The sequence below is a fragment of the Geotrypetes seraphini genome, chromosome 7 (assembly GCF_902459505.1).
Source record: "Geotrypetes seraphini chromosome 7, aGeoSer1.1, whole genome shotgun sequence".
Lineage (NCBI taxonomy): Eukaryota > Metazoa > Chordata > Amphibia > Gymnophiona > Dermophiidae > Geotrypetes > Geotrypetes seraphini.
Genome location: NC_047090.1, coordinates 185,641,176 through 185,843,091, shown reverse-complemented (window position 1 = coordinate 185,843,091; position 201,916 = coordinate 185,641,176). Strand labels below are relative to the sequence as shown.

The window sequence follows — 201,916 nt, the reverse complement described above, 5'->3', positions numbered from 1 at the left end:
GTGGTTATCATGCACAAATGGCAAAATCTAACCAGTACACTTTAGCATATCCCACTGGCAATTTTTCTGTGTTAAATGCTGGTGACCCTCATACAACTTAGTAAAAGAGTCCTAAAAAGCATAATGTGTCTGTGTATTAATTCAGTCAACTTGCCTTGTGTCCAAAAACGCATTCCCTCCCCACCTCTTTCCCTCCCTTCTTCCATTCTCTCTCCCATGTTCATGCCTTGTGTCCAAAAACACACTCCCTCCCCTCTTTTGTGTTCCGCGTTTGCCGCCCAGCCCTCATCTGCCAGCAAATTACCATCCAAATGTAGCTCGAGCCGCGAGGCTCGTCTTCTATTTCCTGCCTGCACTGCCGCAGCACATAGCCTACCGGAAGTCAGCGCTGACATCGGGAAAGACTTCAGTTCGGCTATGTGTGCTGCGGCAGGGTAGGTAAGAAAAGAAGATGAGCCTCGCGGCTCGAGATGCATCGAATCCCGCAGGATCCAAGTGACCCTATGGGGCGTCCCCACGGAATCCCCGCGACCCTAGGGGCATTCCCACGGGATCCCCGTGACCCGAAGGGGGAACCTGCGGGATCCCCGTCGTCCCCATTCCCCCATGCAGCTCTCTAGTGCTGACTCCTTAGGTGGACCCTAACATAAGGTAACTATGATTTGGATGATTCTTCCCGATGTGCATCACTTTGCATTTGTCTACATTAAATTTCATCTGCCATTTAAATGCCCAGTCTTCCAATTTCCTAAGGTCTTCCTACAATTTTTCACAGTCCTCATGTGTTTTAACAACCTTGAATAGTTTTGTGTCATCTGTAAATTTTAATCACCTTGCTTGTCATTCCAATTTCTAGATTATTTATAAATGTGTTAAATACAGATCCCTGTGACACTTCATTATTTACCTTCCTCCGTTGAGAAAAATGGCCATTTAACCCTACCCGCATGACTCATTTTCTTAGGAGTCTCTCACGAGGAACTTTGTCAAAAGTTTTCTGAAAATCTAGATACACTACATCAACTGGCTCATCTTTATCCACATGTTTATTCACACTTGTCCCATTAAACCTTGTTTGTCAACATCAGGGGTGTCCAACCTTTTGGCTTCCCTGGGCCGCATTGGACAAAAAAAAAAATTTCTGGGGCCGCACAAACACTAACACTAGCTGATGAGCAAAAAAAAGGTTGAGCAAGTCCCAAATTTGCACTCACTAACATAGAAGATGCACATATCTAATAATAAACCTTCATAAAAAGCAGTAATACTTAACCTGACTGACTGATCCTCCATGTGCACTGCTAACAGTGGGAGCAGCCACAGGCTTCCGCATCCCCCCTCTGATGAGCAGGGATGTGCGCTCCTGGTTCTCCCATTCACTTCTATTACAGCTAAGATGAGCCTCTTCAGAGGTGAGCCTCATCAGAGCGGGGATGCTAAATCAGCTGTCAGCAGCGCATGTGAAGGATCGTTTAATCAGGGTAAATATTACTGCTTTTTGGCCTTCCACTTTGAGCTTAGGCTCCCTCAAAATGAACATCTCCCCTGGTTGTAGCTAGTAGGGATCCCCAAGCCTTACCAACTGACGGCCACCTCCTCCCCCTCCAACTTCCCAAGTTCTGCAGCTGGCAGCAATATTGCAGAGCTGCTGCCTTCCCTCACCCCCCCCCCCCTTGGCTTTCATGCATTCATGAAAGCAGGGGTAGCTTGAGGATATTGCCATTGGCTACAAAGCTTGGAGATTTTGAGTTACCAGACAGGAGGAAGATGTCTTCAGTTGGCAGGGCTTGGGAATCCCCACTAGCTCAAGTATTTATAAATTGCACTCAGGCAGGGAGAAACTTTGGTGCCCATCCACTAATTTGGGGCTCCAGTCCCTCCCCAAAATCAGCTGTATATGACTATGCTACTGAATACAAAAATAATTGTGATGTACATATTAGAGAATGACACGGGGAGCGATCCCCGCAGCGAACCGCTGCGTGGCTGCGGTTTGGCTGCGGGTTATGGTGACCTCATTAGCAAATCGCCGCAGACGCGGGGACAAATCCTTTCACCGCCCGCAAAAACGGTGAATAGATTTGTCCCCGCGGGCCAATGTCCCCCCTTCTAGGAACCGCTATTTACCTGTGTTTCACCTGCACGTTGCCGCATTGACTCCGCCCCCCAATATACTGGCTCCTCATTTGTCAGATCAACCCTTCCTGCCAATAGAACCCGCCCCCCCCCCCGACGATCGCCGGCAGGAAGGTGCTCAGCCCTTCATGCCGACAGAACTAGCCCTCCCCAACGATCGCGGCAGGAGGGTACCCATCCCCTCCTGCCTACCCCACCCCCCCCCCCAACGGCCCTCCCGACGATCGCAGCAGGAGGATATCCAACCCCTCCTGCCAGCTCCCCAACAGCCCCCCTATGATCACTGGTAGGAGGGTGCCCAACCCCTCCTGCCGGCCCCCCCAACGGCCCCCTATATCGCCAATAGGAGGGTGCCCAACCCCTCCTGCCGGACCCTCCCCCAACAAACCCCGCCATCCCGAAACACCACCCTTAGTCTTACTTTCCAAGTTGGACCGGACAGCTCCTCGCTCGTCTGGCCAGCAGGCCTGCCTCCGTCCAAATGAGGCGGGCCCGCCCCTCCCCTCCCCTGCCTAACCCACAGGATCCTAGGGCCTGATTGGCCCAAGCACCTAAGGCCCTCCTATAGCGGGAGTGGCTTTAGGTGCCTAGACCAATCAGGCCCTAGGATCCTGTGGGTTGGGCAGGGTAGGGGCGGGCCCGCCTCATTTGGACGGAGGCAAGCCTGCTGGCCATACGTGTGAGGAGCCGTCCGGTCCAACTTGGAAAGTAAGACTAAGGGGGTTCCGGGGTGGGAGGGTTCGTTGGGGGGGGTCCAGCAGGAGGGGTTGGGTACCCTCCTGCCGGCGATCTTAGGGGAGGCCATTGGGAGGACCGGCAGGAGGGGTTGGGTACCCTTCTGCTGCGATTGTCGGGAGGGCCGTTGGGGGGGGTCTACAAGAGGGGTTGGGTGCCCTCCTGCCATGATCGCTGGGGGGAGGGGAGACTTGCAGCCGTAGCCGCGGTCACTATGCTAATCACGATTAGCATAGTGACCGCGATTAGGTACACGATTTGGTACACGATTAGGTACACGATTTGCCGCGATTAGGTACAGCGGCCGCGTCTACTTACCATGTAGGCTAACATTGTAAGCATTAAAAGTACATGTCGTGTTTGTTTTTGTATAGTTATTAACTAATATTTAACTAAGTTTTAAAGTTTTAAAGAATGTTTCCTTTATACGTAAATAAAGAAAAGTATTTAAAATCGTACCCGTTTGAGGCTTTTATATATGCAGTGGTGACGGTGACGGGGCGGTGAATGGGGTTGCAGTGGCGGTGACGGGGCGGTGAATGGGGTGGCAGTGGCGGTGACGGGGCGGTGAAGGGAATGGCGGTGACGGGGCGGTGCAGAGGATGGTGAGACGGGGACGGGGCGGTGACGGGGACCAATTTTTTCACCGTGTCATTCTCTAGTACATATCCCAAAGCTAACATATTCCAGTTAATAAATTCAAAATAAAACAATTTTTTCTACCTTGTTGTCTGGATGTTTTGTTTTTCCATCATGGTCCCAGTTTCTCTTTCTGCCTTTTCTCTATCTTCAACTAATTCTTTTTCCAGTGTCTGCTGTCCATTTTTTTTCTCCTCTTCTCTCATTCCATTTCCTTCTTATGCCTGTCCAACGTATTGATTTTTCCTTTTCAGCTTTCTTAATTTTTTCTTTTCTTTTTTGCCTCTGTCCACTCAAATCTTGCCTTTTTTCTCACCCTTCTTCTTTTAAAATGTTGAGCTACCTCTCAATTTTCCATCTTCTCTCAGTCCCTAGCTCTCCCATTTTCCATCTCACTCCTTTCACAGCCTCCTATTCCCTTCTATCTACTCTCCAGTACTACATTTCTACCACTGTACTCACTGCTCTCTCACTCATCTTGTCATCTCCCTTTTGACCTCATCCACATGGCTCAACACTTTAAAAATCCCCCTCTCTCTCTCCTCTGGTCAGGCTATAACTCCCTGTCCCTTTCTTTCCATCTCCTAGCATCTTCTTATCCCAGCTCTCTTCCCTCCTAACCTCCCATGGATCCATCTCTACTCATCTGTCCCCATGATCCAACATTTTGCTCCCTCTCTTTTCTGTTTTTCTTCTTCCCTCCTCCTTTGTTGCTAAACAATGAAATGGAGGGACAAAAAGAGATGCTGCATCTCTCTGTCTTGCATCCACAGGCCTAACATTTCTCCCTCCCTCCCTTCCATCCCCAGATCCAACTTCTCTCCCTTTCTCTTCCCAACTGCCCCATCCCATCTCTCCCCCTGCCTGCCTGCCTCCTTTCCCCAGGTCCACCATTTCTCCCTTTCTCTTCCCAACAGTTCTCCCTTCAAGTATCTCTTTTCCTCTTCCTCTACACCACCCCAGGTCCAACTTATCAGACCATTGCCCACGATCTCTCTCTGTACTCTGTTTCTGGCCCCATAAGCTCTCCCCCACGCCCAATCTAGCACTTATTTTAATACAAGTCCAGGAAGCTTCCTCTGCCCAGTATGTTCTCCCCCTTCTTTCCACGCCCATGCATCTCTAACTCACTCTTCTCCCACCATCATGTCCAATAATCCTCTCTCTCTCTCCCTCCTCTCTCTGCCCAATACTTCTCCTCTTTTTTTCATCTCCCCATGTGCACCATCTCTTTCCCTAGACAGACACCCAATTCTCCCTTTCTATTCTCTCCCTCACCTCAGCATCTCTTTCCCTTACTCCCTCCATTCTTCCATCCTATGGCTCATGCTCCCCTCCCTCCTTCCCTTCTAAGTTAAAAAAAATACCACTTAACTTGTAGAAGTTCCATATTTGTGGATATTGAATGAAACAGAGTCACAATAAGATTTTTCTTCCATCTCCTTCTCTCCCGAGTTTATGGTGAGAGATGTCCTCCTCTCCCCATATTACTAGCCAAATTTGCTTGGTTTCTATTTAAGTTTGCAGCAGTTTCAGGTTTTTGTTTTTTGCCTTTGTGGTAAATATAAAGAATAGTATTGTAACCTAAATAAACCTACCCTAGTGGAGTATATAGTCCAATAATATTTTAGAAAAATTTCCACTATTACTTATTCAGAGAAGTGCACTCATTTTTTAACTTTTAATTTAAATTACAACGGGAAAAGGCCTCAGATATGGAGCCTACGCACAGTCATTGGCTGAATTGATCAGCGTGGTTGTCACGCTCCGTGCTCCAGTCATCGGCCAGCTAAAACCCGTCTTTTTAACTTAATTTCAAAAAAGCTTAAATCTTATTTTTTCATAATAAATTATTAACGTTAATGTTCATTAAAACTTAGCTTATATTCTAAATCAATTTTATGGATTTTTTTCTTTTTTATAGATTTTCATGCACAACTCTATATTCACTGAAAACAGTACTGTAATGGTAACTTAGCTTCACAGTGGTATGAATGCCTCCCACATATGCCAACGCGGCCAGCGTTTCGCAAATCTGTCAAAAAATCGCTGCATCAGGGCCGGATTCAGGGCATTCCAACAAATGTTTATTACACTGTGTTAACGCGGCCAGCGTTTCGCGAATCTGTCAAAAAATCGCTGCGTCAGGGCTGGATTCAGGGCATTCCAACAAATGTTTATCTAAAAGAACAAGCATATTTAATTATTCCTCTTGTCCAAAATTCAAAACCAAGTAAAGATAGAAAATTTTCAATACTTACTACACTGTGTTATTCCTATTAGCTATTTTCAGAAAGAGCTCTCTCTCTGAATAAGTAATAGTGGTATTTTTTTTCTAACATATTATTGGTAAATATAAAGAGCCATCCATGATTGTGGAAAATCTTTGTTCATGGCACGTTGTCATTCTTGGTATCATAAGAACCTTCCTGTTGGTGGTTGTCTTGGCAGGTCCAGTATTGGGCTCCCTTGCTGCAGTTCTCCGCGTGCGGCGTTGTCTCCTTGCGAGCGATTCACAACTGTTTTGAAAGCCTTCTCGCATTCCCTTCCTTCTTTGCTTCCGGCAAGTTTTTATTTTATGGTCGGCTCCCTTGCTGCAATCCTCCGTGTGCGGCGTCAGCTCCTATGCGCGATTCACGGCTGCTTCAAAAGCATTCTCTCTGACGTCATGACGTCAGAGGGAACGCTTCTGACACAGCTGCAGATCGCACAGGAGGAGCCAAAACCGCACGTGGAGGATTGCAGCAAGGGAGCCGACCATAAAATAAACATTCGCCAGGAGGCAAAGAAGGAAGGGAATGCGAGAAGGCTTTTGAAGCAGCCGTGAATCGCTCACGAGGAGCTGTCTAGAAAACTAAATACCTACTGGAGAGAGTCACAGAAGGAAGGGAGGGAGAAGCTTGGGCCGCACGGAACTCCTTGCTGGGCCGCATGCGGGCCACGGGTTGGATACCCCTGGTCTACATGTTCTGTAATTATATTTGAAATAATAGTTTCCACTATTCACCTAACACTGAAGTCAGGCTTACTGTTCTGTAATTTCCCGGACCATTCCAGGAACCCTTTTAAAAAATCAGCATAACATTGGCCATCCTTCAGGTACTACAGATGATTTTAGCAATAGGCCACAGATTACTAACAGCAGATCAGCAATTTCATGTTTGAGTTCTTTTAGTACTCTGGGTTGTATACTGTCTGGTCCAGGTGATTTGTCACTCTTTAACTTGTTGAGTTTACTTAAATTCTCTTCTGCTATAAAATCAGTTTTTATTCTTTTTGATATGTGAAACATACAACTTACGCATTTTGGAAGAAATAAACATACTTGTTTATTGAGGTTTTTCCACAGTGACAGAGTGCAACCTTGTTTTCAAAAGAAACAAAACATCAATCACAATAGTGCAACAGGGTTCAGTGTATAATAAGCAAGAGAGGAGGGGGGGGGAATGGTTGTTATCCCTTTAAAATTCGCAGTCCAATAAATGAAAAGAAAAAGCAACAAAATATTCACTACATTTCTCTTTTGCCAAATTACAGGACAGTAAAAAGGGCTTTCGGCTGGGTTGTAGGGGCAGTAAGTTTTGACAGAATTCCATTCGCAACCCAGTTATCCCACCTCCGAAAGTGACCAACAGCAAGTTCTTGGAGGAAGGGTGTTAAGAAACAGGGTCGGTGCACAGTTGGCTATTTGCTGTCATCCTACTTTCATGTTTACAAGACTAAGGAAGATATTGGGCCTCCACTGGTACATTTTGGTGAGCAGCACCTCAGCCCACTGGTATCCTAAAGTGGCCCAAGTTTGAAATCAGTGCAAGTAGAAAATAAGAGGCCATTTGGTATGTGCTCATATTTCCTGAAGTGCATTAAAGTGATTCTGTAGCCATGAAATATAACACACTTTTCATATACACCGATATAGCCAGAAGATGCTAATTCAGCGTCCTTAGCTACATCTTTGACCTATGCGCTCGTCAGTAGACTTATACTGTCGACTGCTGTCCAAGATACCAGAGGTGCTAGCTGTTGGTAACAAACAAGTGAAAAATGAGATGGCCATAACTTCATGTCCATAAAAATGTTAGGCTTGTGTTTTTGGAGAATGGTAGCTCTGCTTTGGCCTATGTTCCTGGTGCAATGGGGCCAAAGGAAACAGGGGGTCCAACCTTGTCTGCAGTGAAAAAACAACCAGGAGCAAACAAACCAAAACTGCAGACGTGTACAAGATGCAGGCAAAATTTATTGTGACAAATAAATTATATCTAAAAACCTTTTTACCAAACGAGGGACCCAACACGGTCCGTGTTTCGGACAACCTTCATCAGGGGTCCATGGATGGTCCATGCTTGCGACTCTTGGCAAAACATATATTCTGTTATTTCTCCAGTTTTTTTGTGACATACTTTTCTTTCCCTTTTTTGCCATGGACCCCTGATGAAGGTTGTCCGAAACACGGACCGTGTTGGGTCCCTCGTTTGGTAAAAAGGTTTTTAGATATAATTTATTTGTCACAATAAATTTTGCCTGCATCTTGTACACGTCTGCAGTTTTGGTTTGTTTGCTCCTGGTGCAATGGGATCAGCCGCTGTGCAAATGCAGTACTCAAGCATTAGGGGCTATGCCTCAATCAATGTAGGTGGGAATTTGGTGCTCTGCATTCACTCTCCTGTGCCTCGCGGGTCTTCTGCATGAGATGTACCCGACTGCCAATGTCTCTAGCACCACAGAGAGTAAGAGTGGCTCCTGCAGCATCACTCAGTCTCTCAAATACAGAGTAATAATCTCAAAAGATTTGTGGAAGGCCCCTGCGATAGTGTAGAATTCTTGGCCCAGCTGAGAAAAGTTAGCACATGGCCTACCTAATCTTGACAGAAGCTCTTACACAGCTGAAAGAAATCAGATGAAGTAATTCTTTCATTAAACATATAGTCCTTAAGGTTTCCTGATGTGGACAGAGGGATCCCATGGTACATAACAGGAGTGAATCTGGCATAATAAACACAGCTGTGCACCAAATAGCAACAATAAAAGGTACGGCATCTGTAAAGTTAGGTTATCCGTAAACATCTGGCAGACTGTTAGCTACAAAGCGTTTCTTGACTTGGCAGCCCTGGAAATGAAAGCAAAAACTAGGCACCTTACAACCAGAAATGCGATAGAAAGCCAACCCACCACTTTTATGTGGTCTTCAGTCAAGACGCACAGCCACAAATTCTGAGCCCCAGGTGCTGTGGTAAATACAAACTTTCTGTTGTCAGTGGCCTCCAATCTGCGGTCCCTGAGTATTGGCGGTGGAAGAAGACCTGGAAATATTTAGCTTGCACGGTTTGATCTCGGACTCCACAGAACCTATTCTGGCCTTCTCCTGGGATTCTTCAGCTCGGGTCTCCTGCTGCAAAGACCCGGAACACGTTGGAATCATGCTTCAGCATATCTATCCCCTGACTTTTCATGCTACCAGTGAGATATGGTAATAGAGGTTTACACTCAACAAAGGATCTCGGGGGGGTGAGGAGTCTATTAACAAGGCAGTGTCTGCGGTACACTCAGAACATCTGCATGGGCTGGTTTTAGAAACCTACAGTATAAACAGCTGCCATCACGTCAGCTTTGTACTCATTGCATGTAAACGTTAATTTCAAGGTTCAGACTTGTATCAGCATGCATTAGCAATCTCTGCACATAAAAAAATACCCTTCTCTGCTATTTTAGCGACTAGTGCAGTACAGTGTGACATTTCATTACAAAAAGCAACAATAGAACAAGTATAGGCCTCCATTTCCAGTTCTTGATTTTAATAAATAATCTAATTTTTTTGAAAAACATTTTTCCTTTAATTAAGAAAAAATGACACCTGCAGAATGTCCGACATATAAAATCCACGAAGGCAGCAAAAGGTTCGGGTGAATCATGTGAAAATCTTTGCGAATCATCCAGAAAATGGCACTCGGAACTCAGCACAAGCAAAGTCTTTAAACTTTTAAAATTTGAAAGATCAGTGAAACAGTGCTGACAGACCTCGGTGTGCCATGCACTCACAAAGCAAGAAGACAGCTGAAACGATGGCTGCCCTCCCAGCCAACAAGCATCAATGCTCAGGCCAAAGAGTGTGCCCAGGTCATCTCAGCAAGGGGTCTGAGGAGGGGGGTGATCAAAGTTGGAGGGCAATAAGCAAAGAAAAGGACCAAAGAAAGGGTCCCATCGTTCATTGCAGATTGTTAACTACAGAGCTTTGGAAATCACAGAGATCAGGAGACAAGATGGGTTGCATAACCCTTTTACCTATAAACATACAATGGGAGAAAACACTTGGCATCATTGGCTAATTCATTCTCATTCAGCAAGTGATATTAAAACGACCAGGAGCTGCTTTCTAGCAAACACAATCCTGTACAAAGTTAAGAAGTACTGGGATGCTGCAAAAGATTCCTCTGTGCTGTTTTGCTCATGACACTAATGGCTTTTTCTGTCTGTCCTGAAATATAAACCAGCGTCACCTGGTTTATGTTCTGGTCTTGCTATGGAAATTTTGTTTTGCCTCTGATTCAGTGCATCAACCGGTTAATTGCCTTTTCAATTTGGGGATTCACCCGGGCCAATTCTACAACTGGGCGCCTCCATTTAGGTACCCCCAAGAGCAGACAGTCAGTGGCAAAGTCTGCGGACCACCCTGGGCGCCATCTTTGTGGGAGGAGCCAGCGCCTCGTCTCCTCTCCGTCCCCTCACGTACCTCTTTAAATGTTCACCTGCATGAACAGCATCTTCTTCATGCTGCTCGGCCAGCTTAAGCTCCCTTCTAATGTCACTTCCTGGTTGTGGAACCAGGACGTGACATCAGAAGGGAGCCGAGGCTGGCGCGAGCAGTGGGTGGAACATGCTGCTTGCGCCAGAGAACATTTCAGGAAAAACGTGGGGGGTAGAATGGGGGTGCACAGTGTGGTGGTGCCGGATACCACCACCCATGGCGCTAACCTCCTTCACTTCGCCACTGCCTCCCACGAGCAAAATGCCTGATGTACAAGATAGTTGCGAAGGCGGCATGTGCAGGTATTTTAAATATTTACACGTATAAATCTAGATTCAGTAAAAGGCACCCAAAAATAGCCACATGGAGCTCTATTCTATAAAGGGTGCGCCAAGTTAGAGCCAATTCCACGCCAAACTTTGGGCATAAGGATGTACACCAACTTAAATCTGAAGTAAATTCTAGCATGAAAGTTAGGCGCGGATTCTCCCGCCCATGCCCCCTTTTGTGCACTAAAAAATTTGCACAAGGATCTTTATAGGAGATGCTCATGTAAATCCCAATGGTTGCCAATTAACACTAGTAATTATTGGCATTAGCCAATGTGTGCACACATCTCAGAAATTTGTGTGCACAAATTTGCACACCATTTATAACAGGGGTGTCCAACCTCAGCCCTTGCCAGGTCGGGTTTTCAGGATGTCCTCAATGAATATGCATGAGATCTATCTGCATACAATGGAAACGGTGCATGCAAACAGATCTCATGCAAATTCATTGAGGAAATCATGAAAACTTGACCGGGTTGTTGCCCAACAGCCCTGATTTAGAGAATCTGGGGAATAACATTTGTAATTGCGAGTGCCTAGTTTAGGGAGTTACCCTTTTAAGTTCCCTGCATCTGTTTAGTCTAGAATTTGTGTTTGCTAGAAAGGGAATGGGACTTGAATACCGCCTTTTTGTGGTTACACGTTCAAAGCAGTGGGCTGTAGAGGATTAAGTGACTTGCCCTGGGTTACAAGGAGCAGTGCTGGGATTCAGTCCCACAACCTCTGGGAGTAGAGGCAGAAGCTCTATCACTAGGCCAGGAGCTAAATCCATGTGGCCGAACCAATTTATGGAGATCACTTTCTCTCACCCTCTTAAATTTTGGAGATGTTCACGCCTCTATATTTTTAAAAGAGAACGAAACTTCAACCAATTTCGATAGATCTTTCAAAAGTTCTGGATGTAATACTATTACATGGTGTAATATTTTGGCATATTTACAGGCAGTCTGGTATTCCACCATTGCACTCCCAAGTACTTACAATATGGTTGATATTTCCACACAGTTTGTTCTTGATAACCAGGATTTTAAAACTTTACATATTCTTCTCTGGCACGAGCCTGTTTTTTAACTTGGCCAAATGGCAGCTTTAGGTGCAGCAGGGTTAGGGGTCAACAAACTACCCTCTCATTAGTCAACGTTGAGATGTCATTCATGTGTAAGAAAGTCTCGGCAAAAAATAGTACGCTGGTCACCTGAGCTCTCCTAGTCAATCAGCTTTATAGATTTGTTTTTAATAATTATAGAAAGTATGTAATTCCCACCTCCAACCCTGGAAAAAATGATCTGCTTTTTTGAAATGTAACTCATATCAACTTTGACATCTTGAAAGAAAAGAGATAAAAAATAATACAGTAGCTGAGAATGAGTCATTATAAGAAGTCCCCTCCCTACCCAGTAGACCCAGATCCTCAAATATAGCTCATGCTCCTGGTTTAGGGGCACCATCTACATTCTGAAATTACACAGCAGCTGAATTTTTCCTTGCTGGAAAAAACGAATCCTAATTAAGACAACTCCTCTTTTTTTCTCTGGCATTCCCAAGACAATAAAAAAGGTTTTAAAAACTGATCATTCTATCCCCTCAACCTTTACTGCAAAAATAAAAGACCCAAAAGGTAACCACAGAAAGACTTTTCTCATGTAAAGGGGGGGGGGATACATTTAACTCACTTAAGTTATGGGGTGAAAACTGTTATTGAACTGGGTGTTAAAAATACTCAGAGAATTAATAACTGGAATCTGTTTTACTGCCCAAAACGACTGGGTTGGCACTGAGGCATTATAAAAAGCACAAAGCTCTGTAAAGTGAAATGATTTTGGAGCAGATAGGGAATATAAAGCAGGTTTCAAGTCTAACAGATGGGGAGAGAGAGAAGCTCCTAAATAGTTTTGTGCTGTCTTAAAAGAAAAAACCTAGCACTAACATTGTAAAGCTTCGCCATCCCCAGACAAAATGTGCAGATCCCCCCCAAACAGAGAAAGTGGCCGTGACAATGATTCCCATCTGGAGCAGGCAAATGAGTGTAATCCAGCTGTGTCATTGTCCTATAGTCTGTCTTTCTGTCATCAGCATCTTCCATCACTGTGCAGCACACTCTCTGGGACTGTCTGACTCCTCTCCCTCCAGCTCCAAATTTAGGCTCTTCTTCTGTTCTATCTCCACCTGCCAATCAAAGAAACAAATAATGGAAATTGATTATGATAATCAGAAAGTGAAAAAGCTCAGAACTCAAGACCCTATGAACAGAGCACTTTGTAGCAATGGCAGAGCCATGGGGGAGGGGGTCTTGGGATTTAGGGCACCCCTGAATTGAGACGCAGTCTGCTGCTTTGGCTGGCAGGGGTCCCCAAACACCACCAGCAGAAGGCCTTCACTTCACAAAACCAGGAAGTTAACAGCACTTTCCTGGGCTGTCGCTACAGTGGCCAACCCTCTCCCACATGCATAGTTTTTTGTGAACCAGTATGCATAAAGGAGGCCCACCCCCTGTACTTGCTCAGTTTTTGCATATGCATAGGTGGGCGGATGTCCTCTCTCATGCATGTTAAGTTTTGCAAAAAAAACAAAAACCCCCATGCATGTGCATGATGAGGATGGGGGGGAAGGGAAACAGTGTTTTGCCAGTGCCGTGGCGGCAGCCCAATAAGAGTGCCGCTAATTGCCTAGCTTCGTGAGGAGCAGGGCTTGAGGAACCCCTCCTTCTCAGGGATGAAGATGTGGATGTGGGTATAGGTGCTTCCCTCTGTAGAGTCATGAAATGGTTAATTGTTTGAAATACTGCTCTGGCCTACATAGCTGGAAACAGTGTACAATCTGCTGACATCATCTGCTTGAAATGTATGTCCTTGCCTTACCACATTGTAAGTTAAATAGATAAGAGTTTGAGCCATGATGTACCCTGCCCTCCTGAACATGTAACAGTTAGAACTGCAAGGTTTAGATAAGCAGGTAAATGAACTAGCTTCCTACAGGACTATAAGTTGTACCTCTGAACCTATCGTAAGTGTTGGCTTAGGACCAATAATAATTGTAGAAAAGTTATAGAAGTAACAAATGAGAAGTTGTAGATTTTGCATATATTAGTTTGTGAAAAGGGCATAAAAGTCTGTGCATTTCCTGTTTCTGGCACTCTTGTAAGCAGGCTGCTCACTGCACAAGAGTCCGGCAAGCTGTAAATAAAACTCTTGTACTTTCTTCACGCCTCTGACTTTGTGTGTCCAAGTGACCTTTCACCTCCAGCCTTGTGCTCAAGACCCCCCAAATCTGAGGTATGGCTTTGCACCTACTTTGTAATGTTAAATTGTTCTTCATTGATATTGCCCTCTACTGGCTGTGGTGGGGAAAGACAACAAGGCTCTTTGGCAACCCATTCTTGCACTACCATACATGATACATAAACCGTAACCTTCCACCCAGAATAAGAAGATCACTGACACCATTCTCATACCCACCACTCAACGGCACTCATCGCAAAAAGCTTTATGATAACCTCATAGCAACACATGCAGCAAAACTCGAACCCTCCATAACCAGATTGTTAACCTCAACATCTGACTTCAAAGCATTCCGTAAAGAAATCAAAACGCTACTTTTCAAAAAGCATATTCAAAACACCTAATCTCACTCTCCTCTTCCACGTACACCGACCAGGTTTACCCACTCCCTGGCACCATACCCTCAACCGACAAAAAAAAAAAAAAAAATTAAAAATTAAACCCAATTCCTCCTACCGAATCATATTACCTACCAACGCCTGGAAAAGATTTGATATGTAATGTAATATAACTGCTTTCATCCAATGTTACTAAGACTATACTCATTCTGTTACTATGTCTTACCCTAAATGTCATGTACCCTCCTGGAAATGTCCAGCTTCTTCTTATGTAATCCGCTTTGAACCGCAAGGTACAAGCGGAATAGAAATCACTAATGTAATGTAATGTAATGTAATACCTTTGTATAAGACTTAATATACATGTGGCAAGCTTTTAAAAGTTATTTTCCATCCAGGGAGGAGGGAGGCGAGGTAGCTATGGGTGATGAGACTAACTTTACAATTAAAAGTGTCTACAGAAAATGATGAGAGACCAAAATATTTGTTTAGTTTCTTGTGTCATTTACAAAATTGTTTTTGTTTAATTTGTGTCTGTGTGTATGTGTGTGTGTGTGTGTGTGTGTGGGGGGGGGGTTATAAGGTTTAATTTCTAGGGCGAAATCATGAAGCATGTACTGTATATGCCCTATCACACAATATTGTACTGATATTCTTTGGCACTGACAAATTAAGTGAATATAAATGGATAGGCAGATACAACTGGAACAAGCTTCCAGTGCAGGTGGTCGAGGTATGCAGCATCCCAGACTTCAAGAACAAATGGGATACCCATGTGGGATCCCTACGAGGTCATGCCAAGGGATAGGGTCACTAGGACTTGAATGAGCGGGTCAGTAGAGTGACAGTATAATTACAATTATACTTAAGGGGTCAGAAGACTTAAGAGGGTGGGTAAATAGTGTGGGCAGACTTGATGGGCTATATAGCCCTTGTCTGCCGTCGTCTTTCTATGTTTCTTTCTATGTTTCTAACTGATTTCACCAGTCATAGGAATATGATGGCAGCATCCACTATCTCCTCCTCTCCCTAAGAGATCCCACATGCCTGTTCCATACTTTCTTGAATTCAGACATAGTCTGTCTCCACCACCTCTGCCGGGAGCCTATTCCACACATCTACAACCCTTTCAGTAAAAAAAAGTATTTCCTCTGATTACTCCGGAGCCCATCACCTCTTAACTTCATCCTATGCCCTCTCATTCCAGAGCTTCCTTTCAATTGAAAGAGAATCGACTCATGCGTATTTATGCCATGTAGATATTCAAACATCTCTGTCATATCTCCCCTCTCCCATCTTTCCTCCAAAGTATGCAGATTGAGATTTAGTAGCCTTCCTCTGGACTGACTCAAAAAGGATGGTTTATATCTTTCTTAAGGTGCAATCTCCAGAATTGTTCACAATATTCTAAGTGAGGTCTCACTAGAGTCTTATACAGGGCCATCAATACCTCCTTTTCTACTGGCCATACCTCTCTCTGTGCACCCTAGCATCCTCCTAGCTTTCACAATTGCCTTTTCAACCTGTTTGGCCACCTTAAGAGCATTACATACTATCACACCCAAGTCCCACTCCTCTGTTGTGCGTACAAGCATTTCATCTCCTAAACTGTATCATTCCCTCTGTTTTATGCAGGCCAAATGCATGACTTTGCATCTCTTAGCATTAAATTAGAGAATGACTTGGAGACAAATTTTTCCCCCATCTCCATAGGAACTCATTTTCCCGTCCCAGCGAGTTCTTTTCCTGTCCCTGCCCCATTCCTGCAAGCTCTGCCCTCATCTGCACCAGCCTCAAACACTTTAAAATCCTAAGTAAGTGTTAAAGGCTTGTGCGGTTAAGGTAGAGCTTACAGGAATGAGGCAGGGACAGCAACAAAACCCGTGGGGATGGGACAGGACTGGGAAATTGAGTTCCTGCGGGAACGGGGACAAATTCTCTACATTATATCTTAACTGCCAATTTTCAGGCCATTCTTCAAGCTTCCTTATGTTATTCACTCTATTGCAGATTTTGGTGTCATCTGCAAAGAGGCAAATCTTACCTGATAGTCCTTCAGCAATGTTGCTTACAAAAATACTAAAATCTAGAAAGGAAACTCAAATCAAGTAGACTGCAAAGTAGAATGCATTTCCTACTGTACTTTGTAAAATGCAAAAATAGAAAAAGTACAAAATTCCCCACGCTGGGGTTTTTTATTCTCTCTCTCTCTCTTTCTTTTCCACTGTCCTTGGTCTACGTTCTTCTCTTTCCTCCTAGCTTTCCTTAAGAACATAAGAATTCCCATACTCAATCAGACTGAAGGTCCATCAAGTCAAGTATCCTGTTTCCATCAGTGGGCAATTCAGGTTCAAATCCCTTTTTTTCTCTTCATGTCTGTGACATTGATCTTCTCTATTTTTTTTTTTTTTACTTTTTTAAAAATATCTCTCTCTGCTACCTCTCTATTTGCTCATATCTAGATTGCATCCCTCATTATTCCCAGTCTCCCCTTTTTTACCTCTCACCTACGGGCATCCACCTAGGACCGTAGAATTTGGGGACAGTGATGCGGCTTTGGAATGCTTAACAGCCCTTGTCCTGCTGAAGCAGCTGCTGCCACTCCGTTTGTCCTCCTGCATCAATGCTGAGCTTAAAGAAGAGTGAGCATTGAGCAGGCCTTATACGCAGAGGCCGGTGCTCAAGTGCTCTTTTGTCCTGCCCCCCTCCCCCTTTTAAGAAAGGAGGTGGGTCAAGGCAGCATTTCAGCTGTGTTGCAGTGCTCAATCTTTTTAAATCTTGGGGCCAACACAGAAGAGGTAGGGGAAAATTGGTAGTGGCTCAGGAGAGGGGAGATGATAGAAGTGATGGGGGCATAGGGAAGGTGAGAGGATTAGAAGAGAGGGGGAGATGCTGGTTACCTTGGAGCTGGTTACGAAGGATCAGAAGGAAAGGGGAGATGTTGGCTGGGGTAGGGAGAATATAGAGAGGGGAAGGGAAGATATTGGCCTCGGAGGAGGGCAGAGGTATAGAGAAGAAGGGAAGACGCTGGCAACCTAGGAGTTATGGGAAGGAGAAGGGGAGATGCTTAACTTTGGTAGAGGGTTACAGCCCTGAGCTGCCCCTAGGAGGTGCATGGTTGAAGGTTTGCCTAGGGCATCCATTATGACTGGGCTGGCAGTGCCTAACAGCTTTCCATCTTCTACTGTCACCCCCCCCCCCCCCCCACCCAGGACTCCCATTATCCCGTCTTTCTCCTCCTATGGACTCCTATATGTTCCTACCTTTCACCCACTCCATACTCCCCTGTTTCTATCTTCTGTATTCAGGCCCTTAACCTTCATCTACCATTTTCTGTCTCCCTCACTAGCTCCAGCTACTTTCATCTGAGCTTTATGCTCAGATATTCAATACAGGCCACCAGCACTGAATATGACATTTTGTGTGGCTGTCTGTCCCTTATAAAGTTAAGTACAATATTCAGCTGTCCTAAAGTCACCCGGTTAGCTATATAGGTGCTGGTATTGAATACTGCAGACACCCAAATAATTGCCAGCTGTTCCCCAACTCTGTCCCCATACCACCCCAGACTTGCCCACTTTGGACTTAGCTGGTCAAAGCTGATATTCAGTGGCACTGCCTGGTTAAGGACCACTGAATATCTGTGGTTGGGTGGCTCCAAGTGATTTAAACAGGCAGAAACCTCTTTTGCCTTATATCACTTTGAATATTGGGTGGATAAAGGTATTGTAATGAAAGCCTGGAAAAACCTGAAAAAATGAACTTTTTTGTGTAATTTCATGTTTCCATTAAAGTTTATCCTGAAGAAATCTGCAAAAATTGGATATGTTCCCCAAAGGCTAGAAACAGAAGGTTTTATCTTCACTGTAACAATGGCAATTTTGAGAAAGCAGCGAGGCTGTAATACTGATCGTCAGACACAAGAGGAAGCCATAGGACTGTGAGCAGTCAGTAATCAGAAGTTGTAATCCCGTTTTAAAAGTTTGTTCTCTCATAGTAGAAGAAATCAAAGGTTCTCTGCCTTGTGGCTGACTATGAAGTAGGTTTCTTAGATACAAAAATAAAGGAACACTTATAGTAAGATGGACTAAAATCTAGGCTTAGCTCATGTTACTTCAGGAATTTCCTGTGTGCTAAGCCCAGATTTACCATGGTTTATACTTTTTTTTATTCAAAAGCTGTGTGCTGATATTCACATTAGCACGTGGTACCTGCAAAAAAATTTGTATTTAAAACCCAAGAAAACCATCTTGAACAGAAAAGCCATTATAATGGAAACCATAGCACACTCTGTGGGTTTGGATTAGAGAGTTGCACGGGGACAGAAATCCCACCCATCCCCGCCTGTCCCCACCAGGATCCCACGCGTCCCCGTCAGGATCCTCTCCGTCCCCACCCGTCCCCGTCAGGATCCTCTCCGTCCCCGCCAGGATCCTCTCTGTCCCCGTCAGGATCCTCTCCGTCCCCACCCGTCCCCGTCAGGATCCTCTCCGTCCCCGCCAGGATCCTCTCTGTCCCCGTCAGGATCCTCTCCGTCCCCACCTGTCCCCGTCAGGATCCTCTCCGTCCACGCCAGGATCCTCTCCGTCCCCGCCAGGATCCTCTCTGTCCCCGTCAGGATCCTCTCCATCCCCACCCATCCCCGCAAGGAATTACCTCCATCCCTGCCCGTCCCCATAAAAAGCAGCAATTACTTCTGACTGGATCATCAATTCCAGTTTTTTTTGTGTTTGCGCTGCTGTTTTCCTTGTGGAATCTCTTTGGTGGAATCCTTTTTTTGTTTTCTGTTCAGGTAATTAACTTATAAACCCCCTCTTTTACTAAGGCTGACGTGTCCATTATATTATATGGACGAACCCTGCTTCCAAAGCCTTCCATCCCCGTGGGAGTCCCGTTGGCTAGAGGGGGGTCCCCACTGGACCCCCGCGGGACGGCGGGATTCCCGCGATCCCCCTTCCCAGACCTCTAGTTTGGATTCACTACCCACTTAATCCAGAATGACATACCTATTGACTAGAAAAGCAAATTGTTTTAGGCTCCATTCCACGAAATCAGTGTATCTCAAACTGTGTGCCTCCTGAGATTTCAGGTGTGCCGCAACACACTGGCGAGGAGGAGAGTCGCCCACGCCGGCTGACTGCCTACAGGATGTGCCTCTCATAGTGAGAAGCACGATCTGTAGGAAGTCAAACGGCATAGATGACTCTCCTCCTGGCCGGCATCTCTCCTCCTCTCCCCGCACCTCCCGAATCCCTCCACCAAAGCGGGTCACGGCAGATGGGCCTTTTCGCACTTCTAGGTGCCTTCCGGCTGGGGCACTGGATTTAGTGTGCCGCCGGCTGGAAAGTTTGGAGACACTGCACTAAATAAAGATTCCAATACATAAAGGAGAAAAAAACCAAGAAAATTATTAGAAGGAGAAACAAAACTGCCCCTCCTTTCCAGAAGAAAACACACATGCTGACATTCAGCCAGAGGTAGTCGGCATTTTTTTAAAAGCTGACTTGTCGGCTAAATTACTCCTTGATATTCAATGCCAGACCACGTTTGGGCCCCAGCATTGAATATCTGAAGCTCATCGGCCATGAGTTTGCTGCCTGGATTTATGCAGGTCCTGGCTGAATATTGGCTGAGATTCGCATTATCGTATGTACTCGAATGTAAACCGAGGTACCATTTTTGCCCCCTTCTGGGAGCCTTGCGAGACTGCTGCGGGAAGTCCCAGCGGCCATTTTCATTGCAAAAGAAGAATGGACAGGAGTGAGTGGGAATTGCTTCTGCCTCTACGTGCCACTAGACCACCAGGAGATCGCGGTAGGCCTGGGGGGATGTCAGTCTCGCTTGCTAGGGAGGGAAAGAGCACTAGCTGATGTTCCAGTGGTGCGCAGATTGGGGTGCAGGTGTTTCTCTGGCTCGGGAGGGAGCAGTAGCTGATGTTCTGGTGGGGGTTGGGGCCTGGGCGGGGGTGTGAGTGTTACTCTTGCTTGGGAGCACTAGCTGACATTCCAGTGGGGGCGTGGGCTGGGGTGCGGGAATGTGCTGATTGCGGCAGCGGTGGAGGGGGAAGACAATAATATAAACTGAGACCCCCATTTTTGGACCATTTTTTTGGAGTATATACTGTAAGTGATCAATCTTTTTCTTGGCCTCCCTCCCTCTCTCGGGATCCCGACAACATAGTACAAAATTCATCTCTCCCCCCACTCCCATACAAAACCTCCCTGATACTGTCTCTGGACTCCTTTCCCCCCCCCCCCCCCCCCGTGTGTCAGTAGCATACCTCCCCCCAGCCCACCTTTATTCCCCTGGTGGTCGAGTGGGCCTTTTGGGTAGGAGCAGATTTTACTCACTTCTGTCCCTAGAAGCTGTAACTTTAAAATGGCACCCCTGAATCTAGAGTAGTGGCTCCCAAACCTGTCCTGGAGGACCCCCAGGCCAGTCGGGGGTTCAAGATAGCCCTAATGAATATGCATGACAGAGATTTGCATATAATGGAGATGCCAGGAATGCAGATTTGCTCTATGCATATTCATTAGGGCTATCTTGAAAACCTCCAGGACAGGTTTGGAAGCCAGTGCTCTAGAGGTAGTCTGACAGTATTATAACTAGAGGTCAGCTGTCCATATGTGGAAGATAGGATTGGGTCCTATTCATGTAGTCATCTTAGCCACTTAAGAGATGAATGTTGTACTTAAGCCAACTAAGCACTGACTCTGTCCCTGGAATACCCTCAAAGTAGCTGGTTTAAGCTTAGGTGCTAGCCAGATATTTTCAGCAGCAGCATCCACTTAAGTCCCACCTAACATACCCACTTAGCCCTAGCCAGGTGATTTAAATGGCAAGGAACTGTTTCTGGCTGTTCATATCACTTTGAATATCGACCACGTGTCAACCTATAATCCAGGAAGAGCCACCTATTTCTTTTCTACTGCTCAAGTCCTGTCCTCTTTTGCTTTCTCGCTGACCTTACCTTGCAGCTGTAGTGTGCTGAGTAGTTGACCCACTTCCTGACATCTGCCTTGTCTTCCACAGAAATGGACCGGACAGCGGCTTTGGATGCTGACGTGGCTGGCATGTCAAATTCCATGTCCACATAGCGGACAAAGCTAGAAGGCACTTCTCGGTCTGAGCCCAGCTCCAAATGGCAGAAGAAGCAATGAGGTTGCCCCGAAGCTACAGCAGGGGAAGAAGAATGGATCACAAATCAGTAGGGATGCTTTTGATCACGTCTAATGTGTTTATAGTCTAATCAATACATCCTTCAAGAACGCTATAAATAATCAATTTCATAGTAGCGGATACAGTCTACATAATATTTTATTCATTTATCCCAAGGATCATCAGATCGCCATATGAGTAATATAACTCAACTATGGCTGCAATCTTCGTCAATCCTTTTAAATTTTCTTTTGCATTCTCAATATACTTATTTAACACTTTTTTTTCCCTTTTATTCTTTATATAGCATTTGACTTAGCTTTTTTGCAGCAACAGCACCCCTCGCCGATGCGTTTCAATCTCTTCTTCATGGTCGCCAATGCGCTTCAATCTCTTCTTCAGGAAGGTAGGCAATAGACGGTTCATAGTGCAACATCAGATGAATTCTGTTCTCTGGGTGTATTACGGCTTTAACAAAGCTACCCGTGATAAATTCTGACAGGAATGACGTTTGGGGGTTGCTCTTTTAAAAACACTGCAGCCATTTTGAATTTAATGGCGGCAGCTTTTGTGAAGTGGAAAGGTTTAAAACTGTCAGGTGAGAAATTAAGAGGTTATATACAGAATAAATGGAGGGGTATAAAGTTCTAGCGATAAGTGGGAGGGTAACTTTGACTTTTTGTTGAAGCTTAAATAAATACACACATCCCTGACCCTGAAGAAGAGATTGAAACTTGTCAGCGAGGGGTGTTATTGCCGGCACTTGTATGTGTCTGGCTTGGCTTAGGGGAAGCAGGAAGAACAGAACGCAAAGGCAACGCAAGTCTATTGCGGCTCTGCGATCGACTCGTGTTGCCTTTGTGATCTACTGGTCAATCGCGATCGACCTTTTGGGCACTCCTGCTTTAGGTAGTATTGCTTCAAGGTTAATGAAGAAGTCACCAAGTCACATATTACTTACTTATTATTAAAAAAAACCAACAATTTTTATTTCAAGCCCTTAATTAGTACTTTAACCCTTTCAGGACCATAAGGATCGTAGGCCAATTTTTGTGGTTTTGACGACATTTTTATGGTAAAAAGGGCTTGCAGATGCCAAAAAATTGATTTTTTTTGTGAAATATCATTATTTTTATTTAAAAAAATCACACTTCTGGCTTATGGACAGTGTGGCAAGTGAATCTTCTCGTCAATCTAGCAACGACGCTAATGAATGAATGTCGGAACCAGTTTGTTTACATAAAGGTAGTATCATATGGAATCCGTACATATCAAATTTAGAACTGTAGACTATCCCAATCAAAATTGATAGGATATTAAAGTTATGGGACAAATATGTCCCTTGGTCCTGAAAGGGTTAACCTCTTCAATTAAAACTACTAAGCAAGCACAACTCTACACACCAGAGATACAAATACATTCCTAAACCTGAAAGGATAAGCTAAATCACTGTATAATAGGTGGGGAAGTACATTGAATTGAACTAAACCTACAAAGGGAATTTGTACAGGTTCTTCAAACTCACAGAACAAGTACAAGAAAACCAGGGTTGCAACCTTGATAGGCACTTCTCTTTCTACCCATAGGTTCAAAAAGCTCTTCTAGTTACAGTATGGCTAATAAACACTACCTCCAAAGCATCTACATTAGTGCAGACTGAATGCTTGATCCAAGGTGAGGAACTACATAAGAACATAAAAACATAAGAAATGCCTCTGCTGGGTCAGACCCGAGGTCCATCGTGCCCAGCAGTCCGCTCACGCGGCGGCCCAACAGGTCCAGGACCTGTGCAGTAATCTTCTATCTATACCCCTCTATCCCTATTTCCAGTAGGAATTTGTCCAATCCTTTCTTGAACCCCAGTACCGTACTCTGCCTTATAACGTCTTCTGGAAGCGCATTCCAGGTGTCCACCACACGTTGGGTAAAGAAGAACTTCCTAGCATTTGTTTTGAATCTGTCCCCTTTCAACTTTTCCGAATGCCCTCTTGTTCTCTTATTTTTCGAAAGTTCAAAGAATCTGTCCCTCTCTACTCTCTCTATGCCCTTCATGATCTTGTAAGTCTCTATCATATCCCCTCTAAGTCTCCTCTTCTCCAGGGAAAAGAGACCCAGCTTCTCCAATCTCTCAGAGTATGACAGGTTTTCCATACCTATTATCAGACGTGTTGCTCTCCTTTGAACCCTCTCGACTAATGCCATATCCTTCTTAAGATACGGCGACCAATATTGGACGCAGTACTCCAAATGCGGGCGCACCATCGCCCGATACAATGGCAGGATAACTTCTTTCGTTCTGGCTGTAATACCCTTTTTGATTATACCAAGCATTCTATTCGCTCTCTTAGCAGCCGCTGCACACTGTGCCGACGGCTTCATTGTCATGTCCACCATTACCCCCAAGTCCCTTTCCTGGGTACTCTTATTCAATAACATCCCTCCCATTGTATAGTTGTACCTCGAGTTTCTGCTCCCCACATGTAATACTTTACATTTTTCAATGTTGAACTTCATCTGCCATTTCGCCGCCCATTCTTCTAATTTGTTCAAGTCCCTTTGCAACTTTTCGCAGTCCTCTGTAGTCCGAGCTCCATTAAATAGTTTGGCGTCGTCCGCAAATTTTATTATCTCGCACTTCGTTCCTGTTTCTAGATAATTTATGAAGATATTAAATAGCAGCGGCCCGAGCACCGAGCCCTGCGGGACACCACTCGTGACCCTCCTCCAGTCGGAGTAGTGACCCTTCACTCCTACCCTTTGTTTTCTACCCTCCAACCAGTTTCTGATCCATCTATGTACGTCTCCTTCCACCCCATGGTTCTTCAGTTTCCGGAGTAGACGTTCATGGGGCACCTTGTCAAAGGCTTTTTGGAAATCTAGATATATGATGTCTATGGGGTCTCCTTTGTCCATCCGTTTGTTGATCCCTTCAAAGAAGTGCAATAAGTTCGTTAGGCACGATCTTCCCTTGCAGAAACCATGCTGGCTGGTTATCAGAAGTTCATTTTTTTCAAAATGTTGATCGATGTTTTCTTTTATCAGTGCTTCTGCCATTTTCCCCGGAACCGAAGTCAGGCTCACCGGCCTGTAGTTTCCCGGGTCACCTCTTGATCCCTTTTTAAAGATGGGCGTAACGTTGGCTATCTTCCAATCTTCCGGGATCTCGCCTGTTTTCAGGGATAAGTTGCAAATTTGCTGCAGTAGTTCCGCTATCTCCTCCTTTAATTCCTTCAGAATCCTTGGATGTATGCCATCCGGACCCGGGGATTTGTCAGTTTTTAGTTTTTCTATCTGCCTACGAACGTCCTCAAGGCTCACTTCTATGGATGTTAATTTTTCTGCCTGACTTCCATTGAAGAATTGCTCAGGTTCCGGTATGTTGGATGTGTTTTCGTTTGTAAATACAGACGAGAAGAACATGTTAAGCCTTTCTGCCACTACCTTCTCCTCCTTCACCACTCCCTTCCTGTCTCCGTCGTCCAGCGGTCCCACTTCCTCTCTAGCCGGCTGCTTCCCTTTAACATATCTGAAGAATGGTTTGAAATTTCTTGCTTCCCTGGCTAGCCTCTCTTCATACTCTCTTTTGGCTTTCCGAACCTCACGGTGACATTCTTTTTGATGCTTCTTGTGCTCTTTCCAGTTCCCCTCAGTTTTGTCCTTTTTCCATTTCTTGAATGATTTTTTCTTATTGCCTATCGCTTCCTTCACTGTTTTGGTTATCCACGCCGGGTCTTTTGTTCGATTCTTTTTACACCCCTTCCTGAATCTGGGGATATACAGATTTTGCGCCTCGCTCACCATGTCCCTGAAGAAGGACCAGGCATGATTTACCGTTAGCCATGTTTTGGAAGTGTTCCTAAGTTTCTTCCTTACCAATTCCCTCATTGCTTCGTAGTTTCATATACAAGTTGCATGCGTATTGAATCCCTCATGAAAGAAGTACAAGAACTAAGACGACATGGCAATACAAAGAGACATCTGTAAAAATCTGAAATCCATCCCAGAAATGCTTTTTGATGCATTGGGCATCTCCAGCAAAGGGGATGGAGTCATTGTGCTGAAAGAGGATGCACCAGACCCTGCAAAGTGAACCTCACTACTCCATCTTCTGTTGAACTGAAGAATAAGGAGCCCGAGAGCTTGTCTCGAAGGGCGTATGGTAACACGGGGCTGGGAGGCCTCGTGTTGCCAGAAAGGCAAGGTGGGGGGGGGGGGGGAATTGGCCGTTAGTTAGGGAAACTTAGTTAAAGGAATTGGGGAGGGGTTACCGCCAAAAGGCAGGGCTAGGATAGGGTGAAGCGAGTTCGAGGGGTGGGGCAGAGGGAACGAGTAGACCGGGACCCTGGAGGACTCGGTTCTTTCAGGTCCTCCAGGGCGGTTTTTCTCCCTCCCACCCTCCCGCGGTGGTGGCCTTGGTAGCTCGGGTAGGCGGGTCTCCCGAGCTACTGGGTGCTGGGGCTCATCAGGCGATGAGCGGGGGGCCGGCTGGGAGCCGCGCCTTGGGGTCAGGTGACCCGGGTTAAAGGGGCATGAGGTCATGCCACCCCTCGGACGCTTGCTGTTTGTGGCGGGGTCGGGGGCAAAGGTTAATGATTACATAGGGGTAGCTCGGGAGGAGCTTGCTGATGTGGTTTGTTAATAGAGGGTTAATATGTTTATGAGGTTATGTTATTTATGTTATTCATGTTAATTTATTGTTATGGTGGATTTAATAAAGAGCTGCGGCTATATATTCCATAATGAAGTGTGCTGGTCTCATTTGGGGGTGGGTTATGGGAAAAGGGAGTTGATGGGTAGCAATAGAGACTATCCAGATCCCGCTGTTACCAATTTGCAGCCCTAGAGGCAGAAGATATAAAAATATCTCAAGAAGAAACATTAAGAAGTGAAAGGTAAGTTTTTAAAAATGAATAAAGAATATTAAAAAAAGAAGTGAAAGGTAATGGTGGTTGGCGATTCCCTTCTGAGAGGTACAGAGGCACTTATCTGCCATCTGGATATGTTGTCAAGGGAGGTGTGCAAAGATTCGAGATGTAACGGAACATTTGCCAAGACTCATCAAACCTATGCTGCTCAACCATGTTGTCACAAATGATAGTGAACATCATAAGTGACTTCATGGCACTGGGACAGAGGGTGAAGCAGTTAGGTGCACAGGCAGTGTTTTCATCACTCCTTCCTGTCTTAGGTAAAGGACAAATGAGAAAAATTCACATACTTGCATGGATGGTGTCAACATGAGCGCTTTGGTTTCTTAGAAGGGACAAAGTGTCTTTAGTAACAGATTGGCTAATGTGCTGAAGAGAGCTTTAAACTAAATTTACTGGGGATGGGTGTAAAATACCCCAAGGTAATTAATAACTCCCAGGAATACCATTATTGAAATAAGACAAAAGGGTGATAGCTGCAAAGCTTTGTACACCAATGCCCGTAGTATGGGAAACAAAATTCCAGATCTAGAGGCTCGAATGGTAGAAGCTGAATTGGATTTAGTGGTAGTCATAGAGATGTAGTTCATAGAGAACCATGATTGGGAATTAGTTATACCTGGCTATAATCTATTTAGGAGGGATAGGGTAGGTTCTGGTGGTTCCGTTGTCTCATCTTTTCAATGCTTCCTTAGAGTCTGTCTTGGTTCCAGAGGACTGGAGAAGGGCGGATATGGTCCCTTTGCATAATAGCGGAAGTAAGAAGGGGGTTGGGAATTACAGGCCGGTTATTCTGACCTTGGTAGTGAGAAAACTAATCGAAACGCTTCTCAAGTGGAGGATATTGAGTTTTCTAGAATCAAATGGACTGCAGGACCCAAGGCAACATGGTTTTACAAGAGGCAGATCTTGTCAGATGAACCTGATTGATTTCTTTAACTGGGTGACTAAACAGTTGGATATGGGAGGGGCGCTAGATGTAGTATAAGCTTTTGACATGGCGCCACATAGGCAATTGACAAACTAACTGTATGCATTCGGTATGGTCCTTAAAGTGACAAACTGGATTAAAAGCTGGTTAAGTGGAAGGAAACAAAGGATCGTGGTAATGGAGTTTGCTTGTAGGAAAAGGATGTTGTTAGTGAAGTGCTGTAGGGATCTGTCCATGGGCCGACTCTATTTAACATCTTTGTGGGTGATATTGCAGAAGAACTGTCTGGAAAACACTGTCTTTTTGTGGATGATACCATGCTCTGTAATAGGGTCGACACCCTGGAGTGTGTGGATAACATGAGGTGGGATCTGGCAATTAAGATTTAATGCTAAAAAATGCAAGGTTATGCACTTGGGCTGCAGACATCCAGGAGAATGGTATAGTATAGGAAGCGAAGTACTTCTGTGTACAAAAGAAGAGCGGGTCTTGGGGTGATTGTGTCTGATGATCTCAGGATGGCAAAATAGGTAGAAAAGGCAACAATCAAAATCAGGAAGATGCTTGGGTGCATAAGGATACGAATGGCCAGTAGGAAAAGGGAGGTGATAATGTCATTGTATAAGTCTCTGGTGAGGCCCCATTTGGAAAACTGTGCATAATTTTGGAGAACGCACCTTTAAAAAGATATAAATAGGTTGGAGTCGGTCCAGAAGGCTGAAACAAAATTAGTGAGTGGTTTTTGTCGTAAATTGTATGGGGACGGACTTAGAGACCTTAATATGTATACTCGGGAAAAAAGATGGGAGAGAGGGGATATGATAGAGAGTGTGGCACATGGTTAAAGCTACAGCCTCAAGTCAGCAACAAAGAAACACCAACAAGTACCACAGGAAACCAGGGCAAATCCAAGAACAAAAAAACCGTGGTATATTAATGTGGTAACATTACAACAACCCTTGACATCAAGTGCATCGTATCCACAGTTTTTTGATTCTTAAAGCTACAACCTCAGTACTCTGAGGTACCCTGAGGTTGTGGGTTCAAACCCATGCTGCTCCTTATGATCCTGGGCAAGTCACTTAATCCCCCCATTGCTCCAGGTACATTAGAAAGATTGTGAGCCCCCCAAGACAGACAAAGGAAAATGCTTGAATACCTGAATAAATCCATATAAACTGTTCTGAGTTCCCTTGGAAGAACAGTATAGAAAATTAAATAAATAAATAAAATTTCTCTGTAGTGTTAATTTACAGGAGGTGAATAAAAACTCCAGAAGGAGAGGGCATAGGATGAAGTTAAGAGGTGATAGGCTCAAGAGTAATCTAAGGAAATACTTCTTTATAGAAAGAGTGGTAGATGCATGGAATAGTCTCCCAATAGCAGTGGTGGAGACAAAGACTGTATCTGAATTTAAGATAACACGGAACAAGCATGTGAGAACTCTTAGGGAAAGGAGAAGATAGTTGATGTTGTGGATGAGCAGACTGGATGGGCCTTCTGTCCTTTATCTGCCATCATGTTTCTATGTTACTAAAGTTCTGTGACATCACAATGCAGGTGTAAAGAGCCTTAGCCTATAGGAAGAGGAGATGCAAATGTTAAGAGCCTTAGCCAATAGGGAGAGGAGGAGATAGTGGATGCTGCAGATGGACAGACTGGATGGGCCTTTTGGCTTTTATTTGCCATCATGTTTCTATGTTACTAAAGATCTATGACCTCACAATGCAGGTGTAAAGAGCCTTAGCCTATAGGAAGAGGAGATGCAAATGTTAAGAGCCTTAACCAATAGAGAGAGGAGGAGATAGTGGATGCTGCAGATGGACAGACTGGATGGGCCATTTGGCCTTTATCTGCCATCTTGTTTCTATGTTACTAAAGTTCTATGACATCACAATGCAGGTGTAAAGAACCTTAGCCTATAGGAAAAAGAGATGCAAATGTTAAGAGCCTTAGCCAATAGGGAGATATCCACTCTTCATATCTGCCATCATGTTTCTATGTTTCTATAACCATAAAGCTCTATGACCTCATAATGCAGGTGTAAAGAGCCTTAGCCTATAGGAAGAGGAGATGCAAATATTAAGAGCCTTAGCAAATAGGGAGAGGAGGAGATAGGGGATGCTGCGGATGGGCCGACTGGATGGGCCATTGGCCTTTATCTGCCAACATGTTTCTCTTTTCCTCTTACTGTTTAGAATACAAGTCCAGAAGAGGCAGTTGGTTTGGGCAAGCAATTCTGCAGAATCTATTCTCTACCTAAAGCCAATTTTCCCTCTGGTCATGTTGGAGTTTGCCAAACTCCCACTTATTCAATGTTTAACCTGGATAACCCAGATCACAAGTACCTGGCAAGATCTCATAGAAACATAATGGCAGATAAAGGCCAAATGGCCCATCTGCAGCATCCACTGTCTGTTCCTTTCCCTAAGAAATCCCGTATGCCTGTCCCACAGGATTAAGATGGATGTTCAACCATGGCATATTAGTGGTTTTCAGTAGAACATGCTAGATAAGTTTTAAAAAGCCCTGATTTTTCATTGTGTCGGTCACAAACTGAATTTTGTTGTGTATTTAAACCATGTACCAGAAATCCGAAACAGAATTGCCACAGTAAAGGATATGATAAACTTTTTTCATGAATCTGTTGTGCAAAGACAGTATGTACTCAACATTCCAGAAGTACAAAAGTATTGGCATAGTCAAATAATATTTTGTAATTATCATTCAAGGGTTGGAAAAGCTATCAAAAGAAGGTAACGCTGCTACTAGAAAAATTGCGACAAAATCTGAATTCATCATGTGCGTGGAGTTAATTGCAAAGTATTCAGCTCTGCTAGAAATAGTGGCAAATACTTTACAATCAAAAGATCTGAATATGTTACAACGTGTAGACCACATAAACCGAAATTTAATGGTCGTGAAAGGACATCGTGAAGCAGCAGATGCTTTATGCCAGGATATTTTGACGACTATCAATATTGTACGTAGCTCAAAACATTGGCATTGATCTTAGTCTCTCATGTTAAGATCGGGGCAACAATGCTGTCTGTAGCTGGCGCCAAGCTCTGGAATGCGCTGCCTGGTATTCTGCGATTTTGGGATGGGAGATTGAACTTTAAGAAAATGTTGAAAACACAATTATTTTTCAATGCCTTCCTGTGCCAGTGCTATTCTCTGTTAATGCTTTCCTGTAAATGATTTTATGGGATCTTGTGTTTCCATCTTGCGGGAAAAATTTAAAAGAAGATTTTAATAATGATACCGTTAGTTAATTGTCTCTTATTTTTGTCTAGTTGAAACATGTTTAGCATTTCTTCAATATGTATGCATGCAATTTTGGAAACCGCATAGTTATTATGCGGTATATAAATTTTTAAATAAATCTGCAGATACTGAGGGGCGCTAACCGATTTCACGTACGGTAAAGATTAGCATGCGCTAAATCGGTTAGCGCCCCTTTGTGAAAGGACCCCTTATACCCTCCTTTACTAAGGTGCGTTAATCGAATTAGTGCACGCTAAATGCTAATGCGTCCATAGACTAACATGCATGCATGGTTCCCAACCCTGTCCTGGAGGAACACCAGGCCAATCGGGTTTTCAGGCTAGCCCTAATGAATATGCATGAAGCAAATTTGCATGCCTATCACTTCCATCATATGCAAATCTCTCTCATGCATATTCATTAAGGCAGTGGTTCCCAACCCTGTCCTGGAGGAACACCAGGCCAATCGGGTTTTCAGGCTAGCCCTAATGAATATGCATGAAGCAAATTTGCATGCCTATCACTTCCATCATATGCAAATCTCTCTCATGCATATTCATTAGGGCAGTAGTTCCCAACCCTGTCCTGGAGGAACACCAGGCCAATCGGGTTTTCAGGCTAGCCCTAATGAATATGCATGAAGCAAATTTGCATGCCTATCACTTCCATCATATGCAAATCTCTCTCATGCATATTCATTAGGGCAGTGGTTCCCAACCCTGTCCTGGAGGAACACCAGGCCAATCGGGTTTTCAGGCTAGCCCTAATGAATATGCATGAAGCAAATTTGCATGCCTATCACTTCCATCCTATGCAAATCTCTCTCATGCATATTCATTAGGGCTAGCCTGAAAACCCGATGGGCCTGGTGTTCCTCCAGGACAGGGTTGGGAATCACTGGTTTAGCATATGCTAAATTAGTTAGCACACCTTAGTATAAGAGGGCCTTAGTCTTCAAGTCTCAGGTTTCGTTGAGATTTGATAAAATCGCTTTTTCGTAGATTACAAAAGCGATAAACAATAAAAAATATAAATGGGGACAGACAAATTTTGGAGAATCACAGACATACTTTCGATTAGAGGGAAAGGAGGGAGGAAGTACAAATTGATATAGGAAAGAGATCAGAAGGGCAATTATTAGATCAGTGAAGCCTGAAGCCCCACTCAGGAAAGCTAAGAGAGCTCTATGTGGGGAAGGGGTAAAACGCGGACCTCGCGGATCTAAAACCGCACATCCTTAAAAATCTGAGGTCCGTGCCACTTGTAGTTAGTTTCTGGCTCTGACAGACCTCGATGACATTTTAGCGCTGACGGATCCGTCTCAGCATAAGGAGGGAAAAGTATTAGGATCCGTCAGTGCTAAAATGTCATCGAGGTCGGTCAGAGCCAGAGACTAGTGCTGGAGCAGCTCTAAAACCAATCCTTTAAACCGGTTTCCTGCAGCCCCAGTAAATTAAAAAATCTGAGGTCCGCGGCTCTGACAGACCTCGATGACATTTTAGTGCTAATACTTTTCCCTCCCTATGCTGAGACGGATCCGTCAGCGCTAAATTGTCATCGAGGTCTGTCAGAGCCAGAAACTAACTACAAGTGGCACGGACCTCAGATTTTTAAGGACGTGCGGTTTGAGGTCCATGAGGTCGGCGTTTTACCCCTTCCCTTCTATGTGTGTGTTCATTCCTGGACAGGAACTGGTAATGTCTATTGGTTATAGAGCATAAGGAAGGCTGGAAGCTGTGCAAACAAATGCTATAGCTTGGATGGAGTGTGAGAATATGGATGCGTGTTTGTGTGTGGGCGTCCTGACCGTGCATGTGTGCGTGCCTTTCCACCTGCCTGACTTCTGCAAGAGCCCAGCTTCTCTTCATCTGTAGGACGGTGTTGTGCTGTTTCTCCTCAACTGGGTTTTGATTTTTTTTTTTTTTTTAAACCCTCAAAAAACAGACATTTTATTTTTGACAATTGAGCTGTTTGGTTTTGCAGGCTACTTTCCCAAGAAACCTTCCAGTGGGTTCAAGTGTTGTTTAGTCACGGGACCAGGATGTGATGTCAGAAGGAAGCCAAGGCCAGCGCGAGCAGCAGGTAGAAGAGGCTGCTCACGCCAGCGAACATTTCAAGAGGTAAACGGGGGAGGGGGGCACTCAAGTGACAGGGAAAAATGAGGGTGCTTAAGCGACAGGTAAGGCAATGCTAGGCGCCACCCTCCCTCGATATGCCACTGATGGTATTCCCAAAACAAAACCATTTGGAGACATTCTTCCGAGAGAAACCAATTGTCTGTTACTATTATCAGTGATTGAGCTCACCAAAACCAACTCGAGAAAACGAAGAGTGAGGTCATCGATTACGTGATCATTTGTTCTATTCTGACAATGCAGAAGGATTGGTTTTCACATGAATGTGGTCTTAGTTTTAGTTTTGTTTTGCATTTGGGGGGGGTCTTAAGTAATCGGAAACGTGTTCATATTCCTTTAGCATGCTGCCGCCATTGCAGGATTTTACATAGCAGCCACTGGGCAGATATCATTTGTTTAAGAACATAAGAACATAAGCAGTGCCTCTGCCGGGTCAGACCAGAGGTCCATCCCGCCCAGCAGTCCGCCCCCGCGGCGGCCCAACAGGTCATGACCTGCCTTAATCACCAGAAGGGGCCCCCTTGCCCCCTAGGTTTCTCATCGAAGTCCTATCTTCCCATCAATGTCCTAACCCTCCGGCCTTGCACCTGCACGACCTGGTGAGCTGTCTATACTTATGCAACACCCCAGCACCTCCCTCAGTACCCCACGATCCCCTTTTCCCTCAGGAATCCGTCCAATCCCTGTTTGAATCCCTGTACTGTACTCTGCCGGATCACTTCCTCCGGGAGCGCATTCCATTTGTTCACGACCCTTTGGGTGAAGAAAAACTTCCTTGCATTTGATTTGAACCTATCTCCCTTCAGTTTCTCTGTGATAAAGTTAGATAGATGCAGTGAATAACGCCATGCTAATAGATGTATGAATATCATACAGTAAACTATTTTCTCGATCCTATATCAATTGTTTCTTAACAAAACATGGCATGTTGAGGAAAATGCAATGAAATAACAGTAACAGAATTCAAGAAAGATTGGGATAAGCACCAAGGATCACTATTAGCAAAGAAGGGATGGGAAAGCCAAAGATTAACTGGGATCTAGGGCATTGCGCCAGGAAGGAATTGGGCAGATTAGATGAGCTTTTCATCCTTTTCTGCAGTCCAGTTTCATGCTTTTGTGCATGCAGGGGAAAACTCAACATTGTAGGGAAATTCCTCAACCCCTTGGAGAAAGTCTGATTGTAGGATCTTGGCAGAAAGTTGAGTGCAGATAATAGTTGTCAGCTCTGCCCCCCCAATACAACCTTCATTGAGTTATAAGATAAACAAATATAGTATAGTAAAACCTTGGTTGCGAGCATAATTCGTTCCAAAAACATGCTTGTAATCCAAAACACTCATACATCAAAGTGAATTTCCCCATAAGAAATAATAGAAACTTCACAGCCTAAAACTTTAATACAAAATACTGTATGGACTCGTATTGCAAGACCTTGCTTGTTTAGAACAGTCACTACACTCCCGCAGCATTAGCGAGAGAAGAACCAACGGTTAAGTTGTGATGATGTGCCGCGTGTATACTGTATGGACTCGTATTGCAAGACCTCGCTCGTTTAGAACAGTCACTACACTCCTGCAGTGTCAGAGAAAGATGAACCATCGGCTCAGTTGTGATGTGTGTATACTGTATGTACTTGTATTGCAAGACCTTGCTTGTATATCAAGTTAAAATTTAATCAAATGTTTTGCAAAACACTTGCATATTAAATTACTTGCAATCCAAGGTTTTACTGTATTTGTCTTGAGATGTGACATAATGAGAATCATGATTTAATACTGTAGGATTCACAGTGTAGAGTTCCCATAGTTATACCGCTCCTAGAGAAAACTGGATTCTTTGTAGGCTGTGAAATTTGTTTTATTGGATCAACTTTATAGTTACCTAAAAATGCTCTTATGAGACTTATGTAATCTCAAGAGCTGACATACAACCTCATCTTTGGCTATTCATGTTATTTGATAAGAGGTATCAAAACCTGTAATTAATCTAATGGAATTATAGAGTGATATCCTTTGACAAGGTTACGAGTACAATGTTATAACTTTTCAAAGTGAGAAAACAAGAAGGCAGCCAGTCTACTAGATCTACCCATAACTTTTCAAAGCACTAGGAAAGAAAGTTCTTACCTGCATTCTTATCAGGCAACCTGCCTATCCTCCATACAATGGCATTGTATGCGTGTTCATATTTAGCAGTACCCAAAGTTACCCTCATTGCTGGTTCAGGGCCAGACATGCTGGTTGAGCCTAAGCTGGCCCCTCTGTTCACCTTTGCTTTCAAAGATTTCTCCCCTAGAACACTTTCCCTCCGAAAGTTTTTAACCCATTCATTTGGTATTGGATACCGAACCGTCACATTCTCACAAGGCATCTGAGTGAGGGGGTCACGGTTGCTGGAGAAGCCAGCTGACATCACCACCCAACTCTGAAACTCAACCTCGGCACCTTTGACACATGCTGCTGTCCTCAAGGTGAATGGCAAAGTCTTCTCTGCAAATACTGTCCTAAAACGCATGAGCTCAAACCTACAGGCATCCAGAGGGTTGAACGTAATCATTCTGGAACTATGAAACAGCTCTTCATCAACAGATGAATGAAATTGGCAGTCACACAGTTTAATCCACTTTGTGGTTGTGGTGGGCATGATATCATGCCTTGACACAATTTCATTCCCTTTGATAAGCACGTCATTCAAACCCAATTGGCAATCGGCAAGCCCAGAGAGAAAACTCAGGACATAGATGTGTGTCACCACTGAGTGCTGAAGAATTTTATTCTCTCTTCTGGACAGAATGCCATAGAACTCATCTCTCAAGTCAACTGTAATTTCTTCTTTGGTGTAATTTAAGCCTACTTTGCTTAGATCCACTGTGGCTGGGAGGTTCATTAGAACATTCTGAACAGCAGCAATGAAGCTAGCAAAGTCTTCATAATTGGTTGTGCCCAGTTTGATCACTTGTTCCCGTTCTGCTGTGTGGGTGACAGACAATTTTGCTTGGTACTTTTTTTTCTCTGTGTAGGTTACGTAGTCTATTCTAACAGTATGTATCCTCCCATTCTCATCATAGGTTTGGAGTTTGGGCTCTGAAACCTCATGGTTGTTTTCCAGTTTGAATTCCCTGAAAGGTTTTTCTAGTCCCTTTTCATAAAAAAGCTGCACAAATCCAACTTCTGTCAGCTTCACATAGATGGGTCCCCAGTGTCTGGATGACATGATGTTCTTTTTCTCAGGTATCCTCATCATCATTGACCAACCATCTTTAGGCTGAGGCTGAACAAAAGTCAAAGAAGGGCCAAGATGCTCATCAGATTTTACCGGGTCATCATCAGGTAATGTAGGGCTTTCTAGATGATCAGGCTCCTCGAACTGAAGTTGTTTCAACTGCTGAAGGACATCAGCCTGGGAAAGCCTCTTTCTGTATTCCTCAAATTTGATGGCATCAAGTTCTTGAGAGATAAGAGTGAGGGAGTCTGACTGGTCTATGCTTTGAGTGCTGGAGAGAGAAGTGGTGCGGGAACGCTTCTCTCTTTCCTCAAAAAATGAACTAAAAGGGTTGATGGGAGATGGCTGAACATCCTTCAGTGATTCATCTAGAAAAGGATTGGTGGTCCTGAAGGGTGATCCAGTAAATGACCGAGGCTTACGTAATGACAAAACATCAATCTTCTGAACTTTATGTAAGTCCACCAATGTACTCTTGGGACGTTCCCGCTTTCTGAATGACTCGGACACATTACAGCTTGTAGTCGATTTCACTGCAGCTGGGGATATGTCTGGTTTCCATGTAGGCTCTTTCTGGGATGGGGAGGAAGGGGAGGAAATATCTTCATCTTCTTCAAATGTGACCCAACTTGGAAAACGTGCTGTTGTAGTAGTGGTGGCGTGTCCATTCATAGAGACACCATGACTCTGCCTGTTGATTGTCTCCATATCTATCTCATCTTCTTCATGAACTGATGCGTTGTCTGAAATAAAAGCAGTAAAGATCGTGAATTCAAGGCTTGTCTCGTGCATGGAACAAAAATTAGTTCATTAGAAAATTCAAATAACTGCTTTACAGATTGGGAACCAGGTCTGAAAACGATCCCGAGTGATGTAAATTCAGTGACCATTTTATTTTTCTGTTTATCATCCATGCTAACAAATTTGTGCTTCCTTCTGCTTCCATTACTCGTTTGACGTTTACTCGTACAATACTGTTTAGCATACTTTCTCATTTAAGTGGAATTTTTTGCCATTGGCCTTCAGGAATGAGAGTGATTATTTTAAATTTAGGAAATTGCTGAAAATTTGTTTATTCAAGAAATACTGTAATTGGTTATTGTTACTGGAACTTTATCAATGTGATTGTTTTACTCCTACTGAATTGGTATTTTTGTGTATTTGTAGACTGTACAGAGCTCATGGTTTCAATGGTTACATGAGTTCTGTTTAAATTAAATCCTGTCCTGATCCTCTTCTACCAGGTTCTTTCCAAAAAGATCATTAAGATCAGAAACAGCAGTGCAATTGTTGGTGGACTCAATACGTCATATGTCAACAAGTCAGGCATCTTTCTCAATATAGGGCCAGATGGTGGAATTTATTGCCAGGTCAAATATGTTAATGTAAGAATGTTGAACAATTTAGGCAACTGCTCAAGACTCATTTGTTTCTGAAGGAGTTTTGTTGCTGAGCTAGATCATTTATATTTTTGTAAAAATATGGAGCATTTTAGACAACTGCTTAAGACTTATCTTTTTGGGAAAGATGTTCTGTTGCCCAGCTCACTATAAAAGAAAACTATAATAATTTTATAAGATCTGGAGGCCATTGGAACGATATTGTAGTGAGTAAACATCATTTTCCTTGGATGAATATATCTACACATAAGGGGGGTGGGGGGAGTTTTTCTGGAAATTTCACTAAATTATATGTTTATATTATATTTATGATATAATTGATTATAATATTTGAAAGAAGGTGGGTGGGAAGGGATATAATTTTTATGTTTTTAGAATTATATGAGAATTACAAGTGTTATTGTTATTACTAATGATATATTCCTGTACGCTTGCTGTAAGTTTTCAAAATGAATAAAGAATTTAAAAAAAACAAAAAACAAACAAAAAAATAGATATTATGGAGTTCACTTTCAAAAAACATAGATGTCCAAAAGACAGCATAAACCAGTGGCCATTCTCAAAACAGACTTTCTAGACATCTTTCTGGTAACTTTCTCTCCAGTGCATCTAAATCTTAAAGGGGCTTATTAGAGGTGTGTTTTGGGCGGGCTTAGGACTTGGCCGCTCCGCAGAGAAACATCTGGGGTTCCATTTAGACGTCTGGGGCTAGATCTGTTTTAAAAATGAATATGGATCAAAAAAGTACCCAAACTTACCAAATGACCACTGGAGGAATGTATAACCCCCCCTTTACTCCCCCAGTGGTTACCCACCCCCTCCCACCACCCAAATATGTGAAAAAAACAGTACTTTCCAGCCTGTCTTACAGAGTCACATTGTTAATTTACATCTCCGCAGTAGAGCAGAGGAGCACTCTAAGGGTTACTGCAGTGATGTCACATTAAAAGTCCCAGGTCAGATATCACTATAACTTGCATGGTGAGCCCTCCAAAATCTACTGTACCTACAAAAAAAATTACACCTGCAGGCATAAGGGCTATTGTTGTGATTAGTCTATTAGTCCATGGACGCGTTAGCATTTAGCGCACGCTAATTCGATTAGCACGCACTAATTGGTTAGCGCACCTCAGTAAAAGAGGGCCTAAGTTTTGGGTGGGCTTTGAAGGGCTCACTATCAATTCTGGAAGAGATCAAACCGCCTATGCCACTCAAAGCCCAAATGATGAAGTTCCGACTGACTTATTTTGGTCATTTTCAGTAGTTGGAATGGTCGCTGGATAAGCAGAGCTGTTGAGCTCAAAATGAAGGTTGTTGCACTAGCCCTGTCCTGAAGAAGAATCGAAACGCCTTGGTGCAACAACATCTAAGCTAAGTTTAATCATGAAATTAATGAATTGACAAGTGGACAATGAAAAATGAATTCTAAACTATGAGCTTCAAAATATTGAAAGATAAATGAATTAGAAGTAAAAGATGAAATGCACCAGATGATTATGGAATAGATAAGAAGAAATAAGAAAATCAATTCAAACTATACTGTCTATTACTCAAAGCTATAAATGGCACTGCTCCCATTTACCTAAACAACCGCCTAAATCAAAATCTTACAACTAGGCAAAGAAGAACTCAAACCCCATTTACTTACCCCCCTTTCAAAGGTACTCGGTACAAGAAAATGTATGACAACCTACTAGCGACACAGGCAGCGAAACTTGACCACCCCATCTCCAACTTACTGACAACAACGAGCGACTTCAAATCATTTCGAAAAGGAATCAAAACTCTGCTATTCAAAAAATTTATCCAGTTATCTTAACTCTTCCCCTTGTCCTTCTCTTCCCTTGTAATAGTCTCACCCCCTCTTGTAATTTTTTCTCTCCCAAGTATCAACCATGTATTCCACGACCTAACTTGCAAATCTTCTGAAAATGTCCAGTTAGCTTCTTTATAATCAGCCTAGAACTGCAAGGTACGAGCGGAATAGAAGTCACTAATGTAATGTAATATTTATTTAAACTATTTAATATAAAACAAATATTTGCAAAAGTTACGATATACACAGGGTAGATCGGTGAGGAGTGCTGCTATGCTGATATAATATCATCAGGGTAATGTTCTGAGAATCCCCAGTGTTCAAATATCTTTGACTATTTGTTTGCAAACTTGATTTTATATGGCAAGAGATATTCATTGGAATTGTATTTGATTACTTGCCAGACAGCCTGCTGATTAGTTGAATAGTAGAGAGAGAGAGATCATTGGAGAAGGACATCGTGTTTGGGAAGATTGAAGAAACCAGGCGAAGAGGGCGACCTGCAATCAGATGCTAATATTCAGTGGCTTGCCAGCTAAATCTGAACTGCCCAAACTATACCACCCTTTTAGGCGGTTGTCTCTGGATGCCGAACTTAGCTGTTGAGCCACTGAATATTGGCCATATTATGCAACATAGCTGGTCACTGGCCAATCCGGAGACCAGGATATTCAGCGTGAGATAACTGGCTATCCCCTTGCTGATTATTGGCTATGTGCTATTTAGTGACTTTTATTCCGCTTGTACCTTGCAGTTCTAGGCGGATTACAAAAGATCTAACTGGACATTTCCAGGATAGTTACAATTTTTGGGGGTTACAAGTGAGATAAGAAAGCTAGATATTTCCAGGAGAAATTGCGAATTAGATAACAAATAAGATAATTGGACATTTCTAGGCAATATTACAAATAGGATAACAATTAGGAAAGCTGGACATTTCCAGGAGCTTTACATTTTAGGGAACTGTATTCTTGGTTGATATTTAGAAGAGGAAAAGATTACCAGAGAAGTGGAGGCTTTGAGAGGGGATTTTACCAGGGAGGAGAGGGATGAGGGTGATATATTTCTTAAATAGCAGGGCCTTGATCACTGATTTCACATTGTTGCTTTTCGTATTTGTTATGTTAAAGCTTAAATGCCCCTTATTTATATTTGGTATTCATTAAATGGTAAAATTTAAAAAAATATCTCAAAAAGAAACAGAGACAAACTGCAGTGCCAAAAGGCTGAACCTGAGACTCCTTGGAAAAGAGGCAACCGAGGGGAGATATGAGAAAGCTCTACAAAATCCGGAGTGGTGTAGAACAGGGAAAAGTGAAACAATTTCTTATTCCATCAAAAAGTACAGCCTTTTACTAAGCCACGTTAGCGTTTTTAGCGCACCCAGCATTTTAGCGCGCGCTACGCAGCTAGAACTAAGGCCACCTCAATGCTGGCGTTAAGGTCTAGCGCGGGCGGCAATTTAGCGCGCCCTATTTCGTGTGTTAAAGCCCTAACGTGGCTTAGTAAAAGGAGCCCTAGGTGACACTCATGAAGTTACATAGCAATACTTTTGAAATAAACGGGAGGAAATATTTTTTTTCACACAACAAGCAGTTAAGCTTTGGAACTCATTGCCAGAAGTTGTGGTTTCAGTGATTAGCATATTTGTGTTTTAAAAAAACGGTTTGCACAAGTTCCTGGAGAAAAAGTCCATAGTCTGCTATTGAGATAGACACGGGGGAAGCCACTGCTTGCCCTGGGATCAGCAGCATGAAATTTTGCTGCTATTTAGAATTCTGACAGGTACTTGTGACTTTCGGAAACAGGATACTGGACTAGATGGACCTTTGGTCTGACCCAGTATGGTTCTTATGAAGAGGTTCAGATATAACTACCAGCAAGAAATGACTCTGTAGTCTCCAGGCACTGATGTTCAGCCCCATCATCATACCCAGGTCATCATGAGGGGCCGCAGGCCTGTGCAAGGGTATTAGGCATTTGGGGCAAAACTTTAACCCTGTGCCCCCCCCCCTCCACCCCCCACCCCCGCCTTTAACTTTCAGGTATGTAGTCCAATCATTCTGAGATTTTATTAATTCAGCTCAACCCTTTCATCTCTCCTGCCCCCGTCACAAAATAATCCAGTGTGCGACAGCCTCAAAGAAAGCGAACAGAATGCTGGGCATCATCAAAAAGGGTATCACAACCAGGACGAAGGAAGTCATCATGCCGTTGTATCGCGCAATGGTGCGCCCGCACCTGGAGTACTGTGTCCAGTACTGGTCGCTGTACCTCAAGAAGGACATGGCGGTACTCGAGGGAGTCCAGAGAAGAGCAACTAAACTGATAAGAGGTATGGAAAATTTTGCATACGCTGACAGGTTAAAAATGCTGGGGCTGTTCTCCCTGGAAAAGAGGAGACTTAGAGGGGACATGATAGAAACCTAAGGACAGATTCTTCAAACTGTGGGGACCCACAACCACTAGGGGTCACTCGGAGACATTGAAAGGGGACAGGTTTAGAACAAATGCTAGGAAGTTCTTTTTTACCCAGAGGGTGGTGGACACATGGAACGCACTCCCACAGGATATGATAGGCCAGAGCACTTTACAGGGGTTTAAGGAAGGTTTGGATAGGTTCCTGGAGGATAAGGGGATTGAGGGGTACAGATAGAACTAGAGGCAGGTTATAGAAGTGGTCAGAAACCACTTCACAGGTCACAGACCTGATGGGCCGCCGCGGGAGCGGACCGCTGGGCGAGATGGACCTCTGGTCTGACCCAGTGGAGGCAACTTCTTATGTTCTAATGTTCTAAATCTAGGGAGGACAATTTTAAAAGTAAATGCTAATATATCAAGGGGAAAATGGCTGTCCAATCTGAAAGAGCCTATAAGAATGCAAGCTTCAACGTAAAACAGTACTCATTTTCCCTCTGAGAATTGATGCAACAAGTGAAAACTGCTCTCATAATAAAAAAAATAAAATAAAACATAGTTTTGTCTCTGCGTGAGATATATCAGGCTTTACATACTCTTCCTAGCAGGAAAACAGAGTAGCCTGGTGGCCAGGGCAATGGGTGAGACCCAGGGAAACCACTACTTTCACCGACAATCCTCGTGATCTGGAGTGAGTCACTTTCTCTCTGCTTGACTTTCAGGAAAGTACTTATTGTACCTGAATTCTTCAGCATGATTTGGAAAGGAAGGCTGGAACCCCTGACCAGATAGGTGAGTTATAAATTTAAATCATAAACACCTACCAGCTGATATTCAGACGCCGGTTAGAATAGCCCCCAGTAATAATAATAATAATAATTTTATTCTTATATACTGCCAAAGCCATAGTAGTTTGAGGCGGTTTACAATAAGAAGAGCTGGACAATCAGCAAAATAATTACAATAAAAGTTGTCGAATACATGTAGGTAGGTTATAGAGGTCATCAGAGAAAGGGAGAAAGTCAGAATAATAGGCACAACGTATTCAGTGCTGGACCAAATTCTGGCACTGCCACTGATATTGGGGGTTTTATGTGGGCAGGCTGGCTGCCTATGAGGGTCCTGGACGACATTTAGCTGGGGCCCGCATAGGAGAGGCTCCTGCCCACTTAAATCAATTTGAAAATCACCAGATAGATTTTTATTAGCGATACACCTTCTAGCGTGAAAACAAAACAAGCAGGACGTCGCACAAGTAAACCTCAGCTGAATACTTATGTTGGCCATGCATCCTGCGCCCAGAAAACCTATTACCAAATGCAAAATAAGTGACTACAAATTCTGAATAGAAATATACAGATAAAACCAAAACTCTTGCCCATGCTAGCCTTCCTTCTTCCCCTCTTGTTCCCTTTGAGCAGTGAAGTAGGGGGAAATAACAGGAGGGGAGGGCTAATTAGGAAGCAGAGTATCTTTTGCTTGTTGAGTTCTGTGTTTTCTCCTCCTGTTGGCTGCCTGGAAGGGGAAAGAGAGGCTGAAGAACAAAGTCAAGTGTTGTTCTTTGTTGCCTAAGATTGGAGACAGTGGCCAAAAGTCACCATGCAGACTGCAGAGCCTTATGTGCTCTTCCATAGCATAGCACTAGTGTTACCCTCAGAACTGCTGCACTGCTAGCACAGTGTTCTTCAATCTTTTTCACCTATGGACTGGCAGAAATAAAATAATTATTTTGTGGCAAGGCATCAGTCCACGGATCGGCGGTTGAAGAACACTGGGCTAAGTCGTGGGCCAGACTCCACCCAATCTCCACCCCAGACCCCACCTCCATAATAGTATTAATTGTAACACTATTTTTTCCATTCATTTTTCATAGATACACACAATATAATCTTATTAACAACACATAATGGTTAACCACAAAATTTAAACTACACAAAGCACACTGATAGCAGATGTAAATTCTCAAAATGGACATAATTCAATCACCAAATTCAAAAATAAAATCAATCCCCCCTACCTTTGTTGTCTCCCTCCCTCCATGCTATGCCTTACCTTCTGGCCTGCTCCTACCTGGCCATTTTATGTAGCCCCCCGGTGTTATCTTCAGGCCGGCTCCCTCTTCCTCACTGATGTAGTACACAAAGCTGTGGGCAGTGGCTCCTTGCGCGTCCCGAGCCTTATCTGGAAGCCAAGGCTTCCGGTCCAGGTGCAGGATGCGCGTAGGTGCCACTGCCCGTGGCTTTGTGCACCGAATCAGTGAGGAAGAGGGAGCTGGCTCGAAGGTAACGCCACATTGATCACACCGTGGACCGGCGGTTTAAGAATACTGTTTTGGGCCTGATGTGCGTGCCGACCCTGTGGACCGGCACTGGTTGAAGGACACTGGCCTAGCACGCCTAATGATAGAGCCACCCTAGGTGCCCATGGACGGTTGCTGGATTGTTCTTTTATTTATAAAGACCCTAACTGTTGATACTCACTCAGCACATGCCGTCAACCTTCCAAACTGGGAGGGTTTCCTCTAACCCAGAATTCGCAGTTCCCTGCAGGAACTAAAACAGTGCTCTTGTGCCTCCACGCTGTCCATCTGCTTCTGAAAGGCAGTGCTCCGAAGACGCATGGCAGAATAATTCCTATTCAGAGTCCCAGGGCAGCAGCGCTGGTTTGCAAAGACAAGTAGTCTTGGGACGCAGAAGAAATAGACCCAATTCCTATGAAAACAGCTTCTTTGCTGCTGGAAGTTCTGTCGTCTGACGGAACAGAAAGATTGGGAAGCAGATAGATCTATTTTCAAAGCAGACTTGTTGATCCCCTTCTCAGTTGACAAACATCTCCTCCCCACCTTCCCCAGAGCTTTAAATAACAGCAGCATGTTCCTGCGTCCCTAACCAAGTTATTCCTCTGGCCTCAAATTTAACCCTAATTGCTACTCAGCCCAGGCAAACTGCAACCTTTACTGCAAATCTACACATACAAAGTCTAATAATTAGAACTCATAGAACACTTTTTATGTTAATAGGATCCAAAATCTCAAAGAGCTACTTCCTTCAAACACCCACACTGAAAACAGCCAGGCAATCATTTACCTAGACTTGGCAAGGACCTGTCAGTAAAGTGTCCAGTTGAGGCTCCTAAAAATTGTACTGTACAGTAAAAAACAAGAGTGTGCAATTTTATTATTTAAAAGATTTACTTGACCAAAATCTGATATCTCGACCTGATTAATCTGACTAGCCAAGATAGGCCATATGGTCTGTACTAGGATTACCAGATGCCCTCTTTTTAAGGACTCTGTCGGGAGTCCGGGTGGCTTTTCAATTTAACAACTTTTGTTCGGGGAAATGAAACATCTAGTAACCGTACAGCAGTTCAACCTATCCCGAGTCCTCCTCCTCCCCCTCCCCATGCACATCTATCCAAAGTTCTGTTGCCTCTCCCCCCCCCCCATCACCCACCATCCCGCGCACTTATCTGGACTCCTGTTGCCTCTCCAGCTGCGCCTCCCCCCCCCCCCCCGCCATGCACCTATACAGGGCCTCCTCCCTCTCCGGCCCCCCCCTCCCCACACACGTATCCAGAGTCCTCCTTCCCCCCCCCCCACATGGTGGGATCCTGTGCTTGCTCACCCAGCACTTTTGTAACTCTTCGGCCATCACCAGCATTAGTGAACTAAACACACTGCCTTCGATGACCCAGAAGCTTTCTCTCTGTAGAGAAAAAGCTTTTGAATCTCCGAAGGCAGCGTGTTTAGTTCATTGACGCTGACAATGGCCGAAGAGTTACAGAAGCACCGGGTGAGCATGCACAGGATCAGGGGTGGGGGCAATAAGAAAGATGCTGGACTTCGGGGATGGGGATGAAAGAGGCCTTAGATCTCCAGGGGAAGAAAGGGAAGGGGCAGACAGAGATACCAGACCACGGGAGGAGGGGAAGGGAAGGCAAGAAATGTCAGAAAGGGAAGGGGAAGGGGATGGGGGAAGAAGAGAGAGATGTTAGATCAAGTAAAGGAAGGAGGAGGGAGGGGAAAAGCAGAGAAATGTCAGACCACAATCATTGTAGTTCTCCCCTTTTTTCCACTCGTACCCATTTGTCTAATCGTGTATGTCATTGGTTTATCTAATCTTGTATGTTTATTTTGTTAAAGTTATGTTTAATTGTATTATCTTTTTTTACTCTATTTTAAAATGTATAACCACCTTGAAATAAATGATAAGGTGGTAGATCAAATTTTTAATAAATTTGAAACTTAAACTTGAAACTTGAGAAGGGAAAGGAAGGATGGGAGAGAGATGCCAGACTTTGGGAAGTAGAGGATAAAGATCCCAGACCATAGGAGAGGGAAAGAGAGGGAGGAGATGGTACATAAGGATGGAGGGGAAGAGGAGAGAGGCGGACATGGTGCCCAGGGATGTGAGGAGTGGGAAGGAGAAGGGAGAACGAGGGAGGAGATGGTGTATAGGGATGAGAGGAGTGGGGAGAGGAAGAAAATGGAAGACATGCTGTTTATAGATAGATAGGAATAGGGGAGAAGATGGCAAAAATGGTACCAGGGTTTATGCGAAAAGACATATGAGAAGATATTACTTTAATGTTTTTATGTATATATATCGTAAACTGCCTATATACTAATTGGGTTAGACGGTGTATCAAATTTTAAATAAGCTGTAAACGTACTTGAATACCTGAATATATATTCCCTTAAAAAATGAAGTGATATAATACAGATGTTTAAATACTTAAAAGATATTACACATCCCCCTCTCCATTTGCAGTTTCAGTAATCACGATTTCACATATTCGCGATTTTTTGGGGAGGGGGAAAAAGAAAAAAAACATCCTTAAGTCTTCCCCCCCGGCATCCCGGCCTTACCTGATGGTCTAGCAGGCTTTCGGGGCAGGAGCGATCTTCCTACACTCCTGCCCCGTGCAGATCGCCATTAGGAAATAGCTGTAGGGAGTTCCCATCGTAGTCTCGAGAGACTACGGGAACTCACATCAGCCATTTCCTAATGGCGATCTGCACGGGGCAGGAGCGTAGGAAGATCGCTCCTGCCCCGAAAGCCCGCTAGACCACCAGGTAAGGCCGGGAAGGCGGGAGGGAGGCAGGGGTGGGTCAGAGCCGGATCTTCGCAGTTTTTTGCCATTCGTGGTCCGGCTCTGCCCCTATCCCCCGCGAATCCGGAGGGAGAAGTGTAATATAAAAACATATCTTTTTCAATGACTGGGACGTGATAGAGGACATACATTGAGGTTCCAAATATTTCTGTTCTGTGTTCACAGCTGAAGCACCGGGAGTGGAACCACATAAGACAAATGCAAATAGGAATGGAGATGTGGTAGACCCTGATCGATTTTCAGAGGATTATGTTTGTGAGGAGCTAGCTAAACTAAAAGTGGACAAGGTGATGGGGGCCAGATGGTGTACATCCGAGGGCTGAAGGAACTTAGGAAAATTCTGGTGGCTCCACTAACTGACCTTTTCAATGCTTCTCTAGAGTCGGGAGTGGTAGTGGAGGGTTGGAGAAGGGTGGATATGGTCCTTATCCATAAAAGTGTAAGTAGGAAAGAGGTAGGGAGCTAGAGGCCGGTAAGTTTGACTTCTGTGGTAAATAAATTAATGCTTTTAAAACAGAGAATAGTGACATTTCTGGAATCCAGTAGATTACAGGACCCAAGGCAACCTGGATTAACTAGAGGTAGGTCTTGTCAGACAAATATGATCAATTTCTTTGACTAGGTGACCAGAAAATTGGATAGAGGGAGTACACTAGATGTGGTGTATTTAGATTGTAGCAAAGCCTTTGACAGTGTTCCACACAGACGTCTAATAAATAACTGAGTGCCCTTGGTAGGGGCCTCAAAGTGATGGACTGGGTCAGGAATTGGTTGAGTGGAAGGCGACAGAGTAGTGGTCAATGGAGATCGTTCTGAGGAAAGGGATGTTACTAGTGGTGTGCCTCAAGATTTGGTTCTTGGGCCTGCTGAAGGGCAGACAGGTAAGATTTGCCTCTTTGCAGATGATACCAAAATCTGCAATACAGTAGACACCCCTGAAGGTGTGAATAACATGAGGAAGGACCTCGCAAAACTTGAAGAATGGTCTGACGTCTGGCAGCTAAGATAAGGAAAGCAAGGTCATACATTTGGGCTGCAAAAACCCGAGGGAACGGTTCAAATTTGCATGGAGAGAGGCACTGAGTGAAAGGTGATTAAAAATCAAGAGAAATTGTCAGCACAGATGGGATGTTTCTGTTTCTAAAAATAAGTCCTTTCTTTGCTCATTTCTGGATGAGATTCTGGGAGTTGCCTTGACTCTAACTCCTTGTTCAGAAAGCAACTTTTGGAACCTTTCCCTGACATGGGAGCCTCTGCACCCTAAATCAACTGTTTTGTTTTGCCTCTTTTTTTGTGTCTGCTAATGCAGCCTTGTGAAAATACAAATTTGATTTACCGCCAAAATAAAACTAAGATTAAATGGTTTACAATGTAATGAAATATAAAAATGGGGGGGAGAGGGGAGGAAACAAACACAAACATCAGGAACGATTATAACAAAATCTAGGGTATAGGAAAGAGGGAAAAGGAAAAAACCATAGAAGATGTTAGGGTAAAACTGTTCTGTTCAATTGTAAGCTCATTCTTTGAAGCTATGAACGAAGTACACTTCTCCCTCTGTATTCGCGGTTTCAGCAATCGCGGTTTTGATTATTCACGTTTTTTAGCCTGCTGGCTCCTCCCCCCAAATTACATCAGCTTGCATAGAGAAATCGCTGATTCCAAGCGTTTACAGAGAAAATCGCTGATTCCCAGCACTTTCTTCACCGTGTTTTGCCTCTCCTTCAGGGACAGGCCAGGTCTCCCACCATGTTATTCGCGGTTTCACCCTATTCACGATGGTTTTTAATAAAAAAACAGTGAATAACATATGAAAAAGTTATTTGCGGTTCTTCTGTATTTGCGGTTCTATTAATCCCCTATCACAGCGAATACAAAGGGAGAAGTGAAGTATGCCTTTAATTGAGCCTTGAATGTCAGAAATGAGCTTTCTGTATGGAGACGGAAAGGTAGAGCATTCCAGAGAGAAGGAACCAAGACTGGAAAAGAGGAATAATTGCCCAAATGAAGGAACAGTCAACAACTGTTGATCTGAGGGTACTCTGTGGGGAATTCTGAATTAAAAAGCTGAATAAAAAAGAAGGAAGACCACTTGATAAGAAGGAATATTACATTTAAAAGGAATTTGATAAGAAAGAGGAAGAACATGCTGTGCTTTTAAAAGAGGTCTTAGATTGGTTTTCAAAATTCTTACGTTCCCGCTCCTACTTCGTTAACATGAATGGCTCCTCATCCCTCCCGTGGAAACCGATCTGTGGAGTTCCTCAGGGGTCACCTCTATCCCCGATTCTCTTTAATGTTTATATGTTCTCCCTGAAACTCCTCCAATTGTCCCCCTTGGAAACACTTTACACTTATGCCAATGACATCCTTGTCCTCCTCGAGACCGACTCTAACTTCACCAATCTCTCTGAGAACATCTCCTCATGTATATCGAACCTCCAATCCTGGGCCCTCACCGTACAAATGAAATTAAACGAGACCAAAACAAAACTACTTTGGCTCGGCCCAAAATTAGATAAGCTACCCACCCTCATCCCTCTGTCCTCTTGCACCACATTGCTTATCTTGAATTCTTATGCAAAGTACTAGGCATCACCATCGATTCCACACTGTCCTTCAATGACCATCTTAATTCCTTAGTAAAAAAATGCTTTTTCAATCTTCACACGTTAAGGAAAGTGAGATCCTGCTTCCATCATCATCACTTTGCTGTCCTCATACAATCCATCATTCTTTCCAGACTGGATTACTGTAACTCTATCTACTTAAGCCTAACAAAGAAAAGCCTTCACAGACTCCAGCGGATCCAGAACACTGCGGCTTAACTAAGCAAAAAGCAAATTTGACCACGTCTCTCCGCTTCTGTCTAAGCTTCACTGGCTCCCAGTAATCCTTAGGGTTCACTACAAATGCGCCTGCCTAACCTTCAAGTCTCTACACGGTATCCTGCCTCCCCTTTTTCCACTATCTTGGAACTCCTCGAATCCCAACACCACCAGATCCACTCAAAAATTCAAACTAGCCTTCCCCTCTTTAAAAGGCATATCCCATGCAGGAAAACTAGGGACTTCCCTCTCCTTCAGGATCGCCGAACTCTGGAACAGTTTTACCACCCCGCTTTGGTGACTGTCCTCCCTCCAACTCTTCTGAAAACATCTGAAAACTTGGCTCTTCTCCAAAATGCAATGACCTCTCCCTCATCGATCTGCTAATTCCCTCTAAACCTCTCTTTATAAACCCTTCTACTTTTCAAGTTTCAAGTTTAATATTTTTCTTGATTGATCGCTTAATCAAATTCTAAGCGATGAATATATTAAAATATAATCAGATAGAGACAAAACATTACAAACTTTAAATAATAACATTAGGTAGATACATTATACATTATACTCATAACATAAGGTAAGATATGGGTTTGAAATACAATTAATAAAGAAAGCAAAACAAAGGGAAAATACAATAGGGAAATAAGTAACCACAAAGCATAGTATAATATAATAAAATCGCTGGTTTAAGAACTGTTTAATTAAATATTAAAAGCATCTTTAAAAAGAAAAGTTTTTAGATTACTTTTAAAATTTCCCAGGTCCTGCTCATTCCTTAAGTAGATTGGGAGAGCGTTCCAGGTTTGAGGAGCCGTTACAGAAAAAATAAACTGACGTCTAGTATTAATAACCTTTTCATTGTAGTTCCTTTCTATACCAATTCCTGTAAACCGTGCTGAGCTCTACTTCTGTGGAGATGATGCGGTAGACAAACTTAAGGTTTAGTTTAGGTGTAACAAGGTCAGATTTGGAGTGATGGCAAGGATGATTTAGCCAAAGCAAAGCCCTTTCTCGTCCTTTCCGTTCTGAATTCCTGGGAATTGGTCTCAATCGGTCAATCCCTCTGCTTTCTTTTCAAGCGTTACCTCCTGCTGTGTTTTCAGGATTTGCTGCAGCAATACTAGGCGTGTTTCGCAGATTTCTGTAAATAACATACTGGAACAGACCGAACATCACAAATAGATCCATGTTATCTATCTTAGGGGGGCTGAAAGTGCTGAGTACCTAACACAGGGGTGTCAAAGTCCCTCCTCGAAGGCCGCAATCCAGTCGGGTTTTCAGGATTTCCCCAACTAATATGCATGAGCTCTATTTGCACGCACTGCTTTCATTGTATGCTAATAGATCTCATGCATATTCATTGGGGGAATCCTGAAAACCCGACTGGATTGCGGTCCTCGAGGAGGGACTTTGACACCCCTGACCCAAGAGGTCAATGTTTCAAACAGCTGAACCCCAACAGGATATCATGAATCTTTTAATGGCACGGTGCCAAACTAAACAGCAGAAGGCCAAGCCAGCCATCAAGAATTAGAAGAAAGCCGGGCTCGCATAGCTGGCATTTGCACGCCTCATCTCTAGTACAGTTATTTGGGGAACTACTGGATAGTGCCAGCTGGAAGGCAGAACTGAGCATGAGAGTGCAAGCTCATATCCCTACAGCAACCTCCTCCCTTGCTAAACAGGAAACCTGGAGAAATAGAGAACAGAACGGTTTGGGGGGGGCTGTGTGCATTGCAGGCTCACACTCCTGAACATAGTACAGCCTGAGTTGTAGAACGGATGCAAATGGATCGATTTTATACTTCATCAAGATTTACAAAGACTAGGGGACCCTCGATGAAGTTACACAGTAATACTTTTAAAACCAATAGGAGGAAATATTTTTTCACTCAGAGAATGGTTAAGCTCTGGAATGCGTTGCCAAAGGATGTGGTAAGAGCGGTTAATGTGGCTGGTTTTTAAAAAAAAAGTTTTGGACAAGTTCCTGGAGGAAAAGTCCTCTGTAATGGAATATAGGCACCCATGGTGCCTATATCTAAGCATCCTTTTGTAGAAATGCCCCCTTTGTTTTTCAAGAGTACCTACCACTCACTGAGCTTATCTGGTAGCTCAGTGGAGGGCTCAGCCTAAGGACTCGATTTTCAGGTCGGCACTTTCATTCTTTGGGCCACCTGAAGTTCAGGATGCCACAGATACAGCCATTCCTCAATGGCGACACCCAGTAATAATAATAATAATAATAATAATATTTTATTTTGTATACCGCCATACCCAGGGAGTTCAAGGCGGTTCACAACAGGTAGATGAATTACATACAGTGCGATTCGAAAAAAGAAGAACATAACAAGGCAATCGTGGGGACGAACTCGTTTACATAAACGATTTAGGAGGGGGAAGGGCTAAATACGGGATGCATACAGTGTGCTGCAGTAGGATACAATACGGGATACATACAGAGTGCTGCAGTAGGATACAATAGAGTTTAAGAGAGGAAATTAGATAAGAGCATATTAGATGGAAACAGGGGGGGGGCAACCAACTTGGAGGGGGGGTGGGAAAGTAAGGGGGGGAGAGGGGAGAGGAGGGTTTAGATGGGGGGAGGGGGGGCTAAGGGATAGGTCTGTTGCAAAGGAGGGGTTTCATCAGTTTTCTAAGGTGGAGAGGGGGTAACGTTACGGCGGAAGAGGGGAGCGTTAGGGATTTGGTCCGTTAAAAAGTAGAGTTTTGAGCTTTTTTCTGAAGGGGAGGTATGAATAGCTGTCAAGTATGATTTGGGCGAGCCATGAGTTTAGTTTGGCCGCTTGGAAAGAGAAGGTTCGTTCGAGGAATCTTTTAAGGTGACACGATTTCAGTGAGGGAAAAGCGAATAGAGTTGTTCTGCGGGGGCTCTTCTTATTATAGTTCAGGTTGAAGTGGGGGTAAAGATAGGCTGGTGACATACCAGAAACGGTTTTGTAGCAGATGCAAGAGAACTTAAATAGGACTCTGGATTCGAATGGCAGCCAGTGCAGCTTGTGGTAGAAAGGGGATATGTGATCCCATTTCTTCAGGCCAAAGATAAGGCGGATGGCGGTATTTTGGACCAGTCTCAGCTTTCTGGTGATTTTCTTGAAGGCGCCTAGATAAATGATGTTACAGTAGTCCAGGACACTAAGAATGGAAGATTGGACCAGCAGACGAAAGGAGGCGTCATCAAAGTATTTTTTAATGGTGCGGAGTTTCCAGAGCACCGAGATGCTTTTCTTAAATACTAGGTCGGTGTGTTTCTCCAGTGTGAGATGCTTGTCTAAAGTGACACCTAGTATTTTTAGTGATTGCTCAATAGAATAGTCAAGACCATTGATGTGTATCGTGGTTTCCTTAATTTTGTCATTTGGGGATGCTAAGAAGAGTTTGGTTTTTTCTGGGTTTAGCTTTAGTCTAAACGCTGACATCCAAAGTTCGATCTGATTTAGGGTGAAAGATAGCGAATTTAGAAACTCTGAGGTAAAGTAAGAGAGCGGAATGATTATTGTGATGTCGTCTGCGTAGATGAAAAATTTGAGCTTTAAGCTTTGTAGGAGATTTCCTAGGGAGACAAGGTAGATGTTAAATAGGGTGGGGGATAGGGGGGAGCCTTGTGGGACTCCACAGGGGTTGTCCCAGCTGTAGGAGGTAGTATCGTCTTTGAACACCTTGTAGGTTCTTGTTGAAAGAAATCCATGGAACCAATTGAGAACGTGACCTGAGATTCCAATAGAAGTCAGACAGTCTAGTAGAGTGGCGTGGTCAACCAAGTCAAATGCGCTACTTAGATCGAGTTGCAGTATTAGAGCACAAGAGCCTTGGCTGAATAGTTGATGAAGGTAATCGAGCAGGGAAGCTAAAATTGTTTCAGTACTGTGGCCTGACCGAAAGCCGGATTGGTTGTCGTGCAAGATGTTGTGTTTTTCTAAGTATGTGGTGAGTTCGGTGTTTACTATCCCTTCTGCTATTTTGGTAACCAGGGGGATGTTGGCGATAGGTCTAAAGTTGGAGGCCGTGTTGGAAGGCTCTTTAGTATTTTTCTTAATTGGTGTAATCAAAATGTGCCCTTGTTCTACTGGGAACTTCCCCGAGGATAGTAGGGAGTTGATCCAAGTCAGCATTTTGGCCTTAAAATTGACTGGGGCCGATTTCATGATATTAGGGGGGCAGGTGTCCAGTCTACAGTAGGAGTTGGCATACTTATTGTAGTGTTTACTAAAAGTTTGCCAGTCTATGGGTAAGAATGTGTTCCAGAACAGGTCGGCTCTGGATTCGCCTGAGTCTGGTAGAATGGGGTAACACCAGTGGGGCTTGGTTGGGTTGGTAAGAGAGGATCTTAGTTGTAGTATTTTGGAGTTGAAGAAATCCGCCAGGCTGTTTGCTGTTAGAGTGGTCTCTTCGGGTGAGTTGATAAAAGTTTCTATATTGTATAGATCATTTACCAGCTTAAATAGGTTGCTGCTGTTAGTTGAGATGTCGCCGATTTTGAGGGCATAGAAGTAGCTGGATTTAAGGTCCACGTTAGCTGGGGTCCTGTATTGTGGAAGAAGCTATGGCTTGTGGGCTGCAACCCGCTGCCACTTAATGGGATACATTTTTCCATCTTTATTGATTTCTGTTGTGGAACGTAGGATCGTAATAATCAATTGACTGATCCATATTCCATCAGTTGAGCTCTCACTAGCTCTGGTGGGCTGGACACCTGTTGCAGTCAGCGGGGATCTCAACCCATTTATTAGAGTTGTTTTTCTTCTTCTTCAGTCAGTCGGTACAATTTTTAGAGATTTTAGTGGCAAAGTAGGAGAGGTCACCCCAAATGGTTTCCATTATCTAGGCAACCATTTGTTCGAGCACTGTGGGGAGAGTGTAGCCATAGGTGAACATTATGCATTATGTTCACCACGACTGCTAGTATGGTGAAAACGTTTGCAGAGCTCCATGTATCAACAATGTGGGTGCAGTCCCTAAACTCTAGGGCTGCCTGTGGTAAAGGATGTCAGAGTATTACAGAAATGTCATCAGTGACAGTGGTTTAAAGTTATCGCTGCTGTCTCCAGTCGCAGGCATTGGGACTGCAATGATCTGTGACAGTTAGGTTTTGGAAAGTCTGCACCTGGAGAAGGGAGAAGTTGTTATGGGAACAGGCTTGGATCTGAAGACTTCATGACTCCTGTGAAACCGCCGGGCTCCCTATTCAAATGAGGGGAACTGAAAGTTTGTGGGAAGCTCAGTTACAGTTAGACCAAGGCAGCTTTTGGACTCCTTGGAGGGTGGTCTTGAAGAATGACTTCATACTAGAGGAGACTTAAGCTCTGACCTTAGGCGAGAGTTTTGTCTTTTTGGGAGATCTCCTTTCCTGACGGACCAGGATCCATCCAACAAGAGGGATCTTTCGGGTATTTGAAACATCTGAGGTGCCAGCGTAAAGGAGAGGCAGTAAATAGTTGGAATTTCAAAGACTAGGGGACACTCAGAAGTTACAGGGAAATTTTAAAACTAATAGGAGGAAATATTTTTTCACTCAGAGAATAGTTAAGAGCTGGAACGCATTGCTAGAGGATGTGATAAAAGCAGTTAATGTTTTAAGAAAAAAAAGGTTTGGACAAGTTTCAGGAGGAAAAAAAGTCCATAGTCTGCTATTGACACAGACATGGGGAAAGCTACTGTTCGTTCTAGATCAGGGGTAGGGCACTCCGGTCCTCAAGAGCCGTATTCCAGTCGGGTTTTCAGGATTACCCAATGAATATGCATTGAAAGCAGTGCATGCAAATAGATCTCATGCATATTCATTGGGGAAATCCTGAAAACCCGACTGGAATACGGCTCTCGAGGACCGGAGTTCCCTACCCCTGCATTTGACTAAATAGTGGGGTTCCCCGGGGGTCTGTGCTGGGACCTTGTTAACATATTTATCAATGATCTTGAGATGGGAATAACTAGTGAGATAATTAAATTTGTTGATGACACAAAGTTGTTCAAAGTTGTTAAATCACAAGAGGATTATGAAAAATTGCAAGAGGACCTTGTGAGACTGGAAAACTGGACGTCAAAATGGCAGATGAGCAAGTGCAATGTACAAATGCAAAGTGCAATGTGAGCAAGTGCAAAGTGATGCATGTGGGAAAGAGGAAGTCTTTCCCACATGAGGATGGCTTCTATGTTAGGAGTCACTGCCCGGGAAAAGGATCTAGGTGTCATCGTTGAGGATATGTTGAAACCTTCAGCTCAATGTGTGGCGGTGGCTAAGAAAGCAAACAGAATGTTAGGAGTTATCAGAAAAAGAATGGAAAACAAAGAGGAAAATGTTATAATGCCTTTGTATACTGTGTGCAATTCTGGTCAACGTATCTCAAAAAAGATATAGTGGAATTAGAAAAGGTACAAAGAAGAGCAAGGAAAATGATAAAACAGATGGGATGACATCCCTATGAGGAGATGCTAAAGAAGCTAGGGCAGACATGGGCAACTCTGGTCCTCGAGGGCCAGAATCCAATCGGGTTTCCAGGATTTCCCCAATTAATATGTATTGAAAGGAGTGCGTGCAAATAGATCTCATCCATATTCATTGAGGAAATCCGATTGGATTCTGGCCCTCGAGGACCGGAGTTGCCCATAAATGGGCTAGGGCTCTTCAGTTTGGAGAAGAGATGGTTCAGGGATGATATGATAAAGCAGTGGTTCCCAACTCTGTCCTGGAGGACCCCCAGGCCAGTCGGGTTTTCAGGATAGCCCTAATGAATATGCATGAAGATTTGCATGCCTGGCACCTCCATTATATGCAGATCTCTCTCATGCATATTCATTAGGGCTATCCTGAAAACCCGACTGGCCTGGTGGTCCTCCAGGAGAGGGTTGGGAACCACTGTGATAGAGGTCTATAAAATACCGAGTGGAGTGGAAAGGTTAGACGTGAATTAACATAGAAACATGACGGCAGATAAAGGTCAAATGGCCCGTCTAGTCTGCCCATCCACAGTAACCATTATCTCTTTCTCTCTCAGAGATCCCAATGAATGTCCCAGGCCCTCTTGAATTCAGACACAGTCTCTGTTTCCACCACCTTTTCCGGGAGACTGTTCCACACTTCTACCACCCTTTCTGTAAAAAAGTATTTCCTTAGATTACTCCTGAGTCTATCCCCTCTTAACTTCATCCTATGTGTTCTCATTGCAGAGTTTTCTTTCAAATGAAAGAGACTCGACTTATGCACATGTATACTATGTAGATATTTAAACGACTCTATCATATCTCCCCTCTTCCGCCTTTCCTCCGAAGTATACAGATTGAGATCTTTAACTCGGCCCCCAAACACCTTATGATGAAGACCACACACCGTTTTAGTAGCCTTCCTCTGGACCGACTCCATCCTTTTTATATCTTTTTGAAGGTGTACCAGAGTCTTATACAGGGGCATCAATACCTCCTTTTTCCTACTAGCCATACCTCTCCCTATGGAACCTTGCATCCTTCTAGCTTTCGGCATCACCTTGTCAACCTTTTTGGCCACCTTAAGATCATCACATACAATCACACCCAAGTCCCGCTCTTCCGTCGTGCACATAAGTTCTTCACCCCCTAAACTGTACTGTTCCCTCTGGTTTTTGCAGCCCAAATGCATGAGCTTGCATTTCTTAGCATTAAATCTTAGCTGCCAAATTTCAGACCATTCTTCAAGCTTCGCCAGGTCTTTCTTCATGTTATTCACACCATCCTGAGTGTCTACTCTATTGGAAATTTTGGTTTCATCTGCAAAGAGGAAATCTTACCTGACAACCCTTCAGCAATATCATTTATAAAAATGTTAAAAAGAACAGGCCCAAGAACTGAACCTTGAGGCACACCACTGGTAGCATCCCTTTCCTCAGAGCGATCTCCATTGATCACTACCCTCCGTTGCCTTCCACTCAACCAGTTCCTGACCTGTCACTGTGGGACCCATAGACGTCTATGTGGAACACTGTCAAAGACTTTGCTAAAATCTAAATGCATCATATCCTCTGTCCAATTGCTTCTTTACTCTTTCCAAAAATATATGGGAAACACTGCCTTAGACCATGAGGGGTCAGTGAAATGCTGTGTAAATTGGCCTGAGAAACCCCACCCCTATCTCACAGTGTGCTTGTAGGCTGTTATTATATATGTATCTAAATGGGCTAATGCAACAAGTGTACTACTAGCCTTTTCTAAAGCTTTCCTGCACTCCCCCATGTGCAGCCCCTGAAAGAATGAGCCCGGCCGTCCCAGGGACAAAGAAGCTGCCAGGAGCACAGGAATGAAGAATTTCAACCTGTCACTATAGCAACACAGCCTTCCCCCCCTTACCTCCCTCCCCACCCTCAAGGTTCAGCCCACACCCTGTAGGCTCCAACCATGCGGGCATCTTTTAACCCTTTGCTGTGCTATGCACTGCAAGCCCAAAGCTAAATACTTGCAAGGATACGACTCACTTCCAGCTATTAGTGAAAAGATGTGAGCTAAATCCCAAACCCTGTAGAGCTGTGCTCAGAATACCAAAGATCATCCAGGAGCCCTCTCCTAATCCAGCTTTTCCCTCATTCCTTCTGAAAACATTCATTGTTTACTGTTTTCAGTATTGGGTGGATTAAAAAAAAAAATAGCATTTACTCCTACATATGGAAAAACTCAAGCAAAGAATTTTAAGCTGGTCCCTCCCAGGTCTTTGGTAGCATAGCTCACCCTGGAGGACAAGGTTTTGGCAGGCCGTGTGCAGCATAGCAAGGCTGACGTTAGACACACTGGAGTCTAGGGAGAAACTAAGGATTGAACCCAACCAGTGCCATCATCCATCTTTGCTAACATGGCCCCAAGCAATAATGCACCCTCTCCCCTCTGCCCCCTAAAGCCAGCAAAGCTTTTAACCATTATGTAATCTAGGCATACGCCTATGGCAGTAGCTTCTGAGAGGTGGCAAAAAGCAGCTGCATTCGAGGCAAAATAAATAATCATTAAAAATAAAGGTCCTAGCAGCCACACAAGCACAAAGAACCATCAGTATGAAGTTTTACCCACAGCAAGGGTGGGCAGTTTTCAAATAACTCATTTACCTGCATAAGTAACTACATACCCAACTAAGGGACATTTTTACTAAAATATGAGCCATGTTAAGGGACTTGGTGGTATTTTTGCTGTTAACATGTAGTAAACTGGAGTTCAAGTGCTCTTTGTGCCAGGGGGTGTGGCATGGGCGTTCAGAGTACGGAAGGCGTTTGGCTGTTTAAGCAGAAAGTGTTTAGCAGTTAAAGGGCTTTACTTACCATGTAGCTAACTGCCTAATAATGCATAAGAAACATAAGAATTGCCGCTGCTGGGTCAAACCAGTGGTCCATCGTGCCCATCAGTCCGCTCCCACGGCAGCCCTTAGGTCAAAGACCAGCGCCCTAACTGAGATGAGCCCTACCTGCGTGTGTTCCAGTTCAGCAGGAACTTGTCAAACTTTGTCTTGAATCCCTGGAGGGTGTTTTCCCCTATAACAGCCTCCGGAAGAGCGTTCCAGTTTTCCACCACTCTCTGGGTGAAGAAGAACTTCCTTACGTTTGTACGGAATCTATCCCCTTTTAACTTTAGAGAGTGCCCTCTCGTTCTCCCTACCTTGGAGAGGGTGAACAATCTGTTTTTATCTGCCCCTGAAGGGTGTTTTCCCCTATAACAGACTCCAGAAGAGCGTTCCAGTTTTCCACCACTCTCTGGGTGAAGAAGAACTTCCTTACGTTTGTACGGAATTTGTCCCCTTTCAACTTTAGAGAGTGCCCTCTCGTTCTCCCTACCTTGGAGAGGGTGAACAATCTGTCTTTATCTGCCCCTGAAGGGTGTTTTCCCCTATAACAGCCTCCGGAAGAACGTTCCAGTTTTCCACCACTCTCTGGGTGAAGAAGAACTTCCTTACGTTTGTATGGAATCTATCCCCTTTCAACTTTAGAGAATGCCCTCTCGTTCTCCCTACCTTGGAGAGGGTGAACAACCTGTCCTTATCTACTAAGTCTATTCCCTTCATTACCCTGAATGTTTCAATCATGTCCCCTCTCAATCTCCTCTGTTCGAGGGAGAAGAGGTCCAGTTTCTCTAATCTCTCGCTGTATGGCAACTCCTCCAGTCCTTTAACCATTTTAGTCGCTCTTCTTTGGACCCTTTTGAGTAGTACCGTGTCCTTCTTCATGTATGGCGACCAGTGCTGGACGCAGTACTCCAGGTGAGGGTGCACCATGACTCGTTACAGCAGCATGATAACCTTCTCCGATCTGTTTGTGATCCCCTTCTTAGTCATTCCTGCGTTCTATTCGCCCTTTTCGCTGCTGCCGCGCATTGCGTGGACGGCTTCATTGACTTGTCGACCAGTACTCCCAAGTCTCTTGTGAGACTGCTTATCACCTCCTAAATAGGAGGTACTAATGTTATCACCAAAGTCGGTTTACACTCAGCAACTTTAAAGTCTGTCACCTGATTAATTTTGGGCTGCTAACCTGGAGAGAGAATTGCCCCCAAATTAGAAGAATTTTTCAGATTCCTACTTTTATGGTGGGATAAATTTAAATGAATTATTCTAACTCGGTGTTTCTCAACTCGGTCCTGAAGTACTCCCTTGCCTGTCAGGTTTTCAGGATATCCAAAATGAATATGCATGAAAGAAATTTGCATATAATGGAGGCAGTGTATGCAAATCAATTTTATGCATATTCAATGTGACTATCTAGAAAACCTGACTGGCAAGGATGTACTCAAGGTCCGAGTTAAGAAACACTGTTCTTCTAACTTATAAATCTATTTGGGGCAATTCTATATTTTGGCAGATCAAGTTAGGTGTTCCAATGCTAAGCTTTGAGCACCAATGCCATACGAGCATCTTGGTGCCAAGATTCTGTTATAGAACACTAGTGCAAAGCAGCATCGATGTGAATACATTTAGGTCTGACCACTTAAGCCTGGTCTATGGCTGGCATAAATTCCTGTACTAAATGTGCCTTGCAATGGGTATAACTTATAGTATGCAATAAGTTGCATGTGTAAGATGGTATGCTCATTGCAGTGGAGATTTTTGATGTCGCTGATACTTTGCTGCTACTCTACAATTTTTTGTGACTTTTTTTGTTATCCCCCTTTTTTTACCATGGACCCCTGACGAAGGTTTGTCCGAAACACGGACCGTGTCGGGTCCCTTGATTGGTAAAAGGGTTTGCATATAATTATTTTGTCACAATAAATTTTGCCTGCGTCTTGTACAGATCTGCAGTTTTGCTTTGTTTGCTCTTGGTTGTTTTTTTTACTGCAGTTGAGGTTTTCTCTTTGTTTTGTTGCTAGATGGTATGCTCTGCCCATGTGAATAGATGGGTGATAGCTGTATAAATAAACATATATAATTTTGTGTGTGTGTGATTGTGTTGTTTTGTGCGGGGGGGCTGTTTTGTAAGCATGACGGCAGATAAAGGCCAAATGGCCCATCCAGTCTGCCCATCCGCAGTAACCATCATATAGAAGCATGGTCAGTCTTCAATGAAGGCACTTGACAAAGTATTCAAAGGCAAGGATGTAACACTGCAATTGAAGATCAGACTTGTCCACACCCTCATTTTCTCAGTAGTCAGGTAAGGATGCAAGACCAAAAGAAGATTGACTCATTTGAGCTTTGGTGCTGAAGAAGGATTTTAGGCATACCGTGGACTGCCAGAAGAACTAACAAATCAATTCTGGAAGAGATCAAACCACCTATATCACTTGAAGCCCAAATGATGAAGTTACAACTGTCTTATTTTGGTCACACCACTACTACTGAAGGAGTCTGGGACTAAGTTTTCTCTTTAATAAAATGCTGAATTATGTTTCATTGCAGACCTAACTTGTCTCATGTTCTAGCTTGCCTGCATTGGGTGTTAGCTTGGACATAACTTCTTATGGCTATCTCAGCATAAACAACATGTAACAGAAAGACTGCAGGGCTTAGATAAGTGACCTGCTAGTGTGAGCTTAGGACCAATGATTGTTAAGAAAAGTAACACGTGAAAAGTTTTTTCTAGAATTCAGTTGTATAGCCAGAAGAATATATCTCTGAAACATCCTGGTTTCGGGACTTCTGAAGCCAGCTTGGGGCTCAGGGGTCCGCATATGCTGAATAAAACATCTGTGCTTTCTTCAAGTCTCTAAGTTTTGTGGCTGCCCAAAATGACCTTTCACTACTATTTATTATTTCTAAAGCGCTAAAAGGTATACACAGCGCTGTACATTTTAACATACAATAGACATACCCTGCTCAGAAGAGCTTACAATCTAATTTAGACAGGTTAGGGAGATTATGGTAGAGGAAATGATACAGCGGGTCTAGGTATCTGACGACAGTGAGTGGGAGTTAAGAGCTGAAAACAGATTCAAAAAAAGTGGGCTTTTAGCTTGGATTTGAACGCTGATAGGGATGGAGCACGACGTATTGATTCAGGAAGCCTGTTCCAGGCATACGTCGCCACAAGAAAGAAGGGACGGAGTCTGGAGTTGGCAGTTACAAGAGAGAGATCACTGGAGAAGGGCATCATGTCTGAGAAGATCGAAGGAGCCTGCAGGCAGATGGCTGGACACATTGAAAACAACCATGGGGGCTAGCATAAAACCAATTTATTTTATATTATTTATTTATATACTACTACTTAAATCCTAAGTGGTTTTATATTCAGGTACTTTATCATATTTTCCTATCTGTCCTGGTGGGCTCAAACTCTATCTAGTGTACTTGGGACAATGGGGGGATTAAGTGACTTGCCCAGGGTCACAAAGAGCAGTGAGAGATTTGAACCCACAACCTCAGGTTGCTGAGGCTGAACCTCTTTTTTTTTTTGAGGCTGTAGCTCTAACTCCTGTGCTTTTTAGATCCACAATTCATCAAGTCGCTAAGACTTGAGCGCAAGTCGATGACACCTAACAACACACACGAGGGCGAATCAAAAATTAAAAGCAATTGTTAAATTACATGATAACTGGAATACGAGCTATCAAAATGCAACATATGTGCTCGTACATTGCTTGTTGAATAGTTTATCCACGCACAGTGCAGTGCGCGACCTTTAGTCATGTGACAGCCACAAGGCCAGAAACATGGATACTCCATTGCAAAATTACACCATTGATGAACAACAGAGGGAGAGGGAGTGAAACCTGCGGAAATTCAATGGACACAGCACCATGAATCAGCAAAAGGTTTATGAGTGGATAAAAAGATTTAAAGTGGGAAGAAGAGGTGTAACCGATGAAGGCCATTCTGGTCACCCATCAAAACTGCGCACACAAGAGCACATTGACAGGGCAGATGCCTTGATTAGAGAAGACTGATGGATAACGGTGTCTCAATTGGCTTCAAATCGGGGTATCAGCTACAGATCTGCATTTGCCATAATGCATGATGACTTGGGATACAGGAAAGTCTGCGCACGATGGGTTCCCAAAGAGCTTATTGATCTGCGCAAGCAACAGCGTGTGGAGGTTGGGCCCCAGTTCTTGAGATGGTACGAAGAAGATCCGAGTATTCTGGAGAGAATTGTCACCAGCGACAAGACATGGATGCATCATTGCGACCCAGAGAGCAAAGGACAAAGCAGGATGAAGTAAGTTTATTAATTTCAAGTTTCAAGTTTATTAATTTTTAATATCCCGATCATAAAACAAATATCTGACCGGTTAACAATAAAAAAATTTAAAATAGGAGAGTAAGAAGTAGTTAGTGTATTAGAAAAATTAGAGAAAACATATTAGACATATACTGACAAACATGACCGTGAGGATAAGTGGGAAGGAAGGAAAAAGTTACATGATATTAGAAGAAATGAGATAGAGGGAAGGGATAGAACATGGAGGATAAGGGTGCATGGTATAAAAGATATGCGCTGAAATAAAGGAGAGCTTTTAGGAAAAAGATAAGTAAATGAATAGATAAAGAAAAGATTAAGATTTGTCAAAGGCATCCTGAAATAAGAACGTTTTAAGATTAGTTTTAAATTTTGGTAAATGAATTTCATCCCGGAGAAATTGAGGGAGAGAATTCCATAATGTGGGGGCTGTTATAGCAAAATTAGTTTTTCTTGTATAATAGGATTCTTTTAAAGATGGAATGAAAAGGAGTTTTTGGTCTGTAGATCGTAAGGAATGGGGAGAACTTTGAGGTATTAATAATTTATCGAGAAATAAGGGCAAGTGGGAAAGTTTGATTTTAAAAGAGAGCAGTATGATTTTATAAATTATACGGTGTGTGACTGGGAGCCAATGAGCCTCTTTGAGAAGAGGGGTGACGTGTTCGAACTTACCTATTTTGTAAATGAGTTTGATTGCGGTATTTTGTATGAGTTGCAAGCGGCGAAGTTCTTTTTGGGGTAGTCCATTTAATAGTGTAAAGTAAAGGAAGTGTTGCTCACCTGACTTCAAGAGTAGCCAAAAAACCTTTCATCGTTGTCTTGCATGGGACTATGTGGAAAAGTAATATGTTCAATTGCTCATAGTTACTTCTATTAAAGCCGTTAAATGTATTTTGCCTTTACTTTTTGATTTACCCTCATATATATAAATACAGTAAAACCTTGGATTGCAAGTATTTTGCAAGACAAACAAAACATTTTATCAAATTTTAACTTGATATACAAGTAATGTATTGCAATACAAGTACATACAAGTATACACACATCACAACTGAGCCGATGGTTCTTCTCTCTCTGACGCGGGAGTGTAGGGACTGTTTTAAACAAGAAAAGTCTTGCAATACGAGTACATACAGTATACACGCGTCACGACATCACAACTGAGCCGATGGTTCTTCTCTCTCTGATGCTGCGGGAGTGTAGGGACTGTTCTAAACGAGCGTATAGTATTTTGTATTAAAGTTTTCGGGTTGTGGAACGAATCGTCTGAGTTTCCATTATTTCCATGGTGAAATTCGCTTTGATATACGAGTGCTTTGGATTACAAGTATGCTTCTGGAACAAATTATGCTCGCAAACCAAGGTTTTACTGTATATATATATATATATACATACATACACACTACTGCTACTATCCATTCAGTCGCGTCCCACCTTTGAATACTCTGTAGGTCAGTCCTCGTCATGCTTCCCTGTTTTTCACGGCTTCTTTCAATTGCTTGATATTTATTTCCGTGTCATCCTTCATTGTATTCAGCTAATGGGCCTTTGGTCTCCCCAGCTTCCTTTTACCACTGACAATTCCGAATAGCACCTTTTTTTCTAGTGAATTTGCCCTCATCACATGTCCAAAATAGCTCAGTTTCTGGACAACTCTGGTTTATATCACAGAAGGAACGCCATTTATATTCCTGGGTTTAATCACAGAAGAAGCTCATTGATCACAGTGGCTGTGCTGGAGAAGACTTTTATGAATCCTTTGGACAGCTGAGATCACCAACAAAGATGTTCTTGATCATATAAGCCCAGAGTTGTCCCTGGAAGGCAAGATATACATATACAGTGGTACCTCAGAATCCGAACTTAATCCATTCCAGAACCCCGTTCGAGTTCCAAGCCAATTTTTCCCATTGAAAATAATAATGAATTTTTGGAAACCAATTTGGGACCAAATTAACTGTTTATTAGATAACCCTGTGGCATTATCATATGATACTGTGCTGTTTGGTATGGCAATGAGAGCAAAAAGTCAGATATCTACAAATAATAACAAATTATTACTTATAATGGCTTGGGTTGCCATTCAACAAATTACATATAATTGGAAAAATTGGAATAGATTAAATTATAATTTTTGGTGGAACTCCTTAAGTCATATTCACAAAATGGAGAGACTTATTGCAATACAACAGGGTTGTTTCAGGAAATTTCAAGATATTTGGGAGCCATTAACAAAGTATTGTAATGATTAGAAAAATTTCCCTTAAATTTACAAGTTCAATTATGGGGTGGGAGGGAAGGTATTTTTATTGTTAAATGTTGTATAAGTATTGATTATATGATAGATAAGGGTGGGGAGGGGGATATAAGAGAATATTATATGTATCATTGTTGATTATTAAGTGATATATTTATGGTTATTTGTATGGATATGTTATCACACTTATTATAATTCAGTAAGACAAATAAAATCAAACATTTTGAAAATTAATTCTCTTTTGAAACCTCTATTTTTATTTCTTTCAGTTTTTATTTAATTGTTGTAAACCGAGTCGAGCTTCCTTAGGTTGATGACCCAGTATATAAAGTTAAACTTTAGTTTAGTTTTAACATATAATCATCGGAAAATCACATAAAGTGTCCGTCAAAAGAACAATCGCAAAGATCAGTTCCTAGAAAAATGCATTGGTTGTTGGGCAGAATTTCTGCCCAATCAGTTAAACCAAACCGAAAAAAGAAAGCATTTCACAGGATTCATTAAGGGCAGTGAATCCAAATGCCCTCATGTGCTGACAGCTGGTTCACCATTTGTGCCTTTCCTGACGCTGCTGGGGCTGGAAAGAAGAGCTCCGAGCAAGCTCCTGGCTGCGATGAGCCTGGCATGTGCAGTTACAAAGCACGGCAGAGATCGGTCAGCTTGAGAGCAGCGCTGACGGTGGCTGCAGCGTTTCTTCTCCCTACAGCTGCCACCTGACCACTACCGCTGGTGAATCGGGGTAGTGGGAGGCTCAGCTTTCCACTTGTTTCCTTCTCAAGTTTAGACCACGGTGACTGGAAGGTTGGATTTCAGCATGATGTGCGGGTGATTTGTTTTCAGGCTGCTGGTTCCCGGGTGTGAAGAGAAACATCATGTTATTTATGTTCTCTCTTTCCAAAGAATTCCTCCTCCATGTCTTATTCAGATTGAATGAATCAAATCTTTGAAAAGCTCTTCAGTTTGAAATATATAGGTTAAGTTTATACAAAAAACAACAACAACCCATATTTTGATGTATGAATGGTATTTAGACCATAAGGGGATTTTTGCATGGAAAGCCGTCTTGATGTGGAAAAGGCTTTTTGTAAAATTGCATGGCTTTTTATACATGGAGACGTTTGCTTGTTTAAATGCACAGATATTAACCTCCACTAACAAATACAGTACAATCCCGCCAACCATCAGATCACTGACAGGTCTACTAAACTTCAGGAAGGTGGTAAAGACTCACCCCTTTACCTGACTCTCTCAAACACCCCCAACCTCGAATTCTACCCCAGTAAAATGATACTACCTCACTGTATGTGCTCTCCCAGTTGACTTGCACGCACCCAATTGCAAGATCTTGTCTCCCTACTACACGTAGCTTCACCAAGAGGGCCTTAAAATTCTCCTTTGCATTGAATGTATTGTATCTCTAGCTGCTATACTTACATTGCCTTATCATTCACCTTTCTACTGTGCTCGTGTACCCCTAAACATGTAAACGTGAACTCTCAAGGCCCAGTACAGGAAGCAGATCTTCAGGCACCGGCACCACACACAGGACATGCTGGTGCCGGTGTCGGTGCAACTGCGGAGGCTACAGAAAAGTAAGAAGAGGGTTCGGGTGGGTTGGTGGGACCTCAGGTCGCGGCGGGGGGGTGCCCGATGGCGGCGGGGGGAGGGTGCCGGTTCGCGGGGGGGGCCTTCGGAGGGAGCAATGCCAGTTCTCGTTGGGGGAGAGCAGCACTGCTGGCCTCGGGGGGGGGGGGAAGGAAGGTGGGGGGTGGAAACATATCAAAGCAAGTTTCCCTTACTTCCTATGGGGAAACTTGCTTTGATATACGAGCATTTTGGATTACGAGCATGCTCCTGGAACGGATTATGCTCGTAATCCAAGGTACCACTGTAATTCTTTTTCAGAGAACTTTCGTCTGGAGAGGGGAGTTCGGCAAGGCTGTCCATTATCTCCTTTACGGTTTGATATTGTTTTGGAACCCTTGTTACTGGCTATCCAACAGGTAAAGGAGATTCAGGGTATTCCTTATACAGGTCTGGTTTTTGCAGCCCAAATGCATAACCTCGCATATCTTAGAATGAAATTTTAGCTGCCAAATTTCAGACCATTCTTCAAGCTTGGCCAGGTCTTTCTTCATGTTATTCACACCATCCTGGGTGTGTACATGAAATTTGTTTTGAACTGCACACAACATATTAAAATTAGTTAATGGTGATGTTGCAGTGACCATGAAGACGGTTTACAAGTGGTTTGAGCAATTTCATAATGGTTGTGAAGCAGTTGAAGACAAGGAGAGATTGGAACATAGTAACATAGTAGATGACGGCAGATAAAGACCCGAATGGTCCATCCAGCCTGCCCAACCTGATATTAGCTATTTCTGGGCAAGAATCCAAAGCTTTACCCAGTGCTGTGCTTGGGTTCCAACTGCCGAAATCTCTGTTAAGACTTACTCCAGCCCATCTTCACCCTCCCAGCCATTGAAGCCCTCCCCTGCCCATCCTCCACCAAACGGCCATACACAGACACAGACCGTGCAAGTCTGCCCAGTAACTGGCCTAGTTCAATATTTAATATTATTTTCTGATTCTAAATCTTCTGTGTTCAACCCATGCTTCTTTGAACTCAGTCACCGTTTTCCTCTCCACCACCTCTCTCGGGAGCGCATTCCAGGCATCCACCACCCTCTCCGTAAAGTAGAATTTCCTAACATTGCCCCTGAATCTACCACCCCTCAACCTCAAATTATGTCCTCTGGTTTTACCATTTTCCTTTCTCTGGAAAAGATTTTGTTCTACGTTAATACCCTTTAAGTATTTGAACGTCTGAATCATATCTCCCCTGTCTCTCCTTTCCTCTAGGGTATACATATTCAGGGCTTCCAGTCTCTCCTCATACATCTTCTGGCGCAAGCCTCCTATCATTTTCGTCGCCCTCCTCTGGACCGCCTCAAGTCTTCCTACGTCTTTCACCAGATACGGTCTCCAAAACTGAACACAGTACTCCAAGTGGGGCCTCACCAATGACCTGTACAGGGGCATCAACACCTTCCTCCTTCTACTGACTACGCCTCTCTTTATACAGCCCAGCATCCTTCTGGCAGCAGCCACTGCCTTGTCACACTGTTTTTTCGCCTTTAGATCTTCAGACACTATCACCCCAAGGTCCCTCTCCACGTCCGTGCATATCAGCTTCTCTCCTCCCAGCATATACGGTTCCTTCCTATTATTAATCCCCAAATGCATTACTCTGCATTTCTTTGCATTGAATTTTAGTTGCCAGGCATTAGACCATTCCTCTAACTTTTGCAGATCCTTTTTCATATTTTCCACTCCCTCTTCGGTGTCTACTCTGTTACAAATCTTGGTATCATCTGCAAAAAGGAACATCCTTCAACATCAAAAACCCAAGAGAATGTTCAAAGAGTGAGCGAAATGATTCGATCAGACGGGCGATTGACTATTAGGGAAATTTCTGAGGATCTGAGCATCTCTTATGGTTCCATTCAAAACATTTTAACAACAGATTTGAACATGAGGCGAATGAGTGCGACATGAGAAATGGGCAAACAGTTTCATCCTCCATTAAGACAATACTTCGTCACATATCGCTTCTGGTTCGGCAATTTCTGTCAAATTAAAACATTATGGTATGTCCTCATCCACTTTATTCACCAGATCTGGCACCGTTTGATTTCTGGCTCTACCCCAAAGTCAAAATGACCATGAAAGGTAAACGTTTTGAATTGATTCAGGACATCAAGGCAGCCACGACAGCGCAACTAAAGACACAAAAGAGGACTTCCAAAACTGCTTCAAAAAGTGCAAGAACGATGGGATAAGTGTTCAAAGTGAGGGGGAGTATTTTGAGGGGGATTAATGGCAATGTATACTTTTTTTTATATAGAAACATTCACTGTATTTTTTTTTTTTAAATCACACCTTGTATATAGAAACCTTGCATACAACCACAAACAAACCATCCCACACATTCAGACCCACAGAAACACCCACACACATTGTGTTAGTCAGAATCCTGCTATCTGCTTAACTTTTCCTTTTTATCTGTATAGAAGCAAAAGCAGAAAGGAAAATACCTTCACACCGTCTCGTAAATGCTAAGGCGCTTCTGGAAGAAAGCTGCTGCATTCCCAGAGCAACACCGGCCACCTGACCAGAAAACTGTTTAATCCGTCTTCTTTCTGTCTGTGTAACCGTCCTCTCAGGTTACATTGCTACGTAAAGAAAGTCCTGATTTTGGACTTGAATATCTGGCCACCCCTAGCCCTCTCCTTTCTGGAACCCTAAAAAAGAGGAAATAAAACAGATTACCCCCCCCCTTTGCACTTACCCCCATCACAGATCTCCCTTGGCAGCCTACTGGCTGCTCTTGTGGTGCTGGATTGTGTTTGAGTATGAGTGTACACGCATGTGCTTGTGTGCTGGAGGTATGCACTCGGCGTGCCTGAGCAGGACCTGTGACTACGCGCCTGCCTACCTACCGGTCAGGCTTTCCCTGTCTGTGTGGGAGGGGAAATATGACAAAAGTGCAGATTACTGCTGAGTTGGCACTCCCAGGTGTGATGCCCAGACACCTGAAGAAGCCGCGGCAGGATGAGAACAGCCGTACAGACAAAGAAACAAACACCTCTGCTGGCTGGCAGCCGTTCTACCTAAAATGCCGGCCCTCCTTCCACAGTGATCCTATCCCAACAATATGTGCTGTTGATGTTATCTTTCCTGGGTCAAAAAGGAGGGGGCTTGAGGTCTCTTCCCTGCCTCCTTTCCAATGTTTATATTTGAATATATTTATTAAGACAAGAAATGAAGAGTAAGTCACAAAATGCAACAAAAGAAATCATTTTGAACACAGCGAATCGAGCAATCCATAACTATCAAATTGTAGAACTTAGGGGACATGCTGCCTTCATTCATGGGATATTAATGATTCCAAACTTATATTCACCCACTTTTAGTCAATATCAACTCAACTCCCAAACCTCACAACCTTAAGCACACTGGGGTTTATAACTTGGAAAAAAAAGAGGATTTGTATACTGCTTTTTTATTGTTTTATAGCTACACTCAGTGGTTTACATACAGGTATTTCAAGCATTTTCTCTGTCTGTCCACAATCTATCTAATGTACTTGGGGCAGTGGAGGATTAAGTGACTTGCCCAGGGTCACAGGGAGCAGTGCAGGGTTTGAACCCACAACATCAGGGTGCTGAAGCTCTAGCTCTAGTCACTGCACCACACTCTCCTTCGATACAATGCCAGCAGTGAGGCAAGTGTAGAACAATGAAGCCATTGTGACATCACTGATGAGGTCGGCTCCGATTGGTGGAATGAGGTATTATGACCTCAGAGAAAAGGATTGGGATTTCTATACCACCTTTTTGTAGTTTTACAACCACACTCAAAGTGGTTTACATACAGGTACTTCAAGAATTCTCCCTATCTGTCCCGGTGGGTAGTAGAGGATAAAGTGACTTGCCCAGGGTCACAAGGAGCAGCATAGGGTTTGAACCCACAACCTCAAGGGGCTGAGGCTGTGCCACATTCTCCAATCTTAAGAACATAAGAATAGCCTTACTGGGTCAGACCAATGGTCCATAAAGCCCAGTAGCCCGTTCTCATGGTGGCCAATCCAGGTCACTAGTACCCGGCCAAAACCCAAGGTGTAGCAATATTCCATGCTACCGATCCAGGGCAAACAGTGGTTTCCCCCATGTCTCTCTCAATAACAGACTAAGCCAATTGTCTCGAGTTCAAAAAGGGGTTTCAAGTACACTGAAACATAGTAATATTATCTGTGACCTCCACTGTGCCATCCAGTTCAATAGTACAATGCTCCCCCGGTCATTTGCGGTCGGCGATTCATGATCCCAGTCATTCACGGTATTTTCCGACTGTGAATGACCGGGCAAGAGAGGGCAGCCGGAAAGGCAGGAGAGTCCAGCTGGAGCGCCGGCGAGTGAAGGAAATCACTCGCGGTATGCTCTTCCTGCACTAAAGTTGGGCCACACCAATGAGGTGCTGCTTTGACACGCAGCTCCTGATTGGTGAAGCCCGACTTTAGTGCAGGAAGAGACGGTCGGAGTATACCGCGAGTGATTTCCTTCACTCGCCGGCACTCTGGCTGCCCTCTCAAGTTTCAAGTTTATTTAAAAATTTTATAAACCGCCCGATCGGCCTTCTAGGCGATGAACATTATGTTAAAAACGTATATGGGATAACTATACATCCTTTAAAACAATAATCATTATTAAAAACATTTAAAACCAATACAAAAACAAACAGAAACAAAAAAGGGAAGAAGGGTAGAACTACAATTTATCAAGTAAAAAGAGAGAACATATAGGGAAAAAACAAAAGGGAGGGTGTCTAAAAGTAGAATAAAACTATGCATTTAGGTCTCGAAAGCATCAAGAAAAAGAAATGCTTTTAATTTTGTCTTAAAATGGTAAAGAGTTGATTCTTCCAGTAAGTGAACCGGAATATTATTCCAAAGAGATGGAGCGCTGACAGAGAAAATGGTAGACCTCATTGTGTTGATGAACTTCAGAGATGGAATAGATGAAAGATTTTTAGAAGATCAAAGAGTATTAGAAGAACTATAGGGAATAATAAGGTTATTGATAAATTATGGTTGACTATTTTGTTGAGTTTTATAGGTTAACTAGCTGATGACCCGGCGTTGCACGTGTATTTAATTATAGTAATAACACTGTAAATGGATTCAAATAAAGATACTTTATAGTGGTGAATGAAATTATTGTTTTACAGCTTAATAAAAAGTACAATATTCAAATTATAATGTGAAATATTTGACAAAATGAATACAATACAACTAACGCAAAACAAAATTTTTAGTTTCACCTCCAGGAGCAAGAACATATAAATTGATGGGGGAACCCACCCTTGAGCAAGCAACATAGAGTTGTGGGCCGCGAGACCCCCAGAACATATCACCCCAGGTAGTGAGGGATCTGCATACCAAGTTTCGTTCAAATCGGTCAAGCCGTTTTTGAATTACAGTGAGAATGGCAGCTTTTTACATTTTTTCCATTGACATGAATGGGTGAAATCTGATTTTCTGTTTGTAGCTCCGCCCACGTGTGCAGGTGGGCCGCAATACCCCCAGAACATATCACCCCAGGTAGTGAGGGATCTGCATACCAAGCTTCGTTCAAATCGGTCAAGCCGTTTTTGAATTACTGTGAGAATGGCAGCTTTTTACATTTTTTCCATTGACATGAATAGGTGAAATCTGATTTTCTGTTTGTAGCTCCGCCCATGTGTGCAGGTGGGCTGCGAGACCCCCAGAACATATCACCCCAGGTAGTGAGGGATCTGCATACCAAGTTTCGTTCAAATCGGTCAAGCCGGTTTTGAATTACTGTGAGAATGGCAGCTTTTTACATTTTTTCCATTGACATGAATGGGTGAAATGTGATTTTCTGTTTGTAGCTCCACCCACGTGTGCAGGTGGGCCGCGACACCCCCAGAACATATCACCCCAGGTAGTGAGGGATCTGCATACCAAGTTTCGTTCAAATCGGTCAAGCCGTTTTTGAATTACTGTGAGAATGGCAGCTTTTTACATTTTTTCCATTGACATGAATAGGTGAAATCTGATTTTCTGTTTGTAGCTCCGCCCATGTGTGCAGGTGGGCTGCGAGACCCCCAGAACATATCACCCCAGGTAGTGAGGGATCTGCATACCAAGTTTCGTTCAAATCGGTCAAGCCGGTTTTGAATTACTGTGAGAATGGCAGCTTTTTACATTTTTTCCATTGACATGAATGGGTGAAATGTGATTTTCTGTTTGTAGCTCCACCCACGTGTGCAGGTGGGCCGCGAGACCCCCAGAACATATCACCCCAGGTAGTGAGGGATCTGCATATCAAGTTTCGTTCAAATCGGTCAAGCCGTTTTTGAATTACTGTGAGAATGGCAGCTTTTTACATTTTTTCCATTGACATGAATGGGTGAAATCTGATTTTATGTTTGTAGCTCCGCCCACGTGTGCTGGTGGGCCGCGAGACCCCCAGAACATATCACCCCAGGTAGTGAGGGATCTGCATACCAAGCTTCGTTCAAATCGGTCAAGCCGTTTTTGAATTACTGTGAGAATGGCAGCTTTTTACATTTGTTCCATTGACATGAATGGGTGAAATCTGATTTTCTGTTTGTAGCTCCGCCCACGTGTGCAGGTGGGCCGTGAGACCCCCAGAATATATCACCCCAGGTAGTGAGGGATCTGCATACCAAGTTTCGTTCAAATCGGTCAAGCTGTTTTTGAATTACAGTGAGAATGGCAGCTTTTTACATTTTTTCCATTGACATGAATGGGTGAAATCTGATTTTCTGTTTGTAGCTCCGCCCACGTGTGCAGGTGGGCCGCGAGACCCCCAGAACATATCATCCCAGGTAGTGAGGGATCTGCATACCAAGTTTCGTTCAAATCGGTTAAGTCGTTTTTGCGTGATCGCGGCACATACACACATACATACCTCCGATTTTATATATATAGATAAAAGAATTTTGTATGTGCTTCTATGTTCTACCGGCAACCAATGAGCTTTATAAAGGAGGGGAGGAACATGGTCTAACTTCTTTGCATTAAATATGATCTTCACTGCAGTTTAATCATTCGTAGCCGATAAAAACAGCGCTGAACCACTGTGCTGATGTGAAGATGATAATTGAGTTTACTGTCGAAAGTGATTCCTAATAATTTTAAAGAAGGCACAACTTGAAGAGATTGAGTTTTAAATGTAATGGGAGTTAAAAGGGAAAGTCCTTCTTTGTTGGGAAAAGTCATTAATTTGGACTTTTCGATGTTCAAAGAGAGCATGTGTAAGTCTAACCAAGAGTTGATTTTTTTTCCAATTTTTTTGTTTATAAGATTTATTTCAGTTGCAAACATTGTAAAGCCAATGGATTGTCCTAGCGTTAGAAGGGGTACAAGGAAAATATTAAAAAGTAAGGGAGATAAAATTGAACCCTATGGGATACCATAATCAGTTGTAAATGGATCTGATGAAGTTTTATTGAACACTACCTCAGAGGAACGATCTGTGAAGAAAGATGAGAACCAATCCAAGACCTGGTCTGTGATTCCAATGTCGTACAGATGATAGATCTAAGGAAATGAGTAAAAGAGACTGATAGTGATTGAGATGATAAAGAATTTTAGTAAGTGAAAGTTCTGTGGAATGATGTTGACGGAACCCTGTTTGGTGTGGATGTAGTACATTTGTTTGCTCAACGAAATCTGAGATTTGGTGGAAAACAATTTTTTTCTGTAAACTTAGCCAAAAAAGGGGTATTTGAAATGGGTCAGTAATTTGAAACTTCATGTGCACTAATTTTATAATCTTTAATTATTGGGTAAATGATTGCTTCTTTCCATGCTTTTGGAAATGTTCCTGTAGTTAAGCTAGAGCATATCAGATTTAACATATCTGAACCAAAGAATGCAAAAAAGCGTTTCAGAAAAAGTGGTGGAATAAACTCTGATTTGGAATCTTTTATATTTAGTGTATTTAGGGTTCTCTGTAAATCCTGAAGAGTGGGTATGTTAAATCTTGAACATTTAGAAAGAGGAAGACTTGAAATTTCAGCCAAATTAAATGAAGAGTTTTTAAATTCAGATTTATTAAAAAACTTATTAGCAGAGTCATCTGAACAAAGAGAACTGGCGGCACTTGCTTTAGAAATGCAACTTCTGAGATTTTGAACTTTCGTAGTGAAATAAGAGGCAATGGTTGGGCAGAGGGTAATTTGCACAGTCAATTGTGACTCTTTCTACTGCATAGTCAATTTTTTCGCTATGGTATATAATGCAGAAGGATTTTTAGCTTTTTTTATTTGTTTGGAATAGTAATTCTTCTTAGATTGAATTATTTCAGCTTTGTAATATGTAGCTTGGTCCTTGAATTTGTTTAAATTTTGTAGAGTCTTGTTACACCGCCATTTTCTTTCAAGCAATCTCAATTGTCTTTTAATAAGGGTAAGATGAGGACTGAACATAAGAACATAAGAAATGCCTCCACTGGGTCAGACCAGAGGTCCATCGTGCCCAGCAGTCCGCCCACGCGGTGGCCCAACAGGTCTAGGACCTGTGCAGTAGCCCTCTATCTATACCCCTCTATCCCTTTTTCCAGTAGGAAATTGCCCAATCCTTTCTTGAACCCATGCACCGTACTCTGCCCTATTACGCCCTCTGGAAGCGCATTCCAGATGTCCACAACACGCTGGGTAAAGAAAAACTTCCTAGCATTCGTTTTGAATCTGTACCAGGAATTTCTTTGTTTACGTGGAGAAATGGTGTAAGTAACAATGGGAGCTACAGAATCTAAGAGTTTGGCAAGGGAAGCTTTCCAAGAAACAACTTTCTCATCGATGGATGATTCTGATAATTTTGCTAGACTGGAAACAAAATTAGAAGAAATAGAGGCAGCATTCAGTTTTGAGTAGTTGTGAGAGATTATTATTTTAGGACTGAGGGTAAAAACATTGGGTCTAACAGAATATGAGAAAGTAGTAAGAAAATGATCAGACCAAGGAAATTGTGTATAAACTCCAACTTGGAATTGGTCTTTTAGTAGTTTTGGGACAAGTACCATATCTAAAATATGCCCTGCATTATGAGTAGGACAGGTTAACAAAGGCTGAAGATTTAAATCCTCCAGAAGAGTTAAAAAAATCTGAAGTAAAAGTGTTCTTATTGTCATCGAAATGAATATTAAAATCTCCTAAAATAATGGGGTTAAAAGCTGAAGTACAAAACTCAAAAATAGCAGACTGAAGTAAAAAAAAACTCCTGTCTCCCCCGCTGAAAACCGTATTTGCGGTTTTTCAAGATTCGTGGGGGTTCCTGGAACGGAACCCCCGCAAATATCGGGGGAGTACTGTATACATTTAAGGACATGTATGATGGAGTATGTATTTGCAGCATGCTAATCACCAAACACCATCCACATCCATTTTCCACCCTTGACACAGCCCCTACACAAAAAGCACTTAACACACGTTTAGAATGCGGAAATACCACAGAGCACCTTAACGCACCTTTCAGAAAGAAATTCAAACAATGTTGTTTGACAGATTTATCTCCTAAACAGAAGTCACACTAAATTTAATAATTTTATTCGGTCTTTTTCTTGAGTAATATGTTGTACTTTCACTATTTGCATTTTGTAATTCGCTGGCTGTCCAGCTCTCTTCAGTGTGAACCGCCTAGAAGTCGTCTGATTATGGCGGTATAGAAGAACAAAGTTATGGATGTTTACGCGGTTAAGTGCTGTATGGTAAAATGAGGGTTAAGTGCCTAATCCAGTTTAGTAAAAGTACCCTAAAGTTGGTAGAAATAAAGCAGAATGTTATTTTTTTAAATGTTGCTAAAAGTCTGCCATCCTCAAAAACCAAGGCTTCTCTCGTAGCAGTCTAAAGCCATAAGCAGTAATGGCTATCAGGCTGCTCTGCATCTTCTACAGAGGAGTGTGCTTTGCCTTCTGGTTCCTGGAGTGCCATGCTGGTTCATTTAAAAGTGTAAAAAGAAAAAGGTCATCCCATAAATCTCTGGAGAAACCTTTCTAACAGATTAGCCTAATACTCTTATAATTAAGGTTCACTGATTTAACATTCTATCGAAGACTTTGCACAAAGTAGGTTCTCAAATGTGTAATAAATATCAAATGAGTTCACTTACTTTAATTCCTGTATTGTGAAAGTTTAAAAGAGTGCAAGTAGTACGGTATTTTCAGTAAGCGTAAAACATGCACAAAGGGGGAGGGGGGGAGCATGCATGCCCTACCTGCCCAGATCTTCCCTCTCAGATCCTAGACACGCAAACTCTGTCCCCTTGCCTTGGTACATGCTTTAAGATTCCCAGAGCAAACTGCATGGCATTTCCTTGTGGGTATACCCACAAATCACAAAGGATTCACTTCTCTTCCCCCCCCCCCTTTTGCTGGACTTCTCAGGGGGCCCAATCAGAGATTCTGAAGCTGCCTCTTTCACCAGCCTCCTCCCTGCGTCTCCTCCTTTCCTTTGCAGTGACCTGGTTGATAGTCCCCTGGGGGGGGAAGGTGGCTGGGTGACGCCCAGCTCCTCTTTCCTCCACCTGTTTGCCCCATTCGTTCAGCCCATCAATTCCTTGGAGACAAATGGGTTTGCTTTTGTGGACACACAGCTTGTACTGCTGGCCAAAATACATCACAGTAAAGGCACAGCTTTTCTGAAGGTATGCCTTTTCTTCTTTATTACTATTTGCAATTTAGAAAACTGGATGTACAAAGTATGTTATCTGCCAATAGGGAAGGATTTACCAATAGACAAAGCAAACAAGTGCCTGTGTGCAGTCTTCTTGTTGTGATGAATCAGTGGTTTCAAATCATCAGCTGCTTCTTTATGCACGAGGGTGAATCAAAAATTAAAGGCAATTCTTAAATTATAAGTGAAACATACAGTATATACTCATACATTGCCTGTTGGATAGTTCGTCCATGCACAGTGCAGCGCTCAGCCTTTAGTCATAGGGCAGCACAAGGTCAGAAGCATGGACGCTCCATTGCAAGATTGCACCATCAAAGAACGACGTGCAATATTGCGCTTTCATTGGGCAGACGGAGTGAAACCTGTGGAAATTCACCATCAGATAGCACCATGAATCAACGAAAGGTTTATGAGTGGATAAAAAGGTTTAAAGCAGGAAGAACAGGTGTAACCGATGAAGGTTGTTTTGGCCACCCATCAACATCGCTCACACAAGAGCACATTGACAGGGCGGATGCCCTGATTAGAGAAGACCGACAAGTCATGGTGTCTCAATTGGCTGCAAATTTGAATATCAGCTAAGGATCTGCATTTGCCATAATAAGAACATAAGAATTGCCACTGCTGGTTCAGACCCGTGGTCCATCTTGCCCAGCAGTGTGCTCCCGCGGTGGCCCCTAGGTCAAAGACCCGAGCCCTAACTGAGATCAGCCCTACCTGCGTTCGTTCTGGTTCAGCAGGATCTTGTCTAACTTTGTCTTCAATCCCTGGAGGGTGTTTTCCCCTATAACAGCTTCCGGAAGAGCGTTCCAGTTTTCCACCACTCTCTGGGTGAAGAAGAACTTCCTTACGTTTGTACGGAATGTATCCCCTTTCAACTTTAGAGAGTGCCCTCTCGTTCTCCCTACCTTGGAGAGGGTGAACAACCTGTCTTTATCGACTATGACTTGGGATACAGGAAAGTCTGTGCATGGTGGGTTCCCAAACAGCTTACTGATCTGCACAAACAACAGTGTGTGAAGGTTGCAACCTAGTTCCTGAGATGGTATGAAGAAGACCCAAGTATTCTGGAGAGAATTGTCACCGGCGATGAGACATGGGTGAATCACTGTGACTTGGCGAGCACAAGACAAACCATGATGAAGTAAAGGAAACGGTGCTCATCTGGCTTCAGAAGCAGCTGAAATACTTCTTCTCTGCAGGAATTCAGAAGGTAGTTGAACAATACAACAAATGGGTCATCTTGCAAGAGGACTAGGTGGAAAAGTGACATCTTCGATTGCTCACAGTTATTTCTATTAAAGACGTTAACTGTATTTTGCCTTTACCTTTTGATTTGTCCTTGTATGTGGATATAAGTTATGGGGATGATGCTGGGGAACCTTACCGGACTAGCACAAATCCAATATCTTTCTAGATCTGTAATTCATCAAGTCGCTAGGACTCGAATACGAGTCAATGGCACCTAACTAATAAGTTATAGTGGGCAGGGGTGGGAATTGCAGGTTGTATGTATAAAGCCAACACTCTCTTCAACTCTTGGACACAATTTTATCTTATTTGCCGGTTTAAGAAGCTGCCTTCTTTCTTCCTTCCACTGCAACGAACCCTGCTATTGCAAAGATACCAGACAAACGAACGCTGGCTTTTGCCAAGTTGCGCTAGAAGTTTCTAATGCGGGCCAGCGAGATAAATGCTCCAATGCTCATAGGAATTCTATGAGTGTCGGAGCATTTACCTTGCTGGCAAGAGATAGAAACTTCTACCGTGGCTTTGTAAAAGGAGCCCTAAATCTGAAATTATTTCCTTCCCATCACCTCCCTCCTGCAAATTTCTTTCACCCAAGGAGATGACTGTGTGATTCAAACACCACCAAGGAATAATGTCCAACAGAGGCACTTCTAGGCATTTCAGAGTTCTCTACTGCTACTGCTACTAATCATTTCTATTGCGATACCAGGCTTACGCAGCGCTCGATATCAAACATGGAATACACAGTTCCTGCTCAAAAGAACTTACAATCTAAACTAAACTAAAGCTTGACTTTGTCTACCGAGTCATCATTCTGAGAAGGCTCGACTCAGTTTACAGCAATTAAATAAACAGGGACTGATTTACAAATGATAAACAGAAGATAATAGCAAAATTTCAGAAGAATTAATTTTCAAAATGTTTGGCAAATAGAGTAGTTTTTAAAGATTTACAGAAAAATTGAAATGAACTGAAACTCCTTTAAAAAAAGGGGAGATCATTCCAGAGTTGAGAGAGTTTAAAGACCAAAGATTGACTGAAGATCTTGACTTCTTTAATCTCTTTTTTAGAAGGAAGGGAGAGTTTAAATTGTTGGATACCTCTTGCAATCTAGTTCTGACACAAAGTGCTCAGATGGGGAATTATAGAGGGAATTGGAGTTGGAAATGAAAAGCAGCTTCAAAGAAGTGGGCTTTGAGCATGGATTGGAATACTGCTAGAGACAGAGCTTGGCCTACTGAGTCAGGCAGTTTGTTCCAGGCATACAGTGCAGCAAAGTAGAAGGGACGGGGTCTGGAGTTGGCTGTAGAGGAGAAGGGTACAGATAAGAGACACTTACTCAATGAATGGAGTCTCCGAGGAGGAGTACGGCTGCACTTCGAATATTGTGTGCAATTCTCAAAAAAGATATAGTGCAGTGTATTGCAAACTGTGAGCTACGGTGAGATTCCAAGTGTGCCGCGAGACGCTAGCGAGGAGAGGCACTGGCACCGGCTGACTGCTCGCAGCAAGAGGTACATCCTGCAGGCTCCTCTCCTCCTTCCTGTACCCCCCCCCCCTACTGACGTAATAATTGCAGGCTCAGGGCCCCATCTGGAGGACCTCCGTGCATGCCGCCATGATGACATCACACATGTGCGTGATGTCACCGTGTCAATGTCCGCGCATTTCCGGATGCCCTGAGTTTAGTGTGCCACGGCTTTAAAAAGTTTGCAGGACGCTGATATAGCAGAATTGGAAAAGGTACAGAGACTTCCCTATGAGGAAAGACTAAAGTGGTTAAGGCTCTTTAGCTTGGAGAAGAGACGGCTCAGGGGTGATATGAGAGAAGTCTATAAAATAGTGAGTGGAGTGGAAAGGGTAGATGTGAATCGCTTGTTTACTCTTTCCAAAAATACGAGGACTAGGGGGCATATGATGAGGCTACTAAGTAGTAGATTTGGCAGTGTTCAAGGCCCGTTTAGAAGCCCACCTCTGAGAGTGCTTTCGGCATTATATTGTAAATGCATTCCACTCATTATTGTTAAGTTTCTCTTATTCCAATCTGTTGTATTTCATCTGCATTTTATGTACTTGCCCAGTTTGTTGTGAACCGCCTAGAACTTTTTTTTGGTACGGCGGTATATAAGAGTAAATTATTATTATTATTACCACTATTTATCATTTCTACAGCACTACAAGGCCTACGCAGCGCTGTACATTTACCATTACAACAGACAGTCCTTGCTCAGAAGAGCTTACAATCTAATTTGACAGGACATCTCGGAAAATGACAGCAGTGAGTGGGAGTTAAGAGTTCAAAGCGGTTTCAAAAAAGTGAGCCTCTAGATCACAGGTGTCAAAGTCGGTCCTCGAGGGCCGGAATCCAGTCGGGTTTTCAGGATTTCCCCAATGAATCTGCATGAGATCTATGTGCATGCACTGCTTTCAATGCGTATTCATTGGGGAAATCCTGAAAACCCGACTGGATTCTGGCCCTTGAGGACCGGAGTTGCTCACTTCTGGGCTAGATCAGGGGTCTCAAAGTCCCTCCTTGAGGGCCGGAATCCAGTCGGGTTTTCAGGATTTCCCCAATGAATCTGCATGAGATCTATGCACTGCTTTCAATGCATATTCATTGGGGAAATCCTGAAAACCCGACTGGATTCCGGCCCTCAAGGAGGGACTTTGAGATCCCTGGACTAGATCATGTCTTTCTGTCCAAGTTAGATTGTAAGCTCTTCAGAGCAGGGGCCGTCTATAAATGTAAAAATGCCTCCCAGTATAAGTATAAGTAGTAGTAGATTTAAAACAAACCAGAGAAAATATTTCTTCACACAAGAAACTCTGGAATTCATTGCTGGAGAATGTGGTGAAATCAGTTAGCTTAACGGGGTTTACAACAACAATAATTTATTATTTCTATAGCGCTACCAGGCATACACGGCACTGTTCATTGTACATGCAAGAGACGGTCCCTGCTCAGAAGAGCTTACAATCTAATTATGACAGACACACAGAGGTGGTAGGTGACTATTAAGGGAATGACAGATATGTTGGTTGGGTCAGTGTTTAAACGCAGCTTCAAATAAGTGGGCTTTTAGTCTGGCTTTGAATACCACCAAAGTTGAGCTCAGAGGAGGCATAGACAGTTTCAGAAGCAGGGGAAAGCGAAAGAGGTTTGGATAAATTCCTAAAAGGAAAGTCCATAGGCCCTTTTTGAGATGGCTTGAGGAAATCCACTGTTTATTCTTACGATAAGCAGCATAAAATCTGTTTTACCATAAGAACATAAGAAGTTGCCTCCGCTGGGTCAGACCAGGGGTCCATCGCGCCCAGCAGTCCGCTCATGTGGCGGCCCATCAGGTCCATGACCTGTAAGTGATCCTTTGTCTAAAACCTTTCATTCCCCATTTTTCTTCTATCTATACCCTTCCATAATCCTATCTCTACCTCTATCTATATCCCTCAATCCCCGTATCCTTCAGGAACTTGTCCAATCCCTCTTTGAATCCCCTTAATGTACTCTGTCCTATCACATCCTCCGGAAGCGCATTCCAGGTGTCCACCATCCTCTCTGAGTGAAGAAGAATTTCCTAGCATTGGTTCTAAACCTGTCCCCTTTCAAATTTTCCGAGTGCCCCCTTGTTCTTGTAGTTCCCAATAGGCTGAAGAATCTGTCCCTTTCCACCTTCTCTATGCCCTTCATGATCTTGTAAGTCTCTATCATGTCTCCTCTGAGTCTTCGCTTCTCTAGAGTGAAGAGCCCCAGCCTTTCCAGTCTGTCTTTGTATGAAAGGTTTTCCATACCTTTTATCATTCTTGTCGCTCTTCTCTGAACCCTCTCAAGCATTTCCATGTCCTTCTTTAGGTACGGCGACCAATATTGCACACAGTATTCCAGATGCGGGCGCTCCATCGCGCGATACAGCGTCATGATGACTTCCTTCGCTCTGGTTGTAATACCCTTCTTAATAATACCCAACATTCTGTTTGCTCTCTTTGAAGCTGCCATGCATTGTGCCGTTTACTTCATTGTTGTGTCCACCAGCACACCCAAGTCTTTTTCAAGGTTACTTCCCTCTAGTACTAATCCCCCCATTTGGTAGCTGAACATTGGATTCTTCTTTCCTATATGCATGACCTTGCATTTCCCTACATTGAAGTTCATCTGCCATTTATTCAGGTCCCTTTGTAGGTCCTCACATTCTTCCACGGTTCTAACCCTGCTACAGAGTTTAGTGTCATCCGCAAATTTTATACCTTCACACTTCATCCCTGTTTCCAGGTCATTTATAAATACGTTGAACAGCAGCGGTCCGAGTACTGACCCCTGCGGAACTCCGCAGTCCAAGTAGTGGCCCTTCACTCCAACCCTTTGCTTCCTGCCTGCCAACCAGTGCTTAACCCATCTGTGCACATCCCCTTCCACCCCGTGGTTCCACAGCTTCTTAAGTAGCTGCTCATGGGGCACCTTGTTAAAGGCTTTTTGGAAGTCGAGATAAATGATGTCTACGGGTTCCCCTTGGTCCATCTGGCTGTTTACCCCCTCAAAGAAGTGCAGCAAGTTTGTTTGGCATGATCTTCCTTTGCAGAAGCCATGTTGGCTCGCTTTCATTACCCATTTATGTCAATGTGCTCATAGATGCTGTCCTTTATCAGTGCTTCTACCATCTTGCCCAGAACCGATGTCAGACTTACCGGCCCGTAGTTTCCCGGGTCTCCTCTCAATCCCTTTTTAAAGATAGGTGTAACATTTGCTATCCTCCAGTCCTCCGGGATCTTGCCAATTTTCAAGGATAGGTTGCAAACTCGTTGGAGTATTTCCGCTATTTCGTTCCTTAGTTCTTTTAGTACTCTTAGGTGGATCCCATCCGGGCCTGGTGATTTGTCACTTTTCAATCTGTCTATCTGTCGGAGGACATTATCATGGCTCACCTCTATTGTCGACAGTTTATCTTCTTGGTCACCATTGAAGATCTCTTCGGGTTCTGGTACACTGGATGTATCCTCGCTTGTGAAGACTGACGAGAAGAATTTATTTAACCTATCAGCCTCTTTTTCTTCTTTTATCACTCCCTTTCTGTCCCCATCATCCAACGGTCCTATTTCCTCCCTCGCTGGTTGCTTCTCTTTAACGTATTTGAAGAATGATTTGAAATTTTTTTGCTTCCCTGGCCAGTCTTTTCTCGTAATCCCTTTTCGCTCTCCTAACCACTCTATGACATTCTTTTTGGCAGTTTCTGTGTGCCTTCCAGTTTTCCCCGGTTTGGTCCTTTTTCCATTTCCGGAACGATTTTTTCTTGTCTCCTATCGTATTCTTCACTTCATTGGTTATCCATACCGGGTCTTTCGTTCGGTTTTTTTTGCACCCTTTTCTAGATCTGGGGATGTGCATAAGCTGTGCTTCTTGCACTGTGCCCTTGAATAGGGACCAGGCTTGCTCCACAGTCTCTGTTTCCGTGAGCTGTTTTGGAGCTTTTTTCTCACCATTGCTCTCATAGCATCATAGTTCCCTTTCTTGAAGTTGAGCGTTGTCACCGTGGTTCTCTTCCCTTTTGATGTTCCTACTTCTAGTTTGTACTGTATCATGTTGTGATCGCTGTTTCCTAGTGGTCCTACTTCTTCAACTTCCTTTGCAGGTCCCCCTAGCCCATTGAGGATTAGGTCAAGAGTGGCATTCCCCCTCGTTGGTACCTTGACAAGCTGTTCCATAAAGCAGTCCCCTCACAGCCTCTAGGAATTCTATTTCCCTCACACAGTTCGAGTTTCGAATACTCCAGTCTATCCCGGGGTAGTTAAAATCCCCCATTACCAGCACATTTCCGTTTTTGCATTCCCGCCTCAATTCTGCTGTCAGTTCTTTGTCGTTTGCTTCCGTTTGTCCAGGCAGTCGGTAGTACAGTCCCAATTTTATATCAAAACCATTTCTTCCTGGTAATTTGACCCACTTGGGATCTAACTAGGTACATGGGACCTGGGTTGGCTACTGTTGAAAATAGGATACTGGGCTTGATGGACCTTCGGTCTGCCCAGTACGGCAACTTTTATATTCTTATGTGAGCCAAGTAAAGGACAATCAAGCCATTGTAACATCACTGATGAGTTTGGCTCTTAGGCATTGGTGGAATGAGGCATTATGACATCACAATTTCAGCACTGGAATGTTGCTACTCTTTGGGCTTCTGTCTGGTACTTGGGACTTGAGTTGGTCACTATTGGAAACAAGATACTGGGCTTAATGGACCTTCGGTCTTTCTCAGTACAAGAATTCTTATGTTCTTAGTATAGGGAGAGAAGAGAAATACTGAAGAGCTGCGGTGAATGCACTTGTAGGTCAATATGAGGAGTTTGAACTGTATGCAGAATGAGATAAGGAGCCAATGAAGTGACTTGAGGAGAGGGGTAGTGTGGTCATAGCGATATTATTGGAATATGAGGCATGCAGCAGAGTTCTAGACAGATTGAAGGGGAGAGAGATGATTTATCAGAAGGTCAGTGAGAAGTAGGTTGCAGTAGTCTAGGCGAGAGGTGATGAGGGTATGGATGTGAGCTGTGCACTCAGAAAAGAAGGGTCAGATGTTAGTGATGTTGTAGAAAAAGAAACAACAGGTTTTGGTGGTCTGTTGGATTTTTGAAGAGAAGGAAAGAGATGAGTCTAAGATTACCCCAAGGTTGCGAGCCAACAGAACAGGAAGAATGAGGGCATTGTCCACAGAAATAGGGAATGGGAGGGGGGGTGAGGAGAGTTGGGTTTAAAAGGAAAGATAAGGAGCTCAGTCTTGGCTATGTTTAATTTTAGATGGTGGTGAGACCTCCAGGTAGCAATGTCAGACAAACTTGTGCCTGAGTGTCTATAGAGAATTCAGGTGAAGAGAGATAGATCCAGTGGCGTGGCAAGGGGATTGGTGCCCGTGGCGATGGCACCTGGCATCATTGTGTCATGTGCCCCCTCTTCTCTTTCAAACCACTTCAATGCCCTCCACCCCCTGCGTACCTCTTGAAATGTTTGCCCATGCGAGCAGCATCTTCCATTTGCTTCTTGTGCCGGCCTCGGCTCCCTTCCCACATCATGACCTGGTCCCGTGATGTCAGAAGGAAGTGATGTCAGAAGGAAGATGCTGCTTGCACCAGTGAACATTTAAAGAGGATCCACCAGCGCATATGCTAAAAGTGTGATGGGAAAGATAGGAAGAAAACCATGAGATAACAGAGCCCTGAAACCCAAGCAAAGGAAGCTTATCGAGGAGAAGATGGTAGTCTGCCGTTTCAAAAGCTGCAGCTAGATCTAGGAGGATGAGTACTGAGAGAGCTTTGGATTTGGCCAGGAGCAGTTTCTGTAGAATGAAGAGGGCGAAAGCCCAATTGAAGCGGGTCCAAAGAAAGCTTGAAATTCAAGATGTCGGTTCTCAGGCTTTATGGTTCCTTCTTTCCTTCAAATTCAAATAATTAAAGAATTCTACGATCATGACTGGCTCTTCCCCTGAGAATGATCTTGTGAAAACACAGAATTGGACATTATACAGTACATTTAGATATTAAAATTGTATTAATTTAATTAAACCATTGACTGACAGAGAGAGGAAATGCTCCGTTAGCTCAGTCTGGGCTGGGATCCCATGAGTCTCTCCACAGCTGCCTTATCTCTGGAAACTGCAATGACCCCCTGCTCAATAAAGGAAACCTTTGCTGTAAATGTTTTGTGACACTGTTGGAAGATGTGTCACCGCACGGAATGGAAATTAAGAACGGAGGGAGTAAGCCAAGGCAACATTTCCACACAACGTCCACCCCCACAGCCTGGGCCCCTGAGTTTTCTGCATGAAGCACTGGTGTGCACCTTTCTGTTTCTTTGGCAAGGGGATTTGGGAGCAGAGGACTATATAAGCACACTTTTGAGGGGAGGAGGGAAGGCCAGTTCACCACTAGCTCTTGGATAATTTGGAAAGGTAATGCTCCCTATGGCCCCCCCCTCCCTGAAACACACACACACACACAGATATGCTTATGGGATAAGTCTGGTGGGTTCCTTCAGTATCTCAATATGCTGTATGCTATAAAAATAATAATCATATGAAGACAACTTCAGACAATTCCATCAATGGTTTTGCTCCCTTTCACGTTATTATTTAAAACACTGTTTTTTCTTGGCTTTGCTAGACAAAGCTGAGAGTATTTTTTTCTCACTGCTCAAAGCTTGAGTTTAGAGAACTAGACCAAAACCTGGCAAAAAGTCCTTTGGAAAAGGAAACCAATCTTGCATGGGTTGTAGTAGGGGGAGGTGCATTTCAATGTCACAGATTCCATGAATTTGATCCTTGATCCAGGATGTTTTGAGGTCTCTTCATCCAGACAACACTCAAATCTGAATGGGAAAATAAGCACAAAGTGCTTCCACTCAAGGTCCTGTTTGGTTGTGAAAGGTCTGCCCCTTGGTACCTTCTTCATAGTGGCACTGTATCCTGGAGATGTGCGACATTGTGGCTGAAATCCATCTCTTCACTATAAGCCATTCATTCAATGCTGACCTCTCCTCATCTTCTTACTCCCACCAGACCCAAATACAAAAGGGAGAATATTTAGCCTGCCGCCTGTAGCAGAGAGCATTTTTTTAAACACTCACAGTGTCTGCCTAAATTAGTCTTAGATATTCAGTGCTGGGCCTTGTGTAAGTATTGCCACTGAATATCTGAAGCTAAATGGAGCCGCACTGGCTGCTGGAGGTTCTTTGGGTCCTGGCTGATCTGGGCCCTGGATGAATATTGTCTGGGACCAACATAACCTTTTATTTTTTTTAATTCCCTTTCTCCCCCCCCCCCCCCCCCCCCCCCAACAGGTCTGAATAAAAATGTCCTTCTTTTTGGACAAGTTTTTCCTGTTCAATTATTGCTCTCCCCTCAGCCCATTTTATTTTCAAGCTGAAGAGTTTTAACCTCTTTAGCCTTTCCTCATACGAGAGGAGTTCCATCCCCTTTATCATCTTGGTCGCTCTTCTGTGAACCTTTTCGAATTCCGATATATCTTTTTCATATATGGTGGACCAGAATTGAATGCAATACTCAGGTGAGGCGGGTTGTTGGGTTTTTTTTTTTGCCATTTTGAGATGTCCATGCACTTTAAAAATGAGCGTACTTGGGGACAGGACGGAGACAGCATTAGGGGTGGGCAAACAGGATAATTTTCCTGGGCCCCCATGTCACTGAGGGCCCCAAACCTGCCTGAAGTTGAGAGGGACAACCTTTGCAAGCAAGTTTTGTGGGGCCCCCTCATGTCCAGCACTGACCTTGTTTGGGGGAGCAGTTAAGCTTTGGATTGTACCATGTCTGCAGAGGTCCAAGACCATCTGTCCTATTCAACATGAAGAAACCTGCAACGAATGGTCTAGGTGTGTCTTAGGAAAAAAGACAAAAATAACCCAGCTTTAGAAATGGATCCTAAGCAGGACTGACTTAACCATTAGGCAAACTAAGTGCATTCCTCATGGCAGCTTCTTTTGAGGTGTAGCAAAGAACATCTCTAGTCAAGGCAAAAGAGTTGGTTCTAAGAGCCACACAAACACCAGAAACCATTAGCCACAAGGAGGGTAAGCAATCTGGAAGAATGGCTTTTGGAAATGGTTGACAAAACAAAGGATGTCCGCTTTGTGCAGGATTGTTCTGGATGGCTTTGGGGTATTCAGAGTTTTCAGAGCTTAAGGGTCATGAAAACTAATTGATGGATGGGAAAAACTTGAAAGATTTCCTAGGGCACTGAATACCATTGCACCAGCCATGGCTCTAATAGGCTTTTTTACTTTCATCTTGGAGATGGAGATCCCATTTCCTCCTTATGGAAGTTAGGTTGAGGTTCTGGTTTCTAAGTTGGGATAAGACGGAGGTAATATATTATAGACTAAGTTATAATAGTAGCATAATGACAGATAAAAAAGACCTGTATGATCCATCCAGTTTGCCCATCAAAGCTGCCAGAGTTGTATCTGTGCTCCATGCAGCTTATACACCTCTCTGCCCTATTTAATGCGTGAAGGGCATTTTATTTTGCTTTGTTTTGATTCCATCCTCTTTCTGTTTAAGCATCCTCTGTGTTTATCCCATGCATTTTTTCAATTCCGTCACTGTTTATGCCCTCACCACCCTTTCCAGGGATCCACCACCCTCTCCATGAAAAAGTCTGCCACCCTACGACCTCGGCGTGTACTTCTAGGAAAAAGCTTTGTCATGTAGATTAACCAGAGGACATAGGAAGGTTCACACTTTGAAGGCACGCTTGTACAGCATAGTATGTGGTGACAGCTGTTCATATGCGTCATTTCTGGCTCCAGCAGCTCCTGCCTTCTCCTAAGGCTATGAGTCAAGCAGTGGGAAAGTGAGGAAGATCAGATGATAAGGAGAACTCACCTACAGACTCCGCTCCTGAAGCCCCTCCACTGGACGCCTCCTCCAGCACCACAGATTCTGAGTGGGTTGTCCAGCTGCTTTCAGAGTTCAGAGGGCATCTCCCCTGGATGGCAGAGGCGAGACCATCCTTGTCTGCTGTTTTCAGGAGCAAAAATGTCAAAGTTACAGGGTTGTTTTGCTTCTAGCTGCTTTATATAATAGAGACTGCTCTATGACAGACACTTTTTAGTGGTTCTACTAAAGTAATATAATTAGACCTGTTAATACCTCTGCGGTTTCCAGAAGAAAGGGAGACCTCTCCTGACCACTGAGGTAATGGTAGGAAGAGACCTCTTTTGGAATGAAATAAAACACCAGCCATGTTGGAATTCTTGATCTTTGGCTCTGATTCCCCAGCAACTGCACTGAGGGGGTTCAAGGAGCTCAACTACTGTGCCTTAAAGAATAAAAATTACAGGGATTGCTGAGGCATTGCGCTTGCTCAGAGGGATATTTTGGAACAGGCTACCAGAACACTGTTTCTTCTAAGGAGTGGAGAGCTGAGAAAACAGGACAGCATAGGTGCCAGCTATGTAGGTGCTTGAGCACCCCAATATTTTGGAGACCTCGCATGACCACAGTTGCACTAGTTGTCCTCAGCCCCACGGTTTTAGGCCGACATGCTTCCCCCTTGGGTCTCCACCCTCGTACAGCATCCCCCTGGCCTTTCCAGTCTAACTTTAAAAAGTAATTACTGTCTGCAGAGGATCGCTGGTGCTGCAGTCTGCCCGCGGTCTCTGTTTCACTTTCCCTCTGCCGCGGTCCCACCCCTCCTCTGACATAATGTCCTGTTTCGGTCTTGGATGGACTGTGGCAGTGGGAAAATTTAGCAGAGGCTGTGGGCAGCCTGTTAGAAATGCTGCAGCCTCTGCAGAGCGTAATTACTTTTTAAAGTTAGACCGGGAATACCAGGGGATGGCAGACAAGGGGAAGTCCTTCCTAAAGCTGCAGGGCCAAGGACAACTGCTCTATTTGGCCTAAAGTCTCTTCTTGAAGTACACAGTGGGAGGTGTATATGGCGGCCCAAAGAATGCAAGAGTAGCTGCCTTATTGGATCCTATGGAGGAGAGTTTCACCGGGGGATTGCCGGGGAGGGGGGGGTCATTAAGAGATGCCAGACCTCTAGAGGAGGAAAAGGGAGGACAGAGATGCCAGACAATGATAGGGAGGAAAAGGAGGTACCAGACCACAAGAAGGGAGAAAGAGAAGGAGAGAAATGTCCCACTACTGGAGGGAGAGGTAAGGAGAGAGAGATGCCAGACCAGGGAAGGGAAGGAGGAGAGAGAGATAGATGAGAGGGGGGTAGGACAGAGCATAAAGGGGGAGAAAGGAAGCGAAGGAGGGGATAGAGATGCCTAACTGTAGGAAGGAGAGGAGAGAGAGGGAGGAGATGCTGCACAGGGTTGGAGTGGAAGGGTGAAAGAGAGAAGAGATGGTACACATGGATTTAGGGGAGAAGAGGGAAAGGACAGAGAGAGAGAGAGAGAAAGATGATGCATGTAGATAGTTGGGAAGGGAAGACATGGAACAGTAGATAGATTTGAGAAGGAAGCAGAAAAATTGAAGAAAGTTGAATATTAAAAGTTAATGCCAAAGATGGATGTAGTCCAAAAAAACAAACAAACAGAGGAATTTTACTCCAAATCAATAAAGTGGTTGGGACAGAAGGCAAAATACTTTCAATGAAGGGGCAGAAAGTTGAAAAGGAGAGAAAAAGAGCAAATGGATAAGAAGGCCCTGGAAACACAGTTAAGTTTGCCCCCCCAACAGACATTCTCAACCCATCTTGTATAATTCTTTCCAACTTCTGTTGAGTTGGGAAAAACAACAATGTATTAAGTTAGTCCAATAAATAGGTATCACCTTAAATTCTTTTTTCTGTGAGGGGCCTCACTAATGAAAAAGGTTTCATCATCTTGAGCATATTAAGGATGGGGTATTAATCCTACCAGAAGCCTAGATTTTCCTTTTTATGGTCAGAGTAAAACCTAAATAGAGAAATTTGTGTGCCAGGAAATCCATGGGGAGATTGCAGGACTGATTCAGTCCCTCCCCCAATCATAACACTGCTCATTCCTATTTGAAGGGGAGGGAGAGATGCTGGATCAAAGGCAGGGATGAGGGAAGTAAAGAGAAGCTGGACCCAGGGGCAGAGGGAAGGAAGGAAGCAGGTGGGAGGGAATAGAGAGGGAGGGGGGGAGGAGGAGGAAGAGTGAGGGAGAGATGCTGGATCAAGGGCAGGGATGGGGGAAGTAAAGAGAAGCTGGACCCAGGGGCAGAGGGGAGGGAGAGTTACTGGACCATGGGGGGGGGGGGAGGGAGAGGTGAGATGTAAGACTCTAACACTCTTTGCCTGGGGTCCTCAGGCTGTTGTCCTGGAACAGCAGTTCTCAACCAGAGATGAGGACACAGAGATGAGGCTAGCACAAGCAGGGTAGTGGCTCTGAATCCATAGCTTTAGCAAGAAGCACTGACATCCTCCCTTCATTTGTTGGGAGCCGCACTTCTTCTCAGGATCACAACACCACAGGGCACTTTTTCTTCCTATCATGATTATTAACATTCTAGCTCTAAAGGTATAAGCTCACTGAGGGGAACCTTTTACCACATTGCTCACCAGTCTTTCTGCAGCCATAGCCCCAGGTCATGCGGCCCCAAAAAGGCTATGACCCCTGGGCAGTGCAGGACAATGATGTCATATGGCGTGGCCGCCCAGGATGTGACCCTATGTGTGGGTTTCATGATCGCATTTGGATGTTACAACGCACTGCGGGATACAAGAGTTGGTACAGTAAATGTGGCCTTAGACACCAGCAATTGATTTTGCCCCTGATTTTGGGGTAATCCTCAGCCTCAGCTAATAAGGGGGACTGTTACATGCACTTTTTATTAACCTTTCTGTGGTGAATAATATGGATCCAGATGTCAGGGTCCACTTAGCCCTGAATTTTGAATTTCTGAGGTTCTGGATCGGTAGCATAGAATGTTGCTATTCTTTGGGTTTTTGCCAGGTACTAGTGACCTGGATTGGCCACTGTGAGGACGGGCTACTGGCCTTGATGGACCATTGGTCTGACCCAGCAGGGCTATTGTAAACGGGGCCGTTGTCCCTCCCCTGTCCTGCGGACTGTTAGCTTGTGGCAGCCAGCAGTTGAGAGGCAGCCAGTGATCTCCACGAACCCAGAAGTGACTGAACTCGTTGTGATTGAACTCGTGGGAACAAGGGATAACCAGGGCTGGAGGATGAGCCACGACACAGGGGAGTGCTGTGGCGGAAGAGGAGGGCCAGCAATCTTACCCTCCCTCCCCCCGTGCAAACCCAGAAGTCATGATGAGCGGCTACCCCGCTGTGCAGGCTAACGGGGCGAGGGAGAGCCGGCAGCGCAAGATAGGCTGGCCAGCAGAGAGAGAGAGAGCTGGCTGAAGAGACGGAGCTGGAGCAGAGGTGGGGCCAGGGAAGGCTGAGAGTGCTGGGCCAACCAGGAAAAGAAAGAGGCAGGCTGGCAAAAAGTACTGCCCAATCACAAGGCAGGGAGGGCCAGGAGAGGCAGTGCAGCAGCAACCAATCCAGAGGACTGGCACAAAATTGGAATAAACTATGAAACTATAAATCAGGGCAGAAAAAGATGCAAGCCCCTGCCTTGCAACAGACCCTGCACCAATCTGGTGCCAAGAAGGAAAAGGACCCTGAGGAAAACGAAGGCCTGGGGTGGAAGAGAGTGGAGCCATGCTGCAGGAGTGAGGAAGAGGAAGCAGAGACAAGCCTGGGCCACAGCAGATCTGCAGGCTATAGGAGGAGGGGAACTGCTGAGAGACCAACCAGTTGCAGGGAGCCATAGGGGGCTCTGGAAATGGGAGAGCCTAGTTGGAAAAGGGGCTGCTGGAGGAAAGACCTGCAGAAGAGGAGGAGAAGAGAGAGAGAGAGAGCACAAGAGAGGAAGGACCTGGCCGCAGAAGCCCACACTACAGGAGAGACAGAGAACAGAGCCACGTAAGGGACCCCTGCGAGAAGGAGAAAAGAAGGCCTCACCCCTCTCCCCGGAGACCTTCAACTGATGGAGTGCCTTTAAGCCTGCCTGCTGACAAAAAAATTTCAATCACTGGCCTTCCTCCTACTACCTCCTGCGCAAAATCACGCTTATATTATATAAATAGTACAAAATAGGAAAACCCACTTATCTAATTCTGATTCTGACGAGCTCGTTTCGCAATATCTTCTTCAGAGAATCAGAACAGACATCAAAGTACAACAATAAAAACTGCATCTCAGCCCATATCAGCTCCTGTTGAAATTTCTGTGTAATGGCTGATAATGGCCCTGAGGCTGGTATGTGACACGGACATATAGTCTGAGGTCTTTCCTCCCTGCCACAGATTATCTAACCTTGTATGGATTAGTGCAGTGGTCTCCAACTCAAACCCTTTACAGGGCCACATTTTGGATTTGTCGGTACTTGGAGGGCCTCAGAAAAAAGAGTTAATGTCTTATTAAAGAAATGACAATTTTGCATGAGGTAAAACTCTTTCCTTTTGGCTGTCTTAATAATACTATTGTCATTTATAGCTAAAGAGACATAAGATCAAGAAACTGTTTTATTTTACTTTTGTGATTATGATAAACATACCGAGGGCCTCAAAATAGGACCTGGCGGGCCGCGCGTTTGAGACCACTGAGTTAAGGGGAACAATTAATCTGCTGGCTGGGATGGAGGTCAAAGGGGAGAACAGGACAATCAAGCCATTGTGACATCACTGATGAAGTTGGCTCTTATTGGTGGAATGAGGCATTATGACATCACAATCTCGGCTTTGCTTCCCAAAGACAAACAGGATGTCATGGATACAGATAAGGAAACTCAAACCCTTTGCAGGGCCACATTTTGGATTTGTCGGTACTTGGAGGGCCTCAGAAAAAAAGAGTTAATGTCTTATTAAAGAAATTACAACTTTGCATGAGGTAAAACTCTTTCCTTTTGACTAAGTCTTAATAATACTATTGTCATTTATAGCAAAAGAGACATATCAAGAAACTGTTTTATTTTACTCTCGTGATTATGATAAATATACCGAGGGCCTCAAAATAGTACCAGGCGGGCTGCATGTGGCCCCCGAGCCATGAGTTTGAGACCACTGGATTAGTATGTTGGATAAAATTATGATTTATTAAGTTTTATATTAAAAGTTCCATTTTGTTTTGATTTTTGCAGTTGTTGGTTGTGGAATTTTTTGCATTTTTGTTTTTGATTATGCAAATATATACAATTCAATGTATTTCAACCAGTTGCTGTCTGGGACAAACAAGGTACGGACAGCAAGAGAGAGAGAGAGAGAGTTTACACAAAAAGGAGCCCCTCCCTGTGCTGCATTGTCCTGCTAGAAGACACTGTTTGAAAGTCTTATTGCTTGGATAATGGTTTATTGAGAATTAATAAAAATTTAAATAACAGTAGCAAACTAATTACAGTCCTAATAATACAAATTAGCCTGCACCTTGCCTTGCTGAGGTCTTATTCTTATTACATTTTATTTACATTTCTATGAGGGCATATTCATAAGCTATCTCTTGGGAATTTGGGGGTCAATATTCAGTGATTTGACGGGCAGGAGAGGCTCCTGTCTGGTTAAATTGTGTGTGGCACTTAACTGACTGGTGATGCTGTATATCCCCTCTAACCACCAAAGCCCAAACCGGCTATGTTGTGGGCGGTCCAGGGCAGAGTTGGCATTTATGGGGTTAAGTGCCACTTCAGGTAACCAAAGTCGGCCTGCATCGTAGCCCAGTTCCACCTATCTGGTTAAAGGCTGAAAGCTGGGGAGTGTGCGGGGCAGTGGTTAGAGCTACAGCCTCGACACCCTGAGGTTGTGGGTTCAAATCCCGCACTGCTCCTCGTGACCCTCGGCAAGTCACTTAATCCCCATTGCACCAGGTACGTTAGATAGAGTGGGAGCCTGCCGGGACAGTTAGGGAATAATGCTTGAGTACCTGAATAATTTTTAATCTGCATAGAATTGTAAGATATGCAGAATATAAATTATTGAATTCCCCCCCCCCCCAAAAAAAAACCCAGGATAAATGCTGGCCAGCTGTACGTACCTGGATATTCAGTGCTGGAGCCCGTGCATGGAACAGCATGGACAGTCTTGTATCTCCCCTCACCCTCCTCCCCACGGTGCACAGTATCTCTTCCCCCCACATCCTGTGGCCTTCCAGCAACTAAAAAAAATGCTCACTGCTTCCTGCTAAATATTTATCCCTTATAGTTTGGATGATTATATTTTATTTCTGCAGTCCTTTAGGAATAGATGGGCTCCTTTGAAAGGCTGCTCCCTCCTTCTCTGAGCCTCTTTGTCAGGTGTTAGAAATGCCAGAGTCCTGGAGAAAGGGCAGCAGAAAAGTGTAAAGGGTGCTGGTGGAGAGCTTCCAAATTGTCAAAACACAGATAAAAACGGATGATTAGAAATAATGTAGGAGAAACAAGAGACAGAAGTAGAAAACGTGAGTTCTAATCCCAGTTCTGCCACTAACTCTTAGAAACATGATGGCAGATAAAGGCCAAAAGGCCCATCTAATCTGCCCATCCGCAGTAACCATTATCTCTTTCTCTCTCCGAGAGATCCCAGGCCCTCTTGAATTCAGACACAGTCTCTGTCTCCACCACCTCTTCTGGGAGACTGTTCCACGCATCTACCACCCTTGACATGACACAGGCTATGACATTTTATCTCTTTGGGCCTGCCGCTATGTGACTCTATTCACTAAATTTCTTTCCCCCAGGCACTTTGTGTCCCTGTACCTTCCTTTACCCAGCTGTGATTTACTATAACTCATGATGAAGTCTGGGTGCCAAAAATGTGAGTGAAATGAATGCTACCACCTGACATGAATTAAGCAGCTCCGACCGCGATGCCAAGAAACCTCCGACGCTGCATAGTTATGCCTGGAGCTACAGAGAATTGTAGACCATCAGCCAAGAGTTAAGCATTGCTGGTTTCCAGGGACACACTAGCCACGCAATACCATGAGGGTGTCCCAGGACTAGAGCAGGTGCTAAAAGTTACAGACCCTTTATCCGGCAGAGTACAGAGAAAGGGGTTACCAGGTAGCCTCTCCTATCACACAAAATACTGGCTTGGAAAGCAGAAAGGAATTGTAAAATAAACCCTAGCCTGGAAGGGGCAGGTGAAGGAACGGTGGCAGCTGTCAGAGAGAAGGGCCAACACGACTTTGAAACATTTGACATTTGCATTTATATTATTGATTAAGTAAAGGGGGTGGGGGGCGGAGATTACTTTTGTTTATCTGTAAGTTCAAAGTGCTTTTCTTGATTTGTTATACGTTCAGATTCATATATATTGCACTGTTACTACTTGAAAATCAATAAAGATTTATAAAAAAAAACCATTTGACTGTCCAGCAGTGACTATGTGATATTCATTTCCCCGCCTCCACTTCTTGGGACTGTAACACTGGCACACGTGAATGATGGACACTGTCCTCTTATTGTTCTCGCCTACTTCTGCCTGGTACTGAGTGGTAGGAAAATACGACAATACAAGTGCAGGCCAGATATTAACACATTGTGGTTCGGAAGTGACAGGTTTTTGGTGTCACAGTATCATTGTAATTAAAACTTTCCTATCCCCTAAAACCTTTCGTCTCTAATAAGTCTTAATTTGTCATAGTTTTAGGTTTACCCTCTTTTTATTTTATCTCACCTAAATCAAAAATTTTATTAGATTTTTTTTTTTAATTTTGTTTTATTTGAAAAAAGACACATACAAATGAAATACAACAGTCAGACCGTCCAGATACATGTGATGGTCAGTATATCAAGCCATGAATAAACTTGATCTTTCCTGTAATACCCAAAAGAACATTTTTCCTTACTAGTCTGCAAGGCAGTTTCTCTTGTATGCACAAAACCTGCTAAACAATGCATCTGTGAAATCCAGTTGATCAGGCCACATTAAAAATATTGCTGAAGAAAAGTCTCTTTCCATTTTATCAACGGATACATCTGTGCCATTAATTCTCTAGAAGCTGGCTAGGTGTAGGTCACGTAGGCGCATAAATGACCTTTTTATAAGAATACAGTGTTCCCCCGGTCATTCGTGGTATTTTCCGACCATGAACCGCTGACAAGGAGAGGGCAACGGGAGAGGCAGGAGAGAGCAGCAGGATCGCCGGCGAGTGCAGGAAATCACTCGCTGTATGCTCCGACCGCCTCTTCCTGCACTAAGTCGGGCCTTATCCAATCAGGAGCTGCTTTGACACGCAGCTCCTGATTGGTAAAGCCCAACTTGGTGCAGGAAGAAGCGGTCGGAGCATACAGCGAGTGATTTCCTGCACTCGCTGGCGCTCCGGCTGCTCTCTCCTGCCTCTCCCCCATGAAAAACCGTTTTTTTTGCGGTTTTTCAAGATTCGCAGGGGGTCCTGGAATGGAACCCCCGCGAATATCGGGGGAGTACTGTACTGACTAGCAGAAAACAGTATGTGCCGTGTTTTAGGTAGAACATGGATGGAGTGCAAACATATGTGCATAGAGTATTCTCCAAATTTCAATGTGTTCTGGCTAACATCAGTGATCACACGTAGACGTAAGCATGTTCCTGCCACTTGGGCCACAAAGAAAAGCAGGTGCCTGCTTTTCTTTATAGAACAGGCTTGAAATAGGCACCAGCTTTCCCCTTTTATTCTAGGCGCCTTTTTATGGAATTACCCTCCAAGGGTGCGATTTGGTTTCTGACCAGCTTTCGGGTTGAAGGTGTGGGTGAGAGAGGCACCAAGTAGATAAGATGCATCACTTCCTGAAGAAGACTGCTGAGTCAGTAGGCCAAGCTCCGTCTCAGGCAGTGTTCAAATCTAGGCTAAAAGCCCACTTTTTCGAGGCTGCTGTTAATTCCTAACGCCCACTCACTTGTAAAGTACCCATGTTTGTTTTATCATTCCCTCTAGGAGAAATTCCCTAACCTTATGTGTCCTATTTGCCCGTTTTAATCAGATTGTAAGCTCTATTGAGCAGGGATGGTCTCTTACACATTTAGGCCCTCTTTTACGCTAACGCGTGCATGTTAGTCTATGGACGTCTTAGCATTTAGCGCACGCTAATTCGATTAGCACGCGCTAATCGGTAGCGTACCTTAGTAAAAGAGGGGATTAATGAACACCCCCGCATCCATCTAGCAGCACTATAGATATGATGAGCAGGAGGAACACTTCGCACCTGTTGGCCCACGGACCGGGGAAGAACCATTCCATGTCGTCTCTTCAAACTGGACCCAGGTGCTGACAGTTGAAGACAGATCTGGCTTCACAAAGAAAGGGTCCTCGGGTACAAAGGGGTCTCCCTCCTTGTCTGCGGTCCCAACCAGCTCAGGTAGACACGGGCCTTCTTGGGTCTCTCCATCCTGCCTACGGTTGTCTTCAAATGAACATTCAGAGGAAGAGGAGGAATTCTCAGCAGCTTCCTGTTTATCACCTGCAGCAGAAGGAGGAGCAGATAGAAAGTATCAGGTGGATAATGCCTGCAGTAGAAGACAAGAGCACAATAGCATGTGACATCAATCTGATCTAGAAATGTTACGATGGCAAACTACCACATAATGAAGATTAACCAAAGTGTAGATCATTGATGTCCTTATATGGAAGCATGCCCTTGGCAGTAGTATTGCAAGACTACAGCTAGGGGTCACTGGTGCCATTTTCTGGATAAAGGTGCCAGCAAGAGCAGGAGTTTCTGAGGGACACTAGACACCAGGGATTTCAGGGAGGGGGCAGCTTTGAAGGATCTGGCTCTCACCTATGCCCCTCCCCTCTGTTAACAGGCTGTTTGGGGGGTAATTCTAAAGCAGACAAATCAGTGATAAGCAAAGGTATGCATGTATGTTCACTTTGGAAATTAATCCAGGAAAGCTATGCGCATATAAAGTTTATATTACTGCTGTCTGGAGAGTAGAGAACTGCACGGGAACGGGGACGACGGGAATCCCGTGGGACCTGCGGGGATCCCGCGGATTCCCCCTTTGGGTCACGGGGATCCCGTGGGGACGCCCCCTAGAGTCGCGGGGATCTCGTGGGATTCCCGATGTCAGCGCTGATGTCGGAGGGAGGGCTTAAGCAAAGCCCTCCCTCCGACGTCAGCGCTGACATTGGGAAGACTTCCAGTCAGCTGTGTGCTGCAGCAGGGCAGGTAAGGAAAAGGCAGTGGCATACCAAAGGGGGGGGCGGTCCGCCCCGGGTGCAGCACAGCCAGCCATGTCCCTTTCCTTTGTGGCGCAGAAGACAGAGGGGGGGAGAAGGATGCTGAAAGCACATGGGGAAGACAAAGGGGTGGAGAAGGACTCTGAAAGGACATGGGGAAGACAGGGAGGGGGAGAAGGATGCTGAAAAGACATGGGGAAGACGGGGGGGAGAAGGACACTGAAAGGATATGGGGAAGACAGAGGGGGGAGAAGGACGCTGAAAGCACATGGGGAAGACAAAGGGGTGGAGAAGGATGCTGAAAGGACATGGGGAAGACGGGGGGGAGAAGGACGCTGAAAGGACATGGGGAAGACAGAGGGGGGAGAAGGACGCTGAAAGCAAATGGTGAAGACAAAGGGGAGAGAAGGACACTGAAAGCACATGTGGAAGACAGAGGGGGGAGAAGGACGCTGACAGGACATGGGGAAGATGGGGGGAGAAGGACGCTGAAAGGAAATGGGGAAGAGAGAGTGGGGAGAAGACGCTGGCAGGGGAAGAAGACAGAGATGCCAGACTATGGGGGAAGCGAAGGGAAGAAGATGGGTGCCAGACCAATTTGGAAGGGGGGAGAAAGGGAGAGGCACAGTAACAGAGCAAATGGAAGACGCAGTGAGAAGAGAGACAGTAGATGGAAGGAATTGAATTAGAACATGAGGAAAGCAGAAACCAGGCAACAAAGGTAGGAAAATAATTTTATTTCTTTTTTATTTTTTTTTTGCTTCAGGATAAAGAAGTATATTAGTTGTGTTGAAAAAAATTTATAAACATTAGAGCAGGGGTGTCCAATGTCGGTCCTCGAGGGCCGCAATCCAGTCGGGTTTTCAGGATTTCCCCAATGAATATGCATGAGATCTATTTGCATGCACTGCTTTCATTGTATGCTAATAGATCTCATGCATATTCATTGGGGAAATCCTGAAAACCTGACTGGATTGTGGCCCTCAAGGACCGACATTGGACACCCCTGCATTAGAGGCTCTGGTAGAAACCCGTTTACAAAGTATGTATTCTTCCCAATTAATATTTCCAAATTAATAAAGTCTTTTTGCTTATTTGTAAATGGGTTTCTACCAGAGCCTTTAATTCAGTAGCATAATTAAATGAAATAACTATTTCTGAAGTTTATAGGGACGGGCAGGGATGGAGGGGATTGCTCACGGGGACGGGTGTGAGGAATCACGGGGACGGGTGGGATTTCTGTCCCTGCGCAACTCTCTACTGGAGAGCATTGTTTTCATAAAACAGGTGCCTCTGCTTTTCAGAAGGACTGCATGTGTACAAAGGCAAGCCCCACTCTGTCTCTGGCCTGGAAAGGGCTAGGGTTACCAGATGTCCGAGAAAACCCGAACATGTCCTCTTTTTAGAGGACTGTCAGGGCTCCCAGACGGGCTTTTCAAAACCCGGCATTTGTCTAGGTTTTGGAAAGCCCTGACAAACTCCAGCCACATATGGAGGGCCTGTGAGCATGTGCGGATGATGTGACACACATTTGCGCATGCGCCAAGCCCTCCAGACACTTGTTGCAGAAGAGAGGATGCTTGCTGGGGGTGGGGACAGTGGCAGAACCGGGCAGGGCTGGAGACGGAACTGAGCAGGGCTGGGGCAAACAGTGTGGCGTTGGAAGTGGAACAGGGCAGGGTTATGTGTCCAGGGTTCACTGTAGATAAAACACTACTATGAAAGTTCCTCAGACTCAAGGAATCCGCCATGAATCTAATTTAATGAAAGGGGGGTTTGAGTTTTGAAATGTATTGAAGTTCACAGTGGATAATATGGAATATATTTTGGAGGAATAATAGAACTATGTTTGACAAATATTTTTATGAATTTAATTGTTATGAGTTTTTTATGTATTATATTTTTGTATACTTGTATATTTATATGATTCTTTCAAAAAATGTTATAAACTAAAATTAAAACATTAGGGGGAGGGGGAAATAGGGGGAAGGGGAAGGGGGAAGGAATAGGGGGGAGTGTATAGAGGTATGTAATAGGTAATATGAAAATATATTTTGGAGGGATGATAGAAATATGTATGAAATTAATATTGTGAATATAAATGTAATGAACATTTTATTGTATTTTATTATTGCATATTTATTTGATTCCTTCAATAAAATGTTATAAATTAAACAATTTAATATGTGTGTATCCTCAATGTGAAGTCACAAGCTAGAAGAGCCAATTCCCAAAAGGTCTAAAAGCTCTATTGCTTCGAATGTCTTGGAGAAAAAGTGGCTAATATTTGCCATCTATGTCCCACACACCATCATTGGATACCACTGGTGTGTAAAGTTCAATTAGTGTAATGAGAAATCAAAACATATAGTGGATCAAGATTTACAAAGATGAAGTTACAGAGTAATACTTTTAAAACAATAGAAGGAAATATTTTTTCATTCAGAGAATAGTTAAACTCTGGAACGCATTGCCAGAGGATGTGGTAAGAGCGGTTAATGTAGCTAGTTTTAAAAAAGGTTTGGACAAGTTCCTGGAGGAAAAGTCCATAGTCTGATGTTGAGACAGACATGGCAGAAGCCACTGCTTGCCCTGGATCGGTAGCATGGAATGTTGCTACTATTTGGGTTTTGGCCAGATACTAGTGACCCGGATTGGCCACCGTGAAGATGAGATACTGGGCTATTCTTATATTCTTATTTATGTGGCATGTCCCCGGTGGTTCAGCACTTCCTCCAGGAACATGCCACTTTAATTGTTTTTAAATTGGCTTTTAATGGTGTTTTTAATTATTGCGCCATTTATACCAGTTAAAAAAAATTAACTTCTGCATGAAAATTGGTCAGGCCATGTACAGAATCGGAGCCAAAATTTCTGAAGTAGAGGAAGTGAGGAAACACTGACCGTTCAAGGGAGCAGGACAGGGCGCTTCTTCACTGAAGGACACCCATTCAGACTTGTCAGTAGCAATAACATTCAGCGGTGTCGTCAAGCTCACCACGGGCTGCTCATCTTTTCCTGGCTGCGTTTGTGAAGAAAATAGAGCCATGGTGGATAAGACTCAGAGCAAGAATGCGTCCAACACGGGCCACATCTCTTCTATCTGGTTCCTCACAGACCCCCAGCTGTCACAAGACATCCTGTGATCTGTTAGAAAAATAAACAGGTATCATCAGCAAGTCCCTCTCTTGGAAATATAGGGCCCTTTTACTGAACCCCATTAAACGCTACGTGTTCTTAACGCAGAAAAAAAGAATTACTGCAAAATGTGTTAAAGAATTTTGCGGTAATTTTCCTGTTAGCAGGTGTTATTTCACGTATTAGTTATTTTTTGAGGGGCATCGAAACATTTAATTAGCTAGCATGTTTGGATTTCCACACGCTAACTGGTTAATGCAGAGTCGGAGGAGTGTGTGGGGCGGTGTTGGAGCTACAGCTTCAGCACCCTGGGGTTGTGGGTTCAAACCCCGCGCTGCTCCTTGTGACCCTGGGAACAACAAAGGAAAGAAATCCAGCAAAATCTGCAGTGAAGGGAGAGCAATCCAAAAACAAAAGAGAACTGCAGACCAATGAACAAAGATGCAGGCTAAATTTATTTAAAACAAGATCATGAATGCGGTTAATGTGCCAGACTTTAAGAATAAATGGGATACCCATGTGGGATCCCTACGAGGGTCAAGATAAGAAAATTGGGTCATTAGGGCATAGACAGGAGGTGGGTAAGCAGAGTGGGCAGACTTGATGGGCTGTAGCCCTTTTCTGCCGTCATCTTCTATGTTTCTATACCAAGGGACCCGACATGGTCCATGTTTCGATAAACACGCCTTCATCAGGGGTCCCAGGTGGATAAGGTTTCAAATAAAGCCGCAAAACAAACACTTAGCCTGATAGGATTGCAGCAACGAACAGTGAGAGAAATCTCTTGAAACTCAGCCTTAGCCTTAGCCTGATGAAGGCGTGTTTACCGAAACACGGACCATGTCGGGTCCCTTGGTATGGTACAAGGTGGTAACCTTGTGACCCTGGGCCAGTCACTCAGTCCTCCATAGCCCCAGGTAGATTAGAGAGACTGTGGGCCCACCGGGACAGATAGGGAACATGCTTGAATACCTGATTGTAAAAACCGCTTAGATAACCTTGATAGGTGGTATATAGAATCCTAATCAACTTAACACTGGAGTACAAAGGCCCAGATTCTGTAAACAGTGCCTAAATCAGACAGTGCCAGCCATGTGTCAATCACATGTAGGCACCGTTGACATAACATAACTTAGGCGCTGGTAACGTAGGCCAGGATTTTAAAGGTCTAAGCCATTTGGAGAATCACACTCAGCGGTGCCTAGTGAGGCCTAAAGTCAGCTCTGCCCCTAAAAATGCCCACTTTCATTTTAGGTGCCATGCTTTGGGCACAATTACAACGCTTACCCCGGTAGGTGCGCAGCGGCGCCTTCTTTTTTAAAATGTATTTTTAATTGCTTTTAAATGGTGTGTTCAATTACCACACCAATTAAAGCCGATTGAAGCAATCAGCTCTGATGCTCATAGAATTCCTGTGAGCGCCGGAGCTGTTACCTTTGCGGCTGGCGCTAAAAACCACACTACGGTTTGGTAAGTTAGGTGCAATGTAGACGCCCCACTGGCGCCTAACATTTGGCACCGTTTACAGAATATGGCCCAAAGCGTTTCTTAAATAGAAGGCGGTAAATGCCTCTCACCTTGCTATTTTTTTCTGGTAACGCACGTCGACAAAATTAGCTTGTGACCAGGAAAAAAATTGTCCAAAATCATGCCACATTGCATCTGGGCTTAGCACAGGCTAAAACCCCACTTTAGAAAAGCCTAAGCTTAGATTCAAGTGCACGTAAATAAAAGGGCCCCAAAGTCAGTTAGAAACAAGAAAATCAGTTAAATTCTCAAGTTTAGTAGGTCCTTTTAGTAAGCTGCAGTAAAAAGTGGCCTTAGGCTGCTCTTACACGGGTCTTTCTCATGTGCCAAGGCCATTTGTACCGCAGCTTTAAAATGGCTGATTTTCTATTTTTTTTTGTATTAATGGCCATGCACTAAAGCTTTTATGGAGGGCATAACATAGCATTTTGTAACTAAGTTTTTCCAGTTCATTTTCCCTTCCCTGTTCTAAATGTTGGTGCCGCCCCTATGATGACGTCATCATCAGCAGTCCAGGCTGGGTGAGTGTATTTAAGTGAGACGGGAACAAGCCACGGCCATTTTGAATTAACTATTCAGTGGTCGGGTACAGCGGCGTTAAGCTTTAGAAAGGTAAGCTGAAAGGATTGAATGTCTTTGTGCATTTTTTTTTTTAATTAAAGAACCATCTGTAAAAAGTGTTCGCACGGTGTTGTGATAAGTCTAAGATAGTTTAGATATGTGAGTATTAAAATGTTTGTCTTCATTCTATTAGGGATATGGTGCCTTGATAAAAACCCCTTCGGGTGAAACATGTTGGCGGTATAAATCCCTGAAAGCATGACCACAAGTTTTAAGCTAAGTATTTAAACTATTTATACACCAAGGTGGAAAAAAGTATTTATAAATTGAATAGCAAAGTATGGAAGATCTTGTGAGGAATTTGTATGAGTGCTAGGTGGTACTTCTGAGGATCTATAAATGTTGTATTACTCACTATGAAGAGAGTTAGGAGGGGTAAAAGAATATACAGCCTTCCAATCTGAAGCATGCATTAATGCTGGCATTAACCCTTTCAGGACCATAAGGATCGTAGGCCAATTTTTGTGGTTTTGACGACATTTTTATGGTAAAAAGGGCTTGCAGATGCCAAAAAATCGATTTTTTTTGTGAAATATCATTATTTTTATTTTAAAAAATCACACTTCTGGCTTATGGACAGTGTGGCAAGTGAATCTTCTCGTCAATCTGGCAACGACGCTAATGAATGAATGTCGGAACCAGTTTGTTTACATAAAGGCAGTATCCTATGGAATCCGTACATATCAAATTTAGAACTGTAGACTATCCCAATCAAAATTTATAGGATTTTAAAGTTATGGGACAAATATGTCCCTTGGTCCTGAAAGGGTTAAGGGCCAGATTCTGTAATTGGGGCCTAGTTCTTGTCAGTCTTAGGCGTCGTTACAGAATTGCCCTTAGCGGCGCTTAACTTAAAACTTAGACGCCTGTCATGTAGGCCAGGGTTTTAAAGACCTACAGAGCAGAATAAGTCATTTCTATACCGCATAACCGGTAAGTTCGACGCGGTTTACAAAACTAGAGAGAATGGATCAATTTGCGAACAGATGCGTCTTCAGTTGCTTTCAAAAATGATTGTTAGACATTTAGACCCTCTTTTACTAAGGTATGCTAACCAATTAGCACACGCTAAGTGCTAACGCATCCATGTTAGTCTATGGACACGTTGGTGTTTATTGCGCACTAATTTGCTTATGGAATGCTATAAGAAATCTATGACCGATAGATTTCTCGTAGAATCCCATAAACATAGGAGAGAATCACATGCATTGTTTAATTTTCCGTCTGCTCAAGGTTGTAAGAGCAAGAAATCCTTGGAACATACACTCGCATTTCAGGCTGCTTTCTATAACGGGGAATTTTGGCCACTGTTGTGTAGTGCGTGCTCTTACAAGCACTTTAGAGCTCATTTGAAAACTCATCTTTTTTCAAAATATGTAGTGAACTAATTTAAATCATCCTTAGGTTAGGCTAATTTTAATCTTTTGTTCACCGCATTGAACTTACGGTTATGCTGTTTATAAGTACGATGTTATGTTATAGTATAATAATAATAATAATTTATTTTTTTTGTATACCGCTATACCAAAAGTTCAAAGCGGTTCACAACAAACCCTACTTTTCAAAAAATGTATCCAGATATCTTAACCCAACCCTTCCCCCTCCTCCTAGATAAATTCTCCCCCAAAACCTCCACTTAAATAATCTCTTCCTCCCCAAAACACCAACCAAGTATTCAGATCCCTGAAATGTAACGTAATCTTATTTGTACTCTAACTGTAATCTATTTGTTATATCACACAGTAACGTACAGTCAATTTAATATCCAATTTGCAAGTTCTTCCGGAATTAATCCAGCTACCTCTCCTCCCTTGTAACCAAAAAAACAAACAAAAAACAAAACTGTTGTAACTTCACTGGAAATGTCCAGTTAGCTCTTTTGTAATCCGCCTTGAACTGCAAGGTATAGGCGGAATAGAAGTCCCTAATGTAACAAGTAAAAAAACACATACAATCAATATATAGAAAGAGTACATATTAAAATGATCAAAAAATGGAATGCATCAGTTAAAAAGCAAGGAGAAGTTAAACACTACCACAAGTAAGATGTAAACATGTCAAACAGGCGTGTCTTTAGTGATTTTCTAAAATCAGAATAAGAAGTAGCCTCTAATATTGGTTTGCCAAGCCATGTATTCAATTTAGCGGCCTGGAATGAGAGAATTCGGTCAAAAAACTTCTTATATTGACATGATTTTAGAGAAGGGTAATTAAATAGATTTATTCTACGTGTACTCTTATTGGAATAGTTCAAAGAAAACTGAGGAGCAAGATCATCTGGTAGCATCCCAAAAACTGCTTTGTAACAAATGCAGGAAAACTTGAACAGAACTCTGGACTCTACTGGCAACTAGCGCACCTTAGGAAAAGAGGGGGTTAATGAATCACGCCGAGTGGCGCCTAAGTCCTTCTCCGCCCCTACACAAGCCTACTTTGGAGTTAGACACCACTAGGTACCATGAGATAGGGGCCTTCCTTTTGTAGAGCCACACCTAAGAAGATCGGTGCCTATCGCCCAATTAACTTTTTTTTTTTTTTTTTTGCAATTTTGGGCGTGTTAAAGCTCATAATTGAAGTCAATTTACTAATTAACCCCTCCCTTACTAACGCGTAGCATGGGTTTTAGCGCCGGCAGCGGCGGTAACTGCTCTGACGCTCATAGGAATTGTATAGCGTTGGAGCTTAGTAAGGGAGGGGGGTAAGTTATGCGCCTATCTTTAGGCGCTTCTTAAAGAATTTTCCCCTAAGGGTTCACTTGGTATTCCTGCGCTAACCATTAGTAATGTTGATATGCTGTTGAGTGCAGGAACGACCACTCTCAACCCCTCCGTCATGCTCCCTCGACAAAATACACATATTTTTTACTTTGTGGTTAGCACGCATGCTTTGGGCAGTTACCGCATATCCTAAACTATCCCATTTTCAGCTGTGTTAGGCATGCAAAAGCACCTAACACAGCTTAGGAAAAGGAAAAGGAAATGCGACCTCTGAATGACCTCCAACTTAACTCTTGCCATTGGCCTGACACATGAAGCATATTTCTAGGTAAGCTTCCCTTAAGACAGGGGTGTCCAACCTTTTAATAATAATAACTTTATTCTTCTATACCGCCACAATCTTGCGACTTCTAGGCGGTTTACAATCAAGGAAGCTGAACGTTCAGCGAGTTACAATATGCAGATGATCAGAGGAAATACAGAGTGCAGAAATTTTAAGAAAGCAAAAATATAAATATACAGTTTGCTGAGCGAGACTATAGGTTCTACAGTTTGCTAAGAAATTTCTGAGAGGACCCGTTAGGCAAAGGTAACGCATTTCAAAAAATACAGCGAAAAATTACAATATGATAATAACAGTTTATATAAATCGCTGAACCATGAAGTTCTATGCGGACTTATGAGGGGAGAGGGAATGGATAAGAGATCGGGAGGACCTTTTTTGTGGAGAGAGAGAAGAGCGGGTCAGTTGTCTAGGTATTTCAGGAACAGGTATGTTTTTAGGCGCTTCCTGAATTCCTCATAAGTGGTGGGTGAAAGCAATTGATCTAGGTCTTTACCCCATATGGCAGCTTGGTGTGAGAGAAGGTATTCGTGGTGTTTTTTCAGTTTGCAACCTCTAACTGGAGGGGAAACAAAGTTTGAATGTGTGCTTCTCTGGCTTCCCTGGGCCGCATTGGCCGAAAAAAATGTTTCAGGGACTGCACAAACGCGCAAATGTTGCAGCAAGACAGAGGAGGAAGCCGGCAAGACGGTAAACACCCGGGTGCAGCAGAGGAAAACACTGCATCGGCCTTGACCGGGGCCACACAAAATACTTCACAGGGCCGCATGCGGCCCTCAGGCCGCAGGTTGGACACCCCTGCCTTAAGACATGACAAATACAGTGTGTTAAACCAAAGGCATATGCACTAAATTCACAGCTTCCTAAATTCTGAGCACTATTTTGCCAGTGTAGCTGAAAAGAGTGTTATCTTAATTAAGTAAGTGCCAATTTACTGAAATGAAATTCTGTGTTTTGACACTGTTTCAGACCGTATCCACGCCATTCTCTTCTTGGTTGGGCTGAGAACTTTTCAGCATCCCCTCGTATTACTGTATAGCATTCCTGTCACTGGACACTGACTACAGAAAGTCAGCTTCCTGGCAGGTTACAAGGATTATTACTGAAAATCACTGAAAGAATCATCCAAAAATGAGGTCATGCTAGCTTTTAAAATTAATAAGATTATAGGAACACATTTGTATTCACCACAAGAAAGTAGCTTCCAGAGGTAGCGAGAGATAAAGCAACTTGCCCACGGGTTGAGCTCATATCCCAGAACTTGTTGGTCTCAGAGTCCTGGGCTTTGAACCCTCTACACTTCATGTTCCCTTCCTAAAAGAGAACACTTCTCTCCTTCCTCCTCTGTTGAAATGTTATTTCAAAGAGACATTTCAAAGTTGTTGACTCAAAGGGCTTTGCGGCTGAAATGGTTCCTCAGAAAACCTTAAAGTCTCCACTTTCTAAAACAGAAAAATAACCTTCCAATTAAAAGTACCACCTTCTGTAAATTTGAGGCTTGTTTCTGTGTGTGGCCGTCAGCTACCACAGAGTCCCATGTGAAAAGTGACAGAGAGCAAACGCTGAAGAGGCAACACGATGCATGCCGGGCTCCAAACGAGAAGAGAAAAGGACTTTTAAATTAAAAAGTAGCTTCTTCTCTTGAGGGTGTGTATTTGCTCATTACAGCACTTTACGCCTGTGGGAATCGTTGCCACCAACCCCTCTTTCTGTGCGGCTGAGACACATCTGATAGCAAAACTGAGCCAATCTTTCTCTCTTCCTCTTGTACGTGCACTACACATTGATATTATGAGAATCCTGTGAAGAAGGAATTGGGTTATTTTGTTCCTATGTGTCTGTCTTGATATGTTAAGAACTTTGTACTTTTTGAAACTTTAATAAAAATATGAAGGAAAAAAAAGAGAAGTCGGGGCAGCATTCAGCGAGTGGCTCAGCGCTGGGCAGGAGCGAGGAAAGCTTGCTCATGCCCGGTATACCATTGGGCCATGAGAACACGAGGTGGCCATTCAGGGAGGGGCTCAGCGCCGGGCAGGAGCGTGGAAAGCTCACTCCTGCCCGGTACACATCTGGACCACCAGGGATTCAAAAAGGTAGGCGGGAGGGAGGTATAACAAATTAGCAGAGTCGGCCGTGACAGAAGAAGGGAGGGTGGCTTCCAAAACTGAAGGGTCCTTTTATTAAGGCTGCTAACCGATTTAGCCACTAACCGATTCAGTTTTGAAAGCCACCAGGTCATACGGCAAGCCCAGTGGAGGCCTGCAGGATGTCAGTAGAGAGTGGGAACAGGGTATAGGGCAGGGAGGGGGGCTGGATGCAGAGCCTGGCAGGGGACGGAGGAGGGCTGGGTGTAGAACCTGGCAGGGGAGGGATGGGGAGGACAGCGTGGGGAGCCTGGCAGGGAGGGAGAGGGGCTGGGTGGAGATCCTGGCCGGGAGGGAGAGGCAGAGCCTGGCAAGAAGTGAGGGGGGCTGATGACAGAGCCTGGCAGTGGAGGGAAGGGGAGCAGGGCACATGAATATTAAACCCCCCCGCCCCACCCCATTCGAGTCAACTTTTTTGACTCCTTTTTTTGGAGAAAAAGGGTACCTTGTCTTATACTCGGATCGACTTATATTCGAGTATATACGGTAGTATTTTTCAGAATCAAGAGAAGCTGTCTGCTAAAGAATTGGTAGAAGAAGTAGTGTGCATGTGTTGGGAGGAGTGACACATATGGGGAGTAGAAATCAGAGGGAACTGTATGTGCTGGGAAGTGAGAAGCTGGGATGCACGGATGGGGAGAGGGAGCTTGGGGTGATAGCGTCTGAGGATCCGAAGGCAGTGGCTGTAGACAGGAGGATGCTGGGCTGTATAGAGAGAGGCCTAACCAGCAGAAGAACGGAGGTATTGATGCCCCTGTAGAGGTCGTTGGTGAGGCCCCACTTGGAGTATTGTGTTCAATTTTGGAGACCATATCTGATGCAGGATTTAAGAAGGCAACAAAAATGATAGGGGATTTGCACCCAAAAAATGTAGAAAAAGAGACTGGAAGACTTGAATATGTAAACAGGAGAGGAGGGAGAGGGGAGATATGATACAGATGTTTACTTGAAAGGTGTTAATATAGAACGAACCCCTTCTTTTACTAAGGTGCCCATGCTAAATGCTAACGCGTCCATAGACTAACATGCATGGCCTAAATCTTTTTCAGGGAAGGGTAAATGGTAAAACTAGAGGTCATACATTGAGGTTGACTTGGAAGTAACGTTAGGAAATTCTTTTTCAGGGAGAGGATGGTTGGTGCCTGGAATGCCCTCCCGAGAGAGGTGGTGGAGAGGAAAACGGTGGTGGAATTCCAAAAAGCGTGGAATGAACAGAGAAAGAAAGGTATAAATCGAAGAACTGGGCAGACTTGCACGATCTGTCCCGTATATGGCAATTCAGTTTAGGATGTGCTGAGGAGGGCTTCGACAGGAATTCCAGTAATCTGGAACCTGAGGATGGCGCTGGGCAGACTTTTACGGACTGTATCCCACAAACAACGAGATGGTTTGGATTGCCTGGAGTGAGCTTCGATGACTAATTGGAACCTAAGGGCAGTACCGGGCAGACTTTATGATCTATGGCCCAGAAATATCAAACAAAAACCCCCAATTTAATGTAATCATGAATTGATAAAGTATGTAACTTTTGGGCAGACTGGATGGACCATTCAGGTCTTTATCTGCTGTCATTTACTATGTTACTAAAAGAGGACTCAAAAAGATTTGGCAAAGAAAAGAAAACTTAACGTGCCAAGAAGAAGAGAGTCTCAAACTCAGATCCTTTGCAGGGCCTCATTTTGGATTTGTAGGTACGTGGAGGGCCGCAGAAAAAATAGTTAATATCTTATTAAAGAAATGACAACTTTGCATGAGGTAAAACTCGTTATAGCTTATGAAAGCGGTACAACATGCAGAAATTGAAAAACTATCCAAGTATCAACTGCAAGAGACAAGATTTTGGGAACAACTATTTTGAGGCCTTTAGTATTATAAAGAATGATTCTTTATGGAAAACTTGTGCCTTAAGTGTCCGGCGGTCACGTCCGCAACTGCCTTCAGCTCTCACCTCCTCCAGTACCGGACACACGACAAGCTGCACTGCCTCCAATGGTTTCCTTATGTTCTGGAACGTTGCCCGCCTCACTGCTGTAATCTCACGTAAGCGCTTTCCTGCTTCTGCACGCGATTGGACTCTACCTCACAATCGCGTACAGACGCAAGAAAGCGTTGCGTGAGGTTACAGCGACCGCTGGACATGATTGCCGGACACTTAAGGCACAAGTTTTCCATAAAGAATCATTCTTTATAATACCGAGGGCCTCAAATAGTACCTAGCGGGCCGCATGTGGCCCCCGGGCCGTGAGTTTGAGACCACTGGTATACAGGAAGGAATCACCAGACTCTGGTAAGACCTCATGTAGAATATTGTGTACAATTCTGGAGGCTGCACCTTGAAAAAGATATGAAAAGGATGGAGTCGGACCAGAGGAAGACTACTAAAATGGTGGGTGGTCTTCATCACAAGGCGTATGGGGACAGACTTAAAGATCTCAAACTGTATATTTTGGAGGAAAGGCAGGAGAGGGGAGATATGATGCCAATAAAAAGGAAGAAGATTGAGCCACAGTAAGGGGGGGGGGAGAGAGTGGCTGCAATGGAATACCCTTGTTCTCAATCAAGTGTTATGCCACTCTTTCTAAGATGATGCTTGTAACAGAGCTGCCGGATGTTTTCTTGGTTCCCACCCTGGCTGGTAACAACCCTCCTTGTTCAACCACAGCACTATTTCTTTATTCATTTATTCCCACTTTGATATACCGCTTCAACTGCCAAACTGAGCAAAGAAGTTTATAAAGTTAGAATAACCTCAGGAAAGAGACATAGATGAGACATGATAGAAACCTTCAAAATCCTGAATGGCATAGAGAAGATAGACAGGGACAGATTCTTCAGACTGTGGGGAACCACAAGTACAAGGGGGCACTCGGAGAAATTGAAAGGGGACAGGTTTAGAACAAATGCTAGGAAGTTCTTCTTTACTCAGAGGGTGGCGGACACATGGAACGCGCTCCCGGAGGATGTGATAGGGCAGAGCACGCTACGGGGGTTCAAGGAAGGTTTAGATAAATTCCTGAAGGATAAGGGGATTGAGGGGTACATAGAAGTAGAGATAGGTTATAGGAAAAGTCAGGGACCACCTAACAGGTCATGGACCTGATGGGCCACCGCAGATGTGGACTGCTGGGCACGATGGACCTCTGGTCTGACCCAGCGGAGGCAACTTCTTATGTTCTTATGTTCTTACATCCCAAATTAGGTAGGAGACATTTTCCAAACACCTGGGAGCATGACAGACAATATATAGTAACATAGTAAATGATGGAAGATAAAGACCCAAATGGTCCATCCAGTCTGCCCAAACTACACTCTCTATAATTTAAATTTTTCTTTTTCTTAGCTATTTCTGGTCCAGAATCCCAGAGCTCTGCCCAGTACTATGCATAGGTTCCGTCTACTGGAGTCTCCGTCAAAGCTCCCTCCAGCCCATCTAAACCATCCCAGATGTCGAAGGCCTCCCCAGCCCATCCTCAACCGAATGGTCATATATGGTCTACCCAGTAGTGGCCTTAGTTCCTCAATATAGACCCGTTATTTTCTGATTGGACATCCTCTGTGTTCCCATGCTTTTTTTTTTTTTTAAACTGCGTCACTGTTTTCCTCTCCACCCGCTCCCTCAGGAGCGCATTCCAGGCATAAGCCCGCATTCAGGTCAAAAAGCTGGCTTTTAGTATTATTTTAAAGGTTTTACGTGATTGGTCATATCGTAACTGGAGAGACATGGACTTTCACAGCATTGGAGCTGCGGAAAAGAAAGCATTATGATGACTATTCGCCAGCTGCGCCACACAGGATCTCGGTAGGACAATACGATGACCATTCAAAGATAAAAAAAAACATGCACCGGAGACTATAGTTAGAGAGGACAAATAGGATGGAGTAATGTGATGGAATGCTTTAAAAGGCTAATTAAAAAAAACAATATGATACTGGCAGCTTATGATATTTCTGGAGTAATGATCTGTATAATCATGATCAATTAAAAAGCTGCCGCAAAACAAAACCAGAAAATCGGAGTAGATGAACTGGAAGCTCACAGGTTTATTGTCCTATAAAATCAATAGAAGTTGTCAGCCCAGCCTTAACTTGCTGGCCTTACCAGTGTCAGCGAAGGCCTCTGGGAGATCATATCATTCCTATCTGATCTTGGGGGACGTCAGTGCAGATAGCCTCGGAATAAGGTAACAAAAGACCTGAGGTGCGAAGAGGTGTTAAAGTCTGCGCTTAAGATATACAGTGACCCCCAGCTGCATGGTCTAGCACAGAGAGTTAGGGTTAATCAGAAACCATTGCCAGAGTGATACTGGAAATTGCATTCAACTCCAGTCCGTGAGGGACGGTGTCTCCCTCTTTTCTTCTTCACCATTGTTTCACACAGTTTACAAAAGATAGGGTGACCTTAACTTCAATAGATTCTAGTTTTAGAACAGGTGTCAAACATATAAATATGAGATGAATTTCTCTCTCTGGACCACTCGCTTTCTGGAACCCCTCCCCCCTTGACTCTGTAATGCGGGTAAACTGCCCTCTCTCTTTCACACACACAAGCAGTCTCTGAATCCACTCGGTATTTCTAAAGCTTATTTCTATTTCTTTCTGTATATCTGTAACCCAGTATTCTTGATGTATCTTTCTAAAGATTGCCTGTTTCTACATCATATATTTTTATGCAATCACTTCTGGCTGTCCTTGTTATTTGATTTCACTTCCCACGGAATCTTCTACGAGGGTATTGAACCCAGGACCAGGCGGACTTTAAGGCCGCCATATCTACTGTATGTTATTGGAATATTCTGATTTGTGCTTATTAGATGCTTCAAAAGTATTATGTCTCCCTTTTACGATTTATTATATCCAGGGCAGGATTAATCCCTCAGGAGGGCCTAGGCCAGGGGTGGGCAACGAGGGCCGGAATTCAGGCGGGTTTTCAGAATTTCCCCAATGAATATGCATGAGATCTATTTGCATGCACTGCCTCCCATTGTATGCAAATGGAGCTCAATGGGGAAATCCTAAAAACCCAACTGGATTCCGGCCCTCGTTGTCCACCCCTGGCCTAGGCACACAAGCACACTGGGCCCCCATGGCCCCTCCCCTCCCTGCCTCGGCCCCACCTCTGCCTATGCCTCCATTTATTTATTAACTGTTTGCTTATTTACTTCTTTGTTTATTTCACATGATTTCTTTTTTTCTCTTTATTTTAAAATGTAGAACAAATAACAAAGATCATCTTTTTGCCAACAAGCCTACGTAACCTATTTGTTAATCCATCCCTGAATATATCTCTCTTGTTTGAATTTCAGTGCTGTTATAAGTATATTTTTGAAATCACCATCGATACCATTGACCACCACTGCCTCTTCGCCAGACTCTCAAATATTGAAATAAGTGATCGAGCGCTCCAGTGGTTCTCACCGTTCCTGAACCAAAGGGCCCAAAGCATCTTGCTAAGTTCTACTCTATCACAACCGAAACAAATAAAATATGGAATACCGCAGGACACCCTACTGTCCCCTTTGCTTATCAACCTCTATATCAGACCAATGATAGACATCACCTTAAAATACCAAATAAAGGTCCACCTGTTTGCCAACGACATACTACTGTATCTACCACTAGGCTTAAACCAAGACACTCAAATCTCCAAACTACACTACTACCTCTTGGAAATAAAAAGCTGGATGATGCAAAACAAACTACAACCAAACATGGTGAAAACCAAACTCCTCTGGATATAAAGAGATAACCCCAAAATCGCACGCCCGTTAGTCTCCTAGGAATCTACCACCCTTATGGCCAAAGGCAAAAGTACGCAGCCTGGGGGTGATCCTTGATGGTGAGCTTTCGCTCTCTGACCATATATCCCAAGTAGTATCCGCCTCATTCTACGATACTTCTCAGAGCTGGACTTCACTGAACTTTTGTCCTCTCCCATATGGACTATTGCAACATGCTCCTAAATGGGCTCACTACAAAAAACACCCGTTGACTATGAGTACAAAATGCCACCATCCGACTCCTACAGAAACTTCACATATGAGACTCGAGCACCTTGGCGCTGTGCACTGCCCATTGGCTGCTGATCAACAAACGATATATATTCAAAGACCTACAAACTCTTCCATGACATGGTACTGGCCTATATGGCCACCAAACCTCTACCCTATGCCCCGAATCAACCGCTCTGCTCACAAGAAGAAAACCAATTATGCAGGCCCTTGAGGCTTCCCAAAAAAGATCTTACATACACTACCTACCGTACCCACATACGATCGTCAGAAGGTCTACTAAACTTCAGGAAGGCAATGAAATTCCACATCTCCCTTTGACCCTCTATGAGAGTGAACTTACCCAAATTCCCAAACCTTACAAAGAAGAGCCTCAGCCCTCCATTGTCACAAGTCTCAAACGCTGATTTGCTTCGCCCACCGAAACCATGAAGTGTCGCACTTTATATTACTCATCATTTAATGCTCTACCCTACCAAATCACCTCCTGTGGTATAATATATAGACTCCATTGTGCAAGATCCCACCGGACTATCTACTTTGGCCAATTGCCACATTTTGTCATACTGTCACCTTTTCTTACTCATTCTATGATACAATACATTGTATTTTTCGCACTATATTTGCCACACTAGCACTTAGACCTGGAACTTTGTAAGTCTAAGTGCTTTGAAAATACACTTCCCCTTCTGTATTTGCGGTTTTCGTATCTACGGTTTCGATTATTCATGATTTTATGTCAAAAAAATAATTTTCATTTTTCAGGCTATTTTAAGCCCTGTGAGCCCCCCCCACCCTTAAGCCTTACCTGGTGGTCTAGCGGGTTTTTGGGCAGCAGCGATCTTCTCATGCTCCTGCCCCGTGCAGATCGCTCACAGGACATGGTTCAAGAGACAACAGGAGCTCAAGGCAGCCATTTTCTGTGAGCGATCTGCACGGGGCAGGAGCGTGGGAAGATCGCTCCTGCCCGAAAACTCACTAAGGCTTAACGGGGGGCTTGCAGGGCTTAAAATAGCTGGGGGGGGGGGGAAGCGGTGGTTAGGGGCAAAACCGGCCCAAATATTATTTGCGGTTTTTTAATATTTGTGGGCCGGCTCTGCCCCTAACCACCGTGGTACAGAGAGAGAAGTGTATGCCTCCAAATCTACTATGCTACAAATGCTCATGCTATGCCCACTACACAGTATTTGCCATCCCATGTCTTCCGTGCTAAGTTCTATCATGTTACATATCATACTGTCATGTCATACTAGGTTAGCCATGTCAACCATGCTATGTTTGTATATATAATACTATGTTTACCATATTTGCCAAACTATGCTTGCTGTGCTGTGTTTTGTCATACACAATGCTCGTCATGTCTCACCTTCTTTGTCAAGTCATGAGCATTTTACCATGCGTGTTAACTATGTGTGGCGCAATGGTTAACGCTTCAGTCTCCACGCTGCTCCTTATGATCCTAGGCAAAGTCACTTAATTCCCCCATTGCCCCAGGTACATCAGATAGATTGTGGGTCCACTAGGACAGACAAGGAAAAATGCTTGAGTATCTGCATAAATTCATGTAAACCATTCTGTGCTTTCCTGAGAGAATAGTCTAGAAAATTGAATAAATAAATAGTGTGAAAAGTTTCAGCCTCTGATAACCAGAGCTGGTATTGTGACATCATAATGCCTCATTCCACCAATAAGAGCCAACCTCATCAGTGATGTCACAATGGCTCATTCCACCAATAAGAGCCAACCTCATCAGTGATGTCACAATGGCTCATTCCACCAATAAGAGCCAACCTCATCAGTGATGTCACAATGGCTCATTCCACCAATAAGAGCCAACCTCATCAGTGATGTCACAATGGCTTGATTCTCCTTTACTGGGCTCACTTCTGATATTGTATTGGTGGAGAGTGTGGTGCAGTGGTTAGAGCTAGAGCCTCAGCACTCTGAGGTTGTGGGTTCAAACCCATGCTGTTCCTTGAGGCCCTGGACAAGTCACTTAATCCCCCCATTGCCCCAGGTGCATTAGATAGATTGTGAGCCCACTGGGACAGATAGGGGAAGATGCTTGCGTATCTGAATAAATTAATGTTTTGCCATCTGTCAGACAATGTCCTGCCATGCCATGTTTGCCATCACCTCATATAAATACGTATGTAGGGGTTTAACGCGCATTAAACCGCCTGCATTGAGCAGGCGTTAGTTGTTTAGCCGGCCGCAGGGGTTAGTGCATGATGAAATGTCCGACGCGCTAACTGACCCCGCTAGCGCGGCTTGATAAAAGGACCCCTTGGCCTTTTTACTATTGTTATGGTTTTTTTGCAATTTTCAAAATACATTCTTTTACAGAATACATAGGAAAAAAAACTGATACCAAAATAGTTACCATTAATACTTAACTTTCCAAAAAGCCCACGTTTAGGGAGACTTTCATATAATAAGAAAACATAAAAGGAAAAAAATGGAATATTTTGGTCATACCATGTAAGTAATTAAACTAGAAAAGGTGAAATTCCTTCTATCATAACTGGCTTCCTTTCTAACTCCAGACAGTCAGATCACTATTTTTTATTTTTTTTTTAAGATTCATGTGCTAACAAAAATTGTTCTAGCTGCAAGGGATCCCAGAACACAAATTCCTTTTCTTGATATTTTAAAAAATGTTGCTTCCATCGCCAAGACTCGATGTTTTAATGGTAGGAAAGCTTTTCGTGTAAACGGCGTTGGTGTAGCAACATCTGGAAAAACGAAAACATTGTCCCCACAGAATTTCTTGTTTTTATTTTGAAAATATACTTTAAGAATCATCAATTTAGCTTTTTACTATTGTTATGCTGTTAACAAAATTGTAAGTTTTATGTTGAATTATACCAGCTGCGCACTGCCCTGGGTGAATCTCTTCATAATGCTGGTTATTAAAGACCAAATCAATAAATAAACATAAGAATTGTCGCTGCTGGGTCAGACCAGTGGTCCATCGTGCCCAGCAGTCCGCTCACGTGGCAGCCCTTAGGTCAAAGACCAGTGCCCTAACTGACACTAGCCTTACCTACATATGTTCTGGTCTAGCAGGAACTTGTCTAACTTTGTCTTGAATCCCTGGAGGGTGTTTTCCCCTATAACAGCCTCCGGAAGAGCGTTCCAGTTTTCCACCACTCTCTGGGTGAAGAAGAACTTCCTTACGTTTGTACGGAATTTGTCCCCTTTCAACTTTAGAGAGTGCCCTCTCGTTCTCCCTACCTTGGAGAGGGTGAACAATCTGTCTTTATCTGCCCCTGAAGGGTGTTTTCCCCTATAACAGCCTCCGGAAGAGCGTTCCAGTTTTCCACCACTCTCTGGGTGAAGAAGAACTTCCTTACGTTTGTACGGAATCTATCCCCTTTTAACTTTAGAGAGTGCCCTCTCGTTCTCCCTACCTTGGAGAGGGTGAACAACCTGTCTTTATCTACTAAGTCTATTCCCTTCAGTACCTTGAATGTTTTGATCTTGTCCCCTCTCAGAATCCTCTTTTCAAGGGAGAAGAGGCCCAGTTTCTCTAATCTCTCACTCCTCCAGCCCCTTAACCATTTTAATCACTCTTCTCTGGACCCTTTTGAGTAGTACCGCGTCCTTCTTCATGTATGATGACCAGTGTTGGACGCAGTATTCCAAGTGGGGGTGCACAGCGGTATGATAACCTTTTCAGATCTGTTTGTGATCCCCTTCTTGATCATTCCTAGCATTCTGTTTACCCTTTTCGCTGCCCTGCGCATTGCACGGACGGCTTCAGTTTACAGATCATTGCAGTAATCTAGGGGTAGGCAACCTTGATTTTCGAGAGCCACAGTCCAGATGGGTTTTAGAAGATTTCTACAATGAATATGCATGAGATTGATTTGCACGTTCTGCTTCCTTCATATGCACATTGTGGAAATCTTGACAGCTCAGCTGGATTGTGGCCTTTCCAACTGCGATTGCCCACCCCTGAAATAATCCATTTCCTATTGCAGAGCCTTTGCCAGCGTTCCACACAAGCGTCTAATAAATATCTGTGTTCTCAGTATGGGTCCCACAGTGAGACGACAGAGGGTAGTGGTTAATGGAGATCGCTCTGAGGAAAGGGAAGTTACCAGAGGTGTGCCTCAAGGTTCGGTTCTTGGGCCTGTTCTTGTTAACATTTTTGCAAGTGATATTGCTGAAGGGTTGTCGGGTAAGATTTGCTTCTTTGCGGATGATACCAAAACCTGCAGCAGAGTAGGCACCCAGGATAGTGTGAATAACATGAAGAAAGACCTGGTGAAGCTTGAAGAATGGTCTGAAATTTGACAGCTAATGCGAAGAAATGCAAGGTCAAGTGTTTGGGCTGCAAAAAACCAAGAGAACAGTACCAGTTTAGGGGGTGAAGAACTTTTGTGCAAGAAAGAGGAGTGGGACTTGGATGTGATTTGTATGTGATGATCTTAAGGTGGCCAAACAGGTTGAAAAGGTAACGTCAAAAGCTAGAAGGACGCTTGGGTGCATAGAGAAAGGAATGGCCAGTAGGAATAAGGAGGTATTGATGCCCCTGTATAAGACTTTGGTGAGACCTCATTTACAATATCATGTACAATTCCGGAGGCTGCACCTTCAAAGAGATATAAAAAGGACGGAGTCGGGGTCTAGAGGAAGGCTACTAAAATGGTGCGTGGTCTTCGTCATAAGACGTATGGGAACAGACTTAAAGATCTCAGTATGTAAACTTTGGAGGAAAGGCAGGAGAGGAGATATATGATAGAAACGTTTAAATACCTACGTGGCGTAAATGCGAAGGAGGCGAGTCGCTTTCATTTGAAAGGAAGCTCTGGAATGAGAGAGCATAGGCTGAAGTCATCTGAGGAAATACTTTTTTACAGACAGGGTGGCAGATGCGTGGCATAGTGTCCTGGTAGAGCTGGTGGAGACAAAGACTGTGCCTGAATTCAAGAACACGTGGGACAGGCACGTGGGATCTCATAGCAAGAGGAGATGGTGGATGCCTTGGGTGGGCAGACTGGACGGGCCATGTGGCTTTATCTGCCGCCATCATGTTTCTATGCTTGTAATGAAGGATGCCTACTCCTCAGCTCTCGTCGTGAGTCCATGTTTTATAGCGTGAAGCCCGGATGGTTCGGAGAGGAATCAGCACATCCAGTGCTGGGAGAGAAGGACTGAGTAGGAGAAACTTATGAAAATGTTAACAATGGCACAAATGACTCGAGAGATGAAATAAACACAGTGCCTACAAGGCATATCTTAAGGATTTAGTTATTTTTAGGTGCTCCTCGGTGTTTCTATATGATTAATTTTTGCTAGGACTGTCATTTGAGCTATTTGCCACAAGGAATGGTGTGGGTTAATTATATATGTTGTGATATCACACACTTATTCCTGAAGAGCCCGCCACATCCACCTCAGCAGACTTTAGCAGTTCATGAGACAGGCGATATGGAATGGAAGGGGAAGAGTTTTGATGTCAAATACATGCTCCATACAAATACTTTCTCCGACCCAATCAGAATCACAAGCGAAGGGCTTCGTTTCCTAAGCTGGCATTAAGCACTGCTGCTTGCTTACCGCAGCCGAAACGGCCCAACTGAAAGGCCCGCTCAGGCATCCTGTGGTAATTTGGTGACCGACGCACACTTCCCGCTAAAATATAGAGTTTAATTTTGAGCTCCGGGGCAGGTCAGGGGTGAAGAGTACATACGCTCTGCACTTATCACCCACTGCAGTTATACGGAATAATGCGTGATTACTGTGCAAAATAGGAGGCGGGAGGGACAGACACCCTAATGGCCATGCGCTAATGGGGAAATTAGCACGTGGTCGTTAATTCAGAAAATAGTACAAGTGGCCGTGTTCTCCATGTAGCGTGCAGGGCTGCCTGAACCAAAATGTCACGCTCCCTCCCTAGCAGCGCTCAAATCCAAGCTAAAAGCCCACCTTTTAAAAATCTGTTTTCAACTCCTAATTCCCACCCCCTAGCTCATCTTGTATCCAACGTGTCTAAACTCTGACTTCGTCTAGGCTACAACCTGCCTTATTTTTATTTCCATTTTTTATGTTAAAAAAATTTTTAATATTGTAAACTGGCCAGATACCTGTGACGGTCGGTATACCAAATTATAAATAAACTTGAAACTGTCAGATAGCTAGACCCACTGTATCATTTCCTCTACCATAATCTCCCCAACCCCAAAATGTCCTATCTAAATTAGATTGTAAGCTCTTCTGAGCAGGGACCGTCTATTGTATGTTAAAATGCCAGATACCTAGACCCACTGTATCATTTCCTCTACCATAATCTCCCCAACCCCAAAATGTCCTATCTAAATTAGATTGTAAGCTCTTCTGAGCAGGGACCGTCTATTGTATGTTAAAATGCCAGATACCTAGACCCACTGTATCATTTCCTCTACCATAATCTCCCCAACCCCAAAATGTCCTATCTAAATTAGATTGTAAGCTCTTCTGAGCAGGGACCGTCTATTGTATGTTAAAATGCCAGATACCTAGACCCACTGTATCATTTCCTCTACCATAATCTCCCCAACCCCAAAATGTCCTATCTAAATTAGATTGTAAGCTCTTCTGAGCAGGGACCGTCTATTGTATGTTAAAATGCCAGATACCTAGACCCACTGTATCATTTCCTCTACCATAATCTCCCCAACCCCAAAATGTCCTATCTAAATTAGATTGTAAGCTCTTCTGAGCAGGGACCGTCTATTGTATGTTAAAATGCCAGATACCTAGACCCACTGTATCATTTCCTCTACCATAATCTCACCAACCCCAAAATGTCCTATCTAAATTAGATTGTAAGCTCTTCTGAGCAGGGACCGTCTATTGTATGTTAAAATGCCAGATACCTAGACCCACTGTATCATTTCCTCTACCATAATCTCCCCAACTCCAAAATGTCCTGTCTAAATTAGATTGTAAGCTCTTCTGAGCAGGGACCGTCTATTGTATGTTAAAATGCCAGATACCTAGACCCACTGTATCATTTCCTCTACCATAATCTCCCCAACTCCAAAATGTCCTGTCTAAATTAGATTGTAAGCTCTTCTGAGCAGGGACTGTCTATCGTATGTTAAAATGCCAGATACCTAGACCCACTGTATCATTTCCTCTACCATAATCTCCCCAACTCCAAAATGTCCTGTCTAAATTAGATTGTAAGCTCTTCTGAGCAGGGACCGTCTATTGTATGTTAAAATGCCAGATACCTAGACCCACTGTATCATTTCCTCTACCATAATCTCCCCAACCCCAAAATGTCCTATCTAAATTAGATTGTAAGCTCTTCTGAGCAGGGACCGTCTATTGTATGTTAAAATGTCAGGTACCTAGACCCACTGTATCATTTCCTCTACCATAATCTCCCCAACCCCAAAATGTCCTATCTAAATTAGATTGTAAGCTCTTCTGAGCAGGGACCACCTATTGTATGTTAAAATGTACAGCGCTGCGTACGCCTTTCAACACTATAGAAATTATAAATAGTAACAGTAGTAGATTTTAACCTGGGAGAATGGAGGGTTAAGCGACTTTTCCAGGGTCACAAAAAGCCACAATAAGTACTGGTTCTCAGGCCACTGTGCTAATCTTTCAATCAGAAAGTATCCATCCTAACACAAGCATGCATTCTAAAAATAAAATAAACCATAATCCAATCTTATTATCCGAGTCTAGTCACTTCATTGGCTCCCCACCCATTTCCGAATACAGTTCAAACTCCTCTTACTGGCTTAAAAGTGCATTCACTCTGCACGCAGCCCCTCAATGTCTCTCCTCACTTATCTCCCTCTATGCTCCTCCCCCTGTGAATTCCATCAAGTCCCTCCTATCTGTGCCCTTCTCTTCCACCGCCAGCTCCAGATTCCGTCCCTTCTTTCTTGCCGCACCATATGCGTGAAACAGGCTGCCAGAATCAATACGTCATGCTCCGTCTCCACATAAAAACCCACTTTTTTGAAGCTGCTCTCAACTCTTTAACTCCAACTCACCATCAGATACCCAACATAGAAACATGATGGCAGATAACGGCTAAATGGCCCATCTAGTCTGCCCCTCCACAGTAACCATTATCTCTTTCTTTCTCCGAAAGATCCCACATGCCCTCTTGAATTCAGACACATCGTCTCATTCCTCCTGCTAGAAACTCCCAACCCCTGAGATGTCCTGTCTGCTCTTCCAAGCGTGTCAAAGCAGCTCCTGATTGGTGAGGCCCGACTTTAGTGCAGGAAGAGGTGGTTGGAGCATACCGCGAGTGATTTCCTTCACTCGCTGGCGCTCTGGCTGCCCTCTCCTGCCTCTCCGGTTGCCCTCTCCTATCTCCCCCGCTAAAAACCATATTTTGGGGGAGTACTGTACACTAATTTATTTAAAAGAATTTGTAACCTGGTCTATCTACAAATCTAGATGGGTAACAATACAACATACGTATAGAATTAAAAAGTCAGATTAAAAAAACCAAAGAACCAAGTTCAAAAATTTATTAAACACACAAATATAAAGCCATCTGGTTACCTTTGTTCTGTATCTAATTAGATGAAACATCAGGTTACCAAGAAATCATAATATAATTACTGCTGATTAGATCAAAATCTGACAAAAAACACTTATTAAATTCATATTAATTAAATTTTATATATAGATATATATATATAAAAGAAATGGTGATAAAAAGATTGTACAAGTTTGACAAGATAGAAACATAGAAACATAGAAATAGACGGCAGATAAGGGCCCACGGCCCATCTAGTCTGCCCACCTTAATGTCCCTCCCCTACCTTTGCCCTGTGAAGAGATCCCATGTGCCGATCCCATTTGGCCTTAAAATCAGGCACTCTGCTGGCCTCAATCACCTGTAGTGGAAGACTATTCCAGCGATCAACCACTCTTTCAGTGAAAAAGAATTTCCTGGTGTCACCTCGTAGTTTCCCGCCCCTGATTTTCAACGGATGCCCTCTTGTTGTCGTGGGACCCTTGAAAAAGAAGATATCTTCCTCCGCCTCGATGCGGCCCGTAAGATACTTGAACGTCTCGATCATGTCCCCCCTCTCTCTGCGCTCCTCGAGCGAGTATAGCTGTAATTTGTCAAGCCGTTTTTCGTATAGAAACATAGAAACATAGAAAGGTGACGGCAGAAAAGGGCCACAGCCCATCAAGTCTGCCCACTCTACTGACCCACCCCATTAAGTCTGAGTGCTGATGACTTAGTTCCTTAGCTCGACCCTCGTAGGGATCCCACGTGGATATCCCATCTATTCTTAAAGTCGAGCACGTTGGTGGCCTTGACCACCTGCATCGGAAGTTTGTTCCAATGATCCACCACCCTTTCCGTGAAGAAGTACTTCCTGGCGTCACCACTAAATTTCCCTCTGAGTTTAAGCGGGTGCCCCCTTGTGACCGAGGGTCCCATGGGAAAGAATATGTCGTTTTCCATCTCGACACGACCTGTGACGTATTTAAATGTCTCAATCATGTCACCCCTTTCCCTGCGCTCCTCTAGAGTATAGAGCTGCAATTTGCCCAGTCTTTCTTCGTATGAGAGACCCTTGAGTCCGGAGACCATTCTAGTGGCCATACGCTGGACCGACTCGGCTCGAAGCACATCTTTACGGTAATGCGGCCTCCAGAATTGCACACAGTATTCCAGATGAGGTCTCACCAATGATCTGTAAAATGGCATGATGACTTCAGGTTTGCGGCTGACGAAGCTTCTCTTGATACATCCCATCATTTGCCTTGCCTTGGATGAGGCCTTCTCTACTTGTTTGGCAGCCTTCATGTCTGCACTGATGATAACTCCCAAGTCCCGTTCTTCTGAAGTCCTAGCTAGTGCTTCTCCATTCAAGGTGTATGTTCTGCATGGATTTCTACTGCCAAGATGCATGACCTTACACTTCTTAGCGTTGAAACCCAGCTGCCATGTCGAGGACCAGATTTCTAACGTGATCAGATCTTGCGTCATACTATCCACGAGATTGCTTTCACTTACTATATTACACAGTTTGGCGTCGTCAGCGAACAGTGTTACTTTACCCTGAAGCCCCCGGGTCAAGTCCCCTATGAATATGTTGAAAAGGGATGAGTCCCGAGACCATCCGGGTGGCCATTCTTTGCACCGATTCCAGTCTCAGCACATCCTTGCGATAATGCGACCTCCAGAATTGCACACAGTATTCCAGGTGGGGCCTCACCATGGATCTGTACAATGGCATAATGACTTCCGCCATACGACTGACGAAACCCCTTCGTATGCAGCCCATGATTTGTCTTGCCTTGGACGAAGCCTGCTCCACTTGATTGGCAGACTTCATGTCCTCACTGACGATATAGGCGGCTGAGTCATTGATGTGACGATGATGGTCTCGTGGTAACTACCTGTTGCATTTTGGTTATGGGTCTGAGCACATCATATTTTTAAAAAATTATTTTTTCAAGATATTATTTTGAACGAGGAGTGGACTTGCATTTTTTTGGGTGGAATGCATATTCATTGTGGACATCCTAGAAACCTGACTGGCTGGGTGTGTCCTGAAGACTGGGTTGAGGACCCTCGTTATATGCAAAGCACTGCCAGTAATGCACATCCCAGAATGCTTTGGGATTTGGGTGTTTACCACATGATGTGTTAGATGGGAAAGACAGATGAAACTTATCACCACATTCTGGATATATCTGGGCACATGAGGGATGGTTTCAGTTCTGTCTAAAGGACTCTGTGTTGCCTGGCGTGTATCTGGTGGCTGAGTGAACAGTATGAAAAGGAGAAATGCGAATTTCCCTTCAGCTTTTGCTGACTGAGCTTTTTCTGAGACCTCATTGAAACTGAATGTGCAAGCTACCCTGGTGGATCAGTGGGAGTGCTGTGTGCTGCTGTTTGGAAGGTCCCCACCTGGGGCTGGATTTAAAGCCCATGATATTGGGTGCTGGATGAAGTTCTGGTGCCCACGTCAGCCTCAGGACTGTTGCTGCAATGCCCAAAATTGGAACAGTGGGAGGGTGGGAAAAAATGTTTAAGGTTCTCTGTTGTCCTATGTTACGCCTTCCCCCCTTTTACAAAACAGTAGTGCGGTTTTTAGCGCAGTCCACAGTGGTAACAGCTCATAGGAATTCTGTGAGTGTCGTGGCCAGGGCCGGCGCTAAAAACTGCGCTATGGTTTTGTAAAAGGTGGGAAGGGGTAACGTAGGACAGCAGAGAAGAGAACCGTAAACATTTTTTCTACTCTTTCAAGGATCCCATCCCACTGTCATACTCAGAACGGATTACTCCATGGAAAGTATCAACTTTTTACACACTAGTCTCAGGCTACAATGGTCACCTACTATCATCACAAGCAGGAACCCAACTGACAGACACAACTACAGTAAAAACCTTGGTTTATGAGCATAATTCATTCTGAAAACAAGCTTGTAATCCAAAACACTCATATATCAAAGCGAATTTCCCCATAGGAAATAATGGAAACTCAGACGATTCATTCCACAACCTAAAAACTTTAATACAAAATACTATACATACTTGTATTTCAAGACCTTGCTCGTTTAGAACAGTCACTACACTCCCACAGCATCAGAGAGAGAAGAACCATCGGCTCAGTTGTGATGTGTGTATACTTATGTACTTGTATTGCAAGACCTTGCTTGTATATCAAGTTAAAATTTAATCAAATGTTTTGCTTGTCTTGCAAAAAACTCGCAAACCAAGTTACTTGCAATCCAAGGTTTTACTGTACTTTCATACCTTCAGTTTCTGTTTTGCCTACACAAAAAAATAATCCATTATATACAGCCAACCTACATGAAACCACTTCATTTGCCCTGACCCATAAGACAGGAATAAACACATTAAAGAATCCTTTAAAGGAGCTACTTCCCCCAAATCATCTCCAAGGAAACGACATCCTCACTCAAGAACCTAGGGAAACCATGGAACGTACAATCCAGGACAAGAAAACCCAAGAAAAATAATAAAAGGTGTTCAAGCACTATTTCTGCAAGATACATTTCTAAAAGGAATATCTCCACCCCCTACCCCCCAACAAAAAATGCAAACCTTCTACCAATCATCTAACCTGAAATAAAAACTTATAAGCAGTAAATCTCAAATAGAACCCCCCAAGATGAAGAAAAGACACCAAAGCTTGCAAAACGAACGCCACGCTGCAAGTACATAGCTCAGGACTCTATAGCTACCCACGAGGGAAAGACATTCCAAATACAAGGCTCACATTCATGCTTTTCTCATGGGCGTAGGGAAGAATTTCTCTGAGGGGAGCAAAGTAATTTTTTTTTTTGCATTACCCAACAGAGCTTTCTATGGCGTAGGAAGAAAGCTGCTAAAAAAACACTAGGAGGTGCTCATGTTCTTTCTTCCCCTCCCCTTCTCCATGCACCCAGCCTTCTCAATGAAGTTACAGGGAAATACCTTTAAAACCAATAGGATGAATTTTTTTTTTTTCACTCAGAAAATAGTTAAGTTCTGCTCCTTTGTGACACCCATATTTAGGCGTGACTTTATAAAAGTGATCCCCTTGGTGTTTATGTTTTTAATTTTTTATCTTTTTTTTATATATCTGTGTAATTTGCAATTACAATAAATGTGTTGCTTTGTTACCCACCAAGAACTTGGCTAGTAGAGATACCCAGAATTGCTGAGAATATGATAAACAAAGTACATACAGATAACTAAGAACAGCCGTACTGGGTCAGACCAACGGTCCATCAAGCCCAGTAGCCCGTTCTCACAGTGGCCAATCCAGGTCACTAGTACCTGGCCAAAACCCAAGGAGTAGCAACATTCCATTCAGAATCCTAAAGAATAGCAAGATTCTAGAATCCCAAAGAATAACAAAAGATTCCGAAACCCCAAGGAGTAGCAACATTCCATTCAGAATCCTAGACTAGCAAGATTCTGGAATCCCAACGAGTAACATAAGAATCCGGAACCCCAAGGAGTAGCAACATTCCATTCAGAATCCTAAAGAATAGCAAGATTCTGGAATCCCAAACAGTAACAAAAGATTCCGGAACCCCAAGGAGTAGCAACATTCCATTCAGAATCCTAGACTAGCAAGATTCTGGAATCCCAACGAGTAACATAAGAATCCGGAACCCCAAGGAGTAGCAACATTCCATTCAGAATCCTAAAGAATAGCAAGATTCTGGAATCCCAAAGAGTAACAAAAGATTCCGGAACCCCAAGGAGTAGCAACATTCCATTCAGAATTCTAAACAATAGCAAGATTCTAGAATCCCAACGAGTAACATAAGAATCCGGAACCCCAAAGAGTAGCAACATTCCATTCAGAATCCTAAAGAATAGCAAGATTCTGGAATCTCAAAGAATAACAAAAGATTCCGGAACCCCAAAGAGTAGCAACATTCCATTCAGAGTCCTAAAGAATAGCAAGATTCCGGAATCCCAAAGAGTAACAAAGATTCCGGAACCCCAAAGAGTAGCAACATTCCATGCTTTCAATCCAGGGCAAGCAGTAGCTTCCCCCATGTCTTTCTCAGTAACAGACTATGGATTGTTCCTCCAGGAAATTGTCCAAACCCTTCATAAAACCAGCTACGCTATCCGCTCTTATCACAACCTCTGGCAATGTGTTCCAGAACTTAACTATTCTCTGAGTGAAAAAATATTTCCTCCAATTGGTTTTAAAAGGATTTTCATGTAACTTCATCAAGTATCCCCTAGTCTTTGTAATTTTTGACGGAGTGAAAAATCGATCCACTTGTGCTTGTTGCAGGTTTCCGGGGTCTCACAACAAGCACAATGCCAGCTGCGGAAACACTGAGAGAACATTGATCCACTTGTACTCATTCTACTCCACTCAGGATTTTGTAGACTTCAATCATATCTCCCATCAGCCGTTTCTTTTCCAAGCTGAAGAGCCCTAACCGTTTTAGTCTTTCCTCATACGAGAGGAGTTCCATCCCCTTTACCATCTTGGTCGCTCTTCTTTGAACCTTTTCTAGTGCCGCTATATCTTTTTTGAGATAAGAAGACCAGAATTGAACGCAATACTCCAAATGAGGTTGCACCATGGAGCGAAACAGGGGCCTTATAACATTCTTAGTCTTGTTAACCATCCCTTTTTTAAATAATTCCTATAATCTTGTATGCTTTTTTGGCTTCCACCGCACATTGGGCAGAAGGTTTCATTGTATTGTTTACAATGACACCCAGATCCTTTTCTTGGTCCTAGCATCCAGTAACTGTGATTTGGGTTATTCTTTCCAATATGCATCACTTTGCATTTGTCCACATTAAATTTCATCTGCCACTTGGACGCCAAGTCTTCCAATTTTCTAAGATGAACATAGAACACGATACCCGTATTATATGTTTATATACATAGGATAATTGATTATGGTATAAACGTGTCTGTATTGAAAACCATCTCAGAAAATGCTAACTCTGTATTGTAACACCATTACAGAAGCTCATAGAAACCATTCTGAATTGACTCCCCAGCCATTAGTAGCAGTATAGAAGCTTTGAATAAACAATAGTAGAGTCTACAATATTTTGTAAATAAATAAAAGGCTTGCACAGAAGCATATCTGGCTAGTGACAGCTTTTTAGATCTCTGCGTCTGTTGACCTTCCATAAGGCATTATAACCTGTGCCAGCATTCTGTTAGTCTGGGTCCATCCACTGCCGCAAGCATTCACTTCAATAACTTCTTTTTTTCTACTGATAATTCCCAATGACGGACAAGCTGGTATCAGCGTAAAATGTCTTGACCCAATTAATACACTCAGGAAGCAAATCCTACTGGACACCCCACGTTGTAGGAATCGATACGCTTTGCTTTTCTGAGTCAAATGACATTTTATGAGAATCTGCAATTTCTCTGTCGCACTAGGCCCCGTTCAGGTTCAAGGCGATTCACAGCAAGAGCGTCCGTATAAAAATATGTGTGTGTGTGTGGGAGGAGTGGGGGAGGGGGGATTTACAGTATCTTAGCAAGAAATATAAAAATTGTTAATAAAAAGATATGTAAGATTAACAAGGAAAATAAAGGCCATTTACTAAGCAGCGGTAGAGATTTCTACTGCAATCCAAAGCGCTAAATGGTCCAATGCTGCTCCAGTGATCATAGGAATTTTATGAGTGTTGGAGTATTTAGCGCTCCAGGTCACAGTAGAAACCTCTACCACGGCTTAGTAAAGAGGGAGGGGTAGTGGGGTGTTAATTTTGTTAAACAAGACGGTTTTCAGTTTCCTCCAAAAACTCTGGTAAGCTCATGTATTGTAACACCATTACAGAAGCTCATATAAACAGAAGCTCTAGTATCCCGTTTCCATCCTTATCATTTGGGGTAAACTATTTCAGATAGAAAATAAACAGAATTGAATTGATGCCTACTTCACACACCCCTGATAGAAGGAAACCTCAATATAAACTTATCTTGAATCCCAGAAGAAGAGAAAGTGAAAATGATAAAAGTTGAATCAGGGAATGTATAGAACATGATACAAGTTTTCTCTGGAAGTTTCTTAGAGAACATAGAAATGCTATCATATTTTCTTAGCCTATAGATTAATCTTACTGCTGTATTTTGGATCAATTCTATATAATACCCTTAGTGCGCATACGCACTTCAATTTTCGTGGCTCCGTACATCTGTAGCTCCGTGGCCGGCAGAGAAATTGTAAAGCGTTCGCGTGCGCACATAATGATTTGCTTCGAGTGGCGGTTTAACCTAATCCAGCAGAGGGTACTGTGTGCCGGTTGCCCTTCCCAATACAATGTGTGATTAAAAAAAAAAAAGGTAGGGTGGAGCATGATAATTGACAGGGAGAGAGATTGAAAGAAAAAAACAACAACCAGACAGCAGATAAGGAGAGAGAGAGACACAGAAAAAAAGACAGACAGCGGCCAAGGAGAGAGAGAGAGACAGAAAGAAAGAAAGACAGACAGCAGCCTAGGAGAGAGAGACAGAAAGAAAGATAGACAGACAGCGGCCAAGGAGAGAGAGAGAGACAGAAAGAGAGAGAGAGAAAGACAGACAGACAGTGGCCTAGGAGAGAGAGAGACAGAAAGAGAGAGAGAGAGAAAGAAAGAAAGACCGGCCAAGGAGAGAGAGAGAAAGAAAGACAGCGGCCAAGGAGAAAGACGGCAAAAAAAGAAAGACAGACAAGGAGAGAGAGAGACAGCAAGAAAGAAAGACAGCGGCCAAGGAGAGAGACAGCAAAAAAAGAAAGACAGCGGCCAAGGAGAGAGAGAAAGAAAGAAAGACAGACTTACACATCTATTCTAGCATCCGTTAATGTAACGGACTTAAAGACTAGTTGCAATATATTAAACAAGAATTTAGACCTTAAGTATAAAGAATTACAACAACCTAGGCTGGGAAAGGAAGAGCATTTGGACCAATAAAGCAAAGAGATGATCATGAAAACAAGACCAGACTAAACATAATTGTCTCAGTTTATAAACTGTTTTCTTCCACAAACTTGCGATGTGATAAAAGTGACTCCTATAATGACACTGAGAACCCTGGATATATTATCAACGTGCAAAGAAATGCCAGAAGTTACCACCGCAGTTGAAGGGGTTGAATTATTAAACCAAAGCACTTTGGCTTCATGGGGAGAGAGTTTGCGGACCACGTATTCCCCTCATAGGCATAAAATAGAAAAAACAAACCAACCCTTCAGTGCATCTGATGCTACAGGCAACAGGACAATGGAAACCATGGCTTCCTCTAGCCACCAGTTACACTGAAAAGGAAGCTTGGGATATGTGAGCTGCGCAGGAAGCTGAGAAAACAGAACAGTTTATCTGGTCCTTGAACCTAAATTCCTCCTTAATCTGTCGAAACCAGGATACACTTTGCTTTTTTTGTTTTATTTTTACAGACACTGGGAAATAAAAAGCCCATTAAAATCAGGAAGGAAGAATCTATTCTTGCTGCCAAAGGCAGTGAAAAGGCCTCCTCGCCAAAGTTTCCTACAGCTCCCATCTGTGCCCAAGGTTACGGTTTGTAAATAAGTATCCAAGAGGTTCCACACTTTCAAGAAGAACTCCTCAAGGGAAGCTCTTCATGCACTAAATGAAAGGCATCTTACAAAGACTCGTTGAAGTTACAGGGAAATTTTTTTACTCAGAGAATAGTTAAGCTCTGGAACGCATTGCCAGAGGTTGTGGTAAGAGCAGATTGCATAGCTGGATTTAAGAAAGGTTTGGTCAAGTTCCTGGAGGAAAAGTCCATAGTCTGTTATTGAGAAAGACATGGGGGAAGCCACTGCTTGACCTAGATCGGTAGTATGGAATGTTGTTACTCCTTGGGAATCTTTTGTTGCTCTTTGGGATTCTGGAATCTTGCTATTCTTTAGGATTCTGAATGGAATGTTGCTACTCTTTGGGATTCCGGAATCTTTTGTTACTCTTTGGGATTCCAGAATCTTGCTATTCTTTAGGATTCTGAATGGAATGTTGCTACTCTTTGGGTTTTGGCCAAGTACTAGTGAGCTGGATTGGCCACCGTGAGAACGGGCTACTGGGCTTGATGGACCATTGGGCTATTCTTATGTTCTTATGACCCACTTAGCTGGCCTTGCATGTTTGTCTGAACAATACCTCTCATGCCCTATGGAGAAGCTTCCTACTGTCTACTGTCATTGGCATAGTAAGTGGGGGCAGTCTGACTCGGGCGCCATCTTGGTGGGGGCGCTGGCACCCATCCTGCTCTCCGGGGCCCCCCTGTTCATTCCCTGTCCCTCCAATACCGCACACTCGTGCCACTTCCCTTCCCATGTCCCTCTTTGAGCAGCAACCCCGACCTGCTACTCACACCAGCATTGGCTCTGGTGAAGTGATATTCAAGACTTAACTACGGCAGTCCAGTTTAGATGCAGTTTGCCATAGCCAATTAAGGGCCCCTTTTAGAAACTGCGTTAGCAAAGCTTACATTACATTACATTACATTAGTGATTTCTATTCCGCCTGTGCCTTGCGGTTCTAGGCGGATTACAAATTATAAGAGATCTGGACATTACCGAGAGAATTGCGTAACAAGATTATCTAGAGAATTACATAACAGTGATTCATGTATTTTACATGGTGTGGTAGAGGATTCAATTATAAGATATCTGGATTTTTCCGAAAGAATTACATAGCAGAGAATCAAGTGATAACAGGATACAGTGGAGAATATCAGTATATATGGGTTACAGACTAGAAGTTACCTAATAATGACGTAAGAAGTTTGTTGGATAGTGAGGTAAATGCTTATATAGGAGTCAGAATATGTTTGGAAGGACAGGTTCTAGGAGAAGACTAATGTGTTATTCAATAGAGGGAGAGCTTGTGCGAAAGGGGAGGATATTAGTTGGTAAGGATGTGTTTTTTGAATAGAAATGTTTTGATTTCTCTTCGAAACACTTTGATGTCTGTTGTGTTGATCATTAGTTTGGTGATGGTGGGGTCAATTTTCGCTGCCTGTGTCGCTAGAAGGCTGTCGTATAGTTTCTTACGTCAGGTTCCATTATGAGGGGGGAAGGTGAATAGGTTTTGAGTTCTTCTTGATCTGGATGAGTGGTAGCGGTATAGGCGGTTGTTTAGGTAACAGGGGGCAGTTCCATGGGTTACTTTAAATAGTAGACAATAGAACTTGAATTGAGTTCTTGCTTTTATCGGAAGCCAGTGAGAGTCTACATAGGCGGGAGTGATGTGGTCAAATTTGCTGAGACAGTAGATGAGTCTGATGGCTGTGTTCTGAACTGTCTGTAGTTGTTTTATCATATTGTTAGGACATGTTAGGTAGAGGCTGTTGCAGTAATCCAAGTTACTGAGTGTGAGGGATTGTACAATGATCTTGTAGTGTTCTTTGGTAAAGAAATTTCTTATTTTTCTTAGGTTTCGCATGGTGAAGAATGCCTTCTGTATGACTTTGTGTATCTGTGTCTGCATAGTGCAGCGTCTGTCTAATTGTATTCCTAGAATTTTGAGAGTGCTCTGTATGGGATATTTGATTGCGTTTACTTCCAGTTCTGTTATAGATGGATTTTGTTCCTTCTCTAGTAGTAGGAATTTGGTTTTCTCCGTATTCAGTTTCAGCTTATGGTTCATCATCCATTTTTCTACTGTTTCCAGTGTTGTTTTTAGGTGTCCATTGGAGCTGGGGTCTTGGATGTCAAATGGGAGAATGATGGTTATGTCATCTGCGTAGCTGAAAGAAGTTATATTTAGGGCGTCTAGGACAGTACCTAAGGAAGCTATGAAGAGGTTGAATAGTATGGGCGATAGTGGGGATCCTTGTGGTACTCCGCAGGGGTTTGTCCAGGGTTCGGATAAAATATCTTTTGACTTAACTCTATATGATCTTGTTTGAAGGAAGCCTTGGAACCAGTTGTGAACTTTACCAGTTATTCCTATGGCATCTAGTGTCTGGAGAAGTATTGGATGATCTACTAAGTCAAATGCTGCTGAAAGGTCGAGTTGGATGATTAGTAACTTGTTTCCTTTGCTGAGGTGCTGTCGGGCTATATCAAGTAAAGATACCAGTAATGTTTCTGTGCTGTGATTAGCTCTGAAACCTGATTGAGTTGGATGCAGAATGTGGTGGTCTTCTAGGTAGTAGGATAGATATTGTGCTACTAGGCCCTCTATGAGTTTGATGTATAGTGGTATAGAAGCTGCCGCATTAAATGCACTGGAGCCCGTTGAGTTCTAAGGGCTTCAGTGCATTTACTGCGGCAGCATCACTACTGTGGTTTTATAAAAGGGACCCTAAGTGCTGAATATTTCTATGGTTTTGCTAGCTCCATACACCTGAGAATTGAGTGCTGGAGCCTGGACATTACATAGTACATGACGGCAGATAAAGACCTGAATGCCTGTAATCACAATTTCAGCATTAAATTAAAATGTCATTTTACTTTGTTATTTCTGGGCCATAGGCCTTCGAAGTCCACCTGGTGCTGTCTTCAGTTTCCAACTCCAGGAATTGCCGTTGAGTCTCACTCCAGCCTAACCAAACCATCTCATTTGCGGGATTCAGACCGTGAAAGTTTGCCTATTCATATTCTAGTTAGCGATCCTCTGTGTTCCTCCCACATCACAGTTTTCCTCTGCACCACCTCCCTCAGGAGGACATTCTAGGCATCTACCACCCTCTTCCTGAAAAAGAATTTCCTCAAATTACTCTTAACCCCTCAAACTCAATTTATGTTCTCTAGTTTTACCAATTTCCCTTCTCTATAAAAGATGTGGTCCTATATTAATACCTTTAAAATATATAAATGTCCGTATCATATCACCTGTCCCTCCTCTCATCCAGAATATAGATGTTGAGGTCTTCTAGTCTCTTCTTGTATCTCTTTTGGCACAAACCACCTATCATTTTTGTCGCTTTCCTCTGGACTGCTTCAGGTCCTCTTATATCCTTGGCCAGATATGGCCTCCAAAACTGAACACATGGCCTATCTTTTAATTGGGTATAACGCCGGTGGCAGTCAGCAAAACTCGGAGCACTGCCAGCTGAAATCAGCCCAGATATGTTATTACCACCCTGGTATTTCTTAAGGGAATGGGCTAACAGCAAAGCCACTGTTCCCCAGCAGTGCCTTCAGCTTCCATTTTGAGGCAGTGTCACACTGGCATGATACGATACCCTCCTCCCCAACGCCCACTTAGCTCTGTGATCTGAGTCACATGTACAGGTTGGAGTTGCTGCAGTCATGTGTCTGAAATCTCAGGCACCAGGTAGAGATGGACTGGGCTGTACTCACATGGGGGACCCCTGAGGAAAACAGGGATGTGTGTGAATCTCTAGTAGTAGTATAGTAAGGTAGTCCTGCTGAGAGGTCCCAGGACAAGTTAAAAATAAGCAGGGAGAGGTATCTAATAAATTGAGAGCCCTCAGTATGGGCCCCAAAGTGACGGATTGGGTCAGGAATTGGTTAAGTGGAAGGCAACAGAGGGTAGTGGTCAATGGAGATTGCTCTAAGGAAAGGGATTTTACAAGTGGTGTGCCTCAAGGTTTGGTTCTTGGAGCTGTTCTTTTTAACAATTTTGTAAGCGATATTTCTGAAGAACTGTCAGGGAATATTTGCCTCATTGCGGTTGACACCAAAATATGCAATAGAGTAGACACCTCTGATGGTGTGAATAACATGAGGAAGGACCTAGCGAAGCTTGAAGAATGCTCTGAAATTTGGCAGCTAAGATTTAATGTGAAGAAATGCAAGGTCATGCATTTGGGCTGCAAAAACCTGAGGGAACGGTACAATTTAGAACTGAAGAACTTTTGTGCATGAAAAAAGAGTGGGACTTGTATGCAATAGAACAGATGTGTTTATCTTAAAGTTGAAAAGACAATGAATGCTAGAAGAATGCTAGGGTGCATAGGGAGAGATATGACCAGTAGGAAAAATGGAGGTAATGGTGAGACTTCATTTAGAGAATAGTGTACAATTCTGGAGATCGCACCTTCACAAAGATATAAACAGGATGGAGTTGAACAAAATCTTTTCCAGCGAAAGGAAAATGGTAAAACCAGAGGACATAATTTGAGGTTGAGGGGTGGTAGATTCAAAGGCAATGTTAGGAAATTCTGCTTTACGGAGAGGGTGGTTGATGCCTGGAATGCGCTCCCGAGAGAGGTGGTGTAGAGGAAAACGGTGACGAGTTCAAAGAAGCATGGGATGAACACAGAGGATCTAGAATCAGAAAATAATATTAAAAATTGAACGAAGGCCAGTACTGGGCAGACCTGCATGGTCTGTGTCTCTATATATGGCCATTTGGTTGAGGATGGGCTGGGGAGAGCTTCAATGGCTGGGAGGGTGTAGATGGGCTGGAGTGAGTTTTGATGGAGATTTCGGCAGTTGGAACCTAAGAACAGTACCGGGCAGAGCTTTGGATTCTTGCTAAGAAAAAAAACCAAACAAACATATTTTTAGATTGAATCAGGTTGGGCAGACTGGATGGACCATTAGGGTTTTTATCTGCCATCATCTACTATGTTACTATAGTCCAGAGGAAGACTACTAAAATGGTCAGTAGCCTTTGTTATAAGGTATATGGGGGTAGACTTAAAGATCTCAATGGAAGAAAGGCAGGAGAGGGGAGATATGACCGAGACGTTTAAATACATACGTGGCATAAAGGCGCATGAGGTGAGTCTGTTTCAATTGAAAGCAAACTCCGGAATAAGGTTGAAAGGGGATAGAGTCAGAAGGAACCTCAGAAAACACTTTTTCATGGAAAGACTAGGGAATGCTTGGCATGGCCTTACTGGTGGAGGTGGTGAGACAAAGTGTCTCCGCATTCACGGAAGCTTGGGCACGTACGTTTGAATGGCGTTCTTTTCGTAATGGATGTGAAATAGATATTGTAAACCGCTTGGATCCTTTATGGCTGTTCTTAAGAAACATAATCATTTTTTAGGGAGAAGAGGGGAAAGTCGATGGCATGGTTAGGCAGACTAGATAGGCCTTTGGGTTCCTTTTATTAAGGCGCCATAACCGATTCATTAGCGCGCGCTAAATCGGTTAGCGCCTGCATTTTTGCTCTCTTTCTATGGATGAATTCTAACTTTGGCCGCAGTTTGGCATTGCTGCAGTGTATCCCATTTTTTTGTAACTGGACAAGGTAACTACATAAATTTATCATCGAAACAAACTAATACCTCACCTTAACTATTCCCAATCATGTCAATTTTTCCAGTTCAGGCTCTGTCATGTAATTAGTCCCCTATCCTGTAATTCTCCTGGAAATGTCCTGTTCTCATCTGTTGTGATCCGCCTAGAACTGCAAGGTGTTGGCGGGATAGACGTCACGAATGTCGCGGAATAAAAGTCGGTCCGATTTATACGTAGTTTGCCAGAGCCGGTTAAGGGCCCCTTTTACAAAGCCACGGTAGCGATGCTGCCGTGTCAAAATGCGCCAAAGCACCTTAGAAAGTCATCGGCTCTGAAGTTCTCTCATCCTTGGAATAGAATTCAGAGGAGGAGTTTGGAGAATGTTATAGCAAAGCCTTGAGCAGTCCTTACTTACGAGGACCTACAGAGGCAAAACGTTCTCGTTAGTGGAGTCTCTGTCGAGGCCAAGTGCTGAGTCGGCAGAGTGACTAAACCGCTCCGTCCAGAGCAGGGCGGAAAACAAAGATAGCTCCTGCTCATATCCTCTACCTGTTGTGTCTCTGTTGTGTTCACGGGCGTGTGTGTGTGGGGAGGGGGGGGGACAATTCCTCCAAATGGGTTAGTTTTGCACACGCCATAACAAGAATGGACCTCACGCCTAAGCCAGGGCATGTGGAATTTACTGCTAATGCTCCATGTAGTACTTGCCTAGTGCCAAACAGAGCTTCTTTCTGGAGTTTGTAAGATGTAAGATGCCCAGGAAACTTATCCAGATATGCTTGGAAGTTCTTTTAGTGAGGCAGTGCGTGCATGTGTGTATTCACGCCTGAGGGAGTTTGCATGGTCATTGTACTGTACTGGTTCCGTGGTGAGGCAGCATGCATGTGTGTGCATGCATGCTTTTGGTTAAAAGTGAGAGATGTTTACATTGTACCTGTTGTATTTGTGTGGAGGGGGAAGGAGGAGGGTCGTGTGTGAGAGAGTCTTGAACTGCTGGCTGTAACCTTTGCTGTCATCAGACAGAGTGTGTGAGGGAAGCTGGCACCGCCGCTGCCTGTATGAACTGTCCTATGACGGTCACGCTACATACATGTAACCAGGCTCCAACTTACCTGCTGTCGGGCTCTTGGGAATATGGATCCAGAAGAACTGTTCTGCGGAAGGGTCGAAGGGTATCCAAGACTCAGACGCACACTTCCTCTCAGCGAGTCCTTTGCTGCTTTCAGCACCAGTAGCTTTACTGGGATAATTCTGACTGGCAAGTGTCTGAAGTCTGCAACCAGGGTGGAGATCCAAAGACAGAAATAATCCCACGGACTGAGCTTCCCAGCCGAAACGCCCCTCGCCATTCAAACTGGGCAGAGCAGGAGCAAAGCTTTGTAACCAGCTCTCTGCTCAGGGACGCTCTTCCCCTTTGCACGGAAAGGAAAGAACAGCCGAGGAGTGTTATCTTCTTAAAGCCACACTGTCCTTACTTCCTCTCAAGGCTGCCAAGTTATCCAGGAGCGGAGTTTTAGGTCGGTCCTGGATTTCTGACAACCCCATCTCATGTATTCAGCACCTATTTCAATGGGAGCACAAATACCGTATGGCAATAGGATGTGAGTTCAAATCCAGGACTGAAGGTCCCTCCTGAAACTAGGGAACTGGCAGCTCTGTCCCGTGTTGGTAAGGCAGTCTGTTGCCCAGAATCCTTCTTACAGAGCCACTCTGGAAACATTACAGTTTGAACTAGGTGCTTGACTGGGTACTTTCGTGCGCTAGCTAAACCGATAATTGCAGACTAAGGCTGCCAGCTGGCTCCAAATTTGCCCAACAAGTTCATCCATGCCTAGTTTTACCCCATTGCATGTAGGAATTTGTAAGAAAATTAACAGTAAACTTCCAGCGTGCAATGGAGGAAATTCTGGACTGGATCAACCTGCAGAACAGAACTCTAGCTAGGTATTATGCTGCTAATACCTGTTAGCATAGGCGCTGGAATGGTGGGGGGGGGGGCACAAGGGCTGTGGCCTCCCCCCAAATTGCCACATACTTACATCTCTTTCATCATTGTCACTTTTCCACCTTAGTTCAGTCAATTATCTTATCTCGTCTCGACTATTGCAACGTTATTTACCTTGGTGTAACAAAAGCTTGCGTCTACAGATTACAATTAATTCAAAACACTGCTGCGAAATTGATTTTTGGGAAACGTAAATGTGATCACGTGACGCCGTTACTTCAGAGTCTTCATTGGCTCCCAGTTTGCTTTAGAGTTCAATTTAAGTGTGCCTGTGTTGTTTTTAAATTTTTACATGGTATTTTTACTCCTCTCCTTCCTCTATCCTGGAACGTTTCGAGATTTTCTTTCGTAAGAGGTGATCAACAATTCAAATGATCTCTTCCTTCCAAAAAAAGGGCTTAAGGGAGTTACGTTTTTCAGTCACTCTCTGATTTTTAAGCGATCTCAACTGTGGAACGACCTTCCACTTCTTTTAAGGAGTTCTGGCTCGCTTCAACCTTCTCGCAAATCCTTAAAAACTACTTTATTTGCTAAACACTTTGAAAATTAACTTCAGCAAACTTAGTCTTATTCTTTTATGGTTTTTTATTCGATAACTTAACTATTGTAAACGAGTCGAGCTTTCCTTGAATGATGATTCGGTATATAAAGTCAAGCATTAGATTAGATTAGATTATCCCTGGTGGTCCAGTGGTGCAGCTGGCAGGAGCGAGCTTTCTTCGCTCCTGCCCCGCTGCTAATCCGGTCTTCGCGGCTGGTTTCTTCTGCCGCTGAGCAGCAATGAGCATGAGCGCGTTTTGGCGTTCCTGCTCGGCGCTCAGCGGCTTCTTTGACTGGCTCCCAGTAATGCCCAGATGTCTCAATCCATCTTCCTTTTTCTGCAGCCCTATGGTAACCCTACCCTCCATAGAAGCCATAAAAATCCTGACTAATACTCCTTCAGAAGAATAAGCTAACCTTTTTCTCCACCTCAGACCTCGCGTTAAAGTCCCAGCATCCGGCTCAACCTTCTCGTCTGTGCATTTCTTTCCACTGGCACAGAGTAGCTAACGGCTTCATTCGCATGGATTTAAATGTGTCGTGCGTTGTCTAGCCCAGTGTTTTTCAACCTTTTTACATCTATGGACCGGCGGAAATAAAAGAATTATTCTGTGGACCGGTATCGGTCTGTGGACCAGCGGTTGAAGAACACTGGGTTAAGCCGTGGGCCAGACCCCGCCCATCTCTACCCAATCTCCACCCCAGACCCCGCCCCCTTAATAGTACTAATTGTAACACTATTTTTTCCATTCATTTTTCACAGATACACAATATAATCTTATTAACAACACATAATGGTTAACCACAAAATTAAACTACACAAAGCACACTGACAGCAGATGTAAATTCTCAAAATGGACATAATTCAACCACTAAATTCAAAAATAAAATCATTCCCCCTACCTTTGTTGTCTCCCTCCCTCCATGCTATGCCTTACCTTCTGGCCTGCTCCTGCCTGGCCATTTTATGCCGCCCCTGGTATTATCTTCAGGCTGGCTCCCTCTTCCTCACTGATGCAGTGCACAAAGCTGCGGGCAGCAGCTCTTTGCGCGTCCCGTGCCTCATCGGGAAGCCTTCCCTCTGACGTTGCAATGTCAGAGAAAAGGCTTCCGGTTCAGGTGCAGGATGCGTGTAGGAGCCGCTGCCCATGGCTTTGTGCACTGAATCAGTGAGGAAGAGGGAACTGGCTCAAAGATAACGCCGCATCGATCGAACCGTGGACTGGCGGTTGAAGAACACTGTTTTGGGCCTGATGCACGTGCTGGCCCTGTGGACTGGCACCGGTCCATGGATCGGTGGTTGAAGAACACTGTTTTGGGCCTGATGCACGTGCTGGCCCTGTGGACCGGCAGGAAATTTCTGTGGACCGGCACCGGTCCATGGATCGGTGGTTGAAGAACACTGTTTTGGGCCTGATGCACGTGCTGGCCCTGTGGACCGGCACCGGTCCATGGATCGGTGGTTGAAGAACACTGTTTTGGGCCTGATGCACGTGCTGGCCCTGTGGACCGGCACCGGTCCATGGATCGATGGTTGAAGAACACTGTTTTGGGCCTGATGCACGTGCTGGCCCTGTGGACCGGCACCGGTCCATGGATCAGTGGTTGAAGAACACTGGTCTAGCCAACATAAGAACAGACTTACTGGGTCAGACCAATGGTCTACCTAACCCAGCATCTTGTTTCCGACAGTGGCCAATCCAGGTTACAAGTACCTGGCAAAAACCCAAATAGTAGCAGCATTCCAGAATATCAAAGAATAGAAACATTCTAGAACCCCCAGATAGTAGCAACATTCCATGCAGAACCCCCAAAGAGTAGCTTGACTCCATGCTACTGATCCAGGGCAAGCAGTGGCGTCTCCCATGTGCGTCTCAATAACAGACTCTGGACTTTTCCTCCAGGAAATTGTCCAAACCTTTTTTTAAAACCAGCTACGTTAGCCGCTCTTACCACCTTCTCTGGCAATGAGTTCCAGACTTTGCCTACATGCAAAACTCATTCCCCTCAGTAGCTAAGCTGGGAGTGGTAGGGTTAATTTGAACTTTAAATTCAAAGTATATTCTCTGAATCACGGTTCAATGTTTACAACACTTCTCTGCACCTCCTCCGCCAATAAAGGCCACGATTTGCAAGTAAAGATTCAGCAAATATTGACTTTGCTTATACCCTTTTAATAAACCTTTGTAAGGAGACTGAATGAATCTCTTTCCGGTTTCTCACATTAAAAGTAACGCTCAGTAGCTCTCAGCCTTTCCTCAGTCACACAGGTATACAAGTATCCATAACAGCACCCTGAAAAGCTGCCTCCCCCACCCCACCCCATAATGAAGGTAGCCGGCATACTCATTTTCACAAAAATCTTTCAGACCCACGTGAGTAACCAACTCACAATTGAGCACGTGTAACCAACTCACGTGAGCAACACTCATGCCTCCACCCATCCCAATTCAGATTCCATCAACAACACAGCAATACTCCCCCAATTTGATATTTCAGCAGCCTTCGATTCAGTTGACCACCATCTATACCACAGGTGTCGAAGTCGGTCCTCGAGGGCCGGAATCCAGTCGGGTTTTCAGGATTTCCTCAATGAATATGCATTGAAAGCAGTGCATGCGCATAGATCTCATGCATTTTCATTGGGGAAATCCTGAAAACCCGACTGGATTGCGGCCTTTAAGGAGGAACTTTGAGACCCTTGGTTCTGGCCACATAGACATGCCAAAAGAGCAGTGGGACACCTTAGAAGACACTGCTGTGTGAACTTCCCATAAAGCAGAGGTCTCAAAGTCCCTCATTGAGGGCCGGAATCCAGTCGGGTTTTCAGGATTTCCCCAATGAATATGCATTGAAAGCAGTGCATGCAAATAGATCTCATGCAGATTCATTGGGGAAATCCTGAAAACCCGACTGGATTCCGGCCCTCGAGGAGGGACTTTGACACCCCTGACTATACTAACAAAACTATCAGAAATAGGTATAACAGGCACAGTTCTAAAATGGTTCTCAGATTTCCTACAAAACAGAGCATATATCGTCAATAAGAGCGAAGAGACCTCCAACCCCTGGAAAGCCTTCTGTGGTGTGCTACAAGGCTCCCTACTCTCCCCCATCCTATTCAATCTCTTCATGAGCTCTCTAGGTAACATCAAATTCGAAGACGAAAGCATAACGTCCTATGCAGATGGCATTTTTCTCCTTATTCCCACAACCAAAAATCAATCGGACATTTCCAACAAAATCTCACACAATATAGACAGAATCCAAAATTGGGCAACAACCAGCAAACTGAAACTAAACACAACTAAAACCAAAGTTCTATACTTCCACACGGCCCAGCAAACAGCACTAACAAGCATCTCCCTTCGATCAGGCGAAACCCTCTCCATAGACGAGTCCTCCAAAATCCTAGGTTACATACTGGACTCCACTCTAACCATGGAACCTCAAATATCTAGTCTCTGAATGAAATCCCTCTACAACCTGAGACAACTAAGACTAATCAGACCATAATTTCACCAACACTACTTTGCCTTAATCGTACAACTGATGATCCTACCACAACTGGACTACTGCAACTCCATCTAGATAGGAATCAACACTGCTCTAATTCACAAAATGCAACTCATCCAAAACACTGCCATAATACTTATCTTCAACCTGTGAAAATACGACTCAGTCACAACCTTCATCAAACAATTGCACTGGCTACCCATCCCACCACGAATAACATTCAAAATAACTTGCATCATTCATCGCATACTTTATGGAAACTCTGCGGCCCCACTCATCCAGAAATAAAGGGAGCGCTACATAGACATGGCTTTAAACTGAGGAGAAGGGGAAAGCCGATAGTCGATCTGACATCGACACATCGGACAAGAGTATCAAACAAGGATACTGAGCCGGGAACATGTAAAAGAGGGCTCGAGACCGAGTGGGAATTTTTGGAAAAAGGACCCAAAGATGCAATACAGGGGCCCAAGGAACAAACGAAACTAAAGAGCAGGAAGAAAAGAGAACAGCAGGAGCCAGAGGGACATCCAAAAATGGGGAAGCAGGCTGAGGACGAGATAGACATACCACAGGAGGAGGATGAACGAAACGAGGCTCGGGGACTGGCAGCCCATGAGGGGGTTGGCAGGAGCACCAAACCATGAGGAAAACCAACAGGGAAGGTAAACAACCAGGAGTTAAATTGCCTATACACTAATGCAAGGAGCCTAAGAACCAAAATGGGAGAGCTAGAAGTCATAGCCAGTAAGGAGGACCTAGACATAATTGGAGTCACAGAAACATGGTGGTCCGAGGACAACAATTGGGATGTGGTCATACCAGGGTACAAGCTCTATAGGAGAGACAGGACATACAAGAAGGGTGGAGGAATAGCGCTATATATAAAGACTCCATTCCTTTAACCAGGATGGAAACAACAGTAAGGGCAGACGGCTTGGAATCGCTATGGGTTAAGCTATCAGGAGGAAATGGAGCAGACATAAAATTGAGACTGTACTATCGCCCGCTAGGACAATCAGAAGCAAATGACCAGGACCTGGAGGCTGAATTGAGACAGGTATGCAAAAGCGGAAGTGTGGTTGTGATGGGGGATTTCAACTACCCTGGAATAGACTGGAGTATTGGACACTCCAACTACACAAGGGAAACAAAATTCCTGGAGGCTATGAGGGACTGTTTCATGGAACAACTGGTCACGGAACCAACACGAGGAGATGCCACTCTCGACCTAATCCTCAATGGCTAGGGGGACCCGCAAAGGAAGTGGTAGTACTAGCGCCACTAGGAAACAGCGATCACAACATGATGCAGTGCAAGCTAGCAATAGGAACATCAAAGGTGAAAAGAACCACAACGACAGCACTCAATTTCAGAAAAGGGAATTACGAGGCCATAAGGAAAATGGTGGGAAAGAAACTCAGCAGCAGCTCAGGGAAGATGGAGACCGTAGAAAAAGCCTGGTTCTTACTCAAGGACACGGTGCACAAAGCACAGAACCTGTACGTCCCCAGGTTTAGGAAAGGGTGCAAAAAGAATCGAACAAAAAACCCGGTGTGGATAACAAATACAGTGAAAAAGGCGATAAGGGATAAGAAAACATTGTTCAGAAAATGGAAAAAGGACCAAACCAAGGACAACCAGAAGGAGCACAAAAGACACCAAAAGGAATGTCACCGAGTGATTAGGAAAGCAAAAAGAGAATATGAAGAGAGACTGGCGGGGGAAGCAAGAAACTTCAAACCATTCTTCAGGTACGTGAAGGGGAAACAACCGGCCAGGGAGGAAGTGGGACCATTGGATGATGGAGACAAGAAGGGAGCGGTAAAGGAGGAAAAAGAGATAGTTGACAGGTTGAACAAGTTCTTCTCGTCAATCTTCACAAGAGAGGACACATCCAATATTCTAGAACCCGAGGAGATCTTAAGTGGGGATCAGGATGAAAAGCTGGTCCAACTAGAGGTAAGCCAAGAGGATGTCCTCCTACAGATAGACAGACTGAAGAGCGACAAATCACCAGGTCCGGACGGCATCCACCCAAGGGTACTAAAAGAACTGAGAAACGAAATAGCGGCTACACTTCGCCAAATATGTAACCTATCCTTAAAAACTGGGGAGATCCCGGAGGACTGGAAAATAGCGAATGTCACGCCCATCTTTAAGAAGGGATCAAGGGGTGACCCGGGAAACTAAAGGCCGGTGAGCTTGACCTCGGTTCCGGGAAAGATGATGGAAGCACTGGTTAAGGACAGCATCTGTGAACACATAGAAAACAATGGACAGCTGAAGGCGAGCCAGCACGGCTTCTGCAAGGGAAGGTCGTGCCTCACGAACTTACTGTACTTCTTTGAGGGAATAAACAGCCAGATGGATAAAGGGGAATCCATAGACATCATTTACCTTGACTTCCAAAAAGCCTTCGACAAGGTACCCCACGAACGGCTGCTTAAGAAGCTGTGGAACCACGGGGTGCAAGGGGATGTCTACCGATGGATCAAACACTGGCTGGCAGGCAGGAAACAGAGGGTTGAAGTAAAGGGCCATTACTCAGACTGGCAATGGGTCACGAGCGGAGTTCCACAGGGGTCGGTGCTGGGACCACTCCTGTTCAATATATTTATTAACGACCTGGAGGCGGGAACAAAATGTGAGGTTATTAAATTTGCGGATGACACCAAACTCTGCAGCAGGATTAGAACCGCGGAAGACTGCGAAGACCTGCAAAGGGACCTAACGAGGCTGGAAGAGTGGGCAAAAAAGTGGCAAATGAGTTTTAACATAGAGAAATGCAAGGTCATGCATGTAGGGAAAAAGAACCCGATGTTCAGCTACAAAATAGGGGGATCATTACTAGGGGTGAGCAACCTTGAAAGAGACCTGGGGGTGATGGTGGACACAACATTGAAAGCATCAGCACAGTGTGCGACAGCCTCAAAGAAAGCGAACAGAATGTTGGGTATCATTAAAAAAGGTATCACAACCAGGACGAAGGAAGTCATCATGCCGCTGTATCGTGCAATGGTGCGCCCACATCTGGAGTACTGTGTCCAGTACTGGTCGCCATAACTCAAGAAGGACATGGCAGTACTTGAGGGAGTTCAGAGAAGAGCGACTAAACTGATAAAAGGTATGGAAAACTTTTCATACGCTGACAGGTTGGAAATGCTGGGGCTATTCTCCCTGGAAAAGCGGAGACATGATAGAAACCTTCAAAATCCTGAAGGGCATAGAGAAGGTAGACAGGGACAGATTCTTCAGACTGTGGAGAACCACAAGTACAAGGGGGCACTCGGAGAAATTGAAAGGGGACAGGTTTAGAACAAACGCTAGGAAGTTCTTTTTTACCCAGAGGGTGGTGGACACATGGAACGCACTTCTGGAGGTTGTTATAGGCCAGAGCACGCTACAGGGGTTCAAGGAAGGTTTAGATAGGTTCCTAAAGGATAAGGGGATTGAGGGGTACAGATAGAAGTAGAGGTAGGTTATAGGAATAGTCAGGGACCACTTCACAGGTCATAGGCCTGATGGGCCGCCGCGGGAGCGGTCCGCTGGGCGCGATGGACCTCTGGTCTGACCCAGTGGAGGCAACTTCTTATGTTCTTAAGACAAAGCAATCGCCGACAAACTGAACACATTTTTTGGATCTGTATTTACTGAACAGGATATACACATCATACTGGAACCCATCAGGCTATATGCTGGAAGCGAAGAAGGGAAACTGACAGGTTTAACAGTCAGTCTAGAAGAGGTATGCAGGCAGATTGGTAGGCTTAAGAAAGATAAATCCCCGGGACCGGATGGTATCCATCCGAGGGTCATCAAGGAACTGAAAGGGTCTATAGCTGAACTGCTTCAGCTAATAGCAAATCTGTCAATCAAATCAGGAAAGATTCCGGAGGACTGGAAGGTGGCGAATGTTACACCGATCTTCAAAAAAGGTTTGAGGGGAAACCCGGGAAACTACAGACCGGTGATTCTGACCTCAATACCAGGAAAGATGGTAGATGCGCTGATAAAGGACCGCATCATTGATCATCTTGACGGACACGGTCTGATGAGGACCAGCCAGCATGGTTTCAGCAAAGGCAGATCTTGTTTGATGAACTTGCTGCACTTCTTCGAGGGAGTAAACAGGCAGATAGATAAGGGCGACCTGGTCAACATTGTATATCTGGATTTTCAGAAGGCGTTTGACAAGGTTCCGCATGAACTACTACTTCGGAAAACTGCGAGCCATGGAATCGAGGGTGAAATACTCGCGTGGATTAAAAACTGGCTGGTGCATAGGAAACAGAGAGTGGGGGGTAAATGGACAATACTCGGACTGGAAGAACATCACTAGTGGGGTGCCGCAGGGCTTGGACCCGTGCTTGGATCCATGCTCGGTGCTTGGACCCGTGCTTTTCAATATCTTTATAAACAATCTGGACATAGGTACGACGAGTGAGGTGATTAAATTTGCGGACGATACGAAGTTATTCAGAGTAGTGAAGACACAGGGGGATTGTGAAGATCTGCTTTGTGACATAATCAGGCTCGAGGAATGGGCATTGACATGGCAGATGAGGTTCAACGTGGATAAGTGTAAAGTGATGCATGTCGGTAACAAAAATCTCATGCATGAATACAGGATGTCCGGGGCGGTACTTGGAGAGACCTCCCAGGAAAGAGACTTGGGAGTTCTGATCGACAAGTCGATGAAGCCGTCCATGCAATGTGCGGCGGCGGCAAAAAGGGCGAACAGAATGCTAGGAATGATAAAGAAGAGTATCACGAACAGATCGGAGAAGGTTATCATGCTGCTGTACCGGGCCATGGTGCTCCCTCACCTGGAGTATTACGTCCAGCACTGGTCGCCTACATGAAGAAGGACATGGTACTACTCGAAAAGGTCCAGAGAAGAGCGACTAAAATGGTTAAGGGGCTGGAGGAGTTGCCGTATAATGAGAAGCTAGAGAAACTGGGCCTCTTCTCCCTCAAACAGAGGAGATTGAGAGGGGTCATGATCGAAACATTCAAGGTACTGAAGGGGGATAGACTTAGTAGATAAGGACAGGTTGTTCACCCTCTCCAAGGTAGAGAGAACGAGAGGGAATTCTCTAAAGTTGAAAGGGGATAGATTCCGTACAAACGTAAGGAAGTTCTTCTTCACCCAGAGAGTGGTGGAAAATTGGAACGCTCTTCCGGAATCTGTTATAGGGGAAAACACCCTCCAGGGATTCGAACAGAGGAGATTGAGAGGGGACAAGATCGAAACATTCAAGGTACTGATGGGGGATAGACTTAGTAGATAAAGACAGGTTATTCACCCTATCCAAGGTAGGGAGAACGAGAGGCTGAAACTTTTCACGCTATTTATTTTTTCAATTTTCTATACTATTCTCCCAAGTAGAGAATGACACAGGGAGAAATTTTTTCCCGTCCCGGCAAGTTCTTTTCCTGTCCCTGCCCCATTCCCGCAAGCTCCATCTTCATCTGCACAAGCCTCAAACACTTTAAAATCATATGTGCAGTTAAGGCAGAGCTTACAGGAATGGGGCAGGGACAGCGACATAACTCGCAGGAACGGGACAGAGAAATTGAGTTCCTGCAGGACGGGGACAAATTTGTCCCTGTGTCATTCTCTAGTGCAAGTTTCCCTCATGTTGCCTGCCAGTGTGCTTCAATCTTCCTCCTACGGGACACTGGTGACTTCCATTGACCCTAACTGGAGTTCTCTGACTCTCCTCCACATCCCCTGGAGGCTTGCTACTCTTCTTTGGTTTTATTTTGCAGCACTGTGTGGCTCTTATTAAGTTTGAGTCACACACAGTCCAAACACCTGTTCTATTCTTGCAAAACTGTGAAATCTACACAGACATCAGCCTTACTCAGTGAGTGACTCACCCTCTGGTCCACTACAGCATTTGTTCAAACACTGACTGTTAAGACCCCATAAACCCTTGTTCTAGACCAGGGGTCTCCAAATTACTCCTCCATGGCCACATTAAGAACTCGTTCTTAACCTGGGGACTGCCTGTATAGGAATAATCAAGCCATTGTGACATCACTGCTGAGGTTGGCTTTCAGGCATTGGTGGAATGAGGCATTATGATGTCACAATACCAGCTCTAGAATGTTGCTGCTCCTTAGGATCTTGCCAGGCACTTGTAACCTGGATTGGCCCCTGTTGGAAACAGGATACTTTGCTTGAGGGACCTTCGGTCTGTCCCAGTATGGCAGTTCTTATGTTTTTATGAGATTCAAGTACAGGCATCCTTGAGTTACACACGCCCGACTTAAGTACGACTCATACTTAAGAACGCGGTTGTGGCTTCATTTGATTTCACTGAGCAGTATTTCCAGTGGCAGAGACTCCTACACTTCTCCTGCAGCAGATTCAGGAACGATGAAGGGCCACATTAAGAACAGGGTGTGGTTGTGCCTGCTGTACCTTAGAGGGAACAGTGGTAGAGACAGTTGGCCCTTTTGTCAGCTGGGAGCAGAGGGAAGCAGCAAGAATCTTAAAATCTACAAGTTCTGAGTTACATACAAATCTGACTTAAGAAGTAACTCGTTCTTAATCCAGGGACTGCCTGTATAGGAATAATCAAGCCAATGTGACATCACTGATGAAGTTGGCTCTTAGGCATTGGTGGAATGAGGCATTATGACATCAGTTGGCTCTTAGGCATTGGTGGAATGAGGCATTATGACATCAGTTGGCTCTTAGGCATTGGTGGAATGAGGCATTATGACATCAGCTTTGGAATGTTGCTACTTAAGAATGCAGTTACGGCTTCATTTGATTTCACTGAGTGGTATTTCCAGTGGCAGAGACTCCTACACTTCTCCTGTAACAGATTCAGGAATGTGGTTGTGCCTGCTGCACCTTAGAGGGAACAGTGGTAGGGACAGTTGGCCCTTTTGTCAGCTGGGAGCAGAGGGAAGCAGCACAAATTTTAAAATCCACAAGTTCTGAGTTACATACAAATCCGACTTAAGAACAACTTTAAAACCATAATGCGTTCTTAACCCGGGGACTACCTGCCCTGCCGTTCTATTCTACAACCAAAGCAGTTTACTTGGATTATATGCAGGCACTGGGCAAACTGGACGGGTCATTTTGCTCTTTACTTGCTGTATCGTATCCATGACTATGGCTGGAATTAAGATGGGATTTTACTGCTCCGAAGTGACTCCTTAGGACCCAGCTGGAGATTTCTAGTAGAACACAGCAAGAAGCGGTAATTGTGACAACTGCCTCCACCAGATTCCCAAATGCCGGAGATTTCAAGTTCAGAGCTCATCTCTGGATGCCGAAAAGGGAGAAAACAAGTGGAGGCGTAGGCAGAAGCACTGCAACCCCCGACAATGCTACTCTGCTTTTCTGGTTTAAATCTAATAGTGCTTTTAATGTCTGAGACAAAAAAACCAGGAGCTCTAATGGCAACTATAGTGTAAGCAAAAGAGCACTAGAAAGTCCACTAGGAATACAGATGAATTTAAATTAATCTTACCTTCTGTGAGAGGGATTAAAACTTTTAGGTACGCTTTCTCATTCTCTGGCTTTTTCTATGGTAAAAATATGGAATGATCTTCCTTCAATTATCAGAACATCGTTTTCTCTGACATTTTTTAGAAAAACTGAAAACAAATTTGTTTCAGAAATTTTTAACTGATATTTGAACGAGAAAATTTTTAAGTATTTTACATTTAAGGATAGAATTATGAATTTTTGCTTTTTTTAACTTTATTCCTGCTTTATTAATGTATTCTATTTTAAATATTGTTAACCGGTTCGAGTCCCTTATGGGAATGACCCAATATATAAAATAAAGGATTAGATTAGATTAGAAAGTCAGTAGCTCTAGAGGTCAGAGGGCTGAAGAGGTAAGCAGAGAATTTGCATTCCCAGTCTAAGCTGGAATGTAGAGCAATTGGGGGGGGGGGGGGGAGAGAGAGTGGCAAGGAGAAAGGGGATATGTCACAAGAAAAGCCCAAAACAAATGCACAGGCACCAAGAGGATCCCCAACTGCCGCCTTATTAATTGGACAAGATGATCAGATCCTGGTATCTAGCCCACGCCATGCATGAAAGTGTATTTTTATTAATTTTCTTAGAGAAATCAAGAGATGATCAGAACTTCAAATCTACGAAAATCAAGGATAACCAAGTGTTTTCAACAGCGAACCACACGAATTGGACTATCATAAGAATTGCAATACAGGGACAGTGGCCAACCCAGGTCCCAAGAACCAGTCATAGCATAATACTGTATACTCTTACATATGTTTCAATCGGGTTGCATTCTGAGGTCAAGTAGGCCACATTTGGCCTTTTAGCCACACATTGGAAATCCATGGTGTACATCCACAAAAAGTAGGGTTACCAGATTATCCAAACGGAAAACCTGGACCCATGGCCCCACCCACACACCCGCTCCCTTCTGGCTGGCCATGCCCCATTCTGCCCCCTCAACCTGCCCGAGCGACGTTGGATGGCATTCGCGCATGCACTGGGGTGACGCGATGACGTCATGCACATCACAGCGTTGCATGTGTGAATGCCGTTCCCAACGTCGCTCGTTGCCAGAAGCTTTTCAAAACCCAAAGTGCCAGGTTTTGAAAAGCTGTTCGGGGAAATCCGGATGTCTGGTACCCCTAACAATAAGGCAAACTTTTATTTCTTCAACAGTATCTCTCATAAATATACTAAACAGAATCAGCCCCAGTACTGACCCCTAAGGCACTCCACTATTCACCTTCCTTTCCTCCAAGCCAATTCCATTTCCTGCCAACTTCTTCGCCTGTCTGTCGGTTTTCATCTAGTTCGCCACTTTGGGTCCTAAGTTCAGAACCTCTCAACGTATTCAGGAGTCTTCTGTGAGGAACCATATCTCTAGTCCAGCTCCATTATCCAGTTCTTTGATCGCCTAGTCAAAGACATTGTCACATTCATTTGGCAGGATTTTCCTTTGGTAAAACCATGTGGCCTCGGATCCTGCAACCCGTTCTTGGGTTCCGACTAGAGAGTTGCACGGGGACAGAAATCCCACCCATCCCCGCCCGTCCCCGCAAGGTTCCTCTCCGTCCCCACCCTTCCCCGTCAGGATCCTTTCCGTCCTCACCCATCCCCGCAAGGAATTACCTCCATCCCCGCCCGTCCCCCTAAAAAACAGCAATTCCTTCTGACAGGATCATCAATTCTACAGTTTCTTTTGTTTTTGCGCTGCTGTTTTCCTTGTGGAATCTCTTTGGTGGAACCCTTTTTTTGTTTCCTGTTCAGGTAATTAACTTATAAACCCCCTCTTTTACTAAGGCTGACGTGTCTATTATATTATATGGACGAACCCTGCTTCCAAAGCCTTCCATCCCCGTGGGAGTCCCGTTGGCTAGAGGGGGTCCCCGTGGGTGTCCCGTGAGCCAGAGGGGGGTCCACGTGGGAGTCCTGTGGGTTAGGGGGGATTCCCGCGGGAACCCCGCAGGACCTGCGGGATTCCCACGATCCCCGTTCCCGTGCAGACCTCTAGTTCCGACATCTGATTAGCTGGGAGCCAAAACCAGAAGGAACATAGAAAGGAATTACCCACAGCAAGGCTCTTTCTTATGCTAAGGGTTTCATGCAGCTGAAGCATGGAACTCGTAATCAGCTAAATGAAGCATCTGGCACTGGGTCACAATCAGATGATTTCATTGGCAAAACTATATTTATGATTCACGGCTCCTGGGAAAAAGGATTAATTAATGAAATTTCTTACAATATTTGAGATTTAGGATGCTAATGGAACTGTTATTACAAGATGCACTCTAAGGTGATTTCAGAAAGTTAGACTCTGGGCCAGCTAAGCTTGGGATTTGGCCTGTCAGTGCAATCAGGTGGCCGTTCGTTATTCAATTTGGCATTTACTGAAAGAACAGTTTTAAGACTCCCACTGCACAGCGGTTTCCACCATTACAGCTTGCCCTACAAATATAATTAGCCATATCTGTACAAGTAAAAGAGCCTTGAGCTATAACTGCAAGCGTGACTAAGCTGAGATTCAAAATTGAAGTTGCTGAAATTCCTGTACGATGAGATTTTCCCTGGGCGAGGTTTACTATTGATTTGAGGGTTGTTGTTTTTTTAAATTTGACTTTATTTATGACCTGGAAGTTCTCACCTGCTCCTTTTCTCTCCGGCTGAGGGATCTTGTATCATGAACCTGTTCATCCTACCTGGGGGTTTACCTGCTCTATTTTACAGGGATGTGTCATTTGCAGGATTTCTTTTGGCTTGTTTTTATACAGTTTTGTTTTGCTTTCAATACAGATTTCTTTCAGGGTAATTTTTCTAATGCGGCTGCAGCTGTACTCAAACCAAGAAAAGCCTGCGAGTGGCATCCCCCTCCCAACCGATCACAACCTGCCCCTGACCCCCCCTCTAATCCTCCCTGGCACCAGCATCAGGCAATGTAACCCCTCCCCCACTCAAGAGGCCTATCCTCGCTGGCACTTACCAGAGGTATTATTGGTGATATAGGGCTCCTTTTACAAAGCTGCGATAGCGGTTTTAGCATTGAACTGACGTTAGTTCTAGCCAAGTAGCGCGGGTTTAGCACGTGCTAAAATGCTGAGTGCGCTAAAAACGCTATCGTAGCTTAGTAAAAGGAGCGGAGTGATCCCCCCCTTTCCCTCCCAGCTCCATTGCACTAAAGCAGTGTCTCTCAAACTTTTTAGCTCTGGCACACTAAATGGAGCAAATGTTTTTCATGGCACATTATAATTGAAATTAAAAAATTGCAAAACCAACAAAAAATTAAATTTGAGATTTATTTAACGTTCTTTAAAGCTATGTATGGGTAATTGTAACAACAGTGAAACTAAAGTAGATAGCATAGAATTGCTAACCAATGCGATGGATGTGCTTGTTTTTGAGTGCAAATGAACTCAAAATGTGGCTCGATAGTCAACAAGCAAACACACATTTCATCATCCACCATCTGCACTTGTTCTATTTTTTTTCAATTTAATTTTTGTCAGAGCTGAAAACCTAAGTTTGCAAAGAGAAGAAAATCCAAAGCCTTGATAACTAGGATAACTCCTGCCTATAAAATAAAATTAAAATCACTTGCCTTTAGTTTTCAAGGACCAATCATGTCAAACAATGATGCTTGTCTGGGCGGTTGTATCCTGTCGCACACAGACGCTCATAACATTGACAGATTCTTGCGTATGCGACGTACATGTCATGTCACCTATTCTAGTGTATACTTATGAAGGGAATTATTTTTTTAATGTAAAATTTTGGAATCTCTCGTGACTCATTTGGAATCTCTTCAGGGCACACCACTGCACCTTGGCACACAGTTTGAGAGACACTGCATTAGAGCAAAAGAAGCTGTAAGCCCTTGACTGCAATACCTGGAGCTAGAGTATTGGAAGTAGGAGGCTTTGAAGCACACTGACTTAAAAATATTTGAAGCATGTGAGGGTACGCCAATACCGAGTAAGATTACCATATTTAGCGGTGTAAAACCCCAGACACATGGCCCTGCCACATCCACTCCCCATACTCATCCCCACAAAGCCTCGTCTCTGCCAATCAAGTGGAGAAAGCTTCGTCCAAGGCCAGACAAATCATGGGTTGTATCTGGAGGAGCTTCGTCAGCCGTAAGCCCGAGGTCATAATGCCGTTGTACAGATCCATGGTGAGACCCCATCTGGAATAATGTGTACAATTCTGGAGACCACGTTATCAAAAAGACGTGCTGAGAGTTGAGTCGGTTCAGCGAATGGCCACCAGGATGGTCTTGGGACTCAAGGATCTCCCGTATGAGGAACGGCTGGGTAAGTTGCAGCTATACTCACTCGAGGAACGCAGAGAGGGGAGACATGATCGAGACGATCAAATATTTCACTGGTCATATCGAGATGGAAGAAGATCTCTTTTTTCTCAAAGGACCCAAGGCAACAAGAGGGCATCCACTGAAAATCAGGGGTGGGAAATTTCATGGCAACACCAGAAAATATTTCTTCACCGAAAGGGTGGTTGATCGCTGGAATAATCTTCCACTACAGGTAATTGAGGCAAGCAGCGTGCCAGATTTTAAGAAAACATGGGATTGGCATGTGGGATCTCTTCATCGAGGAAGTTAGGGGGTGGGACATTGGTGTGGGCAGACTAGATGGGCCGTGGCCCTTTTTGCCGTAATTTTCTATGTTTCGATGTTTCTTCCCCATCCTCCGGGCTGGAAGACTTCCAAGCATGCGTGGATGCACGTGACGTCATCCACATGTGTTCAGAGGCCCTCTAGACGCAGCTGGAGCTCGGGGCTTTCCAAAACCCTGACAAACTGCTGACATCCGGACAGTCGTCTAAAATGAGAACATGTCCGAGTTTCCCTGAGTGTCATGGCAGTTACCAAGTTTTTCAAATTGCACAGAAGTGGGCTGTTCCCTTCCAGCAGGGGTTTTTCTTTTTGGGAGGAGGCAGTAAAACCCACCTAGGTTTCTTCTACAAGAAACTCCTGTGAGCGTGCCAGGAAGCACTGCAAGGAATTCATTTGTAAACTCTAATGCAGAGAATGCTAAATATCCCACTTCCAGAAGAGAGACCTTTTGTGACATGGGGACAAATTTGTCCCCGTCCCCACAGGAACTCAGTTTCTCCGTTCTGTCCCCGTGAGTTTTGTCGCTGTTGCTGTCCCTGTCCCATTCCTGTAAGTTCTGCTTTAATCGCACAAGCCTCAAACACATATGATTTTAAAGTGTTTGAGGCTTGTGCAGATGAGGACGGAGCTTAGGCATTGGTGGAATGAGGCATTATGACATCACAATCTGAGCTCTAGAATGTTGCTACTTAGGATTTTCAAGTGTTTGAGGCTTGTGCAGATGAGGACGGAGCTTAGGCATTGGTGGAATGAGGCATTATGACATCACAATCTGAGCTCTAGAATGTTGCTACTTAGGATTTTAAAGGGTTTGAGGCTTGTGCAGATGAGGACGGAGCTTAGGCATTGGTGGAATGAGGCATTATGACATCACAATCTGAGCTCTAGAATGTTGCTACTTAGGATTTTTAAGTGTTTGAGGCTTATGCAGATGAGGACGGAGCTTAGGCATTGGTGGAATGAGGCATTATGACATCACAATCTGAGCTCTAGAATGTTGCTACTTAGGATTTGAAAGTGTTTGAGGCTTGTGCAGATGAGGACGGAGCTTAGGCATTGGTGGAATGAGGCATTATGACATCACAATCTGAGCTCTAGAACAGTATTTTTCAACCTTTTTACACCTATGGACCGGCAGAAATAAAAGAATTATTCTGTGGACCGGCAGTTGAAGAACACGGGGCTAAGTCGTGGGCCAGACCCCGCCCATCTCTACCCAATCTCCATCCCAGATCCCGCCCCCATAATAGTACTAATTGCACCTTGTACATCCCTTGCCTCATCTGGAAGCCATCCCTCTGACGTTGCAACATCAGAGAGAAGGCTTCCGGTTCAGGCGCAGGATGCCCGTAGGAGCCACTGCCCGTGGCTTTGTGCACTGAATCAGTGAGGAAGAGGGAGCTGGCTCGAAGATAACGCCGCATCGATCGCACCGTGGACCAGCAGTTGAAGAACACTGTTTTGGGCCTGATGCACGTGCTGGCCTTGTGGACCGGCAGGAAACTTCTGTGGACCGGCACTGGTCCATGGACCAGTGGTTGAAGAACACTGCTCTAAAACGTTGCTGCATAGGATTTTAAAGCGTTTGAGGCTTGCGCAGATGAGGACAGAATTTGCAGAAATGGGGCACAGACAAGAAAAGAACTCGCCGGGATGGGACGGGAAAATGAGTTCCCGCGGGGAGGGGGAAAAATTTGTCCCTGTATCATTCTCTAATAGGATTGTCAGAAAGCCAGGACTGGCCCAAAATGTCCCTTTTCAAACCTTCAACAAAGCCATGAAGACGATGAGGAGGAAAATAAAAAATATATTACGCTAAATGGTGCACTTGATCAATAGGATAGATGCAGACCCCAGGGAAATTGCTATGAAAAGAAATTCCCTTATTCAGCCAGTTTTTTCCTCTAGACTTGGGAATTACTAGCCACCGGTACAGCCGATGGTTAAAAACTTCTAACGTAGTTGCATGAACATGCTGTTGTGGGTCACAGTCTCCAAATGGGTTGGTTTTGTGCAAAGAACCTCCCTTCTAAGCCAAGGTATGGGGAGGATCATCTCAGGGTGTCAGGTCAAAAGCGTGCCGGGACAAAGGCGCGCCCAGACAATTGAGCGCAGCACGCGCTGCTGCGCCGCTCTAAATTACTGTTTTTAGCGCTCCGACGGGGGGGGGCGTGGGGGAGAACCCCCCCACTTTACTTAATAGACATCGCGCCGCGTTGTGGGGTGTTGTGGGGGGTGGGGGTTGTAACCCCCCACATTTTACTGAAAACTTCACTTTTTCCCTGTTTTTAGGGAAAAAGTTCAGTTTACAGTAAAATGTGGAGGGTTACAACCCCCTAAACCCCCCATAACACCAGCGCGATGTCTATTAAGTAAACTGGGGGGGTTCCCCAACAAAAACCCCCGTCGGAGACCCTAAAAACTGTAATTTAGAGCGGCGCGGCGGCACGCGCTTTTGTCTTTCGCGCCGTTGTCTATGAACCTCATCTCAGTCTCTCAAATTTACTGCATCGTGGCAAAGAGAGTTTCCTTCTGGCCTTCAAAAGAAAATTCCTTTGAATCAAGTCTATCACCCCCCAAACAACAGGGACTATTTCTGAATTGTTGTGCCATATTTTCTTGACCCCTGACTGCATTGGTTGGTATTTGGAGATGTTCCCTTTCTCCACTTGATTCTCATCACTTGGCCCCCAGTTCTCAGAATTTTCTCCTTTACTATAACCTCCACTTTTCTTGCATCAAATGTTTATCAGTTGGAATAGGAATATTCTAACAGACCATAAGTTATTTTGTTTAAAAATTTAGATACCACATAAAAACTGTGCGGTTTACAAAATTACATGTGTACATATTCAAAATACTAAAACATGTTTTGACAGAACAAACACAATAAAACATTAACTAACAGTGTCATAATTAAAACCTTTTTTCAAATTCATCCTAAAAGATGGAAAGACAAAATCCCATAAAAACATTTACAAGACGGTATGGCTTCAGCAGCAAATAGCATTAGCACAGGAAGGTATTGACAAATAATTGCGTTTTCAACATTTTCTTAAAATTTGGTCTCCCATCACAAAATCACGGATTACCAGGCAGCGCATTTCAAAGCTTGACACCTGCTACAGACAGCCCCACTATTAACATGAGAGACTGACATCTTCCCCTCCAAATGCAACTTCATACTATTTTCAGATCTCAAACATTTTCTGGGTTGATAGATTTCAAAAGACTTCTTTAATGCCCTTGGGGAAACGTAATATAAGGCGTCCAAGCAGAGTACGGTCCAAGGATTCAAACAGGGATTGGACAGATTCCTGACGGATAAAGGGATCGTGGGATACTGAGGGAGGAGCTGGGATGTAACACAAGTATAGAATGTTAACCAGGTAATGAGTATAAACCAACCAGGTCGTGCATGTGCAAGACTGGAGGGCTAGGACTTCGATAGGAAGGCAGGACTTAAACGAGATACCAAGGTGGCAAGGGAGCCCCTTCTAGTGATTCAGACAGATCGTGACCTGTTTGGGCCGCCGCGGGAGCGGACTGCTGGGCAGGATGGACCTATGGTCTGACCGGCAGAGGCACTGCTTATGTTCTTATGTTCTTATGTTTGCTGTTTGATTGAAAGAAACTGTACTCTCTACTGCATAAGTAACCAATGCAGTTGTTCCAACTCTGGGGTTATATGAGTCATTCTTGAAACCCCGATAATCCATCTTGCGGCAGAGTTAATTAACATCTGCAGTGCCCTCATCTTCACTTTAGTAACTCCCAAATACAGAGAATTGCAGTAGTCTACTTAGTATTACTGCTTGCACCACACTACGGAAATCATAAGCTGGTAGCATCGGTTTTAATCTATATAACAATTGTAATTGCATATATTCTATTTGAATCGTTTTCAATATTTGTTTTTCCATAGTCAAACAATTATCCAAAGTCAAACTATCCAAACATACTCCCAATACCGTCATCTCTTCGGGTGGGACAGCAATGTAATGCTTCAGTGGGCATGAGGTGCCAACTTATTGTGACTTTCTCTCTGGAAATGTTTTGCCCTCAGAACATCTCAGCCAGCTGCAAGATCATTAACTGTTTCCAGATCTTTCTCCGCTTACTGTAAACATCTCGTCTGTAATTTACTGTCCTGGGCGGCAATTACCAATCACTTATCCTTAAGTTTCAACTCACCTCTCTTAACCACCCTTTTCTGTGATCTGACTGAGGTGCCCTTTTCAGCCCTCCGCCACCTTTCACCAGATTACCCGCGCTCTCTCTCTCTCCACCCTCCATCAAAGAGTCACAAAATAATTTTAAAAGAGTAAAACGCCAAAGCAAAGGCTGCAAATCCTTTGTCGAAAGCATTTCTGTTTCTTTCCTGGCAGTGGCTGCTTCTCTGGCATAGCATCCCTCTTTCCATCTCCATCTCCACTCTGACCAGGGTCAGTCCTGCGTTCTTAACCTCTCTCTGTCTTTCTCTCTGGCTAGTTCTTTCTCTCTACTGCATTCTGTTATCCCTATTCTCTCTCCACTTCCTCTCACCCATCTCTTCCCCAGTATCCCTCTTTTTCTTCTTTCACCATCCTCCTTTCTGCTAACCTAGGGGGGTCTTTTACTAAGGCATGATAGATGATTTAGTGTGCCATTATATTCTATGGATGCTTTAGCATTTAGCATTCCTTAGTAAAAGACCCCCTAGTTCTTTCCCACATCCTCGTATACCTACTCTCTCTCCCCTTCATCCATCATCTCCCTCCCCTCCCCCGGTATCCCTTTCTGCCGCCTCCTCCCAGTCAATATCTGTCTGTCTGAGTCACCTAAATACTGAGCAGACACTTTCAGTGTGCCCAAGAAGAAGTAACTTCTGGGATGTTTAGCTCCTCCCCCATGTGATGTTTAGCCCCTCCCCCCATCATTTTGAAGTTAGCTCCATTGCCTTCTTCATTCACTATCTCATCTGCTATCCAGCACAGTCGCGTAGCGAGAGTAGGAGATGCCAGGAGCGGTGGTGCCCCGTTGAGACCCCCCCCCCCGCCCCCTGCTCCTTCTGTACCACCCCGCCACACTCACACCCTCACTTCCCTTCCCCGTACCTCTTTAAATCTTCACCAGCGCGAGCAGCTTCTCCGGCCTGCTGCTTGCGCCAGCATTGGCTTTCCCTCTGACATCACTTCCTGGCCCCGCAATTCGGAAGTGATTTCAGAGGGGAGCCAGGTCGGCGCGAGCAGCCGGCCAAAGTAGTTGCCAATGAAGGTATGGGGGGATGGAGAAGGAAGGGTGCAAGCATGGCATGGGAAGGAGGGGGTTTGCAGAGAGGTTCCTGCACCCCCACTAAGACTGCACCTGGGAAGATCCGCCCTTTTTACTCTGCCACTGGTCCAGCATTGCCTCCTCTTTCTTTACACAGTCCCTGACAAGCATTAACTCCTCACTCCCTGTTCCCCCAATCCTTTCTCTGTCCTTCCCAGTGACCAGTCTGCCCCCTCTTGTCTCCCCAGTATCCTTCTTTTTCCCTCTACTCTCTTCTCTACATCTCCCTTTCTCCCGCTCCCTTTCCCCCTTAACTTTCTAACTCCTTGCTCAGAGGCTTTTAATTCCTGGAGGAAAATTTACTGGTTTCTGGAGGCAAATTTCACTCTCTGCTCCTCTTCCTGTAACAGTATTAGAAGTAACAAAATGATATTCACAAAATATCAAAATGTTCCTTGCCAGAGGTGGATTACACTCCAGAGATAAGCATTAAGTCAAAAGGTGGAGAGAAAAAGCCTCAATGTTTGTAAGGCAGCAATCAGAATTGATTATATGCTGGAGCTATTTTTAATATCTTTGATGATTCTTTTGTTATAACGAAAAGTTATGAGACTATTGGCTATTTTGACAGCAGTGGCTATTTGATCAATTTGAAGAGTATGGAAGGACTTACCATCATTATCGTTTCAATTCTGGTGGAATTCTGTTTGTCTGGTTGGGAAATATGAATCAGTTGTTATGGAAAAGAGAGGTAAAAAAGCAAAATTTGATAAAATATGGCTTCCTGTTAAAAATTTTGTGGAAAATAATAAGGTTACAGATGAATAATATGCATAGGTATGTTTGAGTATGATGTTACACTCTCTGTATGAGGGGGGGTGGGTGGGAATTATTTATTTTATATGTATCCCTTGCTTACATTACATTAATTGTTAAAACATGCTGAAGTATATATACTTAATTCTTAATTGGTCTTAATTATTGTTTCTGGTGGAATTCTGTTTGTCATATATATAAAATGAAAAGGGCGTTGGCTGTTCAAAAAGGGAATTATTACAAATTTAAGGATGTGTGGAGGCCATTGATGGATTTTTGTAAAGATTAAAAATTATTCTTCCCTGAATTAAAAAGTTTAAGAAAATAAGGGAGGGAGGGGGGTGGGTATTGTTTGATTATAATAAAGAATATATTTTTCATAATTATATAAGGAAGGGGATATTATTATCTAATATAATAAAATGGTAGGCCGCGCATGCGCACTAAAAAAAACGTGTTCCCTGATCCCGTCGCGAAAACACGATTGCGCATGCGCGGGTTTTACGTCACCACTTGATCGCGGCGGCTTTCAAATAAAAATAAAAAATTACACAGCTGCGGCGGCCTTCCTCACCCCCGCCTCTCACTGTGAATGGTACCGGCTCCTCTCTCGAACTGCACCAGGATCGAGAGAGGAACTGCAGCGCTGGCTTTCAACTTAAAACAAAAAAAATTAAAAAAAAACCCCAAATGGAGATCGCCGCTCTCACCCGGCTCCCACTGTGCAAACCCCCCCCCCAACTGGAGATCGCCGCTCTACCCCCTCCCCCCCCAACTGGAGATCGCCGCTCTCACCCCATGTTTTCAATAAAAAATATTTGAACTTAAATAAAAAGGTAAAAGGTGAAGAAAAAAACCTCAATAACGTTTGTAAGGCAGCAGAGTTGATTTTAAGCTGCACACTATATTCTCATTGGCAAAAACACCCCCCAAAACCTCCCCAAATAATATACTTATCAACTCGAAGTACTATCCACCACTGCGCACAGAGTGTGAAAAACTCACAGAATAATATATTTTTTAAAAGGCTTTCAACTTAGCTTGAACATATGGCTTGAACAAAGACTTTGTTTCGCCGAAAGTCGGCTGCGTCAGGGATTTTAAGAAGCTGAAGTTTTTAAACCGTTGCATAATTAAACACACGTAAAAAACATGATCAACATAGGAGACGTTTCAAAACAAGATTGCATCGCAGAGCTAATCCTGTACCATGTGTTTCATAAAACAGTGGCAGAGGACATTAAGCAGTTAACATCAAAAGGCCTTTGAGAACAAGAAGCCTTTAGGTGTCTTCTAAATTGTATCTCAGCGTTCCAAAAATTAGCCCATGCAACATAACAAATTGAAGAATGGCGTGCGTCCAATCTAATTTTCCAACAGCAAGGAACAGCGAGTCCAAGCTTATCAGTTGCGTGAAGACCAGAGGGCTACATAACATTTTCTGTCCGGGTGCAAGGAAGCGCCATACACCCTGGTCTCGAAACTGGCTCTCTCCCCCATACGGACCTCCCAAGGTTGGTTAGGGGGCGCGTCCTCCGATACCCAGTGGGTCCGGATCACTTTCTTAAACAACACAATAGAATTATACAGGAAACGCCGCTGTGGAGCAGAGAACCCCTGTGCGATTAATAATAATAATAATAATAATAATTTATTTCTTATATACCGCTATACCGTGAAGTTCGAAGCGGTTTACAATAAAGATACATTTGACAGTACATGAGATTCAAGGTGAAAAGTATAATTAGTTTCGGGCCCTGGTCTTCTAGAATGAGGGCACCATAGTCCCATCCCACCTCCCGACCCAAAACAGTGTCCAACCTCTGCAAAACCTCCCTCCAAGCCTGTAATGAATGCACATAAGTACCAGGGGGACATTTACACCCTACATTTTGTTATGCCAAGCCCTCTTTCTGCTTTGCACGGCCATTTGACGTTCAAAGTGAACCTCAAGACTAAAATCAAAACGTGCTTTTAGTCCAACAGGCCCTCGGCCTACGAGAGGGTGCTGAAAAGTTCTCAGCCCAACCGACCAGCTTCCTAAATTATGAGCTGCGGTAGAGGTTTCTACTGTGGCCCGGAGCGCTAAATGCTCCGACGTTTTTAGAATTCCTAGGAGCGCCGAAGTAGCGTCAGAGCATTTAGCACCTCGGGCCATGGAAGAAACCTCTACCATAGTTTAGTAAAAGAGGGTCATATTATGTTAAGTGCCAATTTGCAGAAACAAAATTCTGTTTTGATATTGTTTGAGATCATTGATTGAACCGTATCCACCTCATTCTCTTCTTGGGCTAATTTTTCAGCAGATTGTGATGTCATAATGCCTCATTCCACCAATAAGAGCCAACCTCATCAGTGATGTCACAAGGGCTTGATTGTCCTATACTTGGCTCACTTTTATTACATACGAGGAGGTGCTGAAAAGTTCTCAGCCCAACCAACCCACTTCCTAAATTCAGAGCGTTATTTTGCCACTGGAGCTGAAAAAAGCGCCAATTTGCAGAAACAAAATTCTATGTTTTTGACATTCTTTCAGATCATTGATTGAACCGTATCCACCTCATTCTCTTCTTGGTTGGGCTGAGAACTATTCAGCACCCCCTTGAACCTTATTTTCTCCCCCTTCCCCTGCTCCTATCCTTTAAGAAGCACTAATTCATCTTGGGGGGGGGTTTCTCCCTTCTTTCTGTAGCCTGTCTTTTCTCCTCTCCATTTAGCTTTGAACGCTGTAGCTTTCTCATGCCATATGTGGTGTTATCAAGCTTTTGCAAATACATAATAACATAGTAGATGACGGCAGATAAAGACCCAAATGGTCCATCCAGTCTGCCCAACCTGATTCAATTTAAATTTTTCTTCTTTGCTATTTCTGGGCAAGAATCCAAAGCTCTACCCGGTACTGTGCTTGGGTTCCTACTGCCGAAATCTCCGTTAAAACCTACTCCAGCCCATCTACACCCTCCCAGCCATTGAAGCCCTCCCCAGCCCATCCCCCACCAAAATACAGTTATTTTTTACTCATAGTCCACTTCTATTTGCTTGCTGACATTCACAGCCAGTCCTTCCATTATCCCTGTTGGCATGAGGATTGCCAGGAGTTATGATCTCTTGGACTCATTCTGAGAATGTAAGGCAACACAAGAACTACAGCTCCCAGGATGCAATGTGATGCGACATGCTAGAGATGAGGGTGGGGTGTTGAGTGACTTTTAGCCGACTGCTTAGCTCATTGCCCAGGCTTTAATTACAAGGGTAGCAAAGTTTCTGCCTTGCAAAGGCTTATAGCAGAGAAGCTGTGCTAAGCAGGTAAGAGGTGGAAAGTGGCTAGGTTTTAAACTTCCCACTAAACGTCTGACAAGGAAATTACGTTTCGGCACTATCAGCCTGATTTATTCCCGATTAGCTTGCTACACGCTGCAATATGCTTCTTTTTCCAGTTTTAAAACATCAGTTCCTCAGACACCACACCACCACCCGTGACATCACATCCTCCCACACCTGCAGCTCAGTTAAGGTCTGACCCAGCTGTGGCACTTCCACGCAGTGAAAGAACTCTGTTACATTGGGCTCGAGTCCTTTTCCCTCTTGCGCTGAGCTGCCATGCCACGGGGTGACTGGGGCTCCGCTAGCACAACGAACGCGGGTGGCTTAGCAAACTGATGTGAAACGCAGGCTGCAAAAGTTAGGCTCGTGCCTAGATTCATGGAGCCCGTAACATGAAAACAAAAAGGACCGCCACGAGAACGTGGAATGGTGAGATTTAGCTCTTTGAGCAAATCGTGAGCCCGCTGGCAGCTGGATGAAGACACCCATGTAGGCACACAGCCCCGACTGGTATGGAGGAGAAGCTGGTAGGGATGGGAGTGGTGACACCGGTTGCCATGCAAAGGCTGGGCTGAGCTGCCTCAGTTGGCTGTGCCAGTGTGCCACAGCGATTCGCGTTCATTGTGCCTTTCTTCTGCCCAGGACACCCCTTCCCATCTGTTGCTCAGGCCAGCTGCCCTGCCGTCACCAATATAACCCAAAAACCTCAAAGCACCTCCGACATGAAGAGAAGTGATCTGGGCAGAACGTTGTGACCGAGCCACGAAGGCCAACTGAATTGCCAGCGTAGAGACGTGCAAGGAAGATCAGCTGCTTTACCTGTTGCCAAAGGTCCTACGACTCCCCAAAGCCGAGCCCCAGCGGGGAAGGGAGAGGTGCCAATGTCCAGCAGACGCTCTCTCTCATCCGGAAATGCTTGCATGCCCAGGGCCCTGCAAGCACGCTCACCGCATGCTTCCAGACGGCTGGGTTCTGCCAGGTCTGGACACGCATCGCTTTATGCCTTCAGCACTCGTGGAGCAGCGCACGAGAACTTAAAATCAATCAGCCAAGCCCACTCTCTAGCCCCAGTCCCGAACCCTACTCCCTTTCCTCAGGGCCCCCCCCCCCCCTTGAGACATAAAAGAGAAGGCTACCTCCAGGTCCTCGGCTTTTCTGAAGCGTCCCTGCTCAGGCACTGGCTGGGTTACCATGGCATCCAGAAGAGAAGCTGCGCTCGCCTCCTTCCTCCCCGCCTCACACATGCCAGGATGCTGCTGCCTAGAGCCAGGCACTGGGGCTCCCTGTGCACAACTTGTGCACGCCCCGCTTCATGATTCACGATGGAGAGGCTCTCCCAGCCCACCCATTTCAGCGCTTCCAGGAGAGATGGACGCTTCAGCCACCCCAATTCCAGACCATCCTCTGGGGGTAGCACATTTCCCTTAAGAGAGTGATTATGAATGGTACAACAATAGTGATGTTAGCCCAAAGCTGATATTATCTATTGGGCAGGCTTTGCACCTTTGGTCACTGCCTAGCGAGACAAACCACGGCTGCAAACGCCTCTCTCTCTGTCTGCAGCACCTGGAGTTCTTGCTGGAAAAATGTAGGCAAATGCCTCTGAATCCCCCAGCAAACAGGGCTGTGAAAACCTAAAAGGGGCCAGGAATTTATCCTGTGCAGGTCTCGCTGGGTTGGGCACCGTCCACAGCACTTCAGCTCTCTTTCAGAGCACCACAGATGTGCCAAATGCAGGACTGAGACCCGGATTTCTGACAGCCAAAGCTGCAGGTTATTTCAGAACATTTCTGGCTGAAGCTGGGCTAGCACTAGGACCCTGTGGGCATCGCAGCGCTGCACCCACCTGTCTGCTTCGCCCACTCTAAGTATGGCGAGAGCTCTTCCCCAGCCTTATTTCTAAGGGGCTGGGGGCAGGCAGCAGATGGCCGGGGGCACCACACTTCCGTCAGCTCCTCCCACTGGGCAAAAAAAGGAAGGATGCTTGCTTTTCAATCTTCCCTTCCTGAGCAGAGCGAAATCAGGCGTTTCTTCCTAATTTCCCCTGACTGGACTGAACTGGCAGGTCTCAGTGCAGCTCACTTTGGACAGGGCTCCATCTTTTTCAAACCACTATCACAGGGCAGCCGAACCACAAGATCCAATGAGCTGCTTCTTTTTAAAACACCATCACAGTCTGGCCTTGATGGCTCCTCCTGTTGGCAAACCCAGAATGGACAGGGAGACCGAAGTACCCTCTCATCCTTAGAGATGAGGCAAGATGTAGGATGACATTATTCGCCACAAATAAAATAACAGCAACCTTACTATTAATATAATCCCATATAATTCCTGAGCCCCGCAGTGGGGAAGGATAGAACTATCATTCCCCAGCCTTTAAAACTTCCCAGTCACCGCACAAGGGCACAACTAGTGTGGTGTGTGTGTGTACGTGTGAAGCTTGCACCGCTGTTACCTGTGCTGTACCTAATCGGTGGCGGGTTCTGCGTGTGCGTACACATGGGCATATCTGTGCATGTCCCCATGCTGTCTCTCTTCTGCTGTGGGTTGTATGTGTGTGGCTCGTACTGCCTGTGGGGTGTGTGTGCTTTACCTGTCCAGTGCTGGGCTGGGTCTCTGTCTGTCTGTCAAATCTGCTATCGCTGGTGCTCCCAGTTCTTTGGAACAAGGTGTGTGCATCTCACTTGGGCTGTACCTGTTCTGTGTATAGAACCACAGTTTCCTGGGTTATTCCTTCGGTCCCTTTCACCAGCCAGTAGAATCTTGAGTGTTGTCTCCTTCGTAATAGTTCTGCTGGTTCTCACTCGAGGCCTCTTCTTTATTCAGGGTCCCAGTCCTGGCCCTGGATGTCTGATGGCTTTGCCCACAGAAGGTGCAGGCAGGTGCTGCGCCCAGATCTGATCATGTGATCAGCAGCTGCCTGACTGCTTGACGCACGTCCATAATTACTGTTTATCCAGGACAGGTAAAGAGTTTGCTTTAAGCAGTAATCTGAGCCAAGCTGTAGTTTAAAGCAGGGTGGGAAACTTGCACAGAGCAAAAGGCAAGCAGCCTGCTAGCTGCTTCCAACAAGCCATGTCACCCTGGCTAGCTTAATCCAGCCCTGCTTTTATCCCAGTGCATGCATGGAGATGTAGTCCTGTTTTAAGGTAAGAACTACCCATCTATATGTGCTGGGGTAAATTCAGGACCGGCATAGTCTGCCTTAAATGACCTGCAGTTTTTTGGCACTTCCAACCCCCCATGATCATCTTATTTTCCAGCGGCCCATATCAAAAGCAATAAGCAGCTGCTAGCCTTGATTTTAAATCAGTGCTTCTCAACTCGGACCTAGAGTACCCCCTTTGCCAGTCAGTTTTTCAGGATATGCACAATGAATACACATGAAAGAAATTTGCATGTAATGGAGGTGGTGTATGCAAATCAAGTTCATGCATATTCATTATGGATATCCTGAAAATCTGGCAGGGGGAGGGGGTAACTCCAGCACCGAGTTGAGAAAAAGTGTTTTAAAGGAAAGGTGGGAAGTTCAGCACTTTAAATTCTGAGGAAGATGTTCTTCCAAATGTGACCTCAGTATCATTAACAAGAATTTTGTTTATTGGGACGAGAGGACTTCATGTAGTTTATTGTCTGAAGGAGATTGAGAATTACATAATCCACTCTCCCCTGTGTGGATGTACTTGGAATCGCAGTGTCAGATGTGACCATAAGATGCCACCTTCTTCCTCCTTAAAACTGAGCTGCCACTGCAATGCGTGGCCTCGGGCGCACGGCCATAGGGCCTGGCAAAAGGGGCACCTAAGGAGCATGCCAGGCCTCTTGAGAGCTCCTTGGAACCCCACGAGATATCATATCTGCTGGTGAATTTAAGGAGCTTCCTTGACGTCTGCAGAACTGGTAAACCCAATCTTTGTAATATCTTTGTCTATTTATGAAGAAAAGAATAATAAGACTGAAGGGGTAGAGTCCTTGACACCTAAAGTTGGAGGCCCTACATTTGGTACCAGAGGCCAAGACTGGGGATTTCTCATCGTCTTCTTCTTCAGAGGGAGTATCTTTGAGCCCTTTGGCCAGAACTTCGCCTTCCCAGCCAAATTCACTGGTTTATCTTCTAAGACCCAAAAGGAGCCAACTCAGGAACAGTTGGACTCATCCTCTAGGTACATAGATTTACCTAAATAATTGATTTTTCCTTCTGAATTAACTGTGGGAAAGCAATCCTTCAGGCTTGGATCTGGGAAAGCGTGCGGCAGCTGATACGAGGCATATGCTTTTCACATAAAATCATCTGTGTGAGTCTCAGTGTGAGCTGTCCCACCCATTTAGGCTGCAAAAACCCGAGGGAAAGTACTACTCCGTATAAAACCTGCATATGCGGCTGAGCTGTAACAAAGAAAAACAGGGCATATGCAGGTTTTATACAGAGTGGTGCTTTCCATGATGAGTAAAAGAGCTTTGTGATTTTGTCTATTAAGACTTAACTACAAGACTCCTGAGGCAGGCCCCTTGTGGGCCGAAACACGATCGTGTCATAGAAACATAGAAGATGACGGCAGAAAAGGGCTACAGTCCATCAAGTCTGCCCACTCTGCTTACCCACCCCGTCTATGCCCTAATGACCCAATTTCCTTATCTTGACCCTCGTAGGTATCCCACATGGGTATCCCATTTATTCTTAAAGTCTGGCACGCTGTCTGCCTCGATCACCTGCACTGGAAGCTTGTTCCAATGATCAACCACTCTCTCTGTGAAGAAATACTTTCTGGTGTCGCCATGAAATTTTCTGCCCCTGAGTTTGAGCAGGTGCCCTCTTGTGGCCGAGGGTCCCTTGAGAAAGAAAATATCATCTTCCACTTCGACATGTCCCGTGAGGTACTTAAATGTTTCGATCATGTCTCCCCTCTCCCTACGTTCCTCAAGAGTGTAGAGCTGCAATTTGTTCAGTCTCTCTTCGTACGAGAGACCCTTGAGCCCCGAGATCATCCTGGTGGCCGTCCGTTGAACCGATTCAATTCTGCGCACATATTTACTGTAATGTGGCCTCCAGAATTGCACGCAGTCAATCACAATCACAATAAAAAGAGACTGAACACCATTGGTCACCTTTGTTGTTGGGGTTTTTTTTTTTGCTATTCACGGTTGTGAAGGCAGATTCTCCTGTTCGTATTCCAAAATGATCATAAGGTGGCCAAAAGGTTGAAAAAAGGTGATGGCGAAAGCTAGAAAGATGCTAGGTTGCATAGGGGCATGGCTAGTAGGAAAAAGGAGGTATTGATGCCTCTGTATAAGACTCTGGTGAGACCTCATTTAGAATATTGTGTACAATTCTGGAGACCTTCAAAAAGATGTAAAAAGGATGGAGTTGGTCCAGAGGAAGGACACTAAAATGGGGTGTGGTCTTCGTGATAAGACGTATGGGGACAGGCTTAAAGATTTCAATATGTATACTTTGGAGGAAACAAGGGAGAGGGGAGATATGATAGAGACGTTTAAATACCTACGTGGCATAAATGCGCACGAGTTGAGTCTATTTAATTTGAAAGGAAACTCTGCAATGAGAGGGCATAGGATGAAGTTAAGAGGTGATAGGCTCCGGAGTCATCTAAGGAAATACTATTTTACAGAAAGGGTGGTAGATGCTTGGAACAGTCTCTCAGTAGAGGTAGTGGAGACAGAGACTATGAATTCAAAAGGGCCTGGGATAGGCACGTGGGATCTCTCGGAGAGAGAGATAATGGTTACTACGGATGGGCAGACTGGATGGGCCATTTGGCCTTTTTCTGCCATCATTTTTCTATGTTTCTTTGAGGGGGATATTTCAAGTCCATCTGAACCAGCACTGGCATATTACCTGGGGTGTCTCTCTCTCTTTCCATGATTAACTCAGGGTACATGTAGGACTGAGATGCTGTCTGCAGGTGCATTGCACAAAGAACGCTATTCACATAAGAAAAAGGGAAGCACATTCCTAATTCTTTCTCTGATTTAGGGAAAAGGTAGTCCTATAGGCTGAGATTCCTTACAGCATTACAGAAGTGAATTCCAGAAGGAGGAGGGGTGGATTGAAAGGGCAGTCAGGTGTTTGGCCTCCGGAAGCTTGCTTGGAGATCACAGATTGCAAAACCTTTTTCTTTTTGAGGGAATTTAGTATTGCTACTGGTCATGGAGGACTGGGTTCAAGTGACTCTGTTCATATTATAATTTCAATTACAGTTCATTACATTTGCCATATAGAGTGGTCTAGTGGTTAGAAACATAGAAAGATGACGGCAGAAAAGGGCTACAGCCCATCAAGTCTGCCCACTCTACTGACCCACCCCATTAAGTCTGAGTGCTGATGACTTAGTTCCTTAGCTTAGAGCAGCTACCTCGGCACTCTGAGGTTGTGAGTTCAATTCCCACTGCAGCTCCTTGGGACTCTGGACAAACTACTTAACACTTCATTGTTCCAGGAACAAAATAAGTATCTGCCTAAAATAGGTGAACCGCTTTGATTGTGCAAACCACATCGAAAAAGCAGCCAAGTCCCAACCCTTTACTTGGCTTAATACGATAAGAACAAAGTAGTAAAAGGAACTCCAAAAATCAAAAGTAAACCGTACTTTCTCATGATCATTCACCCCAATACAAATGATAAAAATTAAGTCAAACATAGATCCCCTCATTCTATAACGAGCTAAGGATTGCATGCAAAATTTAATTGAATAATTAGCGCTCATATTTGAATACGTGACTAGCGACACTAATAGAAGTTATACGCATAAACTTAGGCATGGGCTCCACCGCTCAATTTTATGCATGATTCAAAAGCGAGGGGCACAGAAATGGGCGGGTCACGGTGTTATGAGTAACTTTAAGTTTCATGTGGAATTATAGAATAAGAATATCCATGCCTAAGGCCTCCATTAGTGGCTTTATCGCACGCACCTTTTTAGTGCGTGCTAGCCGAAAAACTACCGCCTGCTCATGAGGAAGCGGTAGCAGCTAGTGCAACCGGCAAATTAGCATGCGCTATTATGCGCGTTAAACTGCTAACGCGGCATTTGCACTAGGTTGTCATTGGTGCAAATGGCTACACCTAAATTTAGTTATACTTCCTGGATGTAAGTGCTATCAAGCCCAGTATCCTGTTTCCAACAGTGGCCAACCCAGGTCCCAAGTACCTGCCAGAAACCCAAAGAGTAGCAACATTCCAGAGCTGAGATTGTGATGTCATAATGCCTCATTTCACCAATGCCTAAGAGCCAACCTCAGCAGTGATGTCAGAATGGCTTGATTAGATGGAACCTAGGACAATACCAGGTGGACTTCAGAATCTACGACCCAGAAATATCAAAGAAGAGACAAGTTAATCTAATCATGTATTTTTAATTGGTATAACAAATGGGCAGACTGGATGGATCGTTTGGGTCTTTATCTGCCGTCATTTACTATGTTACCTGGCAGAAACCCAAAGAGTACCAACATTCCAGAGCTGAGATTGTGATGACATAATGCCTCATTCCACCAATGCCTCAGAGCCAAACTCATTAATGATGCCACAATGGCTTGATTGTCCTATACTTGGCTCACATTAGAGTTGCCATACTGGGACAGACCAAAGGTCCATTAAGCCCAGAATCCTGTTTCCAACAGTGGCCAACCCAGGTCCCAAGTACTAACATAGATTTTAAGCTGCTTATCCTAGGAATAACAGTGGATTTCTCCAAGTCATCTCAATAATGGCCTATGGACTTCTCTTTTAGGAAATTAGCCAAACCTTTTTTAAACCCTGCTAAGCTAACTGATTTCACACATTGTCCAGCAATGAATTCCAGTTTAATTCCTGGCAGGAAATTTGAAGCGTATAACTCAAGCTGAAGCTTATTCCCCTGACGAAGCTTAATATAGTGAAACAGGGGCCCTGTTGGGAGTTTGCTGAAGGGGGTCCATCTAAGAGTACCATATGAACTTGTATACACTCGGACCCTTTGTCAACCTTCTATTTGCACCCTGCTTACATACCCTGTAGAGGAGATTCCTGCTGTAGAGAAGTTTTATTTCTTTGCTTTGAGTTTTATTATGAAGATGGTCTGTAACTATTATGTAGTTAATATCTTTTGAAAGTTGAAAGCTACTTATCCGAACAATATTTTTACTCAAGTAAAGAATTAATATAGAACATGGAGTTTTTGTAGACCAAGGATGTGTCTGCATCTTCAAATTTTTATTTGAAGTTGTCTTGTCCAGAGGATTGAGTTTTCTCTACTAAATCCAACGTGACACTGAGGTCTTTTCTCCACTTTTCAAACTAACTGTTTGGTATTTCCTCTCATGGTTATGTTTTCCTGAATGCATTGTATTGGTGTAGAATTTAAGGTGCATTCAATTTGATCATTTTTTCTTTTTTTTTATATATGTTTTTATTAATTTTTAAATATTAACAGTGCAATACACAGATATAAGAACATATAATATGTCAAGAAAAGCACATTCAACTTATAGATATTCAAAATCAATCATTTTATCCCAGCCACCCACCCACCCATTGATTAATCACTATGATATCAGGGGTGTCCAACCTGTGGCCCGAGTATTTTGTGCGGCCCCGGTCGAGGGCGATGTAGTGTTTTCCTCCGCTGCCCCCATGTAGTGTTTTCCTCTGCTGCCAGCTCCCTCCTCTGTCTTGCTGCAGCGTTTGTGCAGCCCCAGAAACATTTTTTTCGGCCAATGGGGCCCAGGGAAGTCAAAATCTTAACCCCTCCTCTCTTACCTCCAGAAGATTCACCTACCTCCAGATAATTCTCCCCCAAATTAACCACCTAAACACCTTCCAAGTAAACAAACCCCAAAAATAGATTGTAATCTTACCCTCTCCAACTGTATTCCATTTGTCTTTTTCTCACAGTTCTGCACTGTCAGTTTAATATCCGTCCCTTAAGTTCCCATAGGATTCTATCCAGCTATCTCCCCTATGTTTAAAAAAAAAATAAAAAATTGTATCTTCACTGGAAAATGTCCAGACAAATCTTTTGTAATCCGCCTTGAACTGCAAGGTATAGGCGGAATAGAAATCCGTAATGTAATGTAATGTAATGTAATGTAATGCTATTAGATTATACCTTTTGGTGGAACTCTCTGAGTATGTATCATAGATTTGAATCCTACGCATATGAGAAGAGAGTTACATTCCGAACCTGCATGAACTTGAAATACAACAAATCTCCATGGTCATTCTTAGACTCCTATGTACGCTCATCTTCTTAGACACTCCTGTTATCCTTTTCTTCTCCTCTCTTCTCTCTTTCATTCTTCTTTCCTTTTTCTTTACTGCTCTCTCTCATCTTTATCTTATATATCCCTTACATACATTTTTAATAACTGGAGCCTTTGCTCCTATACAGTTAAACATAGATTTATATATTTTATATACAGAAAGCTTTATTTTGTTTCTATGTACTTTAAATGATTCTTGTATCCTTTAAAATACTTAATAAAAATTATTGAACTTAAAAAAAAAAAAAAAAAATCCGTAATGTAATGTAATGTAAAAGGTTGGACACCCCTGATGTATATACTCTTTCAAAAATCTAGACTTATTTAAAATAATACAATAACACAATCCCACCCACCCCCCCTCCCTCCTTCCCACCCTGGATGTGCAAGGAGATGGCACTGAATTAAAGACAAAAACCAACTACAGAGAAGTAATATAAGATGTCAAAGGGCCCCAAACCAGTTTCAATACGTTATTATGCCCCGGTATTTCAACATTCATTTTTTCATACCTAAAATGTCCAAGTCATAAGTCCACCCCATAGCTCCGCCCATACCACGCCTCTAACATACCCCCTTGAGATTTAGACAAACTGCAGATGAATAGCATAGATACCCGTCTAGAAAGTCGGTTTCAAAAATAGTGAATTGGAAAGGTTTGATGAGAAAAACATCTATCTGCCCCTTAATGCCTCTTTTTGTACGTTTTTCTTGTTTGAAAATGAGACCCAAACAGAGCATGCAGAAGTGTATGAATTGAAGGCTTATTCCAAAAAAAACAACTTCCTCAACTTCCAGAGAACAGCAAAACCTCTTTGCACTAAAGAAGAAACCTAAGAAGCAAAAAACAATTGTGCATCATTTGAAACTCCCAGATACTTAAATGCATCTAATATCAGCACTGGAGTGTCTGAAAGTATTTACAGATGAAGAGAGACACAGCCATTTACCAGTCATCCAGTGTGCTGTAGTTTTAGTCATATGGCAGGGGTGTCAAAGTCCCTCCTCGAGGGCCGCAATCCAGTTGGGTTTTCAGGATTTCCCCAATGAATATGCATGAGATCTATTTGCATAAACTGCTTTCATTGTACACTAATAGGAGAAAGGACTAGCGGACTGCGCAGAGGACACAGACCTGAGACCAGTGGCGGAGACACAGCAGAACCCAGAGGACGGACAAATGGACTGCACATATGACACAGATCTGAGACCAGAGAGACAGTTGAAGAAGGGGAGATCGGCTATCGTGGTTGGAGACTCAATCCTGAGAGGAGTGGACAGTCACATAGCCGGAGGGAGAGAGGACCGACTGGTAACATGTCTCCCGGGGGCAAGAACAAAGGACGTCATCAACAATATTGAGAGGATACTGGAGGGAGCCGAGACTGAGGAGACAGCAGTAGTGATCCACATTGGAACCAACGACATCAACAGGAGGAACTTCAACAGGGCCACACTAACTGACCAGTTCAGGATCCTGGGGAGGAAATTGAGACTGAGGGCAAGGAAGATAGCCTTCTCAGAGATCCTGCCAGTACCGAGAGCGGACACAAGGAGACAGAGCGAACTACAGGCAATTAACGCTTGGCTGAGGAAATGGTGCGAAGAGGAGGATTTCCACTTTGTTAGGAACTGGGCTACATTCTTTGGGAAGAACAAGCTCTACAGAAGAGATGGACTGCACCTTAGCACAGCTGGGACGAGGATGCTGGCACGCAACGTCCAGAACGTCATAGACATGGCTTTAAACTGAGGAAAAGGGGAAAGCCGATAGTCGATCTGACCTCGACACATCGGACAGCAGTACCGGACTAGGATACTGAACTGGGACATTGTAAAGGAGGGCATGGAGCTGAGCAGCAGCGGGTGCGCGGCTCTCTGATAGCGTGCGGTGAATGGTCTTGTCCCCGCAGTGAGGCATGAAGGATCGCGCGGTCCCCGCAGCTCACACCCGCCTGCCCAATCGATTCTAGTGTTTAGCCAGCTCTCTCCCTTCTCCTCACCTTAGTTTGTAGATTTTCTTTTTCGGCGACCCGCACGCTATCAGAGAGCCGCGCACCCGCTGCTGCTCAGTTTCGATCTTCTGCTCTGACGCAACCGGAAACAGGAAGTTGCAGCAGAGCAGAAGATTGAACACTGAGCAGCCGCGCGTGCGCGGCTCTTTGGGAAAGCGTGCAGGTCGCCGAAAAAGAAAACCTATAAACTAAGGTGAGGAGAAGGGAGAGAGCTGACTAAACACTAGGATCGATTGGGCAGGCAGGTAGTGGCTGCGGGGACCGTGCGATCGCTAGTGTTCCCGGCTCAAATTGGAAGGAGGGAGTGAAAGGGAAAAGGATTCTGGACCAAGGGGATGAAGTCGGAAAGAAAAACCCACAGCAGGAAAGAAAGGGAAGGACTGGCAGGTGAGCCAGATGCTAGAAGCAGGGGGGGGGGGAAGAAAGAGGGAAAAAAGCTAGATGGGGTTGAAAAGAAGAGACACACTGGTATGGAAGAGGAAGATAGGGGAAATCTGGACACAGGAAGGTAACAGAAAGAGGGGAAATTATGTGCATGGGGCATAGGGACAGAGACATAAAGGGGACATGCCATGGGGATGGTATATGGACACAGGGGGGGCAATGACAGATACATAGGGGAGATATTAGAAATGGAGAAAATAGGAGCACAGAAGCGAGATGGTTTGTGGGGATGGGACAGGGACCGAGCTTGCAGGCTCCAGTGGCTTGCACAAATTACATTGTAACGTGCCATGAAAATAAGAGGAAGGAAGGTAGATAGGCCACGCGAGAGGAGCTGAAGGGTAGTAGAAAGGAACAGATGGTAAAGGAGGGAGGGAAGGGTGGTGGTGGAAAGGAATAGAACAGACATTGAAGGAGGGTGGAGAGGAACAGACCCCCAAGGGAAATGTGGAAGACAGAGTGGGAAGAAGACAGATGCCAGACTATGCGGGAGCGAAGGGAAGAAGATGGGTGCTAGACCAATTGGGGGGGGGAGGTTAAGGGAGAGGCACAGTAACAGCAAATGGAAGACGCAGAGAGAAGACACACAGTGGATGGAAGGAATTCAATGAGAAGATGTGGAAAGCAGAAACCAGACAACAAAGGTAGAAAAAAAAATTCTATTTATTTATTTATTTTTTGCTTTAGGATAAAATAGTATATTAGTTGTGTTGATAAAAATTTAAAAACAAAGCCCTGCCAGCTGAACATCTCTTTCTCTAGTTCAGCAGCAGGAACTTTGATTTATAAGAAAGGAATAAGCTAAATATTACAGTACTAAGGCTTATATGGATGCAGCGGGGACGGTGACGGGGCGGTGAATGGGATGGCAGTGGCGGTGACGGGGCGGTGAAAGGGATGGCGGTGACGGTGACGGGGCGGTGAAGGGAACGGCGGTGACGGGGCGGTGCAGAGGATGGTGGGCCGGTGACGGGGCGGTGACGGGGACAGATTTTTTCCCCGTGTCATTCTCTAGCACCAACAAAGAACAACAGGAGCCAGAGGGGCAAAGACATTGTGAAAAAGAGCCCGGGATTGAGTGGGAATTATGGGAGCAGGAGGTGCAGGGGAAACAGGCTGAGGACGTCACAGACACACAACAGGAGGAGGATGACCGAGATGAAGCTAGGGGGCTGGCGAACCACAAGGAGGACTGCAGGAGACCCAAAACACGAGGAAAACCAAAAGAGAGGGCAACAAACTGGATCTTAAACTGCCTATACACAAATGCTAGGAGCCTAAGGGCCAAAATGGGTGAACTAGAAATCATTGCCAGCAAAAAGGACCTGGACATAATTGGAGTCACAGAAACATGGTGGACTGAGGACAATCAATGAGATGTGGCCATACCAGGGTACAAACTATACAGGAGAGACAGGACACATAAAAAGGGTGGAGGAATAGCGCTGTACATAAAAGACTCCATACCCTCAGCCAGGATGGAAACAACAGTATGGGCGGATGGCTTGGAATCACTATGGGTTAAGCTACAGGGAGGAACTGGGGCAGACATTAAATTGGGACTGTACTACCGCCCACCTGGACAACCGGAAGAAATCGACCAGGACATGGAGGCTGAACTGAGGCAGGTATGCAGAAGCGGAAATGTGGTGGTGATGGGGGACTTCAACTATCCTGGGATAGACTGGAGTATTGGACACTCAAACTGCGCAAGGGAGACCAAATTCCTAGAGGTCACGAGGGACTGTTTCATGGAGCAACTGGTCACGGAACCAACACGGGGTGATGCCACTCTTGACCTAATCTTCAACGGACTAGGGGGGCCAGCAAAGGAGGTGGCGGTATTAGCCCCGCTAGGTAACAGCGATCACAACACAATCCAGTGCAGGCTAGAAATTGGATCATCAAAGGGGAATAGAACCACGACGGCACTCAACTTCAAAAAAGGAAATTATGATGCCATGAGGGAAATGGTGGGAAAGAAACTCAAAGGCAACATAGGGAAGATGGAATCCGTAGAAAAAGCCTGGACCTTACTCAAGGGGACTGTGCACGAAGTGCAAAACCTGTACATCCCCAAGTTCAGGAAAGGGTGCAAAAAAAAATAGAACAAAAAACCCAGTGTGGATAACAAATGCAGTGAAGAAGGCGATAAGCGACAAAAAAGCATCATTTAGAAAATGGAAAAAAGACCAAACAGAGGAGAACCAAAAAGTGCACAAAGAACACCAGAAGGAGTGTCACCGAGTGGTTAGAAAAGCAAAAAGGGAATACGAAGAGAGACTGGCAGAGGAAGCAACAAACTTCAAGTCTTTCTTCAGATACGTCAAGGGGAAGCAACCGGCAAGAGAAGAAGTGGGACCATTGGATGATGGAGATAGAAAGGGAGTAGTAAAAGAAGAGAAAGAGATAGCTGACAAGTTAAATGAGTTCTTCACGTCAGTCTTCACGAGGGAGAATACAACCAACATTCCGGAACCCGAGGAAATCGTAATAGGAGACCAAAATGATAAGCTGGTCAATTTAGAGGTAAGCCAAGAGGATGTACTCAAGCAGATAGACAGACTAAAAAGCGACAAATCACCAGGTCCGGACGGCATTCACCCAAGGGTACTCAAGGAACTAAAAAACGAAATAGCGGAGCCACTTCGACAAATATGCAACCTATCCCTAAAAACCGGAGAGATCCCGGAGGACTGGAAAATAGCAAATGTCACGCCCATCTTCAAGAAGGGCTCAAGGGGCGACCCAGGAAACTACAGGCTGGTGAGCCTGACCTCAGTCCCGGGAAAGATGATGGAGGCACTGATTAAGGACAGCATCTGTGAACACATCGAAAACAATGGGCAGCTAAAACCGAGTCAGCATGGCTTCTGCAAGGGTAGGTCATGCCTCACAAACTTATTCTTTGAGGGGGTGAACAGCCAGGTGGATAAAGGGGAATCTATAGATATCATTTACCTTGACTTCCAAAAAGCCTTCGACAAGGTACCACACGAGAGACTGCTCAAAAAGATATGGAACCACGGGGTGCAAGGGGAGGTCCACCGATGGATCAAGAACTGGCTGGCAAACAGGAAACAGAGGGTTGGCGTAAAGGGCCATTACTCGGACTGGAAAAGGGTCACGAGCGGAGTTCCACAGGGGTCGGTGCTAGGACCGCTCCTGTTCAATATATACATAAACGACCTAGAAGCGGGAACCAAGTGTGAAGTCATAAAATTTGCAGATGACACCAAACTATACAGCAGGGCTCAAACGAGGGAAGACTGCGAAGATCTCCAAAAGGATCTAACGCAGCTGGAAAAGTGGGCCGAAAAATGGCAAATGAGTTTCAACGTAGGGAAATGCAAGGTCATGCACATGGGGAAAAAGAACCCGATGTTCACTTACAAAATGGGGGGAACACCACTAGGGGTCAGTAACCTGGAAAGAGACCTGGGAGTGATGGTAGACACAACACTGAAGGCATCGGCGCAGTGCGCCATGGCCTCAAGGAAAGCAAACAGAAAGTTGGGTATCATTAAGAAGGGTATCACGACCAGGACGAGGGAAGTCATCATGCCGCTGTATCGTGCAATGGTGCGGCCGCATCTGGAGTACTGTGTTCAGTACTGGTCGCCGTACCTCAAGAAGGACATGGCGGTACTTGAGGGAGTACAGAGAAGAGCGACTAAACTGATAAAGGGAATGGAAAATCTCCCATATACCGACAGATTAAAGCAGCTAGGACTTTTCTCCCTGGAAAAGCGGAGACTTAGAGGAGACATGATAGAAACCTTCAAGATCCTGAAGGGCATAGAAAAAGTAGACAGGGACAGATTTTTCAAATTATGGGGCAACACAAGTACAAGGGGGCACTCGGAGAAATTGAAAGGGGACAGGTTTAGAACAAACGCTAGGAAGTTCTTTTTCACTCAGAGGGTGGTGGATACATGGAATGCGCTACCAGAGGCTGTGGTAGACAGGAACACATTAAATGGTTTCAAAGAAGGTTTGGATAGATTCCTAGAAGAAAAAGGGATTGAGGGGTATAGATAGATATAGTCCACTGCTCAGGCAATGGGCTTGATGGGCCGCCGCGGTAGCGGACCGCTGGGCAGGATGGACCTATGGTCTGCCTCAGCGGAGGCAACTTCTTATGTTCTTATGTTCATGCATATTCATTGGGGAAATCCTGAAAACCTGACTGGATTGTGGCCCTCGAGGAGAGACTTTGACACCCCTGACTTAGGCTATAAGTGGTATATAAATACTTAAATAAATATTCTGCACCAACTCATTTTCAGAAAACCAACGATAAGTAAAAGGTCATCAGAATAGGTATGCACACATACTCCAAATCCTTGCATCAAAAATAACAAATGGCTCAGAAATACATGAAACCAGTATATATTTAGTGGACCGGATCGTAAAGGTTAATAGCATTTATGGGTAAGCCCCACCACTCCACCGCTGAGGCTTACCCATAAATGTTATTAACCTTTACGATCCGGTCCACTAAATATATACTGGTTACATGAATATTTGGGACTGGTAGAAGACAACTACTAAGGTGACTGCCATATTATCCGAAGGACTTACAGTCAGAAATACATGAAACATTTCCATGGTACCCTGTCCTGAAGAGCTTACAGTTTAAGTGGGTACCTTAGGCAATTGACATGTCAAGGAAGCGAAGCAGGATTTGAACTTGTGTCTAATACCACAACCATTATTCTAACCATTAGGCTACTCCTTCCCTGATTTTTATTGCATGAGCGAAATATGCTGGGACAATTTTATGTTCAGTATGTTTAACTTACATAGCTTCTTGGGGGTAAATGAGGCTGTTTTCCTGGTCTGAGTAATGGACTTTAGGGTACATGTATATTTATTTTGTAATGTACAGAAATGCTGCCATCTTGTGGTTGAGCTCAGGTTACTACAGGATGGTTCTCTATTAAACCAGCTATGGCCCAACCTCATCATTTATTATGGAATGTACAGTGTGTTCTTGCTATCTGCATGTTCCGTATTCATGAATTCACTTATTCATACACAATAAAGAGTAACCATTCTCGCTATTCAGAGGCATTTTCGCTTATTCACTGCCATGCACAGTATGTTTCCATGAGGATGAAGATATTCATAGAGCTGTGTGTGATTGTTACAGCAAGACTGCAAATATTGTACTTTAAAAAAAAATTGTATACAATACATGTATAAAATGCAGAATATAAAGAGCAAGCTGTTCTTTACAAGAAGGGTAGAAGAAGTAATGAGTTTATGGTGTTAAGAAGCAACTGTACAGGGAAGAGGGTCGCACAGGAACCTAACCCCCTTTTTCCCATAGGATCAGTGGTTCCGTATTTGCATTTTTGGTATTCAGAGGGTTTTCCAAGTTTATTAAAAACTTTCTATCCTGCCCTTGGGAAAACCTTCAAGGTGGTTGACAGTCTAAAACGTAGCAATTATAAAATCAACAAAACAATATACAAAGCAATCCATACATAACTAGATTCAAGGAAGAAATACAGAAAAGAGAATACAGCAAGAAATATTTCTTTTGTTTTCACAGATGTCAACAGCATTCGAAAAGAGAGAGGTCTTTAAACTTTCCTTAAACCAAACTCCAGCGAATAGTGAGAACGCACTGTCATAGGATCTATACAAAAATATGAGCCTATATTGAAAAGGTAAATATCCCCTCTCTGGGGATTTAAAGCCATTGAAAATCCCTCTGAGTGCCAGAGCGTTATCTGGATAGTGACAGGAGGGAGATAGGGCAGAGCAAAGGTTGAATCGTTAACCACATGGCTAGCAGTGACATTCAGCTGTTATCTGCCTAGCCTAGCACAGTGCTTAAACCTCTCCTGGGGGACCCCTAGCCAGTCGGGTTTTCAAGATATCCCTAATGAATATGCATGAAGCAGATTTGCATGCCTGCCACCTTTCATATATGCAAACCTGCCTCATGCATATTCATAAGGGATATCTTGAAAACCCGACTGGTTTAATAACCACTGGCCTAGCAGCAGTGGTGTAGTAATGGAGGGTGGACTGCCCCTGGCGCCACCTTTGCGGGAGGGAGGGGGCGTTGGTGCCTCTCCTTCTTTCCCCCCCTCCCCCGCATACCTCTATAAATACTTGCTGGTGTGAGCAGCATCTTCCACTTGCTGCTTGCTTCGGTGTCGGCTCCCTTCTGATGTCACTTCCTGGTTGCGGGACCCTGATTGCAAGATGTAATGTCAGAAGAACGCTAATGCCCTGGCGAGCAGCGGGTGGATGATGATGCTCTCGCCAGCAAACATTTCAAGAGGTATGGGGGGGTGCTCAAGCGGCAGGGAAGAGAGGGGGGGAGTCCAAGGCACGGCAATGCGGGGCACCACCATCCCGGGTGCCAATCTCTCGCTACGCCACTGCCCAGCAGTTTAATTTAAGACTGGTAAAAATGTGGTCTTAAACCATTTTGCTATATAAGGATATAGCAACGGAATATCAGCGCTAAGGGGGGGAATTCTATAAATGGTGCACAAAATTAAGTACTACTACTACTTATCCCTTGTATAGTGCTGAAAGGCTTATGCAGCACTGTACATTTTGACATTTATAGACGGTCCCTGCTCGGAAGAGCTTACAATCTAACTTGGACAGACAAGACATAACATAGAGGGTAGGGGATGCTGGACCCAAGGTGAGAGGAGTTAGGAGTCGAAAGCGCTCTCAAAGAGGTGGGCTTTTAAACCGGCCTTGAACACTGCCAGACGGAACCCGCCTTAGGGATTTGGGCAGCCCTGATTGGCTTAAACTCCTCCCCCTTGTATCCCGTTATACAGAGGGAGGAGCCTAAGGCCCTGATTGACTCAGATGTCTAAGGCCCCTCTCAAGGGGCGGGGGCTTAGACGTTTGAGCCAATCAGGGCCTTAGGCCCCTACCTGTTCCTCACATGACGCACCAGGGAAGGAAAGCCCCGCCATTCTGAAGAGGCGAACTTAAGAGCAGGACAGACTGAGCTTCCATCCTGCTCCGTCTCTGAGAAGGTACAGGGAGTTCGGGGGTGGCAGGGGAGGGTAGAGGATGTTTGGGGGCACCTGGTGCAGTAGGCCTTCGGTGGCAGGAGGGAGTGGGCATCCCTTCTGCCGTATCGCTATCATGGGGGGGATCACATTGGCAGGAAGGAGTAAGATTCCCTCCTTCCAATGTTGCTGCCATGGGGAAGGGGGGTCGCAGTGCCCTAACAACAGTGACAGGAGGGATTACATTACATTAGAGATTTCTATTCCACCATTACCTTGCGGTTCAAGGCAGGTTACAAAAGAGATAAAAAAACGGAGGGTTACAATGGAAGAACATTTGTCCTTTCTAGAGAGGTAAAGAGTAGGTTATGTAGTTTATTTGTGGTGGGAAGAGGGAGGGGGGAAGTATGGTGGGCTGTTTCAGGAATTTCTTGAAGAGTATAGTTTGATCGTTTGATTGATTGATCAATCACGTTTGCATGCACCTCCGTGCAAATCCTTTGCATGCAAACGTGATAGCACATCAATCGCTGCTGGAGAGTTGGTATCTTTAGTGCATATAGCCCATAGTCAGATAACTTAAGTTGAGTTGCATTTTTCTGGGCTTGTACTTCTTTAGTCTGAAACCAACTGAACAACCTATAGACTCATCAACACATTCTCTGAAATTTTTATTTTAGTTTAGTTCTACATCAATCTCTGGCTCAAGTGTCATGTGAGGTAGTTGGGTAGGATAGGAACATTGAACCAGGAGCTTCTGTCATCTCTTTATCACTTCATCAGAGTGAATGAATGAAGGAGGAAAAGTTCATAGTCTGTTATTGAGAAAGACATGGGGGAAGACACTACTTGCCCTGGATCGGTAGCATGGAATGTTGTTATTCTTTATGGTTCCAGAATCTTGCTATTCTTTGAGATTCTGCCTGGAATCTTGATACTCTTTGGAGTTCCAGAATCTTGCTATTCTTTAGGATTCTGAATGGAATGTTTCTACTGCTTGGGGTTCCAGAATCTTTTGTTATTCTTTGGGATTCCAGAATCTTGCCATTTTTTAGGATTCTGAATGGAATGTTGCTACTCTTTGGGTTTTGGCCAGGTACTAGGGACCTGGATTGGCCACCATGAGAATGGGCTACTGGGCTTGAAGGACCATTGGTCTGACCCAGTAAGGCTATTCTTATGTTCCTAAGATCTCTGTGATTATTCTATCAGCAATATTCTACATCTGTAGCTGTTGACAGTTGCCTAACAGTCCCACTTTGTAATTAGCTGTTACACTTACAGCTGTTGTTGCAGTTCCAACATCACACTCTCCTTTGTAACCAGTTCCCATTCAGCAGGAATTTCCCCTTTGCCATCAAACTTTGCACAGTAATCCTTTTCTAATTCTGACCTGAAATGGCACACAAACCACTTCCAATATAACAATGCAGAGGAATCTGGTGTGATGCTCCAATTTGCATAAGCAGGTCCTACTTTTCGATAGGCCTTGTATGGAATTTGATCATTTCTGCCAAGAATTATTAGAGAGTTACTAGCTACAAGACTGGAGCAGATGTCAATGACAAAGTCATCTGTCTGGTCCCACAAGATGCCACATAGGGCTTGCGGACGATGAAAATGAACACTATGATCACCACTATGCTGTGGTATTGTGTTGGTACAGACAGCCTTGCAAAAGGGACATTGCTCATTACATCCATACAGTAACTTAGCTAGTATTTCAGAAGGTCTTGATTTAAGTTGCTCCACATTGAGATGAGCAAAGTCCTCTTTTAGACTTTTTACCATATTTTCCAGTGCTTTGCTCATTGTTTCCTCAAGAAACTCAGTGTCCGCAATCTCTTGATGTTCAATGGCTTTCAGGTCGCTTCTGGCAAGACTCACTTCACCTTCAAGTGCTGTACAAAAGGTATCAAGCCACAAAGATGCGTTAGAACTGGTTGTATTAACCACCATGGTTGACTTGCAGATGGCAAAAAGAACAAGGGTTTGGAAAAAGTCAATACTGATGTTTAAGAAATTCTTCAGTCTTGACGGCTCCTTACAATAATCATCAATACATTCTTCAATGAAAACTTTTAAAAATATTTCTGGAGAATGAATATACTGCCTATATTTCTCAAAACTTTCTTCTTCTGCAAGTGACTTTAGCATGTAGGTTTCCAGTTTGGATCTGTTGCCATTGAAGGCTGGGTAGTTACACCTCATTTCTTCGACTATTTTAATGGCTGTTTTCTCATAGACGCCCTCTTGGACAGCCTCTTTAAGCTTCATGCACAGGTGCTCGGCAAAGGTTGTGATAGAGGCTGCTCCTTGACAGGAAACTTTAAAACAATGGAAGAAGTCTTTTCTTTTACTCTGAAGATGCATCACTGGATCATTCGATTCCTGAAACACTTTGTGCATCTTTGCGAATCTCTCGGTAGCTATTTGGCATATGTGGAGCAACAGGTCAATTTTAAATGGGGTTGTTAAGGTAAATGTTTTTCCTTCAGACAGAGAATCCACTTCCTTATTTACTGAATTGACTATATGGAAAAAGTAGCTTATGTTATAATCCATCCTTCTTTGCACTTGTTCATTTATATATTCATGGGTAGCTTGAACTAGTCGATCTTTCAATTGCACTATGTTTCGCTTATCCTCCTCTTTTAAAGTCCTCTCTATCAGCCCAAGCCTTTTTTTCATTTGGACATGTTCAGAAATATTAATGGAAAATCCCCTGAACTGTCTAATTTTTTCCACTATAAGTGGTTCACGTTTAAAAGTACTTAAAAGAACATCTTCAACTTCACTGCAAATGTTAGGCTCTTTAGGAGGTGACACACTAGAGGAAATTTCACAGACAAATGTATTCCATAAACGATTAAAATGATCTACCAGGGCCTCTTCACTCAGTTTCTCATTTTTCAACAACAAGGCCACATCTTTACTTTTTTGAAATAATTTATCTTCATATTCCGCCTTCTTTTGATCAAGCCTCCTTTGACTGTCTTTTAATCCAATAAATTCTTTCGCCTTTTGTACAGTTGTTGCAATAAGTTCTTCTTTAAGATAACTCAATCTATTTTCAATATTGGCTTTCCACTGAACCAAAATTTTGCAGTCTTTGTCTTCGGAGAAATACGCGTTTATGTCCTTCATTATACTGTCGTACTTCGTTTGAACTTGATCTTGAAGACCTCCTGAGTCAACAAACTTTATGGTTCCCATTTTGATTTGATTGTGTAATTTACTTTCAAGTTCCAGCAAGTGACTCCTCAGCTGCCAGGTCCAGTCCCTGTATTTTATTTCAAGTTTACTATAGGCAGAAATCTCCAGAGCATTCTTAAAGCTGAAAACAAAGTTTTCTTTTAAAAGAGCCTGCCAAAGATCTTGCACACGGGCTTTGAAATCTGAAATCTTTAATATCATTGAATCTGGATCTTTGCCAGCCATTGCTAAGATCTTCTGTTTTAGCTCTTGAATACATTGGCTGTAGCTTGGATTAGGTGGTGCCATTGGTGGATCTCCTTCCCAGAGGTGAGCGAAATAATGAACCTGTTTGTTCACATCAAACCTGATAACGTCGCTGAAGCGCACTGCGTCACAGAGCTCCTGCTGTGCTGCAGTAAGTGTCATTTCATCTAGTTTCTGTTGAAGGTGTCTTCGTCCTTCCATGTTTTTAAATTCTGCGGCTATTTCTCCGACATTCTGGTGGACAAACAGACAGCTTGGGGACAGTTTTACTTGCTTCATCCTCAAAAATGCCTGTATGGTAATCTGAAGAACATCTTGCATTTCTGAGGGGTTCTCTCCAAAAATATTTATCATAGTCATGTTGCCAAGTCCAATGACAAAGGTTGCCAGCTCATTGTCATGGTTCAATGATGATTCGCTTGCTATTTCAGGGGTTCGAAGTCCTTCGGTGTCAATGACTAGAACAAAGTCAAAATTCAGATCCAGCCTCATCATCTCATCAACCTTAATAAGCTGCATAAATGCTCCCCGGGTACACCTCCCTGCACTGACAGGAAGCTGAAGACCAAACATGGTGTTCAATAATGTTGACTTTCCACTGCTTTGGAGACCAAGAACAGAGAGAATAAACAGTCTTTTATCTCCCACTTTCTCAACTAATTTGTCTAAGATAGAGCCTATCCATTTTAGTGGCACATATGCAGCATCCCCATCCATGAGCTCAATAGGATAGCCGGAAATCATCATGTCTGCTGCGATCTGTGGTAGAGCAAATAAACGCTCATCGTTTTGATGTGCTGAATCTAAAGCTTCATAAACCTGTCCAACCTCCCTTAAAATGTGTTCAAGGCCCAGCAGACTTGCATTTATTGTACTGGATACTGTTTCCAGACTTTTCTGCAATTCCAGCTCATTCTCCCCCGTTTGTTTTTTGTCAAGAATTTCTGACCACAAGTAATGGTACTGCTCACGTAGCTCCGAGACATGGTCAGAAGTCAGGTCTTCTATGAACACTTGCATGAACTGGAGGAAGTATCTTTTCATTGCATCTGAATCTAACCGGAACGCTTTAATGAACGCGCTCATAACTTTGGTAAGGGGAAATGCTTTTTGCAGCTGCTCTCGTCTTAAAGCCTGCTTCTCTGATTCAATCTGACTTCTGTGCTGTTCAATGCTTCTGTTTTTTTTGTCCTGTAAACGACTAAGTTCTTTATCCTTTTCACACCATTGATGCCACAGTTCCCCTTGGAGAGGAAGAGATCGTGCCTTCCTGTCTGATAAATTATTTTCCTTCAAGAGATCCAGAACAGTCTGTGCCCATTCCTTGCCATCTTTGCACTGCGGCTCATCTTCATCGATAAGGAAACCATGCCTCCGTGCAATATCGGCACATTCATCAAGGCTGCAAGTACGAGAGGAGATTGTTAATAAATGCTTAATTGCAGCTCTGAGCTCGGAAATCAATTCTGCTTCATTTCTGTTCTTAATAGCTATTTTTATTTTGTTTCTAGAGTTAGTAGGTTCAACAGTTTCACAGTCAACACAGAGACAGATCAAAAGTTTTTGAGGCTGTAGGAGGTCTTTTAGAATTTCCTTGCTTTCTTCGTGCTTAATATCAGTGTTTGATAGAAGGATCACATTAACAGAGGCTATTTCGTTTAAAAACATAACTTGTTCTTTAAGTCCTCTTGCATCCCCATGAAGATTAGTAAATGCAGTACAGTTCTCAAAGATACTCTTGTCCTTACCACCTGGGCAATACCAGAAGATGTCTACTACACCCTTCATTAAAGTACCTTCTTTGTTGCTGCCACTACAGTGTCGATGGAAGAAGATGTCGTGCCTGTGTTTGCTCAGGAGCGTATTCAAGATCAGCGACTTTGAACTGGAAGTTGTGCTGAACCTGATGAAAGATACTACTGGTGTGCGAGCTTTCGAAATAAACATATCTCCACATTTTACCTTCATTTCTAGATTACCTGCATACTGCCAGCTTTTTTTGACTTGCCTAACGGACCAAAGAGGGAATTCTATCTTTGAAGTACAGGGATTTGGTATCAGCATGGGGATTGCAAATTGGCAAGCAGAAAGTTTTGTTGACATGTACTGTCTCAGAAAGTCATCTGCGCAATGAAAAATAGCCATCTGCAGATCCATGGGGTGTACAGATGCCTGATCTGATCCAATGGCTTTCCTATTAGTTTGGGCATCACTATTAAAAAAATCTTCAACAGCATCTAGGGAGCCATTTGCATTGTCCTTTGTGTTGGATTTATCTTTGCAAAATGGCACCGTTTTACTTTCAGTTTTGCACACCACATACCTTGCTCGGTAGTCTAACATTGCCAGCTTTTGCAAAAAGTAAAAAGGTAGTTCATGTTCTGAGTTTGGCTGGCTTTCATGGACCCGTAGAGAAGATTGGTCAATACAATTAAAGTTTGAAATCCCGAGTTTCCGAGGATAGTAATCTTGGAGCATAAGTCTTTTGATCAAACTGGACAATTGTTGACCTTGGATATGTTTATGTGTTGCAGTATCACAAGACTGCAAATCCATTCCTTCTGGTGTTCGTATGTTTTGCTGGGTGTCCTTTTGACAGGTAGCTGTCAGTTCTTTTATCATAGATACTATATGCAATTCAGACAGTGCTTCTTCATTTATTCCATCCCGGAGAGAACGTAAATTTCTCTCTAGAGTGATCCAGTCATTATATTTCTGATGTTTCTTAAGGACATCACACACTTTAGGTGATAAAGAACCTTTCGCATGATCCACCATGAACTTCAAACGTTCCTTCTTCTGTTCTGGAGATATGTCCTCAGATTTGATGGCTATTGTTAGACCTGTGAAGAACAGAAAGGCTTGAGCTCTGCAAATATTCTGATCCCTAAGACCCAAGTAATCTTTGTGTACAGTTTCTATTTTCTTGATCATAAAGTCAATTTCTGGGCAGCCCAGCAGATACGAAAAAGTGGCATTTTCCAAAGTGTATCCCAGACAGTTTGCAATTAATAGTAATAATAATTCAATATCAGTTTGCTTTGTGTTATGGAGAGCTTTCAGCAAGGAGTATAAAGATATACTTATGGTACATGTGCCTTTTCCCTTTGCTTCATGGACCATTTCTGCTGATGACTTCAGGTCACAAACAGCTTGATGAATTTGGTTTTTCACTTGCGACAAGACTTCACTAAATTGATTCAATTCTGAGATGCAAACGTGTTTTTCTTCTTTTTTGGAATGGTGAATCCACTTCATTATGCAGGAATACTGATGAAAATTTCCAATGCTGTAGACATGGCTGAGAAGACAGCGCATTTGAGCTTTAATATATGCAGCTTTACCGTCAGGTACACTTTTATATGCTTCATATACCTTCATCAGGAAATCCTGAAGTGCCTTCTCAGAGAGGCATGTATTAATCCAAGTACTGTAGTGCCCTGTCTTTTGATTCAGCTCTTGTTTAAATGTAATTAGTTTCATCAACTGATCTTCTGCACAAGAGACTTCCCAAGATTTAAGGTCCTGGAGGAATGACTGGGCTTGAGATATGGCACCAGCTAGTTGCTCTCCAAACAGCAGGCTTGCGCTTTGGTTTGTTATGGCTTTGTAGGCTTCCATCAGGAAACTGCTCATTTGCTCGGCATCCCTAAAATCTTTCCTGTGACTGGATAAAATTATGTTCCACACAGGTACCAGCTGGAAGCCTCTGTCAATTATACACCATGTTTTGTTACTGGTCATCAGCCCGGACTTCCACTCTGTAAGAGAATCTGATTCAGCTGGACCACCTGTCTTGGTAACAGATAGCTGGATTTCAGTCTGAAGAGCTTTTGTTTGTTCACCGTGAAAAGATGCATCAGAACTTGACCTGGCTACATTTACACTTGCTCCCCAACCACAGTAACTGGCTCCTACATAACTATTTAGTAAGTTAGATGCCAACCTTTTCACTTCTTCGAGCTGATGTGACTTGAAGCCCTGAGAAGTTGCATTCCACCAGAAAATTCCACCAAACTGTAGGGGACCTTGGTTAGCATGAGAGCCAAATGTGTTGAAAAAGTTCCCACACTTACTTTTGATCAGTTTGAACCTATCTTCCTCTAGGGTGAAATCTAAGAGTTGCTCAACATCTTTTAGCTGCTGGAGAGCAGCTGTAGAAAGTCGAATTTGGTTCTTAGGAAAGTAACATGATGCCAGTGGAATATAGTTGTATTTTGTTGTACAGAAGTAAGTTTGCTCAGAGTGCAAATTCTTTTTTTTTTCAGATACTGAAAATGTACTGTGATTACCACTGGTTTCAACGTTAAAGCCCCAGAAGCCACCTTTGAGGGAGCAGCTGATGCTCAAGCCTAGTTTCTCCATGCTCTTTGTAAATACCGATTCTGCTCGGTATGATGAGAATTCCTTCTGCTGAAACACTGGCCCTTGTTGTGGTCCCAGTAGTTCAAACTCTTCAGGAATACTGATTATATGTTCTCGCTTTTCCAGTAGATCTTCCAGTTTGTTGGTCTTGTAGATGCCATCCAGAGCAAGTCCTGCTGAGGCAAATCTCAAAACATCCTTATCGGGAATATTCTCACTTCTTGAAATTCTCTCTTCGGTGACCTTTAGCTCCTTATGCATGTTTGCTATGAGTTCCTTCAAAGTCAATTTATCTGGCACCCAGGAACTGGTGGGTATCTCCATGGCTAATCTCAGCTCCTCTTCCTTCAGTTTTACAAGCTTATCCTCCCGGTCTTTGCCTTCAGAGTGCATCTCCTTGAGCTTCTTCAGTGTTAATATTGCCTGTTCTTGTTTCTCTTTTAGCAGGTCACATCGTTCTTTTAGCAGTTGCTCACTTGTGGGCTTTCTGTCTGGTATTTTCAGCAGCTTTCTAAACGCTGTCTTTTCCCACTCATACTTCATGTGGGATTCCAGTTTTTGGAAGTCTTCTTGGCTTAAATGTTCTAGAGCTTGCACATTGGTCACCCCAAGTTCTTCTTGCAGTATAGGCAGCCAATACTGTACACTCAGTCCCTTCTCCATCAGTGTCTTCACAAGCTTCTTTCTGGCAGTATCTCTGTGATCTCCATCAGGTTCCTCCATGTCTGACACTGCCTTTAAAAGAAAGAAAAAATATTTTTTGTCAGTGATATCATACAGGAAGCCAGGAGGCATCAGAATGCATTTTTAGTTGGAGGGCCCAAACAAAATCAGTTTCCGCCCTCACCCCCAAGCTCTCTAGTTGCTGATGCTGTGTTGGGCCATAGCTCTAATCAGCCCACCCCATTCTGCTGCCTTGAAGCGAATACAAGCAGCAAAGGAAATAAAAGCAAGGAGAATATAAATGGAGGCCAGGTGGAAGCAGATTATGCTGTACAGATTCATACTGACCAAATAACTTTTATCTGCATCTATGACTTACTTAAAAAAACAAGTTTTAAAGATGAAACTGGAAACCCATAATTCTGTTTGTTCACTGGAGGATGGATCATCTGTTCCTGTGGGATACTTGGGTGGAGGGGGGATTGGGAGGGAGGGTGGGTGGGGTTTGGATGTATTTCATTGCATACTGTGCTTGTACTTGTGTTTTTTGGCCTTTTTGCAAACTTAATAAACATATTCAAACATAAAGATGAAACTGGGAAAAAGGTCACCTATCCTTGGGGACAGATTGAGCTATCAGGGCTCCCCAAATCTGTCTTGATGACTCTATAGACAGCAAATATATATGAAATAAGTTTGTATACGTTAGGGATCAAGTGTACACAAAAGATTTTGCTTATGTATATCTTGAACATCTTCCTTAATGTGGGGTCACAAGGACAGGTTTCGAATGTCCTAACTTAGGTTAGAACAGAAGAACTGAAAAATGTGCAAAGCTGGGCCAGATCAAGGTCCATCAAGCCCTAGATTTTGTGACTTATAGTGGCCAAAAGTACAGGGATAAGCGATGGCATGCCCATGTCTACCTGGCTAATAATAGTTTATGGACTTGGCCTCTAGGAACTTGTCTAAACCTTTTTTAAATCCAGCTGTACTAACTGCCTTGACCATAAGAGGGGGTGCTGAAAAGTTCTCAGCCCAACCAACCAACTTCCTAAATTCTGAGCGTTATTTTGCCACTAGAGCTGAAAAGTGTTATCTTATTTCATTATGTGCCAATTCGCAGAAACAAAATTCTGTGTTTTTGACATTGTTTCAGATCATTGATTCAACCATATCCACGTCATTCTCTTCTTGGATGGGCTGAGAACTTTTCAGCACCCCCTGGTATCTTCCAGCAATTTCATTGTGTGCAGATAATAAATTTTCAACGTGTTTTAATCTTTTTTGTCAATGCTAGTTTCACAGAAAATCTCCTAGCCATAGTACTATTTGAAAGGGTAAATAACCATCTCCCATTTACCTGTTCACACCATTCATGATTTTATAAACATCTGTTATATCTTTTCTTCACATGGAGCCAGTTTGGTTCCCTTATCTGCATCTCCATCTGTTTAAAATGCTGCTGAAGTCTGTTACGGTCTCTCAGACCTTCCAGGAGACTTCCAAGTTGTCTGATCACCTCTTTGCAACTCTGTGCCATGTTATGGACCTCAAGTAACCTCAGCTGCCGCAAAGGGGAATGGTTGGAAAGAGCACCAAAGTGTTAGAAGCATGGGGGACAGAAGAGCTGTCTGGACCAATAGTGTCTGTTACTGTAGGGAGAAGAAGGGGAGGACTGAAGCCAACACAGATGAGAAGTGGTCCAACAAGAGGGAGGAAGAAAAGTGGTAAGCAGGAGGCCCCAGATTGGGGTGATGAGGAGAGGTGAATAAGCGAAGGTAGAGAACAATGGGAGGGAGTGAATGATGGGGAAGAAGGTATAGATCAGATCTAGAAGTGTGGTATTTGAGCAAGGAGGGCTAAAAGGAAGATGAAAATAGGGAAGGAAAACTGTGAAAGTGCAGAAGGTGGGAAGGGGAAATAATAGGACAGGATGTAAGAAACAAGGTGGTGATGAGGGGGAAAAGACAAAAAGAACTGAGATGTAAAAGAGAAACATAGATGTTGAAGAGTGGGACTGAGGAGGGAGAGGAAAGGAAAACCAGCAGAAGACAGCAGAAGAGAAACAAAGTTTATATTTTGAAATGCAAATGTATTTATTTATTAGGATTTAGTTACACACCTCTTTCAGTTGTAACTCAACGGGAGTTACATTCAGGAAAAGTAGTTAGCTTAGCAGGGTTTTTTTTTTTTTTTTTTTTTTAAAAAAGGTTTGGATAATTTTCTTACACAAGAAGTCCATAGGCCATTATTGAGATGACCTGGGGAAATCTACTGCTTATTCCTAGCATAAGCAGCATAAAATCTGTTTTATTACTTGGGATCTAGCTAGGTACTTAGAAACAGGATGATAGTATTGTCCCAGTATGGCAATTCTTATGTTCTTAAGTACCTAGTAAGTGTAGCATATTAGTGGAAATACCTACCTCAAGCTACTACTGAAAAAGGTGTGATCCAAGTAAAGATTCTGCTAATTCAAAAACATATTTTTCCCAAACTCAAATAACCTTGACACATGCCATAAGAAACATTTAAAAAGCAGAATTAATTAGCATAAAACCAAGTCATCTGTTCACTGGTCTATGTGGTGAGTTCAAAGCTAAAATATCGGCTTTTGATTGACAAACACAAAAGTGTAAATGTGGCTCTCTATGGAAAAAGATGACCGAAGGCACGAGGCTTTAGTCATGTTCTCCCAGAGGCAGCCACAAATGTTAAACAGAATTAAGACCATAAGCTGCTTCAGAGGAAAGATTTAAATGCTAGGGCAGTGTTTCTCAACTTCAAGCCAAGTACCCCCTAAGTCTAATATATATCAACCGAGTACCCCCGCCCAAGCTCTGCCCCTGACCTCACCCCCATAATAATAGTGCTAATTGTAATGCAATTTCTTCCATTCATTTTCATATTCACACAATACGATCTTATTAATACATAACAGTAACCACAAAATTAAAAAAAACAAACACAAAGCACACTGCACAGAGAAAATGTTAATTATCATTTATATTCGGGAGTTTTCAAAGAAGTCAAGGACTTCTTGCCCTGAGCAGCCGCCTAAAGAAAGAAAGGGCTAAGGGACAATGCTCAAAAGTTTGCCGTGGAAGTAAAACTGGATGTAGCCAGTCTTACTTGCAAGTCAGCTCAGCCTCCATTGCTGGAAAGGGTTCTGGGGGAGGGGGGAGCTTTTACAAATCAAGGTTGCAGCCACTGAAAACCCTATGCAAATGCATTACAAGGAGCTCATTAGTATTAAAATGAGCACTCCGTGTAATGCACATCAGGGAACGCCCACCTCTTACTGTGTAAAATCTTCTGGCAGCTCTGGAGCTGCCGGCAGCTGTTTGTGAGTGAGTATCGCAAGTCTTAGATCAGAAGTTGAACGCAGCTGTTATGCGTGGGACATACACTCACAAAACTTAGAGATATTTGGAGCATTGAGATTAAGCATCAAATTAATGCATCTCAATGGCCACGACTTTGGTCTTGGAGGATAAGATGTACAATGTCAGCATCTATGAGACAAACTTGGTTTTTTATATTACATAGAGCTCTATGGACCCCTACACGTTTACATAGAATTGATAGCTCTAAGTCTAATAGATGCTGGCATTGTCATCTAGAAGCAGGGACATTAGATCATCTTTTATTCTATTGTCCATTCATATTAACATTTTGGAAATCAATTTGGCCCCAAATAAATAGGATGTTAGAAAATCCAGTAGCCTTGACATATGATACAATTCTATTTGGTACTACAATGAGAGCCCATAGTCAAATCTCATCAAATAACAACAAACTTTTATTTATAATGACTGGAATAGCAGTACAGCAAATTACACATAATTGGAAAAATTGGGACAGATTGAACTATAATTTCTGGTGGAACTCAGTTTGCCATATATATAAGATGGAACATGCATTTGCAACACAAAAAGGATATATGAATAAGTTCAAGAAGATTTGGGGACCATTAACAGAATATTGCAATATTTGAATTTCATTTTCCCATGATAAGAAAATAGTATAAAGAAGGAGGGGGGGAGGGATTAAGGGGAGGGAATTATTCTCTTTATCATACATTATAAATAAAATATTATAATAGATGATATTCTTACATGAAAATAACGTAATAAAGGGAGGGGGAAAAGGTTCATATTTAAATAATAATTGATAAAATCATTACAATATATATATTGTATAACTTTATAAGAAAAATAATTACAATTATATGATATATAAAACCATAAGAAAAATAAGACAAGAAATGTTATATATAAAATATATTATAAAAATATCAAGTGTATTGTTAAGATAATTGTATGAAAATTTATGACACTTGTTGTTAAATGGAAAAAAAATTCAATAAAAAACTTAAACATACACTCACAAAATACGCACACCATGTGTGCGTCCATACCACGGCTGAAATAAAAAAAATCTCACAAAAGTAAACTTACTGGAGAGCTCCGCCTGCGCCCAAGAGCCGTGCCTACCGTTTGGCTCTTGTGTGCAAGCGCTAGGCACAAATTAAACTAAACTAAACCTTAAGTTTATATACCGCATCATCTCCATGGGATACTCAGCAGAAATAGAGTGAGCCTGATCTGCATACTGTTTGTGCTGAGCGTAGCCCGGCAAATCAAAATCACTTTCTACCGGGTTGCTGGAGCTTTGTGCATCCTGCCCTAAGAGAATAAGATATTACATTACATTAGAGATTTCTATTCCGCCATTACCTTGCGGTATATGAGGATATGAAGAGGCTGCTTGCTTTATCTTATTACAAGTCATGATATTGCATCTCTTTTATGTCTACAGAAAAACTCCTCTTACTTAGGTCCTATCCAAACCAAGAAAGATCACTAAGCGCCTGTACCTGGATTTCACCAGCTTTCTTCTTCTTTCTCCAGAGAAGGCAGCAGAAGTACTGCCAGTCAGCTTGACAAAGCTCTTAAGTACAGCAGGGACCGGCTTTCACTTTCTGTTTCATTCTTAGTCACTGATCAGTCATGAATTTATTTTTCAAAGAGAGAGAAATAGCAGGGGGAATGTTAACTCTTGGACAGCATTGCTAAGTTCCTCCAGATTTGCATAGCAAGAATAATACAGGCCAAGGATCAACCAGCTGTATGCAGGGAATCTTATAGTCTCGCCGTTTAAAGGAACAAATAGGGAAGTTAGGTAGATGCAAATCCCAGCATGAAATAAGATAAAACCCATAAATGGGGTCTATTTGTCAAGCAAATATAGAGCTAATGAGTACCAATTCAGAATACGACTCTTGTACACAACCGCAGAATTGGGCAGAAACAGATCCAGTCTCACTGATTTGAGAGTGTGTCACTGTTTGGGGCCAATGTAGAAAGCTTCCCACACAGTTATGGCAGGTTTAACACTCTTTTACTGTAGTCCAGTGTCTCTCAAACTCTGCGCCATGGCACAGTGGTGTGCCCTGAAGAGATTCCAGAATTTTGCTTCCTAAGTATAATATATACTAGAATAGATGACATGTACATCATGCATGCAAGAGCCTATTAATGTTATAAGCATCTGCGTGCGTAAGGATACAACCGCCCAGGTCAGCATCATTCTTTCACGTGATTGGTCCAGGAAAACTAATGGCAAGTAATTCTAGTTTTATTTTTTATGTAGTAGTGACCCTAACTTGAGCAACAAAGCAATCAAGGCTTTGTTGCCGTGTGGATCTTCTTATCTTTGCGAACTTGGATTTTCAGCTCTGACAGAAATTAAATGGAAAAAAAGAGAACGACTGCAGATGGCGGATGATGAAATGCACATTTGATTATCGACTATCGAGCCGTGTTTTGGAATTCTTAAACAAGCACATCCATTGCATTGATTAGCAATTCTATGCTATCTACTTTAGTTGTTACAATTACCCATACTTAGCTCAAAGAACTTTAAATGAATAACTCTCAAATGTAATTTTTTGTTGGTTTTACAATTTTAAAATTTCAATTATAATATGCTGCGAAAACCATTTACTCCATTTAGTGTGCCAGAGCTAAAAACGTTTGAGAGACACTTTTGTACCTGGGTATGGCAGAGGGTCCTGGGAGTTTGGTGGATGGCTCAGGAGCCAGGGTTGCCAGATACTTTCTTTTTTTTTTAACCTACCCTTTTACCTTGAAAAAGCAGCCCCAAAACAGCCCAATGTATTTCTATCCTGCATACAAAAGAGCTACTGTAACTTTAAATAGCTGGGAGTCCCTGGCTAATCTTTCTTAGTCACTGCTCATGAGATCTCAAGTTCCTGGAAATGAGCTACTCCAGGTGATAGACATACACAAAAAGACACACAATTAGAGACACTGAACAGAAAATTTAGAAAGAACCCAACAGTTTTATAGGGAGCACAGGAGAGTTTGAGGCCTAGATGCACTAAAGCCAGCGATCGTCGCTAAACCTGTTTTTTTTTTTTTTAACAGCTTTAGCCCACTTCCTCCTGCCATGCTGACCCCACCTGAGAAAAAATAGCAGAGGGGATGCCCACTCCCCCCTTCTACCGAAGGTCCACTCCTGCACTAGGCACCTCCCCAAACATCCCCTCCACTCCCCCCAAAAAAGGCAGGAGGGATGCTCACTCCCTCCTGCACCAGAGGTCCTCCAAAATCCCACCATCACCCTCCAAACCCCCCTATATCTTTTTAGAGAAGTTGGAGCAGGAGGAAAGCTCAGTCCATCCCACTTGTAGTCCTGCCAGATCAAAATGGCAGGCCTTTCCCTCCCCAATGCATTATGTGATGCATGAGGAGCGGCCTAAGGCTCTGATTGGCATAAACACCTTAGGCATCTGAGCCATTCAGGGCCTTAGGCTCCTCCCTCTATATCCTGGGATGCAAAGGGGAGGAGTCTAAGGCCCTGCTTGGCTTGACTGAGTTCCAAGTTCTTTACAAAGGTACAGGGGGTGTTCGGAGGGTGGGTGGGGAGTTTTGGGGGACCTCCAATTAACTCTGAAAAGAGGATTATGTGAGATTGAAAAGACAGAACATTCTTAAATAAAGAAAACTAGTGTTTAAGCCCGTTACATTAACGGGTGCTAGAGTACATGTCTGTCTGGTTTTTTTAAAATTTATCTCTCTCTCCTTGGATGCTGTCTGTCTATCTTTATTTCTAACTCTATCCTCTTCCCTCAATCCTGCATGTGCCCTTTTTTCTTTCTCCTCCCCACTTCCTTCCGTCTGCTCCCCCTGCCCTCAGACTTCCATTCAGTGGCTGTCCCTCCTCTCCCCCACACTTCCATTCAGTGTTTGTCTCCCTCTCTCTACCCCTTCTATCTACTGTTCATCCTCTGTCTTGCCCCTTCCATTCACTGCCCTCTCTTCTCTTTCCATCCAGTGTCCGCCCTCTCTCTCTGTTCCATATGGCATCTCCTCCTTCCTTTCCCCCTTCCTTTTCCCTTGGTCTGGAATACAATCCTCCTTCCCTCCATGCCCTGCCATCTCTTCTTCCCTCCAAGCCATTCTCTCCCCCTCTGCTCCCTTTCCTCCTTGAACTTCATCGGGCAGCAGCAGCATTCACAATTAATTACTGTTGCTGGCTTCAGGTCTTCCTCTCTGTCGGGTCGTCTTCCTGAAACAGAAAGTAGGCAGGACCCACCAGAGAGGAAGGCCTGAAGCCGGCATCAGCAGCGAATGTAAACGCTGCTGCTGCCCGAAGAAGCCAGGCCTTGAAAAACCCGAGGCAGACCGCTTCTCTTCCCTCCCAGCCCAACCCCCGCTGACTCGGCTCCCTTACCCTTTCTGATCCCCACCTGTGTCATGCGGCTCAGGAGACTGTGAAGGTGTTGGCGTGTGGCAGCGCTCCACAAAGCCCTCCTCCCGGCAGCCGCCGCCAGCACCAATTGGGGCGGCGAGGACGTGGGCAGGGAGAGAGCTTGCCTGCGCTTCCTCCAGCGGTTGGTGAGTGAGAGCGGGAGGAGGGGAGTGGCTAGAGTGATCCCTGCCTCCGCGTTCTAAAATGGAACGCAGCCACGGATCAGAAATCACAGTGGCAGGGATCACGAAGTTTCAAGAGCACATGCGCGCTCTAGGGTTTTATTATATAGGATGCTTTTATTGTGAAGAATGAATGTTCTTGTGATATAGCTGCAGATCCTGCCAGAAACTCTCCCTAATAAACAGGATTTAATAGAAAGGGATTTATGTGTATCTCTTGATCTTCTTTAGTTAAGAACATAAGAATGGCCTTACTGGGTCAGACCAATGGTGCATCAAGACCAGTAGCCCATTCTCACGGTGGCCAATCCAGGTCACTAGTACCTGGCCAACACCCAAGGAGTAGCAACATTCCATGCTACCGATCAAGGGCAAGCAGTGGCTTCCCCATGTCTTTCTCAATAACAAACTATGGACTTTTCCTCCAGGAAATTGTCCAAACCTTTTTTATAACCAACTAGGTTATCCGCTCTTACGATAACCTCTGGCAAATGCGTTTCAGAACTTAACTATTCTCTGAGTGAAAAAATATTCCCTCCTATTGATTTTAAAAGTATTTCCCTGTAACTTAATCAAGTGTCCCCTAGTCTTTA

The 201,916-nt window shown here is 43.9% G+C and overlaps 2 protein-coding genes across 8 annotated transcripts; both read right to left on the bottom strand.

Moving 5' to 3' along the window:
- Positions 1 to 11,230: 11,230 nt before the first annotated feature.
- STON2 (stonin 2) lies at positions 11,231 to 169,024 on the bottom strand. Of its 7 annotated transcripts, none has more exons than XM_033950926.1 (7): positions 168,748 to 169,024; positions 102,365 to 102,607; positions 98,484 to 98,738; positions 89,221 to 89,355; positions 34,745 to 36,583; positions 21,168 to 21,370; positions 11,231 to 12,747 (listed from the first exon to the last, which is right to left on the bottom strand). In XM_033950926.1, exons 2-7 carry the CDS (start codon positions 102,507 to 102,509, stop codon positions 12,664 to 12,666), a joined length of 2,661 nt encoding a protein of 886 aa, XP_033806817.1. In that variant the 5' UTR covers positions 102,510 to 102,607; positions 168,748 to 169,024; the 3' UTR covers positions 11,231 to 12,663. The 7 variants fall into 7 exon arrangements, with proteins under 7 accessions (XP_033806817.1, XP_033806818.1, XP_033806820.1 ...); XM_033950927.1 differs by having other exon boundaries at positions 168,850 to 169,024; XM_033950929.1 differs by lacking the exon at positions 168,748 to 169,024 and adding an exon at positions 168,610 to 168,688.
- Positions 169,025 to 185,946: 16,922 nt separating this feature from the next.
- LOC117363257 (interferon-induced very large GTPase 1-like) lies at positions 185,947 to 194,844 on the bottom strand. Its single transcript, XM_033950668.1, has 2 exons — positions 194,723 to 194,844; positions 185,947 to 193,431 (listed from the first exon to the last, which is right to left on the bottom strand). The coding sequence occupies exon 2, from the start codon at positions 193,417 to 193,419 to the stop codon at positions 186,148 to 186,150; it is 7,272 nt and encodes a 2,423-aa protein (XP_033806559.1). The 5' UTR covers positions 193,420 to 193,431; positions 194,723 to 194,844; the 3' UTR covers positions 185,947 to 186,147.
- Between the last annotated feature and the right edge of the window lie 7,072 nt (positions 194,845 to 201,916).

What these genes read in the sequence shown, in the direction of transcription:
- STON2 (XM_033950926.1), bottom strand. Translation starts at nt 102,509, where the DNA reads ATGGCTCTATTTTCTTCACAAACGCAGCCAGGAAAAGATGAGCAGCCC. An exon ending in CCCGGTCCGTGGGCCAACAG is followed by an intron (nt 89,356 to 98,483) that starts GTGCGAAGTGTT and finishes TCCTGAAAACAG; the next exon opens with CAGACAAGGATGGTCTCGCC. An exon ending in CAGCACACTACAGCTGCAAG is followed by an intron (nt 12,748 to 21,167) that starts GTAAGGTCAGCG and finishes TTTGATTGGCAG; the next exon opens with GTGGAGATAGAACAGAAGAA.
- LOC117363257 (XM_033950668.1), bottom strand. Translation starts at nt 193,419, where the DNA reads ATGGAGGAACCTGATGGAGATCACAGAGATACTGCCAGAAAGAAGCTT.